The 243,793-nt window shown below is 24.9% G+C and overlaps 5 protein-coding genes across 5 annotated transcripts; all 5 read right to left on the minus strand.

Annotated features, from left to right (window-relative positions):
- Positions 1 to 34,040: 34,040 nt before the first annotated feature.
- Positions 34,041 to 42,119, minus strand: LOC129605645 (uncharacterized). Its single transcript, XM_055515535.1, has 3 exons — positions 40,410 to 42,119; positions 37,755 to 39,391; positions 34,041 to 34,089 (listed from the first exon to the last, which is right to left on the minus strand). The coding sequence occupies exons 1-3, from the start codon at positions 42,030 to 42,032 to the stop codon at positions 34,056 to 34,058; spliced, it is 3,294 nt and encodes a 1,097-aa protein (XP_055371510.1). The 5' UTR covers positions 42,033 to 42,119; the 3' UTR covers positions 34,041 to 34,055.
- A 6-nt stretch (positions 42,120 to 42,125) lies between these two features.
- LOC129605646 (cytochrome P450 CYP12A2-like) lies at positions 42,126 to 44,412 on the minus strand. Its single transcript, XM_055515536.1, has 2 exons — positions 42,828 to 44,412; positions 42,126 to 42,184 (listed from the first exon to the last, which is right to left on the minus strand). Exons 1-2 carry the CDS (start codon positions 44,410 to 44,412, stop codon positions 42,126 to 42,128), a joined length of 1,644 nt encoding a protein of 547 aa, XP_055371511.1.
- A 176-nt stretch (positions 44,413 to 44,588) lies between these two features.
- LOC129605648 (cytochrome P450 CYP12A2-like) lies at positions 44,589 to 46,662 on the minus strand. The gene is made up of 2 exons (XM_055515538.1): positions 45,175 to 46,662; positions 44,589 to 44,606 (listed from the first exon to the last, which is right to left on the minus strand). The coding sequence occupies exons 1-2, from the start codon at positions 46,660 to 46,662 to the stop codon at positions 44,589 to 44,591; spliced, it is 1,506 nt and encodes a 501-aa protein (XP_055371513.1).
- A 369-nt stretch (positions 46,663 to 47,031) lies between these two features.
- Positions 47,032 to 48,819, minus strand: LOC129605416 (cytochrome P450 CYP12A2-like). The gene has a single exon (XM_055515171.1). The coding sequence runs from the start codon at positions 48,773 to 48,775 to the stop codon at positions 47,147 to 47,149; it is 1,629 nt and encodes a 542-aa protein (XP_055371146.1). The 5' UTR covers positions 48,776 to 48,819; the 3' UTR covers positions 47,032 to 47,146.
- Positions 48,820 to 102,812: 53,993 nt separating this feature from the next.
- Positions 102,813 to 222,253, minus strand: LOC129605267 (leucine-rich repeat-containing protein 70). The gene is made up of 6 exons (XM_055514910.1): positions 222,149 to 222,253; positions 166,889 to 166,920; positions 105,084 to 105,235; positions 104,264 to 104,987; positions 103,159 to 103,416; positions 102,813 to 102,965 (listed from the first exon to the last, which is right to left on the minus strand). Exons 3-6 carry the CDS (start codon positions 105,198 to 105,200, stop codon positions 102,841 to 102,843), a joined length of 1,224 nt encoding a protein of 407 aa, XP_055370885.1. The 5' UTR covers positions 105,201 to 105,235; positions 166,889 to 166,920; positions 222,149 to 222,253; the 3' UTR covers positions 102,813 to 102,840.
- Positions 222,254 to 243,793: the final 21,540 nt, after the last annotated feature.

Consider the following 243,793-nt stretch of genomic DNA (forward strand, 5'->3'; position numbering starts at 1 on the left):
TTCTTTAGTTTAGGATCTCTTTGTTAGTTATTCCGTTCTGCTGTTCTGTTAAATTGCATTTAATTATTTCATATACGAAAAATTGGTGATCTTTAAATATTCATAAGTCAAGGAACACACGCGTTTATTATGAATAGATGAAATATGAAAATTCGTAATTCACAATGAAGAATTTTTAAAAGTATGTATATGAAAAATTTGCTCCAAGACTTTAAAATTAATACGAGAAAAATTGCAATGAGAACAACAAAATCCTTATGCATTTAAATTGTATAATAAAAAAAGAAAAATTAATAAGCCCTGTAAAAAAATGAAAAGAAGTATTAAAAATATATCCTTCATTGTGAAAACAAGAAAATGAACACCAAATGATTTATCCATAAATTTTAAAATTTTATAGAGGACGTCTTAAAAGGAAAGCTACAGTATTTTTGAACTGATGCATTGAATTTGTTACATACAGAATCATCAAAGATTTATTGGATCAATAACGACTTGGATCACAAAATGTACGGAATTCCTTTTATTACGAAACGGTTTCTTTAATTCTCATTTGAGGTTCAGTATTAATAATTTCAGGTTCAAACGCATAAAAATCTGGTAAGCTTCTTAAGTAATAACATCACTCATTTAGATCATTTACATATTGAGAATTTGATTAAACACCTATATAATTGCTTTCTCAAGAATAAATATATTATTCATTCTAGAAATATTGATTCCTGGATATGAACTCCCACATTGAAGTAGATTTCAATATACATACACAAATTAAGAAACAGAGCTATTAAAATATTTCTATCATAAATTTATGATTCGAATAATTTATTGTTATTGCAATTTAAAATAGTGTAGTTGTAACCATGTGACACTCAAAATGATATTGCCTGTTTCTTGTCATAGAGAATATGATTATGATTTAAAGCCTATCAAATTAAATACTTAATTCTATCATTTTTGGCAAGAACTTCTCCATTGAACATTAAATCTGAAATTGTATTGCCTACTTAATTTCTAATTCTTCCTTTTTCTTTTGTAGAAATTACAATGTATACAATATGTGTAATAAAACATTCTGTTATATGAACTATTATATACAAGTGAATATTGTTAACTACCGGGAATAATATATGTTGGTCTTTAAAAGAAATGAATATGCAGTAATGTGAAAGAATGTGTTCTATAAATCTAGAATAGATATAAAGGAAAATCTCTAACCAGGTGTATTTTATTTCCTTTTTTGTGTACTAAAACATAATAAAAATAAGAACAAAGAACAAATTTAGCAAAAAATAACTCAAATCCTGACCTTTTATCGTTTTTTAAGTAACAATTTAGCTCACTTGCTTTCTTTGTACTCATGTACATAATAAGTAATGTGTTATGTACACATAGATAAATTATATATACATAAGTATCAGGAGCTACCTTTTTTTTTTGGTAAAACAAAAAAAGAAATTCTTGGATAATTTTTTTGTATTTGTGTAATTTGTTTGAAAAGGAATTTACCTTGGGAAATGACATACAATCTTCCCATATAAGGAATACAAAGAAGTTAAGTACTTGCAGATACTAGACTTTTATAATTACTTATACATACAAGTATATATATGTGTTCATATTGTAAGTATTATATTGGTAATATTGGCCTTTTGAAATAAATTTTAAGAAAAATGTGTAAAAAGAATACGTCAAAAAAATTTTTTTTTTTTTTTGGAAATAATCAGGATAATCCGAAATCCTCGCTTTTAGGTTCATTTTTTCTAGTAAAGAAAATTACAAGGTTCTATTCTATAATTCTCTTCAAACAACACTTTAAGGCAAATAAAATAAAAATTTAAAATAAATTTTTAATAATATGAAATCACATACAGCCCATACATTTATATTCCCTCAATTTTTTCTTTGCGATAGTGAAAAGAATAATTTTCTATTGAAAAATTTTTTTTTGGAAAAATTGCATATCTTCAGGCGACAATGTATTTTTCTTACAAATTTTTTTGTTAAATCGGTATGAATTCAATTATTAGTAATATTTTTTTTGAAATTCAATTTCTTTGGTGTCAATGTTGACCTTGTAAATAAAAAAATCTAATTTACAAGTAGCTCAAATAGAAATCTCACTCGTACGCTAATAAAATTTTAAAATCAAACAGCCGAAAGTTTGTGATAAAATTTAGCATAAATGTTGTAGGAATATTTTTAATAGAAGGGGTGTTTTTCATTTTGTATCATTAAATGGAATTGTTATAAAGAATTAATAGTTCAACAACCTTAATCAGGCTATAAAAATAATGCTCTTTATATTACTCAGAAAATAACGCCATTATTTTCATTTGACTTTTGTGTATTCTTCGTCATTTAGGACGTTATGTCTATATTCGGTATGAAAAATCAGAAATATAAAAATATGAAATTAGTTATTAAAATAATATTGAATTTAAACTTTAAATAAATTCTGTGATGTTCTGTGATATTCTGTGCAAAATATAAAATATTAAATGCAACTTTAGTAAATTTATTCCAAAAAACAAATCTGGCTTCCTATTAAATATTTTGTAGAGTCATTCAAAAAAATAAACCAAAATTTTAATTATAAGGTGTTGTAACGAATGACTGACCTAGAAATCAAAAGCAACATTAATTTTTAAATTATTCTTAATGGGATGTTGAATCATTTCAGTATTTAGGTTAAAGGCTAAATATTATTATGAAGGTATATGTAAAGGTATACTGTAATGATAATATAGGAACAAAAAAAAAATGTAGAAGCAAAAAACCAGAATATACCAGGTTTCTTTTATATTTTATTATTTTCCGCTTTTATATGGTAACCAACTGAAAGCAATAGTTGTTCTATTTAATATGTGAAAGTTAATTGTAATTTACTATAATTTACGGGGACATTTTCCTCTTTTCATTTTACTCTCTTTTATATTTTGCTTCCAAAATATCATTTTCATTTTGTGACTAAAAATAATTTTAAAAGTCATTTTTTTAGAACATTTTTTTTTTCCTTTAGAAATTACAGCATTTTCCCATTTCTTTTTATTAAAAAATTATTAAATGAGAGAAAAAAATATAGAGGAAATAAGTGTAATAGCGTAGTATTATAGTGGAAAATATTAGAAGAAAAATTTTTATAGCATATCCTGGATTATTAAAAGAATTTGTATGTTGCAAAAACAGAAAATAAAAAAAATTTTGTGTTTTGTTTGTTTGGAGGTATTTAATTGCAGGATATCCAGGAAAATGAAAGAGGAATAATATTTTTTTAATACAAAAATAGAATTGGAAAGTATACTGACAGTAAGGGTTTGTTGTCTATTGGTGTCTAAAGAAATAAAATTAAAAATATTATCGAATGAAGTAGAACTATGGAAGAACAGTAACAAACAGCTAAGATTCGAGAAAAATTGTGCAAACCAGTATAATATTGATGTCACAAGTAAGGTGTGTTGAAGGTGATTATTGTTAGAAATAGTCTTTTCTTACCGAAAAAATTAAAATACACATTATATAAAAGAATTCTGGTAGTATTAAATTGGAAAAGCATAATTGAGGATTTTTTTTTTTTGCCTATTTAAAGTTGATAAATTTTGTCTTAATGCATTGCAATTCTTGTTAAAGATCAAATGTAAGAAAAATTATAAAGAGTTTTTTTTATTATGTTAATTAAGTAATCAAGTCAAGTGTAGAATAGTTTCCCATTTGGAAGCAAATATACAAGCAGTAATACAAATCAAATAAAAAGAACCTTAAAGGGTGCCATATATTTCCAAAATTTTTTAAGTGCCATTAAAATTCTTATCTAAAATTCATATTTAGGCTCGGATTAAAAAATCGACTGTAATTTCATCAATTGGAAACGATGCTATTTTCATGTTTTTTGGGCACATGACCTATTCTGAATCTATTATAAACTTCGATTCAAATTAAAATGATGGTTGTAGCTCTTCCCTAAAACCACCTTAGGCATAGTCCTAAAAATTTTTAAGAAAATTCGAAGATTATCGTGTTTTTTTTATTGCGCATTTGAGAGTTGTAGTAGCGTTAGTGTTATGCAACCTTGAAATGAATGCAGTTGTTGTCTATTATAGTACAAATGAAACTAACCTGAGAGAGGTAAAATTTTGAATTCATCTAGCATATCGTTGAGTTTTTTAATTATTACAAATGGTTGTTTTTCCCTATTACTTAAAATGAGTTTGAATTGAAATTTGATTTATCATGTTTCATATATAACTTTTGATCTGTCAAATATATAATATTTTTAGTCATAACTTAGGACACGCGTGTATATGCAACCCTTGACCCGTATTGCACAGTGTTCCAGGCCGAAATACATGCAATAGAGATCTGTCTGAGAATCAATTTGGAAAGGGGGTATAGAAACCGCACCATCTATGTGTTCTCAGACAGCAGGGCTGCACTGCTGGCGCTCCGTTCAGCTCAGGTTACATCCAAGCTGGTCTGGAGCTGCCTTGCTGCACTTGTGGAATTGGCATCGGAAAACAGAGTGATGCTCATTTGGGTGCCGGGCCATAGTGGCCATGCGGGCAACGAAGTTGCCGATGAGTTGGCGCGGAGGGGATCTGGGGCTGCCTTTCTGTGGTCTGCCTTCTTCCGCCGTGGGGGCCAGGCTTGCCTGCCTACTCGCGGCGGAATGCAGTCGTCACTGGCGGGACACGAAAGGGTGCCGTCATGCGAAGGTGTTTGTTCCGGCGTGCTCCGGCGGATTCGCTGCGGAGTTGCTGGGGATGAGCAGGAGCCGGGTTCGCACTATTGCGAATTTCTTCACGGGGCACTGCCCGGTGAAATACCACCTGCACAGGCTGGGGAAGTCGGGCTCCCCCCTGTGCAGATTTTGTGGGGGTGGCGATGAGACCGCCGTGCACATTCTCTGCGACTGTCCGGCACTGGCTGTTCGGCGCCGCAATTGTCTTGGACATGGGTCCCTAAGTGTTCGGGAACTATTGTCCAACTCCCTTAGGGATATCTCCGGCTTTGTGATTGGGACGGGGATATTATAGACGGGAGAGTGGGGTGGCTACAATAAGTCAAAAATGGCTGCGGTGGCTTGGGGGATGCTCCTGTCCCCACTCAGTTCCCTTAGAATCTACAATCTACAATCTAGTCATAACTTAAATAACATGTATTATAAAATTATTTTTGACTTAAACTACTTATTTATTTACATAAAATAGAAAATTCATACTAAAAGAGGATTTGATTATAACTATACAAAAAATATTTATTTTACTCAAATTTCTTTTAATCTTCTGACATTTTTAATACAACTGATTTTTATATACCATTGTAAAATTATTATAGTTCTTATTGAAATTCTAAATGCATACATAAATATTAAATTCCATTTTTTATTTTTGATTTGATGGTATGTACCTTTTATTCTTTTAACCTTTAACATAATAATATGTAGGTAGATCTATTTAGGTCATGCAAAATATTTATATTCTTCCTGAAACAAAATTCATATATACATAAACCTTAAGTGCCTATACGTATATCGGTAAATATGAATGTTTGTGTATGATCAGAAAATACTGTTTTTTTTTTCTTCCTGTTTTTCTGAAGACAAAAATCCTCTGTTATTTTATTTGTCATTTTCTATTTGATATTTTTGTGTATGCATTAGTCAATGATATGCTTGCTCTTTATAGTTTTTCCAAGTATCATTATTCTCTCATAATTCATTTGAGAAAAATATACATTAAAATTTTCCTCATATTTCTTAAGAAACATATTGTAGATTATATATCTTGAAAAACCTCGTATCCAACTCACATATAACGTAAACATGTGCCTTTCCTGAAAATGTTTCTATTAATTATTTTTTTTCTTAAAGATTTGACCTAAGCGTTACAGTTCATAGAAATGTCGTTTTTAAGATTTTTGATTCACCTAGTATTTGGTTCAAAATGAAGTCTTTTGTTTGCCTGAGTTTTTTCCGTCATCTATAATTTTGAGACAATTCCGTCTAATTTCGGACTTGGCTCTTATTTCAAGAGTGAATTTGTTGTTAAGTTTGACCAAATTAAGCCTCAATAATTTGGGTATTGAATCCATCAATATTGGAATTCTGTTAGTTTTTGCTTTAATATATGAAACTTTAATTAGTTGGTTGCAGATATTCATAGTACGAGCTTGAATGAGAAATATAATTTAGGTATTCTGGTGCAAAAGCTGCATGCAATATTTTCACAAAAATTTAAACAAAATTGTCTCTTTGAAATCCTGATTGAAAGCAAAGTGTACGGCGAGTATACAGAACGTCGTATAAAAGTGAAAAAATGTTCTCAATTAATTATTTTCTAAGTAATTTCATAGGAGTGGGGAGAATTCTTTTTGTATATTAACATAATGCAATTCTCGAATTCAAGATTTCCTTATAACAAGAATGAAGTAATGAAAATATTAAAATAGAAATACTGAAATTTCATGTTTTCTTTTTTTGAACAAAATTGTTTGTTCTTCATACCCATACATACATACATATTTGAATATTCATATCAACATTTAAAAATAATAGAAAATTTCTTGTTTCTGTTCCGGTTGTATTTTAATATCAATCTAAAACTAAATCCAAAAAATGAAAAGTAATCAAAAAAAAAAATGTTATACTAAATCTAGACTTAAATTTAAATCTCTTTTCAAAGTAAAATACAATAATAACGTAGCATGTATATAAAAAAAAATATTAACTGAAAAAAAAGAGAGGTCTGATATGGTCAACACTTAACCGACCACATTCTATATTTAAATAAATCAAGCTTCGTCAGTTAGCGAAATTATTGCATAAGAATATGAGAATGTCATTCAATTTCTTATTCAACTTCTAATTCATAGGAAGCTGTTCCTGAAAAATTTATTAAGTTGTTGAATTAAATTTATTAAATTTCATTGAAACCGGTTTAACATTCCTTTATAATTACGAGTATATGAGCAAAACTCTAATTTCTACTCATAGTAAAAGCTTAATTTTCCTTTATTTTCCTTAAAATTAGTTCAACCAACATTGAAATATAGTCAGAAATTCAGGGAGTACATTCACAATAGGCAAACACTCATGTAGACAAACCGTCTGAGAACTGAGAAATTTTCATAAAAAGTTCATAATTTGAAATTTTATGCTATTACAATACCTACCTGTTTGTATGCAATGCCGTTGATAACAAGACTAGAATAAGAAACAAAAAAAAATATATTAGAATTTGGTTTTGCATACAGAATTTCCGTTCTTATTTTTATAAATCTACTTATCTACCTACAGTTTACTACGTGCACCTTAAACAGGGAAAATTAGAAAAAAAATTTCTATTACCTTTCTCTATTCTTCTATGTAGAAAAATAATTTCATAAAATCCGTTTGGTAGTTTGTTTGTTTGTTATCTATAATGAATCATGATGACAAAAGACCAAAAGTAAAATTTCCCATTAAAACTAATTTTGAGTACCGAATATTTCTGGAACATTAAAAAAATTTTGAAAAATTTCCCCAAATTTTTTGATAAATATATGAAAAACACTAAATACTTTACATACTACAAAATGATACCGTAAATTGCCATGACACTGACACGCATATTCCAAAATGCAACAATTATGACATTAAAATGACAGCATAAAGACAGAAAAGAGTAAAATTTTTTTAAGCTCTTCTTATTTCAACCAACTTATAATTTGCTCAATTTTATGAAGCATAGCTTATTAGTTCCCTACTTTGCAGCTTCGTTCAATTATACCTCACGTAAATGGGAATTAATTCTTTGGAATTATTATTAATTAGCTACCTCTTCATTTATAATAACATGTAGTGTATAAAAGTTAATGTTTGCTGGTTTATAATTTTAAATGTTTTTCTATAAAAAAAATTTTTCTCTCATATTATTATGTATGCATGCATATAAGTATTGTCTTCCTATGTTATACGATAAAAATAAGTTTCTTTTAAAACAAAAACAAAAAACGAACATAAAAATTCTCCATACTATACATGAAATATTTAGTTTGTTTTCTCTTATATTCTCATATGGTACGCGACAAGACTAAAGCTAGTAAGTTTTTCATTTAATATGGTATAAGGATAAGTTGATATGGTTAGAGTTGATACAAGTTGTATACTTTATTATTATATAATAAGAAAATTTAAAATTAAAACAAAAAAAAATATGAAAAACGTATTGGTTTATTTTCCTCATTGGGTTTATATCTATGCATTTATGTATATGCGTATGTGTGTATATTACATACTTAATATTTATATAATAGTATATACGGTAGAGAGAGAAAATATATTAGTGTAGTATACTTTATAATATTAATAGATATATGATAGGATAATAGCGGAAATTTTCTTGACAGAAAATTAAACGATTTCCAGTAAACTTTTAAGGACATTTTCATTTTTTTTTTGTCTTTTCATTATTATTATTATTAGTTTAGTGTATATTGTTGTTGTTTTATATTCTTTTCTAAATTTGAGCAGTACATATTTCAGAAATTTCCGTTATAAGGTGCATGTATTACTTTTAGTAACATTATGAATAAATAAACGAGGGTATATTTAACTTATATGCATAATATGTGTGTACACGTGCGACTATAAATATATGAGTATGAATAAGTAAGAAAATTATTTAGACAAAGTTTCGGATTTTTGTGCTTGAATTTTGTTATATTTTAGTTTCATTCTGATTTTTTTGTGATTTTTAGAAAAATTCATGTTATCCCATCCTTTTGACTGTAATCATATGTCATGAACAAACTAAAAACTGTAAAAAAAAAATTGAGAAGAAAAATAATAATTGAAAGAAAAAATGAAATTTTTCTAAAATAATTTTTATTTTTCACGGAAAATAATGAAATTGTGGCTAAAAAAAAAAATATTTTAAAAATTTGTGTGCTTCTTATTTTTAATTTGCTTTTAATAACAATGGAAAGAAATTTCCATTTTCTCGTTGAAATTTTTTTAGAGTGACAATATAAATTTTCAGAAGCACAGTGAAAATTGAAAATTCATTTTGCAGTTTTTAATAGAAAAAAATTAATTTGTATTATTGTCTAATACGAAGTCAACTTGTACGTAAAATCTGAAATTGAAAATAAACTAATGGGAATTAATTACTCAAATGTATTTGAATCTTTATATCAAATATACCATTTGTTGTATCGCAAGATAGGAGGCAGAATATTGTTTCTTTCTGCCCTTCATCACAGTAAATTGTCCCGAATCAAGCAATGTTCCTCTTTATCAGTCCTATAACATCACCAATTGAGTTACTGTTCCGTTGAAAAATGTAGTATACTTCTGGGAGTTTTGTTCGTCCAATCACTATTCGTTTGTTTTAACACCGAATAACATAGGAACAGCTTATGAGTTTTTAGAAACATATCGAAACCGCATTCGTTAAGACAGGATTCTGAAAATTTTTCCATTTCTTGCAATTTCGACATCTTCCGGAGTTCCTCTGTACCCTGAAATCCAAACTAAATTCATATCGACTATTCGTATTAGTAATAATTTACAGTATAGAACTACTCTGGAATTCGACGTGTACTGTAGCTACCTGATTATGACGATTTAAATTTGTACTTAAAGGCTTGGTACTTTAACTGTTTTAATAAAATGATGATGTAAACAATTTTTATTCCACATAATTATTTTAAAAATTCATTTCCGCCTTTTACTTATCTATTTGTGTTTTGAATAACATTTTATCTATTATACCGAACACATTCAATGTATTCAGTACAATAGTATGCGAACAAGGTATTAAAAATATTGGCTTTGAATAGGAACTTTACACGAATTTACAAATATTATTCGCACTTTAAAGGTGTCTATTTCAAACAATAGAATAAATTAAATGACCGCTAATCCTTTAAAAATTACCATATTAAAGCCACCTATTATAAAAATTTCGAAATCCTTTTTTCATTCTTTCGCACATAGCTAATGTGAGATGGAAAAAATTAAAATTTATTTTCGGCAGTTCTCATTTTATGTCAGAAAATCTTTTTGGATTTTCTGATGTTTTCAAAGTAAAAAAGTATAAAAAGGAAAGAAGAAAATCGCAAATGGAAGTTTTCATGTATTTGGTGAGAAAAAAAAAAAAAATCAAAAAAAAAGAAAACACGATCTAAAAATCTTGTCATGCATTGTGTTGTGTGAAACCGAATTTCTAACTTTTCACTAAACTGATGTTTAGTACTAATTTTTTTATGCTATTTTTTCTGTTTTTGTTTGTGATTTTTCTTGTTTTTATATCGTTTTCCATTTTCTCATTTAATATCACTTGTTCTCTTTATTTTAAAATTTTCGTTTTTCTACACAAATACAAATCTGTACGTAAGTGCAATATGTTTGTATGTGCAATATGTTTGCACATAACTTGGTCTAAATAAATTCACGTATACATTTATATATATATAATAAAAATTTGTGTGGCCCATATTAGAATATATTGTCGTTAAGGCATTACGTTATTATATGTGTGAAGTTAAAATTATTTTATTAGACGTCGCATAAAAAATGGAAATGATAATAAAAAAAATTACACTCGACAAAGTCTCGAGGTTTGTTAAGAAGGACATTTCATTTCGATTATATAAGTGGAAACATCTAATAAATTTAGAATTTTTAAGGACGAAATGTAAGGAAAATGAAGTTCTATTTAAAATATTTACTTATAAGCATGTTTCGTTGCATATGTTTAGGGGAATAAGGTACAAAGAAGAAATAAGTTTGAAATGTTAAGTTAACTAGCTAGATAAAGAAGATAGTTTAATTTTAAATATCAGCAGAGAGACTTGCCGTTTATGAAGAAATCACATCAAAAATTTCAATTGAAGCTTTAAGCTAACAGTTTACTTGAAACAGTTATCCAAATTCCAACACCTCCATGAACAAAAAATATAAGTAACAAACTTTTTTGCGTTTGCAATATTCAAAAATTTCTTATGGTTAAGGCACAATGAGGTACCAAAATTTGACATTCTTAAAAATTTGACCAATTTTATCTTAGCCGAAAGAGATTTTCTTTGAAAATATTTATTGAATTTTTGTAAAACAGACGCAGTCGTGAACGGCAGACGCATAAAATCTGAAAATTAGATTTTCTTGTAGAATTGTAGAAATCTTTTTCAAAAAATTTTTTTAGTAGAATATTAAGAAAAAAGAACAAGACAATTTCATACTAAAACTGGAATAAAAATAAATAAAAAGAAAATCTAAAAAAGGGAGAAAAAATAAACAAACAAAAAAAACCATTTTTTTTTTCTGTCCATATGCACCATATAAGTGAGAGTGGGTGACAAACACATTACGTCGTATCTAACGTTATGTAGTTACGAATTTATTTTTGTGTACGTCATGCCAGTCTGCGTCTGAATACCATTTTTATATTTTTTTCAATTTTCCAGCATCTTTCATTTTTATATTTTATTCTTTTATTGTTTTTATTGGTTGCTCTTTTTTCTTTTTCATATTTTTTTTTTAGTATCTTTTTGTTATCACTTTATTGCGGTAATTTGATTTAGATGCATAAATACCTACACATAAATATTTTTTGTTTTTGTACTATAGAAACCGTTATTCTCACAATGTATACAAACTGTTATACATGCGTATTTTAGTATATTATCGTCGTATACAGTGTAATAGAGAAAAAGCGTAAAAATTTTAAGTTTATTAATGAACATAATAAATTTTTTTTGTTGTTTTAATTTTTGTTCTCATTGTTGTTGTTAATCAAATCATTTGCTTTTATTAACGTAATGAATTTTTTTTTTTGGTTTTTTTATTTTTTCATTTTAGGTTATTGCATTTTTTTATTCATTTCGGTGTATGTTGAATGGGAGCAACAAAAAAATTACAATAATAATAAAAAACCCTAGTTTTAATGTTGCTGTCGGGTAACTTAAATATTGGATGGTTATAATAAAAAAAAAAACACTGAAAAAAAATATTAAATTTTCTCCAAAGTTAACTTCCATTCCAGTTTTTCTTTATGATAAACTATCAATTTTATGAAAAATATTGGCGGAATTATTTATAATTTGTGCACTGTTATACATTATTTCTGTTATACGTTTTTTTTTAATTTAATTTAAAAATAATATTTTTGTTATAAGGTTTGTAATGTAAGATAAAAAATTTTGAAATTTCGTAATTTTATTTTATTTCTATCCCGTTTCGATAGAATTGTATATCGAAAAATGGAGAGTGAAAGAAAGAGAGGAAGACAGTAGATACTTGAAAATTTTTAGGAAATTTGTCATACAAAAATATTATTTAATTTTAAAAATGTGAATTGAATTTCCTGCTATGTGGGAGAGTTGCAACACCGTTTCATTTAATTTAAAGTAAAATTCTGAAAGTATTAACTATTTATTGTTATGCTTCTTAATGCTTTCCCACAGAAATAAATATTTACTCAGTTGGCTAGTGTTGTCCTGCAATGCAAATAGAATCAATTTAATAGAATTGATTCAATTTCACGTGGGTCTGATTGCATATCTCAGCTTCTACAACTTACTTTGTTCCACTTAAAGAAATTCATTCCTAACTTCGTAGAAAAATATGCAGAAGCGGGTGTTATTCACTTGATCATATTTATTTCAAACAATTAGGGTACTCATTATATTTACTCTTTGCCATCTATTTGGGATTGGTAAAGTGGAAAGTGAATGTGAGAATGAGCTCTGTTTGGTGAGTTGCTGCTTAGTGAGTGAAAGGATGGTTCGGCTTGGACTGAAAATGGTATTGTGATATCCCAGCGAACTTCTCTCTAAAATTAAGTATAGTGCAATATTTAATTAATATTACTTGTTTGGCTCAAAGGACTTTATTGCGGTTTTATACTTAAGGTTGTATGGTCTTACGAACACCTACTTTTATACCTTATTTTCATTTTAATACCTTGTATAATATAAAATCTTTTTTTTTGTCTCGCATTTTTACAGTCGAGACAATTTTATAGGTGTAAAAAATTAAATTTTTAAAGGCTTTTCTCTCATTTTTTTGCTACATAGATATTTTCTTTACAGTTGCATAATAAAAACAAAAGGATAAAATATTTCTCGAATAAAATAAAGGCAAAAAAAAGAAAGGAAAAGAAATTAAATTTAGCAAAATGAGTTTTCTTTTTTTTTGCTTTTTGCTCTTTTCATGTTATCCTTTCTCTCACGAAATTTTAAATGTTTTTTTTTTCATAATAATTGCATTTCAGTTTTTATTTTTTCTCTCATTTTTAGTACGCTTTACAAAGTGGCACTAAGTGTGTATTACAGTGACAAAGTGTGAAGAGTTAAAATTTAATTTAAATATTTTTTTACAGGTAAATAATTTAATGTAATTGTGTGTGCTACTATACTACTTATATTGTTGGTATTTTTTGGCACTTAATTCAAAATTTATTTGACTGATTTAATTAACAAATATTCGAAATCAAATAGTGCGTATATTAATGTTGGATATGGTAAGAAATCATAGTTTTAAAATTAAATTAACAAATTTCGGGTTATAATCATTTGAATTTATGTTCATTATAAGTTGATTAAATTCTGGAGACAAAAATGTCGTCCTTGAAAATATTGTAGCTTTAGTTTTCATTTTGAATAATTTTATGGAATACAATTTCGATAAAGCAGTCAAGTGAATAGTCGAATTGAAATTTTTGAAACGAGGAGTTTTAAAAATAAAATTTGCAATGACATGTTACGTAAATGCTTTAGACATTAAATGGCGTACTTTAATTCTGTACAGTATTTTAATATCAAAATTTAATTAGAAAAATGTTTACGCTCTTTTTATAGTGAAAATAGGGGCAACTTTTCTCGGAAAAATGTGTTCAAGTAATTTAAATGCTATATACAAATATAAACTGTTATATACAAATAGAATGCTGTACTGCTTCATAACTCATGGAATCTACATTAAGTTTTGAACTTAGTTACTCAATATAGTATAGAACATAATTAAATACCCAATTTTAGAATCACCAAATTCAAACTATAATAATTGGCCTATATACAAATATTATGATCAATGATTGCTCAAATACTTCTTGATTTATGGTCTAATTATAAAAATTTATGCATCAATATAATATTTGTTAATAGCCATCTATTTTAGTGCTGTAAATTGCCATACATTTTCCTCAAACAACATAATCATTACAAATTTTATAGCATCTACTTAAAAATTTTTATATTATTATTGTACGATTGTATATAATTTGTGGTTCATCGTTAATTCGACATTTATTTAATAAAAAATTAATATAATGTATATGAATTGGTAATATTGAACCGCAAAATTCAATAAATTTAGCGTATAATAAATTTATTAAATAGCAAAATAATAATAAAAATTGAAATCATTAAAAAAAAAAACAAGTCAAAATCATTAAATAAAATTCAAATAAAAAAAAAATAACAAAGAAGTGTTAATTGTTGCATAAAAATAAAGTGTTGGTATAAAAGAAAAATGAACGTATAAAAAATTTTGTGTATGTGTGTGCTAAATGTGTATTTTGTTTGTATATATCTGAAATATATGCACTTTTATGTCATTGTAGCCATTTAATATGAATTTTCAATTCAATTTACTTTATGTACAAGAATTTTTTTTTTATTAAAGAGAATTAAAAATGGTAATTAAGATTTCATTTAATTTGAAAGTTTATGATTCCTTTGAATTTTGTTTTTGTGATATTCGAATAAATCTCATATATATATAGAATGGTGATGCCGTGATAATTTTCTGACAAAAATGTACAACTATTACGGGTATTGTGCAGAGTCACTCGAAATTTATAATTCAGTTTCGTTTGTCAATATCTTTCCAATGGATGCTCATAATGTGGTGATAATTTTTTCAACCATAACACTTGTAAAAAAGCAATTAAATGTTTTACAAAAGCAATTCATTTTATAATAATTATACTATTAAATTTATTACCAATTTTCATGTAGTCCATAAAGCAAATACTATCATGAGAACCGTGAATTTTTATATTTTTATACTTCAACTAAAATAATTCAATTTCTTACTACTAACTTGTCTGTTCAATATCACTAATTTTAAAAGAGAAAAATTCGATTGAGCTCTTCTCTTTTATACTTTTTCAATTGTTCTCAAATTGATACATATTACAGCAAGAGTGTGAATTCAATTATAGCACCTTCCATTGAATTCTATCAAAAAACCATTGAATTCTATCAAATTCACACAAGCTAAGTTAAATTTTCGACTATTCTTGTTCTGAATTTACTGTTTCATATAAGCCATGTCAATCGAATTTTTTGTGCGGTAACAAAATAAATGTAGAGTCGAATTGGGATTTTTAATAAACGAATTTATTGCGCAAAAATTTAGATTTGAAACCGTCATCAGGCTTATCATTTATACAGCCACTACCCATTAAATTTGTAAAGGAATTAATTGATATGATATCAAAATTATTGTAAGGACATGTGTTCTTTTTTCCTCATTATTTTGTATTCATTTTAGGGCCTACGAGTACAACTCACCAATCACCAACCATCTAGTTGGCTCTATACTACAAATGAAGTTTTACAAATTTCATTTTTTCTTTGATTAATGAAGAAGGCGGTTGTTACTCCGGGGCGAATTAATCATGATAATTAAATGCTACTGATATGGCGGAATAATGTGGAAGCTTCTACGCCTTTTTAGAAGTAACAAGAGAACTATAAAAGATTAATTATATTTGTTAAATTTTAAATTAAAAATTTAAAAAAATTGGGATTTTTTGTTTAATAAAGATTATTTACATAATTAACAATTTTTCATTTATCGTGAGAATTCCGCAGGAAAAATTTATTTTTGTAATTTGGTATGACTAATACTGCAATTTTCATTATTTTTTTTATTATTAGATTATTTTTAACAATTTTGTTTTCATTAAATGAATTGCCATTTTCTTTTTAATATTATTCATATGAATTTGGTACTTAATTTTCTCCTTCCTTTATTATTCGTTTTATCAAATTAATTATTGCTGCTCTATTTATTGATAAATTCATGAAAAATAATAAAATGAAAAAAAAATTAATAATTTTATTTTTCTCTTTCCTATCGTCACAAATCCTTTATTTCTTTTTCCTTCTCTTTTCTCTGTTTTTTTCTTTTATGGGAAAACGTTTAAATCAAAACGGGAAATAAATCTCTTAAAAAATGTCTTAACAAATAAACTCATTACATATTATTTCCCAACTCACAGTCGCATATACACATAATTTATATATAAATTTATTACAAATATACATTTACATATATATATATATATATATATTATAGTATGTACTGGTATGTAAATAAAGAATGAATTCCTATTCAACAAATGACTAATAATCCTGTTTGATTCCTCTTGACTTTTTTATATTCATATAATAATAAGAAGAAGAAGAAGAAGGAGAAAAATATGAAAATTTCCGAAATTTTTCTTTTTTAAATTTTCATTCTTCTGTTCTTGCAATATAGAAGATCTATTACAGATTGACTTCAGTAGCAAATGAAAAGAAAAAAAAAATAAAATAAGTACAGAAAAGCGCAAAAATTTCAACATCTTCATAATTTCCATTTAAAATCAGCAGTAGCAAACAAAGTGAACAGTATATCTGAAAAGAAGAGTCTGAAAATTCAAAAAATGAAAAAAAAAAAATTCTCTTCAATGTGGATAATCCCATGGTTATATTCAAAAATCGCTTCAATTCTTTTTCCCTAATACTTTGATTCGTTGTTTTATGCTGTTTTTGTGATTTGCTTGCTATATTTTAATTTTTCTTGTTTTGTTTTTATTATTTTTGTTTGTTTCTTTCTCTTCTCATGATATCCTTTAATATCCTCGAGAAAGAAAACCGGATTCAGTTCTTGTTTTCTCAATTTTTTTTTTTTTTTCAAAATTCTTTTTTTTTGTTCTCGTTTTTTTGCCGTCATTTTTCTCTTTATATTTCAATTTTTCGGTATTTTTTTCATGAGAAAAAAAAGGGTCTTTAAAGGAAGGAGGAATTTTTCTTTTTGTTTTGCTTTGTTTTTTTTGCCATCTATATCGTTTATCCTTTAAGAATGCTGCCTTTTTTGTCATTTGTTCGAGTATCTCCGAGCATTTTTCTTTGTTATTTTTTTTTTATATTTTTTATGGAAATTTATTTAAACGTCATGAGTTTAGTAGGTGTTATGATTTGATATGTAGGAATTTGATGAAAATATAATGATTAATAGATTTCGTTTATGTCACTTTAATTTTTATTATTAAATGGTTGTTTAATAACTTAATTTTAATTTTATTCACAGAGATATGTGCGCATAAAAATTTACATTAAAATTATTGATACTATAGACCAGTTGGAAAGACGTTCACTTAATTGATTTGATAAGTTTAATTACAAAATATTTTCAAATTTCTGTTAAAAGTTTGTACGTAAATCAAATTATTTTATGCCACTGAAACTATGTACATACTTACATGCAAGACTACAATCTTTAATGAATTAAATATTTTTAAATAACATTGAATTTGGCATCAATCAATTTTATTAAATAATTTGAAAAATTTCTGTAGGCATTTTATGGAAAATAAATATTTTTGAGGCGAAAATTAAATTTAATATTACTAAGTAAAATAACTTTGATTACCTAATGTCTTTTACAGCTAATAATTTAATAATTTACTTATTTTGAAGTGGTTTTGTATATAAGAGTTTTGGATGTATGCATATTTAAAACAAATCAATATTTCAGTTGCAAATTGCATATATTTCCAATGGAAATATTGTTGTAATTACTTTTGCATTCAAAACATGAAAACATTACAAATTTTGTGGGACAAAAATACAAAATGCGGTTTTTATACAATTATGATTCATTATTTTACGCATGCTAAATACCTTTACAGTATTAGCTAAATTCAACTTTCAAGATATTTCCACAATTTGATGGTGGTAGTTCGAGTTGTATGAATTTGGGTTCGTAGTTACTTGACATATTCTTTAAATGACAATAATTAATATTTTGTCACTGTCAAATGCTGGAAAAGTATTAAATTATAAAATATCTTGTAATTTTTTTTTGTTTTATAAGATGTAGAGGGTGATCCGAAACTGTTGTAAAAGTTGTCTGAGTGTGATTTCCTGTAGTTTTTTTTTTATAAAAAAAAAGACGTTGTTCTTATGTGTAAGATTACATTTCATCGGATAGCTTCGGGAAGGTTAAAGAAAATCAGATCGAAAAAATTCTGTCAAGATCGTAGTCACAACAAATTTTACGATATTTGAACTAGAGCAATAAATTGTTTGTAAATTTTTAATCAGTTATAATAGACTTACATTATGTAAGGTAATGTATTTGCACTTACCCTTTTTACCCAGTAATAAACATTTAAACATAAGATCTTAAGACAGAAAATTGACAATTTTTTAATTTAACGTTTATTATTTAAAAAAATTCAGATTTTCCGATACGCTACAACTCTAAAACATTGACCTAGACAATTTTTATGTAAAAAAAACTCACACCTTACGTTCGTGTAAAAAATTAGAAAGAATCATTAACGAAAACTTTTTTGAATAAAAAAAAATGCATATATCCTAAAGTTTACTGTCACAACTTCGAAATTCTATTTCATTGGTTTTCTATTTCATATTATTATTTGACAAACGCCCGCTTTCTAGCTGGTTTTTTCCTTTTTGTTGTATTTTTTTTTTTGCAAACTTTCTTTTTGACTTCTTTATTTTCTCGAATTATTATTAAAGAGAGACGAAGTTTGGAAGCATTTAACATTCTCAATTTATACATTTATTCGTACATACACAGTATGTACATATATATATATTGGATTGTAGTAGAAAAATAAGAAAATTTTTAAGAAAAATCAAGAAAAAATAAAACATTTTTTTTAACATAAAGACAACCAATTCAAAATACTAGCACGTAAACTTAAGTGGGTATTTATAGCCTTAGTAAAAAAAGAAAAACAGGGAAAAAAACACAAAATTCAAAAAATCATATTTTGAATAATTTTATGGGCCAATATATGTACCCGAACATCCTGTGTATTTGTGTATATGATATACGGACATACGAACATTATATTGATGGGTATGTATAACGTGTATAATATTAAGAATATTGTTATTGTTATATTTGAGGGTAAAGTTGTATATATGATGGTTAAAAAATATTTGGATTGCATATCATGTCCGTAGGAGATTTTTTTTTTCTATTTTTTCTATTTTATTCCTTGTTTTTTTTTTCTAAATTGATTCTTTTTTTTCTTGTTCTTCTTCTTGAGACAATATTAAATTTTGATGGCAATAATCATGAATAAAAAACCATATTAGCTTTATTATGCTACATACATATATGTGTAAAATGTGTAATTTTTTTTATATTATCTTAAATTTTAAAAGGTTTTAGAAAGAATTTTTAAATTGTTTAAAGATTAAAAATGTGTAGATAATGATTGAATTATGATTGCCTATCCCTTGAATATTAAAATTTGAATTTATTTTCAATATAAAAATGATAAAAATTATATTTTAAATAAAACCTAAATGTTGGAAATTTTAAAGTTAATAGCTAGACTAGTAAATACGGAATAAAAAATTATAGACCTATTTAAAGGAGAAAAAAATTTATTCAAAATTAAATTATGTAAAAATATTTTAAATTTTATATTGTTACGAAAATAGTTTTTATTTTAATGAAGGATGAAAAATTTAGAAAAATTTCAATCCTTTGTAATTTCAAATTGTTATTAAGAATTAAAATTTTATAATTGCAGTTCGAATACGTAATGAGATTGACTTTCCTATTATTACCCAAAATTTTTAATTTCAACAACAACTGTTTATAATTATCATAAATATTTGCATTGGAAAAGCCTGACAAAATTCGGATGAGAAACTGAGATTTTCCAAAGTTACCTCCGGTTACAATGTCGTATGACAGTTACAATATTTATTTTATATGCAATTATACTTAACGTTATATTACTGATTGTCTGGTGATAAGCAGCAGCATTCTAGACGTCACCCACTCGGTACCCAATTAACTACTAGTTGAATTCGAATTCTTTACAGAAAACAATGCCAAAGCCAAAATCAAACCAATTATATAATATATAGTTAGACATATTGTGTTTTATTGCATACAAGTAGGAGGCAGAAATTATATTTTTGCAATTTCGTGCAATATTACATTTAATAGTATTAATTAAAATTTTAAGTCTCCACAAAAAACTGATATAATTGATTTAGATTAGTCACATTCCAATGCTTCAGTTATCGTTTGTATATCTTTACTATTTTGACGATAGAGAAACCAAGTTGTGTCAGAATTTGAAAGGGGCTTTGAATTTTTGTTCGATTCATTTTAATATTAATTTTAATTTGAAGAGGTTTAGAGTAAAATTAATTAGTTTAATGTATGATTTATTCAATTTTATTTCCTAATTTTGTTTGTTAATTGAAAACGTAAAATAGGTATATGAGTTCGATAATAATTTATTTATTTCTAAATATTTATTTCATTTACTTAGATATTGCACAAATTGTATAGAAGTATTTCATTAATAAGTAAATGGAACAAGTATATAAGAACAACAAACAAAGTCCAGTTAAATAAAAATTACGTAGACAATATTTCAAATCAGTTCCACAAAACCTTCTGTACAGTAACAATATACTCTATAATGTGCTTATTTTATATTCTTAATACATGTATAACAGTTGAATAAAAATAAACACCATGTAAAGTTTGGCTTTTTAATGAAAGTTTTGTTTGCATATTATGAAAATATTTAATATTTGTGCAGGGACGGATCTGATTTATACCCTATATGGTTTTTAAAGAGTGCAGTCCTCGTCCACTTTCGAAGCAATGAACGATGTGCAATAAACATTTAAAATCTCACATCATAAGTCAGTTACTTGTAACCTTATTATTCTGAAATTCAACATTAGTCATAGAATTAAAACTTGGAGTTAAATTTTCAGCTGTTCTGTTTTTGCTATGTTTTTATATAGGTGCATGTTATCAAGTTAATTTTGCTGCAAATAGAACTAAAACAATTTTATTTTGAAACGCGTATTTATTTTTTAAGTTTTCAATGGCGCCCCTATTTTACGGCGCTTATTGCAAAAACTTACTTTGCATATACAGCAGACCCGGCTCTGTATATGTGATATTCATCCATAATCACTGAAACTTTCGTATAACATGATTAAATAATATAAATGCTAATAATGATATGTAACGTATATGGGTAAATATAATTACTCTAACGTAATAAGTAAAATCTAATACAGGAAGTGTATGTGCAAAATATTCATTGGGTAATGTATAAATGTTCATTTTTTGGGGCTATTTTTATTTGAATTAAACTTGAATTAATTGTAAAAGTTTTTAAACCATAATAATTTATACAAACTTTAAAATTTATCATTTTACATTATTTTTTACAGTATAATTTTGTGTAAATTTAAAATATTTTCAAAAGAAAATTAATTGGTATAGTTTGTATAAAGTCAATATTTTCCATGTACAGTATATTTTTGAATTTATGGGCTAAAATAAAATATTATGAATATTTTATATAATTAAATATTTATATTATATTTTAATATATGCAGAAATTGTGTTCTATAAGAAAATTAATCATATAGCTGCGCGATTTTACTATCTAAATTAACGTGGCAGAAATTGCTTGTATAAGACAAAATATTTCTTCCCATATATCTAGCCCACACTTTATTTCCCATTATAAATCAAATTATGTGCTTTTGTTCTGACGTCGTATAGTTGATGGCAAACACATTCAATTTGCTCAATAACGGGGATCTCTTCTCAATTTGCTCGGAACGGGGATCAAAAACTTTTTCTTTCAAATTTTATAAAAATGAGTTAGTACATTCTCGTTTTCCAAAGCACAAATTCATTTAATTTTTCTTTTGATTATTTTTATGATCTAATAAACTTTTTCCTTGTTTCCAACTTTCTATATAACGGTAAAATGGTTTGTATGCTGCTTAATTTTTGCTTATTTTTAGCACTTTTCCAAAAATTTTTTGAAAAAAAGTGCTTATTAGTTTCACTCTGTCCGTCCGTCCGTCCGTCCGTCCGTCCGTCCGTCCGTCCGTCCGTCCGTCTGTCCGTCCGTCCGTCCGTCCGTCCGTCTGTCCGTGTGTCTGTTTACAAAACTTCTACACCCTTGAAGATAGAAAGCTGAAATTTTATATGTACATAGACCTTTACTAGAAACTTATTCCCGGAGAACAAAATTTTTACCTATCTCCTCCCCTCTAGAAGTTATACCCCCCCAAAACCATAAAAATGGCCTTTTTTAACTATTTGTTGCAATGAAACCATAAGCATTTTTGAAATTTTGCAAACGCAGAAAAGCAGCGGCTTGCTTCCCCTAGCGCGGCATACTATATTTGAACTTTAGAAAAACAAAATGGCCGTTCAAATTTACCGTTATCTAAAGTCCTTTTTTTGCAAATTTTTGATGTCGTTTTTTTTCCAAACTACAGCCTGTAGAAGCTTGAAATTTTAGGAGCTTTTAGACATTATCAAATAGTTCATTTCGTTAGAAGAAAATTTTTTTCCATCTCCACCCCCTCTCAAGTTATCGCCTCTTGAAATTTGTAAAATTTGAATTTTTGACACCTTATATTTCCGAAACCGCAAGCTTTTTCAAATTTCTATTAACGCAAAAAGTTAACGGTAAATTCCATGAAATTAAAAAATATAATTATTTTTCTTAACTCACAAAATTAAACCTTAAAATCGAGCATTATGTTAACCCCTTTTTATATTAATTTTTGCTTTATTTCAAAGACTGCATAAATCATTCATCCTAAATATATGCAACCCTAGAAATAGTTTTGTATATGAATGAAAATAATTTTAATAGTGTGATAGGTACATAGACTACATAGACTGTATTTAAAAGCAAAATTTTCATTTGTTGAAGGGAAAAGTGCTACAATACAAACCATTGGTTTGACCCAACTTTATTATTATTTTGTTTTATAAAAAATTTTAACTATTTTGTAAATCCTTGCTCCTTTATTTGTTTTGTGTGTTTTTATAATTATATTTTATGCATATGTGAAAATATTTTAGGTACTTTAAGCGACCAGGTGTCTAATTATCATATAAATTAAATTAAAATTTAGTTTTTAAAAACTAAAAGAAACAAGTTATTTAAAAAAGAAATAAAATAACGTGCAAAACAGAAGTGAAAGGGATGAAATTCATATATACTCATATATTGTATATATAGGTAGATATACAGTAAAGGTATTGAAAAGTTCTTAAAACTCCTCTTCCCATTTAAAATGAATGAACTAGCAAATTAATCGGTATATAATATCGTGAGAATGTTTGAAGTGTCCCATTAAAAAAAATGCTTATTTCTGAATAAAAAGGGTATTGAAGGTGATAGTATAGTCAGTAAGTTTATTAAAGAGATGAAATTACAAATTGATTTGAGAAAAATTACGGCTGTTCAATACAAGAAGAGTATCAGGATTATGACGAATGAAGAACAAATTCAATCAAGTTTTGGGATCTTCATTGTCATCACGGTTTTGTAAATATGAATAGGTAAAGTTAATAGTTCGAAACAAAAAATTTATTTACAATAAATTAATAGTTAGCTTGAGCAATTCATTCGATTTTATCAAAACAAATTTTATGACCTCGTGTGACAATATTTTCACCTTTTCATCTCGTTTATAGCACAATTTTTAAAAATATATTTATTTCAATATTTTCCAAGTTCTATTTATATACAATATCATTGATTAATAATTATTTTTAATAAAAAAATTTTTCTTTTAAAAATAATAATAATACCTGAGCCCTCTTCTGTTTTATCATACGACCTTTGTAATTTTATAATCACTTAAAATTTAATTGAAATCAATTTTAGAACACAATTCCTTTTTTAAATTTGTATATTAAATCTAATGATAACCTTGAATTAATATCATCACTTAAAATTAGTAATGACTATTAAAATGGCTTCATCATCTTGCTTTACAATAGAATTAAATTTATTAAAATGAGAATATTAAAGGAAGTCTTAAAATTTTTTTTTATATTAAAAAAATTTCTTAATTAAATTTCAATGATAATGATAAGCATAATGTAAAATGAAGAAGAAGCTATAAAAATGTTAAAAAATAATTTAAAAAGGATATTCAAAGGACTAAATATAAAATGAAATATTTAAAGTTCATAGCATATTTTTTTACATAAACTTTTAGAATTTACGAGCAAATACCGTAAATAATAACAATTTTCCATGCATTTATTTTTATATTGAATTTTAAGATAAAAAAAAATATATATATATGAAAGGATATACGGCTCGCGATTTAGATGCTTTTGTATTGAAACTAAGAATATTTTATTAAGTCAATTTTATTTAATAGAAAATTTTTAGTTTGATTACATTTTAGCGATAAAATATTTTTAAATGTAATAATATTTTACCATTAAAATATTTTCACAAAGATCGCCAATAAATTCTGCAAAATAATTTACATAATTTATTTATTTAAAGGTAATGGAAAATTTTTATGTGAATAAATACAGAGAGAGAAATAAAATATATTAGTACGGACGTGCCTTAGCTTGGGCGTTGTTATCTAGATTTTATGAATTATAGGAAAGCGTTAATGCTTCTTGAAGAAATTTTGAATCTTCATAGTAATTTAAAGTAAAAATTTTCATTGTTCCTTACCTTTAATATTCTTATGAATTCCCAACAGTGTACAGAGTTCTTTCATTAAATGATATTGTTTTAATAAATTCAAAGTTCATTTCAATATGATTTCCCTATGAGTGACTTGAAATTTAAAATTATAAAGCGTTATCACTGTTCCGAGCAACTAAAAATATTCCCAAAATAAATTATTGAAAAATTAGCACTCGTAATTCGAAGATTTAAAGATTATCGTATTAAATAATAAAAATCATTTAATCCTTTCGAATTAATTGTGACAAAAATATTAAAAATAATAAAAGCAATTCTGAACTTATCCTCCCTAAATCCTTTATTGTTGCAATTAATTTTTGAACACAATTGAATTAAAAACATTTTGCAAATAATTTTTTTAAATTCTAATTTTTCAAAATCAGTTTACTGAAATAAATTTTTCATCACTTTTTTATTCCATTTCTGGAACAATTTAATTTATTTAATTTAAATTAAAAAAAATAAAATTTTTTCTGCTCTCGTTCAACTTCTAAAATTTTTTTTTAAATATCATTTTAGAGAACTGAATTTAAGAATAATTTTTCGCGTGTAATGATTGATAAAAATATTTTAAATAAACATTTCTGAAAGTGAAAAAGAAAAAGAAAACAAAAGAAAGAGAAAGAAACATAAAAAAAAGAAAGATTAAATAAATCAGAAATGTAGGAAGGAAAAAAAAAAATTTAGAATTTTCTTATTTTTTTTTTTTATGACTTTTTTTTGTGTTTTGCCAGCAAAAAAAAAAACTTAAATATTCAGGGAAATTGCTCTAACTAATAAAAACATTAATTCAGCGGAAAAAACAAATATTGAAATGGGCAAAGAAACGTAAAAAAAAAGAAATTATAAAAAGCAATCCCTCAAAAATATTTAATGTTGAAAAATAAGTAAAAAACTTAATTAGCAACAAGGATAACAAATAAGGACAAAATTTATTTTTATTTTGAATTTTAACAGAGAATTCACAGAGAAAAATAAAAAGAATTATTTTATAAAATGAAAAGTATTCCAATTTACATGAGAAATTTAAGTATTACGGCAACAGTCTGTGCCGTATACTAACATAAGTAAAATTTTAGTTTACATTAAAAATTAATTACGGAATTCAGTTGAAACTTTCTATATTTCAGGAATTGAATTTAATTGCCGAAGAATTCGAAATTAATTCTAAAATATTCAAGTACGAATTAATGTTAATATCAGAGAACAAAATAAAGTAAGGGGAATGGGAAACACCATGAAAGCTAAATCACTGTAGTCTAAAAAAATTCACTGTAGTCCAAAATTTGAGCGTAAAATATTGATTCTGACAAAAAAATTGGCACGACCAATACAAGCCGGAATAAGTTTAATCACTAGTTCTTGCAGATGCAGATGTTGTACCGGCTCCTCACCTTAAAAATTCGTCATTTTTACAGATTAAGTATTTCAGTGTCATACTGCAATTAATTAACATATGACTTAGAGGTAGTTCCAGATAACTTCATCCTTAGGCAGTAGATCAGTAAGGCTCTGAATTAGTCAATCCATTGCCTACACTATACTAATTTCACTGTAATTTTATATATCTGTACAGACATATTTTAACATTGTGTAACTCCCTCGCAAAATAAACTTTAACAATTGCTCAAAATCATTGGAAACTTAAAAAATTCTGTCGAATTTATAAATTTTGACAAATTTTTTTTTTTCAGTATATTATGATTTTATTTTATCCTATTAATATTTTTCATTGTTTCTCTCTCTTTTTTTTTATATATATATATTTTCCTGTTATTTCCTTTTCTTATTATAATTCATAACCTTCATTTCCAGACTTGTATTACATATTATATTCAAAAGAATAACGAAAAAACATAACAATAATTTTTATATTTTACAACAATAATTTAACTTTAACAAAGTTATAAAAATATATAGACGAGTACAAACATTAATACAAAAAATATTATGTATAAATGAATAATAAAGAGGGAAAATTTTCTATATAATATTGTTGAAGGAAGGATGAAGACGAGAAAAAAATACGAAGTGGAAAATTGTAAAGTTGAAAGATGGAGAGTTTCAGAGTTAAAAGTCCGAAGAAAACAAGTGGATAAATATTGTATAGTGTTAAGATTTGGGATGCTTCAAATCATCTTGTGCGTATTATAAAAAAAAAAAAATTATAAATATAAACGGATACGAGTAACAGAAATTGTAGGGGTGGTATAAGAGAGGAGCCAAAAGGGGAGGGGGGCAAATAAAAAAACGAATTGAGAATAGAAGGAAGGAAGGATTTATCCACACCATTGAAAGGATATTTATTTTGTTTTTATGCTTGGATTATTTAACAACCAATTGTAAACGGTGTTCTTAAAAATGTAGAAAACTTGTAAAAACATTTTCGTTTTCTGAATTGAAGGTATTTTGGTTTTGTTTTGTTGTTTTTATTAAACTTATTATTTCATGATTTTATTTTATTTTATTTTTATTGTGCAATTTACAATGTTTTCCTTGATTTTATTGAATAATTTAATTCCAGATTTGAAATCATAGGTGGAATACATTGAATACGACTAAAAGTAGATTTGAGTTTTGTTTTCATTTAAAAGAAGTATAGCAATTTTTTCAAAGACTTAATCCACGTAAATATTCAAATAAGTCTATACTTCATTAACAAACTTACTTCCTCGTCAAAGATTCTGTATGGATCAAAGAAAATGTTCCGCCACTGGCCGGCACACAGCCAGATGCACACTGGGGTAGCTAGTGGCCGATTCCCCGACCAGTGACGGATGATATGCCGTGTCAGGTCGTCCTCATCTTCATCACGTAAGTAGTTTATAACACAATGTAATAAAATTCCTTGGCTAATGGCAATTGCTTTAAGGTTTTGAGACACAGTAGATTTTCTATAAGAAATTTAAAAAAAAAATAATAGGAGAAGAATTATCTGGTATATTCTAGATTGCTCGAAAATTCATTGGCATGCCTTGAATTAGTATAGTTTAATGAAAAATTGGCAATATTTCTTATAAATAAATTTTTATGTAAGTTGTTTTTGCACTTTAATACATAATATTGTACTTGAATATTTTAGAATTAATTTGAAGTTTCCAGTATACTAAATTCGGAAAAATTTATGACAAAATCCACAATACTTTGTGAGGGAAATCATATTATTCATGTTACATATTTAATTAGTTATCGCGAAATTGCTGCCTAAGTTGAGTTTTTTTTAATCCACTACTTCAATTGCTCATAAATTACCCTATCATCTTTCTAAGTTTTATTACTGTACATTGATTGTACCAAATTTATTTCTTAAATTTTAAAAGTTAGAATTTTATTTCAATTTGCAAAATTTTATCATACTTTCTCGGTTTCAGTCTTGTCATATTATCGTCATATTAATTACATGCAGTTTTAAGGGAATTTATAATTATTACATAACTGCAAGCAGCAAAAAGAGAACATAAATTTTACAAACTCAATTGGACTTAACAGTTTATTTTTTTTGCTACTACTTAAGTGCTTTCCTAATTATTATGATTTGATTACTATTATATCTTTAATTTATACCAATTCACTTTACATTCTATTTTTTCATGAAATATTATCCTACTTCCTTTTGCAATTTCATTATAATTTGACGTTAAATTGATTTAATGTTAATATGATAATTTAAAAAAAAAAAAATTAACAGCTCAATGGAGTAAGACCTATACTTTAAATTTAAATAAAGGAAATTTTTCAAAGAGAATGAATGACATAGTAAATCCACTCAATTCTCCACAATTCTTCTAAACATTCTTGTATCTTATCTGTATATTTTACAACACAAATTACCTACATAAACAATTTTATCCTTATCTTGTTTTGTTTTTTTTTTCTTTTATAATCTTCCATTATTTTCGCCCTTCGCCCTTATTTAAATATATAATGTTATACAATAACATTATATCTGTAATTATATAAAAAACATGTTGTAATTGAGGGATGTAGGTACTTACTTATAAATTCAATTTGCGAAAACGCTTTAATAAATTTTCTTCTTTAACGAGTCTAATATATTTATAGAAATATGTATGAAACCTTTGAACAAACAAATAAGAGCTGAAGTAAAAATAAAATGAAGAAATCTTCATTTTCATCTCTTTTTACACTTTTTCTCCTTTTTCCACTTTGGTTTCATTTAATATTTTCAACACAACATTTATAATATTTGTATACTTTTAGGTTCCTCTTAAAGATTCATGTCCTGTGTATTGTTATGATATTAATAATGACGATTATTATTCTTATTATTATTATATCCAGTATCATAATGTTATCAATGTTAATATTTATATTATTTTATGAAAAAAGGGGGGAAAACTGAAAGTGAAGTGATAGAACACCTCTAGGATATTTAAGGGCAAAAAAGTTAAACAAGAAATTGTAAGCATTGTAAATAGAAATTTTTATTGGAGTTGAAAAATATTAGAAATAAATAATAACGTGCAAGAGGTAGCAAGAACTATAATCAAGTCATTGAAGTGAGATGAATAATTTCTATTGAGATTATAAACAATGTTTACACGGCATAATTGATTAATTCATTTTCAAATAGTAAACGAGTATTCATGTACATAATATTATTACGGAATATGTTAGATATTTAGAAATGCAGCTTCTGTTTGAGTTAACTGAAGTAATATTTGTGATAAAAACCATTAATATTTGAAAACAGTGCATTAAACGAACGTATATCAATCTATTATACGAGGTATTCAATTAATTCGATGATATAGCCCAAGCAGATTAATAGAATTTTCGCATATGAACAAAAATTGGGTGGAACATATAGATTATTTTATTCTTTTCTCAACTTATTACTATTTGAAAAGGTAATGCTCCCAAGGTATGCCATAAGTCTGCCTGAAAACGAATCAATTTTAAAGATTATTAAAATTTCCTCCCAGCTTCTACATGTTACCTACATTAACGATTGTCTCTCATTTACGAAGTATATTTTAAAGTTAAAATTCAAAATTAAAATAACACTTTTTATAATTTTTTCTTCAACTACGTTGTATTGGGTTCAAAACTTGGATACTGTGTATATGTAAAGAATATTGTATTTAAGTGATCAACGTTGGGTTTATAAAAATTGTGGAAAAATGCATGACTACATTGCATTTTTCAATATTGATCTGTAAATTTAAATATAGTTAGTGTTTATCTGTTATTTAAATATAGTAGCGGCAAATTTAATCATTCAAGCGTTCTGTAAGATTTTGTTTACATCAACAATAGTATTTGATAATTTTCCTTTAAAATTATTCCTAATTCTTAAACCATGCATTCATACAATATTTTATTTAAGATCCTGATTAAATCAGAAACGTTTTAACAGTTCTCAAATAGAAAAGATAAAATTTTGTTATTTGCAATAACAAGCAGATTAGCGTTAATATGGTGGAATGTTAATGAATCCATGGATAGTGTACAAACAAATAATTTTCATTGTGTGTATATCGTATACGGCGTACAAGATTGATACTTAAAATGTTTTAGGCTCTGTTGTTTGTTTGTGTTTAATATTTTGTGTTTACGGTTTTCGGGTAAAAATTATTAGTATTAGAAAATTGTTTAAATAATTCGCAAGTGTGTGTACTACCTTCACGTAACTGACCACTGGTAACTGGAGGTAACTTCAGACTAAAGTAGGACAATAAAAAAAATATTTAAAAAAACTAAATGATTTACAGTATTTCAATTTCTCTGTAACTAGGAGTGTGACGACTATTGTTGCCATGTTGACAAAAAGCTTGAAAGATGGAAAATCTATTTTGGGGGAAATTCCGAAAAGGTAGAATATTACATCATTCTTAAAAATACAGTGATTTAAATTCAAAAATCATTTCTTAAACGGTTGTGACATCTGAACTTAAAGTACTTAAAAGTTTCAGCGAATGTCTAGAAGTACCGTTATGTCTCCCATAGCTAAAGTTATAGCTTATTTTTAATAAAGTGGAAAAACATTTTTTTTTCAATTAGAGTCTTTAGGTCCTAAACCGGTTCCGAGTGAGTCAACACGAGTGTACAGTATACAGTGCAGATTTAATTTTATATTTTTTGGTAGGTATTTTTTAAAACAAAAAATTATTCAATGTTGTCGTTTTTATTTGGCGAAATATGCCGAATTTATTTCTTAATTTCAGTATTTCCAAACATTTCACAAAAAATAGTTTACATAATTATTTTGTTTCCATTACAATAGAATATAAAATTATTTTGACTAAACAATCCCGGCATTAATCTTAAAAGAACCCTGATAATAATTTGTGTTAAATTATTTAAACATATTTTTATTTGTACAATTATGTAGGTGAGAATAAAAAAATGTCGTAATTTGTACACATAATTTGACACAAAAGAATTTATCTAGAACAATATTTTGTTGATTGCACTTTTCTTAAAAAATTTTCTTAAAATTAATTTTTATTTATATTATTAAGGTTCAAGAATTCCTCCTCAAAAAAAAAAAAAAATATAAAATTATTTTCTATTGTGTACTTATAGTTTGCATGTGTGATGATCATTATTATAAAAATTTTATGAATAGAACAGGAAAAGTCAAATGAAAATTTCTAAATTGTTATCATTGTTTATTTTACAGTTTGAAAAACAAAGTCAACATAATTAAATGCTTTTTTTTCTAGTTTTTTTTCATTTCTTATAAAATGTTTCAATTAGAATTCAAATTTCAAGTATGTTAAAATGGCTACATATTAAATATTTACAAAAATACATATTTTACAAGGTATCGGGCTCCAAAGTGAACTGCTCTTCTATATTAATTTCTATTTTACCTATTTTACCTACTATAGCATATACAAGAGTATAGAGTCCTGTAAATAGTTAAAATTTTGTATGAAACCATTATTAACGGCTCAATACTGTCCGATTAAAATTTATTTAGATAATTGTTATTTTGCTTCTTTCATGTGTTAGGTAAGGTTATAATTAAATATAATAGTCAGAACTGAAGGAAGGACTTTCATTCCTTCAATTTTCACAGCCTTTTTATAAATTTAAATTTGCAAAAATTTCAATGTTGAATTTTTAAAACATGATAATTTTGCATGTGATCTGAAAATCTGCCACATCTAAATAAGGTTTAGTTTGATTTTGTACCTAGGCTTTATAGGTTGTGTTGGTTATACTTGAATGATACGTCCGTTTCAATTTATAAATTTTAAATTTTATCAGTTCACTTTGAAACCGAACACCCTGTACATTTTCTTTTTAATACTAATATGTTTTTCTTGTTTTTTTTTTTATGTTAAGACCCTTGTTTTCTTTAGGTCAATAATTTTAAAATTTCTATCATTATAAACTTTTTTTTTGATTTTCAAGAATACATAAGAGTTATTATTATAATTTAACAGTAGCTTCATTTTATAAGACACACACACACACAATATAATAATGATAAAATCGGATTTAAAAATTTATTTTTCTTAAAATATAAAATTTACCAAAAAATTTAATACTAGGTCAAGGAATTTGAATTTTATTCAAATATAGCATTGCTTTCTTTCATTTTCTTATTTTTCTTTATATAAGTATATACAGTACCAAATTTTCGAAATCATTTGAATAAAATAAAAAAGAAATTTTTTTTTTTTGAAGAAAATAGAAAATCTACATAAATTTTGAAATACACTCTTACACATTACATATATAATATAATTTACAAAATATAGAGACAAAGGGTTGAATAGGATTTATAAAATTTTTGAGGTGAATTAATTTTAAATGTACTCGTATATGTACATAATAATGAATAGCAAAATATTATGTGGTACCTATATATAAAATGTTTGTATAACCATATTCAACACATTTAAATAATTCATAGTGTTGTGTTTGAAAGTCGGTATGATGTATAAAAAATTTCAAGCAATTAAATAATTTAATGTTATTTTTTTATATTTATTATACTTTTTACAAAATAAATTACAAAAATACTATTTTGGAATGAATGTATACAGATCTTGAAGTGAACACACATAATCCATACACACTGTTCTAAAATTGTATATAATACCTCCTTTATTTATATATTCCATAATATATTTATTATAAATGTATATTTTAAATGTATTAAAGCATAGAGTTACTGTTATACAAATACACCCTAAGGTGTGTACATACATACATGTACCTTTCTGTCACTTATATTTAAAGTTCGTAAATTGTCATTTCACCTATAACATTTTGGCTTTTATATTATATTTTATGAACATAATTTGAGAATTTCTTAACACATTTAAATTATTATTGTATAGAAATGTATAACAAATGTGAATATAAAACATGTATGTACATGTAGATAGATAAATAATATATATACTTTTTTAATATTTACATACATATATGTATGTTTGTGCTTGTCTATTATATTTACAGGTTTATATTCAAATTACTGTAAAAAAATAATTAAATGTATATAATATTATGTATGTATGTACAATTATTATGAAAATATTACCAAAATTTTTATGAAATCATTTTACATTTTGAATTTAAAATACGGAATGTATCCAAATACAGAATGTATAAAAATTAAAAAATATTTGAACTTGGGGACAATCTTAAAATACATTTGAGATTTTATTGAATTTTAAATATGAAATTCATTAAGTCAAATTAAATATTGGATTTAGTTACTCTACTATGATACAGTCTACTATCATAATATTTCTTTATTCATAATTTTTGCATATATTTAGGAGGGCAACATAATACGATTACAATTTTATTATTAATTAGATCGGATAAAATATCTCAATTCTATACATGTGTTCAGTGTTCCCACTCGGAAAAAACAAAATGTATCCAATTTCGAGAAAAAATGTATCCAAAATGTATCCAACCTCGTAAAATAGCATTATTATAATAAGTCGTCTTATTTTGTACAAATTAACCCATAATTAATATTAATTTGCTTTATTCCACAATAGGAGTTTTGTTATTTATACTAAATTCTTTAAGAAATCACATACAACTTCTATTATATTTTAAATGTGAAAGTTAAGGTCAGAAAAAAAATATGTATATATGCCCTCTGTAGTTGTTGAACTATGCGGTAAAGACGATTGACCATGAAAACGGACAAATTTTAAAAAATATGTACATCCAATGCATTTTCTATTACATCTAGCTAACACTAAAATATTTTTGGTACGTTCTTGTATGAATTTTCTAAATTTGAATACAGGAAGAGGCAGTTAATAAAGTATCTTTTTTACTTTCTTGTAAAAAATTCGGAAACCTGCTTAGAATAGCCAGCAAATAACATTTATTGATGGTAAAGCAACTTCGCGATTTAATATTAGCAGCATTTTAACTGTCTTGTTATATTTATTTAGTGTTTGAAAAAAAATGTATCCATATTTCAGTAAAATTTTAAAATGTAGCCAATTTCGGCATTTTAGCAGATTTGAGTATCTTTGTATCCAAGCTCAAATTTAAAGCAAAAATGTATCCAAAAGGATACAATTGTATCCAAGTGGGAACGCTGCATGTGTTTATATATTCTGGTAAGCAAACACATAAGCCATAAAAAAAATTCCTGAAATTTCGGTCTATATCCCAATTTTGTTTTGTTTAAGCTGCATTAAGTTAGAAAAAAAAAATCTGAATTTTTTCCGAATGTTACCGAATTTTAAAACTGATTTTAGTTTTGACACAATAGTACAACGAAAATTTAAATTTTCGGAATTATTAGTAGGACGAGGCGTAAAATTGCAACTTGAGATCTTAAAAATTGTAAATTTACAGGTCGCCGCAAGGGAATACACACCTACACGCAAATAGAGTGAACTATTAAAATAATTTATTTTTTTGAAAGATGTTAAAATAGCTAAATCTCAAATTACAGTAAATTCAAATGTTAGGTTAGGTTAGGTTGTCGCGGCTCCCCGAAGGGTACATATAGGCCAACTAGGCCCGTTGTGGTATCGCCAGATCTCTTCCCTCCCGCTCCTCATCTCAAATCAGCCCCAAATCCTCAGAAATCGGTTCAAATTCCAAACGCTTACATCCGCTAAGTCCGTAGCGTTCCTGAGGTAAGACCCAAAGAATTCAAATGTTACTCTGTAAGGATTTGTTACTTTGCAGTTTGATGATTTTTATTATTTTCTTTCAATACACTCTGTACATTTCAAATAATATGTTTATTTTGAAATTGGGTTTGAAAAATTTGATCCATTTTCCTCTTCCTTTTATATTAAGAGAAGAATAATTGTTAAGTAAATCAAAAGTCCTTCTTTCTTTACATTATGTTTATTTCAGAATACAAATTTGTTTTGTGTGTATGTTGACATTTCGACTTTAACAAAAAAAAAAAAAGAAGGGATTTCCGAAACATAATTCTTTGCAAACAGTTGAGGATGAATAGTAACAATATAAAAAAAATTCTTTATGCTTTTACTGAAAAAAAGAAATATGACCTTAAGAATTTTGAGTTTGAAACTTTTTTGAAGTAAAAAATTAATTTTAAAAAATTTATCCATGATTATCATACTATGTATATAAGTGTATGTGTAAAGAACATAACGTTTATTTCGAGATTCCCATTGTTTGCTGTATATTTGCCCGTCAAATAATTTTCATTTAATATATATGAATATTCTAAGCAAATTTAAGAGACGGTAAAATTGAAATTACTAGAAAGAAGAATTCCCAAAATTGAATACAAAAATTAGGCTTTGCATGAAGTTAAACTGGGTGTTAAATGTCTTCATTGACTATATAAGAAATTGAACAGTTCTACAATTTAACAGAAGTTTTATGAGAATTTTCAATTTTCTTTACGTATTTTATCCGCACCTCACTGTCTAATTTAATACTACAATATATTTTGTCCTTATTAATGTATATGTATGTATACAGTGTAATGTAACCTTCATACTTTTTTAGTTTTCTCATTATTTTCCTTAAGATTTCTTTCTAAATTAATGTGCTTTTTTTCTAGTGCAATTTGTTACAATTATTTTTTTTTAACAATAATTTTAATTTTAATAATTATGACAAAAATTTGTACTTTGTCATGAAACAATCTTAAAACAATTAATATTAATGTTTGTCCCACATATGGCAAACATTTATAATATTTTTCATAAATAATACAAACACATATATTTTTTTAAATTTTTGGATGCAGATATATGTGAGGAACAATGAAATCAAAATAGCTTAGCCTAAAAATATGCAATTTTATATAAAGTTATTAAAACTGCAAAATTTGAAAATGTTTAATTTATAGACATGTTATTAGTTGACTAAGTAACTTTAAATAAAATTTTATGAAATATTTTAGGAATTCGGGTGAAAAGTGCTCTGTTTAGTGCTTAACATTAAGGTAAGGGCAATGTTTTCAATTTTAATTTGAGTATATGAAAGTGTTTTTAATTGTCGTGCCATCATCGTTTTGTTTATCACTAGAAGATAAAAAAAAAACTTAAAAAACAGTTTCCAACTCATTAAAATTTAAATAGAAAAAATCAAGGAAAAATTATAAGGATTTAGATTTGTTTTAATTGAGAAAAGGAGAAGAACAAATATCTTGTAACACTGTAGAACATTCGTCGAATTGAATTCCATAGTCAATTCCCAATTATTACATACCATAGGTATTTTGTCGATGAGACCGACTTATATTTCGTCCAGTTGCGACAAATTGTTAAAACTTCCTTTATATTTCTATTGTGAGTTTTCATCAACAATATTATTTTAACACGTTTCTATTAATTTTAGAATTTTCTTTTTAATTTAACAATTTTCATGGCACAAAATACGCTTAGTATACCATAATTCTGTTAAGAACAAAAAATTATAATAAATTAAGGATAATTTAATTTCAGTCTAATTTTATCCTCATATACTTACGTTGCCTTACAAAATTCTATGGGAAGTGCAATTTTAACTGGAATCATAAAAATTTATAAATAAATTTCAATACATTAATTGTTACCGAAGAAGAAAATAACCCAAAACTGGATATAAGAAATTTCTTATGAATTTATTAGATTTTAGTTCTTTAAAATGTTTAAATTATATAAGCATGTATATGTAGACCCGAACATTTATATATCAAATAAAACTAATATTAATAAAACTAATGTGAAGGCAAAAATTTGCACAAGAACTGATGTTTTTTCACAAAATAGATGCATGTGTGCAATATTTACAATTTAGTATAAGGATTTAGGACGTCTTAACATTGCTTAGGTTACAAATGTAATAAATATACATGGCATTTTATTTGTATTTAAATTAAAATATATTACGGGCATGTACGACGTAAAGAAAATTAATGCCATTAATGGTCATTCAAAGAATTCAAGAAGAACCTTTAGCATTATAATAAAATAAGATTGTGAAAGATCACATTGTTAATTTATTTTAAGCCATTTTATTTGGTAAGATAAGAATTTCGTATAAATATTGTTTTTTATGCAGATGTAATTGTAAACTTTAAATAACTTGAAATTGAAATTTATTGTATATAGGAATTATATAGGAATTTATTGAGCAAGAGAAAGAGAGTGAGCATTAAGTTGAAGCAAAGAGAGAAACCCAAATTAAAATAAATGAACACTGTTAAATTACAAACTCAACACAATCTCAGATATCATAACCATAGAGTAATTAAAGATCAGTCTTCGTTTTCTTTTCGTAAATTGTAGATTAATTTATTCAATATTAGTTTATTGATTTTATTACCTGAACATTTTTCCTTAAGTTTAATTTAATTTTTAATTCTTCTTTTACAGCTTTAATAAACAATTATAAATAGCATTATCAACACTTTTAAATTAGATAATTTCCTTATCGTTTACAAAACCTATTACAAAACCACTTTTTATATCATTAACTCATACATAAATTAGAAAAAATTAATTTTCTATGTCGATTAATTTAAATTTTAATGGCTTAACTGGTGTATATATCAATTTTAATTCGAAAATATCGCTATCATCATAATTATATTCAATATTAAAATTACGAACCATACGTGCCAATAAAATCTCTAATTCCATATCAACAAGACGTTTCCCAACACACATACGATTACCAAAACCAAATGGTAAATAAACAAATGGATTCGATGGCTTAGTTGCAGTTACTGGACATCCAGATGTGCTATTATTAGATTGATCTTGATTTCTTAGCCAACGTTCAGGTATAAGTTTATTTGGTTCGGAAAAATAATTCTCGTCATTATAATAAAATGTATTGACCATTAAAACGTCTGTACCTTTAGGTATTTGATATTTTCCTAAAACAAAATTAACGTTGGTTGTCCGTGCGTGTTCATGTACAACTGGATATAGTCTTACAGATTCCTTAATAACAGCACGTAGGTATGGTAAATTTTTTAATTTCTGTTCAGTTAGTGGTGTATCGCGATCTGGTAGTACTGTACGAATTTCTTGACGTAATATTTCTTGTTTCTCAGGATTTTTTGCTAATGATAACATTAATGCAGCAAATGTTGTACTTGTTGTATCAACACCAGCGAAAAACATTTCAATTGCCATTATAACAGCAATTTTTTTATTGATTTTAATTAAACGTTCAACAATACTTTTCTCGTTTTCATTTCGTTTGTCATCTTTTTCAATTAACTTGTAACGTTCAAATGCTTTATCAATATATTTTAAAGAGATATCAGTGAGCACGTCATAAGCCTTAATAACTTTCATGTATTTCGGTGTCTTGTAATATTTCCATATTGACGGTTTAAATTCTAAATCTGCGACTATTTCAAATATTGTGCTTATTGCCTGAATCAATTTGTATGCGTCGCTATCCTTTTTCTCATTTCCAATTAATCCCAATTCACTATCTAGACCTACCAAACAAATTTGTTCTAAAGCCCATGTATTTAGTTCTATTTCAAAATTATCTGGTGTTTCCAATGTATTTGGATCACGAATTTTTTTAACTCGCTCTATAAATTTTTTTGTTGTTTTATCCATTCTTGGTACATAAGTTCTAATAGTTTTTGGTTGCATCATTATTGGATTTACTGTACTGCGTAATTTACCCCATTCCTCACCATTTGTTGTCAATAATGTTCCAGTTTCTTTAAAAATTTCTGGTCTTAATTCATGTCTATAATATGATAAAGTTTCAGGGCCTCTTCGACTTGGCCATATTCCATCATGACGATATATTCTCTCCGAGTAATCTGGATTGAATGCAAAAACAACATCTCTTTGCTTAAAAGAGCCTGGAATTTTAACAAGATCGCCATATTCTTGATTTAAAGCTCTACCAATGTAACTTCTAGATTTTTTATAAAATTTCCCACCTGGTAAAAAATAACTTAATACTTTTAGTTTACTGGGACCTGGAATTTTTTCATATGGAATTGCTGAATCCCATTCTAAATTTTCCTTAATTATATTTGTATCTTTATTGAATTCTTGAGCCACCTGCGTTGCAAATAATTTTGTAAAATTTTTGTTACAATAAACGTTAATTCCATTTCGAATAATTATAGGCGAGATTTTTTTTGTTGACATCATTTTAAATAATTTTGATATTTATTTGAATGTACACAATATGTTTTCATTCTTAGCTATCAATGAAGCTACTAAACTGTGCTTTGCTAAAATTATATTCTCTGACTTGTCGAATATAAATTATATTGTAATGTAATTAACCATGTCTATAATTATATACAGATACCTTTAAAAGTGGTAGCTTAATCAAAACCGACCGATAATTTGTTTTCGTTATTTTGCAGATAAGCAAACTTTTTAAAAACAACAAGTGTGTTGTATGTAAATACATGTACTTATATTTATATGTTTAACTTGAGAACTGCCAAAAAGATTGAGGTATGTAGTTGTATTTTAGACATAAACTTTTAGATAAAAATTTTTTAAATTCAAGTAAACTATCGAAATTCCCGGATTAAAGTGCAAATTAATAATATTGCTGAATATTTTAAAACTTTTATAAATATTGGTAAAATTGTTATTTGAATTTTACATTTTTAAATGAAAACATAGCATTGTTTGTTTACATTTATAATAAAATGAGAAAAAATTTGCTTGTTAATTTTTCATTGTGTAAATTTGTTCACCAAAATCTGCCTCACTTTTATTAAATAACATTATCCAACATTGATATTTTTTCGAATATCAAAAATTTTAGTGGGGAAATACTGTAAATTTAGAATTCATATTTACAATTCGAGAAGTGCAAGTTCTTAACCTTAGGATTAAGAAGAATTCTGACAAGTTCAAAAACGGTCTTTGTAATTAAAACTCAGATTAACTTCAAAATTTTTTAAACATTGTAAATAAATTTTATAAAAATATTCACTTCAAGTGCTAAAAAATTCAGAAATTTTTTCTTACGAGTATTTGAAGCTTTTAGCACAATTTTATTTTTAACACTTAAAGAAATAAAGTAGGTAAATATTTTTCAAGAAATTTTTAGTCTTCCACAAGAAATTGTTCTTAAAAATCACTATAAATATTTATTATTAATGACTATATTGTGTTGTCATTTTTATTATTTTCAATTTACAATATCATTTAATTTAAATTTTAAAGGCTTACTTGGTGTATAAATTAATTTAAGCTCAAACAAATCACTATCATCGTATTTATATTCAATATTAAAATTACGAACCATACGTGCCAATAAAATTTCTAATTCCATATCAACAAGACGTTTACCAACACACATACGATTACCAAAACCAAATGGTAAGTAAACAAATGGATTCGATGGCTTAGTTGCAGTTACTGGACATCCAGATGAGCTATTATTAGATTGATCTTGATTTCTTAACCAACGTTCCGGTATAAATTTATTTGGTTCAGAAAAATAATTTTCATCATTGTAAAAATGTGTACCGTACATCATAAGCTGTGTGTCCTTAGGTATTTGATATTTTCCTAAAACAAAATTAACGTTGGTTGTCCGTGCGTGTTCATGTACAACTGGATATAGTCTTACAGATTCCTTAATAACAGCACGTAGGTATGGTAAATTTTTTAATTTCTGTTCAGTTAGTGATGTATCGCGATCTGGTAGTACTGTACGAATTTCTTGACGTAATATTTCTTGTTTCTCAGGATTTTTTGCTAATGATAACATTAATGCAGCAAATGTTGTACTTGTTGTATCAACACCAGCGAAAAACATTTCAATTGCCATTATAACAGCAATTTTTTTATTGATTTTAATTAAACGTTCAACAATACTTTTCTCGTTTTCATTTCGTTTGTCATCTTTTTCAATTAACTTGTAACGTTCAAATGCTTCATCAATATATTTTAAGGAGATATCAGTGAGCACGTCATAAGCTTTAATAACTTTCATGTATTTCGGTGTCTTGTAATATTTCCATATTGACGGTTTAAATTCTAAATCTGCGACTATTTCAAATATTGTGCTTATTGCCTGAATCAATTTGTATGCGTCGCTATCCTTTTTCTCATTTCCAATTAATCCCAATTCACTATCTAGACCTACCAAACAAATTTGTTCTAAAGCCCATGTATTTAGTTCTATTTCAAAATTATCTGGTGTTTCCAATGTATTCGGATTGCGGATTTTTTTAATTCGTTCTATAAATGCTTTTGTTGTTTTATCCATTCTTGGTACATAAGTTCTAATAGTTTTTGGTTGCATCATTATTGGATTTACTGTACTGCGTAATTTACCCCATTCCTCACCATTTGTTGTCAATAATGTTCCGGTTTCTTTAAAAAGTTCTGGTCTTAATTCATGCCTGTAATATACCAAAGTTTCCAGAGCTCTTCTACTCGGCCATATCCCATCATGTCGATAAATTTTTTCGAAATAATTTGGGTTGAAAACGAATACAGCGTCTTTTTGTTTAAAAGAACCTGGTATTTTGACTATTTCACCATATTCTTCTTGTAATGCTTTGGAAATATAATGTCGGGGTTTTTTATAAAATTTTCCACCTGGCAGAAAATAATTCAAAATTTTCCATTTACTGGGACCTGGAATTTGTTCATATGGAATTGCTGAGTTCCAATCCAAATTTTCAATGTAATTCTTAGGTTCTGTTTCTGTTTTTAAATCTTCTGCTACTTGTGTTGCGATTAACCTGCCAATGTTCTTATAACCACAGCTTGTTCGTGATCGGGTAATCGGTTGTAAAAAAATTTTATTTAACATTTTAAATCGTTTTTGGCTGAATAAAAACTATTTTTTCTGTTAGACGATTAAACATCAACTGAATTGTTATTTAATAAAATGACATTCACAAACTTACTTTATAGCTTTTGCAATGCTATCTATTATAACACTATTACAATTTAAAAATGCAACTTTTATAAACGATTTATTTATTAAAATTTAGTACTGTATTGAATTGAATTCATGCTTTGTTACAAAAGTTTTCTCTCTATGAGAGAATTTTTTACGATGGACAAATCAATGAAGAATATTTAACCCTTATGGGTGGCCTCTATGTTCACATCAATATTCTTATTCAGGGAAAGAATTAGTGAAGTAAGAAAAGTAAAAATTTAATTGGGAATAAAAGTATCAAGTTGAATTAAATTTTTAAACTCACACTAATTTTCTGGAGCTTCAGAAATTTTATTGAAATTATAGTTGTAAGACCAATTTATAGTTTTCTTAATTTCAATTGAATATTGTTAATGGAAATGATTTTAAAATCAATGCAAGTTTTTATAAAAATTAAGGCATGAACGAATTTGAAAATTAAGTTTTTCCGGTTTATAAATCAACACCATTCAACACACTATCATTCGTAAATAAACACCAGTTAGAACTTTCTTCCATTTTCATAGAATTTTTATTAACAAAATATAAGTACGTAAATAAAAAACAAATATATATTTAATTAAAATTTTTTTTTGTAATTTTTTTAATTTTCAAGGTCAGTTAATTTGAATTTTAATGGTTTAGCTGGTGTATAAATTAATTTAAGGTCAAACATATCACTATCATCATAATTATATTCAATATTAAAATTACGAACCATACGAGATAATAAAATTTCTAGTTCCATATCAACGAGACGCTTACCAACACACATGCGATTACCGAAGCCAAATGGTAAATAAACAAATGGATTTGATGGTTTAGATGCTGTTACTGGACATCCAGATACGCTAATATTAGATTGATCTTGATTTCTTAACCAACGTTCAGGTATAAATTTATCTGGATCAGAAAAATGATTGCTATCATGATAATAATATGTGTTATTCATTACAATATCAATATTTTTAGGAATTTGATATTTTCCTAGAACAAAATCAGCGTTAGTTGTGCGTGATTGTTCGTGAACTACTGGATATTTTCTTATGGATTCCTTAATAACTGCTCGCAAGTATGGTAAATTTTTTAATTTCTGTTCTGTTATGGGAGTATCACGTTCTGGTAAAACTTTACTAATTTCTTGACGTAATATTTCTTGTTTTTCAGGATTTTTTGCTAGAGATAACAAGCAAGATGTAAAGGTTGTACTTGTTGTATCAACTCCAGCGAAAAACATTTCAATAGCCACAACTGCGGCTATTTTCTTGTCAATTTTAATTAAACGTTCAACGATACTTTTCTCGTTTTCTTCTCGTTTATCATCTTTTTTTGTTAATTCATACCGTTCGGTTGCCTCATCAATATATTTTAGTGAAATTTCTGTAAGCACATCATATGCTTTCATAATTTTCTTGTATTTTGGTGTTTTATAATATTTCCACAATGAGGGTCGAAATTCAAGTTCTTCTACCATTCCGAATATTATATTAACCGCATCAATTAATTTTTGTGCATCACTATCAGTTTCTTCGTTTCCAATCAATCCTATTTCGGTATCTAGACCAACTAAGCAAATTTGTTCTAAAGCCCATTTATTAATTTCTGTTTCGAAATTATTAGGCAATTCTAATGTATCGGGATCACGAATTTTTCTTATTCTTTCAATGAATTTTGTTGTTGTTGTGTCCATTCTAGGAACATAAATTCTAACAGTTTTTGGTTGCATCATAATTGGATTTACAGTACTACGTAGCTTACCCCATTGTTCCCCGTTGGTTGTAAGTAGTGTTCCAGTTTCTTTAAAAATATCTGGTCTGAGATCGTGCCTATAATGTACCAAAGTTTCCAAAGCTGTTCGGCTTGGCCATATTCCATCATATCGATAGACTTTTTCAAAATGATTAGGGTTATATGCAAAAACAAGGTCTCTTTGTTTAAAGGAGCCTTGCAATTTTACAACTTCACCATATTCATCGCGTAATGTTCTACTTATATAATGCCGAGATTTGTTATAGAATTTTCCACCTGGTAAAAAGTAACTTAAAAGTTTTAATTTACTAGGGCCTGGAATTTTCTCGTATGGAACCGCTGAATCCCATTCTATATTATTATTGGCATCCTTAGCTGTTACGTTTACCTGTTCAGAATTTAAATTTTGAGCGACTTGAGTTGCAAGTAATCGTTTAGAATTATTATATTCACACGAACTATTGAAACATATTATTCTCGATCGGTTAATTAAAGATGAACATTTTTTTGTTATCATTTTTAAAGCGATTTTCTCCCGTTTTTTTTCGTGTTTTAACTCCTTGATAATTGAACATATACTGAACTGTTTTTATTTTTGAAATTGTTGAACAAGTTTGTTTTTAATTAAATCAATTTATCAATTGCCAAAAAAAATAAAAATTTGACTGTGTATGAAAATAAACCAGACTTTACCTACATTTCAGATAAAAGCTATTTTATTAAACACAAAAGAGATTTATGTGTGAGTTTGAATAGCGATTTAATTAAAAAAGTTTTGTTTCTATCTGGTATACACATACAGAATGTGTGCAGATTTGTGAAAAAGTAGAGTAGAACAAAAGTCAGCTGAAGGTCTTTTCAATGGCCAGTTCGAAATCTAGATTGTCTTATCATTTTTTGTAGTTAAAAGAATATAAAACTAATGATTCGCATGCAAAAAATTTTGCACCAGCCAAATAAAACTTTACTGGCTAAAGTTTTTGGATAACACAACTACAGTATAACGAATAACATATTTGAAGAGTAGGTGCACATGATGCATGTATATATAATTTGTGTGAGAGAGTTAAAACATAAACAAAGATTAGTTGTACTTCAAGCAATTTTTTTATTCACATAAAAAAATAGAGTAGAAAAAAGGATAAATTCTAAACCTTTATTTTTTTTAATTTTCAAGATCAGTTAATTTGAATTTTAGTGGTTTAGTTGGGGTAAAAATTAATTTAAGGTCAAAAACATCGTTGTCATCATAATTGTATTCCATATAAAAATTACGAACCAAGTGTGTTAATAAAATTTCTAATTGCATTTCAACAAGACGTTTACCAACACACATCCGATTACCAAAACCAAATGGTAAATAAACAAATGGATTTGATGGTTTAGTTGCAGTTACTGGACATCCAGATACACTAATATTAGTTTGATCTTGATTTCTTAGCCAACGTTCAGGTATAAATTTATCTGGATCTGAAAAATGATTGCTATCATTATAATAATATGTGGTATTCAATACAATGTCAGTATTCTTTGGAATTTGATATTTTCCTAGAACAATATTAATATTAGTCGTCCGTGGTATTTCATGTATAACTGGGTGCTTTCGAATTGATTCCTTAATTGTAGCACGCAAGTATGGTAAGTTATTTAATTTCTCTTCTGTTATGGGTGTGTTCCGTTCTGGTAATGCTTTACGAATTTCTTGTCGTAATAATTCTTGTTTTTCAGGATTTTTTGCCAATGCAAGCATACATGCCGCAGTGGCTGTACATGTTGTATCAACACCAGCAAAGAACATATCAATGGAAACAACGGCGGCCATTTTTTTTTTGATTTTAATTAAACGTTCAACAATACTTTTTTCGTTTTCATTTTGTTTGTCATCTTTTTCAATTGATTTATAACGTTCTGTTGCGTCGTTAATATATTTTAAAGAAATATCTGTGAGTATATCATAAGCTTCAATAATTTTTTTATATTTGGGTGTTTCATAATATTTCCATAGCGATGGTTTAAGTTCTAGGTCCTCTACAGTTCCAAATATTGTATTTACTGCCTGAATCAATTTCTGTGCTTCATTATCAATATGTTCATTCTCAATTAATCCTAATTCGCTATCTAAACCCACTAAGCAAATTTGTTCCAAAGCCCATTTATTTAGTTCTGTTTTGAAGTTGTCAGGTAATTCTAATGTATTTGGATCACGAACTTTTCTAATCCTTTCAATGTATTTTATTGTTGTTTTATCGATTTTTGGTGCATAGGTCCGTACAGTTCTTGGTTGCATCATTATTGGATTTACTATGCTGCGTAGCTTACCCCACTTTTCGCCATTACTTGCCAGTAACGTTCCGGTCTCTTCAAAAATTTCTGGTCTCAATTTGTGTCTGTAGTAAGCTAAAGTTTCAAGAGCTGTTCGACTTGGCCATACTCCATCATGGCGATAAACTTCCTCGAAAAATTTTGGGTTATATGTAAATACAAGATCCCTTTGTTTAAAAGAACCTGGAATTTTGAAAATTTCACCATATTCATCATATAACGCTCTACTTATATAGTATCGTGATTTGTTATGAAATTTTCCACCGGGCAAAAAGTACTTTAAAACTTTTAATTTACTGGGGCCAGGTATGGTTTCATATGGAATGGTTCCAGATTTCTGCAATTCTTTATTTATGTTTGCAGCTTCTCGTTTTGTAAATAATTGTCTGTGAAACCAAATTTTCGGTTGAGCAATTAAGCTCGGAAAAGTTTTAGTTACTATCATTTTCTGAACTTTTTGTTAATTAGAACATTTAGGAAACGTTTGAATTATTCAAAGTCTTGACGGTAACTGATTATTTTCTATTTTTTGAAGAAGTTAATTAACCGGATATTTTTTTTATGTTAATTCCAAATAAAGAAAACTAGTTGGATTCTTTTTGGCATAAAAATGGAATTGATGTCATACAGTTTAAGGTAGGAATAAGACATTTCTCACGAATTTATATAGAAATGTGTCAAGAAAAACATTAAAATAAACAGTCTACAATGATTATTTATTTTTTATGTCAAGTAATCTAAAATTTTAAAGTTTGGAAACTAATTACAATAATCAATCTCAATACCGAATGAAATAATTTGCCTTAGTCCTGAGTTTAAGTTTCAAATTTTTTATTGTTTCCCTCACATGTATATATATATTTTATAACATTTCGGTTTTTAAGTGAATCTTTATTTTAATGTATAACAATATTAAAAAGCAGTCATTTTTAGTTATTGATATCTGTTAATTTAAAATTAAGTGGTTTAACTGGCATATATACCAATTTCAGTTCGAATATATCTTTGTCATCATAATTATATTCTACATGAAAATTGTTGACCAATCGTGCCAATAAAATCTCAACTTCCATGTCAACAAGACGCTTTCCAACACACATACGATTTCCAACACCGAATGGTAGGAAAACAAAAGGATTTGATGGTTTCGATGCCCCCACCGGGCATTTAGATGCTGTTATATTAAATTGTTCATTGTTTCTTAACCATCGTTCTGGTATAAATTTATCTGGTTCAGAAAAATAATTTTTGTCATGATATAAATGTGAATGATGCATTATAATATCGGTATTTTTAGGTATTTGATATCCTCCTAAAACAAAATTAACAGTTGTTGTACGTAAGTGTTCATGTACAACAGGATATTTTCTAATTGACTCTTTTATAAAAGCACGTAAATATGGTAAATTTTTCAATTTTTCTTCTGTTATTGGTGTATCTGGTGAAGGAAGTAATTTATTAACTTCTTCACGTAAAATTTCTTGTTTTTCTGGATTTTTTGACAGAGCAAGCATTAATCCTGCAAATACGGATGTTGTTGTATCAACACCAGCAAAAAACATTTCAATTGCCATAACAACAGCAACATTTTTATTTATGTTAATTAAACGTTGAACAATACTCTTTTCTTGTTCATTTCGATTATCGTGTTTTTCAATTGTTTTATAGCGTTCGATCGCCTCATCAATATATTTTAATGTTATTTCTGTAAGTGCATCATAAGCTTCAATTATTTTCTTATAATTCGGTGTTTCATAGTATTTCCATAATGAAGGTTTAAATTCTATTTCTCCAAGTAAAGAAAATATTGTACTTATTGATCGAATTAATTTCTGTCCATCGCTATTTTTATCTTCATTTCCAATTAAACCTAGTTCACTATCTAAACCTACCAAACAAATGTGCTCTAAAGCTAATGTATTTAGTTCGAATTCAAAATTGTCAGGCAACAGTAAAGTGTTTGGATTTCGAATTTTTCTTATTCTTTCAATAAATTTCGTTGTTGTTTTATCCATTCTTGAAACATAGGTTTTAATAGTTTTGGGTTGCATCATTATTGGATTTACTATACTTCGTAATTTACCCCACTGTTCACCATTATTTGTTAATAATGTTCCTGTTTCCTCAAAAATTTCTGGCCTCAAATTATGTCTGTAATAAGTAAGTGTTTGAAGTCCTATTCTACTCGGCCATACACCATCATGACGATAAGTTTTTTCAAAATAATTTGCATTAAATGTAAAAATAACATCTTTTTCTTTGAACATTCCTGGTATTTTAACAATTTCACCGTATTTGTGATGTAAAGTTTCACTTATATATACACGAGATTTATTATGAAATTTTCCGCCTGGTAAGAAACTTCTTAAAAGTGACCATTTACCTGGTCCTGGAATTGATTCATATGGTTTAGCCGACTCCCATTCATTTTTATTTAAGTTTTCTGTATTTAATTGTGTTTGATGTGCTACTTTTGTAACAAAAAATCTTGAACTACTGCGTGTCGTAATGCAATTTCTATGTTTAAATGTCGCAAATATTGTTAAGTTTTTCGACATTATTACTTTTATTGAAAATTTGAATCAATATTCGATTTAATGGTTGTTATTCTTAGACCAATAAAAACATACTAAATAAATAAAATTAAATTCCGGAATGATTTTAAGAAATACATATTATACGAGTACGTAAACGTGTTTTGTTTAATTAATTTGAGAAAAAAAAATTTTGTTATCAAACAAACATTTTTTAATGTAAAAATTAAATGTATGTTTTAAATTTTTAAATAAAATGTATTTAAATTAAAGCTTTTTGGTTCAATAGACCGTTGAATGAAAACCAGTATATAAAATGAATAAAAAACCGGTATGTATGCTGGAAATTAACCCAAATAATATAAATGAAGCTTTGATTATCTTTACATTAAAATCATGAACAATTATGTAAAAACTGAGTTAAAATTTTTTTCCGAATACGTAGGTTCACCATAAAATTAGTTGCAAGCATAAAAAAATAATTGGTTTCAATACGTTAATTCGCAATTTTATTCATAGATTTTACTGTTATATGGTGACGCTTTGCAGTAAGAGGTTAATCGATTGGTTTCTGTAATCTATTTCTCTCTCTTCTTTCAATATTTTTATAGAGTGCATGCTTTTGTAATAAAAAAAAAGCAAATAAATTCATAGGTCAATATGATAAATTTGTAGTTCTAGTGTAATGTTATATGTTCTGATAGTTTGAATATGTGAGTTATTTATATTTCAAATAAACATACACAATTACAAAATATATTACAAGTTGTGTGTTATGCAATGTTAGTGAATGTTTCTCTCATTCTATAATGATTATCTTACAATTTTGTTGAATACAAATTAGTTCTATGAAAACATCTACTTATTATTTATGGCAAAAATCAGAATGCTATCATAATATTTTTTGATATATATATTATAACTATAGATATTAAATTATATTTATACAAGTTCAAAAGCTTTTATTAATATTTTTTTAAAATTAATATTCCAAAAACAAAACTGATATTGATGGTCCATTCGGAATACCGTAATAAATTGTGATAAATTTGTTGTCGAAAATTTACTTCTCATCTTAAAGTTTTTAAAAATACGAAAATAGCACGTAATTATTTCAAATATATTTCGCTCTATTATAAACGCCTTTCCATTTAAATATCTTAATGAAATTTGAAGTCTATAAGTCAAATTTTGTACCAATCCAAAAAAATAACTTAACTGCACAGATCTTCTACGCATTATTTTGTTCGAGGTAATATAATAATTTCGGCTATTCATGAGCAGTTCGAACATGTAGATGCAACTCAACTTCAATTTAAAAGCTGAACAACTCTAGTCTACTTTGTTATCATGTTCATCATCACAATATTGTTATTGTTCATCGTGCGTGCGTAATTTACTAAGCAAAGCTTTAAATTTTTGTTTTTGTATTTAACTTATACATACAATATGTATACTTGTATAACAGTGTATATTTTACTGATAATGCTGTATAATTTTTGTCTTGATTATTTTTAAATTATACATTCGTAAAATTAAATGTTTATTTGTATGTCATCATAATATGTGTGTTGTATTAATTGTGATGATAATGTTAAAGTTACAAGCCACTTGTAGGTATTTCATTTTATTAATTGTATAAGAATATAAAAGCTTTTTAAAAGTATATTCATTTATATAAAGAATAAATTACGCAATAAATTAAATTACGTAAAAATTATATTGGGTGAATTTGAATATTATAATATTTGAGTTTACGTGTTCTCAACAAATCTCAAGTTTAAAATTATAGTCATAGCTTTTTATACCCTGCACCTTCCTGAAGGGTATATTCACTTTGATATGGAATTTGTAATCACTTAAAAGAGTTGTTTGCGATATGGACATGTATTATATTCTTGCTTAGCGTAAAATTCTGCGTTGACTTTCACAAATTGCTTCCCTTGTGCCAGCGACGGCTACTATTGTAAATAGAACCGATTCGGACAACTGGTTCGGGTAGCTGTTATACAACTCAAAGAGTACGTTCTACATAATATTCCAATTCTACAATATTCCAGTAATTCTTCTAATTACGTTCTACATATATTCTGAAAATTTTATTGAAAAGACTGTATTTCGTTTTGGTAGCTGCTATAGAGCTCCAAAAGCTAATTTAAAATATTCAAAAAAAATAATAAAATTAAATTCATAAGATTTAGCAGTCGGTTGTCCACTTATAGAATGGACATAATATAGGTGAAGTTTCTATTGAGTGTTTTGACAGGTTCGAGTAATTGTCATTTAGCAATGAAAACTAAATTCTAGATATTTCAAAAACAAATTTTTAAACTTGAACTGCCAAAGTGCAGGGTATTATTTTGTTTATACCGACTGAAAAACGTTTTTATTTGTTTTGTTTTATTTATGGTACGGAATTTTAAAATTTAAGCTAGCTTAAAATTCATATTTGAATTTGCGATTCATTATAACAGGTTTAACTGCTATAAATTTTACTTTTTGGGGCATTCTCTCGTACTTGTACAGGAATTTAAATTTGTTTGTTGTTATTTTGATCGTAGGTGTATTATTATTATTATTATTTTGAGTTTACTTAAAATACACAATTACAATATTATGTTGTCAGTTTAAAATTGGCTTAACATTGTGTATGCTTTTGTAAAAGGCATATATATATAAAAAGCTCATCATAGTTTAGTTTTCTTTGTCTTTATTATTGTTATTGAACTTGAATTCTTTACTAATGATAGTACACATGTTTTGAAAAAAATAAAAACATTTTTTTATTTATTTTTAATAATGTTTATTAGTTTTAAAATTTTTATACTAACAATGTTGTTGCTTGAAAGTAGAATGTGTGATTGTATGTAAGTAAGTATAAGTAAACAGTAATAAAGTTGGGTCAAACCAATGGTTTGTATTGTAGCACTTTTCCCTTCAACAAGTGAAAATTCTGCTTTTAAATACAGTCTACGAGTATGTATACCTATCACACTATTAAAATTTTTTTCATTCATATACAAAACTATTTCTAGGATTGCTTATATTTAGGATGAACGATTTATGCAGTCTTTGAAATAAAGCAAAAATTAATATAAGCAGGGGTTAAAATAATGCTCGATTTTAAGGATAAATTGTATGAGTTAAGAAAAATAATTATATTTTTTAATATCATGGAATTTACCGTTAACTTTTTGCGTTTATAGAAATTTGAAAAAGCTTGCGGTTTCAGAAATATAAGGTGTCGAAAATGCAAATTTTACAAATTTCAAGACGCCATAACTTGAGAGGGGGTGGAGATGGAAAAAAATTTTCTTCTAACGAAATGAACTAAATGTTAATGTCTAAAAGTCCCTAAAATTTCAAGCTTCTACAGGCTGGGGTCTAGAAGAAAAACGACATCAAAAATTTGGTAAAAAAGGACTGTAGATAACGGTAAATTTGAATGGCTATTTTGTTTTTCTAAAGTTTAACTATAGTATACCGCGATAGGGGAAGGAAGCCGCTGCCTTTATGCGTTTGCAAAAATTCAAAAATGCTTATGGTTTCATTGCAACAAATAGTTAAAAAAGGCCATTTTTAGGGTTTTGGGGGGGTATAACTTCTAGAGGGGGGGGGGGGAGATAGGTAAAAATTTAGTTCTGCGGAAATAAGTTTCTAGTAAAAATCTATGTACGTATTAAATTTCAGCTTTCTATCTTTAAAAATGTAGAAGTTTTGTAAACAGACACACGGACAGACGGACGGACGGACGGACGGACGGACGGTCGGACGGACGGACGGACGGATGGACAGAGTGAAACTAATAAGCACTTTTTTTCAAACAATTTTTGGAAAAGTGCTAAAAATCGTAATGATTAAAAATACTCAAAACTCAAAATAAAACATACCGCATATTATTATGTAGTAAAAGAGAGGTAATGCTTTCATACAAAATTTATCGCATATGGAATTTTCTGAATATAAATGCCTGAAATATTCTGATGTTGGGAAAATGCAAGATAATTCAACAACACTTTTGAACGAGATTACAGTCAATTAGATTCTGTACTACTCAGATTTCATAGTATCCCGAAAAAATTTAGCATTTCTATAAAGAAATGTTGATTTCGACATTCTTTAAATTAAATCTTGTTTTTCTATTCCTTATCAAACTTTACTATTTGTGTAAACTTAACTACTAAAAACAAAATTAAGGTTATCTTAGTCAGAAACAATAAAATCCTTTATAACTTTAAAATTTGATATAAGCATATATAGGAGGCATTTTTATGACCTTTTAGAACCTTAACAAAAAATTTAGTTGAATTTGCATATTTTATATTGGAAATACACATGACGGTCGCTCTTATTCTGTCCACATTAGATTTTAATTTTTTTAATGTAATCAATTTTAATTTCAATTAATTTTGCATTATCATTCCCTACTTGTATTCCATTTCAGCTATTTCAATTATATTAAAAAACTTGTATATTTTATATTGCACTTAGCTTTTATTTATGTTATACTTATTTTTGATAGCTTATCAGCTTTTTTGATAATTAAATAAAATAATAATTATTTTATTCTATAAATTTATTGGCTTTAATAAGAATAGTATCTCTTATTACTTGTCGAGTTCTGATTTTATATAATTAAACTTTAATTACAATAACAATACAATATGAAGTACGTATACGACGTTAATATAAATTTTAAAAGATGATTTGTAATTAATAGATTGGATTAAATTATGTTATATAGGCAGGAAACTTTCACAATGAGTGAGATTCACATTTTATTCATTAATATTATAATGTAGACCTTTATAAAATTGAAAAAATTCCCTGTTAATCAATATTCTGTATCATTTGCTCTGTAAAAAAGGCGGAAAACATGTTTCGAATTCTTTAAATCTGCATTTGGAAATCAGCTTTAAATTCAATTTCAATAATAATTTGCTTCAAAAATCTTCGTGTGTAACAATTTAATTTATTGATACTGCGACAAACTTAATGATGTTATTAAGTTTTCAAAATCCATATATGAATTATCACAAAAAATTTCTTGAATGCATTCCTTAAATGATTTACGAACTAAATAGAAAGATTTTTTTCTTTGTGTTATAAAGTGAATAAGACTTAAGATTACTTTTATCTTTTCATTTTGTGCAAAAGCTGCAATTTTACTTTTATTGTATTGCACTTCTATTTATCTCGAAGTACTGCTTTTTTTTTTACTGTAACGCGTTTCTACTCTCTATAGGAGGTCTACCCTCACTCCTGTCCTCCTTCCCACCCCTATTTTTTATGAAGAATCGATTTCTTTGTAGAATTTATAATTGAAAGGAGTTTATAGAGGCTGATAATTTCCTTTGTATTCCTTGTATATTGGATAAGATATGTACTATGTAAAAAGAAGTAGAAGAAATTGAAATTCTTTGAAATTTAAAAGAAAAAGGTAATAAAAGAAATTAAAAGAAGTAAAAAGAAAACAGAAAATGTCGTTGAACGTAAATTACAAAAATGAAATATTTTAACCACGTTCCTAGATTTCGAATTTGCTTATTTCTTATGAGGACTTTTTAAATTTTTTCCTTTTTTTGATATATACACGATGTTGTGTTTTATCGGGAAGGTTATAAAATTCTGATGAAATTTTTTTGTATTCTTACTAACATACATACATACTTAAAATAAATTTCATTGTTCTGTTACTAACTTCTAAATTACATAAGAATTTGAATATCACAAACTTTTTTTTCCTAAATAAAGATTTGTACAGGTTCCTTTGGTTTTCTCACCTTTTCTCAAAATCGTAGCCACAATTACGAAATATTTTTTACTGCCCTTTTTAACTAAGCCACTTTTATTAATTATTTCGGCAATTATGAATTTCATTTCATCAATATATAAGTTTTGTCATTCTTTAATACTCATGCAAAAATTTTGAGATATCAACTAAACTCTTCTAGTGACAAATTGTCATATTATTTTAAACAAGCTGATCAAAGTTTAGTGCACTTTTTGTGGAAAGCGTGCTGTATGTAAAAATTATTCACTTTTCTCTCAATCGGAGAATAAAAACATAAGAATGAAAATTGCACTCTTTAATTCTAAATAAAAAACAAATAAGATTTTATGGTCAATAGCTTCTTTGTGGAAGCCCAATTAATTGAATAATTAACGCTTGCAAATAGTCCATCATCGGAATTTTTGCCATTCGTAATGATAAGAATTCAATATAAGAAGTCAAATTCTCTAAAATATTTAAGAATAAAATATCTGTTGATGGTGCTGAAGAAATCATGATTCAGAAACTAATTGTCTTATATGCTTTAAATTTATTGTTAAAATTTTCGGCATTCTTGATTTGAAAATTCACTAACAGTTTTTTTGTTAGCCAGTCTTCTAAGATTTGGTCACCTTGTTTCTAAACAAACCAATTTGAAATTGTAATAAATCGCGATGTGTAAGCATGTATTAAAGAAATTAGTTTTGTTTTTATGATGAACAATTTCGATGATAGCAGTGATGACAAGCTAAAAACAATATAATCGAATAAATAATTACAATTTTTTTTTTCTAATTTTACTTTTAAATTGGTAATTTTAAATTACAAGAAAAAGTTTTAGAATTTAGATTTTTTTATCGTATTTTTTTTATATCCATTTTGTAGAACGAAAGAATTCGATTAAATTCCATTATAATAAAGAAATTAGAGAAGTTTTAAAATTTGAAGGTAATGGAATTTGAGGTTTCCCTTAATTTAACATAAACATTCAAGCAAATGTATATCAATAGATGGCAAATAATTTCAAGTTAATAAAATTGAAATATTAATTATAGAGAGTAGAATCTAATTTTTCTAATTATTCCGACTTTGCTTCTGTACTCGTATAGCATTTAATACTAAATTGATAAATATTGAACGATTAATAGTTTTTGGAGGATTGTTACGATCATTTTTCACTTTAATGAATAAGAAAATTTAAAGATAAATCATGAAATTTGGTATTAAATGTTCACAAGCTTTATTTATCTAAAGCAACATTTTTGTTCCTAATTTATACCCACAGAATTGGAGAACACTAAGGAACCTTAGATCCAAGAGATTGGGGTAAAGGATAATGGATGAATATTACTAAACAAATAATGCAATTTTGAAGCAATGTGTAGTTTTAACCGATACATGACGAAATTTTCTGAACTTATCGGAAGAATAACTTTCTACGGATAACTTTTGGTGCCGTAATTGATTCTTAGTGATGAGCAACAAAATTGTTCGATTTCCAAAAAAATTTCGAACTTTGAAATAATATGTTGCACATATACAACAATTCAAAATCTATCAAATTTAGTCTTAGATATTTTCAATAAATTTCTCCTTTATTCTTCTGACATTATTAATGGTCGCAACAAACGCATTTTCTAATAGTGTTATAAGTGTTAAATTAATCAGTTACCTTCTAATATAATCTTCTAAAATCAATCAATAACTAATATACGTAATTGAAAAAATCTGTAAATATTGCGTTAATCTTAAATTGAAAGTGAGTAAAAAAAAAAAAGCAGCAAGGGCAAAGGTTTTTTTCCAATAATAATTTCTAATACTTCCTTTGAAATTGAATGCATAACCTGCATAAATAAGTGTTTTGTATAACAGTGATGTAATAATATACATTGTGTTCTAAGTACACACTTGATTTCAATTTTTATAACTTGTTTTGTTAGTTTAGAATCCTTTTTTTTTTCACTTTTTTCAATTTGTTTGCATTTCTTATATATTTACCGACCGTATTGTGTAAACAATAGGTAGGTTATGTGATGGCAACAAATTTTGCATATCGAGTTTTCGGTGGGAACGTACTTCTCCATAGTAGGGAAGTGTAAATAAACTATTTTTAGCAACCTGTCGGTCTGTCGGTCTGTCGGTCTGTCGGTCTGTGTGTGCACGCGTGTATCTCAAGTTCGGCTGAACCGATTTTGATGAAATTTTATATGTAAGTTTGTTTCCACCATGGCACGGATCGATCAACTTTTGGTATATATCAGGCCTCGGGAACTGCACTTTTTAGCGGGCCTGTTTTACATTTTTAAACATTTTGAAGAAAATATTCAACCGATTTACTTGAAATTTTATATATAAGCTCAGCTCGACCGTCCGCAAAAATTCGTATATTTTGGAAGAAATCAGGCATCGGCAACTAGACGTTTACTACGGGCCAATTATACATTTTCGCGTATATAAAGAGAAATAATCAACCGATTGCATTGAAATTTAATATATGAATTCCCCGTATTAAAGCAATGAACATATAAATTTTTTGGAAAAATCAGGCATCGGCAACTAGACGTTTACTACGGGCCAAACATACACTTTTGTGTATATAAAGAGAAATAATCAACCGATTTCATTGAAATTTAATATATGAATTCCTCATATTAAAGCAATGAACATATAACTTTTTTGGAAAGATCAGGGCTCGAGAACTGATTTGCGGGCCGATTTTACATTTTTCACCATATCCACAGAACAAATTGATGGAATTTCTTGAAATTTGACATTTGAGTTCTGGTTGTTACCGAAACTAACTGGTGAGCATTTCAAGGAATTCGGGTAGCACAAAGCGAAACTCTACTAAGAGCCAAATTTACATTTTTCTAGGTATGTTAACTATAAGCTTACTAATGTCCTAAAAATTGGAAAGAAATATTTAACAGACATTTTTATAATATTCTGTAACACTTTCATTTAACTAGACAATACACAATGCGGTCGGTTATGTGCTGACCACATCAGATTTTTTTTTATTGTATTGTATTGAAAATTCTATTGTTGTTATTTTACACTTATTTCGACTTTTTTTTTGCACAGGCTCACATTATATTGCCATAAGCGTTTGTATGGGCAACACTATAAATAATGTAGTGCACCAATATGTAGAAATATACACACATTATGAGTCGTTGAATAGTGTTAACATATATACATATGTATATAAGGTATAATATAGAGAGGGTTTTAAAAAGTTTTCCCTCCATATAAGATTAAATTAACAATGAAAAATTTAATACCATTCATATTATTTTATTTCTACACGTTTTTCTCAGTTTGTTCTATACAGTTCTTATTTTATGAAATTGCTATACAAGAACGTTTGTTTGTATTGTATTACAAAAATATGATGTAAATTGGTAATGAGTATAAGCTTTTATATTATGCGTATGTATGTATGAATGTGCATATATCCTTATGAGAATTGAATAATACGGTATAATGAATATAGCTTCAAAATATACAGTAAAATACCAATAAAACTAACTGTTATACATTGTCACATTGGAATGGATTACCATAAATTTTGTATTTAATTTTGAATATTTGAAATATGAGAGAGTGTGTGTAAATAAAATTTTAGTGAAGATTTTTATAGGCAAATGCAGCCTTACATAGGACTGCAATGATTGCGATTTCACTTCCAGTGAATATATAGGGCTACTGCATGACCTTACAGAAATTATCGTCAATATAATTCGGATAGGAAGTAACTCATTTTCGAACCATTCTTAAGTAACAATTTTAGATGTTTCATTCATTTAATTAACATCTGTTCTTATTAAAAATGGGCAAGAGCTGTTACTGACATATTATTACTGCCAATACAGTATAAATTTTGCTAATGTTCAGAAACGCACAATAGAAATTGAAGAAATAAGAACGTCACAAATTTAACAAAATAGTGAAAGTAATTTGACAAATTATAGACTGTCAAATTGTGGATTTGCGTCCTTTTTTTTGTGTTGAATTAGTTGTCATTTCTAGTACATTTTTTATTTTAATTGACAAGTAAAATTTTTGAAATTTTTACCAATTTGTCAGACTGAAAACTCAATTCTCTTAAAAAGCCACCTTTTCAAGACGAATCGAATTATACATAATAGTGAAATAAGAATTTAGTGAGTTATTATCCATAATTTGCAGTGGGTTGTTTGTCATACCATAATAATATTATTACGAAATATTATAAAACACCAAAAATTTCAACAAAATTTCAACAAAAATTTTTATTTTTAAAAAAAATGACCTCACTGTAGAGGTTGATTATTTTGTAATGATTTCGATAGAAATGCTGTTTAAGTGATGTTGACGTTGATAGAGAAATGATTATCATGATGGAATCTACAGTGAAATGAATTCCTTAAAAATCTATTTAGTTAAATTACAGCTTTGGGAATACTTAGGCATGAAAATGAATACAATTTCTATATTGTTGTACATTTTTTATAGAATCTGACAACAATATTCTCTTCATTTTTCTTCTTTCATTTTACTTTTTCTACTTTTATAAAGGAAAAATTTTCTATTGCTCCCTTTTTTTTTTTGCGTTTTACTTTTTTCCTTGTATTGTTCGTGCCATTGAATTGTAATACCAATTTGATCTATTGTTGATTATAAGAAGTACTCTATTATTATTTTTATTTAAAAATTGAAAATAAAAAAAAAAAATTAATAAATTATTTTTTTTGTCTTATTTTGCATTTAAAAGCTAAAAAATTTCAGTGCTAGTGTTTTTTGTGTAAAAATAATATTAACTCTATAGTAGTAAACTATTGATGAATAAAAGTGTCATCTGTATTATGTGAAAATATAATATTGAAGGGCCTATTATACAGAAAAGGTAATGAATCAATTTTTCGTTTGTCCTTTTAATTTGACTTGCTTATTACTGCATGTAGTACAGAAGATAAAAGTTAATAATTTATGAAACTTCTCTTGTTAATAGCAAAATTATTTAAGATAACTGGCTAAAAATTAACCTTGCATAAGCTGTGTAGTTAACCATTTTTATATTAATTTATGAAATATGAATCAACTTCTTATTGATATTAGGTGTAGTTACTCTATAGCAGTATAGTGTATGAGATTATTAAAATTTTCTTCCTATAAGGACATAAACAACTGATTTGAACTGTGATTTAGAGAAACATGAAAGTTATAATTTGAGGCTTAGCTTTTATTCTAATTAATTTTATGAATCGATTCATCTAAGACTAGAAAAACTCGAGTTTTCGTTATTGGATTTCCTACATTTAAATGTAAAATTTGTAAAATTTTCTAAGAAACCGAATTAAGAGTGAGAACATCGGGTGAAATAGTTGTTCGTTTGCATATTACAAGATGGTAATATACTCCCATCTTATAAAAAGTCTGGATTTAAAGCAATAGCAATGTTTAACTGTAATTCTTTAATAAAATAATTTTTAAAAAAATTCTCTTCTTCAATGAAATGAAAATCAATTGAATTTTAATTCTGAATTTAAGTGAATTTCGAATCAAAAATTTTAAAATATTAAAAAGCTCAACCATAATTGCAATTAACAACTCTAGGAATTTAAAAATCTAATAACGAAATTTTCTTTTTAATTTAAGAGTTTATTAATATTTACAAATTTCACACTTCTAACATAATTTGGATTTATTATCTATATCAAGTTTGCCAAAATTTATTTAAGTCCAAATATTTTTCACATAATTATGTGCTTCTAACTTATTTCTCATTGTTTCTTTAATACATAAAATTGTAAGTTTAATATTCCAACATATTCTATAAACAGACCCAAGTATCTATATTTTCATATTTTAATTCAAATGCATATTATCAATATTTAACATACAATAAAAATTAAATACAAATTGTGTATGTACTAAACATATTTTCCAATGTACACTTGGAAAAGAAAAAAATACCTTGGTACTCATTTCATAAGGGCGCATAACAATTGCAATATGATTCATAAAAACTTTCAATTCCTTAAGGATAAAATTCAGTAAATGTATAATGATAAATGCAAAAGAAGAAAAAAAGGAAAAGTAAATTCAAATTAGGTTAAGGCATTCCTCTTCTTTGAAAACCTTTTATTATTATTTAAATATTTCGTTTTAAATTATGATACTAAAGGGATTATATTGACTGCCTTTTGCAATATATCATTTCTTTTCCTTCTCTCTTTACCCAATTTATCGTATTTATTGCAATAAAATGAAAAAAAAAAAAAAAAAAATAAGAAAAATGAAAATTTTGCAATTTGTAAAACCAGATTTGAGAATTGGGATTTAATTTCTATTCTAAATAAAGGTTATTATTCGTTGATTGGTATTACCTTAGGTAATCACAAATCTTATACTCGTATACAAGTATATAATATAGTTAGAAATAATAAAAGGGAGAAGAAAAAAGTTGATTTATAAATTATTACTATTGTAGGTTTATTATTGTGGTTTTTACTCCTTTAATTTATGAACTTATTTTATGGTTTCATAGTTAATATCAAATTTGTTTTTTAACCAAAATGAATAGTGAAGCAGAAAATTTTAATATTAATAAAAGATGCTTTGGTTAATATTGATCTTTTCTTAATATTGTGTGCAACAATTCTTAGTATTTTTACGGTTACTCGTAATTTTTGTTCTTATTAATTGTTTTGTTCCAATCCCTAAACTTCTTATAAATCTGGTAAGTGCGGTACGGACTCACAAACTCTTCAAAATTTTATTAATTTTTTTATATTTTTAAGATCATGGAAAGCGAATGCATAGTTTAATTCCATCTCATATCGGAAGGAGTGAATGAAACAAGCTTCTTTCGGCTGGTTACGATGTCCGGAATAATCTCCTTCGTTGAGAAAACTTTTTACTATACGATATCAAAAAAAAACCCGGTTATTTGAATGATTATTTTTGAACAAGTGTAGTGAGTCAAAAATTTTTTATAATAATACTCATTTTAAGATCTCTGAGATCATTTTAAGATCACTGAAATTTTTTCATTATTTTACCTTACATGCTTATCTATAAATTCAAAACTCATACCCTCATTTGCATTTTCACAAGAATTTGTGCATGTATTTAAGCATATTTAAGGGGATATTCGTCAATTAATAGAATTAATCTTTGGTCATTAAAATTAATAAGTCGACAGGATTGTATTGCGTTTGTTTCTACAATTTTTTGATAAAATATTAAAAAAATTGAGAAAATTTCAATTCACCATTTTATTAATTATATTTTAGTTTTCAATGAAGATTTATTATTATTTAACATAATAATAATACAAACTACCTTATTATTATTACAAACTATTGATAGACATATTAATTTATATGTAGTTATATTGGAACGCTATTCACAATATTGTTATTCAATTTCAATGTAAAAAGAATTAAAACTTTAGTGTTTGCTCATTTGGACTTAATATTTTTTCTCTTTTTTTTTTTGTATTCACTACAAAATAAAAACTGAAATACGAAAAGTTTTCTAATAAAATTCGTCCATTTAACCAGTAAAGAAAAAAGAATAGAAATAAGAAAAAGAGAAGAAAAAAAAATTGTTAATGAAATATCAAAATTGTTGCGTTCACCAGAATTGCATACATTTAGGATTGTCAGTCAAATTTTTTATTTTAAAGATGGTTGATGCACGACAATTAAAGGTAAGTGTTAAGCTTTAATAATTGGACAAAATGTTCTCAAATTATTTAAGAAAATTGAAAAATAATAGAAAATTTAAAAACAAAAAAAGAATATGATTTTAATTCAAGAGAAATAGTTTCTTAATGCTATTTTGAATCACATTTCGTTGAAATTTATTAAATTTTCAGGTGTTTCATGGGAAAATAAGTACAGCCCGTTGTTACTTCAATATTCAATCCATTTAATATTAAATTATCGCGTTCATTCGATTGTCCCTCTATAACAGGTTCCTCTATTTACGATTTAGTTCCTTTATTTTAGTTAAATATTGTGAAATGAAAATTAAGAAAACAAACGCCAAACTACAGGACGGACAAAAATAATTTTTCTCAATTATTTTTTTTTATTCAAATAATTTTAAACATAAAAATTTACTGATTACAGGAGAAGAGAAAAGCGAAAGTTTTTCATTTGTATAAAGTTTGTTGTTTTTTTATTTTCTTTTTGTATTTTCTATTATTCATTATACTGCATAAATATGTAAGTATGTATGTATATGTACTTATTTAGCATATTTACAATATTACACAGAGAGAAGAAAAAGTTGAAGTTTAATCGAGTTCTAGTTTGTTTTTTTTTTCCTGTTTTATTTCCAGAAAATTGAAGTAGCAATATTATGCAATATTTAAATTAAACGTTTAGCATAATCGCTCTTGTATTATCCGCGTGGAAAGGAAACTTTTTTAATAGAATAATGACAATCAGATTTCTTCTATTATCCTTTTTTTTTCTCTCCTTCTCTTTCTCCCACTCTCTCTCTCTCTCTCTTTTGTTTACAATTTTTTATTATTTTTATTTTGTTTTGATTTTTTTATTTTCTTTCATTTTGATTGATGCCACTGGCAGCATAACATGCGGATAAAGTAAAAAAAAAAAGCATAGGAAAAATGATTAAATGAAAAATTAAGTTGATTGTGATTGAAAAACAAAAAAAAAAAGAAAAACGAAAATAGGAAAAAGTTTGTCATTTCGCCGCTACTTATTTGATTATTATTCATTTTTTTTCTACTTTCTTTTTTATTTTAAATACTTAAAAAAAAAAAATAACAAATTAAAAGAATGGGAAGAAGAAAATTGATTTTGATTATAAAAAAAAATTGAGATTTTTTAATCGACTGATTTTATGCCACAAAAGTTTGAAAATAAAAAAATTGCTGACATTATGAATTTTGTATTTCAAGAATAGCATATTGGTAGATCATAGTAGTGTTCGGGACAATAAAAGTCTTGTTATACGACGTTGACTTATAGCTATAGAGTTTTTCAGGCGGAGGTTTTTGCAACACTTAGAACAACGGAATTATCTGCAACTTGACCTGAGGAGGTAAGCTATTGCTATCTTTATGGATAGAATAGCAGTCCTTGGGGTTCTCGAATCTAATACAGTTGAGGTTCGGATTGTGGGCCAAAGTATGGAAGAGCTTGGAGTGGTTTTGATAAAGGTGATGTCGCCCTATGCTAGGTTCCTGGGCATAGAGATGAAGACGAAAATGAAAGGGCTGATAGACCAGCCCTTCTTAGATTTGATACACCTGTTGTCGTAAAAGACGAAAATAGAAGGCTAAGGAGGTTCTGTGTGCAGCTGGCTATTATGATGGCTGACAGATTTCGAGGATTCGAGCGAGGTGACCTTCAGGACAACAAGATGACGCATTCTATTTGATAACTGCAGTTGAGGAGAAGAGAATCTATTGAGTTTATAAGTAAAATACTGACAAGATATTAAAATTACTTTTGTGTTTAATTTTTTAATTTACTCAGATAGGAATTCTCCAAATGGCACTATTTTCATTTAGTAATACTAATGCTTAATTTTAGTTTACTCAAAAATGAGTGGGTCTTTTAAAACGCAATTTGCTTATTCTATTATTCTAAAATATACATTAAAAAAATGTGAATTACAAATGAAATTTAGACATTAAAAAATCTTACTTTTATTTTTATTTATTCTCTAAATTAATGCATTAACGTAATATGAAATAAAAACAAGGATATTTTACTTTACAACACCGCACATATTATTCGTGAAAATCTAATAACATCATATTGAGCTTTGCATCAAAAAAGACGTATAATGTTAAAATGTAATTAAATTTAAATTCATTTATTTTAGTAGATGTGTGATATTTTTAATAATAAATTTATCTTATTCTCTAACACAAGAAAAAAAAAATAAAATTATTTTATTCTTGTTGCTCTATACTATACGCTACTGTACATAAAAAGATCAAAAAATTTCACTAACCAAAAATATTGTATATAAAATAAAAATGTCAAATCTGATGATGACAGAAATATAATTTGCATTTTCTCTTACAATGTAACACAACGATAATAAATTATTCAAAATGCGGCAGGCGACAAACGAAAAGAAAAAAAAAACCTAGGAAAAAAAAAGAAAAGGAAAAGCACAATTTAAAAACTTCACTTTCTTTAAGGATATTTATTTTTTATTTTATTATTTCGTCCTTTGATATAAGATTTATATAATAAGCAAATAAAAAAAAAAAATGTGGCAGCTGAATATAAAAAATTTTTTTTTCCATACTTTTGAGCCCGTTTTGTTCTATATTTTTTTTTTATGATAAATTTAATTTGATCTCTAAGCATACAAAATAATATCAACAACCAAAAATCATTTATTTCTACTTTTTCTCTTTTTTTGGTTTTTTTTTTTTTGGAAAAGTAAAAATTTCTTCAATATTCTTCACACATTAATATGACGAGCAAAAAAAAAATTAACAGAAAAAATAAAAATTTCTCATAATAAAATAGAAAAAAATTGTTCCGTTTGACCTTGGGATAATAAGAGAATGGAATATTGGAGCAGAAAATATGGCAAAAATGAAAAGAGACACGCTGGTATTACCGAAAGTTGACGAAATTAGGTTCATCACTTTTAAAATTAAGTAGTAAAATTTTAAACAGTACAAATACTAGAGCACAAAGCGCGGTAATCTAGGAGTGCCGAATAGCAGAACACAAACACATTCTAAAAGGACGAAATTTTTTAAAATTTTTAATATTCTATAATTGGAGTAAAATAGACAATTAAAACTTCTTTGAGAAAATCTGTGATTACAAGCAAAATCTGCATAAATCGAGTTGTAACACTTTGTAGCATTTGCGAGTTTCCTATACAGCTTCAGTTTCCTATACAATATTTAATTAGTAAGTACCTTCTTTTCAAATTAATAATTTTTTAATAAACTATTTAAATATTTCAAATGTTTAATCGAAAATCTAAAAATTTACAAAATTTTCTTATATACAATTATATTTGCGATTATTGTTGCCAATAAGCAATGTTTCAAACGAATTACAGAATTTCTGATATATTTTTGAACTGTATTTTACTCGCTATTATATTTAAATGTATAAGAATGTTAAAAACGCACGCATAAAATGGAAGACAAAAAAAAAAAAACAAAAAATAAATAAACTGATAACTAAAATTTCATTTAATATCTTACGCATTTTTTTGCTATTTTTCTTCTTGTTTTTTGTTTTTTTTTCTCCTAATATTATCATTTTTTCAGAAAAATTCATTTTTAAACGCAAATAAAATCTTTTCACAAATAACTTATTACCCAGCATATACATACGATGCAAACCTATACTAAAAATCAAATATGAGAAGATTATTACAATGATAACAATGATATTGATGTTGATGTGATAATATTTTCATGTTGCCTGATGATGATGTTATTAAAAGCTTGACAACAGAATAAAAAGAGAAAATAGCTTTGTAAAAAATAAAATGGGAATTTTTTTTTTTTTTAGTAGAATTACACAAAATATTATCAAGTTATTATATAAAAAGGATCTGCTATATATGAAAAATAAAACAAGAAAATATTAGAACATCAAGAATAACAATAACAAAATAAAAGGAAAAAAAAAAGGATCTCTCTTCTATCACGTTTTATCATCTACTTTACACATTGTTTCTTTCTTCTTCTTTTTGTTATTATTATTGTCGTTGTTGTTGTTCTTGCTGTAGATTCTGATCAAGAAAACATACGTACTAAATATGCACTTAAAAAATATTATATGAATCGAATTTTTAATTTTATAAGGGAAATCCATATTAAAATAAAAAATTTGGTAATGGAAGAAATAATATTATAAAAGTATTTTCAAGATTAAATTTCACCCTGTACCTATATGAATTTTCCATTATTTCCAAATTAAAAAAATGGTGTCAAAATTAAAAATTAATTTTCTTATTTGGTCGTCTAAAAATTAGAAGATTTCTCTTATCTCCTAATAATAAGAATATTCACTTACTTTCATTTTGAAATGTTGCATACTTTTAGGGGAAATTTTACAATGAAAATTTAAGAGATTTTATTAAATAAAAATCATATTCATACTAATTTTTATATGTGACGAAAATTTAGCAATGTTTATAAACAAAGTGTATATGTTATCAACATTTGTTTATTAACATGAATATAACAAAGTTTTTACTGTACATCGCAATATATTGCATTTTTGGGGCCTAGAGTTATAATTTTCTAAACACGGAATTAAATTATATTATATTATTGGTTATTATTATACTTTTATAAAAATTAGACAAAACTTAATAATATCAAAGAAATAAGTTTACGATAATTTAGATATTTATAAATACTTATACATAAATACTGCTGCAACTTAAGAATTAAGAGAAATGACTCCGAAGATATAAAGGAAAATAGCCGATAAAAGTCAAAAATCAATTTTAATTCGAATTTTATTTAGTATAATATATTATAATATAATATTTTAGTGTTATATTTAAATTGTTCCTGGAAATTTAGAAATACTAGAACTAAATATTATTTGCTCAATGTTAGTTACTCTGTTTTCGATTCTCTAATGTCTTAAATATCGTAATAATTTTAAAATAAAAATCTTGTTTTTTTGAAAAGTTGAATAGAAGCAAATTGCTTAATAAATATATTGTTAAATGCTGACCACATTGTTAAATGCTGATGAGCTTGAATTGCCGTACTGCATTTTCATGGGACATAATAATTAAAAACATAATTTTCATTTAGAGAACAGAATATTGAATTGCAGATATATTGAAATATTACAAAAAATGTTGTCACTCAATTCAGTTATTATAAAGCACACATCATACTTTTAGTTACCAACAGTCCTTTTAATTAAACTATACTATCAGAAATTGCACATAATGGACAAAACTAACATATTTTTTTTCAAAAATTAACCATCTTCTTTGTAAAATTCTTCAAAATAGAACGGTAATTTTTTTTTACTGTGGCTTTTTCCCTCTATTGGACTTTAGTATATTTTTCCTCTTTTAGCTCATCATATATTTTATATTATATAATTATTACAGTATTTACAACATCATCCTTATATATTATATAATAAGTATAATGTTCTTATATTATTATTTTAATAAAATTACCGATTCATATCATAAAATATGTTTTAAGACAAGGATATTTATGTTCTTATGGCACTGAATCAACACATATGTGTATATTTTTTTTTTGGTACTTATAATGTTTATAATCCAAGACCAGACATTATCAAATATTTACACGTGAATGTGTATATTTAAGATTATTGTACATAAGAATGTTTAAATATATATATATATATATATATATATATATAAATTATTTGTAATGAAAGAATACATCTCTATATGTACGTACATTTAAGTAATTTGTCTATGTAATAATATAAAAGGATATGATAAATTAAGCCTTATACTGAGGATGTACTCAAAGTCTATATGCATATATAGGTATATATAGATGCTTATAATATTTTAAATGCACATGTAATGTGAGAATTTTTGGTATACATTTGTCCCTTTTTATTTTTTGCTTACTAAATTAATGATTGTGTTTTAGGAGAAATTCATCAAAAGACCAATAGGATATGTAAAAGAGAAAAAAGGCAATAAAGATTTTCAATCCAAAAATTTTTACACAAACTTAAATATTAAAGTGAGTAAGGCATAGTAATAAACACCAATAAAAAACTAACATAAATTTTTTTAAATTTTAAAGGGTAAATTTTTTTTTTTATTTTTATTTTACTAAAATATTATGTGGAGAAAATGGTAAGGCTTAAAATATTTTAACTATAAAATTTAGGGAAAGAATCGAATATTTTCCAAATCCGATTTTATTTTCACCCTATTTGGGGACCAGGATTTCTTCGATAGTTGTATAACTATAGGAAGTGCTGGATATATATACGAAATTTATTCAACAATAATTAGAAACTTTAAAAGACGAAATTTAAATATTTAATTTGTTTTTTTGTAAAATATTTAATTTAATACTAAAATTACTTTGATACGGATCAAATTTACAATTATTGTTTGTACAGCAGGACATTTTTCCGCCTATAAATAAATACTATTTTATGTTCGATATAATTTTAGGAGAAAACAAAAAATAAATGTTAAATGTTTAGTTATACTTTTTGACAAAATATTTACCGTTATTTCTTTGCTTTTACAAAAATTTAACAAGCTTTTATTTTAGAAGAAATCAGCTACCGGAAAATTGAGAATTTACTAAGTCAAGGGTTAATTCAATTCATGTCTCTTTACTTTTAATATTTTCATTGAAAACTGATTTATGATAGCTATGGAACTGAACGATAGCATATTGTTATATTATTGTTTATCCAGCCTACAAAAGAATTAATTGTGAACAAATAATAAAATCTGTCTATCTTACAGGATTATTGAAAATTTTAAAAGAAGACGCCCGAACAAATAAAGGAAATGATACCCATTCTTTTTTTCCAATTTCCTGTTATGCAAATAACTTCATATATGATACTTTGCTCATTACAACTAATTGCATTTGAAGACTGCAAGAAATTTTTACCTACAAGTATTGCTGTGTTTCCTTAAGAATATAAAATATTCTTTATTGTACGCTTCAAATTGCAAATTCTAAAACAAACTTAATGCATGTAACATAAACATTCTCTTATTATATTTATCTGGTTACAGGATATTGTACAGTTCAGACAACAATCCTTTTACACACACAAAAACAGAAAACATCCTTGATTATATCTGAGAAATCAAAATTTTAATTATTATAATTTATTTTTCAATATGAGTCGTTTGAATATGAGGAAAAGTTTATTTTGAAATAAAAATATAAAATATTTTAATTTCAACATTTTATTTTATGTAAATTTTGTCAAATAAATTGTAATAATCTGCAATGAAGTAAGCATTATATAAATAAAAAATAATAATTATTTTTTGATTCAATTCTGAAATAAATATGAAAATTTAGACACTATAAAGTAGAATTTATTTAGTGATATAAAAATTTACGATAATGTGTGGGGACACTATGTTTTACGAGTATGTAAGCATAATTGATTAAAAATAACAATTATTTTTAATTTTTAAAAATATTCCCAATTATTAATTTTTTTAAAGACTGACATTGTATACAATAAGAAGTGTTCTGAGACAATATTTACTTGTTATTTCATATTATCTAGATATTCACTTCCATATTCTTTCATACTTTACTTACTGAGAAAAGTTTAAGCCGAAATCAATAACAGTATACGAGACATTCGAGCTACATTAGCTTATTTCTTTGTTGAAGTAAATTTTATCATCAGACTCAATTTATGTTAGGAATATATTTGGGGAAATATAATATTGGGTCGATAATTATAATTTTGAGATAGTATATCTATACTTACTTATATATTTATATATTAATTTATATATAATAATTGTAAAACATACTGCTATATATTACGATATAATATTGATTTTTTTTTAATGAATGGTACGAGACTATTTTACATGATCATTACGCTTTCTAATTGCTGAGATTAAGAATATGAAAGCAATTTGAAATTTAACATTGTTTACTGTTTAAGAGCGTGTGTAGAATATATTTGAAAAAGCCAAAAACCTATTTTTCTTAAAACAATTTCAATTCTATAGTAAGACCTCAAAATTTTCTAAATTTCACGTATTCGAATAAAGTTCAAGTCTTGAATTCTCTATAACCATTAAATGAAATTAAACAGAAATTCACTAATAAAAGAATTTCAATAAATTACTAATTAAGTTATTGGCATTATTTTTGCGCATACTTCCAGTTTATAGTCTTTAAGAGAATTTTCAATTTAAGATTAAGAATAATTGCGATACCAATGCAAATTAATCGAATATTTTTGAAATAATACAAAAGTCGCGTGTTATATAACCAAGACGAGTGACATTTCTTAAGCTATTTGCAATTAAAAATCTCAATAATTTCTTTCACTCCTTAAAATTCTATATTTCCTTACGTATACCTAACGTATACTATTGTAAGGTTGGGCAGCTATTCACTAAGGGTTCTATCGTGATTTGTCACTGGACATTTACACTTTACCTCACATTTACAAAAAATTGGCAGATCAAGTTTGCAACGATGTAGCTTCTGTGACCGGGGCACGGAGGACTCCACTCATGTTCAATTTGAGTGTGATGGCTTGTCCCGCTGTATATATAGATTTTTCGTTGCTTTGGACTTGGATTCTCATGAATCGTTGTGCATGGTTGACCTGTTAAAATTTATCGGGAGCCTTAATCTTGAATTCTAATGATCTGGCGCGGGGATGCACAAAAGACCTGTATGATTGAAGTACTGATTAAATTTGCCACATACGTAACATAACATACTTATACCTACCATCTTAACGTTAATCGCATTGTCAGTGAAATATTAAACCCCAACTGATATTAACCCCATGTCCTTGAATTAAGTATGTTTTTCTGTAAATTTTACAAGCTTTTCTCTTATTTCTTAAAATTAATTTTATTTAATTCAAATATCGAGATCTTTTAAACCAAAAACCCTTTATTTTGATTTAAAATACCAACCAAACAGTATATGATGCATTAGAAGATTCAAATTGAAAATTACCATATTATTTCCAAAATTGAATCTACTTAAACTTTATTTTTCTTAACTCTTAAGTAAGTTTTATTTGAAATAAATCAAATTTTTTTTTGATCAAATCTCATCTGTTACAAAAAAATGAATGTATGAATAAAAAAATATTCAATAGAATTAAATAAAATGAAGAATTCTTGTAAATCTGTTTTTGAAAATTATCATAATTTTTATATCCACAATGAGAAGAAAAAAAGGATGTTAACTTATTCTTCAATATTTCCGAAAACGAAAAAGGAAAATTTATGAAAATATGCGGGAAGAAAAATTATTCAGAAATGCACATATCCTGTAAAAACATCATACTTTTAAATTGAAAATTTTTTCGAAACTTGTACTTGAATGAAATGAAACCAAAAAGAAAACATACAAAATTTTCTTTTATTGAAAAAAATCTATAAAAGTGTAAAAAAGAAATTCCAATAATGTCCATTTTATTATTGCAGAATTCCAGAAGAAAAAAAATTGTTTCTATACAAGAAAAGGATATGTGGAAAATTATTGTAATAAAAGCTGAAAAAAAAACTATGTAAAAGAAGACAATATAAATTTTCATTCCTATAATAGCAATGTTTTGTTCACAAATATTATTGCAGTCTCAAGATCAGATCTTCTTGTATGAACATAATATATATGCGAATGTTAAAGGAGCTGTTACTTCCAACGAACACAAGGAAGTTAGTTTTAATTTTTTACCTTTTTTTTTTTTTTTGTACTTGAATTTATTTCCTTTAACACCTTTTTCAATTTATTTCTTGTTCAAGACCAGATGGACAAAACAATTCAAGTTTTCCTATTCTCTTTTTCAATTTTTTGTTTTCTATCTCTAAATGCCTAATTCAGCTTGTTTTGTGAAGGCTAATATTGATTAGATGTTAAAGAACTTTAATAAATTAGAATGAGAATGCTGAATAAAATTATTTTGTTAATTTCATTAGAACTGTGCAAAATAAAAGTAATCATAAATGAATTACAGCTATTGCCTTGCTATATGACATTAAGTATCGGTTTCCGTAATTTTTAATAAGTGATTTAAAGTCTCAAATTGTAGCTATTTCGAATTATAATGAATAAGCCGGAATATTACTTAAGTTTACTTTAAATTTTAAGTATAACATGATTATTTTATAGTGAAATTTCCATAACTTACCCTTAACCTCAGAAACGGGTTTGAATAACGATCAAGTAACTATGATCTATAGTAAATAACAATATTAAGTTAATCAAAATTTTCTTTGATCTAAAGAGAATTCAAATACAACAAGGAACGTTGAAGACTCGTTAAATTTTTCGAGAAAAATATTTAAAACGAGAAAAAAAAAAGAGTCGACCTTGTCAACTCTGTGATACCCGTACGAATTTGTTATCCTATGTGCGAATAACCAATGTTCCATAACTAACTATGGGGCAGACTATGACTTAATTTATGCAAAATTTCAGTACTATGTGTTTTTCAAAATACTGGTTGTGCCAAACTACTATTGAAGTTGTACGGCAGCTACCAGAAAGAACCAAGAAATTTAAGCGAATTTTATCAAGCACATCGGCCCTACTAATATATTCGTTTGTGTGAAATTTCAATACCACCACTTTTATAGTTTCTGAGATATAGCCAAATAAATTTTGAAGTTGTATGGCAGGTACCAGAAGGAGCCAAGTAATTTCAACGACTTTTATGAGACACATTGGCCCTACTAATATATTCGTTTGTGTGAAATTTCAATACCACAACTTTTATAGTTTCTGAGATATAGCCAAATAAATTTTGAAGTTGTATGGCAGCTACCCGAACCGGTACCCCGATCACGTCCAATTTAAATAGGGTTCTGGCACTTACTACAATAAATCATTTGTGAAAATTTGGTGAATTAGCTCAATTAGTTTTACAGTTATCGTTCGGACGGACGGACGGACGGACGGACGGACGGGCAGACAAAGCTAAATCAACTCAGAATTTGACGCTGATCAAAAACATACACTTGAGTCTATATCTAACACCGTTATTTCTTAGCGTTACAAACGGTAAGGCAAATTTAGTATACCCTTCGAACATACGTTCGTACGGGTATAATGATTTACAAAATCACCTGTTCACCCTCAAATTATATTTTAAAAAATGTAAGAACCACCCCAAAGAAATTTTTAACTATTGTAAATGAAGATCAATAAAACCGCATATAATACTCTGTAATCTTCCTCATTTTTTTTTTTTTGATTCAGTTGAACTTTTTATAGAATTGAAATATTTCAATGTGCATTTTATAAACTGTTGATGGTCAACAAAATGCACATGAGCTCAAAGAAAGTTTTATAAAAATAAATTTCAACTTTATATTAATAGTCCTTCAAATGTAGTCCTTCTCAAGAAATTTATCTTGTTTTTTTTTTTATTTATTAAAAATTTTTTTTTCGGTATTCGTATATTCTGTTATTCTTGAGTCGTTTTGAATAGGTGGAAAGATCTTTCAACGGGCTTTAAAGAAATGCTATTGGCAGCATGATCATGGTATTAGAAAATAGTTTCAGATTCGATAAGTCTCGAGTTTTTGGTTTTGTTTTCTTTTTGATTTTCCATTATTTTAATGAGTGATTCAGTAGTTTTCTTACATTCTGTTATTTAATTGCAAGGCCAAATGCAAGAACCTGTAACATATTTTAGTGTTGTCGAAATACGGTGTTCGATTATTAAAATTCCAAGCTGCCTAGTATTCTGAATTTATTGTTTGTATAAAATTTGAAAAACAACAAAGTCTATTAAGAATAATTTTAAAATCCGGCAAAGATCGAATTTCAAGTTGAAAAGGAACGATTTTTTACTTGGCTAAAGCATTTAGCTACATTTTATTTAGAAGCAATTGAACCCGAAAATAATTGAATTTGCATAAAATTTTTTTTCACGCTTGGCAAAAATTTGATATACTTAGCCTATACAATTCTAACATATAAGTCAAAAATAAATTTCATGTTTACAAGGGTAGAGAGAAAAAAATATCCTTAAAGAATTGAGCGCCCACAATCCTTAAGGATATATTTAAAGGATACGAACTAGCTTGATTTTACTTTAAAAAAATTCTTTTTTTTTTTGTTACAACTTTATAGTAAGCAACCAGTTGAAAGGAAAAAGAGGAGCTATAGTACGTGGAAGACAAGCAAAAAAAAAAATCAGGTTTTTTTTTTTTGAATTGATTTTCACTCTTATGTCAGGTATTCATGTTTAAATCGTGTAGAATTGAAGGAGTTGGTACTTTAGTTTTGGTTCTTTTTTCATTTTAAAGTTATGCTATAAATTTCTGTACATTTTTGGAATGTTATTTTAAGTGTGGTGATGTTAGTAAATATTTTAAAATTTTTTTTTTCGTTTTCTTGTTTATTTTTGTTTAATGCAATTTATGGAAGTAGTTGGTTGAATAATTTTTTAAAGAATTGCTTCCGTTTTGAAGTATTTTACTCAGTTATTCAGATATTTTTTTTTGTGATTTATTAAGATTTAAAAATTTTTTTTTTTATTATTTAATAGTAAATATTTTATAAACGTGAATAAAATATTTTTTTGGCACTATGCTTTTTATATGAAGAGGACGTGATTTATTAAGGTAACGAAAGTGTTATGTTCACGCAAATTGCCCTAATGAAATTGATTGTATTCCTTAACAGTTAAATATTTTCTTGACAAATTTTTAGGGGTAAGGATGATCAATATTTTGTTATTTAATGTTACAATGCACTTAATTTAAAAATATTTAAAATTAATACTTACTTTAATAAAACATGATGATCTTATTCTCACTGTTGAAATCACTTGCAAAGTTATTAGATATGCGTTAAACTAATTAATATGTGTATATGTTGAAGTACTAAAAATACATTGTGTATTGAATTCAGAGCTGTTATTATTTTGTTAGGAACTTGTCCACAATCCTAAACAAAAAATAAAAAGCCTAAAACAATTCTTTGTCACCTTCAAATCCGTTTTAATCTATCTTATATTCAATAAGAATTGCAATTAAATAAAAAATATTTTATAAAACTTCTTCAATTCTAAGAAATTATTTTAGAAAAATTTCTGTTTTTCTTAAAAAAATTTAATTATAAAAATATAATTTTGATGTTTTTTTTTTCAGGAAAATTTTTTTCGGCATTCATTTCTAAAATTGCCTAATTTCAGCAACATAAAATTTGATAATAAATAATATTGACAAGTTCTTTAACAATAATAGATTTTAAATTTGCAAAATATTACAAACTGGTAACTTTTTTGAACATTTACACTTAAATTTGCCTTGAATATTCTATGACAATTTTACAAATGACCATGCGTTTGAGTACAGACGATAAATCCCAAATAATTTTCCCAATTTTTAGTTAAGACTCCATATAATCACCAAATTTTGCATTATACTTACTTCAAGCATTATTTTTATTTAAAAGAGCTATAATTAAGCCTGTCTAAAACAAAACAAATTTAATCGAATAAGGCAACTATACAACTACTCTCCAAAATATTTAAAAAAGTATTGGGATTCATAAATTGAACTCCTTACGTCTTATTTCTTCTGACTATGCAAGTTCTAGAATTTTTAAACAAAATTTTTGCGTCTATAGCTATGGTTGAATAGAAAATTTTACTAAATTAATTTTTTAGTCAAAAACAAAAGGTTCACAAATTTTTAGGGTATATTTGCTTCTGCTCGATGAAGGGTTAGCTTTTCATTTGGTTTTGAGTAAACAAAATTTGATTGTAAATTTCGTTAACATTTTAAAAACTGTTTTAGAATTTTAATGGCCCAGAGAATATCCTATGGCACCATCTCATTGATACAGCCCTGTAAATCAATTTTTGTAACCTGTCAAACTGTTAACATCGTCTCCATACAAAAGTTTTGTCTACTCATGGGGGCCTATACAATGGTATATAGCAGTGCATTTTGTTATGAGAAATCCCATGTATAATTAATTGAAATTATTCTAAAATTCAATTCAAAGAATCAAAGAAAATTAATATAAATATTGTAAAAATGCAAAAATTTTACTATTCTCTATCAAATCTGAAGAGCTGATTGTTTATTACTGCTGGAGCGGAATGAGTATGGCATTAAGAAATAACTGTAAAATGTAAGAGAGAAGGGGAAATTTAAAGGAATTTTGTATCTCTTTGGAAGTGCACTGTAAATGAGAATAGAGAGAATACAAGATTTTCTGTATGAGATTTTTGAATTTTGTAATTATTGAGTATGTCATTTGGGGTGTTGCCAATAGGGTGATTAAAATTTGAAATAAAACAATTAAGAATTTTTTTTTTTGTTCTTTTTTTTAATTTTAGTTTAATTTCGTAGCATTTTGTTTATTTTTTTTTGTTTTCTTTCTTAGTTTTACATTTTGTTTTGTTTTTTTTTTATATTTTTATCATATATTTAAATTTTATTAAATTTATAATTAACTTTCACAATTGCTCATTTTATTAATTTTAATATTTTTGTTTTTTTTAGGTTACAAATATTTCATAATAATTTCATTTTGCTTTCTCAATTATATTTTAATAAATTATATTTTTTTTTTTGTAATATTAATTAATTATTTTGTGTTTTTTTTTCTCTCTAAGATTTAACATTAACATATATTAATTATACGTGTATTTATACATAATCTATATAAATTTTTTTTTTAATTTTAATTTTGCTTAGTTTTTTAATGACTATTGTTTTTTTTTTAGTTTTCTTATTTTTTTCTGTAAATTTTTACACATTAATTAGCACATGTCTCATATTGTAGTTTTGTAAAATTTTATAATAATTTGTTTTTTTTTGTTTATATCGCTTAAATAATGTAAGACTTAATTGATAGAAGACCTAAATATAAGAACAGCAGTTTTTTTTTCTTTTTTTTTTACAGATAAATCAAAGAATTTAAGCTTTTGACGATAAAAAATGATGCAATTGGAATTTGATTTCTAAAAGACTAAAATTTTTAGGTGATTTGTTCAAATTTGTTTGAAATTAAAATCAAATTTTAGATTTATAAAAATCGAATACGAACCTACAGCACTCTCAATTCTGACCAATATTAAAATTTGAATATTTAATATGTTAGTAATTTTAAAACTAAAAATGTAATTTTGTATATGAGAAATATTGTATAAGATTCGTGAAGTTAAAGGAGATTTGAGGAATTTATGACTTTTTTAAAATACTTTCGGATCCTGGCACCAGCTAACTATTTTTTTTTAATGTGTTCTTATTGTACGTTAACTTTTATTTGTTAGGAAAGGAATCATAATCTTAGTACCGAATTCTACTTCTTAAAGTTTTTTGTTCAATTTCTTATTTTTCTACATAATTTGAATTAAGAATAGAAATTTGCGTTTTGTATGAAGAGTTCTTTCTTAATAAGAAACAAATTATATATAAATTCAATCTTGTTATATTTAATTTTAATCCATACTTAATTTTATAGCTCACCTTTAAAAGTACAACGTCAAATTTTTAACATATTCATTGTTTTATACACGAAAATTACAAAGTAATACAATATAAGAGAGCATAAAACAGTATCAAGGTAAAGAGAATATGAAATTGTGAGAGAAAAATATAAGAAAGTAGTTATAAAAGAAGAAATGAAAGGTATGAAATTTTACTACCAGCTCATTGATTAAAAGTTAATGATAAGTAGACCGAAATTTTTTAAGATCATATAATTGAAATTACAATGGATTAGAATACTTTTATATTTTATTGGTACTACTCTATTGAAATATGAATATTAATTGTTGAGATGGACACTTTTTTTTCCCCGATGCACTGTTAAAATTTAACACGCATTTAATAATAAAATGTTGGAGTATATTATTTTCAACTGATTTAAATGTATAGCGCTACATAATGAAGCCAAGCATTACCAAGTCACATAATTTTTTTCAAAATAAGAATTTTGCTTACTTTTCAGTTAAAAATAAAATAAAATGCATTTAAAGCTGTTGCAAAATGGTTTCTATGACAAGAAAAATGTAGCTATTGAATCCAAATGAAAAAAAAAATCATGCCCCTGAAAGTATGCAATTTTTTCACACATATTTTTTTATTTCAAGAAAAGAAACAATCTTGCCATTAAATCCAAATGAAAAAAAAATGCTCCTGAAAGTATGCAATTTTTTGATTTATCTGTAATTAATATTTTTTTTTTATTATTATTCTTACTTATTATGGCAAATATAGTTAGCAAATAGTAAATTTATTTATTAATTTTTTTTTTATTATAATTTTTATTATATTTTTCACCCTTTTTTATTTTATTCCTATATTTTAAATACAGAAATCAATATTTTTATTTAAATTTTTTTTTTGTCTTTTATTGAATTTAATTTTCGACAATATAGCTAGGCTCTATTCATTTTATGATTATGTATATAAAATGTACAAATATTTGTTTTTTTTTTAAATCTTTATTTACATTAGTAAATTTAAATAATATGCATTTTATTACATAAATGTGTATATAGCTATATATATATATATATAATAAATATTATTTAGAGTAAAAACTAAAGAGCTTTAATAAATTTGTATATTTTATTCAATTTAATTATATATTAAATTTACATATATATTATATCTAATAGTTTGTTAAATTTATTAGCAAAAAAAAAAGAAAATAAAAATAATTCTATTTAAATATTATTGTTTTTTTTTTGTTTTTGTTTTGCAAAATACAAATTATATAGAAATAAATATTATAAAATCATACTAAATGTAATATTTTTACATTTTATTAATCTGTACATAAGTATGTATAGGATAATAACATTTTAAATAACATAAAATTACAATGTAACAATATATGTACATATATATGTATATATATTTATTATTATTATTATAATAAATATTATATTAATAATTATTATTGGAAATATTTTATGAGAGGATAATAAATAATTTAAATAACATTATTATAATAAAATAATAATAATATTAAAATTTTATATTATTGATGAATAATAAAAATATTTCTGTACATATATATATATATATTTGATAAATGTCATAACAATCAGAACAAAAATAAGAAAAAAATTTGCAAAAAATATGACTAATAAAAAATAAATAAAATTTTATTTATATTTTGAATATTTTTAAGTGATAATTTGATTTTTATTAATAAAATATTGTAATTATATTCTATATATAATTTATATGTAATTATATTTAAATTATACACAAATATACTCTGATAATAATTTTGTAGAAGACAAAAAAAATCACTAGTATAGAGCAAGTAGGCTGCATATACACTCGTATTTTATTTATGTAATTGTACTTATTTAATTTATAATTAATATTTTTATCACTTTGTAATTAATTAAAATTACATATTTTCTAAATTAAATTAAATTTTTGTTAAATAAGGATTTATAAAATTTAATTCTGATTTTAATTAGAAAAAAAAAGAAACACCTTACTCTGTACAGCAAAAAAAAAATTATAATTAAATTAAAATAAATTTAAATATATTATTAATAATAGTATAGAATGTTTTTTTTTTTAATTAATTATACCACAACAATAAAGGATTAGTGGTATCTACTTATAATTAGTAATTTTTTTAATTGAATATTTTTTTTTTTGAATGAATGTGAACTATTAAAAAATAGGAAGTATTAAATATTTTAACTAATTTAAATAAAATTATTTAATTATATTCAATATAGGCTGTTTTTCTGAATATTCAATTTTAAATGAATTTTATTGGATAAGGGCGGAGAGACGATTTTCGTCTTCTATTCAATTAATTATTTAAAGAGAGCTTGTTTATCCATTAGAATTAAAAATACATCATGTGGCTTATAAATGAGGTAAGAAGAGAACTAACCAAAATTACGTTGATAGAACGGACAACTATAATGATAAGATTATAAATGATAAGATTATAAATGAAATATGAACAGAATTAATTGAGGAAGTTACCACTGGCCTTGATTTTTAGATAATATAGGAAAAAGAAATTTAAGCAGTTCTGTGAATGTTCATAAAATACATGCTATCACTTAAGGGGGCTTCCTAAGAGATTTTAAATGAATGACATTGTGATATAAATATTGATTATGGTTCTATGGGTCTTATTAGTGAAGAAACAACTTTACTTTATACCTTTGAATAATCTTTCACGATTGTCAATCAAATTGTAGGTAAACAGAAATGAGACTACAAAGCTATGGTTAGTTGCAACTCAAATGACAGTTGATTGCTCTGAAACTCTGGAACTGCATTATAAGTGGAATTGTATGAATTTTTGACCAGCTATTGCTATGGTTATATTCCACTTATTTGAAGAGAGATAAAATTAATACTTAAATCAAAGATGGAAAATTCTTATTCGACATTATAATGTGAAAATCAAAAATTTCGACATCGTTACTCTTGAAGGCAATAGAAGCATAATAGTGAATACAAGAATGTGATGAGTAGTTTTGTTAAGAAAACTCCTTTAGTTAAAATGTAATTTATAATTAGGGGATAAAAAATTTAGTCACGTATGGACTAATGATTTTAAGGCAACATATAAAAAACTTTTTGACTTATGATTTTTTATTGAAAAATATTTCCAAGCATGTATATAAAAGGTAGAACTCATTAGTATATTTTGAGGTGCTTCATGATTTTCTGAATTTGTTAAATTATCTAATAAATGACGAAATTATTTTTAAGAGACAAAATTAATTTAAGTTAGTGAGTATTTCAATTTATGACCAAATTAAACTGAAATATTTTGCTTCTTGTACTCAGTTCGGCAAGGAAAGTAAAGAATTTTAAGAAATTTCATTAAAATGCATTTGCTGTTCATTCTACTACTGGAACGTAAAATTAAATTTTATAACACAAATTTCGAAAAAGAAATCGGACAAACTCAATCTTGTACTAGCATTCAACAATAAAAAAAAATTTAATCATGATGAGGATACGGATGAGTAAATATTAATGAAATTCCATTTCATATCCACCTTTTTTGACTCATACAACTAAAAATATATGTGTCACAGGAAGTTTTACACAAAATTTCTCTTAAAATTAAAGTAAAACATTTACGAATACATCAACTTTAAGAATTTCACTTTAAATTCAAAAATTTGTGAAAATAATTTTATCGCGTATTCTTTTGTTTTTTCATAAATTTGCAAATTTACGTAAATAAATGCCCATATTTTAGCTTATAGGTGTTCGTAATTATCTAACTGTAATGTATGTAATTATTCAAGTCACGAAATAATAATTTCAAATTTATATAATGAAATATTCAACCTAAACGTATTGTAAATCTAAAGGTAATTTAGGCAATAAACAAAAAAAAGCAAAAAAATTTGTTAACTTCAAAAGAAAATTTCGAAACAATTAATTTTCGTTTTGCATAATTTTAATTTATAATAAATAATAAAATAAAATGGCTATTATTGAAATAAATTGCAAAATCTACTTGAATATTAAATTATTTCAATACACTGTAAAAAATTTTCAAGTAAAATTATTAAAATAATTAAAGAAATTTACTGGTAATTAAAGGAAAAATTGAGTAAATTTAATTGAGTAATCGAGAAGTTGCAATAAATTTTTGTTCTAAATTATTGTAGAATAGATTTTTCTACAAAGTCTATTAATCTTCACTAGTCATATAAGTAAAATTTTTATCAAAAAAATAGTAAAACTTTCTCTCCAGAGAAAATTTAATTTCCATATAAATTATTATTACTTTTTCGTGTAAAATCAATCCATTTGCCATAACAGTCGATTTTATCTTAAAAACTTTATTCGATTTTACCGTAAATTAATCCTAATATCGTAATAAACCGTGAAATTACTACCAAATTGAGTAAAATATTGAGCATTTTTTGTCGTGCACTTACTATCAATCTCAATTTTTTTTCAGTGTACAGGTTATTATTTTTTATATTTTATAATATAATAAGTAAATATTTTAAAATTATATTAAATTTTAAATATTTATATATATATATATATGAATAATAATGATTTTTAATTGATCGAAATTTTAAATTGATAAAATTAGCAATTCAATGACTTATTTGTCTTTGGGTTTTTATAGTGTTTGAAATCGTTTCATTTTTTTGTCCCCTCTGATTATCTCATTAAAATAATTAAATGAATAAATGCAAACATATTAAGGACATAATTAAATATATAAGTATACATTTATATACTAAAAAAAGTGTATATTTATGCGTTCATAATATAATAAATAATATTTGAATAAATTTGCTCTTATACAGGGTGTTTCCCATTCATATTTTTTAAAAATATTTAAAACGTTTTTCTAGCAAAACTATGAGAGATCAAAGAAAATTTTATATGGATTAACTTTTTGCTCTTATCACAGCGCATCGAAAGAAATAAGAAAAAAAGAAAAATAATAACAAAAGTTTTCGAGAAATTTCTAGTTTTTTAAAAAAAATTAAAAAAAAAAAATTCCGCCTTTGACTAGCTTTATCACGAACACTATGGCTCAGATTAAGTTGTTTGTAAGAATGGGAGCAAAGAGCAATCAATCGCTTGTAAAACAAACTCCCGATAGTTACTGTATGCCGCATGGTTCCAAAGTAATAAGCATTTATTTATATATGCAGGCAAAATTTAGTGCCTTTATTTTTAAACTGGCCGTAGCTCGAGAACAAGTATATCTACACCCCAACTCACACAATTTTATGGTATAAATTGATCAAAGAATCATTATCCCTTGAAATTATTTGCCATCTTATGCGAAACACCCTGTTTATCTACATATTTTAAAATATCTTATAAAATATAATAAATAATTGTGCATAAATATCGCATATTTTAATATTTGAATATTAAATAAATTCGGCGTGTGTGAATATTTATTTGAAATAAAAATTATAAAATTAAATTTATTTTTAATATGGTTAATTAAAAAAAAAATGGATTTAAAAATTTAAATTTCTTTGATTTGATTCTATCATAAATGTAAAAGGGGGTGTATTGCAAATTGAAATTAATATTATATTGAAAGTTTACAACATGAGAAAATTCTTTATTTAAAATTTGCTTTAAAATTTTAAATTCAATTCAAAAAATTCAAAAGCTGCAATATTTTGAAGTTCCTTATTGTTTATTTCATAAAAATCAAAAGTTTTTTTCAAATATCTCAGTGCCGGATCTACCACATATGCAAAGCAAGCATTTCCAATGGGCGCCAGAAAACAGGGGCTTTTAATACTTTAAACTTTAAAAAAATTTTCTCATAAGCATAAGATATCCTTAAAAATTTTATATTTAATGGCAACGTTTAAAAAAAATCAAGTAAAATTTGATAAATTTAATTAATTTCATAGTTTTCCCAGATATTTTATAGTCAAAGTTCTCAATATGTACTCATACTTTTTCTAGACTAACAACAAAAAATCTAATATAGAAATTTATAATTCTGTTATCTTACTTAATACATACCATCCCATAATTTTTATTAGAATTAAAAATTCTTCTCACTTTATTTATTATTATACTATTTAACTGATAATTTATTTTTATCCTTATTAAAAATTTCAATGAATTGTTTTTTAAGTTAAAAGGATAATGCAAATAAATGCAGGTTTAAATTTAAAAAAATTATATTTTTTTGTAATTACTTTTAACAATACCATCTAAAGTAGTTTAAAAATCATTGCATTTTCCAATAATAATTTTCAATTTTCAAAATAAATAAAATTGTTCTTTTATCATTGATTATTAATAGTCATGACTATTTTTTGTTGTAAAATTGCTAATCCGAATATTGTATGTGCGTTTATTATTGTTTTAATAATTTAAAAAAGGTAGAAATTTATTTTTAATAGGAGCTCAAAACATTTACTTCATAAGAAGTAAATGTTTTGAGCTCCTTACGTTACGAAGTGAAACTCAATTAGAGTTGGAATGTTAAAAATTTTATCAGGTTTTATCAGGTGAAGCCCAGTTTCTAACTTTGCATGTTCTTACTCTACAAACCGTATTTTCACACACTCTGTAGAGTATAAAAACCAAAATATTGTCTTACTTAGTAATTTGTTATACGCAGTCCTAACTATGATCAACTCCAATTGATCATTGAGGAAAAGATCGAGAAAAGAAGCAGGAGAGGTGTTTGGTACAAGCAGATTTCCTAGTTGCGTAATATTAGAAATTGTAGATTTGCGTAAAAATAGAAATTGTTTGTAACAATAATGTTGAAAATTTAATTCATGCGACGACAGACCGAAACATACCTTCTTCTTCGATTCTGAAACGATGAAGAAGAAGGACATAAAGGGAAAATTATACTATTTTTAATATTTTATCTTTGATTTTCATGTTCCGTTTAAAAATTTTAAATAATCTGACGCTTAAAAATTAACAACAAAAAAAATATTTTTCAAAATTCATAGATTTTTAATATTTTTAAATTAATAATCTCTGTTCAGTTTAAATCTTTATAATTTTAATTTATAACAAAAATTCCTTTGATTGTATTTGATATCTTTGTTATTTTTGCATATCAAAAATAAAATTTATTCTGTATTAATTTTAAAAATAAATCGATTAGTCTCAGATTTATAATTTTATTATTATTTAAGGCTTAGCTCAAATTTTTATTAAAATTTGGAATTTTTAAAATTTTTTCACAAGAATCGTTGTCTAAGTAGTAAACTAATACCAAGAACATGATTACCTTTTATATTCTTTTCAAGAATACCAGAGCTTGGTTAAAACATATCGAGAACTGTGAATGCGAAAATGTACTACATTTGCTGATTAACAAAAAATTCTGTTAAAATTCTTTTACGATAAAAAATTTCTGTAAAATCTAATTCTCTTCAAAATGTATAACTTAAGTCTTAAAATTAACAGGAAAATTGCTGTTAATTATCACTTAACTTAAAACAAAAAAAAATAATATTCCCATTATACAATTATAACAATTCTCTAATGATTCTATATATTTAAATTTTTCGACAGAAAATTTAATACATGCAGCAGGCTATAGGAATGCAAACAAATTCTAGTGAAAATTTTTCAATTTTATTGCATAACATTAAAATCTTTCCCATATATCACACAACAATAATATAAAAAGTGATATGATTTTTTCCTATAAATAATTGTATATATAAAAATTTTTACGTTTAACATTTTAAGGATATTAGCAAGGATATTTTATGAACACACACATTATATGAATTTATGAACATTTTACAATTAAAGCAAAATTTTATAAATAACAAAAAAAAAAAAAAATAGAAATAAATTTTTTTTTTTTTATAAAATTTTATTTTATTTCAAGGATAGTATGGAAGCATTGTCAAGAGGATGTTGTAAAATCAGATTAAAATCTATTAATATTCATAGTTGTAGCATTTCCGGAAAACATTTTTATGGGGTGTTTTTTCCTTTTAATTTTTATTTTAATATTTTTCTATAATTTTTGTTTTTTCTGTTTTTTTTTCTTTTAAATACTGTAAAAATTATTTTAAATTTTTTTTTTTTTGCTTTTCTATTAAAATGTTAAAATTCTATTGAAAATTATTTTAGAAAATTGTTATTTATTTAAAATTCAGAAAATTGTTATAAAATTTATAGAGCAAAATGAAAATTTTTTTATGTAATTACATAATTGCAAATTATGAATATTTTATTTACATAGATATATACAGAAAATGTCCCTTAGTCCTTTATTTTTTTGTTGTTGTAGTGAATTAATATTATTATTTAATTACACATAAAACTATTTTTAGTATTCATGATGGATTGAGGTGTAAAAAATCAAATTTCAGTGAAAGCAGTTAAGTATTTTTTTTTTGTTTGTTTTTCTATAAAATTGTTATACATGCATATTTTATAATAGAAGGATATGCGTGTTGTTATTGAATTTTAGATTTGAAATTGAATAATAGTTTAAAAATTTCATTAATGAAGGTCGACTGAATAATTTTTAATTTTTCTTTTTAGTTATTTTATAAAATAATTATAGCTACTATTATTGAATAATAATTTTTTATATATGTGATAATTTTATACCTAAACATACTCTAATTATACTGTTACTCGTCACTTAGCAATTCGGATTTCTATTATTAATTATTTCTCACCTTTATTTCAAAAGTTTTTCCATTTCAATCAATTCTAAAAATTCTGAATATTTGATTTAAATTATTAAACAATTTTTAAACTGTATCTTCGCCCTTACTTTACATTATAATTAAATATAAACGGATTGATTTCTAAATAAAATTGAATAAAAAATTTGATCAGGAAGTAAAAATTACTTGACCATTGAAATGAAATTTAAAAAGAAATTTTTGAATAGCAATAAAGAATTAAGAAATATATAACAGAAAAACTTGAGGTTGTATTATTACGATTCCCTCTAATTGGTTGTATGTGTAACATGTAATGCATTTAAGTATGCACAGAATTATAAGAATCCAAATATTATTTCTTTGGTAAATTTCATTGGCAAATTTATTTTGAATAGTAACACGTGTTATTCAATAAAAATTAGTATAATAGTTTACATTCAATTAATTCAATTACATAATTTACAATACAGGTTTTCCGAAAAACGCCGATACATTCCGATGCAAAGAGATGGAATGGATAAATCTAACCGACCAAAGAATAACAATTATGTTTCCTACTCGCAAAAGAACTACATTAGTGAAAAAATTTCGCTACGATTTTAAATTTAGTATAGTTACTTGGCATTATCTCTCGTATTTTACAAGATACAAAGGCCAGCCAGGAGTCTGAAAATAGGCGATTTTTCCCTTAAATGATTTTTAGACCGAATTATTTTAGAAGAAGCCAGAAAAATAAACCTTGTATGATTTTTTGTTAGATTAAACCCATTGTTTTTTTACTTTTCTTCATAAATAATATCGCGTTTCGGACACCTTGTACTTTGTAAAAATTTAAAATTTAATTTTCTTTTAAAATTTTCCTTTTTTTTTTGTATTTTATAGGCATATTAATCGATAACCTTGCTATACTATGAACTATCAAAGCAATATTATTGGAAAACTTTTTATTGAATTTTTATTACTTTGAATGTACACTTTCAATTAAAATTAATCTTTTAACCTTCTATTTTATTTTATAATCTTTGACAAATTTGATTTCTGTCGAATAAACGAAAAAAAAATTCCTATAATATATGTGCAGTACTGTACAGGTGTATGTGTAATTCTGTGTTTATATTGCATAATATTTAAATTAATTAATCATGAATTTTATTTTAGGGCAAAATCCTTGTATATTTCAAAATTCTCCCATTAAAATCCATTTATGTATTTGTGTGTGTATTTGTTTGCAAATTGCAACACTATTAAGAAAAGTTGAAAGCTTAAAATATGAAAGTTAAAATAAAAAATAAAAAAAAAAAACAAACAAACAAACAGAATAGCAAATGATTGCTTCACTCCAAAATAAATTGGGAATAATTTTTTTTTATTTTTTTTTTCATATTTTTGCATTTCAAAAATCTCTTAAAAGCTTCAACAAGCTAAAAAACAAAAAAAAGGAAAAAAATACAGATGAGAAATAAAAATTTAAAGTGTTCTTTGCATTGAAAAATTACCTTGGAAAAAATTGGAAAAAAAAAACACAAAAAATAATTTGGCGGTGAAAATATTATCCTTTTTTTTATAAGAGTTGCAGTTGAAAGTTTTTTTTTTTTTTGCCTGGTTTGAAAACTCTAAAAGTATTAATAACTAATAATAAAAAGTAAAAGAACCGCAATCTTAATTGTCTATTTGCGGAATACTTGAAACACAAAATAGGAAAAAAGGAAAAGAGAAAAATGTTAGGTTTTTGTTTTTCCTATGGAAAACTTTGAAAATTTGAATATTTTTTTATTTGTTCACCCAATTTTTTGTGTTTTTAACAAAAAATTATGAAAGTGTAGGATAAGATTGCATAAGATTAAGTAATGATTTTGGGTTTTTTTGATTAAAAGTTTTTATTTTTATTTTTGCTTTTACTGCAGTAAAGGTCTGTGATTGAACATTTTCTCTTAGTTTTAAATTAGTTGAAAAATTAATGCTATTGCAGAAGAAGTTTGAACTTACCGCACTGAATTAAAATATTTTTTGAAATCATAGAATGATGGTGAGAGGAAGTTCATTTAAAATAAAAAAAAATATATTATGTATTCAATTTCAATTATGCCAAGTTCAAATTTGTAATGTATATTCCAAGGGATACACAAGACTTAGTTTGCGTTTGAGATAACAATTTGAAATTTAGCAAATTTCCCTCTAATAATTATATTAAATACCTATAATTTCCCTATAATTTCCCTAAATTACCCTCTAATAATTATTTTAAATACGCTTTTGTGTTAAATTAAATTTACCATAATTGCATACTTTTAGGGATAAAATAAGAAAAATTGAATGTGAATGCTTCACATAATAAAGAAATCGTACCGTTTATTGGATTATTTGAAATATGTACGTAATACCCCGGTAGGAGTAATTTATACCCTTACTTCCAGCTTTTAACGCATTTAAATAAAGATTCAATAAAAGAACAGATAATATAGTGTTGGGCAGGAACCAGGTGAGAATTCTCTCCGCTTCTTTGAAGAAGCATTGCAGCCTTAAGGATCATCTTAGAATGCTAGATTCAGAAAGTGAGGACAATTACAGGTTTTGTGGGCAGGATGAGGAGACCTTAGTACACCTTCTGGAAGATTGTAGGACGCTCAACCGGAAGACAAGGGAAATACTAGGGAACTACGTATTCATTACTGCAGGGTAGGTCTCGAGTGGACGTTGTAGGGACATGTGCCACAATTAGTAAGGGGGCACAATCGATCATATATGCTAGTTGCGACGCACTGTTACCACAACAATTATATACAATATACAAGTTGGGATAGGCGGTCAAATTAAATGAATTTAGTAACCGTAGGTATATTTCCAATTTAGTTGAATATACACACATATATTTAGTTGAAAAAACATTTATGATATGATGACGTCAATAATAATACTCCAAAATTTTCAAAACTATTAATTTTGAATTAGAATGCATTGAATTGAAGAAGATTCTAACTTTAGACATGAAAATAATTATTTTTTTTTTTAATTTTCTTTAAAAAATTTCTAATAAAAAATTGTTTTTTTCAGCACAAATGCAAAGAATCCTAAAATATGGTTGCATCATCTCAATTTGTGTTAAAATTCTATAAGTAAAAATCATTTTTTTTTTTCTTTTTAATTTTCTTAAGCTCCTAACTTTTAACTAGAGAACTCCTTTTCTCTCATATATTTGGATATTTAGAAAAGGATCTCAAATAATAAGGAAAAATTTATTTTCTTTAAAAATTGAAAAATTTTTTTTTTTTTTTAAGATTTTTCTACTTTTCTTTACCTCGAACATAAATAAATGTCCTGTTTAAAAAAAAATAAAAAATATTCGGGATTTTCACCTTGATTTATTTTAGTGCGATAATTCTAGTTAAAGTATAAAGAAAGAAAAAGAAAGAAACGAAAAATAAAAAATTCACTGACCTCATTTTTATTCCATTTTTTTTTCTTTCTAAAAATATTCTGTCCACGAACTCCTTGCATTTCGTATCCCTTATTTCTGTCCTGGTTTTCTTTTTTTTTTTTTTAGTTTTCCTTTCTATATTCTGTACAAATTCCAGAAAGCAATATTTAATGTATAAATTTTTTATAAATTATTTATACATTAAAATTGCAATAACAAGCAGTTTTTTTTAAACATTGAAACAATTTTTTATTTTGAAATTAGCATTTATTTATTTTTTTTTTGTTAGAATGGAGTTATTTTCGTTTTCTAGAATTATTGTCTTATATTATTTCTGTCGTGTTGTATTTGGTTATGATTCTACAGGTGTACAATAAACGTACTGCATTTTTTTCGGCAATAGCTTCCAAATTGAAATCAGAATTGGAAAATGTAAGAAGACTATTACTGAAAGCTTATAGAAGATTAAATTACAAATTACAAATTACAGATATAGATTGCAAAATTACAAATAATTGCAAATTAACTATAAAATTTTACAATTAATAGCAAACACAATAATTTGTTATTTTAATATAAATTTTAAATAAAGTTCAATGTTAATGCATTTTAATTTTTACAGAATGGTGAAAGCTCACAAAACATATCCATGCGTCTTTAAGACTTGACTTCAAATAATTTAATAGTACAAGTACAGAATTCGACTTTTATTTGAACCTTCATTTTATACGGGAAAGAAATCATTTTGAAATGTAAATATTACAGCTACTTTAATTAGTTCAGCTTGCAAACTTAGCCTGTTAACTATAGCAACGTTTTAAAATTCTTTACCATTTTCCGATATTTATGCTATAAAATTTTAAAGTTTTCTGTCATACTTTTAAAATATGTTATACCTATATACATAGCTATAATATTAAAATAAATAAAGAATTCTTTTAAAAAGTGTCAAATTCCATAAAATTTATATTTTACTCTTAAATGAATTTCTTTGAATTTCTATAAAAATTCACTTAAAATTCTTGAAATATTAGAAGCAACACTTTTTTCATTTTTATCTTCTTTGCTCTCATAAGATGAAAAGTCGCTGCACAGAAATAATAACAATAACGAAAAATATAAAAAGAAAAATGGGAAAATTTTAGAAAAAAAAACGAAAAACAAAATTTATAGACTCTGAAAAAAGTCTGAAGATAATTTTAAAGAGAGAAAAATAAGAGAAAGAAAAAAATAAGAGAAAAACAACAAAATTTTACGCTTTTCCTTTTAATTTTACTTTAAGGTATTTTTTGTCAAATGGTGTGTTTGCAATATTTTATATTTTAATGTAAAATAGCAATTCTATAACTATACAAATAAAACCATATAATAGGTGTATTATTATATTATATACGTATTATGTATAGCATTTTTTTAGTTGTACAAAGTTGCCAGATCGAATATGTTTTGCTATTATTTCAATAATTTTGATAATTTTGTATTTTTTTACCCTTATATCCCAATTAAATAATTCTGACGTACATTTATTTCAATTGACAAAAATTATTACAAAATAATATGTAGTATTGAAAATTCATCAGAGATAAAAACTTAAGATAAATATATTATATTTTTTCACTGCGTAATTTTAATTGTGCTTAAGTACTCTTAGCATATTATTTCCCTTTTGAATCATTTCAAATTTATTTTTAAGATAAATTCGTAAGATCATTTTTGTGTTGTAATATTATAACAAATGGATATTCTATAGTATAGGAATTCTGTAGTAATATTAATTTTACAACCTGAAATTATTTTTTTTTTCCCATTTTCCCATTTTCTTGTTTACAGAAACCGCTGAGAACAAAATAATTCAAATAGTCCAGTTATTAATAATTAATCATGTACAGTAGGACCTCTATAACACGAATCACTACTTTGCAAGAAAATTTGTTCTAGTTAGAGAAATTCCGTATAATGAGGTATGCACGAAAAAGAGAAAATAAAGAAATAAGGCAAAATGCAACGAAACAATTGCTATTAAGGAGATTTTTTTCATACGAGAATTCGTATTACAGAGTATAAAAAATTTTTATGCCATACACTTATTTGGAGAAACTTCAGGGAAAAAAACCCTTTCTTAAAACATTCGTTAAGTAATTAATTAATTATGAGGGTATTACTATGTATAAAAGTGTGAAATATGCTATTCTGAAAGCAAACAAGTTTTACAAAGATATTTACGCCCTCTATTAACAATTTTAACATAGCTTATATTCCAAAAATTTCGTCTGAACATTCAACATTAATTTTTGATCTTATTTTATCTTAAATTTGAAGATTATAAATAATAAATGGCAACATTTTAATAATTTTAATATTTTTAAAGTTTTTAGGGATAACATGAAACCGAAAAATTTAAAAAATAAAGTAAAATTAAATAAATTTTTTTTTAAAATAAAATTTCATAAAAAACTTTTCAAAAAAAGCACGAAAAAACTTAAAGAAAATCAGGTGAAATTTTCTCAAAAATATGTTAAAAATATGTGACAGTAGCATTGCTGTTACGGCAGTAATAACATTATAATTTTTATACTACCGTCACATACACCGGTTATTTTGTTTCTCTTCTTTTTTTTTTCTTATTGTCTCTCTCGTAAAACTGAGATAAATGTAGTTGCTGCAGTCAGTAAAACGTGCAAATTAAATATTAAATATACATAAGTATATACATAGTTAAAATATATGTAGAATATAAAATAGGTGAATATTATTATGCAACGTAATATTTTCAGTATTCAAACAGAATGTTAAGGAATTTGCAGTTGATATATTTAATAAACACATAACAATATATTTATATGTGTATATGAAAATTATATATGTGGCAACGTCATACACCCTGACGTGAATAGTTTTATAACAATATTTTGTGGACATATTTACTTTTATATAATATTTTTGATTCGTCAAATTTTCCTTTCTTTTTTTTCTTTAAATGTTAAGAATATTGAGAATAAAAATATAAAATAAATTTCGTACATTAAAAGGTATACATAATAATTGGGTGGGAATGAAGTTGTACGTTAGTACGTGTAAAATTATAAGTTTATACATTGAATCTGTGGAGTAGACAAATAAATCTATTTAGAAATTTCAAGATTAATGTATTTAATTTGCATAAGAAAATTATTTTAATATGGTAGATTTTAATATGGAATTTTACATAGTAGAAAATAGAATTATTAAAGAAATTATTCTTTTTATATAAATATAAAATAATAAAAATAAAATCAAGTTCGATATTCTAGATTTCAGGCAGAAAGCCTGAATGTTTTTTTAATAATATCGTTGCCATATTTCAAGCGATTTGTCTAAGAAAATATAACAGAATGTGTAATTAATTTACTGGCATAATTAACTTAAAATGATTATGGCTGGCATAATTAACTTAAAATTTTTCTATAATATTGATTTGTCTTAAAATTTAATTGCAAATTGATTTGATCTTCGAATAATCAGATTAAAAATTGTGAAAATTTTGCAGATATACCATTAATTAGGCCTACTAGAGACCAATTAACAGAAATAATTGGGCGTAATGATACTAATATTTACCTAAAATCTATGATCAAAATGAAAATTACATTATTAATATTAAATAAAATGAACAATTTAAAAATTGTCCTTGTTTACAAGCCATTTATTCAATACTAACTTATTTATTATTAATTTTTTATTTTGTATACAATTTGTAAATAAAATCATTTTAAATTTTCATTTTTCTTTTCTGAATTATTTGTTTTTCAGTAACAAATTTCCATTCTACTTTTTTTTATATTCTTATTCACATTTCTCTATACACGTTGCCAGTTGTTATATATGAGAATGCAAATAAAAAAAAATGTTCAGTTTTTGTTCAAATATTTGCTTCAATTTATAAAAATTACACAATTTTCAACGAAAAAGTAAAACAAAAAAAATAACACGATGAAAATAATTCACCTAAAGAAATTCATTTAATATTTTAAAATGTATGTTTGTGCAAACTGAATGTAACATAGACCGTTTTATTTAAATGAACTGTGCGTAACAAAAATGCACAGTGACCAAAATGCTTTGCACGCGGGTTTAAGAATTCATTTTATTTGTAATTTTTGGCAAATTAATTGGAATTAAAATTATTAAGCTAAAAATTGAGCAATTATAAAAATATTTGAATTGATGAAATTTTTAAAACGCCGTATTATATGCAATTTTTTATGATATTCTTATAATAGTAAAAAATGTTTATTATAAATCCCAATATTTGATTTTATGTTTTGAATTTGATTTTAATTCACCTTTTTCATATCAATGTAAAATATAGCCTCAGATAGCTTTGTTTTCTAATATAAAACTGATTTAAACAGAACTTATTACAATCAATCTTATATGACAATAAAAATTATACCCATGTTGCTACACCAATAAAAATTATCTGATTTTAATATACGCAAAACTATTTCATCCTTTTCGAACTTTAAATCCTGCCACGTAACAGCTTTTACTGCATTCAATTAGCATTTTCCTGAATCACATACAATAAAAGCAAGCAATTAAGTATATACACATGTTAACCAACATATATGAATATGAAAGCAATAATTAAATTAATTAAATTGGATTTAATTTGAACAAATTAAACTACAAGAAGAAAAATCATAATTATGAATTAAAATAATAACAATATTTTTTATTATAACAAAAAAAAAAAACAATTTGCATTTAAAAATATGAAAAATTAAATTAAAATAATTGCATAAAAAAAAGGATGAGAATGTTTTATTTGAGTTGGTCTTTCAACTAACACCCGTATTTTATGATTTTTAGAGAAAATGAAATAAAATATGATTTTAGCTTTTGATAATTATTCAAGTTATTCAGAATGAAATTTCAAAATTTAATGCAAAATTCACCTAAAATTTAATTGTTTCTAATTTTGGATTGAATGGGAATATCATATTGTTTTCAAGCTTACTTTTGGAACACAACATACCAAGATTGGGCAGACAAATATCTAAACTACAAAAATTACCCGCATTGCGTGATGGAAATTCATGCACTGCAGCTCGAAATAAATTGGTAATAAATAGGTAATCTCAGTATTAATTGAAACGAAATGGAGAATTTAGCATACCCCTCATAAACTACAATAATATGTAAAAAATTTATTATCACTATAATTATAAAAACCATAACATCTGCTCAATATATGTAAAGGTATAATTATAATGATATTGAATTAAATATAAAATTATGTACGTAATTTTATACAAGATACTGAAAATTTCATATGAAATGCTACACTGTAAAAATTATATAATTAATTCTTTAATATAATTGAAAACAAAAAAAAAATATTTCAAATTTAAATAAAAATTTATTTTACTATAAAAATAACTTTATCACTTAAAAAAATTAGAAATGCAAATGTAAAAACTTGAACGCACAATTTTAAATTAAGAAGTTGTTTAAAAAATTTTATACAAAATTCCTTTTCCAATTCTATGGTAGCAATAAAAATTTTTTAAATTACAATATTTTTACTTCATCTATAACTAGTTCATTTGCAGGAGTTTTAGGATTTATTTTTTTATAGCAGTTTCTAATCGGCAAGGTCTTAAATTTTAAATAATTAATTTGTTGTGAATAACACTAATCTAGTACAAGCAATATTGTGTAGGGAAAGTGAGGCAAAAAATGTATTGGAACAAAAATAATTTTTGATTTGGTAAGGATTGTAGAATAAATTCAAGTTTAAATGCATTGTTCTGCTTAATTTGTTCCATTCATCTAACGTGATCATTGAAAATTAGAAATTTATCAACCTACTAACAATTAAGAAGGAAAGTAAGAAAAACAAAATCAAGTAATTTCATTTTTTCCAAAAAAAAAACTGAGGTAATCGTATTTTTAAATTTTTAATTAAATTTCCTCCAGAAAAAATATTTTTAATTTGAAGATTAACGTCACACTGAATCCACACTGAATTAGCTTTACAAATTATTATTTTTTTTTTCAAGAACACTCCTACTTTCTTATATCAAAAAATAAAAGATCATGCAATTTTGTTTTCGAATAACTAGAACTGATAAAGTGGGATTTTTATACGAAGAAATTATTTTGAATGTTCAAGCTAAGAATTAGAGCAGAAATAGATTGAGGTCTCATAAATTGAGTTCCGAAACTAATTTTGATGGGTTTTCGCTCACATTCTGAAACAATAGCCTTTATTTGTAAATTAATTTAATCAGAAAATTACTAGTTCATTATTCTGTATAAGTTATTAAGTCAATTTTTCTACTCTTTAATTTCCCATATTAAAATTTATTTTCAAAAAATATAAAATTTTAAGATTTTTATTTTTACTCTATTAATTTTCTAAACTATTTATTTGAAAAGTTTTTATTAAATTTAATTATTTACAATCATAATCATTTTATAATCAGATTAAATTCAAAATATTTTAAAAAAATTTTATAAAATTTTATCTGAAACATTTAATTTTAATTTTAATTCCAATATAAATGAAAATGAAATAATTGAAATATTTTAATATTCTATAATATTAATTAAATTCAATATAAATTGATATAGAGTAAATTAAATAAAATTCTAAGTATATTATAATAATGTAGTCTTTCGAATACTATTCATTCATGAAAACTATTCATTAATATTGTGCCCAAAATAGTGTTAATTTTATTTATTATACTGTAAAAAGTCCTAATAAATTAATACAAAACTTTCATTTCGGAAATTATATAGAATGATAAACTTGTAAAATTTAAATCATTATTTTATTATTTTAAATTTTATTTATTTATTAATTATATAATTATTATTTTTGAATAAAATGAACACGAGAATTTTTTTTTAATTTTAATAGAAATAAAGTTGGGTCAAACCAATGGTTTGTATTATAGCACTTTTCCCTTCAGCAAGTGAAAATTCTGCTTTTAAATACAGTCTATGTATACCTATCACACATTCTAAAAATTATTTTCATTCATATACAAAACTATTTCTAGGATTGCATATATTTGGGATGACGCATATATGCAGTCTTTGAAATAAAGCAAAAATTAATATAAAGAGGGGTTAACAAAATGCTCAATTTTAAGATTTAATTGTGTGAGTTAAGAAAAATAATTATATTTTTTAATGTCATGGAATTTACCGTTAGCTTTTTGTGTTTATAGAAATTTGAAAAAGCTTGCGTTTTCGGAAATATAAGGTGTCAAAAATTCGAAATTTACAAATTTCAAGAGACGATAACTTGAGAGGGGGAGGAGATGGAAAAAAATTTTCTTCTATCGAAAATAACATTTTGTTAATATCTAAAAGCTCCTAAAATTTCAAGCTTCTACAGGCTGGGGTCTAGAAGAAAAACGACATAAAAAATTTGGTAAAAAAGGACTTTAGATAACGGTAAATTTAAAAGGCCATTTCGTTTTTCTAAAGTTTAACTATAGTATACCGCGCTAGGGGAAGTAAGCCCCTGCCTTTATGCGTTTGCAAAATTTCAAAAATGCTTATGGTTTCATTGCAACAAATAGTTAAAAAAGTCCATTTTTTAGAGGGGGGGAGATAGGTAAAAATTTTGTTCTACGGAAATAAGTTTATAGTAAAGATCTATGCACGTATAAAATTTCAGCTTTCTATCTTCAAGGGTGTAGAAGTTTTGTAAACAGAAACACGGACAGACGGACGGACGGACGGACGGACGGACGGACAGAGTGAAACTAATAAGCACTTTTTTTCAAAAATTTTTTGGAAAAACAGTAAAAAATTACAAAATTGCAATTATTTGATTGCATATTGTACTGGATGAATTTAAAACAGGGTGTAAGAGTGGTAAAATCGTTTCTGAGGGAAGGAAGGGAGTAGAAGGGCTATTTACCCTAGTGATTTTTATTTTTTCCTAATTTGAAAGATTTTAAGGTGGAACTCAGTTAGTCAATCTTTTTGTAATAAATTTTATTTTTTTTTTGACTTATTACCTCAATAACTTTTTTGAATAATACCTCAAATGACAGAGTGTATTTCGTTCAAATAAAAACCTACTTTTCAGATTTCCATTGCATATTAATTTTTTTTTTTAAACGGTTAAAAATTGTGGAAACTATAGCTATTCAAATCGATAAATCTTTTTTTCGAAGCCTAAAATTTTCAACTGGGATTTTGGGATATTCAGTAGGTATTTAACCCTTAGAATCCCGAACGGTACGATTTTTTTCATAAAATTGTTTTACATCTCTGCCGCCGAGATATTGTACTACGTTACAGGTTCACCCTGTATTTATTAATTTTATTAGAAATTTAGTACTCGTATTGTAAATTTATTGAATTTGAATAGAAACAAAAAAAAAAATTAATAAAATTTTTCAAATTTAATTTAATTTTTAAATAGAATTTAAATTTTAATACAAAATTTATTAATATTAAATGGATGCTTAATAATTTGTTAAAAGGGGCTATAATACAAATCTAAATCAATTGATTCAACTATATCGAGGTTTAAAGTTGAAAACAAAAATTCATATTTTGAAATAATTTTTCGGAAAAAACCTTTAGTTTCACGTGGAGGATATCTTATAAGATCATGTAAATCGAAAATTTAATTCTATTAAAGAGAACACATATTTCATGTTTAATCTATGTAAAATGTATAATATTACACTACTTTACTTATACAATCGAATAAAGGGCAAATGAACACTTCGCCTAATATTGTGAATAGGTGTATTTTATTTTTAAGTAGGTTTATAAAGCTTGTTATTACAGCTCTTATTGATATTATTGTAACCCCATAATATAATTACTGACATTCCAGATCATTTAAATTTTTGGAAATCATTTTAATTTTATAGAGTAAATCATCTTTAATTTCTTTAGATTCGTGTAGATTAAATCAAATTTTTCTGAACCAAGTATTTAAATAATATGCTTAGTTCGTATGTATCTCTGTGATTGTAATATCTCTTGTATAATATTAAATGGGCTTGGGTGATCTTGCGCTATAAGTTTACAGAACTATAGAATAACAGAATAAAAGAACTATAGAATAACTACAGAATAACAAAAAGGTGTTATTACCTTTAGACTGCGTATTAAATTATAGAAAATATAATTCATTTTTCTAAAACAGTTTAAAAAAAAAGTCAACGAAAACCAATACATTTCAAATATCGCACATTTGTGACAACAATAACATAATGTAAATCAAAATGCAGAGTCATAAACTTCTTTTTATTACTATTACATTTCAATTATATATGTAAAGCTTTTCTGTAACAAAATAATATAGAAAACTTATTCATGTACTTGTCTCACCAACTTCTATAACAACATTCATTAGCCTTTGATAGTAATTTACATTCGGCTATATAAATATTTCAAATCCCGCAAGTCGATGTCATACTTTTGAGTTGCGTCTTTGTTCTTGCGAATAAGCGGCATATTATTTAATTTAATAAAAAGAAATATTAAAAATTTTTCAAAATTTCTGCATTTAAATTATTAATTACATGTAATCGATTTATACAAACAATGCCTCATAATCTGTTATTTTAGAACTCTAGAATCAGGATACTTTTAGAATTCATTGCATTTTTGAATAATCTGAGTCTATATAGAATATTTTATAATGCCGGTTAATTAAATTTTTAATAATAAAAAATACCCTTGTATATTATGTATTTAATTTTTCTTTTTATATAAATAAATATCCTTACCGATTACATTTTTAATAAAAGCACAACTTTAACAATATAATATTTGAGTTGAAATATTCTAAAAATAAAATTTTTTGGAAATATATAATTGAATAAAAAACTAAATTGAGAAATTCCTGCAAGGGAAGTTTTGTTCAAAAAATTTTAAGCTATACATTTTATACATAAATTATATAGAGTAATAAATATTACATATACTATGTACATTAATATATGAAGTTAAGATAAAATTAAGATAGAGTAACAAGTAACATACATGTATACATATAAAAATAAAGAAAACAATAAAAATAATAATGTTATTATCCTTTTTTTATATCCTAATTTCTGTTCCTGTTTTATTTTTGTTGTTCTTATATAGTTTTAAAACTAAAATCATACATGGAATACAAGAAGACGACAAACTTTAATCCTTAAAAATATATTTTATATATATTGTATATATATATATATATATATCTTTTATCTTTAATTTTTTACTAGGGGTATCCTTATGTTTTCTTCATCTTGTTCAACTTAATTCTAATATTTTTTTTTTGTTTTGTTTTTAAATAGCAACAAGGAATAAAAATTTCCTATTCTTTATTTTCTCTATATAGTAACTTTATATTTTTATTTTTTTTTTTATTTTTTTCTTATTTATATTATTATTTTATATATATATATATATATTTTGCTTTATGTCTATGTTTAAATCAATAGTAGTTAATAATAATAATAACAATAAAAAATAATAATAGTAATGATTGAATTGAATTTGAGTTGAAAGCAAAAGAAAATTTTTGAAACTTGGAGCTGAAAAAAAAAAAAAAACAAGAAAGAAATCATAGAAATAGAATTTAGAAAACAAAAAGAAAAATAGAAAAATAATCAAAAATAACAGTATAAATAATTTCTACTGAAAATTTTAAGGTAAAATGGGGGTTAAAAATTTTATCATTTTTGTTTGATAATCGTAAAAGAATTTACGAAAATAATCTCAATAACAAAGGCAAATTTTTTCGAGAATTGGTGATGTTTCTGAAGTTAGGTAATATGACGGTCATAGAACAACAGGAAATAATGGGGAAACATTTGCTATTTTTTGCCGTCTCTCTTCACTTATTATGTGGCTGAAAATTAATTTATTGTGTCTTTCTCTTGTGTGATTTAACCCAAAACTTGGCATATGTAATTCCAAATTTTTTTTTTTCCAAACCTTTTGAATTTCGTTATGAGACATAATGACAAAGGGTGTAAGGTAAGGGTGTAATTGAAAAATACCTTTTATTTTTTTTATTTTTTCTGGAAATTCTATAAAATCTCGAGCTCAAATTTGGTATAGCATGTTTTATATTTAAAATATTTCTCAATAAATTTTTAAATTTTAGGATAAAAGCAGTAAATATGAAGATAAAATATAATTATGTGAATATAAAAATATTATATAATTAATTACTATATACTATAATATTATAGAATGGCAGTGTAAGTTATAGCTGATTTATATACAAAACATTATAATATCTATTTATATTTTATAAAATTATTCATTTAAATATATAAATATGTGTAATTGAAATTTGCTTGTCCCATAAGCATGTCATCATAATTAAAATTAAATTGGAACAGATTTAACTATGAATTAATTAAATTGATTTTTTCAAGGCTTTGGTAAAATCTCCCCAAATTTTATTTCTCTATGTTTTTTTTGATTATTTTTTAAAAACTTAAATAAAATTAACCTGTTTATGGTGTAACAATCCCCTACTATTGATAACAAGAAAATGTTATCCTAAATGTATGCAATTGAAATTTGTTTTCTCATTTTATTTTCTAAGTTACGGTACGGTAAAGTAATAGGTTTTCTTTTTTCTCTTTAAATTCTCGTTAATTATAAGAGAGACGCTCTCTCTTTTTCTTTCTCTCTCTCTCTACAAATAATATTGTTTCTTTCAATCAAATATTAATTTTTGAAAAAATTTTAACCCCTATTTAACCTTAACTTTTTGAAATAACTAAAAAAAAATAATAAAAAAAGAGAAAAATATTTGTAAAGTTTAAATTAAAAGAAGGAAAAATAATTTTTTCTCTCTTTTTTACTTTTTGAAATGAAAAACAAAATTATTTTATTTTGTTGTTTCTTTTTTCATTTTTCAAAAATTCAAAAAAATTGACAAAAAAAAAATTAAGGAGAAAAAAAAAGGACATTGCTTAAGTTCACCTTTGTAATTCGATTTGATAAGGATATAAACATGATACCATTAAAGAAACTAAATAAATTCCTAAAGTAAAAGTCAATTTTAAATAAATTGATTTTCCGTAAGAAATATATTGATGCTGCTCATACTTCTCTCCTATATTATAAAGATGATGCTGATAATATTGATGATAATGATGATGATGATGACATTGTTGATGATATTGATGTAGATACTGTTCTGGATGCTGTTGTTGTTGTTGTTGTTGATTACATTTGTGAAAATAATGCTGCTGTAGATGATAACAATGATTGTAATATTGATGACAATAAGGACAATATGTATGATTTTGATGATATTGATTTAAATGATGATATCCTTGCAGCAAAATTTCAATTTCATAATAGCAATGATTCTTTTGTTGTTTTTCTCTTTTTAGCAGTATCACCTGATTATGGCACGGATATTGATGATAAAGAAAAATATTGTTATAATTTTTTTGTTGTTTTATCATTTTTACTCTTTCTTCTTGATTTTGTTCTCTCATTTCTTGTGCTTTATTTATTTTGATGTTATTTTGTTGTTCATATTGTTGTTGTTGCTCTTGCTGTTGTTGTTGTTGTTGCTGTTCTCTTTTCTCTTCTGGCATTAAAACAACTACAATTACTATAATTTTTCTCCAATATATTATTATTATTTTTATTGTTGTTGATTCTTTATATTTTTGCATTTTTATATTATTATTATTTTGTATTTTTCTTCTTCTTCTATTTATATTATTATTTTTATGATAATTTTCTTTTTCTTCCTCTTTGTTCTCCTTCATTTTATATTCTATACATTTTATATTTTCTAGCATATGTTTTTGACTTATTTGTTGTTGATATTTTTCCATATTATATTTAAATATTTGTTGAAATTTTAATATAATATTATTTTTTATAATATTTTCATATTGAATTTTTTGTTTATAATATTCTATTTGTTTTTCATTACTTTGTTTTTTATTATTAATATTATATTCAATATTTTGACATAATATTTCAATATATATTTTTTTTGGTTTTTTTTTAATATTTAAATAATAATAATAAAATAATATAAATTTTTGTTGTTGATATTTTGTTTGTTCTAGTACTAGTTTTTTATATTTATTATTATTTTTATTATTGTTATTGTTATTATTATAGTTGTTATTGTTGCTATTATTGTTACCATTGTTGATGATATTAATGTTCTTGTTGTTGTAGTATCGGTTATTACTGTTAATATTATTATCAATAAATAATATTGTTGATGATATTTTTTTTAAATTTTCATAAATATTTGATAATGGTAATGTCAGTAATAATATTAAATTTTTTGTTATATATTTTGTATATTTTTGTTTTTGTAATTGAATATTATATAATATTGAATTAAATTTTATTGATGATGCTGATGATTCTAAATTACCTTTAGTCACTTGCTCTTGACATCTACCAATTGCATCAATATCTAATGATATCATTGGTTTACCATTCACTTCTAATGGTGATATACAATAATTTTTTGATAAAAATTCTGTATTTTGATATGTACCATTTGCTAAAGGACTATCTAATAATGTATGTATATGACAACCGCATGGAAAATGATTTCTGTCAACTGTTAATATATCAACACCATCTAATATAATTGTATTTGGTTCAGGCATTTCCAATAGATGATTGCCTGCGAAAATATATACATAAAAAAAAAATAAACAAGTAATATTTAAAAATGAAAATGTGTATTACAAAATTTTTAATTTAATAATTTAGCAAATAAAAATTTGGAAATTCATTGAACTATTCAATATAACAGCGTTGAAACTAATTGCTAATAAACTAAAGGGCCGCATTATTTTTTTATAAATTAATCTCTGCAGTTTTAAGTATTTTAGGCAAAACTTCTCTGAAATCGAAAATCTCTCGATTTCTTCTAAGAAAAAATTTTTAAGCTCAAATTAAACCTCCTTTGCAGTTAATAAATTTTTTGCAGTTTAATTTAGTTTTGAGAATTTAATGTAATTCAATTAATGAATTTTCGGCTTCAGTTTGTAAAAACTTACTTTCAAAGTTAGTTTATGCCTTTAAACACCATGACTAATGGAAAATTTTCATCTTTATTCAGTTAACTTTCAAATTACAATATTTCCAAATACTGAATAAAATTTTATCTTTTAAAATTGTTTTCGCCTATTTACAGTACTCGTCACCGAAAATGCAATAAAATTAGAGTTTTCTATTACAGATTATGCTGCTACAATGTGGTTACTACTTTTCGTAGCTAACACTCAAGTTTCCGGAAAAAAAACCGGCTTTCCATTTCAATTTATTCAAAAAATATTCGTAATTATTAAGGAAACTCCTACTGATACTAGTAACTTCTAAGCTGTGAATGCAATATGGCTTTGCTTTGCGTATAATTTTCTAAAATCTGAGATCCCTAAATCAAACATTAAAATTTTATTCAGAAAATGATTCAGCCCTTATATTTCATTTAAAAATTAAATATTTTATTAAAAATTTTTACTTACCTTCTAATTTTAAATGTTTTATTTGTTGTGTATAAGTTATATTTAATTCTTCGATTGCATCAATTTTATTATTTAATAAATGTAATAATCCAACTTGATTTAAACCACTAAATGCATCAGCACATATAACACCTAAATCAGAATCTTGTAATGTTAAAAATTGTACACCAGTTATACCACGAAATGTATATGGTTGTAATTCTTTTAAATCCATATAACTTAATTTTAATAAACCAACATTTTCCATACCAAAAAATGCATCAGGTTCAATTTCTCTAATACCAGATGGTAATAATAAATGTCCGACATTTGTTAAACCAGAAAATGCTGATGTTTCAATACGTGTTAATGGATTATTTGTTAATAATATTAAATTAACATTTGATGTACCAGCGAATGCATTACCTTCAATTCTAACAATTTGATTATGGCTAAGAAATATTGCTGATAAATTTTGTAATCCAGCAAAGGCAAATTGTGAAACCGTTTTTAATGGATTATTTTGTATTGAAAGTTCTTGGAGTCGTGGTAGACCACGAAATGCAAATTGTTTTACTTTTGTTATATTATTTGTATCTAATGATAATTTTTTCAATGCACGTAAACCAGTAAATGAATCTGGTTTTATAATAGAAAAATTATTTTTTGTTAATGATAAATTTTCAACTGATGAAGGTAATGTCCTTAATGGTATACGATTTAAACCGCCAGTATTGCAAAGAATCTATAATTTAACGAGGTGAAAAGAAAAAGTTTAAAGTAATTAAATGAAGATTTTTGTTTTTTTATTTTTATTTTTAATTAAAAAATTAATTCTTACTTGAGTTTGTGATAAACAAATGCACTCTGGTGGACATGATACATAGGTTTCTAATGGTCGGAACATCCAAGAAAATCCAATTATCAATATTTGAAAGATAATTGTGATATTGATCATTTCACCACTTGTAATTCAAACATGGAGAATTTAATCTGAAAATATAAAACAAATAATTAAATTTAGAACTAATTTTGATTGAAATTCTCATAGAAAATATAAAGTTTAAAATTGTAATATTAATGTGGTTGCCGAGATAATTACACCAGAAAATGAAATGAGAATGTTGATTGTTCTCTACAGAAGGGGATATGGCAACTCGTTTTATTGGGCCAGAGAAATAATTTGGAATGCCAACAATAACAGTTCTATGCTAATTCGAGATTAGGACTGGCATAGATCTTGATTGATAACTTGACGCTGCAGCAATTCGCTTGCGATCGTGATACTTCAAGAAGGGCTTGTACTCGCGATGACTGTAATATTGTAATTTGTCAGGGGCTTTAGTAAAGCGCTAATATACCGTAAAGATTTTATGAGTGAATGTAAGAACCACCAAGGGACACAAGTCCGCACCTGCGGAAACGATTTGCAAATTTAATCAATGGTTATGATTCTGCATTAAATATCTTAGTTTTTTGTAGAATATCGTAAAAATTACATTAAAATTTTTAAGGTATAGATTTTTTCTAACGAAGAAAGTGTTTTCAAATTTTAATACTGCCACAATTTTCACTTATATAAGGGTTATTGAGTTTAAAAAATTAAAAATCAAAAACTTTTATTAAAATAGAATTGAGAAATTTTTAAAATAATTTTATACCAAAACTAAATAAAAATTCGATTTATATAAGGACCTTAATTTAAATTTTGAATTATAGCTAGTCCTTCATTTTTCCTTCTTTTCTTTTTCTTATTTTATTGACAAATTCATTTAAACTCTTTATTTATTCTCGACCTGATGTACTACCGCACACACACGCATCATCACAACCAGATTTTGCATTTTAAAAGAAGTTTTCTTTTAAAATGCAAAAATCATTTTTCTAAAAAATATTGGAAATAATAAAAAAATCTTTTTTAAAATTTATTCCAAAAATTTTCATTTTTGATTTTTGATTTTCAATTATTGTAGAAAAATTTCTTATGTTTCATTTATTTTCAATTTTCAATTCAATAAAATATTTTCCAAACTTTACGATAATCTTTTAATACAAAAAATAAAAATTGGAAAATGCTTATTTATTTTTTATCCTAGAGGAAAAAAAAAGAACTATTGTACATATTTTTGGACCCGGGTGTTGTCCTTCCGATTATAGAAAAAAAATATTGTACAAAAGAATAAACTTTGCTGTTAGCTATTTATTTTAATGTGAAATTCGACATTCTAAAAAAAAAAGTCAAGAATGATAAATTTTTGGAATTATATTTGTTCCAAATGATAATAAGATTCTAGAGAAAGGACAATGACTTTAAAATTGAAATTTTAAGAAATTGAATTAAAATTCTGTACAGTTATCACAAATAATAGGATAAAAGAAATATTTTGGTTAATAATAAAATTTAGGATCAAAATCATTTGTCTTGATAAAGCAGTAAATTCTGAGGTAAAAAAGTGGCAAATTGTATTGAAATTGTATTGAAATGGCAAACTGCAAAATTGTAGTTAATTTTGTGCTACTAAATACAATGTTATATAGAATGAAGTATATTTTATAACAATGATATAGCCAATAAAAAATTAAAATTACTGTCTATGAAACTGCAAATCTAATTTTTTATTTGCAGATTTTCAATTTCATTCAAGAGCCATACCATACGTTATATCCAGCTGACCATACAAAATCTTTGAAATTATACTCCTCATCCTTCAAAATTAATTCTTTAATCATTCACTTACTACTGTCACTTTGCTATCCCCCCTTGCTACTCTAGTTACCATCAGAAAAAATTATACTCTATGAAACTCCTTTACATAAAAGCTTTATAGGTTTAATAATTTTGACATTTACGAAGGATTTTTAATTTGATTAGTAACAATTAATATTTAATTAATTCATTTTAAGAATTTATAATGGAATGAAATTTTGTGACCCTTCCATTAAATACTCTAATATATGGCCGATATAAATCACGTACAGATACGATAACGGATGCTGAGTATATAATTTGCATTATTGAGTATGAAATGGGTAAAATAACTACAAATTTTTCTATATTACAATATAATCTACTAATTTACTAGTTCATAATATTAAAAACCCCCTGTATATAACGAAGCAGCCAAATATTTCAAAATTTACGATATGTGGCTTAAGCATCTAAATTTAAACTAAAATAAAATCAAAAAGTAAATAACAAAGTTCATGTGTCATTCTATTTTAACGTCACTCAATTATCTCAATTCCCCGATTTCAAATATTTGACAGGTGTTCAAATTTCAATCACATTTTCTTGTTTATTTTAAGAAAACTTTCATGAACCTTTCGTTCTGCATCACCATTATTTTAAATAAAATTTTTACTTATATATTTTTATAATATTATTTCTAAAAAGATTTTAAAGTTTTCTATATATATGCAGTCAAAACTATTTGAAACAAAATTTTTTTGATTATATTCCGACAAAAAACACACCCACACACAACAATGGACTGAACCGCTTCAATAAAAATAAAATTTTATAAAAAAAATATAAAAAATTTTTGCAATTTTTTGTAGCAAAAGGAAAAAATTTTTGTGTTGGCGATTGTTTTTATTTTTAGAATATTTTGAATTCCAAAAGTTACCAAAACAGCAAGCCGGTCTCATTCATGTGGTACGGAAAAAAATTTTTAAAAATCACAAAAAAAGTACATGTGTGCAGGAGGAAAACTATAGAAAAAAAACTTTCTCTTTTCATCTCTTATTAAAAATTTTGCATTATAAAAGATTCTCTCGCAATTCAAAGAAGTTAGAGATTGACAATAGCAAGGTTGACAAGTGGCAAGAAAGTAAATTGTGTTATGTAAAGAAGATTTGGTTTAAAAAGTGATTGTTTAGTCACGCAGTTTTCTGGATTTATTATATTGGATCACTAGATTTAAAAGAAATAATTTGGATTATCGACTCAATTTAACTAAAATTTCCAATTACTGAATTAATATTCAAATAATTGATTAATGCCACTCAAAGCTGCATATGTAAATTATAGATTCCTTTCTTCAGCCTTCCTTACGGACACAAATGAATAAAACACGATACTATTTATTCCAAGAATTTCGTATAACGAAATACCATTAATGCATGCGCATTCAAAAATTAAATAACTTGAATGGGAATTCAAATGCAATGTAATCATTAAAACCCCTACAATTTATCATTTTACGCATTGATACTGGAGTTATTCAATAATATTTCAGGGATGCTACGTAAAAGCAATAGGACAGAGATACAAAATTTCATTTAATCTCTCTTAGAGAAGTTTTATAAATTTTAAAATTTAAATTGGAATATTTTAAGGCTTCCACATTTAAAAATTTTAATATTAAGCCTAACAAATAACAATTTTATTAAATGAGATCAATTAAATACCATATAAAAAACAATTACTATTGCAATTTTCCTTAAGTTTTGCAAGTAATTGCGATTTTATGCAAATTTTAAATTATAAGATCAATGTAGAAATCTTTTTATTAATTTAAAATTCCGAAAAAATAAATACGAAATGTGAACGTAATTTAAATTTTATGTTTGAGAAAAACTTTATTGTAAATTTCCCTCTTGTGAATTTGAAAGACAAAGTTTTGCTTTTTGTATTAAAATATTTTATTGTAAAATTTTCTTTACAGATTGTATTTCTAGATTGTAAGTAATAAATTCGAATAAGAAATTGAAAGGTGGTAGTAAAAATTATGCACTCAAAATTCAATCTTGTGTGTAGCTTATAAAACTCAAACGGAAAACTAGTTTTCATGAAGCAATCATTTAGTCTTGAATACGGAATTTTGGGAATAAATGTTGTCCTTTTAAAAATTTTTATTTTCTTTACATAATTGGGTAATAATTTTAAATACAAAGTTGTGATTTACTGCGTTATTTCGAAAATTAAATTCGGCTTATTTGTATAATTAAGAATTTTTTATTCACATTGTACCATTAACCAATTATGGAAATGTAGTTTTCAAGAGATCTAGTAAAATATGAAAATAGTTGAATTTTTATTATAAAATCTCTTACTTTCTTGTTGATATTTTCGTGAATTATTTTAAAAATATTTGTAAAATAAAACCTTTTTAAGGAATACAATATTAAAACTCCTATGGAAGTAGATTCTTGCCACTATAGAAGTAGATTTAACTACGGACACAATTTTGTTAATTACTAAGTACTAAGAACAGGAACATATTTTTGTCTGAAGAATTGTGCAAGGTAACTGAAATGTTCCTTATTTAAAATTAATAAAAAACCATTGTATGAATTTTGTTCAGTCAGGCTCATATTTGGTGGCTCCTCTCATATCTGTCTGGCGGTTATTTTAACAATGACCTACATTTAGTCGATTCTTTCGAGAATAAATAATTAAATGAATGAATTGAGAATAATTAAAATTTTACGCACGCTTTATTTTCCATATCCTTTGTTTTCATACAGCAGAAGAATCACAGAGCTTTGCTTATCTGCAATGTGTAAATTATTTTATTATCTGTTTCATAATATTTTTGAAAAATTTTAAAAATTTAAATTACACTAAAAAAAAAAAAATGTGCCACACTATCTTCACTCACTTCTACGAAATAATCATTCCATATTAACTTATTTTATTGCAGTTTTACTTTCATTCTACATAAAGTTAAGATGAGATCCTTAAGTTAAAGGATATGCCATTGCTTAACCCTTTTAAAGTTAAAGTTAAAATGCAAAAAAAAAAAGAGAAAAAATGAGAAAAAAAACGACTATGTATGAAAGGAAACTGGGAAAACTTATAAATGCTTTAGAGAAATTACCAAAAAAAAAAAATGAGAAAAAAAAATATGGAAAGCGAAAAAGAAAATCAAATTAAAAAGAAAACATTGAAGAATTTGGTAACTTTTTTGTTTTCTCTTCTCTTTTTTTTTCTTTTTGCACTCTCTCCCAACTATGTTGTATTTTAAAGTATTATTCATAATAATATGATTAGTGTTGTTGCAGTATAACTATGAAAAGTAGCAGAAATAAAAATAAAAACGCAAAAAAAAAGAGAGCGGGAGAATTTTATAAGGAGAAAAAAATATTGCGATTTTTTAAATTTTTTCAGATGGTGTGGCATGGCAGTAAACATATAGCAGCATTTTGTAGTTGCTCTTTTATAGCGATCATATTTGTTAAATGATGTGGTTCCAGATGTGAAAAATTAAAAATAAAAAAAAATTAAAATAATATTAAGAAAAAAAAAAGAAGAGAGAAAAATAAAAGCTAAAAGTGGGAAAGAAATGAGGGAATTATGAGGGTAAAAATGTATGCAATGTGTGACTTTTCATATTCTCACCATATTATTTATTTATTTTTGTTTTGGTTTTGTATTTGGTATATTTTTATATAATATGCAAGTGAAATGAAAAATTACCATAAGAAGATGAATAATTTCGACAATATAACTGTTATATTCGAATATGTTATATTAATAATAGTGGTTTCCTTTTTACTCTTATTTTTTTCTGGTTTTTTTTTTTTTGTTTTCTAAATTGAATGAAAGTTCTCAATTTTATATTTTATACTTGTGTATAACAACATCGCTCCGGGAAGAATATTTTTTTCTTCTTTTTGAAATTTTTAAAATATAAATTTGAGGATTTTTGCATTTTATAAGGATAAAATGGTATATAAAGGATAAAAAGTTTATAAGAAGAGTGTTATAAATATTTTATAAGTTTTACAATTTTTTGAAAGAAAAAAAAGGAGAAAAGCATTTTAGTGAATACCATTATGACTTAATGGTTTGATAAAAACAATTTTCTACTTAATTTTTTTTAAAAAAGAAAGAAATGAGTCTCAAATGTCTTCAAGTAAATTTGTTTTTTATTTTTAAAGTTAATCATGTTTTGGTTATTTTAAATTTAGAATTCATAATATAAGTACAAATAACGCTAATGACACTAATGATTGAGGTTGGCAATTCAATTTGAAATTGAAACTCATTACAAATTATTTGTACATCTGATAAATACCAAAAATATTGCAATAAAAGTAAATTTTCTGCCCAAATCATGAATTAGTATATATAAAAAAATTTTTATGTGTTTATTATTGTAAAGCATAGTATAAAAATGAAACAAAAGGTTCTATTCCAATAGTCATATTTAACTGGTCAGAGGATTCAGAAAAATTCAGCGAAAATAAATGCAGTTAATCACGCCTCCCGTGTTTCACTTTAGACATATTAATTTTATTCGAAATTAATATATAATTAATATTTTATATGTACTCTTTACTTACACAGAATTACTTTAACCCTTTCGGAATTAATTCAGACAACATTTGTACCAGAAGAATTAAATTAAAGTTGGATGAAAACAATGGCCTGTAAAGTAAGACATTTCACTCCAACAACAGCTGTTAAAAGCATTATTAAAATTACTTTCATTAAGATACCGAAATATTTCCAAAAATTGCATACATTTAGGATAACAGACAAAAAATTAAAGAGGCACTAACATAATCGTGAATTGAGGGGTTAATTGCGTGAGTTAAGATAAATAATTATATTTTTGAATTTCAGCTTTGTATCTTAAAGGATTTGTAAACAGACACACCTACAGCTAATAGTTGCACCCCTAAAGGCAAATGTCAATCTTGAAAGAGGGTCAAATTATGCTGTTACTATTTCAGTTACCACTTATTAAGAATTATTTAAAACTCTCGACTTAACACATGGAATCCCACAAAATATAGAAATAACAGTGCTATTTTCTTTTAACATAAGCAACATAGCATGAGTACCACTACTGTCTTGTCAAATATCTTGTACCAAAATGTTGTAATACTAAAAATTCCTCAAAAAAAACAAATCAAAGTAAACAAAAAATTATTTTTTTTTTAACTACCATTAGTCACTATTATACAAAGCATTATACAAAATATGCAAATTAAATATACTCGTACTTTTGTAATTTAAAGGAGCATTAATAAACATTTTTTTTTTTGAGACTTTCACATTTCCATACAAATCCATCCATACAAATTATGATTACTTACTTTACGAATACATGTGCCTACATATGTGCTATTACTGTAGTAGTGTATGACAACATCATTTTACTTATTAAATCTACCAACAAAACAACAGCCTTATTTTAATATTCAAAATACAACAATAAAAAGTAGAGAAAAAAAAGTGATAAACAACAAAACAAAAAAACACAAAAACAAAGAAAAAGAGAAAGAGAGTAAAAATCTCAGAATAAATGTCAACACTTTAGAAACTTTTGACATTCTATGTAACCATTTATCATATCATCATCTCTATTCATTTTTTTTTTTGGATTTTTTGGGGTTTTACCCCATAGTACACAAATTGGTATGAGAAGAGAATACCGAGATTTTTTTATATAATATTCACATATGTATATGAGATCATTTGAATCCCATGTGATTATTAAGACCTTTTTTGTCTCCCCCTCTTTCTCTCTCTCTCTGTGTTTTTCTTCCTCTAATTTTTTGTGTTAAAAAAAGACAGAATATTCCTGGTAAAAAAAACAATAAACAAATAAAAAAAACTCCTTCAATCTCTCTATATGATAGTACCATGATAAAAGAAAAAAACAAAAGAAAAGAAAAAATTAAAATTAAAATTAAAAAAAATACAAGGATAACATATAATATCATTATCCTTTTCAATTAAAGAATAAAATAAAAAGTAAAAAGCAAATATAGAATGTTTATCTTTTGATAATGTTAATCAAATAAAACTCATTAAAACAAAGGTATAATGAGTAGAAAAAACAAAAACAGAAAAAAAAATTTTGTTAAAAAGTATAAAAGGTACAAATGAGCACTTACATGTCATCTATAAGTGAAAAAATAAAAAGGAAACTGATATAAAAATTTTGTGAATGAGAGTAATTATATAATTTTGTATTGTTTATACAAATTATTAATTATAGGTACAAGCTATATATTTATATGTATGTGGGTATATATGTACATAATATTCACATATTATTTACAAATTCTTATCACAAGGGAATTTTAATAATATACGTTCGTTAATAATGAGAACAAATGAAAGGGGAAACTTTTGTTTTTCAATTCAAGATCACAATAGATAAAATAAAGAGTAAAATACAAGTAAAATTAAAAGAAAAGTGAAAAATATGACCTTAAAAAAAATTATTTTAAAATTAATATTGACAAATTCAAAATAATATTTGCAGTTAACTTTATTAATATAGTCGCAGATAATTTATCAATGTTCGATTATGGGACAATATTCTATTTCTGCAGATAAGCTCTATTCAAAATTAGAAATTAATTTAAACTTCAAATTTTTTAAAATGCATGCCTCAACTATAGAATATTATGGAATTATCTAATCAATGGTGCAGTAGTTATGGCACCGGTTCTTTAACCGAAGAATCACAGCCTGACCAAGGGGTTTAAAACCTGGTCAGGCTGTTATGATTAATTATGCTCAATATTTTATAATATTTTATATTAAATTACATATTTATATTATTATAAAATAAAATGTTAATATATAAGTATAGTTGCCTATTTTTCTTTAACATTCGATACTGTATACCATAGGAACCAACAAAATTAAACAATAAATAAGCGTCAATATTATAAAGCGAAGAAAAAAAACTACGAGAAGCTGATTACCGCCTTGTTAGCTGAATGACTTGTAACACAATAATACTTGACTTTAAAAGTCAAGGAGGAAGATTCTTGTGCTCCCAAGGGTAAAAAAAAACATTATGCGATCACTTTTGTAACGCCTTTCTCCACCTTATTTGAATTCAGTCTGTTTAATATCTACCACAAAATATTCCAAGTAGTTTTTTCACATAGAAATACATTGGTTTGAGATAGAAGACACGAGTATAGCTGTAAGAATATTGGGTCTTGATATGCTGCAATCGTCATTTTAGTAAGATCGCCCTCCTGTATTTTCTGTAAAATGAACACATGTTTTGTTGGCAAGCTTGTTTTTATATTCCAATAATATGTTTTGATACCGAGCATTCGGAAAATTCAACCTGTAGAAAATTTATAGCACATTTATGAGGAGTCGAAGGAAATGAATAAATATTCAAATAAAATATCCGACGTCTATTTAGACTTTTTCTTCTTTGCAAAATGTTAATAAAACATTGAATACTATGAAACGAGCGGAGCGAGATAAATAATAAAAATTTACTTTCAAGATAAGGATTAAAAAAATCTTTAAGATAATTGAAACTATATCTCTTAGCAATTTAAACTACAGTAAACCATTAAAATTTTACAAGGAACTTATGAATATAGATTTTTGATTAGGAAAAATATTTAACAATTCTCATGGTTTTTAAAAATTTTGCAGCTGTTCGAAATTTTAATTAATTCAAGTAGCGGAAACTAATTAATATATTTTAATATAATTATAATATTAATAGGTAGTCTCCAATATAACAGGAGGTCTCCATGAATTTCCATTGAAAAAAGGAAAAAAGCGATCGTCTTTCCTAAAATACATAATAAAAAAATCCTCAAAGTATAAAATTAAAAACTGCTCTAAAAGGACTTCGAAAACGAGATAATTCAAATTAAATAAGCGTAATAAATATATAAAAAATTTTAAGATGGACAATCGAAATAAAATTGGTGTCAAATAATACCTTGAATGTTAGGGTATTCATTTCATCTAAATACCTTAACTCTATTATAACTAAACAACATTATTATAGTAATAAAAATAGATAATAAAGCTTAATGATCATAAATTTATTATAATATAGTTATTTTAAAAAGAAATTGAAACGAGATCCTTTTACAATATAAGAGGCCGTAGAAAAAAAAAATTAAGAGGTAGAATGACATTTTAACGTGTTAAATGGAGAGAATAACATGAAAGGAACATAAATTTTAACATGGGTGACATTTTTTTTTTCTTTCTCTAAAAAATAACAACAAGGGCAGTAAAAATAGGAACAGAAATGAAAAGACTAAGACATTTTTTTTGATTTCAATAAAAAATTTTCTTACTGCTCTTTTTTTTTCAGTTTTTGTGTTTTTCCTGTCGAAAATTTTCTTCTGCCCTTCTTTAAGTCTCCAATTTTCTTTCTTTCCTTTTATTTTCCAAAAAAGAAAAAAAATTTCCCACTTCAATTTTCTCAGTTTATTGTTTAACTTTTTACAGTTGTTTTCTATTTTTTTTGTTTTCTAAAGCTAATTTTTATTTTAATTTTATATTCTTTCCCTTTTTTTTTAAGGATCTGACTATTTCACTTATATTCCTTTTTGATAATCTATTCAATATACAATTTGATATTGTATATATGGCAACTCTAGTTATACTAAATGTATTGTCAATTTTATCTATTAGAAATGTTTACAATATATGTATGAAAGTGAGAGGATTTTAAAGAGAGAGAGAGAGAGAGGTGGGTGTTTTAAGGAGGAAGTAAAAAAGTCTACAAAATTTAGTTTTACATTTTTATATAAAAATCCCTTAAGGGAATTACTTTTAGATGAGATTCGATAAAGGAAATTCTCTTTTGAGAATTCTATTTTAAAGAAATAAAATGAAATTTTATGAGAAAAAATCATATATAAAAATTTTTTTAGAAAATTTAAAATGAAAATATATGAAAAAAATTGAAAGAGATTTGAAAAAGATTTGAGATATTTTTTTTGTGTTTCGGATTTTTTTTTTTTTTTTGTTATATTCCATATATCATAGAAAAAGATTGTTAAGAGCTCAATATGAATACACCTTTTGAAATATAAAAATTATATTAACAATCAATCATAGCTTTTCGCTGTTAAATAAAATAGTTCAAGCATAAAAATGATAAAGAGCAAAGAAAAATAGAGCAATAGAAGACAAAGAGCATAGAAATATAAATAAAACCTAATATAAATATATTTATACGTTGTGTGTAGCATATATTATTGTAAATGTGCGTATGTATTTAAATTTTAAATATAATATTTTACATATTAACATTAATCTATTTTTTTCTTATCGCTTATTAACAAAAAAAAAAAATCTGATGTGGTCAGTACATAACCGACCGCAGTGTGTATTGTCTAGTTAAGTGTAAGTGTTACAGAATATTATAAAAATATCTGTTAAATACTTCTTTCCAATTTTTAGGACATTAGTAAGCTTATAGTTAATATACCTAGGAAAATGTAAATTTGGCTCTTAGTAGAGTTTCGGTTTATGCTTCCCGAATTCCCTGAAATGCTCGTCAGTTAGTTTCGGTAACAAGCAGAACTCAAATATCAAATTTCAAGAAATTCCATCATTTCGTTCTGTAGATATGGTGAAAAATGTAAAATCGGCCCGCAGATCAGTTTTCGAGCCCTGATCTTTTCAAAAAATTTACATGTTCCTTGTTTTAATACGAGGAATTCACATATTAAATTTCAGTGAAATCGGTTGATTATTTCACTTTATATACACAAAAATGTATATTTGGCCCGTAGTAAACGTCTAGTTTCCGATGCCTGATTTCTTTCAAAACATAGCAACTTTCGCGGACGATCGAGCTGAGCTTATATATAAAATTTCAAGTAAATCGGTTGAATACTTTCTTCAAAATGTTCAAAAATGTAAAACAGGCCCGCTAAAAGGTGCAGTTCCCGAGGCCTGATATATACCAAAAGCTGATCAATCCGTGCCACGGTGGAAATAAACTTACATATAAAATTCAATCAAAATCGGTTCAGCCGAACTTGAAATACACGCGTGAACACACAGACCGACAGGGTGCTAAAAATAGTTTATTTACACTTCCCTACTATGGAGAAGTGCATTCCCACCGAAAACTCGATATGCAAAATTTGTTGCCATCACATAACCTACCTATTGTTTACACAATACGGCCGGTAAAAAATATTCTTTTTATGATACTTGCCTTAAATTGCCTACTTTTAGGGATTATTTTTTTTTTGTTTATCTTTAATATATAAGAGCAATCTTAAATAAGTGAGCGATTCTCTGTCTCATAACAAGCAAAGCAAATAATTTTTTTAATTCTGAAACATTTTAAGAATATTGTAATTTGGAATTGATTGTTTGTGTTGTAGGTTGTTTATAAGAAATCTCTTCTATCATTTTCTAGGCTCTTTTATTAAAAAATTGGATCTACACATTTTACTTTTTAAATAATTTCAAATTATCATCAATATTTTTATAATTTCAAAAGTAGTATGAAAAACATTTGTTTGATTAAGATTTCCCGGCGTAATTTACCACTAGTGTTTTATCATTATGGCCTATTTTGTTAATACATAACTACATTAATAAACAACGTAAGATTGTAGCATTGTTATCTACTTTTATAATCGATTGAAAATTATTCAAGAATTAATGATTTCATTATGACTGAATTTAATAACTTTTCATGGAATTATGTATATAAAAACTTTAAGGACATGCGAATTTGCAATGTTGTTGACATAGGTCTATTAATACTCAGCATCTGAACTGACCTAATACAATACAATTTAATAATTTTTTATTATAATATCTTCATTAATAGAAAATTTTTGATAAAATTCATACATTTCACATGCATATATAAATTAGCTTATATAACTCAATTTATATTTGCACCTCATTTTACAAAACTCAATTTATTTGACTCAATTTATAGTACTCAATATGACACATTTACAATAAAACTCATTTTATATGACACATTTGATAATACTCAATTTATAATAAATCAATTGTTATAACGATTGCTCAATCTAGCTCAATATATAGCTCAATCTTCTGATTCAATTTACAAAAGTAATTTTATTAGAGCCAAATGAATATTTCTCAAATTATATAACTCAACTTATATAACTTGTGACTCATTTATAATATGTCACACAGTCTTAAATCTTTAAATGCTCAATTTATAAGCACATTTTCCAGAGATAATGCCCGATATGCACTTGTATTTTAATAATACATACGAGAACGATTTACAACAATTTATAATTATCCGTCAGATCGGAATTAAATTCCTTATCCCCGCTTTTTTCCCAAATATTTAAAGTACTTTAACATTTAAATATATTTTATCTTATTCGAATTACTTAAACTATTCAATTCTCTATTGAAAATTTTAATTTATAAATTTTTACATTTTGTTTCATTGTTTCTAATACAAAATGACATTCTTAACCTTAATTTTACATCCTTTTTAATTATATTACTAATTTTAGTTAATTAATTTTTATAAAAATAATGGTAGTTTATTATGTTGTTCCTTAATGTTCCTAAAAAACAAATTGGCAACCCAAGTTATGAAAATAAGAAGAAAAAGAAAATAATGACAAAGAAAAACATTATCTTTTTGTTTTTAAAACAAGAAAAAGCAGAAAGGAAAATAAAGAAAATAACATCGCGCCCACCAGACATTTGCCAATAAATTGTCTGCAAATTACTTTAAGTCCTTTAAATTTTTGTTTTTTTTTCAGACTTTTGTTCTGTTGTCTTTCAATTCTTTTTCAAAAAATTTTTTTCCCATTGTTTCTTTTCATTACATTGCTTTTCAGTTATCCGTGCAACATCACCATTTACCATTTTTACTATCACACCATCAACATTTTAACAACATTACCAGCAGTTGTTATGGCGTGATATCATCATCATCAGCCAGCAATATGATAGTTATATTATATAGAAATACAATAGAAATTCAAACAGTTGTGAGTTTTCTGCAGTAATATGGGTTAAATTTTGCGCAATAACGTGTAATTATTTTCGTTTGCTTTCTGTTTTCTTCTCAATTTTTTTTTTGTCGTAAATATAGATATAAGTGTGGATATATATAATTAGATTTTAGAGCAATCCATAGTGAAAAAAAATGAAAATATTTTTCTTCTATAATCATTCTGCAGCAATTTCAGTACTAGTATAAAAAAACATATATGAGGACTGGAGGAAACAAGGCAAGAAGGGCAATTTGTTGATCACTGATATCAGAAGTGGATATTTTCTTTATATGACCATATTTCTCATGTTTTTGTAATGTTATACAAGAATATGCTGTGAGAGAACCATTTTTATGCTTATTTCTTTCACAGTTTTATTTTACGTTGAAGAATTAATTGAGGATGCTTTGAAGAACTGCAGGATATTGCTCCTATATTGCTCAATTCTTGCCATTATTTTTAACTTTTATTTGATGTAGTATTACTGGATTAATAAATATTCCAGTATTATCAAAAATCCAGTTGAAAAAGCATAAAATTGACTACCATTACAAAGGAAACTAATGGGAGCGTTGAACTACTAACGCTAAACATAATGATAAAATTGAATTTCACTTAAGTAATAATTTTAAACAATAATTTTCCTTAATTTTTCACAAAACTTTTGAAGAGATCACCCCGTCCTTTTTTTTAGAAAATGGTGTGTATTCAAGCGTTAAATACCCTTTTTTTCTCAATATACATTTGGTTTCGTTATCCTATTATTTTATATGTACTTAAATTCTGGTTAAGTGAAAAATGGAAAAAAAAAATAAAAAACAAAATAAACAGCGAAGAAAACATAAAACTGTTGTCTTCTTCCGTTATTTTTTCTTCTACTTCTTACCGTTATTAAACTTCCTTGTTTCCTATTGTTTTAAAAAAATAAAAAAAAATATAAGAAAAACTTTTTTTTCTCTTATTCTTCTTGTATTTTTCGCGTTATTATTTTTATTTTAATATTTTTTTTCTGTGCTTTCTATTAAATTTTCTTTAAAATATTTTCTTTCATCTCTTCATGCTGGCAAATATAGTTTGTATTGAATAATTATTTTTAGAAAATTTCATTTATAATGCTTATCTGAGCAAAGTTTGGAAATTAGTGCATTAATTGGAACCATAAAATTCGGAGATCTAGTGCGAATTTTGAAAATAACCAGTTCAGCTTTAGCTGCTTTAGAGTTTGAGACATTGAGAGTATATTTTCGGTGAAATCTAAAAATAAACAAAAAAAAAAAGCAAAATTTTCTAAATTTTTCCGGTTGTCCCACATATTTTTTGATAATTTCGTCAAGCTCAAAACGCTGTTTTTTGTTTAAACTAAATCTGAACATGAACGGAACTGTTAGGATTTGAATTCCTGATTTATAGAATATTTCACAGTTCTATGCTATTTTAATTAACCATAATATTCCGTACTGTTTCTCAAATTGCATATCGTTGTGCAGCGTGCAATACCGCATTATTCAAAATTTCGAAAGTTCTCATTGTTTTATGAAGTTAGTTATAGTATGGTAATAGTTATTGTTACTGCCTATTTGTCACCACAGTCATAGTCAAACAAATTCTATTTCAATCTTAGTCAAGTTGATTTTGAAAAATATATTGTATTGTATTTATGCTATATTAAAATAAATACGATGAGGAAATGGCAATATTTCTAGTGACGCAAGTTAGGAGCGATATAATATATTCGCTTCCATTCGCTTTGGAGTAGACCATACCACACTATTATCAAAGACATTCTTACAAAATTAACAAAAATTTCCAAAATAAGCACTTCCTTTATAAAAAAAATATATGAGTAAAAGTGTTTTAATTGGCTGGATCAACTACAAAAATTTACTACATCTGGTTTCTGGGTTTTTTTTGTTAATTTTCCCTTTATACACTTTTTGAAACGAGGTATTTTTTCTCTCTCTAGATATTTCGATTAAATTTTTTTTTTTGTTATTGCCTTTATTTCTTTTAATTCCGGTTTTTTTTTTCTCCCATTCGTTTGTTTTGCTTTTCGTTTTTACTTTCTTGATTTCTGAGTCTATATATCAGTGGCCTCAAACACAAACCGCCTAACTCGAGTTAAGACAAAAATGAGATATGTTAACCAGCGAATTCTCCGTTTTGAGTTTCATATGCTCACAAAATTTGGTGGTTCTACGACTGTTGTAGCCGGAGTTATTGTCGAATTCACACATGACCTAACTCGAAATGGCAACAATGTGCACTTGCACTAATCGCCTAAATCGAGTTAAGATCAGAAAACATCTTTTTTATGTTTTTGACAAACCACTTATTTCGAGATAGGCTGTTGTTGCAAATCAAAATTAGTGACATTTTTTTTTATTTGTATGAATTTTTACAACCGCTTATCTCGAGTTAGGCTTTTGTTGCAAAATTAATTTTGAATTTTTTTAAATACTAACTCGACATAAGCGATTTGTGTAAAATAATAATTGGTGGTTTTTTAAACTCATCTCGAGTTAAGCGATTATTGCAAATGCAATTATATTCCAAAAGGCTTCTTATGTCGAGTTAGGTTTTTATAACGCGTGCAAATAAGAACAATACATCGAAGTTAAGCGTTTAGTGTTCGAAATAATACATGATCAGTATAGAATATTTTTTAGTTTTTTATAATAAAAAATATTTTATAACGCTTAACATATTATTTTATGTGATATATAGTGTAGGTACTTTATGTCCATGGTTTAAAACTTGTTCACTATAGTTAAAATTAAATCTTACATTCAGCGACAAGTAAGATAGTTGTATTTTTTAACCCAAAATATAAAACATCTGCACAAGTTACCTGCATTATTAATGCTCTAATTACCCAAATGTCCCATGTTTAAGATTTGAATTTTTTTATTTAACAAATAATCTTGTAGGTCATTTCGTGATTTACCTGCGACAAATGTTTTTTTCAATTGACAGAGTTCCCTTGTTAAAATGACACGTGGCTAGCTACCTGATAGTAGATTGTTTTGCCTTTGTGGTCTAATTGTATTATTAAACAAAGTGTTGTTTTATTATGCCCTTGTAAAACAAATGTTATTAGGAAGAACAAATTTTTGTGTTTGACAAGAGGTTTTATTCTAATTATTGTATTACAAAGCAACACTTTTATTATACACTAGTAAAACACATTTTGTTAGGAAATTCAAATTATTATAATTTGCAAGGGTTTTTTTTCAATAAATAAAACTGGTACATCTGGGAATAACAATATTTTGTTATACTTTTTATTACTCATTTCCGTGAGTTCAAATTTCTTCGATTTTCAAATATTTATGATATTTTTGTTATTTCGAAGGAAGTATTTTTTACAAAGACAGTTATTTATTATTGTTTTTAAATGTGCTTATGTTGGAAATTGTTAAATAATATAAAAATTATCCAATATAAACTTTATCCACGCTTAATCAATGTACGTTAAAAATTTTGGAACTTGCTAGGCGAGCTGAAATGATTGTGGTGGATATTAGATGTATTGCAATATATTTGAAATTAACATAACGGATTCAAAGTGTTTTTAAGCATAGAAATTAGCGAAACTGGTTCTATAGTAAATAAACAAGTATCAACAGATCTTACTTTGAAAACCGAAGTTAATACAGTTTTGAAAACCGCAATTGACTTTGATCGTGGTGACTGTATTAATGATCCTGATTTTAAAATTGACAACATTCAAAAGCAAGTTTTCGAGTCCTATTGGGCATGTGAACATATCTGTAGAGATAAAAAAATATGAAAGGCTTTCTACTTTTATTCTTTTAAGAAAAATCCTTTTACAATTTGCCGAACGGTTAGAAAAATTCGTTTAATCTTTCGCGACCGGGCTTCCTCAATGCACTCAGGTACATGAACGCTCGAAACTGACTCGTGGTCAATTTGTATGGAGTCTTAATTGAAAAGTAAATGCTGACAGCTAAAATAAAAATGTCGTGCAAACTTACAATATTTTTTGTTTATTTGATAATCAAATACTTATATACTCTATGAAAGGAGAGCAAATTCTGAACCAATTTACTTTGCCACAACTTTTTACGGAGATCTATATACGAGTACTTTTTACGGCAGAACTTGGAGAAAAACTGACAAACAAACCATTTTCTATACGTTAATAATACGTCTCCAAGATTTAATTTTGACAAGTATCGAATTATTATTTTCTATACGAGTTCAAGTTCAGTATCAAATTTGACTTTTCATTACAGTAGTTGTAATGACTCACACTCGATTTCATTTTGTTTTTAATTTAAAAATTTTAATTAATTCGGATTTAGTATCATTATGAACAAGTAAGAAAGTCATATGGACTATAGTACATAAATAAAATAACAAACACAAAACTCATAAACTCATTTTAGAGATTACTTTATGTGCTCATTTTTACAATAATGTAACAACTTTGTCAGATCCGTTGCACAATGAAGCCTTTTTGTAATTGAATTACTTTTTGAAATTCTCTTAAGTTTAAAGAGTCGCACCACAGATTTCAAAAAATTGACTTCCAAAAATATTTTACAAGAACAGTTTATACAAAGATTTTTTATATTTTAAGACGAGGTGTTAACTAGTTAGATTTTCAAGACATGCTCCAAATTAAAGAAGAAGAGAAAATTAGTACCAAAAAAGAAAAACTTAGAGTACTTGATGCAATTTTTTAATCTGTTGGTTTACAAATTTTACAAAACGATTAAGACTGGATATTTAGCAGACACTCATCCATATTTAGTTGGAGAATCCGAGAGAGAATAAAAGATACTGCCACCTTTCTTAAATTTAATGAAAAAATTATTTTTAAACTTTTAGAAATAATTTTTACTTAAAGTTTATTCATTTTTTACCTCAATTTATGTTTTTTATGACAATGATTTGAAAAAAAAGTGATAAATCAAATATTTTAGAAATAATACACATATTTCTTCCCTTTTCAATATAACTTAAGTCACCTAAAACCATATTTTCAGTTTTGCAACAACAGCTTAAGTCGACTTAAGTTTGACGAAAATGCAAAAGTAATTTTTCACAAATCGCCTAAGTCGAGTTATGCTTTGCAAAGTACTTTTTATAAATTTTGTATAACCGCCTATCTCTCTTTTTTCATAATTAAGAGAATACTATTAGTTGTTTTACTTCAGATTATGAGTTAATCGCTTCCTTTTTTAATTATCTTTCAATCAAAAAAAAAATTGGTTCAAAAAACTTCATAACTTTTTTCAAAATTTAATTTAAAGTTTAAAATGCATTTATCTCGAAATCACTAAAACAGACTTAAGTCGTTTGTGCTTGAAGCCACTGATATATAGATGAGAATATTGTGAAAATGTTCAGGTAATATAGAGAAATATGAAAACTCAGTGGAATCCAATTAAAAAACGTGAAAATTAATTGAAGTTTACAGATTGTTAGGTTGAAAATTAACACTACGTTACACTATAGTTATATATATTATATATATATATATATATATAAACATCCGAGCAATTTTTTTAATCTGTAACTGTAGTATATATGTATAATTTGTCAATATGTGTATAGGAAATAGTTATAATGTATATGCATGTATATATGTGACTAAATACATTATTTATAGTATATACGCGGTACATATGTATACATATATACGGTATAGTATATATGGTATATATACGGTATATATATATATATATTCGATATAGTATATATAGTATATATGCGGTATATACAACATATACCTTATATATTTTATGTTGTAAAGAAAGTAAAAATTCTATTTATAGATATCGATTAAATGAAGGTCGTTAGTGAATCGGAAAAATTCTGGTTACTGTTTTAATTATATACATATACAGATGATAGATAAATATAAAACAGACAGATGGAGAAGAATAAAGGATATATAGAAAAGAAATTGAAATTAAATGGTTCGAATAACGGGAATATGTTGCAGAATAACTAAAAAAAAAATGAAAAAAAATTAAAAGAAAAATTTTGTCAAAATTTTTAGTTCCGTTCATTCAATTCTCATTTATTAACTTCACAGAATTGTATAAGGTGAGGACCAGAATTCTATTTACTTACAAAAAAAACCCTTACACACAATATTACTAGCATACATACACATATCTGTATCTACATACACTGGCACTCATGTTTAATGGAAAAATTCTATTCCAAAATCACTTTTCAATTGTGGAAAAAAATTAAAAACAAGAAGGAAAGAGAATAAAAAACATTTTAACAACAAAAAAGGAAAGGTGATTTTTTTTTCGTTTTGCTACCTGTTTTCTCCGTACCTTCTTTCTTTCTATAATTTTGTTTTTCTCCCAAATATTATTTGGGAATTTTTTAATTGTAAGTTGTTTTTAAAATTTTTTTTACATTTTCCTTTTTGTCATTTTTTAAAAATGTTTTCATGTTTATTTTAACAAAAATTAGATATTTTTTTCCCCAAAAAAAAAAAAAGGATTTTAATTAGGTGGAAAATATGTGGACATGAAAATGTAATGTTATGGTATTTAATTGAAGTAGTTTAGGTAATTATGGAAAAAAAAGTAAAAAAGTAAAAAAAAATATTTTTTTTTTTAAAGACAAAAATTTGTAATTCTCACGAGATTAGCAAATTAAAAAGAAAATAAAAGGGAAAACAAACAAAAAAATATTTTAAATGGAAAATAAGGATAATAAAAAATTATATTTGAAAATTAATTTTTTTTAAGTACAATAGTTTTAAATTAAATCAATTTTCCAAAACAAAGGGAAAGCATATTTAATTAAAAGTTAATTTTAATAATGAGCAGCACCACCACTTGGTTAAGGTACATAAGAGATGAACACAAAATTCTCTCTTATGAATATTTGAGAATTTTTCTCGATTTAATATAAGGAACTAATTTAATCTTCCCATTATCTTAGAAACTTGAGGCTTTCCATTAACAAATCTTGGAAACAATTTTATACAATAGTTATTTTATGAGAATGAGACAAAATTAATTTTATTTGCTGATTATAGCGGAATAATTATAAAAATGATTTCCAAATATATGCACAATATACAACATTAAATAAAAGATCTTAATATATTAAACATTATAAAAAAATGAGTAAAGTAGAAGTTAAACGCTACCCAGTAAAATATTCTAATTTCACTATAAGAAAGAATGAGATTTGCGAATATTCTTGATGAGTACCAATTTTGAGGTAAAAAATTTTCTTAAAATCGCACCCATAGGGAGGGCAGTATATGAAAGTATTGAATGTGAAAATAAAATTAATCGTAAAGAGAATTTATTTTACAAGCCTGAAAGGACGGAAGGTTTAAGTTCAACTAATAATCCTCACAATGAAAATTTAAAGATAAATAAATTAAGTTAACACGAAAGCAAAAATTGATATGCGACGATAAGCGGAAGAAAGGTTAAATAAGAGGTTACTGTTTTTGATAAAATTTGTTTTGTTTCTAAAAGCTCATGGCAGCTGAAAACTCTTTTACTTAATTAATAATAAAAAAATTGATATCGAGTAAAATTTTTAATTTTTTTTTCAGAAAACAACAAGATCAGCTGAAAGCCTTAAAAAACAAAAATGAATATGAAACCTTTCTGATTTTAAATTTTTGATTCTCAACACTCTACAATTTTATTAGAAATTACACCAAAAATATTCCAATTGCGAAAGCAAGCCTTTTAATACTAGACATAACGTAATTAGTACAAAGACTTTTATTAAAATTCGTTCCAAATATCGTTGCCTTAACAACTCTAAAATTTTGACAATAAAACAACGCTCAATTTTTTTTTCAATTTTATGATTACGATGAAGAGAGTTACGTCAACTTAAAATTTTAATCTTATTTTTCATAAAAGAAATAGAAGCTCATTCTATTCTAACAATTAGCCTAAAAGTATGCAAATTTTACTTAACACTATTTTGCACACAAAATGGGAATTTTTTCAAATCTAAACAGCTAGCTAGATATTTGTAAAGGAATCTTAGTATTTTCATCCTTGGCCGAATTTTTTCAAATCTTTCCTGGGAAAAAAAACAAACAAATTTTGTACTAAACTTTTTTTTTCCAAATATTTTTCATATGAACAAACTGAATTTTAAGCATCACAATAAATTTTTCCTTTCTATCGCTTTTTTTTTTTCTTTCAATCTATTGAAATCAAAAATCTCATCTCTTTAATTAAAAAAAAAAACTCTCTATACCAAAGACGTACTGATATTGAAAAATAATCAAAATAGAAACATGAAAAAAAAACAAGACATAAAATCTATTTTTCGCTTTACTTCGAAATAAAAAAAAAAACAAAAAATTTCCACAGCTGCTCTAAAAATAATTTGAAAGCTTCAAAAAAAAAAAAAACAAAATATTGACGGGGTAATGTGCATGTGTAGTCGAACAGTTTTATTCTTTTTATAGTTTAGATTTTGTAGAAGAAGAAAATTTCAATATTTTGATTTAATTTTTTTTCACTTATTGCTACTCTCGCAAATTTTAGTCAGAAGACCACTTTATAAGCAATTAATTACATAATAAAACCACTTGTAAAGAAACCACATAAGCTGCGCTTTCACCACTTTCACCACGTTCTTTTTTTTTGTTCCTCTTTTTCTTTTATAAAATTTTATCCTCTTAACTATTATGATTTTAAGGATATATAAAATAAAATTTCTTTTCATGTTTTCACTGCTTCATGATCTACGTCTTTTTGATTGTACATATTAGAGAAGCGTGTACTCCTCATGAACATATATATATTCATATATAGGTAATAGTATAGAGCATAGTAAAAGAGTCTTATTTAATTATATAATTCAAAAATTATTTCATATAATTTATTTTTCAATTGAATGCGTGATACGATGTGAAAATTTGTTTAAAAGAATGTTATATACTTTTAGCAGTTGCTATATTGAGTAAAAATACGTGAAATTTTATGAAATTGAACGTACGAAATTGATGTGTAGAATACAGTCAGGTGTAATATTTTTAATTCCAAATTTCTGATATTTTAACAGAATTTTTCGTTTTAGAAAATAAAAATATATCGTGCCTTCTTTATAAAAATATATAGAAGATATTTAGGTGATCTTAGAAACTGATGTATGTATAGCTAGTTGTATAACAGAATTTTAATTTTAAATTTGAATTGATTTACCTTTCATAATATTTTTCAACTAAATTAAATTTCGAAAATTTAATTTGGTAAATCGCTATATTTGTAACTAAATTAATAGATGTATAATCGATTGTCTTATACTTACTGGAACACTGTATTTTTGACATATCAAAAATGCTTCCATCAGACTAGCGACCCTCCCCTCGAAAAGAATATAATTCTTGGAAACTGACTTTGTTTGTCAAATACAAAAATTGCTTGAAATAGGAGCACCTCACAGACGACGCGCCGCACATTATATAATTCTAGGGTTGTAACTTCATAAGTTAAATAAATTTTTACGATAAGGTTTAAAAATTTAAATTTTTTACAAAAATGTATTGATGTTTTACATTTTGGCTCGTAATTTCAGTATTAAATAAGTTACACAATATATTAACCAAATTTTAACAGATAGTAAATTTCATAATGACTGATTTGGAAATAGAATCCAACTAAATTTGACTTAAGCTGTTTTTTTCCCTTCTAAATCTAAAAATATATAAAAAAGAAAAACAATTTCTTTTAAAAGAAAAATTATTCCTTTTTTCAAATTCAATTTCTTTGAATTATTGTGACATTAAGATTTTCTTAAAAATTTTATTGCATCAGAGCTGATAATTTCATTAGAAAATTTCTCATGTAAATTCAAAGCGTATATACAAACCTTATTAACATCACCATATTTATATTCATATACATATACATATATTAATATATTTAATTACATTATATCATATAGAATATTTAAACTAATGCAAATATACTCGTTCATACTGCAATATTTTCTTAACACTGATATTTTATTAGCACCATTTTTTTTTTATGTTTCAAGTGAATGAATCGAAAATTTGCAATATCAATATTAAATAAGTGATCTGATTTGTGTATACGAGTATATACGATAAACTATAGTATGAAAATCAAACACTCTAAAAATTAGAATTTTTTTTTAAACTAGTATTCTATTACTGTGTCCTATATCTGAAATAATCGTTAACAAATGAGAAATCAGTGACTATATTAGAATACAGGCTAGAATTCCATAAGAATAATTTCGAATTTTAATAATTTTCCAAAATAACGAAGTTTCCCTTTTAATTTTAACCTAATAAATTAAGGACTTTAGAACAATTAACAGCTTCGATTATAAAATTGAAGGTTTTTTTTTTAAAATCGAAAACTTGTTCATGAAAATGCAAGCTGAATATTTCTGTATAGTTTAGATGTTTTGGTTCCCGAATATTAAAATTCGAATGCAATATTATTTTCGTTCTTACTAACACATTCAAAATTAAATTTTCTAATTGCAATTTCAATTCTTTTCAAATTTCAACAATTAATATTGTTGAGCTTTATCATACGTTTGAGTAAAAATACACAAAATTATTGTGCGTTCTTAAAATTTCTTTCTTACTACTTCGCTCATATATCGCTCATACTATCGCTTACTTTCTTACTACTTCGCTCAAAACCAGTGTAAAATAAAAATGATTTCAATTCTTATAAACCCCATACGAGCATACATAATATTATTGGAAAATCAAATAAAATTTCACATTTAAACTCTTAACACGTCGTTGTTTGTTTCTTCGGTGGAAAATTTTTTTCTTCAAATTTACACACATTATCCCTGCCATTCTTCAATTAGAAAATCAAGTACTAATCTTACAAATGATAATAATTTATTTTACAGATTTGAAAAAAAAGAAAAAAAACGAATCGCTATTAGTCGCTTTTGTTACTCGCTTTTGAATAAATTATTTTTTTATTTAGTTTTCATTTTTCATCCTCAAAAATTTAAAATATACGATATATGTATGTATGTATTAATCGTATATATATGTATTCGATACAAATTACACGCATACCTTAATCAAAATCACTTGACATACTTGAATTTATTTTTGTTAAGTAACTAATATAATAATGTGGGTAGATATGTACACAATATTAAGAGAAAAATTCCCACATATAGTTTAACCCCCCACCTCCGCGCAAAATGTCAAAGTGATGTAACACATGAACGTAGATTTCAGTCCTCTTTCATATTTGAAAATGTCAACTAAACTAAAAATGATTTTGATTTTTTTTTTCTTTATTCCTTCATTTTCATATACATACTCGTAGCTGTTCCTTGTCACTATATAATAATATACTATTAAAAAATTCTTAACTCCTTATTCGTTATTTGTTACCTTCTCATAAATATTCCAATTTTGAATGAGTTAAATTCACTTAATGATTCTAATCCTTTGACATATTCAATGGTTATACTATGTTTTATAAATTTTTGTGTTTTCTCTCCTCTTTTTTTTGCTTATTATTTTCTATATACACTTTACCACAAAATGACATTCAAAACCCAATATAATAATATATTATATGTATGAAGTTTTGAAATCTACAAATAGAAATAGAAGAAAATACAATAAAACAAAAAACAAAAAAAAAAAGAAGAAAGAGCAAACGGCAATTACAACAACCCGTTTTTTGAAATGAATGAGAATTATATGAGTAATAACGGTTCTTTAAAAAAGGATTTAAAATGGGGTTAAAGCGATGAAGATATTCAAATTGATGATGATGATGATGATGATGATATTAATGTTGATAATCATAATATGTATAATGATGATGGCATAAGATGATGACGATATTTATGGCATTAACCCCATTTTAAATTTAAATCTTTGTATATAGAGGTGTACCCAATATTATAATAGTATTTGTAGATAGTTAGTATATGTGTGTATGTTATATTAATGCGGTAGGTAAAATGCAATTTATCTTTTTTTCTTTTTTATTTTACCTTCTCATCATAAATACTTCTATGTCAAATGAACTTAACCTATAGAAAAATAAAAGTAAAAAATAAAAGAAAAAATTAATTTTTTTTTCTATTATAATTCTATGAAACTTGGGTTGCCAGTTGATTTCAAATACATATCAAATATTTTACAGGGATTGGAGCCCTCACTTCAATAATTATCTTGTATTCTTTTACTTTTATTGTTTACTTTTCTCCATTTGGTTCTATTAATTTTAAAATATTTTAAGAAAATCCAGGATATAAGGAATACTCAAGTTAAACTCATAAGGTTTAATAACAAAATATAATCTTTACTAAAATTTCTCTCACAATTACTGCCTCTTTATATACACTCTGTACTTGTTCTTAATCAAAATACATTTCTATTACATAATATCGATTTAATTATGTCTGAGAGCATAAATTTATGAATTTGTGGTTAGTCTTGTTGAGAAATTTTATGGGAATTAAGGAGTACAAAAGAGTTCATTCCATATAGAATGAAGATCTAAAATTTTTCAGCATTTTTATTATAATATTTTTAAATTAAATTTTAAAAGGATTAAAGTATATTTTATTTTATTCGATTTTGAATTAATAAAGACAGGCTTTTAAATTAAATTTTAGAAAAATTGAAATTTCAGCAAAATATCAGTAAACAATTTGTAAACTAATATAAAATTTTTATGCCAATAAATGCACTGAGTTGGAAAGTGGACTTAATTTAATTTGTATGGGAGAAAGAAATTAGTTTGCCTGCAATAAATAATTCACTCACTTTTCCTACAATACTTAGAACTTACAATACTCTACAGAATTAGAATTCTTCACAGAATTCTTACAAAATTCACTCTTCTGCGGTAAAATTCATATAATTTTAATATTGCCATGTTCCCAGGACGAAAATTTTTTGAAAATAATTTTAATTTTATTAGGAAATTATGACAACTCTATTTTCTATTTAAATATCATTTAACGTCATATGTAACTATCTAACAAAAACAAAAGAGCAAACAAAATAAAGCAAAAAAAAAACTATGACATTTATACTAAAAATGTGAAAGCTTCTCAATTCCATAAAACAAAAGGTACATACTCGTATACTAACTGTATGATCTTTTTAAAATTGTTGTATACTACTCATATGTTTTACAAATAATTGCACTACAACACACGCATACACACTTAAATATTAACATTTTCTATATAATATGGTGAGTGAAAAAGTTAGAGGTTTCAGAAAAAAAACAGAGCATATGTCCTTGTATATAGATATCATAATTTTGAATCCTTTTTCAAAAACAAAACAGGAAAAAACAAAAAAAAAAACAAAAAATGCAGAGAAAAAGATAACAAAAGTGTTGTAAATTTTTGTCACTAAAGGATTTTTGTCTTTTTTTCCCCCTTCTTCTCCTATTTTTATTTTACAATTTATGACAACACACTATGATAATTTTTAGTCACACTATGAAACTATTAAAAAAAAAAAAAGAGAGAATGAAAATAAAAAAGCAAGATTTCATATAAGGTGGATGGTGTGACAGAAAGTGAGTAAATAATTCACAATTTTTTTTTTATTTTTGTCCATTTTTGCGGTCATAAAAAGACACGATTTTCATTATTTCGTTATAAGAGAGAGAAAGAGAGAGAAAAAACAAAAAAAGAGCGTAAATTTTTTTTTTATAAGAAGATGAAGAAGAAGGATAAAGGAGCATTTCTGAATACAAACTGAAATGAAACGCTTGAATCACTCTAAATAGATCGGTAAAGTTTTAACGGTTGACATTTTCTAAGTGGTAATAAATCAACCCCAAAAACATAACATAAGGATTTATTGTTCTACCGTTTTCTATTTTTATTTTTTCTGTCCACTTTTTTTTTTGGTTTGAATCTGATCTTAATATTTTATGCGAAAATTTAGAAATAGAATTTATAGTTTTAAGTAGCAGGAACAGAAAGAAGGTGAGCAGTTCAGAGTATAAAGTAGAGAGAATTTTGATAAGTTCACAAAGGTATGTAGATGATTTGGTAGAAGATTTAGTAGATTTTAAAATACAAAAACAAAAAATGGAGAAAAACTAACCATCTTTTTAAGTTTTAATAATTTTCCCAAGGACAATTCGTATATGTGCCAGGTAACTGAAAATTTTTTGAGATGATGATAATATGGTTATAAAGGAAATATAGAAAATCTAAAATATTTTTACGGTTGGAAGAGCTTTTTTTTTTTGTTTTTTTTTTGAAATTTTGATCCTTTTATCCCTTTTTCATTTTTTGGATTTTTTCCTTCGTTAAAATTTTTTATTTTTCTGCACATTTCTTTTTTTTTTGAATTCCATTGAGAGGTCTATGAATTTATATGTGGTGTTGTTTTTGAAAATGAAAAATTTATAAGTGTTTTTAAAAATGGTTTATTTTTTTGCATTCGAATTTCGGTTTTTAAATTTTTGTTTTTGTATTCAATTCGATTCTGAATTTATTTTGAATAGTAAAATGAATTTGTGTTCAGATTTTTGAGTTTGTACTTGAATTTGCTATGTTTTGTTTAATTGTTTTAATTAAAATTTGTTCTAACAGACTAATTTTTTATGAGCAAGTGAGATTAATAAAATTACAAAAATCCTTACCTTTTGTTTAATACAAGAATTTTTTAGAAGAATTAGAAAAGCAGAGAATTTTTTGTAAAAGTTAGTAAAAAATCGAGATATACGTTTAGGCTGTTAATGTAAATTTCATCTGATCACAGATGAAAAGTCAGTCAACAAAAATTAAACCTCGCATTAAATTTTAATTTAATGAATAACCATTTAATTTATGTGCCAATTTTACAAAATTCATAAATTTTGGTTTAAAAATTTCAGAATTTCGCGAATTCGTTATTGTAAACGGGTGTAGTTTTTATTAAAAATTATGTATTCGCATTAACAAGAAAAGTTGATTTTATAATATTAAAATTAAACAAATTTATTAATGACAATCAATTAGATTAATCTAATATTAAGTGGGTATGTAAGTTCCTCTACAACGTTGTAAAATTTCAATTGAAGGCTGGGCCTTATTCTAATGTTCGATTCAACTACAATACCTCTTTTATTATTTTAACATACCATGGAATTGGTAAAATTCAAAATTATTCAAAAAATTCAAAGATTTTATTGAAATAAATATGTACAAAAAAATTTTTGTATAATATTGAATTTAAGAAATTGAAATGCCTTCATTGTAGAAAAATTTTCCAAAATGTTGTAACATTAACAAGCACAATTTTTGTATCATTCCATTTGAATATTTCTCCAGCAATTTTAACCAAATCGATTTAAAAATATTGCCATTAAAATATTATTAACGTATTGCCTAATTCTTTGACAATCTAGAAAATGGGATCTCGTTTTAAGTTTCACATTTATTTTATTAAATTTCACATCCTGTTTGGGATTAATAATTATTGTTTAATTATTATTATGCCTATAAATATATAAGTAAACTATTATTAAACAAAATCATAATTATTTCAAGATACCAAAGAATTGTATTGTAATTAAGATAAGCTGTTATTTACTTGAGTCACTTAAGTGATTTAAAACATTATGCGACAAATCACATACTCAGAAACTATAATCTATTTAAATTTCATATTTTGGGTGATTGATTAAAAAATTCTTCATAAAATTTCATATTATATAAATTCTGATTAAATCTCATTCACAATATACATGAAGGTTTATAAGTATTACTAATGTACATTTACACTATCATGTAATGAGTTTCTCAGTTGGAATGTTCGGATTTAAAATATGAATTAGATGAAATCTTTAATAAATATTGATTTCATGAGAAGTTATTTAAAGTCTTCAGTTTCCCAAAACACAATTGCTAAACGGTGCAATTCTGTAACAAGACCTAAAATATTGCATTAAGTGACTGAAATTCTGTATTTATTCAATTATCTTGTATAGACAATCGGAGGCAAGAAGAGCATTCCAATTATTTCTCATATTCCATACACAATTGTAAATTCCAAAGACAATTTCTTATATTCCAACGACAATTTCAGAAATTCATTATTGAAAACCCGTTTTATATTCAGTCTATTCACAATATCCATAACATGCCCTCCACAATACAAACCATCATCATTATATTATAAATCTCAAAAATTCCTTCACATATTTTCAATTGTATTGCAAAATTTTCAAATTATGTCAATCAAAATTATATCTACAATATTACAAACTTTTCTATTAGATATTTAAAAATTACTATTTCTGAACAATTTAATTAGCACACAAAAAAAATTGTGTGAGCACATTTTTGCAAGCGTAATGCATGTATGTAAATGATGTTATAAATAAATATAGTCATATACAAACATAATACATTCAAATAAATTTTATGAAAAATTCTCACACTATGCACATACACCTATAGAAATAATATACAACACTATTATATTGAATTCATCTACATAATATGCGCGTGTTGGCATTATAACAGAATTAATTTTTATGATTGCATAAAATTAAATTTCCATTTGAAAAATACTTGAAAAGTGATTTGAATGTGAAAATTTTCAATATGACGCGCGTTTGTGCATTTCTGATATTTTATGTATGTTGATAATAATGCTATTTTGATGATGATGATGATGATGATGTGCCAATGTTAACAGTTATTATATTATTATATAATCAATTTGATTTTAAAAATTCCATCAATTTTAAAAGCTTTTTATTACATTCATTGTTGATATTTTTATGAAAATTTTATTATTGAAATTTTATTTTTTGAAAATATTTTCCATTTAGCATGTACGAGTATGTAAAAATTCAAAAAGGACTAAAATTTCAAACGATTTGTATAAGACAAAAAAAAATATGGGCGATAAATTGTAAAATGAGAACATTTTTATTAACAATATTGAACTATTATTAGGCTAGGTTCCTTTTTTAGCACTTTTCTAAAAAATTTTTGAAAAAAAGTGCTCATTAGTTTCACTCTGTCCGTCCGTCCTTGTACATGTTTACAAAACTTCTACACCCTTGAAGATAGAAAGCCGATATTTCCATAGAAGAAAATTTTTAGGTATCTCCTCCCCTCTAGAAGTTATACCCCCCCAAAACCCTAAAAATGCCATTTTTTAAATATTTATTGCAGTGAAACCATAAGTATTTTTCAAATTTTTCAAACGCAAAAAGACAGTGGCTTGCTTCTCCTATCGCGGCTTGCTATAGTTAAACTTTAAAAAAACAAAATGGCCGTTCAAATTTACCGTTATCTAAAATACGTTTTTCCGAATTTTTAATGTCGTTTTTCTTCTAGACCCCAAGTTGTAGGAGACTGAAATTTCAGCAGCTTTTACGCGCTAATATAGTTTATTTCGTTGAAAAAAAATTTTGTCCATCTCCACCGCTCTCAAGTTATCGCTTCTTGAAATTTATAAAATTTGAATTTATGACGCCTTATATATCCGAAACTGCAAGCTTTTTCAAATTTCTATAAACAGAAAAAGCTAACGGTAAATTCCATCACATTAAAAAATATAATTGTTTTTCTTAACTCATACAATTAACCCTTAAAATCGAGCATTAAGTTAACCCAACTTTAAATTAATTTTTGCTTGCATAAATGAAAGCAAAAAGACTTCATAAATCGTTCATCCTAAATATATGCAATCCTAGAAATAGTTTTGTATATGAATGAAAATAATTTTAATAGTGTGATAGGTTTACATAGACTATATTTAAAGCAGTATTGTTGTAGGGAAAAGTGCTACAATACAAATCATTGGTTTGATCCCACTTTATTTATTTTTTGTTCTTTACAATAATTCAAGTGTAATTAAGGTGTTTCAAATTTAAATTTAAACTTAATTTCTGAATCGTTAAAAAACAGAAATAGAAAATCAATTGAATTTTTGGGAATCATATACCAACTATAAAAATATTGTTGTGTACTTCAGCTGATTCGATATAGTATTGAAATATTAATTAAATGACTATAGGTAGCACATGTTTGTCAAGTACTTTTATTGATTTTTAGGACTTCGGATACAGTAAATTAAAAAATTCATTGGATTCAATTACAAACAGGTGACACCAGGATTACAAATTGCTATTACAACAATTTATCACTAAGGTTACAATCGTTATTTGAATAAAAATTTGATAATTAACTAAATTCAATAATTCCAGTATTATGGTAATATTATTTATAACGATAATATTCCATCCAGTAAGAATCAGGAGGTATATTACAATCAATTAATTCATCTGCATTTGGAAGCTATGCAATTAAATAGGTGTTATATGCAATAAGGAATTAATCTTCATTGGAAAAGTTTTATAATGAATTTCAAAAAAAAATCGACGAAAAGCCTCTATGAAAATTTTGTTTTACCCTACTCCTCACTAAATTAAATAACTTTAATAATTCGCGCATACACATCAGATTTGTGCTTTACTAATACTAACTGAGAACGCTATCTCGGTTTTCCTTAACTCCTCATTAATAGAGACTAAATTGGAATTAATTTTGTTGCGGGACTAGTCCGTATTTTTCCATTATTCCTAGAATTTTAGAATATTTTAAATTTCTCAATGTTTATAGCTCGTATTATAGATTGTTAAAAATTGATTTTAATGAATTCATATGCATTTCATAAATGGTTTTGATTACTGTACTATTACAGTCATATACATTACATACTGTTGATTAATATATATAACATTATAAAGAGTTCATTATTTCTCAACTAAAATTAAATTACCCTGCTCGAATTCTCTTCATATTGTCATAATAATGCCCACTATAATGGTTTTATTTGATTAGTTTTTTCCCGTATATAAGCCCTCGTTTTTTTATTCTTCTACATTCACATTTTAGATCCTATCATGTAGAAAATATACCCATATTCTTAATATACTCACTTTCTCTATTGGAATATTAAACTTACCTTTACAATTGAAAACAAAAAAAAACAAACCCAATTTCTTTTTTTTTATAAAAATAATTTCCAAAAATTTCGCATAAAAAAAAAAAAAATAAACCCTGCCGTCAACTAAAAATCCAGTTTAACATTTTAAAGTGTTACCAGTTACAACACTATCAAGATATTATGGAATAGCTACACTGATGTGTAGAACAAATTGAAAAGGTAGGTACGTAATTGATATTTTATTTAGAAGATGAAATTCAGAGGATGAGAAAGAAATTTTTTCTATTTCAAATTTTAAAAATTGTTATTTTTTTTTTTTTTCAAAGGTATATATGGGATTAAGGGAAAAAAGAAACGAGGGAAAGACTTATAAGAGGAAAAAAGCGGAATCAAAAGAGAAAAATGGTTATTCTTGATAAGGGTATGACTGCAATACATATATATATAGTTCCAAAGGATTACGGATAAAGGTTAAGAGGACTCTATATCCTTTTTTTTATTTTTATTGTTTTTTATTTTTTTTTACTTTATTTTCGGTTTTTTTTTTAATTTGAACAAATTTATTTTATATATGCTTAAAAATTGTTGGAAAAATTTGTATAATATTTTCATTTTAAATTCATGAAGATAGGTTAATAGAAATTGAAGGCCAAATATTTTTAAAATTTTGGTATGAGTACATTTTTTATGCCTCTTTGTTTTCTTGATTTCTATTTCTTTAAAATATACGTAAATTTATTATAATAACCTTTGCGAATTGATATTTCAATGTTATTGAAAATATTTTTGGCTTGTTATTCAAAATTAACAAGTGTATAGCAGTAAAAAAAAAACATAACATTTCAATTTTCAATTGATTTAATTTAGAATTTTACAAGATTGTAAAAATAAAATTTGTGGTAGTCGTCTCATTTATAGAAAATGAAAATAGTATTAAAGACAGAAAGAGTAGCGATTTGTTAAAACATAAATTTTAAAAGAAGTTTTATATTGAGTATTAAAATTTTGAATTGAAGTAGAAGATATTGAGGATATTTAAAACCGACACTTCTAATACAAATCGTAATTCCTATAGTAATTGTTATTTTATCTTAATTAAAATGGATTTTATATTTTTATGTGTTAAAAACCCCTTTTGATGTTATTGAAATATATTTCAGAAACTCTATCATTTGTAATTCCACACTCTATTTACAACAACCCCTAAAAATATGCAATTTAAATCATATATACAAATTTATTGCTTTGCTATTCGCTGTGTTTGTGATTTCAATAAAAAAAAAACCAAATTATGGTTTGTTACAAAATATTTTAGGCGGCCATAATGATGTTAAATAGCTAGCTATTTTCATTAATACACAAAAAAATTTTGTCAATATATTGCATACATTCAGGATGAGCGGAAAAAAGAATTTATATTATTCTCGAATTCGACGACACGCTGTTTTAGTTGTTACAATTTTGCTTTCAAATAAATTTTTGAATGCTTATAATTTAGTAATTTAAAGGTGAAAACCCGGTACGGGACATCCCCACAAAACAGCTATTAAAAATTTATAAACTGGTTAATTTTATTGGTCATTTTGAATCTTTATAACTATTTTGTTTTGCGACAAAGGAAGCAACTTTTCCATGTTTTAAATCTAAGATTACATTAACTGCTTAAACCTATAGTTGGAGCTAAAACTTCTATCTAAAAGCGTGTAAACAATTCGGTCAAGTATTCGGTCCAACTCATTAAAATATCCGGAAAATAAGTGTTCTTATGTTAGCAATTGCTTATAGTAAATATATTTGTAATAAACGCGGAATATTTAAAAAAGAAATATAAAAGTAACAAAATTAAAAAAAAAAAATGAAACAACGGAACGTGTTAAAGTACTGTTATACTCTCATTTTGTCAATTTTTTTTTATCTGCTTTAGCATATCGATGGTGAGAAATATTGTAAATTATTTTGTCAATTGAAATTTTATTTTAAGCAGATTTTTTTCAAAATGAAAAAAAACAAAATTTTTTTATAATTTACTTTCATTTCCGTTTGCTGTTTCTCATGTTGCAGAAACAAAAAAAAATTAAAACTAAATGAAAACAGAAAAATATACTCAAGCCTCCTTTTCTCTTAAAGTTTCCTTTTTCTTTCTTAATCCACTTTTTCTCTTTCTCTCTCTCTTTGTTTATTTATCACTGAAAAAACTCTTATGCTTTTGTGTAAAGAATTGAAAGGAAAAAATATAAGAGCGAAAAATTTTATTCCTACCTACTCGTAAATTGAAGAGTAATTAAAATTGAAAAGCTGTACTATTCTCCTGTTCATTAAAATTTGACAATTAAATTTTAATTTTTACTGCTTTTGAAAATATGAAACATTATTGAGATTTTCCTTTTTTATGAAAATTGGAGTGTATATTGTGGGATGTAGAAAATATGCACTCACAAATAATATATTACTCGTATATTAAAATGGATTTTTTTTATTAATTTTAAAATAAATATTTTTTATTAATGAGAATTTATTATTTTTTCAACATTTTAGCATATTTTTGTAATTCACTTTTCGTATATAATTTGCATTTTGTGTATGCATTCCATTGTGTACAATCTCACAAAAGACTATGAAGAGAAGTATACATACAAATGCATATATAATAAAATTTGATTAAATTTCGTATATTGAATAAATAGCAAAACTATATTGTTCTTCTTATTAAACTCAAAATAAATTAAGGATTTTAAATATTTTATTGGCAATATTTTGTCTTTTAGATTAAAAATTAAAATTTCTTTTTGAAATTTTTCCCAAAATATAAAAATAATTGTTGATTATATAATATGTAGCATTTACAATTGAAAATTCCAAAAGAATTTCCATTTTATAATTAAAAACCAATAGACACAATGTTTTGCTTGAAAATAAAAAAAAATATTTCCAATATTTTATTTAAATCTTTTGCTATGCATGAAATTTTCCATTTTGAATGCAATTTTCATAAAAGGAATTAAATAAAAATATTTTAGTATAAAAATTTTTCGGAAAATGGCTAAAAAAAACAAATACTATATTTTATTTCACTTGATTTAATATTATCCTTATTTTTTGATAAACAAACTATAATAGCATTAATCCAAACCAATGGTTTTTAATTCAGCACTTTTCCAATCAAAAGGTGATTAATATTGCTTTTAAAAACAATCTAGCTATGTACTCATTATTAAGACTTCTTTAACTCATATACCAATATAATATTTCATAGATCGCATACCTTTAGGATGAGCCATGTAATCCAACTTTCGAACAAAACAAAAAAAAATTCAAAGAGAAAGGGTTAATTGCGTGAGTTAAGAAAAATATTAGCTGCCATTTATAAAAAATTTAAAAAAGCTTTCAGTTTCGGAAATATAAAGTGCCAAATATTCGAATTTTACACATTTCGAGAAGCGATAACTTGAGACAGGGTCGAGTTAGGAAAACTGTTAAAATTTCAGAATCTACAAACTGCGGTCTGGAAGAAAAACGATATCAAAAATTTGGAAAAAAACGAATTTTAGATGACAAAAAATTTTTCCGGCCCTTTTTGTTTTTTGAAAGTTTAAATATGGTATGCGGCGCCCCAAGAAACCAGCTATTAATTTTGTGCATTTACAAAATTTGAAAAATGCTTATGGTTTCACTGCAATTTTTAAGTTTTGGGGGATTTTAGAGGGGGGAGACGGATAAAAATTTTCTTTCACAGAAATAAGTTTGCAGCAAAGATCTATGCAGATATGAAATTTAAGCTTTTATCTTTGTAGACGTTTTGTAAACATGTATGTACACATTTTCTATACACAAAAATTATATTAAATATTTGGAAAAATATTTGGAAAAAAACACCTCATTCAGACGTATTTTCTATTTGTAAGAATTTTTCATATTAATTTCGTTCCAGACACACGTATTTTCCAAATTTTTCTAGACATAGACATATTTTCCAGAGCTAATTATTTTCATATGAAATTCATCCCAGATAGACCTATTTCCCCATTGTAAAATGGTTTTTGTATAAGTTTCGTTCATGTACGCTTAAAGGTTCATCGTAGTTTGTTCACTCTTATCCTTGAAGATTTTCTAAATGTACAACTCTAAGTCTCCAAGTTTAAACAATTTTTTTTATTTAACAAAATTTCAAATACAATAGTTTATACTTAAGTAAATTAAATTCTTGTTACCTTAACAGAATTCTAAAAAAAAAAAACGCTTTAAAAGGTGAATTTCCTAAAATTCCCAAAAGTTTCCAAAAACAAATTTTTTTTTTGTTTCTTTTTTTATTTAAAAAATTTTCAATAAACAATTAGTAAAAAATTCATTTAACATTATTTATTGTTCTTTTTCTTTTTTTTTGTTCCTAATGTCCTTTATTCCTATATACCAGATTATTTTCTATTCATTGTTATTTCATTCTATTGTTTGGATTTAACTAAAAGGTCTTTGTTTAAAGTAGATATAGGTTAGTTTAACAGGATAAGATCCTTTGTAAAAAAAAAAGATATTTATGATGTCACCTTTCTTCTATTCTTAAATACCATAAAACAACTTCTATTTTACCATAATATTAGATATATCAGATTACGATTATTAAATACAAGTACAATATATATATATATATATATATATATATATAGATAAAAAATTTACATAAAGAAAGTCCTATATGTTGTATCAAATTTATTTTGTAATTCATCAATTTTAAAATTTTTCCGAAAATAGATCAAGTGGAGTAAACTTTTTTTAGTAATGGGAACTGTGGTATATGCATTACATACATTGTACATATATGAAAATATTATGCTATAATACATACCATATACAAGGTATTTACAACTATGTATTCTTGTACAAACGATGTGGTATTGTAATTTTACAGATTTTGAGTGATGATAATGATTATAATGATTATGATGATGATGATAATGACGATAATTTGTAACACTAAAAAAAAAACAATATACCTATATGACAATGTATTAACAAAACTTTCTGGTTATTGAACTTTGAAAACATAATATATATACAAACAGCAATTTTAATATTATTTATATACAAAATGGCTATTCGTTCATTATGTCAAATATTTGACGTACATATGTATATACATATATAATAAATGCTTGTGTATATGCTTTATAAATTTATAGGCATTATAAAGGATGTATGAATATTTTTGAGAAGTTTTTGTAATTTACATAAAAAAATTTTAAAATTTAATTTAATTGACAATTTGATTTAAATACAAAATAATTTTTAATTACAAAAAATTAAATTTAGAATTACTTTAAAAATTAAAACCTTACTGAATAAGTATTGCAATTTTAAATCAAAAAGATTTCAAGGTATAGTCAAGTAATATTCGAATTTAAAATTTTGGAAGCAAACAAAAAAAATTTAAAATTTTAACAAACAAAATAAATGTTATTAAAATTTCTTAAATAGCACAGACATAAGTTTAGATCATAAGAATTCCAATCATAATGAAAAACAAATCACTTCTAAAATTTCTACCTTTTGGCAATTTTAATGGAATTTTTTACAAAATTATTAACTAATTTTCTAATTCTAGTTTAAAATCAAATGAATTAAAATAATTAATTCATTTTGAATGAAACGAATGAACTATGGCATAAACGAATGACCTTCAAATGAACGAATTAATTAATTAATATTTTTGAATTTACAGAGCACGTCTTTGCAGGATGTCAACACATAAACTGTCTTTTAACATAAATATTAATATAATCAAAGATATTCGGAGAGAACAGTTTTTTTTAATGAATTTCAAATAATATTAAAATTCGCCAGATTTATTTGGAACACAAAGGCAATTTAATGCATATTTTAGGCCTTTTTGACATTCTTCGATCATTGTCGCTTCATAATTCTGTTTGTAAAACCTTCTACATGCAAAACTAGCCGGCATTTCATTCACCTTCCTTCCATTTAAATTCATAAAATGTCTTAAAATTCTTTTTCTTGGATTTACTGATTGTATGAGCTTTTTACTAATACATCATAGATTAATGAATGCGTAAGATAGAATAAATAAACATCCCTCTGACAAAATGCTTGTTTAAGCATAAACTCTTTTTAATATTACGTAACTAAGTTAAAAATCGGCCATGCAGCAATTCCCGTGGTTAACATAGCCTACTTCAAAATGTAGAATTCGACATATATGGAAGCGAAAAATAATTTTTTATCCACTTTATCATTGCAACAAAATCCACTTTTCCTTGATTTCTGTATAACAATATAGAAACTGGGAATTAAAATGAATATCTTATGAAACTGCTTAATAAACAAAAAATCATATACAGTTACTTTACGTTTCAATATAGAACTATATAACAATATGTGAGAAGAAGTCACAGGTCATGGCATTTTCAGACACATACTGTTATACTGGAATATTATGCCTTTCGTTTATAAAAATATCACAAAAACTAAACAATTTCAATAATATTTTACAAAATTGGATTTTGCTTATTTTAATGAACTAATAGTAAAAACAATTTTATGTTTTTTTGTTTTTTATGTGAATTTTTTTTACACATTTTTTACACGCACTTACAACTTAATTATTGCCAGATAGTTTGCATTTTGAAAATGTCATCAAAGGGCATGAATTTTAATTTTCCTCTTGTTTTTCTTTTTTATTTTTGTATATTTCTTTATTTTATAATACAATATATATATATATGTATGTATATTTGTGAATTTTATTGTTTTAGTTTTTTGTTCCGTTTTAATTGCTATTGAAATTGCTATAGAAACATTAATGTGTATAACAGATTTATGTATTCATTTACATGGATAAATGGAATTCAAATTCCTATATATAAGTAAAAAAAACTAATATTAATAAACATACATACATACAATAAATATATACAAATACGCAAAGTATTAAGAGGATATATTGCGTGCATTTATTCGATATAACAGAAAAATTTTGTAATTTATTTACATAAATCGTATATACGCATACTTACATTTGCATTTATGCAGATATTATGATTCTTATGACAAAATGAATGTTATACATAATACAAATATATAGAGAGAGAGTAATCAGTTAACCACTATGATATCATGTTAACGATGCAAATTTACTTGCAATGAATTGTAAATTGGTGTTTAATTAAAATAGAAAAAGAAAAAGAAAAATTAGAATGAAAAAAATCTAGAACCCAAAACGAAAAATGCGATTGATTTTTATAGATCAGGTATTTTGCCAGTACCTTCTTAAATACCTGTTATATAACAGTTGCATATTTAGGTGCTTTCTAAATCGATACAACATGCAGTAATCATTAAGAAAGAATTAATATAGTCGAGGTTTCAATTTATTGTTAACAGTATCAAGATTAGAATATGATAACCAAGAAAATTCTTTATTCAAAATGGAAACTTTCAAGTTGCATTTTTCTACAGCAAATATTTTTGACTATTAATTGAGTCTTTGCTGCGGCACCTAATTAAATTAAAATTTTAAAATAAATGAAATTTTCGAGTAATCGACCTGCAATTTGCAAAATTTATTGAACAATAACTGTTTTCTTCTAAAATATTTCTATAAGTTCACAATTATTCTAATCGGCATATAAATTTAGCTCTAAAGTTTAATACGAATAATTTCTAAAAAGTGTCTTTTAAAATTTTTGTCAAATTTCGTAATCCGATTAAAATTTTCAAATTTTAATGATAGTATAAAAAAATTATTTTACAAGTACTTTCATTGAAAATCTCTCATACACTCAAATCTCTCTCATAACACTCAAAATCAATTTTTTCAATTCAATTAATATCAAAAACACGCATTTTTACTTGATCATCAAGCATCAATCTGAAAATCGACATGGATTGTGAAAACACTTCCATTAATAAAAAAAAAAAAAAACTATTATTAAATAAAAGTATTTCAGTCAAGCACATTTCCTATAAAAATATTATTATTTCTTTGACATTATCGGAAATTAAAATAAATATGCTGGCATTCTTAACTAACTTCAATAATACTGCATTCACTGGATTGTCATTTTCAGAACATGTTCAGCATTTCTATAGTTGTGCGAAACATGATCAGTCTTTAATCCTCTAGCTATTTCAATTGCGGTGACGGGATTTTTTTCAAAAGTATTGAGGTTTTCAATAAACAATTTTAAATTCTGAAAATTACCAAATTTTTTCTAATTTTAATTCAAAATTTCAAATAATTCTTGCAATCAGACAGACACTTGAACATATTGAATAAAATGAAATTTTTACTGAATATACAAAATCCATGTTTAAACCATTTATTAACGATTAAATTTTTTACCATTGGTGTTTTTTTTTTTTTGTAAATCAATAAAATTTCAAAATTGAAATTAATTGTCTCTGAAAAACGCTTAAATAACTATAAAAACTGCATAAAATTCATATGGAGTAATTCGATTAGAGAAAATGAAAAATGACAGTGTCAAAAATGTTATTTTTAAAAGATTTTTGCATTTAGCGCGATTTTTCATTCATATTTCGCGATATTTTACAATACTTGCGAGTATTCTATAAATGAGAGTTCACGTTCGAATCTTTCCTTACAGTTTCTCCCTTATTCTTTTTATCCCCGTTTAAAATAATGCCACAATTTTATATTTTCTTTCTTCTTTTCTTTTATTGCATTTCTAATTTGTTACCTTTACAATGAATTTTTATACTTTACGAAAATAGAAAAACCGGTTTACTGTTGAAATGATGACGATGACTCTATAAAAAAAAAAAAAAAAACAAAAATGGTTGAAGCCATCTTGCCTCGTTGTTTCTATTCCTCTTAATACATTTAAAACGGAAACTTTATGAAATGAAAATCTCATGCAAGGATATTGAATTGAAGGACTCTTTTGAAATAAAAATTACAAAAACAAAAAAAAAAAAGAAACCGAATACGAAAAAAAATTTTCAATCTTTTTAGTGCAAGAAAAATATTTGGATTTCCTGAGTAACTTTTCAAATAAGCAACAAAAACTTCAACCAACTTAAAAATGTAAAATCGACATAAGCAAGAGAAAATGCAGTTATACTAATGGTATCGTAATATAAAACGGTAAGAGCTACATAACACTATAAACATAAAATATTTGAATAATGTAACAGGAAATAACAACAACAACAACAACAAATAAAGAGAAGAGAAAATACACAAAATAATGATAGTGGTGTGAATTTTATGTGAAACTGTTCAAAAAACCGTTATAAGGGCTATTCTTTTCTATTCTATATTGCATACATTCACTTCGTAAACACATTCGTAGTCTACAACTGATTGTAATTTGCATATTATTTATATGAATACAGGATATTCTCCGAATAAAATTCTACTCAATTCTCACAAAAAAAAAAAGATAAAGTGAAATTTTCTCAAATCAATAAAAATTTATTGATTTATAAGTTAAGTTCATTTTTAATGACTTTTATTGCTTAAAATATTTCAAAATTTGTTAAACTGGCACTGATTTATTTCAGGTTCCATTTAAATTTTTGAAAAAATTTGATTCAGCTCAGTCTCAGTGAAAGTTGGGTAGTTTTCATTTCATTTTCAAGTTATTTCGGAGCATATCGGAGAAAATTTGCCAAAAATTATTTGCGCTCCATTACTCAACATGTGCTTACCTTACCCAACATTTTTGTAGAGTTTCCAAAACTTAAATATTTGGAGATGGCAAAATCAAAAAATTTTTGTCAACCTCGGTGTTTTATGCCAAAATTTGCAATTGTTGCCTAAATTTACTTTCCTTGCAATTTAAAAAAGAAACCATTTACAACCCGAACACCCTGCATAACATTATTTGTACATGTATAATAAGAAAATTTTTTTTTCATCTTTTGAATATATCAAAAGATAGTTAACAGATGTTACTGATTTTTGTTACTCGTTTTATAGTTCAGCAATAATAATAATGCAGCATAGTTTATAACTTGATTTGCAATTGTTTTCATCTTATTCTCTTGCATTTCATTTCATTTATTTTGTTATACCAGTAAGAGTTAGTATAGAAATGATGCCTCAATAAAGTGGTAAAACAAGGGTTTTTTTTATACCGTGTATGTCAAGGGAAACTATACATAGATATTAATGTATATTTTTATACAAAAGGAAAAATTTTTCATTTTAAATCTTCTTATATACCGTTATGAATACGGATATCTAGTGAATATTATGCACATACAGTTAAATAATGCATTATCTTGTTAAAAAATACATACGACTCAGTACACATATATATATATATATATCCATATATGTATAAAAGAGGGCCTTTTTAAAGAATTTACAGTTCAATAGTTAACAGTCAGAGGGATAGAGAAAGAGAAAGAGCAATGACGGAGAATAAAAAATAACGAATTTCATTTTTATTTCTTCCCTTATCCTTTTTTGTCATGCTTTTGTTATACATAGGATCGAAACATAACCATAGTTTTCGGGCATATTCAAGATAATATTCAAATAACCTTATTACATACATAATAAATACTCTATATATAATCGCAACGATATAAGGATATTGAAGAGAAATAAAAGAAAATTTTTAACATTTGAAATGAAAATGATATTTTGATTTGAATATAAAACGAATATAGTTGAGAACAGTTTTAAAAGAAAAAATTAATGCGTATAATATGGCAAACTATACTATTTGGCAAATATACACTTATTTACTTGTTTACGGTAAGGGTAAAGTAAAAAATAAATGACAGGATTGTCGCTTTATGCGACAAAAATATTAGGTTTCATTTTCTTTTCACTTTTCTTTTTTTTTTTCTTTTTTCTAATTACCAATAAAAAGTAATTGAAAGTGCATATTTAAACTGCATTACAGCACATAATGTTAATGCGATTTAGGTATATTTTCATATTTATTACATGTTTATATGTATATATATGTAAATTTTAGGGGGAAAAAGAAAATTTACATTTATATTATGTTTTTATGTAATATAAAGTTGAAGAGAACGTTGGACAAACGACATATTATAGGTAATTGAAATAAAGAGGAAATTCATTTAAAATTTTACACAATTTTAATATTTAATTTTCGTTGTATTTTAATTAATTCTGGTAAAATTGAGCTAGACGGTCGTTATAATATACTTTTAAATTTAAAAACTAATTTAATATTGAATTGCATGTTTTTTGAATATTCAATAAGATTTTTAAATTTCATACTGCATGTAGCTAGCATTTTCAAAATCAGATTGCGTTCTTATAATCATAAAATTGCATACTTTTAGGGGTAGAATAAAATTAACCATTACATCATAAGTATTTACGTAATGATGAAATTTTATCAATTCCATTAACCTAATCTATGAGGAGTAGAACTGTTTTAAAGAAACAAACAAAAAGAAAATTTTTTATACAACTGCAAAACAGATGAATAACGTAGTAGCGAGTAACAACGGCAACAAACGGAACGATTAAAAACTCAATTAAAAATTTTTCTCCTGACACTTCAATCGAACTACCTACCAAGTTATTCGGGTGTATGTTCTACCATCTAAGCTGAAGGATATACAAAAATTATCAGCAAATTGTTCTAAAAACATTGATTTTAGTTTGAGTTTAAGTCTGTTTTCATGAAAATTTGAAGGGGCTTTGAAGTTTAATAAGTTTCCTTATAAGTAAGCTTAACGTTTCCATATGTGGGATTTAAAATACAAACATAATTATTTCCTAAATTTTATAAAGATTATTTTAAGTTTTAGAATTTTTCAAATATTTTTAATAATTCTCTTTGCTTTTATTTATACAGTTTCCATTTTCTTACATAAATAAAGCAAAAAAGTCAAAAATTAAAAAAATAAATTAAAAAAATTAAAATACTTAGCTGTAATTTAATCCTGTGAGGTTCAAAAATTTAATATTGTAATTCATGTGGTTATTTCGGATAAAAATAAATTTGAAAAGAATCAATAAGAATCCAAAAATCACTCTTGTCGTTTTTTAATTTAATAGAATTTTAAATACCTTTTATAATTGAATATTATCCTTAAATTTTATTATATATACATACAAAATATTACCAAAAAGTCATTTTTTATTAATATTATTTAAATCCTTTAATGGTTTACCAAAGAACGTTAACTACATTTATATATAATTTAAATTTCTTTTATCCAATTAGTATGATATGCATTATGTATACATAAAAATATATAAGACTATATACATAAAATATATTTATCTTTAAAAATTTTTATTGTCTTTATTTGAGTGTAATAATAACAATTATTGAATATTCTCATTAGTATGTTAAAATATAATTATATTTTATCGTATATATTATTAAAATTTATTCTAATTATAATAATATTGAATAGAAAATTTTTATCTTAACTAATATATAGATAAAGGATATATTAACCAATTCAAATTTTCCAACAAAATTCAGACCAGCTTATCAAGTTCAGTTCCATGCATATTTATATTAGTACACACACGAACATTCTATATTCTATATTATGTATAAGAAATAAAAATATTGAATGGTATATGCATGCATAGAATTTGAAATATAATTTGTATATATATAAATCAATAATATTATATTTCGGGGAAAATATTATTAAAATTCGCACACTTTCAATATACTCTCTATACATTGGTCTCTATTAAAAGAAATGATTCTCCTTAAATATATATTATAATACGTTGGCAAGATAAATTGTTTAATATATTATATTCTTAATAACATTTGATCACATAATATTATATATAAGATGACCATATTATAATAACTCTTAATAAAATAGGCACTATGAAGGTTGTAATTAAGACGTGTATTTCTTCAAATGATTTGTGGTTTTTTAAAACAAAAAAAAAATTAGTAATCAGTTGATTTTCAAGGTTTGCAAATTGTATTTTTTTAAATTAAATATTTAATAGGCATTTTTTACCTGTTATACACCATGCAAACTAATTGAACAGGATATGTTCAATTCTAAAGGCAGCACGTTCTATCTACTCACACTAAATTTAACAAATTAGGGAAAAATAAATACCAATACAGTTTTAGTTTTGTACCATAAGGCAACAGCACTTTAAATTAATATGCTTTCGAACATAAAAGCTGAACACATTTCATTTAACCGATATTATTAACTATTATCATGTTTGAGACGCAAAATTACAGATCAAATTAGAAAATATCGGAAATGGTAAATTTAAGCGTAGTATGAGAAATTGTTTTGGCTTTACGTCAGTTTTATCACAAAATTCAAGTATGCCAGCAAAATTATTTTAAAATATTTGATATAACAAACTGTGATTATGATAAATTTTCCAAAAAATTGTATAACATATGGTTACCCTACAAGTACAAACAGAAACTAAGAAAGATAATTAACCTAATAATAATAATAGAAACTCACTAATGGTATACTGTCTTTTTATATTCTCTCTCAAATCAATATTATTAAGTATCATATTTATTAAAATAAATGTTCGCACATATCACATTTATTATATATAGGCATATATTTTGCGTATATTATACAGAAATTTATAAATTTCTACTCTATATATAAGAATAAATTGAAGACGAAATTAACCATAAACTATTTATGCGTAAGGCTTTTAAAAAACAAGTCTATAAAATATACTTATATACATTTATACATACAAAACGCAAACACATTCGAAATTATTCCTTTATATATTTAATGCCCATATGTTATCTGTATCATACATGAATGCTATGTACAAATATTTGCGTCTTCTGAACTTTGTAATTTTACTCGCATATTTTTATATACGAGTATATTAAATTTGCATATTTAATAAAATAATTTCTAAAGACCTTTTTTTTTTTTAATTGTTAACCAATTCAATATGCGATTAAAATTATTAAAGATTAAATTTTATGAAATTAATTTTAAAGAGCTTATTATAATACATAGGCAATTTATAAAATTACATATGAATCTAAATAAGAGCAATAAAATAATTTTGACGCTCTCTTAAATTCCTTATAAAAATTATACATGCTACTCTCTTTAAGTGACATTGTTCTCACGAGCGTAATTAATATTGTGAATTTTTCTCTCAATTTCAGTATATTTTTACATAATTTTTATAAAAATGTCTTTAACAAGTTTATTTTTATTAGAAAATATTTGTTATTTTTTGATTTTCAAGTGATTGTTCACTTTACATAGTGTTGCATAATGAATGGAATAGGTTAATTTATCTCAAAACAAAAAAACAAACCCAGAATTAACCCACAACCGGATATAAAATTCAGAACCGCAAGCATTATATGAACTTAACGAAAATCTTTAATCCCTTATTCAAAAGTTCAACATATCCAGATTCAACTGTATTCAATATTATATAGTTACAAGGACCATATAGGTTTAAGAATAGGACCATACTCATATCATGTATTTCATTTTATATGTACCCACATTTTCTTCTAATAATTGTTTGACATACAAAATACTTATTTATAAAATTATACTCTACACAAATATATACACACACACTTCACAAATATGGTATCTATACATTCAATTGTGTTAAAACAAATTTAAGAACCTCTTCATATTTTGATATTTCAAATGATTTGCCTTTTCTTTATACCATCATCTATATTTTATATTTGTATTGTATATAGTATAAGTATAATAATATTATTACGTTAAATTAGAGTTATGAGTGTTGTGTATAGGTAAATTTATGAAAAACTTTTCAAGTACCTATAGAAGTGAGTATCTCCTTCAAAACACAAAATTGAGTGCTCCAATTTTCATTATAGTTAATTTGTAAAATACAATGTTAAATAATTGATAATGCGAGTATAAATGAAATTATGATAGGATTAAGAGAAAAATGCGGGTATTTTGCAAAAAAATGAAAAAGAATTGCAACTGTGATAAAATTAAATAATAGTACACAGGTTTAGGTACAAGTAGCAGGAATGTACGGTAAAATATTTTTTGTCATTAACTTAAAGTTTTTGTTTAATGAGCTTTGTGCTTGCGATTTTATTTTCATCTCATCATTTTTCAGTTGAATATATTGGGCTCATCACGTTCACCAATTTATCAACAATCACGTTAATCTTTATTAACATGCAAATTAACAATAAATCATGTTATAAAAATATAAAAAATAAAATTATATAAAGTAAATAATCAAATTCACGATTTAGTTTAATGCTTTTAATAATTTTTTATTATAAAAATATCACTGACGTAAACAGAAGTTTCTTACCGAATTCTGAATTATTTTTAGATAAAATAAAAATCATTAATAAAAGACAAAAAATTTTCAAATGAAAAATATTGATTTTGAGAACGAAATTAGAATCATTAACAATTTTGTAACCTAACACTGTAATGAATGAAATTTTTCAAGCTCACTAGCGTTTTGTTCTGAAGCTAATGCGTGGGATTATTGAATTTTCAATTTTATTTAAATTTGGCTGGAATTAGTGAAACACTTGGAAGGTTTCAATAATTTTTTTAAAATTCAAATATATTTTAATATACTCCAATTTTAGAACTTTCTACATGTTTTCAAAATATTATTTTTTGAAAAAATTTCATTATCCTGATACGTTTTTTAAGAAAAATTAGTAAAAACCTCTATCCCGAGTTGATTGTAAAGCAATATTATCTTGGGAATAAATTTATTATATTGCACCGAATCGAATTTCAGCAACAAATAATCCTTAATTATGATATTTTCTTAATTTCAATATTGGCACACGACGCGTAAACATGAGAAAAGACAAAGAAGTAGTCAAAAAATTCTTGTTATAAAATATTTTGTGGAAAATATTTTAATAGTCCATATTAAATTTCATTCCGTTCATACAGTTAAATATCAAGTTCAATATAGTTCTAGCTCAATACGGTTAACATCTTAAAAATTACAAAATAATGATATTACAAAGTGTGCGTAATGTGGGTAAAACACCACTATTTCATTCTATATGGGAATTCTTATAATTGCAATTATTAATTCTCATTAAAAATTAATTAATTATAATTATAGTGCTATAAATCTTTAGCATTCCAACTATAAATAAAAACTGTTTTATTACTTAAATTTGATGTGCCTGATTCTTAAAATATATCAGGTTTATTTGGTGAAGCTAAATCTTGTAAAAAAGAGCAAATAAGCTCACCAATCTTTATTCTTTTCTATCATAAATTAAAAGAAAAAATTTTATGTCTGCAATTTAATTTGAGTACATGAAATTTTATGACGTGTTATTTATTGAACTTTATATGAGATTATTCTTTTAAATTAACTAGGATTAAAATATTATTTTTTTTTATTAAATGGTTGTTGAAATTTATGCCAATTAATTAGGATACATAATACTTTAAATCTTCAACACATATTTCTTTAATTCAACATTAATTATGCTAGAGATTTTTAAAATTTACAGGGCGCCGTACCACAAAGTCAATTGTTAAATTTAGTATTTTTTAGATTTAAATCAAATGAAAATTTCTGCCGGTCGTAATCTTCAAAAATATTTAATGAAATATTTTTGATTGGTAAAGAAAACAATAATATTTCAGATTCATATTTTATGCTATGCCTTCTGTTAAAGAACTTAATTAATATTGATTTTGGGTAGAAATTTGTTCAATGGCACTATTTTTAATTTAATTTGAATAAAAAGTTCAACAACACGTATCTACTGTATGTAAATAATTTTTAAGAATTTCAACAAATCAAAAAAGAAAATTTCAGAGCCATAACAGGTGAGAAATTCTGTTATATACCAATTATAAGATCAATTTAACACAATGTAATACATTATATGAAAAATTATCACTTTGTATGAAAATTACAACAATTAAATTTTTATTAACTTTAAATTTAAAGTCTTGTGATTCCAAAATTTTAAATGATATTAACTAGTGTTGATATTCAGAAGAAGCCTTTAGTTCTGTCCTTTCAAAATCACATATACTAGCATCATATTCTATTGCCTTTATTCCTAACTATTTCTGAGTAGCATTGTTCGCTGTAGCCAACTGTTATTCCTTAAAAATATTAACGTACATAATTATTTTTAAAAAAGTCAAGTGACTGACATTATTTTCCTTAAGACAAAATTGTTTATAAATTTAAACGCACAACAAAAAAAAAAAAATTTTTTTATTTCTTTGAAATTTTTTCATTTGTTCATTTTTCTATTGTCAAAATTATGAAAATGAAAACCTGTTAAAATATTATCCTGTTTCTTTTTTAAGGAGTGTTGTTAAAATTATTATCCTGTTTTATTGTATACAAGAGTCCTTAAGTTATCTAAGATTATCCAATATTTTTGTGTTAGTCAAATTTTATTTAAAATTTTATTTTTCATTTTGTTTTGTTGAAAAATGTCAAAAACATTATTTTAAAAAGTTTAAGGAATAAAAAAAAAACAAATAATAATTTTTGCCCCCTCACAGAATTTGTTGAATTTATTTTCAGTTTTTTTTTCTTTTTTATCATCTGAGTTCTAAGGAAATTTAATTATAAATTTTGTAAAATGGTTGTAAATTTCAATTTTTGTAATAATTTTTCACTATAAATTATTTTACGATTACATTTCTACTTTTTTAACTAAAATAAAATTTTAATTGAAGTGTAAACAGATTTTTTCAAATTCGGAAAATCTTTTAAAATTTTTTACTTCGTTGACGTGCCATTCTAAATTAGGAACAGATTTGTTGTATACTACTAGGCATTTATCATTAAACGTTTATGCTTTAAATTAATTTTAAAAGGGGGGGGGGGGGGGGTGGGTTCTCTAACATAATTTATGTAACCCTGAAAAAATTTTATTAATGAAAATTTTATTGTGAATTTTTAGAATTCTAAAAAATTTGTATAAAATTTAAATACGGTCGGGTAGAAAATTATTCTAGAAATTTTTGAATGCGACATAAATGCATATTAATGCTATTTATTCGGTCCTGAGAATAGATTTTCGCTAAAAAAAATAGTATAAAACTTGATTTCCAAAAATATTCGACTCTACAATATCAGATTTGCGCTTCAAAATACAAAAAAAAATTTCTCAACTTCAATTTTCCAAACAATTTAATATTACTATGATTCTATGACTGAGAGACTTAATTGTATTCATTTTCGATCTTAATTATGTCTAAATATATTGTTAAATAGGAAACACCATTATTGTAATTGTATAACAGTTTTAATTGTAATAATACAGTTAATGTATTTGAAATTAAAAAATAATAAAGTTATTACTTTTAAAATTATAGAACAAATCCTAACATATTTTGTTTATAACAGTTAAGGGCACATATTTTTCTCAATAATCATTTAAAAAAAAACTTTAATTCATCACAAATGCAAATCAATTGAATTCACAGTAAGGCTGCTGCATAAATTATCTCGAGGCTAGCTGCTTACCAGATCCCGAATAATACAACAACTTCAATATTCAAAGGTTTTGTTCTCTGCTGTATTTAGAAGGTTTTAGAATAACAAGAAGAAAAATAACATTGGTTTTTTGTAAATCAAATGCATTCCGAATTTAAACAGTTCAGAGCAATAATTTTCTTCAAATATTTATATTACTTATATTAACATGATTTCAAAATATTGAGAAAATTTATAATTATACCTCTTCAACTGAAATTGTTTGGTCAACTGGGGATCATTAAAGTTTGGCTTAGATAAGAAATAACGATAAAGGAATTAGAATGTGAGTGAAATAACTAGTAATTAATGGAAGCATCACTGGCCGGAATTGTCTTAAAATTCTTTTCCAATCACACAATGTTAATTTTTATCCTATTGAAACTCTTGTCCTATTGAAACTATATGTCTTGTCCTATTGAAACAACAAATGAAGCAAAATATTTTTCTCTATATAATATATTCAGGTGAATTCAGGTGTTAATAAATTTCTTTTTGAAAATGCATTAATATTGTGAGTTCCTCAGTTATTACTTTAGTAACAAAGTTCTCTTACTACTTTTACTGCAGAATTGTTACAAAAACAATTACTATTTATTAATATAGTTTCCACTTTCATAATATACAATATACTTATTCCCCTTTGTATTTAAAAACCTATAAAAAAACTTAATTGAGTCTGTTCTTTACTTCACAATTATTAAGATTTACTTATTTGGTTTTCAATTCTAGGTAAACTTAACTCAATAATAACTTTCATAGTACTTTTAATGAAAAATATTTGAGGTTATTCTAACAGTGAATTTGCATGAATATAACACAGAAAATAATATTCATTCTTAATAAAGACCAATTCTATTTCAATGTATACGAAATTAATTTTCATTTTATAATTTAAAAACTTAAAATTTTAATGCAATAATTTTTCGTTTGTTTTTCCATTTCATTTTCATTTTAACTATCATTATTATATCCCAAATACACGTCTAAACATATAAACAAATAAAAACGCAATGAATATCCTTCGCTTATCCTTCGATATCTATACACATTCAACATACCTACATATATATATAAAAAGAGAATTATTTAAAATATTTTATAATCGTCGTTTCATCTTGAAAATCTTACAAAAAATAAAATTTTGTACCACAATCAGCCAGCCACACACATATGAACATAATTTTCTAATTTGTTATATAAGCATTTTAATAATACAAATTATACGTACATACATACATACGAGTACTTACTATAATAATTTTGTTTTATTTTTCTTGTTGTTTAGAAAATATAAAGGATATAAATAAAACTGAGTGTACATTGTGTAGAACTAAAGAAATATTTTTCGTCCTGTTTCTGTTTTTGGTGCTTTTCACTTTATTTTGTGTATAGAAAACTTTTTATTCCGTTGCAATAAAAGAAAATCCAAAAAAAAAACAAACTATTTTATTTTAACTCCTCTATTTTTATGTTAGTTTATGTTCCTTTAAGATTTTCCTGCATTATATACATACAACAGCTATACATAGATAGCTAGATATATGAAATTTTCAAATATAATATTCATTCGAATATTATTTTAAGCATATAGAGCAAAAAAAAAAAAACAGAAGAATAAGAAATATAGAAAGCAAAATAAAAGTCGAAAAAACCAAAAAACAAAAAAAAACAACATAAAAATTGCGACCAAATATAAATATAAAAACACAAAGTACACAATAAACACAACAGCAAACCAAAATGAAAAGAAAAAAACAAAAAAAAAATGAAGTTTTCTTATTACATATTTTATAAGGACATGGTAATAATGTTGTGGGTTTGCCATTAGTTAGAAAATCACAACAATCTAAACAAAACATTTTGGTTGTAAAAAAAAAACAAAAACAAATCAAAACAAAATTTTGAACACACACAAAATTCAAACAACAATAAATTCTTAACATTTTTTTAGTATTTATACGCCTTTCTATTCTACATATGAACACACGCATACATATATACATAGACTCAATAATACTCACTTAATACAATATTAAATACGAACGCTTTTATAAATTCACTTTTCTTATACTCGTTTTGTTGAGACCAAAATAAAAGCAAACACCAGGAATAACATAAAAAAAAAATTAAAATACAAAAATTTTATGTATATATGTATTTCATATAAGAAACAAAAAGTAATACAAGGATAACAAGAATAAGAAATTGGAAGGCTCTTAAAAAGATCTTTATTGTTGTAACAATAAGGATAATTTTCTAATGGGGTTTCTTTCTCGATTGTTTTTTTTTTTGTTTTGTTGGGCTTGCAAGGCTATGGTTATTACTTAAATAGTGTATTTTTTGTTAAAATATTTTAGAAATCTTTGATATTTTCTTTGAGATTTTCTTTTAATTTTTTTGTTGTTTTTTGTGCGAGGCCAGCAAAAATATTATAAAAGAATAAAAAGAGAAAACAAAAATATGAATTTAATTCAAAAATGTATAGAGGTCAGAGTGAATAAGAAAGTATATTGAAATTATTAGAATTAGAATTACCTTAACATATACAAGAAAAAAATAATATGGCATTCTCGTAATGATCTTATCCTGTATAAAATTTGGTTTTGGTTATAATTTATTAATATGATTTGATAGTTTATTAGTAGCACAATGTATACTCTGTCACATGAAGGAAGTTTTCAAACAAAAAGAGAAGAAGAGACATATTAAGATGTTGTTAACATAAATCATACCGTAATTACACTCCAGTCAATAAAAGTTATGAAAAGAAACTGAATATTAGCCCCGCATTTTGATGGTTTTTACTACTAAAAGCTGCAGCGAGAAGTAGAGAGTACAACACTCAGAAATACACTCATAGCATTTTTTTTACAGAATTATGCTATAGTTGAGTGGGAAGCAAACCCCTCTATCAACATACAATATTTCAGTTTTTGTCAGATCATGATCGAATGAACAAAAATATTAATTGAATATGAAAATCGCAGACTTCACCTTGCAGATTTAGTGATATCCAGAGTCATTGTTCAATGAGTTAACATATGTATTTTTGAAAAACAATGCAAACAAGCAAAGTTTGAATCAGTTAATGGTGACCTATTATCAGGAGGAATGCCATTCCGCAAACTCAGCCATTTATTAATAAAATTACAATATATACCAAGAGTAAATCTGTCGTACAACAAAATTAATTTATTTGTAAAAGTAAAAAATACAATACTAACGCATTATTGATACAATTATATATTGGTGATGCAATTGTAGTACCCATCGAACTATTAAACAATTTTAGAAATGTCACAACAACAAGTTTTGAAATAAATTTAATTGATCTTATAGGAATTCAAAATATTGCATGACAAAATAAAAATTTTGTACGTGATATTTTTTTTTTATTGAATTCATACATGTATGAATTCAATGACTTAATAATTTATTTATTAAAGAATATTTTTCATAAAATAGAATTCTTAAATTATTCGAAAAAATCCATAAGAATAATTCGTGCTCAATTATTACTATGTATAAGAACACGAAAAATAATTGTATTTTAAGGTAAAGTAATTGAAACGAGTTTTAGTAATTTGTTAGTTCATGTAAGTCTTATTGTAACAGATATTTGAGAATTCTGAAGCATTGATGAATTTTTAAAGTAAATGTAGATTGAGCAAGGGTGATGAAAGTGCTATTAATTGCATTCTGAGTCTTAACCTCTGAGCGATAGTGTAGTAATTATGATGCGGACTCTTATTTATACCGTAGGCCTGTTGTTCTAAATCCAGTTCAGGTGAATATAATATATTAAATTTTGCATAATTTAATGTTCTTTCTTGAAAAGACAAATATCAATAACTTTAATATATGAGACAACAAACACAAACATCAAAACCCACTTATAAATTATTTCAACAGATTTTTCTAATATAGCCACGGCAGACTGGTCAAAGAAGGGAGAACTCAAAAATGATAAATTAAACTAGAGCGAAAACTTTATAAGACCATTCAATAGCTCGATGGTAGTCTGTGATGAAACAACCTCATAATAACGTTCTTTCAGTTTCAGAAATTTTTTCTTGCTTTGAAATTTATTAAAATCGATTTTATTTTGTTTATGTTCAGGTTTAACATGGTAAATTGAGGTTTTCTTTATGCAAAATCAAAAACATTCCACACTTTTTATGATCTACAATAATGTTTAGAAATCATTAGGGATGTTTTCCAGATTCATTCAACACTTTGGTTTTGATACTAATTCAGTTATTTATTTATTGAAAGTTGATTTATAATGTCAAATTTTATAACAAATCAAGAGAGTTTCATTGTTACAAATTTGAAAATTAAATTATTGACATATTCTCAAATACTCAAGCGGTCATTCCGACACTTTAATGCATTCTAATTCAAATAATTTCTGGTGTGAAATTGTCTACAAACACTGCGAGGTATTTCATTAAGGAAAATGCAAAAACTTGGAACGACAATGAGATTTCATGGATCCGTAATTAAAATAGTTAGAACTAACTAAAGACATGGAGGGTTGAACATCTTCAGTTAAGTTAAAACTTTTAATTCCTTGTTTATTTTACAGAAGGGCAAATGAGTTTATTGAATATTGAAATATAACAAGATACAAGTCTAATTGGCTATTAGTGAGCTCTCTGGGTAATTTCGATTTATACAAATAAAACTTACCTGGGTAACTTTTACATTTGTGAAGCCCAAGTGAACAAGAGTGAGAATTAATGCCATATTAATTGTAACATCCTGTTACAGTCAAGTAAATGCACTTTATGCCACTTACTGTCACTATATTATTCTGTTCACATTTTACGTTTACAGCTTAATTTTTACACTTTTGTTTTAAAAAATTTAACCTAGTTTAGTAGGGAATACCCACAGTATACATAATACATGCATAAGTTCTGTTAATGTTAAAACTATAAATACAATATTAGTTGTGTTGTAATATTTTTATTCCATTTCAAGGATAAATCTCACATATAATTCTCTTTTCTCATTCAATCTTATACAATTCGATACTTTTATAGCAACATTGAATATATTATTCAACTATATTGCCATACTTACTTATATGTGAATTTATTTTGAAGCTCAGTTAAAGTTATTTTAGGCACAAATTCACATTATGATTGTGATTATTCTTGTAATAACATATTTTTCTGTTACTGTTATACTTGTCGTATATCCTCTTTATTTTCATCATTCTTTTTGTTTTTTTTTTTTTATTTTTGGTACATCCCTTTAACTTTTATTATTACATCTTAAGGCCTATTTTATAGGACAACTCTAATAAGAGGTAGATGTACAAGTATGTAATATTATGTTGTAACAAATGTTCTCTTCTTGCTTCTTTAAATGTTTATAATATGAGATCAAGAAAAAATTTAGTGTTTATTTACGGAAAAAATTCATTTGACTTTATGCCATTTTTTGTTTGCTGTTTTTTTTTATTTATTTAAATAAACTACGCTGTATAATAAATATGAGTACATTGTATATTATAGGAATATTTAGAGTAATGAAAAAAAAAATTCACAGGATCTTTATTTCCTTTAAGATTTTGTTAAATTACAAAAAAGAAAAGGCAAAATAATAATAAACTTGTAAGAAGGACTTGTGAATTTTTTGTAGTTTTTCGTTTTGTTTTTATATTTTACTGAGAATATTAGCCAAAATGTAAAAAGATTTGTAAAACAATGAATTTACTTGTTTATTGTTTCACATATTTTTTGCGTTACGTTAATAATGAATATGAGATTCAATTCAAGAATGGTCTAAAGCATAAATTTTTGGAATATCAATTAAAATAATGAAATACAACAATAACGATTTGTACAAATTAATTGCTTTCAATTGTTTCCGTTGTCATTCATCCCCTTAGGGAATGTAAGATTTTCACATCGACTTTTCATCAGAATTAGTTTTTTAGACTTATCTTTTCAGTACTGGCCAACCAGTATTAGTCTCAACAAGAATATTACATATATTATATTAAGACATGTCAAGAGATTGACGTGCAACTGATATTATTGGGCGCCTTAGAATGTGGCCAATCCATTTCTATTTTCTTCTTCTTGTTTGAGTATCTATTGGCTCTTGTTTTGTCATCAACCACAGTTCTTCGTTCATGAATCTTCTTGGCCAGAATATTCTACATATTATTATGAGGTATTTGTTTACGAAAACCAGTAACTGAACACCAAACCTATTTCCATTCCGTAATGCAGCATTGACATAACAGACACGTTGAATATTCTTAATTTGGTTCCGGGTGCTATGTAAGTTGAATTCCAGGGTTTTGAATTAATAGTCAAAATTTATTCTTCAAATATTATTTAAAAATTTTTAATTGGCATAATTAAATTTTAAATAAAATTTTTATGTGATAAAAACACAAATATTTTAATTGAAGATATTACCGAATTCTTAAGATCCATGAACAACATTTGGTATCCAAAGGCTGGCTGCCCAATGTGAAATGTGGAAACAAGGATGATTTAAAAAAAATTAATGGTTAAATAATTTTTTTTATTTTTTAAATACTTGAAAAGTTCAATTAGTTTATGATCATCACATTATTTAAGATAATAAGCGAACCTAATTCATTCAACCAAATATATAAAATATTTCCATGCAATAGTAAATAAGGTTCATTATTAAATCTCAATGAATCATCAGATTTCTAAAACCAAATCATTCTGAAATACTCTCACCTTTTCCCTCAAAAGTATACCAATTTTGTATATAAAAAACCCTCTACAACATACAATCACACACCACAAATGCAAAAAAGAAAAAAAAAAACAATAATTACAATTCATTGTACGTATCCGACGATGAAAATAATTTTGGTTTCGTATTCCATAATCCTTCTTTTCCCTTTTTATTTTATTACCATTCTCTCTTATTTTATTAGCATTGGTTTTCTTGGTTTCTTATACTATAATAAAAAGAACAAATCTTAAACTTAATATGTGTGTTTGAGTGTTTTTTGTATAACCCATACACAATATAATTATTACGAAATTTCATTTTATTTATATAAAATTTCTTTCTTGGGAATCCTTATAAAAATTGGTATAGAAAGAAAATTGTTATTTTTATCATCTCTTTGGTTTTTGTCTGCTCTTTTAAAATTTAAGGTATTTTGGTTACTTTGCCTTCTTTTTCTCTTTATCTTAATTGATCCTTTCATTCTATAACATGAGTAAATTATTTTATAGTTTTTTATATTTATTTTGCTTATTTTGACTTTGATTATAGTTTCTTTTTTTTCATTCAGAAAAATATTATATTTCTTTTTGCTCAGTTCTACTTATTTTAAAGAAAAAATGTCATTAACACTTTTTATTCGGTTAACTTTGAGGAAAATTTTATTGTCTTAAGGAATATTTAAAATTTGATTACACTATATTAAAATCTGCCATTAAAACTTACACAGTTGTAGACTTAAATAACAATTTGTGGTTAATAATTACTGTAAATCTTTCATGTTATTCTATAAATTCCTGTAACTTCGATAAGCAAAAAGAATTCATTGCAATTCAAAGGTTCAAATATATAGTCTTTAAGGTATTTTCAAATTTCAAGTTCGGCAAATGATCCACATTTCAAATTCGGCAAACAATTGTTTTGATCCTTAAAAAACATTGAATTCGCCCTTCAAATTGAACGGTATTTTTGAAGCAAGTCAATTCTAATGTTTGAATTTAATTTTCTTGTACGCGGTAACTCAAATTGGGGTCAACATTTTATACATATCGATAAGCTTTCTTATATTAGAACAAAATTTTTCTCTATCTTCTTCACTCTTGACTTTCGATCAGAGTTTTTCAACTAAAACAATGTTTTCAGAATGAATTATTAAAGCAAGCCGTTCCTGTGAAAACCAATATATTTTTGATTACCTATTAATTTTTTCGAGTTTTCTTCGAAATTCTCTTCCGGATCTGTCTACCTCAGTTAAAACTCAGTTAAAACTTAAATATTTTCTGATATAAAATAATATGATTAATATATTGAATCATTGGAATTGATTGAAATGGAATTGATTGAAATTTGTTGCAATCGGTACCGCTCTTCTCCGGTAATGTTTTTAGACAGAGTTGTTTTTGTTTTAAGAAATTTCTATGATCATTTGCTGAATTAATGTTAAGATTTTTCTTTCAAAAACACCTAAATATTCTGAATGAAATTCGTTTTGTAGAATTTACTTTAAAATTTAAAAAAAATAAATTTTATTTTCTTAATTTTCATTCAACTCTTCCGACATTTATTCCGAATTTAATGTAATCTTATTATAACTAAGTAGATTTATTTTGTATTTTTAATTAATTTTTTTACTTTTCTCTAAATTTTATTCATTTTTAAGTATTTTAATAAAAAGCCACACTACAATTATAATTATATACGAATACTATACTTATGATTTCCTTAATAACGAGAAACAAAAAAAAATCTAAAATACTTTTATGAATTTCTTCAAAATTTTAAGTTATTAAAGATGACATATTAAGGATTCTCTACATACATATATGAATTTCTTATGAAAATAAAAATAATCGCATTGTTTTAGAAGAATATTATAATATGAGAACACAAAGATCTTGACAAGGATAATTATACGAATCATCATATCATATTTATTATTATTTTAATACCACACATAATTAAATAAGGATTTATAAGGACATGTTTCAAAATTTTTAATGTTGAAAATATTAAGAGCGAAAATTTCATGTCAAATTTATTTTTGTAAAAAAAAATTTTTTAATGTTATTTAAAATAATTTTGAAATCAAAATAATCTTCTACTTCCTTTCAAAATAATCAACCTTATTATCTAAATTTGATCCTAATTGCATTTAATAATAATAATCGGATAAATATATACGCATAGTTCTATATGTATGTATTTGTTCCCTCCTTATTTTCTATACTTAAAGTGTATCTACTGTACTCAAGCATAATATTTTTGAAATCATCTACACAATAAAATCTTATAATCAGATTATCAAATTCTATATATTTCCATTTTTATGTATGCACACGCTCTCATGCTTTTCCAAAAGGATAGTAATTTTTATGAAATCGTAAAAAGAATTGGATGATATTTTCGGCACATTACCGATCGTGTTGTGTTTTTTTTTTCAGAATACTTTAAAAATCCAATAAATTCACTCTCTTATAAAAGATTACGTAAAAGTGTTGAAGTTCCTATTCTAGAAACCGGTTTCCCTGAAGCATTTTCGAATTACTTTTGTTGGAAAACAAAATTTAAAATATTAAGTTTTCAGAAATTCTTTTAATTATTTCCATAGAAATTTTCAAAAATCTGTTCATATTAAATATTTGGTTTCCGAGCTCTTACGAAGAAATTTTATAGCTTATTCCGTTAACTGCCAGAATTGTAATACATATAAAACTTCAAAAAGTTATGACAAAAATGGAAATCTGAACCCCACTAAAAGTCCATTTGTTACCGTAAAAGTTATTTAATTCTCCTCTAAATTAAACTGAGACATTCAATTGAAATCTACTAAACTGAAACTGAAATTCAGAAATTCATTTCTGTTTCACAAACAGAGACAGATTTTAAATATATTGAAAAGCGGTATGTTCAATTTGATGTGATCACAATACCTCCCATATTATATGCAATACGTTTGATACTAATATAAATAAAATTTGAAAAATACAAAGTTTAATATCAAATTTTGCAAAAATTTCACATCGTACAAAATAGCCATTCTATATTTGGTGTAGATAATATGCATAAAAATGGTTTCTGCAATTTCTTGGGTCAACATCATACTCATACGACAACAAAAAGTTTAAGTACATAAAATTTTTATTTTAACTTTTGAGTTCTCAAATCGTTTGCAATTATTCGGTTTCCACAATCAAAATAAAAAATACCCTTTGAATAGATTTCCAGGAAATTATAAATTTTGTACAACTTGTCAAATGCAAAATTCATTCCAAAAATCCTCCATAAATAAAAAAAATAATAAAATTTCGCTAAATTTATTATAGGTTCTCACATATGTAGTTGAAGTAAATTGAATTTTTGAAAAGCACAAAATTTAGTTTGGTATATTTTTTAAACGAGCGTAAAAGTCGCTCAAGGTTTTGGTATACAAGACTTTTAAAAGTGTTAGAGTAAAACGAAATAACGAAAGATTTACACGAACTTAGTTGTTATATGAACCACAAAAATTTTATTTTTAAAAGGGTGCGTAATACGAACTTTATCATTCATTTAGCAAAATTTTAGCATTCAATTAAAAAAAAAAAATTTTGTCCTTGACATAAAAATCCATGGTAGATAATGGTAGATTCCCATTATTTTTTAGTGCATGATGGTGTTCTCAAAGAGCGCAATTCAACAATTTTAAATTTTCCATTAACTTTGATTTGTAATTTAAAAATTTTAGTATCAAAGTTCTTTTTATTAATTGTTGGTTAACATTTTTAAGAAAATTTATTTAGTTTTTTTTTTTGCTTACCTTTACGTTAAAAGTGAAAATGTGCTCGCAGCCTGTAAATAAAAACAAAATAGATTTTATATAATTAATACTTTAAATTGAATTTCAAAGGAAGTGTTAAAAATATTAGTAAGAATTGTAAGTTCAGTACCTGAGAGTAGTAAGTCAGAGAAATTAATATCGAAATTCATTAAAATATTTTTTACACCCAAGCATTACCGCGCTATAAGAACTTAATTGACTTCACATGTATTAAATTTCCCTTTAGAAGTTGTCACCTCATCATCAATTTGCTAAAATTTCAATGAATAAAAATTTTCAACATTACTCAATATCACAATTTTCTTAATAATTTTATTCATGTGAACGGCCAATTTCTCACAATATTCCTGAACTAATATTATACTTGATAAGAAATTATCATTGATTAAATTTCGGGATCTTCTTCAAAATTTGTGAAATTTAAATCCGGAAAAAAGATGTCAAATAAAAATTGTAAAGCTTATAAAAGAAAAATTCGGGCTATTTCGGCTATTTCAAACTGTTTCAGACTTTATCTGTTGATTTGGGCTAACTTTTGAGTAATAGGTTTTTTGAATTATTTTTCCTATACATAATACAATGAACTTATAAAATATATCATTGTCTCAATTCAAATCAAAAAAGTGTTATTCAACATAGCCTTAACACAAATAGCAATAATACCAATAAAACTTGTTTAAGAATTACAAAATGCGCTGTAAATAGTTTAAGTTTGTTCTTAGAGAATTTTTTACATCCCATAGTCAATTCGATAAAGCTTTGTTGCATATTCTACTACTAAAATTTCTTATTTTACATAATGAACATATTTCCCTAGATCTCCAATTTATAAGTGCTTTATGAACACTTAATAAAATTTTAAATGCTACACATTTGCTACTATCAGTAGTTAAAATATTACTATTAAAAAATACCTACATCTTATAAGACAAGAACCATACGAAAAAATTCTTTCTAGAAAATGTTTATTAACTTACAAAATTCCAATTTACAAAATTCCAATTTCCAGAATATCAAATTTTCCGTTCAACATCTTTTCTATTTTCATTTTAATACAAAAAATACCTTGTTAAATTCTTAAATTTCGTATAAAAGAGAATATATGTATGTAATTTCGATTATTATAATACAATTAGAGTTAATTTACATTCACTCTACATAATAAACGTATAAAATAGTAAATTTCATTCATCATTTTTAAAGTACGAAAAAAAAAATATCATCTACAAGTCTATATACAAGAGTGAGTGTCTGGTGGTGTACAACTGAAAATATAATTTTTTTATTTATCATACAAACAAAAATATATTCATACATATGTACAGATAATTTTACAAATTCTGCAGTACGCCATTAATATACGAAAACGCAGAAAACAGTGTGTGTGTGTGTGTGTGCACGGTCGAGGATGAGAGGAAAAACGAATATTTTTTATTTATTTTTTTTTTTTTTATGTACTCGTATCATATCCTTCAAATGCACATAGCACATTTTAACGTATGGTGTTTAACGAATTTGAAAAATTGCATTTTCCGGTTACAAAGAAACAATCAAAAGATAAAAAAAAAAGAAGAGAGAAAGGAGAGAGAAGAAAATTAACAACAAAAAAAAAATTCACCATTTCTCTAAAAATTTCTTTTTTTTTTGACTGTGCATTTTATTACCCTATTTTGGATTATATTTAAAATTGTTTTTTTTTTTATTCTCGAAATGCGAATTCAGGATAAATCCAAGCGTATGTTTGTATGTACATATATGAAATTAATGTATTTATTACGAATGTATGCATATATGTGTAGAATTTTGTTTATTTCACTCTTTATATAGTTGGATTTTATAGCATTTAATTAAATGGCATGTATACGTTATTTTTTCGCTTTAAATGTAATAATGAAAAATAATAGGACAAAATAAGTTGGAATTCAACCATAAAGTTTAATAACAAAAAAAAAAAGATCATTATTATTTTCTCTAAATATTGCAATAGTGAAGTAAAACCGGTTCGGGGAGTGAATAATTTTTATTTTAATGCCAGAAACGAACCATTTTCTTATACCCTGACATTTTATATATTTTCAATTAGGGACAGAAAATGATCAAAATTTAAATACTAGTTTATTGTATGCTAAGGGTTCTATTGTTCACCACATTTTCTTAAAAGTTTTAGAAAAATTATATTAAATGCTTAGATTTTTTTGTTAAAATTTCACGAGAGATCACAAAATTTTCATAGCTAATTAAATGAAATTACATACTTATTCTATTTCTATCTGCATTTCTATGTGTAACAATTTTGTATATACATATATACGATCACCACATTTCCAAAATAAAAAATCATCTCAATTTGTCAGTCCGTTAATGCTATTGTTTGTAAAACTTGTACATACCATTTAAAAATAAAATCTCCTATCAAGAACAGAATATAAACGATAAATAGAATATTGCTTGCTTTAATAGATTGTGAGAAATCTACTTCAACTGAAGTTATTCCTCCCCCTCTTTCTCTTCCGCCTTCCCTAATCCGCCCATTCCCCCTTCCACAATCCTCCCATCACCCCCCCCATCCCTTTCCCATTGAGTTTTAAAAGTGACGGTCCCTTTGATTGACGGTCAATTTAGAAAAAGGTGAATGCGTATTAGAAAATGTAATAATATCATTTAATGGACTTGTTAATAATAGTACAATGGCTTATTTTAATCTTTGTTTCTACCAAATAGCATACGAAAATAATTTGTTAAATATTTAAGAAAAATACTCCAATTTCCGACTCCAATTTTTCGTGTTTTACATCCCAGCTAGACACAAAATACAAAAACCAAAAAGAGCCGAATAGATGAACAGATAATAATCAAATTTTCCAGTATATTTTCCTTAATTTTATTATGAAAATAAACTTAAAAACAAAAAAAAAAGAAAGCATGAAAACAAAAAATGTGAAAGTAAATGGAAAATTCAGTTTTTCACGCGTATATCCTTCGTCCTGACTGTTCACTTCTTATTTATTCAATTTGATATTTCTTTTGCAATTTTTTTCTTTTCTATTTCTGTTTATTGTTTAACTTGAGTTTCTCTTAATTCTGTTATATTTTCATTTTCTATTACTTTACTAATGTTATACACATTGCTTATAATAATTTTCATATACTTTTTTAAATTCATTCACACACATGTACAAATGCATCTAAACGAATAAATATTTTTATTAATCCAGAAATAAAAAATAGAAAAAAATTCTGTTATAGTTTTGTATATTTTATTGGTGTTGTTTTTATCATAATATGAGATGTGATATTTGGTATATGAAATGCATTTTTTAATACACAAATGCTCATTGAATTTACGTATATCGCGTACATACGAATGTGTATAAAATAGATAGTAATCCGGTTACAATAGTACAAAAATTTATACACATAGATCAAAATCACATGCAGAAAATATAATTTTTCTTTTAACTAGACGTGACATCGCCATAATAATTTACGAGATAAGCAATTTTTATGCAGAACTAACAATGTATGTGAACTAACAATGCAGTATATATGTACATATGAAATAAAAATATGGAAAAAAAGTGACATATGTATGAATTCACACAATATATGAATACTAATACCCTACTAGTATGTACACATATATGAGTGTAGGAAAAAACAAAAATTAACTCATAGATTTTCCTTTACTTGCTTCAAAATTTGTTTTGATTTTCATACTGTGTTTTGTTATCCTTTTTAGATTATCTAGGATATCTAGTTAGGAAGTTAGGCTAGAAAAAAATAATGTATGAAAATTTGCAGTCTGAATACAAAAAAAAATTATAAAACTCATTTCCTTTAATGTTTTCTAGTTTTTCTTCTATTTTTTGCAATAATTACTTATATTTAAAGGTATAGGATAGCTATACACTGATATTTTTTAATGGACTTTATTAAATTGAGATTTTAAGTTGATAACGCCTATAGGTATGCAATATGAATTTGGTTCTGGTAATTATAAAATTTATTTTTTTTGTCTTATTTTACAATTTTTTCGTTTTTTTTTTTTTCATTTCACGGAGTATTTGATAATAATAGGGTAATAATAGATACCAGCCGAAATTAAAATAAAATAAATTTACAATTGCATATTCAGCAAATTTAAAATTTTTATTGTATTTAAAAAATATTAATTTATAATTTCCCGTAAATTTTTGTAATTAAGTGAATTTTGAAATGGGAAATCGTAAAATTTAATAATTTAACCGTAAAAAACAATCTAGATAATTTTTAGAGTAAAACTTTGTGATATTTCACTTTATATAAATTTCGATAATTTTTTTTTTTTTATTAAATAGTTGAGTATAATATAATTTCATAAAAATAAGAATATAACAGAATAATTGCACAAAAATTAATATTTAATACGCTGTTTACATAATAATCCACTAAAAATATTTTATTGCATATGTTAAGGAGGAATTTCAAAGCAATTATTTGAAAAAAATACATCGATTTCGTAACAATTAAATAACATAAAATTTTTAATTGGGAAAACAGATGATTACTCTGTTATATTCCTGTATTTATACAAGTTCGATGAAGCTGTTATAATGTCGAAAAAATTTGGTAACAAAATATTGCAAAATTCGAAAGATATTAATTAGTAACGAATAATCCGAAGAAGTTTATAATATCAAAATTGGAGCCTTCCCTTAGCTTCAGTGTAGGAGGCAAATAATTTCAAAAAATAAGGACAAACTTATTTAAGATAACTATCAAATTGAAGTCTAATAATTAAGGTTTCTCAACTTTGCATATGGTTTTTACGAAAGTGTCTGTCTCCTGTGTTTGTTGTGCTTAAAATAATTACTAATAAAAATTAGTATTTCTTAATTTTACTGTGCTATTAATTAGAAGAGAGAAAAGATAACAAAACATTGTTTTCTTGAGAAAAAACTTGTTCATATAGCGATTAACTTGCAGTATACACCTAATAAAGTAAATCGCTACAATTGCCATACACGTATAACAATATTTTTTCAGGTAGTATCCTTAAAGTAGCAGGAAAATTCTATTTGCTATAGCTTTTTTCCATTCCCTTTTATTTATTTTTATTTATGAATTTTGTCAGAAAAGGTATAACCAGCAAAAAGGAAGAGAAAAAATGAGATCAGCTCATTTTATTTAAGTTTAAAATAAATTTAAATTTATTTTGACACAAAACTTACTTGTTTTATTACCGCTATTATTATTACTTCTCTTATATTTTTTTTTTATTCTTGCTTTTTCTATTTTTTATTTTGGAATATTCTAGATGTACACACAAACACATTTTGTTTTATTTTTTACCGAAACAGTAAATGTATTCTATTTTCTCCCCTTTAAGAGCAAATTATATTCAATTAAAATTTATTATTTTATTTTTCAGAGAATTTCAGAAATTTTGACTTTTTGACATGTAAGGTTTTTAGTTTTTTTTTTTTTTTGAGAAGTAAGACTTTAGTAGGTATGTATATGTATAATGTTAATTTTGAGAATAAGTATGAACCAGAATTATGAGAATAAGTAAATAAAAACAAAAAATTTTGCCTAATATTTTTTACGGTATTCCATAAAAAACACAATGATATCGTATATGACATCAATGTCAAAAATAAATGACGTTTGATATTAAGTTGGCATTAACGTACTTAACCTTTTAATATCCAAACGTATAATTCTCTTTAGATATTTTAATGCCTTTTGATATTGCATAATGGATTATGCAGCCAATATTTTTTAAGTTTCAAAAATAATTTGGTGACACACCATTTTCAACCACAAAAGAAGACAAAAAAATTTTTTCTTTATTCAAGACTAACGCAAATTCTGAAAACAATGTTATCAATAAATTGTAATGTATAAAAACTATTGCCAATTTGCCAGATGATTACAATTTTGATTCGTACAACTTAGTTTTTAAGTTGAGCCCCAATGAGCCGATTTTGGATATAGATCAAGATGAGTTCCAAACTTAAGAAAGAATGTGGATTAAAATAACATTTGGATATCTATTAAAATAAATTACATATCGGAAATCGGATTACATATTCTAAAAAATCATGCTCGGAAATCTACTGAACTGTTCTCAAGTCAAAAAGTACAATAGTGATGTATGGATAAAAAATTGAGCTCATGCAATGAATTCAATCAGTGACAGCAAAATAATGAGAACAACATTACAGAGATTCAATAACAATGAGAAATACAAAGAGAAATTTAATTATTAGAGAAACAAAAAACAATATTAACAACAAAAATAAGTGAGTAGACGCTTTTTGAAAATTCTAGTACCTACATCAGTCGTTCACAATAAATTTATTAACAAAATTACAATTTAAATAATTAATTAATAATTAATTATATAAATAATAATAATAATATAAATAATTAATATCAAAATTATTAATAATTTTTTTTGGTTATTCTCTTATTAATTTATTTTTTATTTTTATAAAATCAATTATAATTATTTAAAATCATTTTATTTTTTTTTTTATAATCTTCCTTTTTGAAATCATTTCTTTTAAATACAAATACTATTTTTTTTTTTAGAAAAAAACTTTTTTTCAAAAACGCAACATTAATTAAATTTTTAATTAAAATACAAAAAAAAAATTAAAAGTACTACTACACAAAAACTATTTTAGTATTATAAAAACTACACTAGCTACCCAGCTAGCTGTATAAAAACAAAGTCTCTTTTTTAAAATGTCCTCAAGGTATATTTGAGAATATTTTCAATCAAATATATAAAAAAAAAACAAAAATTAAAAACAAATATGAGAAAAAAAGTCTATTGAATTTTTTTTTTCTTTTTGTTTTTATTCAATTATATTTTTCTTTTGTCAGCAAAAAGATTTGTACTTCAATTTCTCGGTTTTTAATTTTCTCTTTTTTTCTTTTTTTTTATTTTCTCCAATTTTAAATTTAAAACGAAAGGCAAAGTGAAACCCCCGATAACTACAAAATTCATTCCTACTTTAAATATTTTTCGCTTTTTTTTTTTTCTTATTTTTTTTTTATTTTTAACCATTAAGCATGAATGTAAGTGAAGATTTTTCAATTTAAAAAATAAAAAAATAAAGAGAAAAAAATGTTTTCCTCTTGAATTTCTAATTTTCTCTCTTTCTCTTTTTTTTTTTGTTTTCTTTATCAAATTTTTGTTTTTTGCTGATATTGTGTTGTTACTATCCTACTGTTATGCTATTTCTGTTGTTGGTAATTGTTGTTGTTGCTAGTATTATTGTTTTTCAATCATCTCTAAAATAAAATATTCACACTGATGAAAAAAGAAAAAAAGAGAAAAAAATTTCAATTTAATCATCATCACTATGGCAAATCAATTTATTCTTTGTTTTCAATTTTACTTTGTCATCAATTGTTATTGTTGTTTTTATTTTTATTTTATTTTTTTCTTCTGTGTAGTTATTTGTATCTTTGCTTTAATTTATAGACTTCAGGATATTTGGGATATTTCATCAGTAGTATAATCTAATGCAATTAAATCCAATTTTTGTGTTTTTCTCTTTTTTTGTTTTTCAAGGAATATTTTATTAATATTTTTGTAAAAAAGCAAAAAAACAAAAATGGAATTTATTTGCATTTACATACACACAAATATACACATATAGGTTAAGATTTTTCTCTCTGTTTGTATGTATATATATATGTAATATATCGATATTTTTATATAACTATTCACAAAATATTCAAATTAAAATTCATTTTGAATTCTGAAAATAAACTAAGACCTAAATTACAGATTTATGTATAAGGAATAGATTTTTTTGTACATATTTATTTGTTTTTATTATACATATATTTTAGTTCCATTCTTGTACTATAATGATGATAATCGAAGACTAAGAATAATAAACTCTATATAACAACAAAATAATAATAGGAAAAATAAGGAAAAAAAAATAGAAGAGAAAAAAAGGCATGTACAAAAATAAAATAAAAGAGAAATTTATGCAAAATGTAAATATTGCATAACTTAAGGCTACAAGTAGATTACATTCAATTAAAAAGACAAGAAAAAAGGCAAAGAGAAAGAAAAAGAGAGAGAGAAATAGAGAATACAAAATGTAAAGAAAAATATTTTAATATTTTTGTGTTATTATAGATCAACTGAGCTTATTTAGAGCACAATACAAATATAATATGCATATTACTTTTTTTTTTTTCTTTATTACAAATTATGTACTTAGATTTTATATTTGAATAAATGTAGATTATATGCAAATTTGTATACAATCTAAGAGCCCTTTTAAGAAAAAGAAAAATAAACAAAACCAAATAGGATTTAATAATTAAATAATATTATTGTTTTAAAGAATATTGTACTTAATACTATCGAAAAATTACTAAGTATTTCAGAATAATAAGTATTCGTATTTATTGAAGATAAAATATCGTAATTAAAATATTTTGTTATATAAAAGTACCAAAGCTTTAATTATGAATACTTTATTCAATATAATTTTAGAAATGTGCTCTTGACCACATCTTGGCTACACTATATTACATTCTGCCTGCAAAAGCAATAACGTGTAAGACTTTCACAACAACATATCGTAAAAAATTTCTCCATATTCTATCTACTTTGCTGTATTCTATCTAACTACTTCAATCCAAAGTCAGAATCTATTTAACTCTGAATTTTTTAAGAAATTAAAAAATCTTATAATTTTTAATATAATACGAAGCCTGTAATTATTTTGAAATTTAAACATTTTATTTATTAATATTTTAATGGTCCGATATTCGATTTGAAAATTAGTTTTACTATTTACTATTTAAATAAATCTGTGTTTATAAATCACAAATTACAGTTCTACAATTCTTTGAATAATCATTATTAAAAATATTTTTACTTCCGGAACGTACAATGAATTCTTCAATGCCTGAATTATCAAAGAGATATTTTTCTAAAATTTAACCCTTTCGACCCGCCTGGTACACATATCAACCAGTAAGTCCAAATATCACCAAAAGTTAAGAATGACATTGCATGTAATTTTGTGTTGGCCCATTTCATTTTTGCATGATTCAGCACACAAAATTTCAACGCGATTTTTTTCATCACAGACCATTTTTTTTTATATACGTTAAAGGTAATAGATGTCGCACGAGTTACGTACAATAATACCGCTAATGACGCAACACTTCCTGTTATTTAAAATTCTTACATAAAATTTTATTAAAAAATTCTCACAGACTTATAAAATCAATGCAAGTATCCAATTTCGAAATAATTATGAAAGTTATATTAATTTCCTGTTATCAACAAAACCGTCGCATTATAAAGGTAGACACGTTTTGTTGACACCAGCAAATTTACTTTTAATAATAATAAAACTTAGTTATAAGAAAAGCTTTGTAAATTCAGTCATAATTAATCTAAGAAATCGAACAGTTGTGTTATAAAATAAATCAGTCTAATAAAAAAGTGTTTTTTAATTATAAATTTCAAAAGTGGTTTTTTTTTAACATATATGAACTATATATATTTGAGTGGCGCAGAAACGGTAGGATTGTAAAGAAAAGAGAAAAAAATAGCAAAATTTTTTTTTACTAAATAAAAAAATACAATCCAGTGATACGAACCGAACAATTTTTTTAAAAAAAAAAAAAAAATAATAATAATAATTTTTTTAACACTAAAAAAAAAAAAATTGGAAATTAAAAGCTAAAATTTTTTTTCCATAAAATTAAAAACACTGAAAAAAAAAAATATAGTGATATAAATTAGTTGATGAAAAGGAACGCATCGTTCGATAATCACAGAAAAAAAGTAATTATGGCTCAGGAACAACAACTTGTCAAGGAAATCGAAACAAAAAATCAGCAAATTATTCAACTAACAGCAGCTGTACAACATTACCAGGAGAGAGAAGCGGCAAACATCGCAAAGGAGAAAATTATGCGAGAAGTTAGATTTATGTCCACATTTACTGGGAAAGGAGAGGTTACTATAAATTCATTTATAAGTAGTATCGAGTACTATCTGTCAAGTGTGCAAGATGCAGAACTTAAAAAATTAATGGTTAGGACAATATACTTTGAGAAAATCCAAGGGGAGGCGAAAGACGCTATCATCAGTATTCCGGAACCAGACAACTGGGAATTAATAAAATCAGCCTTGAGATTAAGATACAAACCGGACATCGAACCAGCAGAAATCTACAGAAGAATAAACAACATCAAATGTAATTCGGTAAGCGATTTAATTATTTTAGTACAACAAATAAAATACAAATCAGATGAATTAAAAATATACTATAAAAACGATAACTATATAGATTTAAGTAATGTCGATTCAATATTAGTGAATACTATTAAAGAAATGTGCCAGGGCACGTTACTTGATAAAATATATGAAGAAAGGGACTTATCTATAATTTTAAATATTATGAGTAAGCGTAGGTTCGAAGATACATGCATTAGAGCAGAGTATCGAATTAATTTTCAAAAAAATAGCAATAACAGTAATAATAACCGTGTTAATAAAAATTATAATCAAAATTACGGTACTCAAAAATGTAGATACACTAATAATAATTTTAATCCTAATAGAAGTAACAATGAAGTGTTCTATCCGAATAAAAATTTTAATAATAATGATTTCAGTTTTAAAAATAATTCAGGAAATTTTAAACGAAATTTCAATAATAACAATCATTTTAATTATAATACTAATCGCAACAATAACCAATCAGGGTTTTTCAAACAAAATAATAATCAAAGATCAGGATATTTTAGAAACAATGTAAGCCAGTATAATCAACGTAATGATCAGGTAGAACCGATGGACATAGGTAATATCGAAACAAAAAATAATGACAGACGGTATCGCGAATTAGGCCATTCTAGTAGGGATCCGGGCAAAGATAGCCATCAACAGGCCCCTAGAATAAAACCAGACAGTGACATAACCGAATGTTATTTTAAAGATCAATCGAATAACATAGATTTTTTTTTAAATTAGCCTCGGAAGAATTACCAATCATAGAAATTACAATAAATAGAAAAAAATATTTAGCATTAATTGACACAGGGTCAACATTAAGTATAATTGACGAAAAAGTTACGGATTTTAAAAAAATTAAAATTCCACCCATATATTTTTCCACCATAAGCGGGAAGGACGCTGTAACTTACGAAGTGCATACACCTGCATTCTTAGAGTTACAAGCTTATCCAAATGCGTTGATGAGATGGAAAGTAAAAGAACTACCAAATCGTATTTATCAATTTATTATAGGAGCAGACATTTTAAAAAATTTAAATGGGAAAATAAATTTAGAAGAAGGAAATATTATTTTAAACAATCAATGTATAAAACTAAAAAATAATCCTTATATGTTTAAAGAAATACACAGTTTAGAAATGGTAGAACCTGATAATTTAAATTTAAACTTAGATCACTTAAATTCTGAAGAGCGTAACGAAGTAAATAAGTTACTTAAAAAAATTTCTAACTCAAAAGACGAAGAACATTCATCTAATTTCGGATTATTTAATATAGAAAACGAAGGAGAAAGTGAAGCATTAGCTACAGTGCATTCAGCCGACGAGGAGTTATTAGAACATATTCCTATTAAGGAAGAAATCGTCAACAAATACAAAACCCAAATTATAATAACAAATAATAAAACGATAGATTTTGAAATAATATTAGGTAGGAGAGTTATATACATAGCCGAACACGATTTTTCTAGACTAGGTGAAATATTTAGAAGATATATAGATAAAGGTAAAATTGGTATATTCTCTGAATTACATGACGGTAAATATAATGTAGTACAAGAGAAATTAATAGAGCTTTATGCTAATAATAGGAAAATAAAATTTATTAAATGTTCGTTTAGAGCGCAAGAACTAAGAACGGAAGTAGAAGCCGTCAAACAAGTAGCACTTTATCATGTAAAGGAAAGTTTCCATTCCGGTATTCGGGAAACTTATCACCAAATAAAAAATAAAATATATTACCCAAAATTGATTGAAATAATACAAATAGTAATTAACCAATGTGATATATGCCAACAAGTTAAATATGATAGGAATCCCATAAAACCTAAATTTAGACTCACTGAAACACCTACTGGTATTAACAACATAATCCACATAGATACGTACGTTATGATGAAACATGTTTTCTTGACTATAATAGACAAATTTTCAAAATTCGGAACAGCATACTACTTAACAGACAGGACTCATGTTACAATAATAGAACAATTAGAAGGACATTTTAGTAGAGCAGGTAAACCCAATAAAATCATTGCAGATAATGAATTTAAAACTATTCAGTTAAGGGAGTTTTTAAATGACGAAGGTATAGACCTTCATCTTACTAAACCAAATAGTCACACTGGTAACGGCGACATTGAACGATTCCACAATTCTATCGCAGAAATATTTAGGATACTTAGGGTTCAAAACAAAGATAAATGTGTTAAAAGGTTAATACAACAAGCCATTAGAATTTACAATGAACGATATCATTCTACAATTAAGTTTACTCCAAGCGAAGTACATAATCATAAAGTAGATTTTGAAAAAGTTAAAACTAATTTAGAAACTGTAAAATTCAAAAAGATAACTAAATTAAATGAAAATAGAGAAAATTATGGAGAAACCAGGTCTACGGGTTTCATAAAAAACTATAAAGCGGTTAGGCATAAAGAACAGCCGAAATTCAAAAAAATTTAAACTTGATAATATACATAAATCCAACATTAAACGACCTCCCAAATTTTCAGGTTTGGAAAATATTGACGATGGTCATACTTCTGACAACATCTAGTTTAGCTTCACTAGAAGTTAATAGCATTACAGCTGAAACAGGCTTTGTAAACATAAACTTAGACAAATCAGATTTAGTCATAAAAAACCGACATCATTATACATATTATCAATACACAAGAAATTTATGACATTTTACACAACATCTCTACAATAATAGAAAATTTAAATTCACAGTACAGAACAATATTACAATCAGAAATAACACAACTTATTATAAAAATTAATACTATTACACCTAAAGATAAAAGAACAAAACGAGGATTAATAAATGCTGTAGGAGTTACGTCGAATTGGTTTTTGGAACAATGGACGACACAGACCGACAGAATATAGAAAAACATTTAGAATTCATAACACACAACAATAATAGGTTAATTCATAATAATGAAAAACAAGTTAAAATAAATGACCACTTTAATAGAGCATTTAGTCAGTTAAAACAAGCTATAGAAAAGGACCGTGCTTTAATATTAGAGAATCTAAATAAAATAGAAGAACCCGCAATGCAACAAAATTTTTACATAGAATTAAAATTTAAAATTCAGTTTCTAAAAGAAAAAATAAATCAAATTCAGGATAATTTAGCTTCAGCCAGACATGGCATATTTCATCCTAATATACTAACAAATGAAGAAATCCAAAATTACGATATAGATTTCTATAAATTGCAATACATTAAATTCGGAGTAACTAAATTTCAAGAAAATTCATTGTTACTTGCTTTAAAAATTCCTAATAAAATTAAAAAAGTTCAGTTAAAATTAATAATCCCTTTACCTAATAAATTTTTTAAAGAAATTGATTATGTTCAAGAAACCATTTTTGAGTATGGTAGTTTAAATTATCAATATGAGGACTCAAAAACATTAAATGAGTTAAAATTGAGCAAACACTGTACTTTAAAAAATAATTGTAAACTTATATATAATAATATTACAGAAATAATTGAGATTGATGAGGAAACTATTGTAATAAAGAATGCAAGAAATATTAAATTGAATCACACTTGTGACAATAGGAATTTGACTTTAAATAAAAATGTACTTATTCACTTTAACAATTGTTCATTAAAAATATTAGATCATTATTTTTCAAATGTAAAACCTATTTTAAAAGAAAGATTCTATTATCCAATAAATGAAAATAACGAAAACTTTAAAAACTTTAAAACTCAAATAACATTTGATGAAATTGTTGTAGAAAATTTTAAAAATGTAGAGAAAATAAAAATTTTACATTATCATAAAAATGTTTCTTATATTTTAATTATTGTAACAATTATAATACTGTCAATAATAATTTCGTTTGGAATAGTTGCATTATGCAAAAAATTTAAGAAAAAATTTAATATTAATAGAATTCAGGAGAATTCTAATCTTAACGGGGGAGAAGTTACGTACAATAATACCGCTAATGACGCAACACTTCCTGTTATTTAAAATTCTTACATAAAATTTTATTAAAAAATTCTCACAGACTTATAAAATCAATGCAAGTATCCAATTTCGAAATAATTATGAAAGTTATATTAATTTCCTGTTATCAACAAAACCGTCGCATTATAAAGGTAGACACGTTTTGTTGACACCAGCAAATTTACTTTTAATAATAATAAAACTTAGTTATAAGAAAAGCTTTGTAAATTCAGTCATAATTAATCTAAGAAATCGAACAGTTGTGTTATAAAATAAATCAGTCTAATAAAAAAGTGTTTTTTAATTATAAATTTCAAAAGTGGTTTTTTTTTAACATATATGAACTATATATATTTGAGTCACGTGAAACATGATCTAATTACACCATTCGAAAGCCGGGTCGAAAGCGTTAAGTGCTTGCTCAACGTCGTCAGTGCAATCAATTAGGTGAATTTACAACAAAATCAATTCCCAAATTAATTAAAACAACAAAATTAATTTTCTATTTTAATCCCTTGAATTAATAAACTTTTCGCTTTCATATTTTCAAAAAAAGAAACTACATTTTTTATTTTACTTCCATTTCATACGCTGTTTAATTTTAAAAAATTTTTTATAGTAAAATATTTTAATCCTTAAATACGAAAACTTGTTGTTTGATAACACAAAACAGAATAAACTATTAACTGCTTAAGTAACTACACATAATTATACCTACATATATACTACATAAAGAATAAAAATTATTCAACTTCACATGTCGAGCTGGCAAATGAGAAAAAATTTTTGAGAAAACATAATAACCTAGCTTGACGTCTTCTTCTTTTTATTATTATAACAATTCACAATTGTATTAAAATTTATCTGCATGGTATTTATAATAATGGCTATATTATTATATCCTGGATAAAAGATAAGATAATATAGAGTATTAGAAGAAGCAGAAAAATAATATTGTGAAACATTTTTTGCTTATATAATCAAAAAAAGAAAAAAAATTGTATTCAACATTCGTTATTTTGATAGCAAATACACTCTTTAGAGAATTATTATATGAGAACATGTCCTTAGGTCAAATATCTGAATACCAATTGGTTTTTTTTTTTTGTTTTTTGTCTTATTTAACATATATCCACTTACAAATAACACATTATATGGTATACTTTATGATTATACAATATATAATGTAGGGAATATAGAATTCATCCCATTCTTATATAATTTTAGATTCTATAAAATATAAACAATAAAGTTAATAATACTTATTAGAAAAAAAAACATGACTTTATTATTATTTTCTCATATTTTCAGAAAAAAAATATTGATCAAATTTAAAAGAAGTAATATAACGAAAAATATTTAAAGACAATAATTTGATTAGTTTAAAACCTGTTATTTGAGTATCGCTTTAAAAAAACTAAGATTTTAATATAACAACAATTTTACTGTAAAATCTAAAATTATATTACAAAAAAAAACGACTGTAATTAATTTTAACATCTACTTCCCTATGACTAATACTTCAACATTGATTTCCAAATAAATTTCCGATTAAGGAACTCATAAACTCGACATGCTTAGTAACAGAAATCCTGAAATCTTATTACTTTAACTTAACTATCTCACATACCTAAGAAATAAATTTGATCTCCAGTATCTCTGCTGACATACTTCAAATTTTCTAATCTATAATTTGAAATAAAACTAAAAATATCATTGAATAAACGATATTAAAAATTTTAAGGCATACCTAACATTCCCTAAGAAAGCAATATAAAAAAATTAAATAATAATATTTTAGCTTTAAACTCCTTTATTAAAGTTTTTCCGAAATCTTCTCTTTGACGTGCATAATTCCTTTATACATTATGACTGAGTGGTTAAGCGTAAAAAATTGCGAACAGTTTGAAATTTTTAGTATATTTTCTTAAATTTTCTGTATTTCGGAAACCATTGGCAAACAAAAATTTCAACTATTTTTCATTCTTTATAGAAGGTAATTTACAATATTACAGAATTATTAGGGTACCAATTCACTATGCACATAGGATATTGTTAAAATTTTTATACAGGGAAAAAATTTGTAGTTATATCTAGAGCAATAATTTCCTTATTAATGAAATTTTGTGAAAAAAAAAATAAAAAATTTTGAATATCTCAAAGCTAAATTTTCAATTAACAAAAATTCTCCAACTCAAATGAACTTACAATTTGAGATTGTTATCACAAAAAATTAACGAATTTTAAAAATCTTCCAATTTTAAAATCTTCCTAAATTTTGCTGTTTGCCGCAATGTATGCAATATTTTTTTGCTTTGCAGCTAGTGTCACTTAATTATAATTGCATTTTCCAATTCCTTTTCTTCAAGATTTTGATATCTAATTTTAAATTTTTGTAATTGTAATATTTTTAATTGTTTTACAATATTTTTGCTAAATAAACCTTAAAATACCTTTTAAAAATAGTAAAATTTCCTAATTAGCAAATCCCTTTAAAGTAAAATGTTTGATGAATTTTTCTAACAAAATGTTATAAAAATTTAACAACAAAAAATTTAACTACATCTTTAATTCTTATTTGCCTATATATTTAAACGAACAAATTTATATTTATAGTAATTTTAATAACTTTGTATAAGTTTAAGACCTCCCATTCAAAAAGAGAAGTTGTATCGCATATAAGACTATGAGGAATAAGAAACAAAACAAAAAAAAACCGAAATTTCAATTTATATTTAGATACTTTTGACCCAAGGATATTTCCAATTTACTAAGTTTATTTATTTTTATATTTTCTATTTTTATTTTAAGGAACATTCTACATCTGCTTTTAATACATAAGAAATGAAAATAACCATATAAAAAAATTAAATAGATTTTTTTCATCTTTAAATATTTTATATTTTATTTGTGGTGATCATATGAAAATTTTAGCTTTAATTTTATAGCTAAAATTTTTTTAGATTGGTTTTTTACTTATTTTTTTTTTTGTTCTAAGTATTCTGTAAATTTTTCAGAAATCATTCATAAATAAGGTATAAGGTTCATATATGAAAAACATAAGAATTATTACAAGTTATTTCCTCCATTAATATTTAAAGCTCGTTTTCTTTAGGAGAGATTGCAAGTACTCGTATATATTTAAAGTTCGTTGTTTTCTTAATTGTTGAGAAATTAAAGTTTAGTTGAAGATTATCCGATTTCGATAAAAATTAAAATTGAATTTTCCATGATTAATCCAATCTAAGTTGAGAAAATTTGGAAATTTTTTCCACTACTTTAAGGCATATCAAATTAAAAGATGTCTAAAAATTTACGGAAGGCCAAAATTTTGCGATATTTGTGCGGTAAAGTATTGTCAACCAAAAAAAAATACGGCGTCACAGCTAACAGTTCAGGGTTATCAAAAATTGACCACGTACAGCGAATAGAGTTCGTTGAATGGATTATGAAACAACAAAAAGTAGGTGTTGATTTTTCGAACAAAATCATCTTTAGCAATGAGGTTCATTTTTATCTTAATGGTTTTGTTAATTGACAAAATTTATGTTGCATTTGGGGTTCAGAAAATTCAAAAGTGATTGTTGAGAAACAAAACAATCAACAATGTTTTATATTTGATCAAGCCGAAATTTACGATCAAAAAATTTCCCTCTTAAATAAGTTCAAAGTAATTTTCATTTGGAAAATCAAGTATATTTTGAAACTAACATTAAAATGGAAATCATACTTCATCCAATCCAACATGAACTGTAACATTTTGTTTGTGACGTACATACATGGAAAATTTCTCACCATTTGAGTGAAAATTTTCTACAAATAAAGTTTTCTTAAAAAGTTATGAAATCTTTGCTAAAAAATCAAAGTGTTATTCCTACATTTGAACTCACAAAGAATGATTCTAAATTAGATTTCAACATTAAGTTAAATGGAAAGCAATATGTTCAATGTAATAGAAATTTATTCAATATTTCTATAAGAAATAATATATTTAAATTTGATAAACAAGTTTTTTGCAATTTCAATATAACAATTTCTCTACATTTTTATAGTTCCACATATTATAGCTTCACAATTATCCTGAAAATCAAAAAATCATTATAATATTTCCTAAGAAAAAGCTAAAAGAAAAAATTTTTATCACACACATATGTTTGCATACAATGTATACGAATATTTTAATTAAGTACGTTGTTTTATAACATTAATCCTGGTACTTTATAATCAACTAACAATAATTTATTAAGTTTATTAAACATGGAACTCTTTGTTTTTTTTTTTCTTTTCTTTTAAAAATATTTTTTACTAATATCGTACTAATTCCATTATTAAAAGAAACAAGAAGAAAAGAAAAAATTACAAAATTTTTAAACAATTTCTCCATTATATCTGAAATTATTTTCAAAAATCTTATATTGCATAACAGTTGTTCTTGGTTAGTAAAATACATAATACGTACAGAAATGATATTGCCATGCACTTTAATTACACTGGAAGAAATAATTTTGAAATTTATACAAAAAAGAAACAAAAAAAAATTTTTGGAATAAGAAATGAGTACAATATTGAGGAAACTGGAAAATAAGGCAAAATTAGTTATACAATAAATCCAAAAATTAATTTGTGAATGAAATTTTTTTTATGAACCGCACAAGTCATTTCCTGCATTAAAATTTTGCGATTTGATCAATTAAAAATGCTATTTCGATAATAAAATTTTTACTAAAGTAAGGTACTCAATCTTCTGATTACTCGAAATTTGAACCTTATTTCAGTAAAAGCCTGTAATACAAAATTAATAAGATAATATTTTTAAATGTTTATTTGTCAAATTACTGAGTTGAAATCAAATACGATAGACTATAAATTTTCAATGGAAATGTACTCAATTAGGTACTCTTCGAAAAATTTCAGAATTATTGTCTTCTTTATAATATGATTAAGGATTTTATAACAAAACCATTTTAGGTATTGCAATCAGTCTATTTGCAGAAATAATATTTTCTAAAGTAGTAACTAGTTTTCCTTCTCAAAGCGCCTACGTTCAAAGTTCAATAAATTATTGTTTTGGAATTGTAAAAACCTGAAGACAATATTTATATAGAAATCAATTTCAAATTTTTTACAGTGTATGACTGTATATTATTTTATATATTTCAATATAACTATAGATACTTATGTAAGTGTATATCTGTTATTTTTTTAATAATACTTTAAGAGCACCCATTTTAACATATACTATACATAATATTAAAAATTATTATCATAATTATTTCCATATAAATTAATTTACACAAACGAAATATTATTACATTATCCTTATAAATAATTTTACTTGTACACATACATACACACATACACATGTAAAAATTTAATATTATTTTTAATATATACAAGTTCTATAATAATATATAGATTTATATTTTCCCTATATTATACATATTATGTATATAAAAATGAATATTTATATTATAAATAAATTACAGAAAACATGTAGTACATACACAATTCATCTTATATATAGGCAACAGCACTTGATAAAAGTGTTATCGAACTTTTTTGTATTAAATAACAAAACAAAAAAAAAAAAAACAAAACATATAAATAACAATAACATAGTAACACAAAAAATAAAATAATGACACAACAACTATTATCATTGTTATATTCTCTTTATTAATTTGCATATTATATATATATATATGTATATACGTATATATATGTAAATATTTTTCCGTGTGAAAAACCGCAGAGCATGACAACTACTTAATTTGTGTTATAATTGGTTTGAATCTCTGTTACTCTTGTTTGTTTCAGTTTTTTCTTATAAATTATATTATTATTATTATTATTGTACTACTACTTATACAGTAGAACAGCTCTAAAAGAGTACTTTATTTTTAGTTGCACTTATGCAATAAAAGGAAATTTTTATTCATAATACAGTTTATATAATAATAATAATAATAATAATAATTTTTTTTTTTATTGTTCTATGATTCTTATTATCCTTCTTTGTTTCACTTTATATTTTCTTTATGTTTTGTTATTGTATAATAATAAAATGAAAGGAAAGAAATAAATTATTTCAATGAAGAATTAATTATAGAATAGGTGAATGTGTTACGAGCCCTTTCACTAAATGATTTTGAATTATTGCACACATAAATGCAGATAAGTATAGAAAAGAAGTGAGAATATAGAAAATTTTTAAGTAGTATTTATGGCTTTTAAAGTTTATAAGTTGTTAAGCTATATATTTTAATGATTATACCCGTACGAACGTATGTTCGAAGGGTATACTAAATTTGCCTTACCGTTTGTAACGCTAAGAAATAACGGTGTTAGATATAGACTCAAGTGTATGTTTTTGATCAGCGTCGAATTCTGAGTTGATTTAGCTTTGTCTGTCCGTCCGTCCGTCCGTCCGTCCGTCCGTCCGTCCGAACGATAACACAAAAACCCTATTTGAATTGGACATGATCGAGGCACTGGTTCGGGTAGCTGCCATACAACTTCAAAATTCATTTGGCTATATCTCAGAAACTATAAAAGTTGTGGTATTGAAATTTCACACAAACGAATATATCAGTGGCTTCAAGCACAAACGACTTAAGTCTGTTTTAGTGATTTCGAGATAAATGCATTTTAAACTTTAAATTTAATTTTGAAAAAAGTTATGAAGTTTTTTGAACCAATTTTTTTTTTAATTGAAAGATTATTAAAAAAGGAAACGATTAACTCATAATCTGAAGTAAAACAACTAATAGTATTCTCATAATTATGAAAAAAGTGAGTTAGGCGGTTATACAAAATTTATAAAAAGCACTTTGCAAAGCATAACTCGACTTAGGCGATTTGTGAAAAATTACTTTTGCATTTTCGTCAAACTTAAGTCGACTTAAGCTGTTGTTGCAAAACTGAAAATATGGTTTTAGGTGACTTAAGTTGTATTGAAAAGGGAAGAAATATATATATTATTTTTACGTTATTTGATTTTTCAGTTTTTTTTCAAATCATTGTCATAAAAAACATAAATTGAGGTAAAAAATGAATAAACTTCAAGTAAAAATTATTTCTAAAATTTTAAAAATAATTTTTCATTAAATTTAAGAAAGGTGACAGTATCTTTTATTCTCTCTCGAATTCTCCAACTAAATATGGATGAGTATCTGCTAAATCTCCAGTCTTTATCGTTTTGTAAAATTTGTAAACCAACAGATAAAAAAATTGCATTAAGTACTCTATGTTTTTCTTTTTTGGGACTAATTTTCTCTTCTTCAATTTGGAGCATGTCTTGAAAATCTAACTAATTAACACCTCGTCTTAAAATATAAAAAATCTTTGTATAAACTGTTCTTGTAAAATATTTTTGGAAGTCAATTTTTTGAAATCTGTGGTGCGACTCTTTCCACTTAAGAGAATTTCAAAAAGTAATTCAATTACAAAAAGGCTTCATTGTGCAACGGATCTGACAAAGTTGTTACATTATTGTAAAAATGAACACATAAAGTAATCTCTAAAATGAGTTTATGAGTTTTGTGTTTGTTATTTTATTTATGTACTATAGTCCATATGACTTTCTTACTTGTTCATAATGATACTAAATGCGAATTAATTAAAATTTTTAAATCAAAACAAAATGAAATTGAGTGTGAGTCATTACAACTACTGTAATGAAAAGTCAAATTCGATAGTGAACTCGAACTCGTATAGAAAATAATAATTCGATACTTGTGAAAATTAAATCTTGGAGACGTATTATTAATTACTTATAGAAAACGGTTTATTCGTCAGTTTTTCTCTAAGTTCTGCCATAAAAAGTATATAGATCTCCGTAAAAAGTTCTGGCAAAGTAAATTGGTTCGGAATTTGCTCTGCTATCATAGAGCATATAAGTATTTGATTTTCAAATAAACAAAGAATATTGTAAGTTTGCTCGACATTTTTATTTTAGCTGTCAGCATTTACTTTTCAATTAAGACTCCATACAAATTGACCACGAGTAAGTTTTGAGCGTTCATGTACTTGAGGGCATTCAGGAAGCCCGGTCGCGAAGTATTAAGCGAATTTTTCTAACCGTTTGGCAAATTGTAAAAGGATTTTTCTTAAAAGAATAAAAGTAGAAAGCCTTTCATATTTTTTTATCTCTACAGATATGTTCACATGCCCAATAGGCATCGAAAACTTGCTTTTGAATGTTGTCAATTTTAAAATCAGGATCATTAATACAGTCACCACGACCAGAGTCAATTGCGGTTTTCAAAACTGTATTAACTTCGGTTTTCAAAGTAAAATCTCTTGTGTAAATACTTGTTTATTTACTATAGGACCAGTTTCGCTAATTTCCATATTTTAAAACACTTTGAATCCGTTAAGTTAGCTTCTAATATATTGCAATACTTCTAACATTCGCCACAATCATCTCAGCTCTCCTAGCAAGTTCCAAGATTTTTAGCGCACATTTGTTAAGCGTGAATAAAGTTTATATTGGATAATTTTTGCATTATTTAACAATTTCCAACATCAGCACATTTAAAAACAATAATAAATAACTGTCTTTGTAAAAAATACTTCCTTCGAAATAACAAAAATATAATAAATATTTGAAAATCGAAGAAATTTGATCTCACGGAAATAAGTAACAAAAAGTATAACAAAATATTGTTATTCCCAGATGTACCAATTTTATTTATTGAAAACCCTTGCAAATTATATTTGAATTTTCTAACAAAATGTGTTTTACTAGTGTATAATAAAAATATTGCTTTTTAGTACAATAATTAGAATAAAAACTCTTGTTAAACACAAAAATTTGATCTTCCTAATAACATGTGTTTTACAAGGGCGTAATAAAACAACACTTTGATAATACATTTAGACCACAAAGGCAAAACAATCTACCATCAGGTAGCTAGCCACGTGTCATTTTAACATGAGAACTCCGTCAATTGAAAAAAACATTTGTCGCAGGTAAATCACGAAATAGCCTACAATATTATTTGTTAAAAAAAAAATTCAAATCTTAAACATGGGATATTTGGGTAATTAGAGCACTAATAATGCAGGTAACTTCTGCAGATGTTTTATATTTTGTGAAAAAATACAATTATTTTCTTGTCGCTGAATGTAAGATTTAATTTTAACTATAGTGAACAAGTTTTAAATCATGGACATAAAGTACCTACACTATATATCACATAAAATAATATGTTAAGCGTTATAAAATATTTTATATTATAAAAAACTAAAAAATATTCTATACTGATGATGTATTATTTCGAACACTAAACGCTTAACTTTGGTTTTTGATTCTTATTTGCACGCGTTATAAAAACCTAACTCAACATAAGAAGCCTTTTGGAATATAATTGCATTTGCAATAATCGCCTAACTCGAGATGAGTTTAAACAACCAACAATTATTATTTTACACAAATCGCTTATCTCGAGTTAATATTTAAAAACACTCAAAATTAATTTTGCAACAAAAGCTTAACTCGAGATAAGCGGTTGTAAAAATTCATACAAATAAAAAAAAATGTCACTAATTTCGATTTGCAACAATAGCCTATCTCGAGATAAGTGGTTTGTCAAAAACATAAAAAAGATGTTTTCTGCTCTTAACTCGATTTAGGCGATTAGTGCAAGTGCACATAGTTACCATTTCGAGTTAGGTCATGTGTGAATTCGACAATAACTCCGGCCACAACAGTCGTAGAACCACCAAATTTCGTGAGCATATGAAACTCAAAACGGAGAATTCGCTGGTAAACATATCTCATTTTTGTCTTAACTCGAGTTAGGCGGTTTGTGTTTGAGGCCACTGATATTAGTAGGGCCAATGTGTATCATAAAAATCGTTGAAATTACTTGACTCCTTCTGGTACCTGCCATACAACTTCAAAAGTTATTTGGCTATATTTCAGAAACTATTAAAGCTATGGTATTGAAATTTCACACAAACGAATATATTAGTAGGGCCAATGTGTCTCATAAAAGTCGTTGAAATTACTTGGCTCCTTCTGGTACCTACCATACAACTTCAAAAGTTATTTGGCTATATCTCAGAAACTATAAAAGCTGTGATATTGAGATTTCACACAAGTGAATATATTAGTAGGGCCGATGTGCTTGATAAAATTCGCTAAAATTTCTTGGCTCTTTTCGGTAGCTGTCATACAACTTCATAGTAGTTTGGCACACACAGTATTTTGAAAAACACATAGTACTGAAATTTTGCATAAATTAATATGATAATACGGCAACTTAAAGTCATAGTCTGCCCCTTAGTTAGTTATGGCACATTAGTTATTCGCACATAGGATAACAAATTCGTACGGGTATCACAGAGTTGACAAGGTCAACTCTATTTTTTTCTCGTTTTATTATAATTTCATTTTCCGATTGTATTGAGTACTATAGGATTTCACGATTAATTTTTGAGCAGATATTAATTGGTTGTGAAAAATTCTCTCGGCAATCTGTTCTATTAGCAGTACTCATTTGCAGATTTCACATCTTGACACAAAATTTTGTATTCAGAGTTATCAGAAGTATTAATAAGAAATATTTTGTACAATGACAGCAATTTGGATACGGTAATAATTTCTTTCGGGGTAAAAACGTCCTACACAAAAATATAATGCTAATTTAATTTAATCAAAATCGAAAAGGACATTTTATTGTATTTTCATTTTAATTTTGTGAAAAAAGCAAACTATTTCTAAATTGAGTTTTTTTTTAAATTATTAACATAACTAAAAATAAGAGTTTTGAAATTTCAGATTTGAAAAGTTTTCAGTTGTTCATCAGTTGGGCCGATATTTTGCTTTATTTTTGCTTCTCTTTTTTTTCAACTAAAAAATTAAGCCTCAAAAATTCCTAATATATTTTGAATCATGAACGTTTTCAGCACTCCAAAATTGTATAATGAAATGGTATTATTCATTTTGAAATTGTAATTATTGCAACATTTATTTAAGAATTATGAGTTCACTGTTAAGCACTCAAAAACTAGACAATATAGGGTTTTCATTATAGATTGAATTTTTCCTGCAAACTGCTTGAACAAATTATTAAACAAATTTATTTTAATATGTCAGCGTCACCCTTATTTTATCAATAAGCAAAATATAACAACAATTTTTATAAATTTTAACTCTGTTCGGCAGATTGACTTCTAGTGTGCAAACTCAGTTCTGAAAAAAATAATTTCTAAAACATTTTTATAAAACTTTATTACATCACGTTTTCTTGCGTAGTTAACCTTAGTATATAAAAATTTTTTGTCGCCTAAATGTATGACATTTCTTTGTTGTTCACCAAATGCAATTGTTGTTTGCCCCTAAAAATATGCAATTTTTCATATTTTTCATTCATTTCTCCATGAAAACGCTTCTCTATCTAAATGAAAAACCTTTTACTTTTTTAGAAAATGCATACATATTTTTCCATTATATCGCGACTCGTATACTAAAAATATTATATAATTAAGTATACTCAATTACTGAATATAACTAGATATGCATAAAATGAAAGCAAAAAAAAAAAAGTGAAAAAAAAAATTCATGTTTGTATAATGAAGCGCATTAACAGTATTATTCCGCATTAAAATAAAATAAAAACAAAGAGAACAGGCAAAAAAAAAAGAATATAGTAAAAGCGCGGTATTAACATTTTTTAGCCATTAAAAAATTTTCACCCTTTTATTTTTTGAGTTTTTCTGTTTTTTTTTTCACCTTAATACAAACGGAAATGATAATAGTACCGAATTGTAACATTATATACATTTTTACATCATCTATATGCCTATTTACATGCACATGTATAATGTTTGTGTATGTGTTTGTAATATAGTATTTATGCATTTCATTTAATTGTCTCATTCTGAAATTCATTCAACTATATAACACCGGGTTTTATATAATATTTGCATACATTCTATCGTATATAATTGAAATGTATAGACATAAAAATGAATTTTTATGTAATTTTGCTCATATCTTTTGCAACTATATTAAAAAATTTAAATAAAAATTTATATACATATAGTTATAAAATATATTTGTATATAATTTGCATGTAAGTAAATAATTGAATAAAATTTTTTCAAAAAGAAAACTTTTTGCATAATATTCATTTATTTTCAGATATTTATTTAAATTCTAGAAGAATAAATGCTATATGTTCATTTCTATAGAAATTTTTTGTTAATAAAAAATAAAAAACAAAGAAAAAAAAAGGACACACATAATCCTTACAAATAATCAAATATACATAAATAAAATTACACATGGAGTAATGCAAATTGCAAAAATTAAAGTTAAATATTAAATGAATAACTGTTGCGACATTTATGTAAAATGTATATGGAAAATATTGTTACAACTGTTATACAAAAAATTGCAAGAAGAACATTTTTGCAAAATGCACCAATTTTAAATTTAAAATAAAATAATAAAAAGGCAAAAGAAAAAAATGATGACCAATTAAAATGTTAAAATTATAAGGGTTAGAATATTTTACGGTTAAATGTGTTTTACCGTTTAAGATTTGCAAGAAACAACATTATTAGGAAATTTCAAGATTTGTGCATACAAACGAACATACAAATAATAATTAAAAGCTTTGTTTTAAAATTTTTTAATATACGACCGACTTACGGAGCTGATCAAAAATGAAATAATCCGAAAAAAACGACATAGTTTATAATATAGAGCCCATATCCCTTTTCTAATCAAGACCATATATTAACAAAGCCATAGATTTAAATACTGGAAGCGATCTTTTGAAATAATCCTTTTATTACAATAATAGTTTGTTGGCTGGATTTCTCATTCAGTTTATTACAATAAACTCTGATCTTTCCACAAAATTTACAGATTCATTGTTTTAACACAATTTAAATATTGGTTGATAATTTCTCTTATATAAGAAATTATCTTAATATATGCGCGTAAATGTCAAATCGATTCAGCTAAACTTGAGATATACACGTGCATACACAAGCCGACAGACCGGTATCTCTCCAAAAATAAATTATTTACGCTTCCCCACTATGGAGGAATGCGTTCTTATTGAAATTCGACATCCGAAATTTGGTATACTTTCTGTGTCCTTTCAGTCATTAAATAAATGCTAGCTAATAAAAAATTTTTCATAAATTCCCCAATAAATTGAATGCAATCAAAATTAATTAAAAAATTGTTCATAACAATTAAAAACTTTCAATTAATTCTACATAATAACAAAAGCACAGACAATAATTCCGCAAATATTTAAACTTATCAGTCTCCAAAATTCACTTTATTGATTCAATCGCGAAATTAAAATCAAAATGAATGAACAAAAAACCAAAAAATGTGAAAATTTCCTGAATAACAAAAATTTTGAATGTACAAAAATATCATCAAGTTCGTGTTTATCCACGTAACAGGGTACGTATACTAAAATAACACACACACACACATGGATAGGGAAAAATTACTGTATTTATTTATTAACAGAGGAAATTTACTATTATATGCAAAAAACACCTTTCATTAAATGGAAAACAAATTATGTTGGGAATTTTCATCTCAGTTGCCATTTTATTATTATATTATTTTTATTATATATGTACTGAAATATCGGATTGTAATGATACATTTTAAAATCTTATATAAAATACAGAACATATACATATGTATATTTTACAGCTTTCTTATTCGTATAGGTATATAAAATATTCTAATTTTTTATAATGATAGAAGCTTTTTAGTTTAATCTGCTGGGGATTTTTTTAGATTTTACCTATAATATTGTTTTTCTTTCATGTTCTTCTATACCGTATACATAAGAGAAAACTGCTTTTCCTCTATTTTCGTATGTATATATATAGATATTATATTCTTATATGTATGATATTCAAAAAGTAAAGATGTCACTAAAATAGATGCAGGATTAAGGGTTTTTTAATTGTAGAATTCTTTAAAAATCTAAAATAGTTTGAGACTAATTGTTTCTTAATTATATTTTCTAGGAATAAAATTTTTTTTGAATTATAGGAATAATGTGGTCATTATAGTTTTATTAGCTGCGATTGAGTAATTTGTTACAATTATATTACTATTATTTAAGGAAAATGTGCTAATTTGAATCCTTACTTTTACAGTATCATAAAATTTTTATTCCAAGAAATAATGACAATAGATTCACTATTGTAAATTTTTAGCTTGATAATCATTTTGACCATGATAGCTACATAAATTTTCTCTATTTTCTATAACATTGGCTACAGTTGCCCCTAAATATATGCAATTTTTTTGAAAAACAAAAATAAAATGAAGCTAAATCTTGGAATTGCAAGATTTTTCTTTCAGAAAACATAGAAGACTTTCTAAAATTCCTTAATTGATCTAGGTCGCAATTCACTATTATTCTATTAGGCTCCTGTCTATTCTAAGTTCAATAACAGCTTCAGAAGTTTTAGCCAAAAACTCATTAAAATCTTAGCTAATTTTGGAAACTGTTTTTAGGCAAGCTAATTAAATTTAATCTGGCTTCAACTTATTTAAAAAAAACCCTTTTATTCTCATTTTTTCAATATTAAAATCAATTATTTTATTAATTATTATAGAATATATAAAAAAGACAAATGTGATATAAAAAGCACACGCGTTCGTGACACGAGTTTATTTTTTTTTTTACAATGCGTCAGAAAAAATATGAAAATAAAATTATACTTTGTCACTTAATTTAGTTGTAACAAGACGACAATATGCAATGATATGCAAAAAAGAATATAAAAATGAGTCAGCTATGAACTCTAGGATACCATATATTTCATCTCGAATTTCATATTTAAGTAGGAAACACTAAAATGTTCACGAAATTAATTTTTTTATTCGTGTAATTTACACAAAAATTTTACTAACAAAATTATGCTAGACAATATTTGCCCTAACAATTTTGTACTTAAGAAAAATTTCCCGGATATAAAGTAGCACCAATAAAAGAGTTGCATTAACTCAAGCGTATGCATTGCTGATTGTCAATTATGCACTATATATAACTATGAGTCTATGTCCGAGTCTCTATATATAAGGATGAGTTATATAGAACTTCTTAAAATTCGAAGGTGAACAACTCGCGATGGTAGATGGCGGTTGTTACCATATCATTTGGTCAATGAATAATTATTACAAAATATTGTTTATATTGATCCAGATAGCATTACATGTAGTTAAACGAAAAGAACCGCGATTTATTAATTTCTTGAAATAAATTTCAATAAAGGCAATGTCTATCTGTTGCGTTTCAAAATTCATGGATTATTGCTTTTAGAAGACTACGTGAACGGGCTGTAGCTAGTGAGACCAACATGTACATATTACAAATCAAAAATGAATTCAATCACACCCTACAAAAAGTAAGTTACTTTCTGAATAAAAGAGCAAAACAACATACACATATAAATTTTTTTTGTGTGTATTGTGCATGTATAGTGTTTTGCATTATAAAATGCAGCTATATTTCTTTTTTTTTTGTTTTTCAAAAATATAAATACAACATGGTACATAAATTCATATTTATATTATTATGTGTTTATTATGTTACATTAAACTGCATTTACACATTGAAACACGTATACTCATATGTTATTATACACTTATATTATGTATGTACATATACACGTAATGGTATAAAAACAAAGTTAATATTTTACAATTTTCCTGAATTTTTTATGCATGCATGCATGCAACCAAATGAAATGAAAGGAACACACATAATATTAAATAATATCACATTGTTTTAAATTTCTTATATCATTCTTAACCGTAACCATTTAAGCATATTTGCGTGGCTGTATATGGTAGAATTCTGTATGTGATATTTAGAAAAAAAAGTATGCATATTGGGGTATTATCAGGAAGATTTCCTTATGGAAATAAAATTGCAATAATTTTCTTTATATTTTATACGAATTTCTTCTTCTTTTAAGTTTAAGTTATACTCTTTTTAAATTTAAGATAATTTAAGAAGACTATCAGAAAAATTAGAATTGTTTTGTGTTAAAAGATGACAAAATAAATATTTGTACTATCTTGAGCAAATTTTAAAGTAATTCAAGTTAATTTAGCTGAAATTATTAAGAAAAAATTAAATTAAGAATATACCACTTGAAATCTATAATAGCTTGAATAAATTTAACAAAATTGCTAAAATAAAATTAATTAACTTATAAGAAGAATTTACCAGAAGTCAACTGGACTTGGTGATTGAAAGATGCTATATGGTTTGTGTGAAGACAAAGAAAATAATATTGAATAATCTGAGGGACTATTGAAAAATTATTCTCAAAATGATGGTAGATATTACGTTATTTATAATGCATCTGCCCTCTCTAAGCACTCAAATCACATTTGATTATTTTAGAGACGAGACAGTCACACCACTCTATTTGTACCTTTATATTAATGGTACCCATTTAGCATCGTTCTACTTCTTCTTTTAATTGAACCCACCTACTTCATCCCAGAAATATGCAATTTTTTTCAAATTCGCTTAATGTAGCTAGATAGCTATTTCTTAAATAATTTTACCTTAAAATCTTAAATTTTTAAATTTTATAAATATTTTAAGTAATATTTATTTAAATTTTCTTTAAAAAATACCACTATATTAAAAAAATATAAATAAATCTTTTATTTATATAAAAAATATTCTTTAAATAAATTGTTTATAACTATGGAAAATTACGCTTCCATGCTAGAGTAAACAAAAAATATATTGCAATGAATTTTGAATTTCCGTAATTAATTATTTAATATTTGAAGAATAAAAGGAAAAAAAAAATAAAAATATTCCCGCTTCTCAAATATCCTTATATTTAATGTTTACATTGATTTTCATAAGTCACCAAATTAACTGCATATAGTATAACTGCAATGATTTTATATCGTTAAAATATTTTTTTATGGAGTGTTCAGGAATTCTTAAAGTAATAGTAAAACGAAAAATATTTATTAGCAAAATGTTCTACACAAATTTTTAAACCATTTTTTCAAATATGTGTTCAAATTTTTTCGTCTCACTTCGACACTGATACACTTTTTTGTTTAGCTAAATTTGGGATGTTTATTTCAATAGTGTTCTAAATTTTATTAAATACTCGTATAGTGAACGAACCTGAATAAAGTCGTTGAAACTGACTCATACTTAACATTTCACACTGTTATTTCAATAAGAACCTCTGTCAATAATCAAGACCGCGTATTTAATAAATGATTGCCTTCAATAATCTAATTCATACAATTAGTAATAGAAATATCACTTACTTTATAAATCATTTGATTCGATTAGATTTCAATTTTTAAATTTTAAAAATTCAACCTGCAACAAAAATGTAATACGAACCCCAGAATTTGAATTTAAAGTTACAGAAAATTTCTTATAATTCTAACAAAACTATAAAAATTCTGGATAATAAATAGTTTTTTCAAAAAATTTACCATTCTAAAACTATGATAGTGGAATATAATATGAAAATATTTTCTAGTATAAGAAGCACGTACTATAAACTTCCTCCTAAACTGATTCAAAAGGATGGATGGTCTAGTTTATTCCCTTCATTTATTGAAACAAAATAACAAAAACGGAATATTAAAAATGTTGAAAACTCATGATGAATTATTAGTAAGGGTATAAAAAAATCATGGATTCAGTGAGAAAATAATATATTTTTTTAACCACATTGTTTACAATTTTCATTTCAACTGAATTCCAAAAAAAAAAAAAAAAAATTCATCATTTTTCGTATTATTGTAGAACATTTTTTTCTTACCATTGGAACGATGATTGAATCAAAAGACATAAAAGGGAAACAATATTCAAACAAATATTATTCGCGAACAATATTGTATAAAAGCATGTAATGTACATAATATGCATAGTATGCACATTTCAGAATTACATACACAAATACACATTTTATATAAGAAAAGAATAAAATTAAACGTTAAATATATTATGAGAGCGAGGGGGGCCGAGAAGAACACCGTTAATGATGAAAACATTAATAATTGTGTTAATTTTTATAAAATCATTTTCATTCAAATATCAAATAATAAACCTTTACTTACACATTTAATTTTCTGATATATGTTAATTTTCATTTCCGAATGAAAAATCGGAATAATAAAAAATAATTAACCGAAATGTAGCGAACTTAATTGAGTTTTATATACAAGGTTTTTTTACTTTAATATATACGAAAATTTTTCATTGAAACAAATTGAAAATAAACTGTCTTGGGCCCAAATTTTATCAATTTCGATATCCTCTAGTTCGATTTAAGAATTGAATGTACTCATACAGTATGGAGTTGTTAAATTAATAAACAATGTGTCTATAACACTAATAATGTTTAATTTAACTTAATGGGAATTTCTTCATACAACTGCAGAACGAATGGATGACGTAATCGAAGGAACGAGTTAAAGGCAGTGACCTACCACTTTCTAGGCGGACGCTCTACCAATTGAGCTACAGAGCCATGAAGAAATTTAAGAATGCTGTAAATAACTAAATCATAATGTGATTCATTTTGTTAATCGAAAAAGTAAACTAATTTTTGATAAAAAAGAAGACAAGAATTTGACTGAAATCAAGTGTTTAATTAAATTACAATTTACAATTTGTATATCTTGCACAAAAGCAAATATTCTTGTATACTAACTTTATTCTTTCCAAAATAGAAGTTATTCCTACATGACATAACACACTTCTTGATTTCCTCTTCACTGATGTATAAATATTCTTTTCAATGACAAGAATCCAAATTATAATTAATATTTATCAAAAATCACTATCCCTCAACTATAGAATATGGTGCGTAATATCTAACAATTGACAACCCGATCGGAATTCTTCATGTATATTAATTAATTTTATCAATAAAATATTGTTCTATTAACTGCCATTGCTTTTTGATAGTTACTGCTTCACATTGAGACAGTAGCTTCCCATTGTTCTTGTATACTTTAACTGTTTACTAGCCAATAGGATGAAATAGACACTTAGATATCTTTTGCAATATAATATTTAAATGGATTAATCAATTCTTAAGCTGTACGTACAGCCTAATCGTGTATCTCCTCTTTTCATTTCAGATATTATTCACTTTCTCATAAGATTTCATTTATTCAATTAGATTTTGGCATTTTTCTCGAATTATAGACAGAAGGCCTCAACTTTAAAAACAAAGTGAATAAATTATGTATACATTTTCGAAAAAGAACGAGATACGTGCTACGGAATCTTCTCATTCCAAAATTACATTTTACAAAAATTATGATAGTTACTCACTTACTTCTCACTCGGCAAGTAAAATAGAGGGATACACGATCCGGGTCTTATGAATTTTTTAGTCATAAGCATCGATAAGTGTATGTTAATTGCAAGACTAACTTCATTTTTCATAATCCCATGAATTAAGCTTGGAGCGACATCTTTTGCACTTTAATTGCGATTTAACTAGTTAGGCATATTACAATATTTTAATTTCTTTACAAAGATCACTCTGTTTTCGAATAATTTATTAAACTTAAATAATATTATATAAATAAAATAAATATTTTACAATTAAATATTGAGATGCATATAAAACTTTTATAAATATAAGAAAAAACAAAACAAAAAAATACAAAAAAAAAATTGAAAATAAAGCGCATATAATACAGATCCTTACACACAATTTATGTATGTATGTATGACTTCAGTTGCGTTGAATAATAAAATTAATTGTAGTGTACTCACTTTATGTATAAGTTTTTGTTTTTTTCTTTTTCATTTTGTTGTTTGCAAATTTTTTTCATGCTCTATGTAACATTTAACAAGCACATAATAACAGAAATCTTTATAAAATCAACATACATATACATATAATATTATAAAAATATATTGATATTACAGATGTATGTATACGTGTATACCTATATCTTCGCCATTACGGTATATTAACGGTTATAAATTAATAAATAAGACTAAAATACATAAATTAATTTACTAACATTCTTATTTATTCTTGTATATACCCTAAGAGTAATTATTACATTTATTATTATATAAAATACGATATTATATATATAAATATGTGTATACATAGTATATAGATAGTATAACATTATTTTATTGTACAATATAATTAGTAGCTTCATTATTATAATAAAGTAGGTAAACCATTGTTTAAAGAGGAAAAAAAAAACCGTATACGTACACAAAATAACAAAAATACACTCAATATGTATACAATGTGCATATTTTTTATTTATATACATATAAAATACTCGTATATACATATATGTACATGATGCTGTCCCGAAAATGGATACAAATAACATTGTATTGGTGAATTGTTTTTAATAAACTATAAAGATAAAATGAAAACAAAAAATAAAATTAACAATAATTACAATGTGTTAGATGAAAAGGATAACTTTTCAATTCTTTATTAATGAATTACACACAAATATATATAAATGTATTACACATATATTATTATAATCGATTACATATGACATAGATTATAGTAGAAGAGAAAAGAACATGGTAATTTTAAGTACATTGATTGCGAGACTATAAAAGGAATTAACCCTTAAATGCACAACTTAATTAATATGGTTTTTAATGAAAATTTTTCTATCGAATCTATATTTATTTGTTCTTAAAGCAAAAGTGAATTTCTTTCAAGAAATACCCCTTCGTCCATTTGTACAATCATGAACAGCACAATACCTTTGCACTCTTCAAGATGAAAAGCTGTAATATTTTATATTAAAATGTCATTCACCTCTAAAATTTTTTGACTATATTTATTCTATAGAAACCAGAAGAATATTTTGTCTTTCACATATGCTCGAAGATAGTGATATTCATTTTATATGGCTCTGAATATAATTTTTGTTCTATACGGTAAACTGTAGAAATCTGAAATTTAGCATCTTCTCAGAAGATGCTAATAATTAGTTTATTTCGTGAAAAGATATATTTTTTCCATTTCCCTCACCTCTCAAGCTATCGCAAATTTATAGTATTTGAATTTTCGACGTCTCATATTTCCGAAACTGTAAGCTTTTCCAAATTTGTATAAAAATATTAAAGCTGTTTATAATACAATTTTTTCTTTTCGAAAAATGGAAACAAAACAAAATTATAAAACTGTTACCCCTGATATTTAAAAAAAAATCAGCAAAGATTTTCACAATATAGACACAAAAACTTACAACTCTACATCAGTAACATCCTGTTCTCAACATTCCAGTTCTCAATGAAAATTTTTATTTAAAGTGCATTCGATATCATCTTTTTTTTGAAGATATGAAGGCTGTACAAACCATCATAATATTCACATACCATAAAATTCTAAACATGTTTACTGTTATTAAATTTTCTACAAACCATGAATGTTTTTCAGTATACGTTTTCCTTATTTTCTTTATTAAAAAATTTAAATAAAATAATTTTATTTTTCAACCTCCCAACTGTACTTAGTATATGATTCATACGATTGTGTTTGCGTTAATTAAATCACATAAATATTATTACCTAGTCGGTATATCCTGTAAGAATAATTCATACAAATATTAGAATAAAGGATTACCTGTTATAAAATAATAAAAAATAAATTCATTCGCATAATAAATACGTACATGCAAATATATAAGTATGCACACGCAAGTGCATAGAATTTATAATAAAAATAAAAAGAAAATTGTCAATCAAAAGTAAAGAGTAAGCAATGAACAACATACAAAATTGAAATAGCGACACGGATTTTAACACAAATACACACACTCTCAAACGGAAATAATATGAAGATAGACGTTTTTCCCTTACATTCAATTTGTAGTCAAAAAAAACATTTTCGTAAAATTAAATAAGAAATTTCTAAAATGCAGAATAATAATTTTTATTAACAATTTTTCTCTAATTAAATATGAACAAAAAAAATAAAAATTTACATGGAAACGAAGAAGAACATTTACATTTTTTTTATTAAAATTTCTACAATTTCTGAATATTGACTTGCTAGTAAAGATTTCGTTTCCAGTAGCCAACATAGTTTGAATCGCATTGAAAATCGGACAATTTGTACTCGGAACTATATAGTTAGTTTTACATATATAAAAGCGCTGCATAAGTCAACACCTTGATCATACGCGAAAGCTCCCTTAACTCTTCGATTTCGATAATCTGATTTCTGTAATCGAAATTTATATATTATTTAGTGGGGAAACTATCATTAGATTTTTCCAACAGAATTGAAAAAAAAAGTGCTCAATAGTGTCACGCTACCCGTCCGTCTAGCCGTTCATGCATCTGTTTATAAAACTTTTGCAACCTCTAAAATAAAGCGGCAAGACCTTAAGTACAATTTTACTGTCGCGAAAAAGTAAAAGCAGCCTCTACAAACATAAAACGACAACCGAAATAAAATGCTATCTCAGACATCTCTTTCTTAATCATTTTAACTATGTTAAACGTTTTTCTCTGAGATGATAATGTGTTGGACTCTAAAATTTTCTCCTAATATTCCAGACATTAATAAATAACGTATATTGTTAGAAGAAAAATTTTTTCCAGCACCATCCCCTTCCAAGTTATCACCTCTTGAAATTAATAAAAGTGTAACATTCAATGTCTTTTGTTTCTGAAACAGCAAGCTTTTGCATATTTCTAAGACAAAAAGGTATCAGCAAATATTTTATCATCAACAGATGTAGTTTTTTATCATAACTAAAGGAATTAACCGTTGATTTTGTTTGGAATTTTTTTTTATTCCCCGAAAGATATGCAATAATATTTTTCTCATAACATAATTTCGATATTGGTTTTAGTGAAATAACGTAGGTGTATGATCATCTTAAAAAAGTAGTAATATTCACTTGTTCCAGAAAGGGGGAGTGCTATACTTTAAATTAAATCTAAACTTTCAATTTATATCTATTGAAATTAAAGGAGCACGGAAAATTTCATGTTTTCAATTCTAAAAATAAGGAGTGGGTCTGTCTTTCTTTCTACCTACACTCTTATACTTTGACGTCACAACTTAAATGGCTGTGTCGCATGTAATTTTAAAAACCGCCCAACCCACTTAAGCTCTAGATTTATATGGAATAGTAAAATGAGTGAAATTTATTACTTATTATAGTAGTAACTCTTATTTCTAAATTTTAAAAATTCTAATATTCTCAGTTCTAAGTTCTAAGTTAACATTTTCATTTCTTTTGCTATTGAGAAAATATAATTAAAATTTATTAGCTAGCTTTATAATATTTTATAATAGTAATTTTTGCTTTTGTTTTCTTAACAGATTTTTACTGACTTTTATTATTTTTTATTTTGCATTTTACATAATTTTCAAAAATCCTTTTTAATTTTTTTCTTTAACTACCATTATTATAATCTTTGATCCTTTATCCCTTTGTTTTTTCAATCTTTTTTTTATTATTATTTTTTCTTTTTTGTTTTTCTTATTTTATTTGCCATTATTATTACAAAGTCTCATTTTAAATGCTCTTTATTTAAATTAATTTTTATTATTTAATTTTATTTTATTCTGTTTTTCTTGTTTTCCCTATTTGACAAGGATACGATCATAACATTATGTATGTATATATATATAGGTTTTTTTTTTAGCCCAAAGGAATTTAACTTAATAAAATTTCAATTGCTATAAAGAAATTAAATAAAACATAATCAAATAAAACCCTTGTGTTTCATCTTAAATTTGTGTTAATCCATAAAACACAAAGAGAAAGGGATAAAATGGCTAACCTATTTGTTTGTTTTCTTTTTCTATGCTTTTTATTTTTATTTAAAGTTTAGATTTTCTGTTTGCTTTTGTTATCGTCGCCCATCCTCCTCAATCTGTGGTCCCATTCTGAAGTAGTTTTAATCGTTTTGAATTGAAATAGAAGATACAATTAGGATTGAAAACATAGGAATGGTTGTATTTGTTGCGTGACTTGGACAAACCTCTCATGCTTTTTAAAGTTTATTATTTTATTTTTGAAGAGTCTAAAATTTAAGGTATAATTCGGTTTGCACTTATTTTATTTTATGTTACTTTAGGTTATTTTATGAAAAACAAAGCCTTCATGCTTAAAATAAAGCCCGACACTCTAGTTTAATTTTTTAATTTTTTTTCTTCAAACTTCTTGGAATGGAGTTTATTGTGTTTATAATTGTGTGAATAGTAACTTTACTTTTGTTTACTATAGAAGAAAACTTTAATAAACTTTAATAATCTGAAAATAGAACCAAATCCGGAGTCCTATAAACTTCCATAGCTATATGGGTTGTTGAAATTTCCTTATTTTTCCTATAGAGAATTCAAATTTAATAAGTTAACAAGAACTCATGAGTCTTCCGATCATATATGACTTATAAATAATAATTAAGTGTTTTTCGAATCAGGTGTATTCCCATTTCTGAACAATTTTTTTTCCAAAAATTTTTTGAATATTCTGCAAGTATTGGTAAAGAGCAAACAATAATAACTTGCATGAAAATGAAAGTAACTCGGAAATTTTGAAATACAATTTTGGCATACAAATATTATTAAATTAAACATGTTTGGTAACTCTTAATTTTTGTTACCAAAAATCATAACTAATTTAGCATACAAATACTTACAAATTTTTAAATTTTTGTGAACGAGAACGAAAACCATTTGAATTTTAATTTCTATTTAAATATTAAACCATATACTTCCACTATATAAATTTCCTGTTGAATAAACTATTGAATTGAATGATATTTTCAATCTTCTCTCTTCATATCTGTATGTATAGTTTTAGATGTTTCCGTTTAAACAAAAAATCTCCTTAAATTAATTTCCTCATAGAAAAACAGCGGAAATAGTTTTGTCTTTTAAAGATTTTTGAATTTATTTATTTTATTTATTTATTTATTCTACATAGAGCTAGATAATATTATTAATTTATAAAAAAAATATCCCTTTACTCTTATAGATTAAAAATCCCTTTACTCTTTACATAAATAGAATTTGTTTTTTTTTTTTGGAGAAAATATAAATTCCAATTGATGTAAATTGTTACTGTGGGAATTAAGAATTCTCTTATGTATATTTTGTGAGTATCGTCATGTATTGTAACGTTAATATTCTCAATATCTCAACGAATACGAATATAGTATAACAAAATTATTACAATCGCTCTTATAAAATGTGTGCTGTATAAAATGTTTACTTTACATTCATACAGTTTACTTGTATATTATTAATGAAATATTCTTCTCTGATGTATAAATTGGTTTTCCTTTGTTGACTTTAATTTGAGTCATGAGTAATCGCATTTGTTATATACGTATACAACGATAAAAATCAGCTAGAATTGTTAATTTTTATACCCGTACGAACGTATGTTCGAAGGGTATACTAAATTTGCCTTACCGTTTGTAACGCTAAAAAATAACGGTCTTAGATATACACTCAAGTACATGTTTTTGATCAGCGTCGAGTTCTGAGTTCTAAATCAACTCAGAACTCGACGCTGATCAAATTTTCACAAATCATTTACTGTAGTAAGTGCCAGAACCCTATTTAAATTGGACATACAACTTCAAAATTTATTTGGCTATATCTCAGAAACTATAAGAGCTGTGGTATTGAAATTTCACACAAGTAAATATATTTGTAGGGCCGAAGTGTTTGATAAAATTCTTTAAAATTTTTTCTGCCAGCTGCCATACAACTTCAATAGTAGTTAGGCACACAGTATTTTGGAAAACACAGTGCTGAAATTTTACATAAATTAATATAGTAATACGGTAACTTAAAGTCATAGTCTGTCCCATTGTCAGTTATGGCATATTTACTCGCATATTCGATAACAAATTCGTACGGGTATCACAGAATTGACAAGGTCAACTCTATTTTTTCTCGTTTTTTTTTTTTGTTTTTAAACAATAGCTATCTTTCTTAATAATACATTTCTATTATAAATATTGTGTTGCATATTTCAAGGGGAATATTGTTTATTTACACAAAATACTGAAAATCAATTTCAATAATATTTGAGAACAAAGTATGTTCACACATTATTATAATTAAATTGGCTAAAATTAAGAACTTTCATACGTGTGCAAGTTGTATGAAAATAATTTCATACGTGTGCAGGGGTATGAAAATAAATAAATTACATGATAATATAAATTTTATAATACCATGCAATTTTCGTTCGAATTCATGTTAAAAGATCAGTCCTGTAATGAGAGGGATCCTGGAAATGGCTTCGAAAAAAATTCCATTTTTTGGTTGTTTAAACTTTCGTACATTTTAGATCTTTAAAATATCACATCCTTCAGACAATAAAGGCTCATATTTCGGCAACTTTTTAATTCTATGGCCTTTAATTCAAGAGTCATTAAAACTCTCAGTCGTTAAGATTCGCAGTAGTTACTTATTTCGTTCTTATTTCAACTGAATCAAAAAAAAAATCATTAACACGTACAACTAGAATTAATAATACAATCTCTTTATATAATAATATAGCAGTTTATCTACTTAATACTTGTGTAAGTATACAACGGAATTTTACGATATCCCACTTAAACATAAATATAATTTTTGAATAATTTTTATTCAATTTAATTTCATAAAAATCTATAAAATATTTTCAATTCACTTTAAAATTAAGTTCATTTCATCTGTACACACAAAGTTTATATTGTTCAAATGTGTATTTATCGACAAAATTTATGAAAATTAAGTGAAAATAACAAAAAAAAAACACTTATACATTCATTTTATATAACTTAAATGTCAGCTATTAAACAGAATAAAATATTTTCGGTAAATATAAAAATTTTAACAAAAAAAATAAAAAAAAAAATGAAAAAGAAAAAATTGAAAATAAATTGCTGTTTTTCATTTTTATTTTTTAATTTTAAAAGTAGAAAAAAAATACACATAATATAAATTCTTTTTTTAAACTCTCTACAGACTCAATAACGACATAACAATGCCAAAAGACATTGTATGTACTATGCCTCAGCAGCTTTCCAGTCTCATTGAACATTTATATGAGAATTGAAATGAAAACAGAAAAAAAAAAACAGAAATAGAGAAAAATAAAAAAGAGGAATAAGGACAGAGAGAAATTTATTAAAACCAATGGCGAACTATAAAATAATAAGAAAAAAAAAACACAATCGAAAAAAATAATTATACGAAAACAACAACAACAACAATATTACCGAATTTCGATGAACTTTAATTGAACCTGAAATAATTTCGTGTAGCATGCAATTAAAGTGGAATTAACTTTGATTTATTATTTTGTTAAATAAATAATTCTGGTAAATAAAATTAAATTTTTTTTTTTTTTTAAAAATTAAATAAAATTTGATGAAACCAATTTGTTCGTAAAACAGCACATTTCTCTTTAATAATATGATAATTATCGCATTGTCCCAAGATCGTAGTTGGTAAAAGACTAAACGATTAAAATTTTTTTGATGGAAACAAAATTTTCATTAATTGGCAGTTTTGTTCCATTTGTTTTGTTCCATGTGTTTTTGTGTCTTTATTCCGTTAAGAAAGGCACGGAATTGCTGTCATAGCAGTTTAGGCCATTTCAAGAGGTCTCGTTCATTACAGCATTTTTATCCAAACCCTCTCCCCTATAAGTCAAGAAGCCTCGACACAAACATGCTATTATACTGTTTTACTATTATATACACACTCACATCTGACTATACTATTTTAAAGTGGGAGAACGAGTTCTTCATTTTTTACGAGTTCATTCGTGTTTTGTAATATTTCAAAAATAATTGTAGTTTCGTCACAGTAAATTGTCAAAAACTGTAATTTAAAAACTAATTTTGTTTTATGGAGGAGTTTACTTTTTAGAGCGGACCCATTTCTCATTAACATCCACATACATATAAAACTTAAATTTCATTATTTCAAAGGGCATAGAAGTTTTGTAAACAAAACCCACGGAAAGATGAACAGACAGAATTAAACTATACGGCACACACTTTTTTTTCCCTATGTGTCCGAAATATACTAAAATCAAAAAACAAAAACTAAAAAACAAATACCAAAAATTATTGCTTGTCTATATTATTTGTTTGTATTTTTATTTTATAAAAAAAAAAAAATGGAGAAATTTTAAAAATTATTAAGAGGTGGCACTTAGCCACTTTATATTTTAAATGCCCAATATTGTATACCCAAACAAATATAAAAATTTCAATAATAAATAAAACTGTCATTTCCATTTTAATTATTCAATTACTATTGGAAAGCATACAAAAATAATTTAAGAAATAAAGAATAAGAGAAAAAAAAAAAATTTTTCCGTGAAACTACGAGTATATCGAAAATCGAACATAATAGCTCTATGTACGTAAAAAAAAAATGTTCAAAATGGAAATGTCGAAAAGCAAAAGAATAATAATTGAAAATACAATTATTTGGCAGACCGTAATAAGAAAATGTTTTAAAGTTTTCTAATCAACTTCGAATTATTTAGCACAACATTTGCGATAGTTTCCTAAATGATTTCATAGAATGCCAAAAAAATGTAATTAACTTGAATTTATTTGTAAGCACGTAAAATGTTATTTAATAGCAAAAATGTAGGTCTCACCAAATATTTTTAAGCAAATATATGAAAAATTTTATTAGTGGACCAGTAAATTTCCACTTTTTGCGAAATTTAATCCAGTTCACATAAAATTGGAATATTTGCAATAAATATATGGAATAATAAGTAAAAAATACGAAGGTCTCGAAGTAGTTTGCGAATTTCGTAGCCTGATAATGGCATTATTGCAGTAATAATGTCTATTATACCTATGAACTGAAATTAATTAAAATAAAAATTTTGATTATTTGGAAATATTGTTGAATTTTGTGTATAGAAAAATATTATTCGTAACACCGTAACAATTTAAAGGACAAAATATTACAAAAATCTGTCAACAAAACCCTTTTGCTCTGAATTTTCTTAATATGGCAGTCAACAAACTGATAAATTTTGAAGAACTATTTTGGTGTTAATTTTTTTTTAAGCATTGTACTTTCTTTTTCTCATTATTTTTTAAATAAATTTCAAAATATTAATAATTGTCACGCTCCCTAATGGGTTAATCAAGTATCTATTTTTGTACAATAATTCTAAGACACGAATACAAAATACCCCATATATTTAGCGGGAGCAAATGCAATTGAATCAAAAATTGCCAGTTACTCTAATTCACTTCATTGTAATTCAAAATATTCGAAAAATGTTTTACTAAAATATTTTACATACCTACTTGATTTTACTTAAATTTCACAATATTAAAGATGATGTTTCATCCTAGATGGCAATCATTATGAAAATAGTTGATTTTTTATAAAAAAAAAATCTAATTAAACTTTTGGTCAAGGATTAAATCGTGTATTTTTCAATTGAATAGTTTCAATCCTTGAAAAAAATAAGAAACATTTTTAAGAGTGCAAGTTGCTATGATTTTATGGTTTTTTCACTATTGATATTAATTTTAGTTTTATACTTAAGATTTTGAATGTTTGTTTCAAAAAAAATATAACTGTAATGGACCGCATCGAATACAATAAGGAAGGTTATGTGATGACACCAAATTTCAAATGTCGAGTTCTCGCCATGAATGCGTTTATTTATGATCTAGAGGAAACGTAAATAAATTATTTTTAAATACATAAATGCTTGGATGTCTTTCTGCCTCTCTATCTATTATTCAGATTGCCTGTGCAGTCGTGTATCTCAATTTTAATTTCATCCGAAAATATACATTTGAGTTTATATTGGCCACTTAAGGGACTAATAATTTTTTGGATTATATCATATACCAGCAAATCGCCTACGATTTTATACAAAAACAGTTAGCAAATTTTTCTTTAAATTTTATATAAAAGTTCCCGATTTTAATACAAAGTGCGACCCAGCTATCTGAAGAAATCATGTTTCAGAAACTTTTACTATATAGGCCGAATTCATATACTATTTTGCTTATATATAGTAAAATAATCAACTTAACAAGACAAACAACCAGGAAATTGTTTCGACAATGTCAGGGCTCAGAAACTGGAATATAAAATGAACTTCTTCTAAGAGCCAAATTTACATTTTTCTAGGTGTACATTAATTACAAAATTACTGACTTCTTTAAAATGTGATAGAAGTATTTAAAGAAATAAATAGTGGATTTTTATTGGAATGAAAAAAGATTATGGTCTGATCAATATTGAGATTCAGAAAGTACAAATTCTAGCCGAATATACGCTGTTCACATCAGACTTTTTTTTTTTTTAATATTTTCAAACTATCACTTACAGAAATTGCAAAAATGAGAAACAAAAAAAAAACTTTTCATTTTAAATAATGTTTTAAAGTTGAAATCTCTGCGAATTTCATGAACGGAGCAAAAAAAACAATGTGTTTAAGGATAAAAATAATAAAAAAAAATTGAAACTTTCTCCTTTTTAAAAATGATTTTTTGTTTTTTTTTTTTTCACAATACACTTTCATATTGATACTTACGGGTACGCTAACAATAAATTAAAAAAGTTATGTTAAAAAAAAAAAAAAATTTTTTTTCCATGACTACACTATAAAAAATTATCTAAAAGTTTTGCTCCTTTCTGTTGCATATCGTTGATTTTTTTACTTTATCGCAAAATTATAAGCGCAACACAATACAAAAATAAAAAAAAATTTGAACGCTTAAATAATTGTTCAACAAAAATATTGTAATAAACGACAGCGAAAGTATAAAACAACGTAATCATAGAACAAAAGAAAATAACCGTTTCAATTTACAAGTGAGTTACAATATTAAAAACAAAAAAAAAAAAAAATCGCTTTAATTACGCATTCAACTGTCAGTAGTATCGCTTACATTTTTTTTCTACATCTTTTTAAAATGAAAAACTTTTTTAGTCATAGTTTTGTACTTCAATAAAAATTCGTAAAATTAAACCATTTAAAATTCATTCAGAATTCACACACATACAAGTACAAATAACAAATATTGCTTTAACTGTTAAATTGACACATTTATTATTGAAATGTAATTGTATAGGAGAATGAAACAAATACGGCAGGCTCTTTCATTATGGCAACTATAACTGCATGCAATTTATTCAAAAGAATGTCATAATTTGAGTGAACTATAAGCATACGGCCATTTCAATAAATTAATCAACTAATGATGCCCGAAAAGTACATTTGTTTCACTTAGATATGTAGTGTGTATCACATATTCTCTTCGTTTTCTCTTCCTCGGTCGTATAACAACAAATATTTCAATTTAATTCATACATTGTAGCTCTAATTATTATTGCATACTTTTAGGGACCGATATTCTTAATGTTCGATATTCTTTAAGTATAAATTTTAATCTTTTAATTTTTTACTCTCATTTTAGTTATTTTCTTTAAATTTAAACAATTTAAGTGATTATTAACCATTTCTTACATATCTTGATTTACATATCATAATTGTTTACATTCATAACAAGTTGTTGAATGAAAATAATGTAGAACGATCGAATAATAAAATCAAATCTTTTGAACTTAAAATTTCACCCAATTTTAATTTTTGGATGCAATTCATATTTCCAATGCATATTAATTAGGATGATAGAATATTAAAAAATCGAACAATTGTAGAAAAGTATCATAAAGATTAGGAGTAAACTTAAAATTTTCAATGTTTATAAAGGTAATTGAAATTACCCTCAGGAGTTAAACTATTTATATATATAATTTAGTTTCGTTTTAAAGAAGGAATATATTTAAAGTAAATGGAACCATTAAATTATTACTCATTTCTGAATTGGATATTATTTTCAATTTATTGTCGATTCATACTACTTTTGTCAAACAATCTAAATTTCGCCCATCCGCAACTATGAAAAATTATAATTTTTCTCATATTTTTTTTGGAATACCCTAAAATTATTTAGTTATTCTGAAAGTAGATATGCGAAAATTTCAAAAACTAATTTCAAAAATTCTCTCTTAATTACAATTTATTTATTTTTCAAAAGTTTTTTATGCAAATGCCCAATTTTCCCTCATTTTTTTTTTCAAATGTAATTTTTCAAAATTTATTTTATAAAAAAAAAAATTTTCTGTTTTAATATTCTTCAATAAACATTCCAACTTAAATATTTTTCTGAATTCAAAAGATCTCATCTTACACCATAACTATTATAATTTAAATGAAAAAGAGAAACAATTAAAATGTTAAGAGAATGGCCATAGTCATAAACTTCAAATATAGAAGCTACTACGGTTCTTAATCTTTTCATTATTTTAAACAGTTTTTGGAATGAAAAAATAAAAATAAAAAAATTCAGTTATTCTCTGACCTTTCACTATTCTATTTATTTTCTATTTGAACAATTTAAATTTTATATAACTATAATTATTATACTTATATAGAGAATAATTTACTATGAAGGATTTATTAAAGTTCTTCTTTAATTTTCTTATGTTTTTCTTTAATTATATTTAATTTCCGTTCTTCTTTTTCAATATTCCATTTCATTCTTTAACTAGAACAAGGATAAAAAGAAGTTTTCTATTATAAAAATCTTTTTTTTTTGTTTAAAAAAAATGAAAATATAAGAAGTTTTTCAAATTACTTTATATAGCTTTACGTTCCATTCCATCCAAACAGATTCCATTGATGGCTGATCGATGGTACGCTAATGAAATAATAATTCGACTTTCGTAAACTATTTCTGAATTAATCGAATCAAATCTCATAGAATTAGGAAAATACGAAGCAAAGTACAATTTACCAGAGTAAGAATCATGCCATAAAATATAATATCACACCAGGTGTCCTAATCAAAAAAATAAGAGCTTTCAAATTTATACATTCGGGTCGAAACATTAGAAATTGTCGGGATTATATTCGAATTGAGTAAAATTTAAAAAAAACTGAAATCTGGGTAGTTGTTAAGTTGAAAAATTTTGAACCTGACTTTATAGCTGTTCAGAAAACACTAATTTTAGGAACTTTAGCATAATTAAAAATTAAGTTACCGCACACGGTCTTCGTGACAGTATCACCCAAAAATAATATTGATAAGCATTAAAGCCAGTAAACTGCAGAAGACCTCTTGCAAACAAATTAGCATACAAATTTAGTTGGCAAAAGGGTGTGAGAATTTCGTAAAATAGAAATTTGCTTATAAGTACATTGAAATATACAAAAATATTAGCCGTACCGTAATTAGTTTGAAATACTAATTTATCGAACCGTAAACGGTTTACTACCAATGATTTTAAATAAAAATATTAAAATTTTATGTTTACTCAGAAATAAATGAAAAATAAAAAAAAAAAATTAATTGAGAAGGTGATGAAAATAAAATTTTTAATGAAAGTTGAAAAATGCAATTTGAAAATTTAAAATTTTCCTTCAAAATATTCATAATTTTCAAAAAAATAAAAATAAAAGAACGAAAAAATAAAATTTTCATTTATAATTTTATTCAATGAATAAAGATAAAATTGAGATTAGGAAACTAAAACCAAATAAAATCAGAGTTTCTCTATAATTTACCAAAATTCTGTGGTATTTTGATAAAAAAAATGTGATATATTTTCTTTTCGGAATGCAATTAGAAATTGTCGTTGTTTTTTTTTGTTATTGTTTTTTTTTCAATTCCTTTTCAAATTTGAAATTGGATTTTGCTTAAATTGTGAAAGAAATACTAGGAGCAGTATAAAATTTGCCACATTAACAGAATACAAAAAAATGTTGACATAATTGTGACATAATTAAGGGAAACAAGACAAAAATATTTTTTAAAGAATTTTCACATTTTTTTTATCTATTCATCCATTTTATATTTACCAAAAAAATAAGCCAAATTTTTAATAACAAATCAGAAATTTATTCGAAAATTTTCCAGCTTTAGAAAATTATTCTGCATTTGTGATTATTTCTGCATTTTCCCAAACCTTATTTTAATATTTTAGAATTTATTAGGTTTTTGGCAATTTATCATGATCGGTGAAGCGAATGACATTTTTGATACGTATTAGGATTGTCGAACTCGCCTTCGAAATTCTAAGAGAATTACGATCAAATTGGATGATGTAATTTTTAATGTTTTGAAGGATCTAACAGATGAAAACTATTCGCTTTACCAACCATAACAAAGCTTTTAAATTAACTAATTTTTAAAATTCAAAATGCATTTCGGTCACTTTTTCTAAAATCCAAAATATTTCAACTTCAAAAACCCACGTTCTTAAAATATTCAAACCTATAAATATGCAAAACTTCGTTAAATTTAATTTAACATTCGTACATAACAGGCTTGTTAATATTATAACAGATTTTAGCTCTATAACGATTATATTTTGTCTAATATATTCGCACATGAATTGTGATATATTTATCATAGTAAACGGATAGTCAAGACCTTAAAACAATGAATGCCAGTTGATTGCTACTCTAAAACATTTACGTGGTGTAGTTTCTCAAGAGAAAATTTCACACAATTGAAACATAGTGTCTATATTATTCATAATAAACAGTATGCCGATTATACAAATGTAAATCCTAAAATTTTTCTTTAAATATTTAAGTTTTAATTAAATTATTCATTTTGTTAAACTTTTTAAGAAATTCTACATAAATTAAACTAACAATTTTGGAAAATCTTCTATTCTTACACCAAACGTAACAAACTATTTGCTCTTTCATTTTCCATTTTCCTTTAAAATGCAAATTACAAAATAAATGTAAAGATTAAACAATTAAAAAATTAAGTAAAAATTTTATAAAAGAAAAAAATTTTTGCTGCTAAAATAAATTAAAAATTATTCATAATCTCATAAGATTGTGCGATTGTTAAAGAGACTGAAAAGAGCAATTAAAAATTATATAAATATTTTCTTCAATCACTGAATTTTCTAGAATGAATGTTAAAATGTTAAATGTGTCCGTACTCTTCACAATAAGTATTAGCTTTACGTCTGTAGATGTGCTTATGGCAAATAGGCAGGAATACAAACTTAAAAGCTACTATAGTTTAGTTGATCTAGAGAAGCAATCGTGTTTAATTAGAATATAACGAGAGTAAAACGAGAGTAACTAATATCTCAAATGGAATTAACTGTTTAGTGAATGTATAATTGTGAATACTTAACGCAAAAGAAGTTGATTTTCACGATCTAGAAGAAAGCAGTTGCATTGAAGTCGTCGTTTTGTATAATTTGAAAACTTCGCAAGATATTTAAGAGATTCTTGCAATAAGATTTCGGACTTCTTCCATTTTATAACAAGGATACTATTTGTTAAGGCGGAACTATTTAACCACTTTCGTACTTTAAGCTTTAGATATATGAACCTATCCAACACGCCAAATCCACATTATACCCAAGTGAAAAATTTTTCAATTAAAATTTTACACACACACACACATTTAAATTATTACGGTTTTTATAATTAAAAAATTCAATTTAAAGTTTTAGATAGATGCGTCTTTTTTTCTACCACTTTTCAAAAGTTGAAATCTATGTGATTAAAGAAACCTATAATGAACAATTGTAAATATTTTGGTAATAAACTAAAAAACTTTAAGAGAAAACAAAAGCAGAAAAAAAAAAATTAATAGAATTTTTTCTCTTCTTTGCAATTTTTAAAGCGCACCATTGCATATTGCAATTTTCCCTTTTTAAATGTTTACAAAACAAAAACACTAATAAATTTTTAAGAAAACAAAAAAAAAAATAATATGAAAACTTTAAAAAAACTTTAACAGGATCCTTATATTCCTTGTTTAACGTAACCGTATCCTTGTAAATGAAAATATAAGAAATTGTTGCTGTTGCTTCTCCTATATTTGACGTCGATATTGTGCTTTTGTTTAGAAAAGTAAAATAGAAATTTAAATAAAGAATAAAACAAGAAAATAAAATCATCCAGGAATTCTAATTTTCGCAAAACTTTCAAGAATAAAATTACATAAACAAATAAAGAAGAAGAAAATTATGCGGTGTTGAATAATACTGCTAGGGCAAAAAAAAAAATACCAAAGCAACTGTTGCAATACTACTGAAATTAAAAAATTATACAGAACGCAATTTTATTTCTTTCATTAATTTTGTTAAATTAATTTTTAATTTTGTTTAAATTTTAAATAAAATTTTTAATATGAATTTCGTATACCTTCTTTTATTTCCGAAGAAAAAAACAAAATTGTTGCTTCTCTTCTTTCATAATTGCGAATAATTATTTTATGTTCTTCTTTTTGTTTCTTGATAAAGAAATTTGCAAAAAAAATTTTTCCCACATAATAAATTCTGTGGTTCCAAGAGAAAAATTTTAAAGTTTAAATTTAATTAAAATAAAATTGTAACATTGTAACTTTGAATCTTAATTTTGGAACTATTTGAACAAATAAGGTACATCAACAAAATTCGACGCACTGAATACGGTTCAAATCCTGAAAAATTCTAATTACCAAAAAAATAAAATGGCATCAAACGTAAAATGAGTATAGTTGTTTCATCGTAACTATTTATAAATGCAATTTGTTCAATTTTAAATCTTATCATAGGTTTAAGAGCTTCTTTACAGCCTATAATAAGCTTTACTGTAAATATTGAGCTTTGAATTGTTGCAATAACTTTTTGCAACGTAAGTAAGATTTCTCGCTTTAAAATTTCTAAAAATATTTCCTCTTTGCTTTCTGAGAAAATCATTAAAAGTTTGGAACTTAATCAATAATAATTTTTCTCCGAGTCAAATTCGGCAACTTATGAAATTCTTAAATTTCGATTCCAAACTATATTGCGTTGAGGCTATTTATTTCTGATGTCATTACAGAGTATTTTATTATATAATTCCAATATTAAATCTATCGGGAATTTTATAAACTACGACAATTATAACCATAACATGTATTTTTCAAAATTTCATAATAATCATGATTTGTCGTCACTTATTAATAAGAAACTCATTTAAAATACAATTGCATAAAATAAAATGTTCCTGAAATCATAGTCGTTGATAAACAGTGTTCCACTTGATTTGCAGAAATTTGTAAAATCTTCCTATACATTTATAAATTTACAAAAGCAATTTGGGAATTGAACTTTAAATAAAATTTATTAAATATCAATTTATTAACATTTTTTTTCAAAATCTAAAGAATTTTATACTATTTTCCTATACATAGAGAAGTAGATTTTTCTATATAATTGCCTATATTTTAATTATACAACTATTTTATATACTACATTAACAATTTTCTTTTAATTCAAAAGGAAATTTTTTGTTTGAAAATAAATTGCCCGTATTTGCTTTTCGGTTTTTATTATGTGAGACTTTCTAAGAAGATCTGAGACAGTATTCCATCCTGATCAATTATTAGCATTACAAAATAATGAAAATATTTTGGAAGAAGTTATTAGAATCAATTACTTTTGAATAATTTAAGATTTTATTAAAATAAACATTTTAAAAATTTTTAAAAATACATGAACACAGTAGAGAAATTTAAATGTAAAATAATGCTAGAATTAGTGCACTTTCAAATACACTTAAATTGCAAAAATTTTTACAATGAATATTCGTAATTATTAAAAATTTTGTATTAAAATAATTTCGCCAACCCAAAACCTTAAGTTTTTCGTTCTGGAATACCTTCTTCTTCTATAAATCTTGAAACTTTCAAATAGTTCTAGTTTCTGGAACATTTTTTTTAAAAATATGGCAATATCATAATTTTTAAACATGGGTCTTGTTTTTTTGAAAATACCAATCAATAATAATCAACTCAATAGTATTCAAAATTATTAATGTAATTAATTTAATAATAAAATAATCACAATTTTTAAATAAAAATTATGGCTGTTGGTTTACAACAATGTGGTTTTATTGATTTCTATTTAAATTCGATTGGTGACCCAGTGAAATAATTTTTATCAAAAAATATTTTTCTATATGCATATAGTTGTACATTTTACAACGATATAATGCAAGCTCAATACTTATACAGTAGCGTTGCCGTATTTTCTTTTAAACTAAATAATTGCATACATTTAGGATGAGCAAAATGAAAAAAAAAATTAAAAATGAATGATTGATGGTTGAATTCGACGCAGAGTGAGTTCTAAATTTCCTATTAAGTTGTTATTTTTATAAAAATTTGAAAAAGATTGCAGTTTCAGAAATGTAGGGCGCCGATAATTCAAATTTTACGAATTTCGAGACGCGATTACTTAGAAAGTAGTGAAGATGAGCAAAAAAAAATTTTTTAGTAATATCAAAATTCTAACAATGTATACAAGTTGCTACAACTTCATAACTCTACAATTACTTAGTAGTAAAAAATTCCCGGTTTCAGATAACATTTAATGTTAATGGTTATTTTAATGTTTGGCTATGTTAATTTGTATAGCCAAACATTAAAATATAATTTGTACTGAAACTATTCTACTTGTAGATTACGATTTTAATCTTATATTTCGAGTAATAATTATTCAAGTATACAAAAATATGAAGTTAAATTTTAATATAAAATATTAAAAATTGAAATTGTACTTCAGTTTGAGCTGAGAGTTTGAGCAAACAACTGCAAATTAATTTAAGACAATCTTGTTAACTATAATTACTTTAGTTTAACAATTCAAGAGCAAATAATTAGTCAATCTCAAAATATTAATTATTAAAACTTAAAATTAAAGACGAAAAATCTATTCTTCAATAATTTGCCATTCTTAGGGACTCATCGTGTGCCAAGCTATTTTACCAAGTGAGAAGAAATTGAGTAACTATCATAAATTTGAATAACTGTATACAAAATTTATTAACTTTGTTTTTGAAAGTCAGACGTTTTGAGAATTTGAGAAAATTATTGTTGACTGCTGTTTTGAAAATATGAGTAATCTTATTGGAAAAATTAAATATCCATTAGAAAAATAAAGAACTCTGATAAAGAAAATAAAGAGTAAAAAGAAAAACCAAGATACACAAATAAATTTAAAATTAACAACCGTTAATAATTTATTTCCAGAACAAATCGATTTTTTCATTTAACTTAAAAAATCGATGACAATTCATTTAGGTTTAATTATTTAATTCATTTTGGATCTTAAAATATATAATTAAAGGAAATAAACATTATAATTTTTATGGGGACATTAGTTGCAACACGTCACAAGTTTTGTTTATTATGTAAAATGGCGTATAAAAGAGACAATATTATACACATAATATACGTATTTGATATCCGGTGTACAGTAATTAATTATGGATCTTAAAGGTCCTTTCATATTTAACCTTGTTCTTTAATGTGCTTTTTTAATGTTCTTTTACTTATTATTCACATTAAACAGTTTAAATTAAAAGAATTATTAATTTTTATGTTTAAAGCTAATTTTGCACCTCTTAAATATTATTTTAAAATAATTAAAAAAACTTTTATTTTACCTTAAATAACAAGGATAATAAAGGAAATCTGCTACATTTTTTAAATTGGAATAAAAAAAAAAAAAACAAAGCAAACATTTGGGGTAATAAAAATAAATGTTTTTTTTTAATGTTTGGGTGTGTGTTTCTTACTTTATTTATTCATACAATTATGGAATATAAATTAAATTTAATTTAAAATATAATAAAAATTATAATGAAATTTTATTACACCAACATTTTTATAATTTTATTAAAATAATCAAAAAAAATTTTGAAAAGTGGATCAATTGTTTTATTGGTGGTAAAATAAAGAATTTTTAAAACAAAGCTTTAAATTTAATTTTAAAACTCATACACTTAAATTTATTTATAACAAGAATTTATATAAAATAACGTACTTTAAGAGAAGAACGAGAATAGGGGTCAGCTCTGTGACACTTGAACGTTAAATTAGAACAATCATATTTGCAATTCATAGAGTTTTGCGTCATGATTTTCAAGTTTTATACATATAAAATTTTTGAAAATAACAACCCTATTCATTTTATCCGCTTATTGGAAATTTTAGTACAGAGTCTTACTGAAACAATAAATTACGGCCCAATTACTTTTGCAGTTGAATGTCAATATCACTGACTCGACCACCCAATTAATTAAATATAGGATTCTGGTATTTAACACTATAAGCAAGTTTTCCTAAATGTAAATAAATAAGACTTTGTAATTTAATCTTTTGAGTGCACACATGTTCCACTATGAGATTAGTTTACTTTCAACTCTCAAGAGCGAATGCAAAAAATTTGAGAATATAAGAAACTGTAATTGTTTTTATTACACAGAGATATTAAAAAATAAAAAATTTAAGCTCTTTAAGGACAATATTCAAAAATGGTACATGTGTGCACTCAACGTATCTAAAAAATAAGTGTGCACTCAAATGGTTAATTATTTCAAGATATTTATTGTTGAAAATTAATTTATTATTTGGGTAACTTCAGATTAAGAACCTCATTAAATTAATAAAATATATGGGGCACAATGTTCTTGGATCATTTAACATATTAGAAAATTAATTTCAATAATAGTCTTGCTAATATCAACTAAATAAGAAGTATATAATTGGTAATATCTTGCAAAAACAATAATAATTAATTAATCAGAAAAATTTAAGAACTGAATCTAGGTACAATTTCAATTACCACTAACTATATTCCTTAAAATGTACTGAATCTAGGTACAATTTCAATTACCACTAACTATATTCCTTAAAATGTACTGAATCTAGGTACAATTTCAATTACCACTAACTATATTCCTTAAAATGTTAATTATGATTTATGACAAATATCTCTCTAATTAATGTTACAATTAAATTAGAATACAAAATTTTCAATTAATGAAAATGAAATTTATTTAAAATAAAATTTAATATTTCTTAAAACAATTATTAAATATATAAAAAATTTAAATATGATTTCAAAAATATTAAGAACTACTCACCTTAAAATATGAATTATTTTTTAATTTTATTTACAAAATATTTTAAATAAAATTTTATTTTATATATAAAATTAACCACAATTTATTTTTCGCCTTAAAATTTTTATAATGTTATTTATAATATTTTAGGAAATTTTTTCAAATGAAAAAATTATTTAAAAATTTCTATTTAATTTTCTTTTTAAAATATTATTTATTAATTATTAATTATAATATATTGATAAAATAAATTTAATATTTTACATAAAATTTGCAAATAAATTTTTATTAAAGCTAAAAATTTATAAAAATCTAACAATGTATCTACAAATATTTTAATTATAAAAATCAAAATATTCTAAAATTTAAATTATTAAAATTCTCTATTAAATAAAATTTTTTTAATATTTATATATTAAAATATTCAAATTTTTCAAAAAAATTTTTTTGTTTTATTAGTTCTAATATGAATTAAAATAATTTTTTATTTTAAATATTTATAACAATATACTTGTATAACAGTTATATTCTGTTATACTTGTATAACAGAAAAATATTAATTATTTTTTAACAAATAATTTTAATAAATTTGCAATAACAATTAATGTTAATAAAAAAAAAAAAAAAAATATAATATCAATTCGTTTCTAAAATTTTGAAATTTTTTTGTTTTTTTGAATCAAAATTGTCCTTTAAATTACAATTCATTTAATATTTTATAATAATTAATCTAGAAAATCATATATACCTATTTAATATTTATTTGATATTAAATTACAAATCACATTATTTCAGAAAAATTCTAATATTTATTACTAATTTTAATTATTACATATTTTTAATAATTATTTATTAATTTTTATTTATTATTTAATTTTATCAATATTTGTTCTTATTCTGTTTAAAATTATAAATTGTTTTTAATTTAATTGAGTTTTATTATTACTTCATTATTGCATTATTTTATATAATTATATTGTAATTATCATATTATTACTTCATAATTAATTATATTTAATAACATTTCGATTATTGGCTATTTTGTGTTTTTATTAGAAAAGCAAAATATTCTTATTTAATTTAATGAAGTTTCTTTTTCCAGTGTAAATTTCTAAATATATTTTTATATAGCATAAGTACTTTAATAAGCAAATCTCTTATAGTAATTTATATGATAATTAATAAAAAAAAAAATAAAATTAGTTTTATTAATATTTTAATTTTTTTTAATATTTTATTTTAATTATTATTTGTTATAATCATTATTATTATTGTTATGATTATTATTATAATTATTATTGTTCCTCTTTATATGAATTAAATATGCATTTTAAATTTTTTCTTACATAATTATTTAAAATATTTTATAATTATTTTTTATAATAATTGACTTTAATTTGTATAACTATTTTTTTTAATTAATTAATTTACATTTAATAAATTTTACTGTTATTATAACATTTTATTAATTTACGGTTATTTTATATACTTGTAAAAGTTTAATTTATTAAATTTCTCCATATATGCAGGATTTCTTTTATGAAAAATTTATTTTGCCTTCATTTTTTTTGAACACTATTTTATTAATTTCTAAAATTATAAATAAATTAACATTCGATTATTTTTAATATAATATATAGTTAATATATTATTAATCGGAAAACTAATAATAATAATTAATATAAAAAAAATATTTATTAATTCATAATATAATAGATTATTTAATTTTAATATTAAATTATAAAAATTTAAGCAATGAAAATATAATAAAAATATTATGAAATATTATTTTACATTAATTAAAATGAAATATAATTAAAAAAAAAATGCTAAAATAAAATTTAAAATAAATTTGACACAAGCTAATTAGTAAACAACAAAAATAACAGTTTAATCACAAAATTTATTTGACTTTTAATTAATTTTATTATTATTATTATAACTGTAAATATTTAATAACAAAATAAAATATTAATTAAAACAAATATAATAATTAAAAATAAATTTAATTTTAATTTTTAATTATGATTAATAGTTTTTTTTTTTCTTTTTTTATTAATTTTTTCATAATTATTTTTTTTCTCTTTCTTTATTTTATATTTTGTTTCGAATTTCTTTAAATTTTCTTCTATTTTCTTTTTCGTAATAATTTTTAAAATAAAAAGCCAACACTTAATTTCAATGCACTCTCAATTAAAACTAATTTTAATTATTTTTTTATTATTCTTATTTTTTTTTTTTTGCTAAAGTATAACATTTTATAAATTAATTCATATATATACACATATATATTTATATATGTATGTGTATATAATTATAATAAATTATATTTATAGTATTAATTATATTTTACTATATTTAAAAACGAAAAAAAAAAACTAAAAATTAAAAAGAATAATAAGAATAAAAAAATACAAAAAAAAAAAAAAAACAATAAAATAATAAAAAAAAAAAAGTAGTATAAAATATGAAAATTTATTATGTTCGAAATTCGCATCCGTACAGTAACACGCACGTTAAACGAATAAAATAGTACGTTAAAATACCGTTATTTATTTGTTATCCGTCATAAAGAACATAAAGAGATAAAACGAATTATGTATGCATTGTATACATGCTATACTTATATACATATATAAAATAATATCTATACACACATTTATACACTTATATATTATACACATATATATATATTTAATTTTCGTCTTCTGTTATATTCTTTTATATTTCTATTATATTTTTATTATTATTATTTTTTTTTCTTTTTATTGAATTTTCTTCATTTCTTCGTAGATTTTTTTTCATTTTTATCGTTCTTATTCGACTTTACGGTTATATTGCATGCTCTTAACCGTTATAATTTTTGTTTTTTTGTTTTTTTTGTTTCCTTTTCTTTTTAGTATTCTTTTATTTTTATATGTTTTTGTTGCTGCTGTTATATTTTATAATTTTTTATTATTTATTCTCTTTGATTGTATATGTTTCATTTATGTCGTATATATTTTAAGTCTTTATCTTATTGTTTTTGGTTTTTGTTGTTGTTCTTGTTTTCATATTGTAATTATAACGTATTTTTATTTCTTACATATTATTTTTCTTTTATTTTATGATTATTATAGGTTAGGTTTTCGTTTTTTGCTTTTGGTTTAACGGTATAATTTGATGTATTGTTGTCAAAAATTATAAATTATGTACGTATGTATAAATGTGTATATATGTGAAATGCATAATTAGATGAAAAGATTTATTATAGTATACATTTTTTTTGTTTTTTTTCTTGTTTTGCATTTTATTTTTTCTCAAATTTTTAATATTTTTTTATTTTATTATTGCAGTTACTCTTAAATATTGAATTTTATTGCATATTTGTTTTTGTTTTTGTTATTTTTTCTTTTCAAAAGTTTAAATTTAATTACATTGTTTCGAAACTAATTCAAAAAAATTAAAATAGAAAAAAAAACAGAAAATCAAAAATAATTTTTTTTCTTTTTTTTTTGGTTTTTTGTTTTTTTCGTTTTAACGATAGTTTTGAGTTGTACGTGCGTACGTAGTGTGTTGTACCGGCAAATTATAAAACTACACTAAATTTGGAAAATTGTGCATTTTATCCGTTATTTACGAATAGAAAAGAAAAAAAAAAACAAGAAAATTTTTTTCTTCTTTTTTTTCATTTTTATTTTATTATAAATTTTACAATACACAAAATTGCAAGAAAATTTTTTTATATTATATAGAATTTTTACTACAAGAGTATGTTTCATATATATATATATAATATTTGTATGTAAAATATTAAATGTATATGTATATATAGGTGTGTATGTATAATTTATTTTTCTATAATATTTTGTTGAAGAGCTTTTTTAATGTCTTTGTTTCATTTCTTTCTTGTTTTCATAGTATTTTTTAATATTTTCTCTTTTTTACTTAGATAAAAATCCGAAGATAATACGAACGACCGAAATATTTGAAAATACGAAATGATTTTTCTCTTCTCTTAAAAAATTATTTGTTGTTATTTTACAAATTTCTATAAATTACATATACATATACCTACGTATGTATATTATAATCAAAAAATTCTCGATATATGTGGTATGCTCTTAAAACATTTGAATATTTTGAAAATTAACTTAATTTGTTTCAACACATTTTTATGTAATTATTATGTAAAAAAAATTAAATAACAAGGAAAAGGAATTTTTTTCTTTGTTTAGAATAATCCTGTTTCTATATTTTTTGGGTTCCCTTTCTGTTTATATCAGTTTTTACTCCAATATGACAATTTCTTTACACGTTTTGCTTTAACATCGACTTTTGCTTAAAATAAAAAAAATGGAATTTCGTAGTACAAGTTCAAGTTGCGAGCAGAAAATATATTAAGCTTTGAATTATATATGGTACAAAAGAATTTTTAAATTGTCGGTAAAGATAAAATAACAAAAAAAAATTGCCATTTAATATGAATGACAGGATTTATCGCTGGCACCCCACACTATTAAATTTTTCTAATAACCTTCCAATTTCTCAAATTTCTAAAGAGATTTTCAATGAAATCATTTCCTCTCCTAAAAAAAATTCGAATTCTTATTTTAAATGCTAGAATAAAATAAATGATATCTTAAAAATTTGGTATTTTAGAAACCCCATCATAATTTTAATGCCTGAATTGATACAAAAAACTTCAAAGGAATAAAAGGCCTAAATTTTAAAAATTTTCCAAAAAAATTAAATTTTTTTGCTCTAGATAATTTATTAAGTACGAGTCTTACAACTCAATCTTTTGCCATTTATTCGACCCCAATTACAATATCCTATTGAAAATGCAACTATATAACTATATAAACAGTGTAATATAAGAATATTATGAAATGTGTTAAACCAGCACATAAACATTTTTCTTCACTGATCATTAATAAGCAATGACGTCAATTACATGTTATTATTTTCATCTCATTTTTACCCATATTATTTTGTTTCCCAAAACCAAGGAATTGATTCAAGGATATTCCTTGTAAACTACTTCTGCAAAATATTTTTTAAAATTTTATTATAATTATTAAAAATATAGAGAACATTTTTATTTTGTTTTCAAAAATATAAAATTTCCAAGATATTTTTTGAAAATATTGCATTTTTTATTGAAAAGGAAAAATTAAATTTCGTTTTTTTCCTCCTCTTCAACAATAACAACACGAAAACCTATATTCTCTTCCTTAAAGAAAATTTGAAAAAGAACAAAATTGAGAGAATTTTTGAATGCAATTTTGTTATTTATTTTCTCTTAATTTTTTGAAATTATAATGTTTCTCTCCCCAAAAATTCATATCATGGTACATACTATTTATTCAAAAAAAAAATAAATTTGAAAAATTTTGAATTGTGAATTCATAAAAACAACAACAATAATAATTTGTGGAATCTATTCCTTCTCTAATCTGACTCTGTGGAACTTATTGAGAGAGCGCATACTCCATATTTTCTTGTTCTCTTAAATAAATTAAAATTTTTTTTTTTCTTGTTTATTACTTTTATTTGAGAATTTAATGAATTCGGTCATAATTCGGTTAGAAAAAAATGGAAAGGAAAAAAGGACTACAAACTTCGTTTCTTATTAGCGTTTTTTTTTTTTGCAATTTTTATTTTTTAATTTCTAATTTTTTTTTTTTTTTTGTGTTTTTATTTTAATTTTATCTTTTGATGTTTAGCACAAGACTGTCAACTTCAATTTAGATTATTATCCTTTTTATTTCAGTTTTTTCAGCTTTTTTATTTTTTCTTGCTGTTTTTGTTGTATATGTGTTTGTAATTTACGTTTTTTTAGTTTGGATTATCAAAAGGATTTTGTATTCTGCAACAGCAAATGTAGTAACAATATAAGAATTGTAAAATATCGTCGTATAATGGAATAAAACACATTACAAACAAGAAAAAAAAGACAGAAAACTAATAATTTTCTAAAGGATATTTAGTCGGGTATATTAAAAAGATACACCAGTTAAGCTCAAAATAAAGGTAAAGAAACGAAACAAAAAAAAGTAAAAAGAGAAGAAATAAACCCAGGACGTTACCTTTTGTTTCTCATTTTATTGTTATTGTTTTTGTAATTTTTTAATTATGTAAAATTTTGTGCAATATCTCTAGGTAAATAGTAGCCCTTACACACATGCATACATACGTATATATCAATGGTATAATAACAAAATAAATTGTAATATAATTGAATGAATTCATGTACAATTGATAATGCATATGAGGTGTTTGTGTGTTTGTACGTGGCACATACAACATATGGTTGTTATTATTGTGCATATTTCTGTCAGCAAGTGCTGCATGAATGCGATTATAAATTGCGGAGAATATATTCGTTTTTTATCTTTTAACAAAAAAAAAAAGTGGAAAATTTCTCATTCCTAAATGAAAAAATTGCATATAAAAATATAATAGTTCTTTGAATTCTGCTCGTCACAATATGCAATACCGTGAAATAGAAATTAAAATTTAATTTTAAGAATTTTTTTGAAAAGAAATAATATATTTTCTTTTCTTTTTACTATTTTTAAACAATGATTTTTTTAAGCAAGTTTTCATAAATAGATTTATTTTCTTAATTAGAATTCATTTAATATTTTTTTACATAGAGAATGCAATCAATTGAAATACAAGCATGTCCTTGATTATTATTTCAGATGTAAAACTTCATAAACAATTTGGATTTCATAAACAATAAGATACTCGTAATTAAGTGAGATTTGTTATATTTTTCTTTGAGTTTTTGTAATATTGAATATGAATTCTAGGATTTTATTAGTCATTAATATACCAGATTGTTAAATTATCGTGAATTAAAAAATTAAAAGATTTGCTATTAGAGTTTTCAATGAAATTTTACATGATCATCAGTACACTTTTTAACGATAATGATTAATTTATAACACAATAAATAAAATTTATTTTACTTTCCAATTAAGTAGTAAACTTTTTACCTGTATTACTCCGCTGAAACGTATATTCTTCACAATATCAAGTATCAGTTTTTCTGCAACAAGAACGAAACCAATCACTGGCTTGTTTTACTTATGAATCAAAGATCTATACTGTAACTGAAGGTATCTACATAAAAATCTCCTTACATTATCCTCCACAGATTCTATAAGTGCAATCTGCCTCCAGAACCAATTTTTTCAGATGCCCTTCAAGCCGTAGACTACCCATAGGAAACCCATTAGGACTTTGACCTAAACAACAGTTGATAATTATTCACTGATTTCAAGTGAAAAATCTGTTAAAATCGCAATATATAACAAGTGAAAAGTTAAAGATATTTTTGTATTTAGCAACTATCTAGTTAAAAATTATTTTTGTACAAAAATTTTTTGAGCTTGCATGATAGACAATAAAAATACTCTTCAAAAACTATTAAATACTAAAAAAGAAATTTTCCAAATATTTTTAATCTTTAATAAACTTTCCTCAATTTTTTTGTTCCAGAACATATTCTTATAACTTTTATATATTATTTAATATTTAATTAAAATTATGACGCCATATACAAACAAAGTGCCACTTAACAGAAGTGAAGTATAGAGGAGAATTAACGCATATTATATAAATTCAAACCGTATATAGTATAAACTTTAATAATTACAATGATGACTCGGTAAAGATAGCTAATGTATAACTACCTATACGTATATTCTTCTCGTTTTAATATTAAAATATGAAATTCCAACAATAACAACATATGCATTTTATTTTATATATGAACCAAATAATATTACACACATAATACCTTCAACTTTCTAATAATAATGAACTTACGATATCACAACATATTGTTATGCACGTGATTTACTCAAAAGTAATATAAGAATATTATAGAGAACAAAAAAAAGTGGTAAATACTTAAGGTGAGAACAGAGAGAAGAGAGTAAAAAAGAAGAAAAGATTCAAGAAATTTCATTGTTTTTTTTTTTTTCTTTCTGTTTTCATTATTCCTTCTCTTTATAATTTAAATTGTTGTAAACTTAAATGAAAAATGAGTTGATTTTTCTTGGATTTTTTTCTCTGGTTTTGTTTCTCTTTTCGTTTTTTCTTTTCTTTTTCATTATTTCTCTCATGTTTTTATAGTTTTCATAAAACTTTGTATGGTTTACCGGTAAATAATACTTAAAATACTCTTTTCTATAACTTTCTTCAAACTAAAATTTTTCTCCTATTTTTGGTTTTTATTTTTTACCTTCTTTTCAATTTATTTAGAGGAAATAAAATTACCAGAATAACATAAAGTATAAATTTTTTTTTTTTTAATTTTTCACCATAATATTTTTGCTTAAGACGTGGTGAAACACAACAACAATGTTTTCTTAAGAAAAGCTTCATTTAAGAAAATTTTTATTTTATTTGTATATGATAAATTTTTTGTGTTGCATCATGGTGGTCATAAACACACAAAACAAAAAAGATAAAATTTTAAAATTTTATGATTTCAAACTTTTTAATATTATACAAGCATTATTTAATTAAAAAAAATATTACATAATATTTTTGATTGTGAAAAAATATGAAATAAACTCTAAGATTTATTGTTAGAAAAAAAAAACGCCGGAATGTATGCAATATTTTTCAATATTCCAACATCTTCTAAAACGGCACTGCTATTCAATAATGTATAGACCTCCATGAAGGGTAAAATTTTTTTATGGAAACAATGTTCATAGCTCACTTAGTTGCAAGTAACAGAGACGCAAAATCAATCTTAGCCACATTTTAAATATGACTTGTACTTGCATCTATATTAGCTATAATTTTATCGGATTTCAAAATGGCATGACTTACGGATACGCAAATTACGAAAAATTTATATTTTTAGGTTAGGTGACGAATACTGCAGCTTTCTCTAGTTCAACAAAGCTTGTTAGTTAAGCTTTGATTTGCTATAGGAATCATTTCCTACCTGTTATGGTTTTGGTATTACTGAAAAAAATAAAGAACTGCAAATGTTTTTATTCCAATTTTTTTTTTAAACGACTCAAAAAATTTACTTGAAAATTTACAATCTTTTAAAACGTTCAACTTGTAAGCCTTGTTTGTCATATTCCCCCTCATTATTTGTAAATATTGATGTCTCAAAGAATATCATAAAGCACCTCTCATTACAATGTACTTAAATATGAAATACTCTGTATAAAGACAGTTTGGTAATATACTTTTTCATAATTTAAAAATTGAAATATAAGTCATAATTGCTACTAGAAATATAAGTATGAAATTTGGGCTATTATAGGAAACACCGTTTTCGATACTGATTTTATACGATTGAATCAAATTATAAGATAACTGCTTAAAAATCTGCAGTTCTTTCCGTTTTCAAATGAGAATATTTTATTAACAGTCAAAAGTACTGAGGGAAAAACGGTCGAGCGTAGGTAATCTTGATTAGAATTCGGTTCTGACTGAAAATATTATATTCGTATAATTTTATAGAGTCATTTTATTGTTGGCAAGAAATACGTCGTAATAATAATAATGTCTAACGGTTATCCACTCCTCGCTCATTTTAGGAGTACGAGTTATAGTGTGACCTAAGTTATAGTGCGATTTAGGATGGACATGTCTAAATCAAGGCATAATTTTACGCTGAGCAAGAACACGTTCATGTCGCAGATGACTTCTTCGAAATCCGCATCAAAGTCCGTACAAAATCCATACCAAAGTTAATACAGCCTTCCCGAAGGTGCGGGGTATACAAAAAGGAAAGCTTGAGACAGCTCATGTGTATAATTTTCAATAACTCTGAGACAAAACTGTAATTAAACTTCGTATTTTACTCATAAACAATTAAAGCAACTAATTTTCCGCTTAAATAACACCAAATCACCTAATCGAATCATTCCATAATTAACAAAATTGAAAAAATATTTTTTTAATCCTTGAATAACAGCTAATAAGTAAAACTTCCAAAAAATAGAAAGTATTGAAGCATTAAAATATCAAAATTTAACAATGTCATTTTCAATTATTTAGAACATTAATAAAAAAAAAACCTCCATTACTAAACGCTTTTAAGCAAACAATATTTATTATCACTCAGCATCCGACATATTTTGACTCAAAATGGAAGTAAATTATAGATGAAGAATAAATCCTTTCAACCTTTTCTTCCTTACTCATACATTTTCGTTTCAAATTCTTTCAAAAATAACTGTTTTATTTTTAAGTCAATAAACGCCATTATTATTATTTAATAATAATCCTTTTAATATTATTTTTTCTCTTTTTCTATATATTCGCAATATTTACAGTAATTTGTCAAATCATCGCCTTTAATATTTAACCATTAAGTTAATTTATTTTTTTTTTTGCTTTTTTCAAAATTGAATATTTTTATGTCACTTTTTTGTATGTACATTCAAACATACACAGAGAAAAATAAATATAGAGCTATTTATATATACAGAGAATATTATTCATATACAAAAATATTGCGCTTACGTATTGATCTACCTATGTATATGTAAAGCCGATGAAAATAAATGTTCTACATAATATCAAAAAGCAAATAATCATTAAAAAAAAAAAATTTTTTTTAAGCAATTTGAGATTTTTTGCACAAATTTTTTACATACATATTACAAAATTGATTTAGTAATCACTGTTGATTCATATATTCTAGATCAGGGATGGGCAACCCGAGCCATTTTTCGAGATTTGAAATTTTTTGAGAGCCGCAATTAACAATGTATTCAAAATTCAGAAATATATTCATAAAATTCAATTTTTTTTCCTTTAAAGGTCAATATCAAATGCCCATTCCAATGGAAGCTTATAAATTCAAAATCGGTCTGAAGCCGATTTATTATGGATAATTACGCCACTGTATATCTGTATTCGCGCTGTTTTTAATGAGTCGTATCAACTTGGACGGGAATGAAATTTGTTATTGCGTCGCCCTTGGTCTTACATGTATAAATTTTTTTTTTTAGTAATTAAACAAATACAGAACGATAATAATATTTTTCATATTAGGGTAGATTTTTCGAGAGCCACAAAAGTTTTTCAAGAAAAGGCTTAACGGTTTTAACAGAGTGGGCGAAGTAGAAAAAATTAACTAGTGCAAAGAGTTGTCGAAAATTTCGTATGAGCCTAAAGGTGAAATTCCAGTCTCATACCAAGCGAACTATTCTAAAGTTTCGGTGGGATTCGGTGAGAATATCATCAGAATAGGCATATAAAAAAATGTCCTTGAAATTCTAGTTTATTTATCACCGTAGAAATGACTAGACCACAAGCATACCTTTCTTGTAATATCTTAAATCTCGATTAGAGTCCTTAAACCAATTTAATAAATCAACGTTCTAGTGCATTTTTTTCAAAGAATTCTCCTCAATGTTAAGCACATTTCCACATATACCGAACTTGTGTAAGTGCAATCAAATAATAATAACTTCATAATATGGCATGTATGTACGAAAATGTGTTTACCTTTTATAAAATAAATATTTGTACAATAAATTTCACAAAAGAAAAAAAATTATCCCTTTATTTATTTTAAAAATTACGTCATCATCAAAAACTCATACAAAAGTATTAAATGTGTTTTTCCTATTTTTTTCTTCTGCTTTTCTTTTTCTATATTGATGGCGTGAAAATCAATTAACTTTTTCCTTTTTGACTTTTATAATTTTATTTTTACAGTAAGATTTCCTTCATTTTTATTTTTTTTTGTTATTTTGTTATTTCTTTGTTTTCGTCTCTATTGCCACTTCTTTGGTTTCTTAATTGTTTTCACATTTAAAAACTTTCTATTATTTTCACGTTGTTCATAGGTATTTTTTTGAAAATCCTTTATTATTTCCTTATGTTCTCTTAATCCTTATAATTACATACTTATATACTTATAGTTATATACGTGAGTATTTACACATTATTATATTTTATATATATATATATATGATATATATATAAATAATTGTTACACATGTATAATAATTTACGCTATTAATCAACGTGTAAGGTATAAGGTGGTTTCTTAAAATTTATTATGATTTTAAAAAGTTCGTAATAGAACTTTTAGAAGATACTGGAGGTTATTACTTAAAAACTATATTATCCTTTGTATTTTTACTATATTATTTTAACTATATCATTCCATATTATTCGGGATTATTATGAAGAGCTTCACAGACTCTTCATCACAGTTATCACCTAAATCACCTAAATAAGCACGATTCGCATGCATAATGTTAATTTAAAAATAATGCAATGCTTAGTACCAACATTGAAATTACAGAATCTTCAACTGGCAGAATGAAAAACCCCGTAGTTTGAAAAATCTAAGCAGGCTATCACGGCAAATTTCAGCAGGCCATCACACCAGACTATCACAATCAGAACATTGTGTTATAAATTTTCTAAAATCTTAATAATTTATTTCTTTCAAAATGAACAGCACGACGTTATAATCAAGATTTAATTACTTACCAAATATTTCTTCTTAACTTACTAAATTTATTCCCGGTATTTCGGGTTTTTGTACATAATATATGGTACTTAGCAAATCGTTGACATCAAAATGGGTGATCTAAATATTTTACAAAAAAAAATTACCATTGGAAACTTAAAGTTGAAGATTCTTTAGAATTTCCGAATTGCCGAAAATTTGTCAAAAATTTGTAATATAAAATTTTGTCAATTTTCCCTCTTAAACTGCGTTAAGTCTGCATTTTCTTCTTGATTGTGTTTGTGTCCTGCTTTGCATAGTTTTTTTTTATTAAAAATCATTTTGAATAACACACCCTGTTCAAATATTTCACTCTCTCTATTTATACACTTTTAATTATATTTATTTTATTTTTATCTCTTTTTTGCTATTTTACTTTTTTTTTTCACATTTACTTTTATATGTTTAACTGATTTGTCGTTCTTAAAACGATAGAAAAACATGGCAATTATTTGTTTTGTAATTTGTCTCTTATCATCCTCTCTTAATTCTTAGAAAAATAAAGGAGGAAAAAACTCAAGGTACACATAGAAAATAAGAACAAAATCAAAATGAAAATAAAAACATAAAAATAAACGGCTTGTTTCTTTCTCCCAAAAACAAAAAAAAATAAAAATTCTACTGGACTAGCTATGTGAAAAATTCAAAAGAGATTGACGATAGGGCAGAAAATCAAAACGGTAAGAAGACAAAATAATTCTTCCAAGTTAACAAATTGATTAAAATCAGTGGATGATAGGAGTCTTTTTTTTTTTTTGATGAAGATAAAATGAGATTGATGAATGGATTTTTGGTTTTTTTTTGCTTTTGTTTTTGTGCAAAATTTGATTTTTTGTTTCATTTTTTCACGTTTCAGTTCTTTTTGGTTAAATTTTGTTATTCGAATATTAGAGGGATTAAAAATTAAAGAGAATTTGTTTTAATATAGATTGAAAAGATTTTAGAAATTTTAGAAGCGGGAAGTCACGGTTTACCTCATGAAAATATTCACTAAGATGGATGCTCTGTACTATCTCATATTCTTTAACTTCTACAGACTGTTATTTTACGTTCGTTTTCAGAATAAGATTTGTTTTTTTGTTAATTATGCCATAAAATACGTAAACATTTTAAGAAAGTTTCATGGCAGTCAGATCGACGATTTCGCATTCAACCTAACATATTAATTTTTTAAATTAAAAATTGATTAAGTCAATTAAAATAATGGCGTCAATAAACAAGTTCTTTATTCTCGAAAACTTCAACCAAAGTATTTTTATTCTTGTTCATAAAAATTTAGAATGACGAACAAGATAAAAAATAATATTGCTATTAACGGTAAATCTCACATGAGGCAAATAAGAGGCTTTAACTGGTGAACAATTCCAAAAAAGGAATCTTAAATTTTACAGCATAAGACACTAATCAGCATTGATTTGCTTCAACATGATCCTTCCTCAGAATTATTAAAGATATTCAGAATTTCTTCAATATTTTACAGTTTCTTTAGTATTTGACAGTAGTTTTCTTATTATTTGCTAGTACTGCTCAATTAAAGAATATGCCAAAATAAATTTAGGAAAAATGTTGAAACTTACAAGTTGCATAGAAAAAAAATTTAATTAAGCAATTAAAACCAAATATTTTTTTCCTTTCTCATTGCAAAAATCAAGTTTTTCTAATTGACCCGTTAACCTATCTGTCACGATTCAAAAATTTGACATTTTGAAAACTAAAAATTTCAAGAACAAATTTAAAACTTCAAAAAACAAAAAAAAATAGTTTTAAATTACTAAATTAAATTTTTCCGAATTTTTTGATTAACATTAAAAATTTGCATATTTGAAAAATATATATATGCAAAAAATCTACTTTAAATTTATAAAATAACAACAAAATATAGATGCTAATTTTTAAATCTGATTATATACTAAAAAAACTAATTTTATCTATATTAAGTATACAACAAGGATACTGCCCCAATCGCATTAAAATAAGTTTCTATACACACAAAACGATATTGTCAAATGTATTAGTGTGGATGTATATGGATATGTAGTACATATAAAAGTCCTGTTTGTATAAATATTTATAATTCTGATATTATTATTATTGTTGTTGTTTTTTGATCCTTGTTATACGAATTATTATTTATTTTTTCTCTCTCTCTTTTTGTTTTTTCAGTATTTTGTTTTGCCATTATATTAACTATAAAATTCCAATGAAATCTAAATATGAAAACTGATGTTAAGCATCACTTTTATTACTCATTAGCATTTAAATGAAAATTGTTGCTAATTTTTTTTTGCTTTTTTGTTTTACCTAAAAATAAAAATAAAAGGATATCAAGTTAAAAAAGAAAAAAATTTTTTTTTTTTTAAATAAAAATTAAATATTACCGTTTTAATTCTATCCAATTGCTAGCGGGAAAATAAGTTTTTTCCCTTTATATATGATCATTCTGCCCTCTATACCTTTATGTAACTATGTATACATATAATAAAATACAATCAAAAGTATAAGCATCCTTTTGACTTTGGGTAGTTAGTAATTCAGTTAATTCTGTTATATAACCTAAATTTTTATTTTTATTAATATAGTTCACTGTAATGTTAATTTATTGGGTTATTTTGAAATATTTTAATGTTTATAATGCAAAACTTGAATCTTGTTATATTATCGGTACAGTATTACAGTTGAAAAATAACAATACTAGCCATACATGCAAATAGCGAATAACATGAACAATATTGAACTTGAAAAAAAATGTAATTGATATAGAAGGCCCATTGAGAATAAGCAAAGTGGAGGAATATCGAAAAGAGAAATTTATTTTTTAAAATTTAATATTTTTCAAACTTTGATTCCAGTAAGCCAAACGATTTCGGTCGAAATCATCGAAAAACTCAATAAAAATCTCCACAGAATATTAACCAGAATTTAAATCTCGTATGAAGAAAAGAAAGAATCAATGAAATAATCCCAGTTGTAGCACATATCTAAAATAGGCCAAATTTGGTCCTTCATAATATACATTGAATAGTACGATTTAACTATTAAATTGCATCATATACAGCGACGATTAAGATATATCAGTCAAGTAGTACTGAACTACAGAATTTTAGTATAAAAATTGCAATTGATTTTCTTTACATAAACTGCACGAATAATTTTCAATTCCACAATTTGATAGCGTTCCTTCAACTGTGTTTCAGTCTATTCATAATAATTTCCTGTTGATAATGGCATGTTTGGAAATTAAATCTTACATAAGTTTTAATTATGTAAAATAAAAATACTTAAAATTTGTAGTATTAATTAAATTCAAAATAATTGAAAATTCTAACCAAAAATTTTAAAACTATTGCCGTCTTGCTAACGATTTTGAACTTGTATTCAAAATAAGAATTAAATCGCACTATTTCTAAATAATTTTGAATAATGGTTTATAGAACCTTATAGACTTGTTGAATTTCTTCTTACGAAGAAATTAAGAAGTACTTGTATTCGCATATTCCTCACTTTTGTTTAAATTAAAACTTTCCAGTTTTTGTATAATAAAATTCTTGTCTTTCATCTACTTTTATATATAAGCAAAATAGTATATGCCAGATGTAGCCCTCAATATTAATTTAAAAAGATCTAAATGAACATCTGGTTATAATTTATGTTAAATAAAATATGTTTTTCTAATGATTTTATTTCTCACCTTTTAATTTTTAACTTTTACTGTTATAGCCAAAATGCCAAAACCGATAAGGTTACAAGATTTTTTTTCTTTTTTTTTTTTTTTCTTTAACCAAAAGTAATACAATCCTTTTTTTTCATCTTCAACCTATATAAAAAAAACTTATGAGAATTGAAGTATAATGATAAAATTTTCATATTTAACAGAACCAGAGAGAGAGAGAGAAAAGATGGAGAGAAAGAGATAGAAAAAAAGTAAGAGTTCAAAAGGAATTAATGAACTTCTTTCATTTTAATTTTCCCTCTTCACGTCATTGACTCTTTCTTTTTAAAAAAATATTTTATTCCTTTGTACACACCTTTAAACGTTCTTACTAGGATCTTTTTTTCTTAACTCTACTTTCCCTCTATGTAAACAGCGTGCATTTGGTTAAATACGTAAAAAGGATAATAATTCAAAATACCTACTCTACTTTTTTTTTTATATAACAGAATTGAAAAGTGGGTAATTTTTTGAAAATTATTTAAAAACCAAAAAACAATAATAAAAAAAAAATTAAAAAGTTACAAAACTTCTAAAGGTGAAAATTTGATGAATAAAGTTTTTAAAATAAAAAAAAAAATAATAAAAAAATAAACAAAAATTTATAGATGGGTGTGAAGTAATTCTCATGAGAAATTATTAAAATTTGAATATTTTCATTTTATTACTGATTAATGTAGTACAGAATGTGCAAAAAATAATTATCAATCAAACACAAATAATTGTTTTATACTCATAAAACTTAATTTAAAATAAAGAGAAAATAAGAGAAAGAAAGAAAAAGTTGATATGTCACAAAATGCAACGAAACTGTCCGTGTTATGAAGAATTTGGAATGGAAGTGAAATTTTTCTGTATTACAAAATATTAAAATCCTAGTACAGGTGTTTCACATTCAGATATTGTTGTTTAAAAGGAAAGCAACCTAAGTATAATATACTGCCTCAATTATAAGTTTCTGTAGCCTCAATAATTTTGTCTATCTTATTTTTATTTATATATTTTTATCGAAATGATATTGTAAATGTATTTTGGTTTATTTTAAATTCATTTAAAATTTGTACTACTCCGCAATTAATTTATAGTATTTACTAGTCGGTGTTTTCTCAGTCACAAGAAAAGGTTTATAATATGTACAGAGGCATATAATAAACACCCTTTTCACCCTTGTGTACAACACATAATAGTTGGCTGTTAAATTCTCAGAATCCTAATCTATAGAAGACAATAAAATATGAAAAATTGCATAAATTTAGGAAAATAAAAAAATCATTTTAAATAATATACGTCCATACCATTATTTATAATGAGTATAGAATATTTTTACTATATTTTTAGTTTTTAGTGGAAAATTACGTACTCATTCCGGCGGACCTTGGAGTCTGCCGAATCTTTCAAGTTATTCAAATTCATCAGGGCGTGGATCCCGAGAGGGGGCGTTGATAGGATGTGTTCCGCACCTAGTGCTCGTTGTGGTGCCACTGTGAACTTTTTTGTACAATGTTCACTTTAGTTTGTAGTATAAAAGACTAATTTGAAGTTTGCGAATAGCATTAAAAAACAAATATCTTAAGTAGCCACAGAACTCGGTTATTTTACATTGTTAGTTTATCTTATGCCGAAATTTTTTTACTATATCGTGTTGTAACATTTTTTTTAAATTAATTTGAAAAATTGTTTGGTCAATTGAGACTTCCGTGTATATTTTTCTCTCTGTTGTATAAAAATTTAATTTAAGTCAATTAATTCGGATTCAGATTAGAAAATGAAATCTAATTTTCATAATCCCATTATCGAATTTTATTACATTCTGTGAAAATTTTACTAATTTTATTTTAACCTTAAAAAGTTTTTGAACTAAAAAATTAACTCTCACGGTTATTCTGTTTAAAAATTCTTCCTTTTATTTTTGTTCTTCTTCTCTTTTTTCTCATATAATTATTATATATTATACAATTTCTCTTTTTATTGTATAATTTTTAAATACATACATGAATTCATAATATTAGTATACGGTATATAACAAAAAAAAATTTTTAAATACATTTTGTATAACACTTTGAAAAAATACAAAAAAAAAAATTTTTTTTCTTTTAAATAAATAAAATTTTAAACTTTTGAATATTTAATTTAATTAATAAAATTTAAATTAAATTTATTTTTCTATATGCAATAAAAAAAAATTCAAATTTTTAATTATTAATATAATTGCCATTTAGGTTTCAGTAATTATAAAAATATATGAACTTAATTTAAAAAATTTTGAAAGTCTAATAATTATGGTAGTATAACAGAAATTTAATAATAATATCTTTATGCTTATTATGAAGTTTTCTAAAAAGTTAAGAATAAAACTTGTTTGAATGAAAAGAGTTTTAATATTAATCGGAATAAACGTGTTCTAACCATAGGAATGGGATTCAACTTAAAATTTAAACAAATTCAAAGAAAACTATGAAACAATACAAATATTAATAAATCTGATTCGGAGATGGTATAGAAATTTTATTCTCTTAATTCTAAGAAATATTTGGATTTTAATTTTTGCCCAAAATTTCATTCTTTACAAAAATCCTTTTTGAGTATTATTATTATTTGAAATTATTTAAAAAACTCAATAATCTGCTACTAGAATTTTCTGATATTTCCGTAGGGTTTTTCTCTTTTCGTCTTACAACATCATATTAATAAGAGAAATTTTAGATTAACCCTTTTAAAGTTTCTATATATTATAATTCTGAAAAAAAAAATTAAAAGTAAACTAACTTTCTTCTCCAAGCCATTTAAGGCTTCGTATACATCAATCTCATTCCAATTCTAAATTCTAGTCATATAGAGTAGGAGCTAATAAAAATGCTTGAGAATTAAGATATTATGTCAAACACTATGAAATATTCTAATATGAATAGTGATGTCAAATACTAAACAAGTTAGTAGAAATGGTATAGAAAAAAATTATTTGATTAACCGAACCGAGAACAATTAATTTTATTTAGAAGAGAAACTAACTCACATATGAATTTCGATTCTAGCAATTTTAATGGAAAATTAAATGCAATAATGTAAAAACTATATAAAGAACCATAAAAAGGGGGCAAAAAACTACCTGAAAACATTTTATTTTGTGTTGTTCAACACAGCTTGCAGCATTTTTGTGTTACTCCACAATCATAGGAAGGGGGCCAGCCTGGGCGGGCCTTGGCTGGTGGGCATGCCATTGTGGGATGTCCCTGCGGAAAAGTTGCTCGGATTCATCAAAAGCGTGGGTCTCGAGGAGGTGCTCTAGGCGGGACACTATGCGCTTGTGGTGGAGGTCACAATAGATCTTTTAGGTTGCGGTGCATTATGGCCCAATTTTATAATCTATAATCTGCAATCTACTTAACACAAAGGTTTTTGTTATAATCCCTAACTTCAATTGTGCAGATATATGCGATATTTTGACATTTGCCAACCCTGTATTGAATTTTTTATTTTTAAATTATATTAACGTTACTGTCACACAACTTGTAATACAATGTAAAAATTAAGCATGAGATAAATTTTTTTATATTCTGCAAATTTACTGCAATAAACATTGGACTCCCTCGATTTTCGTATGTTTATAAAAAAAATGTTTACTTAATCTAGACTTTGTAGTATAGACATTTGGTGAAAAAGAAATGATTCCCTATAATGGTATTCAATGGAGTTAATAAAAAATATTGAAAATCTGCTCTTTATAGAAATTTTCATTTCTAATCAACAGTTTAGTTCCCATTTTTAAAATTGGCATCTCTATTATAACTTGTAAGAAACAGAAAACAAATTTTTTGTACAAAAGTTTTTTGAAATTCTTAAAAAAAAAATAATTTTTTTTTGGTTCTTTCCTAAAATCAGAATTTCAAATTCACGTGATTAAAATCTTATATGATTTAGCATAATTTTTATGTTGAAATTTTTTTTGTTTTTATTAACTATATCTGAATTTCCTAAAATTCACCATATTTTTTTTCAAATTTATTAAGTTATTCTTAACAATTCTTATGTAGAAAATTACTTGAGGCAATGTTCTAGATTTGTAAGAAAAAATTAAGTTATTTGATTATTTTTAACTTTTTAGGTTTTTTCAAAAAAATAACTTTAAAATTTTGCTCAAAGGTTCTTATATTTTCTCAATAATTTTTCGAACTCATCCCATTTTTTTGCTTGAACACAAGCAGTTTAAGTTTAAAAAACCTAAATAATTATGATTTTCAAAATTTTCTAATATTTCTTAATGTTATTTAAAATGGATAATAGGTTCTACGATCACAATACCATAGAACTTTGAGAAATGTTAATTTTTCTGGGTCTGCATTTGATTTTACTATTTAACTACTCGTAAATATGTGGAAAAGTAAGCTAGAATTCTTTTAGAAATTACCCTCATTTGAAACATTAGCGATTATGTAAATGATTTGATCAAATGCAGCCAAAAAATTTTAATATTAAGCCTTTTATAATCTTCATTTTGTGATATTATCTAAGGACATTAACATTATTTACTTTTTTTATTCCCTCTTTTCACTTGATCCTGAATCTAATCCTTTATATTAACGAACTAATTTTTTTTTTGCTTATTTTTTAATTCCTCTTATACAACATCCTTTATAATATTATCCTTCTTCTTATTCTACAAAACAAAATAAATTACCATGATGACAGTAGCTCAGTGCCCAACAAAATAAATCACTTCTCTGAGTCTACATCATTTTATATTTCGCGCAAATTTTTTATGTACCATGAAAAAAAAAAAACGGAGAAGAAATTTTTTTTTTTAATATAAAAAGTGAAAATTTAACAATGAAAAGATTAATTTTTAATTTCATCCCCAACTTTTTTTTTTCAAAGTCAGAATTAAAAGATAAAACATAATTCTTATTTTAGAGGACAAAATTTAACACCATTGTAAAATTTTCATATTCAAATTTACCATCAACTTATAAGCTGGTTTTCGGATGGAAATTACGATATGTTTCAAATTTTAACAGATTTTATAGAGGGTTTATCACAAATACTATAATGAAATGCTTTTATACTTCCAACCTCTGATCCAGTTACGAGTATTGATCCTTAAAATTTGAAAAATGTCAATTTACGGCACTTTATTGCCACTAAACTATTAATAACTTATATAAAATAAATTCAAATTAAATCGAATCGACTTAGATCTTCTGCACATTGCAAATTTGAAGCAAAATTAACCATCAAGATTTCAAACCATTTAAAATGTTTATTGCTGCATTGCTGCTTTACACACACCATCGCAGTGAGATATGATTACATTTCGTTTAATATCAAATATGTAGGATTAAGGTAATTTCATTATATTAAACTAAATCAGTTGAATAATATAATTTTAATTTGAAAATATAATAATTATTAATTTTCTTTTAATGCTCCGATTTAAAATTTATTAATAATTTTAATTATA

This window comes from Condylostylus longicornis, unplaced genomic scaffold, assembly GCF_029603195.1.
Source record: "Condylostylus longicornis isolate FDR11 unplaced genomic scaffold, ASM2960319v2 ptg000013l, whole genome shotgun sequence".
Classification (NCBI taxonomy): Eukaryota; Metazoa; Arthropoda; class Insecta; order Diptera; family Dolichopodidae; genus Condylostylus; species Condylostylus longicornis.

Excerpts from the sequence above, each read along its gene's own strand:
- LOC129605645 (XM_055515535.1), bottom strand. The coding sequence starts at position 42,032 with ATGTTAAATAAAATTTTTTTACAACCGATTACCCGATCACGAACAAGC. Across the intron at positions 39,392-40,409 it reads CTTTAAAATTTAAATTAAAT|ATGATGTCAACAAAAAAAAT; the intron begins GATATTGTAAAT and ends AAATTATTTAAA. Across the intron at positions 34,090-37,754 it reads TTAATCGACATAGAAAATTA|TTTATTAACTGCCTCTTCCT; the intron begins ATTTTTTCTAAT and ends TAAAAAAGATAC.
- LOC129605646 (XM_055515536.1), bottom strand. The coding sequence starts at position 44,412 with ATGATAACAAAAAAATGTTCATCTTTAATTAACCGATCGAGAATAATA. Across the intron at positions 42,185-42,827 it reads TGAATATAATTATGATGATA|TTGCATTTTTAAATTGTAAT; the intron begins GTGATATGTTTG and ends CGTTTATAAAAG.
- LOC129605648 (XM_055515538.1), bottom strand. The coding sequence starts at position 46,662 with ATGATAGTAACTAAAACTTTTCCGAGCTTAATTGCTCAACCGAAAATT.
- LOC129605416 (XM_055515171.1), bottom strand. The coding sequence starts at position 48,775 with ATGTCGAAAAACTTAACAATATTTGCGACATTTAAACATAGAAATTGC.
- LOC129605267 (XM_055514910.1), bottom strand. The coding sequence starts at position 105,200 with ATGATCAATATCACAATTATCTTTCAAATATTGATAATTGGATTTTCT. Across the intron at positions 104,988-105,083 it reads TTTGTTTATCACAAACTCAA|ATTCTTTGCAATACTGGCGG; the intron begins GTAAGAATTAAT and ends GTTAAATTATAG. Across the intron at positions 102,966-103,158 it reads TCAAGAGCAAGTGACTAAAG|TAATAACCGATACTACAACA; the intron begins GTAATTTAGAAT and ends TAATATTAACAG.